This window comes from Podarcis cretensis (assembly GCF_951804945.1).
Source record: "Podarcis cretensis genome assembly, chromosome: 5".
NCBI lineage: Eukaryota > Metazoa > Chordata > Lepidosauria > Squamata > Lacertidae > Podarcis > Podarcis cretensis.
This window is the reverse complement of record NC_137174.1, coordinates 59,821,040-60,065,325: the sequence shown is the minus strand read 5'-3', so window position 1 is coordinate 60,065,325 and position 244,286 is coordinate 59,821,040. Positions and strand designations below refer to the sequence as shown.

The 244,286-nt window shown below is 45.0% G+C and overlaps 5 protein-coding genes and 2 long non-coding RNA genes across 12 annotated transcripts; 4 read left to right on the top strand and 3 right to left on the bottom strand.

The window, feature by feature from the left end:
• The first annotated feature begins 8,805 nt into the window (after positions 1-8,805).
• Positions 8,806-18,483, top strand: GOT1 (glutamic-oxaloacetic transaminase 1). The gene is made up of 9 exons (XM_079977245.1): positions 8,806-9,046; positions 12,153-12,334; positions 12,669-12,792; positions 13,623-13,735; positions 14,666-14,770; positions 15,466-15,616; positions 15,904-16,069; positions 16,577-16,719; positions 17,496-18,483. Exons 1-9 carry the CDS (start codon positions 8,923-8,925, stop codon positions 17,633-17,635), a joined length of 1,248 nt encoding a protein of 415 aa, XP_079833371.1. The 5' UTR covers positions 8,806-8,922; the 3' UTR covers positions 17,636-18,483.
• Positions 18,484-20,399: 1,916 nt separating this feature from the next.
• Positions 20,400-38,626, bottom strand: CNNM1 (cyclin and CBS domain divalent metal cation transport mediator 1). Of its 2 annotated transcripts, XM_079977203.1 has the most exons (13): positions 36,955-38,626; positions 33,534-33,677; positions 32,546-32,686; positions 31,966-32,135; positions 30,697-30,796; positions 29,159-29,206; positions 27,830-27,892; positions 24,880-25,046; positions 23,695-23,863; positions 23,265-23,381; positions 23,053-23,169; positions 22,641-22,749; positions 20,400-21,052 (listed from the first exon to the last, which is right to left on the bottom strand). In XM_079977203.1, exons 1-12 carry the CDS (start codon positions 38,609-38,611, stop codon positions 22,670-22,672), a joined length of 2,973 nt encoding a protein of 990 aa, XP_079833329.1. In that variant the 5' UTR covers positions 38,612-38,626; the 3' UTR covers positions 20,400-21,052; positions 22,641-22,669. The 2 variants fall into 2 exon arrangements, with proteins under 2 accessions (XP_079833329.1, XP_079833330.1); XM_079977204.1 differs by lacking the exon at positions 27,830-27,892.
• Positions 38,627-54,258: 15,632 nt separating this feature from the next.
• LOC307216707 lies at positions 54,259-61,713 on the bottom strand. The gene is made up of 3 exons (XR_013839278.1): positions 61,699-61,713; positions 55,875-55,944; positions 54,259-55,048 (listed from the first exon to the last, which is right to left on the bottom strand). It is a non-coding gene; the product is annotated as an uncharacterized lncRNA (long non-coding RNA).
• An 8,403-nt stretch (positions 61,714-70,116) lies between these two features.
• Positions 70,117-185,517, top strand: HPSE2 (heparanase 2 (inactive)). The gene is made up of 12 exons (XM_079977210.1): positions 70,117-70,922; positions 71,784-71,941; positions 88,332-88,493; positions 146,172-146,345; positions 147,175-147,346; positions 161,178-161,225; positions 168,142-168,235; positions 170,409-170,515; positions 174,539-174,653; positions 180,667-180,812; positions 183,187-183,333; positions 184,383-185,517. The coding sequence occupies exons 1-12, from the start codon at positions 70,318-70,320 to the stop codon at positions 184,546-184,548; spliced, it is 2,094 nt and encodes a 697-aa protein (XP_079833336.1). The 5' UTR covers positions 70,117-70,317; the 3' UTR covers positions 184,549-185,517.
• A 6,054-nt stretch (positions 185,518-191,571) lies between these two features.
• On the top strand, positions 191,572-212,681 carry HPS1 (HPS1 biogenesis of lysosomal organelles complex 3 subunit 1). 4 transcript variants are annotated; one of them, XM_079977206.1, is made up of 19 exons: positions 191,572-191,889; positions 193,110-193,226; positions 193,669-193,806; positions 194,578-194,720; positions 196,050-196,158; positions 196,771-196,931; positions 197,174-197,288; positions 202,223-202,315; positions 202,617-202,686; positions 203,081-203,148; positions 204,624-204,791; positions 204,869-205,048; positions 205,241-205,308; positions 207,065-207,190; positions 207,800-207,870; positions 208,554-208,693; positions 208,896-209,009; positions 209,369-209,451; positions 210,816-212,681. In XM_079977206.1, exons 2-19 carry the CDS (start codon positions 193,110-193,112, stop codon positions 210,976-210,978), a joined length of 2,127 nt encoding a protein of 708 aa, XP_079833332.1. In that variant the 5' UTR covers positions 191,572-191,889; the 3' UTR covers positions 210,979-212,681. The 4 variants fall into 4 exon arrangements, with proteins under 4 accessions (XP_079833332.1, XP_079833334.1, XP_079833333.1 ...); XM_079977207.1 differs by having other exon boundaries at positions 191,574-191,889; positions 197,174-197,276; XM_079977208.1 differs by lacking the exons at positions 202,617-202,686; positions 203,081-203,148 and having other exon boundaries at positions 191,573-191,889.
• Positions 212,682-214,641: 1,960 nt separating this feature from the next.
• PYROXD2 (pyridine nucleotide-disulphide oxidoreductase domain 2) lies at positions 214,642-232,785 on the top strand. 2 transcript variants are annotated; one of them, XM_079978641.1, is made up of 16 exons: positions 214,642-214,831; positions 215,663-215,682; positions 215,896-215,989; positions 216,084-216,157; positions 218,494-218,649; positions 219,363-219,516; positions 220,498-220,559; positions 220,691-220,788; positions 222,003-222,144; positions 222,921-223,055; positions 224,696-224,768; positions 226,855-227,011; positions 228,576-228,730; positions 229,215-229,321; positions 229,578-229,698; positions 230,821-232,785. In XM_079978641.1, the coding sequence occupies exons 1-16, from the start codon at positions 214,684-214,686 to the stop codon at positions 230,889-230,891; spliced, it is 1,767 nt and encodes a 588-aa protein (XP_079834767.1). In that variant the 5' UTR covers positions 214,642-214,683; the 3' UTR covers positions 230,892-232,785. The 2 variants fall into 2 exon arrangements, with proteins under 2 accessions (XP_079834767.1, XP_079834768.1); XM_079978642.1 differs by lacking the exon at positions 218,494-218,649.
• LOC307217473 lies at positions 216,969-218,487 on the bottom strand. Its single transcript, XR_013839606.1, has 2 exons — positions 217,631-218,487; positions 216,969-217,486 (listed from the first exon to the last, which is right to left on the bottom strand). It is a non-coding gene; the product is annotated as an uncharacterized lncRNA (long non-coding RNA).
• Positions 232,786-244,286: the final 11,501 nt, after the last annotated feature.

Sequence of the window (244,286 nt, the reverse complement as noted above, 5' to 3'; positions counted from 1 at the left end):
CACTCATTTGGGTGGCATTCGGTGGCAAGCTACTGTCTTGCAGAGTCAGTTCCCCCAGCTGCAAAAACATGTAAGTTTCCTACTCTGCAGGTTGGAAGAAACAGGCCACAATGCACCTGGAAACCTAAAAGGTTCCATATGAATGCTTTGCCAGGGCCCAAGGCAGAGGCCTTTCGCTTGCTCTCTTAGGTAGAACCCAAGATCTCCTTGGTATTCCCCCTCCCTGTTAACCATTGTGATCAGTGGTGTAGTGGTAATAAAATGGCATGCAGGAGCTCATCATGGTAGCCCCCATAGCCCCACCCCCAAAATGCAGGGACATACACACATAGGTATGTATATGTGTGTGCCCATATGATGTTATTTTCTGACTTTATACTGATATGGCACAAACAATAGTAAAACTCAAAAGCCTCATTGTCACCCCATTCACTTGCCAGTGCAAGGGCAGTCCATCAATTACTCCAGCAAAGGACATCATGACTCCTACACAGAAGAAGTTCCAGAACTGTCCTCCCCTGTTTCCCTCCTCCAATACAGCACATTATGTGATGCTCGGTCATGGGGACACATCGAAGAAGAGTTACATCTTTTGGTATCCCAATTATGCCATAATTATTGTAAAAAATGGTACATGGAGGAGGTGCACAAGAATGCCCCCCCTTCTATGTTATCTAGGAACTCATTGTGTTTCCAAAGGCCTTCTTTACCATCCCTTCACAGTACTTCTCCTTTCAGTATAGCATCTCTGATCCCCGTCTCATGCAAAAGTTGAGGCTTTCAAGACAATCTTGGGTTAGCGGGTGTGCGTGTGGCAACCAAGGGTTAATGCTGCAGATCCGGACATGTTGTTAGGGATCAGCTAATCTGGGGAATCACAGCAGAAAAAGCTTCCTGACCTGACCTTGGGGTCTGAGAATGAAGACAGCCCACTCTTCTTAGTCTGGACCCATCTGCCAGAAAACAGCTGTGGTCAGAGGAATGCTAATGTCACCCAGATTCTGAAGAAACGCAGCTACCTCAGAGCTGTCAAGGGAGGATAATGACTACAAGTAATGTAACCCCAGGACAGGAAACAACTGAAAAAGGTTGGGGCAGAGAGGACAGGGCAACACTACCCTGGCAAAATTATAGAGCTCCAGGGCCGGCTCTACCATTTGGCAGAGTTAAGCAACCACCACCTCAGGCTGCAGGTGCTCAGTTGACAGCCACAAGGCTTCTCCCAGGCCTCCTAATCTGGCCTGCTTTGCTGTAGGGTGCAGCGGAGGATGCTATCCTGTCACTAGTGTTAAGAGTCAACTGATGGTCCAGTTGGTTTCTCTGTGTGGTTGGGAGGTGCTGCCATTTTGTCATTTTCTGGCCCTTCAGGCAACAAAATATATTGGGCTGCCCCTGCTTCCTTTGAAGTTTCTCGGGAAGGACCAGGAGATTGACTCACTGGGTCCAAAGAAAGCACAGTTGCCAATTCCTGATCTGGAAGCACCACCTATTGCAGAGACTGTGAGCTGCTATTCAGAAAGAGTGGCCCTTGCCCTGATGTGACACTGGTTCAATCTCCCATCTATGTTTGTGGCTTGTGTAGCAGGCTGGACTTTAGTCTATTCCCCACCTGTTGTGAACAAGGACTATTTGGAGCATCAGTATGGGAATCCTAATTCTGAACATTTCACTGCTAAGGTGCTGCTGAAGCTGTCTCCCAGTTACAAAAAGTGCCTGCAGCTTTTGATTTAAGAGCTAACTTTAAGCACATTTAAAGGACATAACATCTGCCAAGAACCTGGGGATCTGTAGTTTCCCCTTCACAGAGCTATAATTTTCAGCACCCTTAACTGACTACAGTTCCCAGTATTTTTTTTTTTTGGGGGGGGGGAGCCATGTGTTTTAAATGTGCATTGGATATGCTTTAAATCTGTGGTGTGGATCTGCCTGTGGTCTGCTTGGAAGCGACAACTTGGGAGATTGGCTCGATGGATGCTACCTGGAATCATTGGCAGTGGCAACAAGAATCTGCATGGATGGCTTTTCTCTAAAACTTCAGGTCAGGCTAATGGTACAGGTAAATAATAATGCTGTCATTGCAATTTAACCTGAAGATGGAAATGGTGCGCTTTGTGGGAGGTGGAGTTAGCCATGATACCTATGCTCTGCTTCCACAATTGTTTCTGAATGACAGTCACTGGAAACCCCAGGAGGAAATAGCACTTTTGTGCTCAGGTCCTCTTTGCAGGTTTGCCACAGGCATCTGCCTGGCCACTGTGAGAGCAGGATACCGGACTTAGATGGGCCATTGGCCTGATCCAGCAGGCCCTTCATATATCCTTGCAGGTTTGACCAACTGCGACAAACCAGAAACTGCTTTGCATCTACACCCAGTTCTCCTCTCCTGGGCCCCCTCTCCACTCTGTGGGGAGTCTCTCTCCACAGCCTCCATGGTGGATGTGAAAACATAAACATGGATTCCCTGCCAGGGCATTGCTGCAGGGTGGGGCTCTGTAAGTGTGTGGGGTGGGGGGAGGGTCTCCCTCTCTCTCGGCTCAGGTATATGAATGCTCACGTTGACTGGCAGGTCATTTCTCTGCGTCAATCATAGTCAAGAGATTATGGGGCAGAGGTGCCTCTGGGCCTCTTTCTATGTTTTCTCTTTTTACAAACTTTTCCATGGCAGCCTTTGTGTACCTGTGCAAGATTAAAGTACAGTGGGTGGGGAGCTTGAGGGGTAGGGAATGATAGTTCTTGGAGCAAACTGCCACATGCATCATTACCGGAGGGCCTAAATGCCTCTAGTTTGGGGGGGGGGGGACCTGCGTATGAGTTTCCTCCAGTACAGTGGTACCTCAGGTTACATACGCTTCAGGTTACAGACTCCGCTAACCCAGAAATAGTACCTCAGGTTAAGAACTTTACTTCAAGATGAGAACAGAAATTGTGCTCCGGCGGTGCAGCAGCAGCAGGAGGCCCCATTAGCTAAAGCGGTGCTTCAGGTTAAGAACAGTTTCAGGTTAAGTACGGACCTCTGGAACGAATTAAATACTTAACCCAAGGTACCCCTGTATTAATATCCTAGCAACTACACTTGGTTCTAAAGTGAGGAACTGCTAAAATGGTTGTTGTTGTTGTTGGTAATTAATTTACATGGTGAGATGGGTTCAAAGCCTGAGAAGAAATATTCCATTTGAGATTTGGATAAATTTATGGATGAAAGCATGTACATTTTATTTGAATATGCCAGTTAAGAGAGAATTGTTATAAGCTACGGAGTAGGTGGTATATTATAAAATACATAATATCAATCAGAATCACCTGTATAAGTGTTGGAAATGTCAGAAAAAGGAAAGAGGTTCCCCCTCCCCCAACGTGTGGTGGAATTGTGAGGAGGCTTTTTTTTTCAAGGCGGGGAGGAGAAAAATTAATACTGAAGAAGGATTGCTAGAGCCATTGTTATTTTTACTGAATGAAGCAAGAACATGAGAAACTGGCTTCTCATATGCTGGCAGCAGCCAGCATCTTATATGCAAAGAAATGGAGATTAATAACAATACCATCTATTAGTGAGTGGATTGAGTAAGTGTGGGAGTTTGCTATAATAGCTAAACTAACATATTACATCACTGAAAGAACAAAAACAAAGACAGGATATTTCATGGCTCATAAGATTAAGCTTATTGAATATTGCAAGCAATATTGGTTACCACCCAAAGTTCATTTTGGGTTTACAATATTCAGTTAGCTCAAGGAAGCATATTTATAAGGTACTGAAATAAATTGGGTGCCTATTGTTATAAGAAGGTAATATAATTCGTTTCTGCAACAGTCTTGGCAAAGGCTAGCAATTTAAAGACTTATATCAGTCTACACAAAATATGGATCTAGGGATCTCCCTTGCAAATGATCTGTAGAGCTTGGTGATTCTCTCCTGGTATGCAGAAAAGAGAACAATAGATTGACTGCAGGGCAGGATCCCAACATTTTTCTTTCCTGTATCTTGAGGGTATCACTGAGAGTAGTGGGGACCCCCAAATTTTAAACAACCACAACCAGAGGAGGTATCTTCCTCACCTTATTTATTATTACATTCAGGGCTTTTCCCCAATATGATTCCAGGTCCTAGTCCAACACTAATCACTACACCATGCTGGCCTTCCTGACAAAGGAATTTCCCAAATTTTACATAATTTCATTGTGAGGTTCCATGATGTGTTGATTAAGCAGCAGAGGATATGAATAGAAGGGTAAAGAAACTTCGTAAGCTACATTTTCATTTAGCATGATTTGGTGTGTTAGGATTTTCCTTCAACTTGCAAAAGAAGTAGCAAGGAGACTAAGTTATGGTTTCCAGTCTGTCAAAAAAATATTTGGAGACAAAAATATGGGCAAAGAGGATGGATGTTATAAAAGAGCTTGGTCTTACAAAGCTGTAATCTCTTGTTGAGAGTTTTTTTTCTTTTCTTTTTTAAGAACCAAGGGCCAGTCCATAATTGGGATTATCTCTCTGGGAATGGGAGATTGAATTTTAATCACAGAAGCTTGTGTTACGTTCTGTGTATCGAGTCTCTGAGAAAACTCCCAGGAACAGAAGATATAACCTTAATTTGGAGTCATCTGAAACTATTTTTAGATGCATATTTGTTTTATAGAAACATGCACAACTTTGTGGAAAGAAGAGTTTTGTAAGAATCCAAGTTTGATTCTCTTTCTACTAAGCCATGGTTATAGGGGTGGAGGTAAAACCAGTCAATGGAAATACTTCTATCCGTTAAAAAATTAGTAGACGTCATTATTATTTCCATGAAAAACCACTTCCACAAGTAATAGATAATTAGGCACTTACAATTTGGAGTCTTAAATATTTACACAATTTTAAATATTCTGTTAACACTTTAAACCTTTAAACTTTAAACCACAGGCTCAATTTTTCCCCCCAACATCCTTTCCCTCTTCTTCAAACCTAGTTTTAGACTGATGTGTCAAGGTACCAGATCCCAGTTTCTTAAATTCTTCATGTAATTCTTAGGGTTCCTTAAAGATGCCGCAAACTTAATAATTTATATTTGGTCCATTCCCTTCCCTGTTTATTGCAGGATCTGTGCTCCTCATGTGTGCAAACTTTTTGTAGCAGGATTTTCAAAAGAAATATTTTTTTAAAACTTTTATTAAGAATAATGTGCCAACATGTTAGATTTTAGGTCACAAAGAACCACAATACTAATGTAAAATCTAATGTGTTGGCAGACCCTGGAGTTGGTGGCTCAATCTTTCAGAAGCAGCAATGAGCATGACTTTACTAACTCAATTAGCAGGATACTATTTTTAACATAGAAAAGGTATACTACTGGATTACTTCATTCCTTTTTTTCATTTAACAAAATTTATGTACTGCTTGATTGTCACAAAACTTCTCAGCAGTTTACAAGAAATATTAAACTTCTCAATAAACACACTTAAAAGCAAATAACTGGGAGATGGGTATGTTTAGCTTACATAAGAGGAAACTAAGAGGAGATAGAATGGCCATCTTCAAATATCTAAAGAGCTGTCACATGGAAGATGGAGCAAGCTTCTTTTCTCCAGCTCCAGAGGGTAGAACCCAGACCAGTGACTTAAAATTACAAGGAAGGAGATTCTGACTAAACACCAGAAAGAACTTTGACAGTGGAGTGGAGTCCCTCAGAAGGCGGTGGATTCTCCTTCTTTGGATATTTTTAATAAGATTTTGGATGCTGTCCATGGATGCTTTAGCTGAGATTCCTGCACAGCAGTGGGTAGGGCTAGATGAGCTCAGGGTACCTTACAACTCTACCATTCTATGGTCATCTAATTAAAACAGTTAAAACTAGCAGTAAACTAAATCAGATTAAAACATATCAACATCTACTTGTCTGGATAGGCTTGCCTAAACAAAAATGTTTTAATCTGGCACTGAAAAGGACACACTGAAGGGGCCTGTATGGTGTCAATAGGCAGGGGGTTAACAAAGGGGAGGTGTTCCATTTTAAACTGAAATATTTCATGTATCATTCTCAAAATGATCTTCCCCAAAGGTTAGTAGATATAACTGAATTTCAGGGCTGTATGGATAATGTGGCAAGTGCTTAGTATAGACCTGAGCAAACAAAAAGAGCATCAAATTCACAGTAACTGACACCATCCCCACTAAACAAAAACAAAACACCATTGTGCATAGACATGGTTTAATGATTGTGTCCTGGAATACTGATAGTTGGAATTCACTTTGCTTTGGAAAGGAATTTTTTTTTTCTACTTTTAAAGGAGTAGGGGATAATCTGCTTCCAGGAAATGCGGATTAGTGTTCCAGATCTAGTTAAGATATGCATGTTGTTGATTAGATCAAGCCTGGGGATAACAAGCAACAAAAGTAGCAGATAGAGGCCAACCTGCTGAAAGTTTTACTTTCAACTCCAAAAGGAAGCTAGAATCTGAATTAGTAAAGCTTTCTAACCGCCTCTTTCTTCTGATAGACTGAGTATGGCATGAAAAATCTAATTGTTTAATTTTGGTTAGTATTTATAATGCACATGAGCATTATCTGGCTCTCGTTTAGCAAGAATTGAGAACTGCTATAGAAATAAAATCACTATTTAATAACAACATAGAAATAAATTGAAATAAAAAGGGGTTATTATACAGCATTTGCTTTGAATGTTGTAGCAGTCCTGATGCAGTAAATATGGTACAGCAGCTCCCCCCAGTGACCTTACAGAGATAACTAACTCTATATGAACAGAACCCTGATTCTGCATCATGTGGTTTATAGCTGAGTTCTATAGTTACAAAAAGTGGACATTTGCTTATTTACCCAGTAGTCCTAGATGTAACCTGAAAAGCACCTAGTATAGTATAATCCATTTTGCAGTGCAATCCTATACGTGTCTATTCAGAAGTCTAGGTTAAGAGGCTGTAATATTGCACCCTAAATTTACTATCACTTGCTACACTTTAAGGCTTATAAATGCAGACTTTGTGGCTTCAATACCTTTTCCTTCCCCATCCTGCTTTGCCTAACATACAGCTGAATGAAGAGTTCTGGTGAACACATTGTCCACCCAAATATTTATTACGGTTGCGGGGGGCAGTGGAGGACAGGAGTGCCTGGCGTTCTCTGGTTCATGGGGTCACGAAGAGTCGGACACGACTAAACGACTAAACAACAACAACAAAATTGTATCTACTAGACTACGGTTATATTGTATCTACAAGACTAAGATTGAGAGCAGGGATGCCACATCTTTTGATGATATCAGGTGCTTCATAATTGTTAAATAATAAATAAGCAAACAAATAAGCAATATATGTATTTATTTTTATCCCATAAATATTGCTTTCTGAGAAACAAATATTTTATTTATTGACATAATTTTTATCCTGCTCTTCAGACAAAAAGGGCTCCCAGGGAAGCTTACGATTCACTACAGACAAGACAATCCCTGCCCTCAGGTTTATAATCGAAAAAGCTGCAACAGAAAAGGAAAGTGGATTGGGAAGGAGTGAATGTGCACACTCAGGTACATGATCATAGTTAAAATAATTGTGTTGTACACTCAAATGGTGAGAGAAACATATTGGAATATGGTGTGTGAGAGTGCTGCACAACTGTCAGTCACAGGTGCACACAGAATAGCCCCCAAAGGCCTTAAGATACAACTGCTAAAGAAGTTTTAAAAGATAAACGTCTACCAAGCTTGTGTGTTGAGCACACTGCTTTATGGAAGTGAGTCATGGGCAACTTACACCCGCTAGGAGAGACACCCCAATGCTTTCCATATGTGCTGCGTCAGGAAGAATTTGGGCATCACATGGCAGGACAGAGTCTCAAAGATGTGCTCTCTCAAGCCCACATTCCCAACATGTTTGTGCTTCTTCTAGCTCAGCGACGTCTGTGCTGGATTGGTAATGTCCATAGAATGGAAGATGGCAGGATCCCCAAGGTTGTGTTGTATGGGCCTGTTGGCAGACCAACTCTGTTAGAAAGATTTCTGCAAAAGTGACTGGAAGGCTGGCAACATTAACCCCACTGTGTGGGAATCCCTTGCAGACAACTGGAGTGTCTGGAAATGGCCATGTCGTGTATTCACACAGCAGTGACCAGAGGAGAAATGACCGCTCCTCTAGGAGGAGCACAGAGAGAAGAAACACCATGGTACACCTGCATCAACACAAGCTGCAACAAAACATGTCTCTCCTCTATTGGTCTCTACAGCTACAGCAGGCGCTGTAACTTTCCAATGGGTTCAACTCCTCTCGGGAAGGTGAGGTTTGTAACTGCTTTTAATTGATAACTTCAACATTTCTCGTAAAAGCCCGCTTAGGGCTTTTATTACAATAATACTAGTTTGTTTAATTAATAAAACAAGCACTTCCTCCTCGGCCCACATAATCTCCTCTCCCAAGAGCAAACACAGTTGACCCTCCACTATTTTGGAAGGTTTCCAGGTGGTTTTTGCAAATTCCAGAATCTCCCTGCCCCGCTCCGCTCCAAACCAAACCCCGCGCTCCCGCCTTTCCTAGCGGCAGAGCATCTGCCCGCAGCTGGGCCTTATAAGAACCCGACCTATCCCGTTTCTACAACAGGCTTTATGACTCCTTCTCCTACCGCGGAGGGATTGGTTATTCGTAGCTTTGTCCCGCCTCTGGAAGGCAGTGGTTGGCTACCCTTCAGGGGCTTCCCTCGTATGCGGTATTCCATTAGCCGGCAGTCTCAAAATTCGTGCGATTGGCTATCCCGCCTCGCCCCCCTCGAAAGCGGCTCTCCAATTGGCGGGAGGGCGCGCCTCCCTGCTATTGGGGAGCGGGGATTTGCTCTCCCCATCTCTCTGTCTCTCTGCCTCCGTCTGCGGTGAAGGTGACACTCTCCGTCTCCTCCAGGCAGCGGCGTTCGGGGGGTTCCAGCTTTGATATTGTCCCGCAATGTCTCCCGGAGGGAAATCCGTGTTCACCAGCGTCCCGCAGGCCCCGCCCGTGGCTGTGTTCCAGCTCACGGCGGATTTCCGCGCCGATGGGGACCCGCGCAAGGTCAACCTGGGAGTGGGAGGTAAGAGAGCAGGGCGGGAGGAGGGAAGCACGCGTGGATGCGGCTCCTGGGCGGAAACGGGTGGTTGAACTTGGGGGGGGGTCAAGGACCTAAATCTGATCCCAGGGAGCCCTGGGGAGACGGGAGCTGTCATTCTCTGAGGCAGGGTGCCCATCACCGACCTGTCCTTTTTAAGAGGGGTCCTCCTGAGCCTTTGAGCAGCTGTGAGACAGACAGAAATCCATCAGGTGATGGCCTCTCTAGAATGGCAGCTCCGTGCCAGGGAACCTTTGCACTTGTTGAATTTCTGCCTCCCACCCATCTGTCAAAGAGGCACAGAAGAGCTCTGTCTGAAAATAAATCGATGTGAATCTGACAAGGATGCAAGAATCTGACAATTGGGGGCAGCGATGAAAACAATTTGTTATTTGTATGAATGTTTCACAATCAACTGATTCAGACATATTTTCTATACTTTCAAAATCCTGCATAAAGTCTAGACTCTAGAGAATCTAGCTTCTGTTGATCTGTTGTTGTTTGATTCATTTTGTTCCTTGCCTAATACCAATGGTCTCTATGTGACTCTCTACAATTTAAAAACATGCAAAATTGTAAAGCAGTATAACATTGCAACAATATTATCAGCAGCACAAAACTGCAATGATTAAGTGCATAGCAACCATAAAACAGCATTGGCCATCAAATGGTAAGAGCACTAGTGGAAGGGACCATTACTGAAAAAGCCCTTATGCTTTCAGTTGAACATGCATTGGTGTGTGTTTACAATTTTAATTACCGGTACATTGATGATCTGAACTACTTGGGACCATCTGTGCAACCTCTGGAAAAATTCTTTACTTCTCTTGATGGCTTTCAGGCTTAGCAGGGAAAAATACGCGTCAGAATACTTTCCAATTCTGTAGATAAAAAATGGCTAACACTCAATGATCCCTGATCTGCCTTGCACACAGTTGAAATCTAAGGTGCTTCTAGACTATCACTATTTTCAAGAAATATTTGATCAGATATTGGCAAATTGAGATTGCACATTTATAGATTGAATGGGAGGTTTTGTGCCACAAACATGCTTTCCCAAAATATTAGACTGTTTGCGATAAGGAGTGTGCTGGGGGAAAGCACTGGAAAGTGCAGAATAACACTGGCTTTTGATGCACTGTCAACCAATCTTGTCTTCTAATCTCTCCGCAACCAAATCCGGATAAATCAGGTTGTCTGGAAGCACCCCTAAAGATAATCACCCTGGTAGGTTGTGGGGCTGAGAGCCTCTAGTCTCTTGCAATTTGCACCCTTTCTTATTCTCATGCCTTTGCCATTGGATTCATGAAGGAACATCTGAGAAAGTTCAGCAGGAAACTACATGTAATGATTGGGTTGTGGTTATAGGGTTCTGCACATATAATCTGTTTTGCCTGAATGGAAGATTTGTACGCTTTTATCTGCAGGCAGACAGAAGAATGCTCTGTATCCTTAAATACTGCTTATACTTTATGGCATGTAATTTCTCACAGCCAAGTTCAGTTTACAGAAATTGTATTTGTACTTCATCTCACCTGCAGATCTTTGGCTGTACCATTTATAAATATTCTATGGTTCTATGGTTGATCACAGCAGATCTGCAGAATACAGAAGGATGGTGCCAAAATTAATGCTTTTGATAGGTGTTAAAGACTCATATGGATATAGGCACTGTTCTGCTGTTGATATTTTGATCTGAGAGAGCCATTCAGAAAGCGGTAGAGCTACTAGCAAAGGGGCTGTGTATTACAAGGATCAGTGCCTAAATGGGGGACTTCTACCAATACTGGAAATGTTGAAGCAATATTGCTAATGAAGCTATGTACCCTGGTTTATAGTCAAAAGTCCAATAATGACAGATGGAAACAAATTGAAGCCGTGAAGAGAAAAACAAGGAAATGGGTCAGGCTGATTGTGGAGAGAAAAGGAATTGTTGTCTCTTTCTTAATCTAATGTTGTCAGATCCAGGACTTTTTTGGATCTTTACCCCTTTTTTTTACCTGCACTGTCCCTCCTGCATTCATTTCCCCCTTTCTTCTTTCATCTCTATTCTGCGTCCTGTGACAATCTCGGTGTATCCTTTATTTTGGGCTTCTTTCCCCAGTACTTTCTACAGTTGCTACTGATTGGCTTCCCTCAGGTAGGGGGGCTGTGATGCTGCCTAGACTTTTGGCACCTGATGTTCTTATGACTGGGCTACAGCTGTCAGGAGATCTGGGCCGGTGCCCATGTTCTGCTTGGGTGAACCACATGACCTTGAGCAAGTTAATGCCGGGGCCTTGCAGGAACTGGAAAAGGGACTCTGCCCTTAAGCAGCAGAGACCAGGCTGAGTGTAGTGTTTAGTTAGCTGCCAGTCCTGCAGTTTCTAAAGCATTACCCTTTGTTCCCAAGTTGTAAAATCTATGGTTGCCTGGTTCCCCTTTGCCCCAAAGTCCCTGCACCTCCTGCAGGTGAATAGCTCAAAGCTTGACCCTCAGCAAACTAATTAGAAGCCAGCTTGCCAGTTCCCTCTTTGCCAGTATCCTCTGGAATACTTGTCGGTTGTTGTTTGTGGTCTCTCTTACCTGTGCTCTGCAGCTCATGCTCAGGATTTGAAGTCTACTCTCTTTAATGGGCCATGCTAGCCCTTTTGCTGCCTTCAGGCATACTCTTCGTGTTCTTGGCCTGAAGACCCCATTAAGCTCTCGACGTACCTGAGCCTCCAATCTTGCTAGGTGCAGTGACCAAACTGTCATATTTGATAGTCTTTTCAATTGGAATAATGTGCTTGGATTTGAATATGTAAGCAAAGGGGTTGTGGGAATGGCGCTTGCATTGGAGACCTCTTGTGTGAGATAGGCATCCCTTTGCAAAAGGATAAAGTAAAAATTGGCAAGCAAGACTGGAAGGAGTAAGAGAGAGAACAAGCTGTCTGCAGTAAGACTTTTTGGTCCATCCTTTTATTTTGTACCATACCTCTCCTCTGAGAAACTCAAGGCACGGCACATGTCTCTCCCAGACCCCTTCCATCTTCTCAACCCTGAGAGGTAGGGTTAGGCTAAGAGATGTGTGTCTGTATCTAGAACAATTCCCTTCCTTTCCACCTTGCAGCCTATCGCACAGATGAGGGGCAGCCATGGGTCCTGCCAGTGGTTCGGAAAGTGGAGCAGATGATTAACAAGGACCTCAGCTTGAACCACGAGTACCTGCCCATCCTGGGCCTGCCAGAATTTCGTTCCAATTCCTCACGAATTGCCCTAGGAGACGACAGCCCAGCCATCAAGGAGAACAGGGTGAGCCTGAAGAGGAAACTCCTATTATGAACTTCATCCGTCCAAGTTAAGCCTTATTGAACACAGAAGAGCTTGATGGCATGGAAGAGGTAGGGTGGGAATAGGTTGGCACTGGGGCATATAATCTCTTTCTCTCACTCACTCACTCACTCGCTCACACACACATATGTAGAAACTGGGATTTGATTGGAACAGAGGAATTTGGGGACAGGTAAGGATCTCAGTATAGTTCAATGAAGCTATTATAGGAAACTGGATTCTTGTTTATAGGATGTCCAGGCATCTTGCTGAAAAGAGCACCTGCCTTCTAATTATTGCTTTCTCTTTGTTCCAGGTCGGGGGTGTCCAGTCCTTGGGGGGCACAGGGGCTCTCCGTATTGGAGCAGAGTTCTTGAGACGCTGGTACAATGGAACCAACAACACCGCAACCCCTGTCTACATCTCTTCTCCTTCCTGGGGTGAGTGCCAAGGCCTGGCTGGCACTTTTGGCATGGTTTGGGGTAGAGAGAGAGGGGAAGCTGGGCTCCCCATTGTTTGCAAGCCTCCTCAGTAGACATGTGTTACACATTCATGTTCTAGGAGTCTTGTGAAGCTTTAGACAGTTGCAATAGCACATCTTAGTAGATTTACCCAGGAACTCACATAGGCCTTAAAATGAGGGTGTTTATTGATACACACACATAGAATCAAAATATTCAGCACTTCTCTTATGGTAGTAGGGAAAGCCCAACACTCACTCTCTCTCCACACACACACACACACACTCACACACTCCTTTGGTTTGGAAGAATTGGCTAAATAATTGTAACCATGACTAAACTAATACACACAATACAGAAGGAGAAGAAAGCACACAGGGCACCAGAGAAGGAGGGGGAGGAACGGGGAAGGGGGAGGCATCAAGCAGTTTTGACAGAAATACAGTGCTGCTTGAAGCCTGCTAGTCTGTTTTCCGCCCCCTCGGCTCACATTGCAGACTAGGCCTGAGTCATGTGCAAGTGGATTAGGGAGGACCTGAGGGTGGCTTCTAAAACGCAGCGCCCCTGCCCCTTGCATGAAGGTAAGAAGCCAAACACAGATCTAGAAACACAGTATCAAGGTAGGAAGGGGGAGCAGATGTGGAGGCTACAATTTATAGGGTGAAGGACAGGATAGGTGAGATACTTTTCCTAGCCCTGGTGGGCAATTCTGAAGAAACAGATCTGGGGCATTTTTTAAAGAATACCTTCTAATCCTGAACAGCTTGAGCTTTGGCTGAATGATGAATGCTTCTCTTCTTTCCCCCCAGAGAACCACAACTCTGTTTTCACGGATGCTGGGTTCAAGGACATCCGAACCTATCGCTACTGGGATGCTGCAAACAGGGGTCTGGACATCCAGGGATTCCTGGAGGACTTGGAGGTGAGCCAGATGTCCTTATGGATTGGGTGTAACATAACCTAGAAGGAAATCTGAATAGGGACTGTGTAGATGTTCTACGGGAGCAACATTTCTAGCCTATTGTAATATTGGATTTAGCATCTGGCTAGCCAAACGTTTGCTAGGATGGTCTGTGTCTCTTGACTGCAAGACAGCACCGTGCAGGAATCCCATCTTCTCACTCAGTGGGATTCAGAGAGCTGTGGGTGGATCTCCCTGTGTGGATCTGATGCTTTCTCTACCACATCTGTTCATGCCTCCTGAACAGTCATTCCAAATAGGGGGCAGCTGGAAGGGGAAATCTGGAGAGCTTGGAAACCTTGATGTGTGTGGAGTGCTTTGAATCACAGTCCATGCTAGTCTTGTAAAAGTGTATGTGTGCCATTGTAGGCGGCATTGTTCTATGTGAGGGTGCCTTGTCTTGTTAGTATCTATTTTATATACATAGAATATCAGAACTTTATAGACATATAATATCTTCAACATTTCTTCACTATCTGATTGAAACTTGTAAAGCTCCTAAGTCTTATCCATAATGCATATATATAGAATAGGTCAGTCGGTAGAGCATGAGATTCTTAATCTCAGGGTCATGGGTTTCAGCCCCACATTGGGCTAAAGAGTCCTGCATTGAAGGGGGTTGGACTAGATGACCCTTGTGGTTCCTTCCAATTCTACAATTCTGTGTTCATCTGGAAAGCAGCATCTTCTATCTGGCTCTTTATTGTACAGTCCCATCAGTGAGTCTCAAACATAAATGGCTAGTGCCACTTGATGTTTAGGGTAATTTTTAATGTTTGATGTTTTATCGTGTTTTTGCTATTCTGCTGGGGCAACCCAGTCAGATGGGCAGCATACAAACAAATAATAATAATAATAATAGACTGGGTTTTATTCTCTCTCTCTACCCAGAAAGCTCCGGAGTTCTCCATCTTTGTCATCCATGCTTGTGCTCATAACCCAACTGGCACAGACCCCACACAGGAGCAATGGAAACAAATTGCTGCTGTTATGAAGGTATTAGCAATTCTGCAACAAGGTACTCCCAGAGTCTGTGCCCAAAGCCATATTTCTGGACGTTTTTGAATTAATTTATTAGTACTGTTACATTTTTATCCTGCTCTCCTACCAGGAAGCTCAGCTAAATGGTATATAGCCCCCCCCCCAAAAAAACCAGTTTTAATTTCACAACCACCTTATGAGATCGGGGATACCGAGAGACAGCGATTGATTCAAGGCCACCCAGTGAGTTCTGCAGCTGAGAGGGGATTTGTATCTATAGCTCTCCAGACCTATTGACACCCTAACCAGTAGACACCACCAGAAAACAACTTTTAAATTTTTAAAATAAATTTAAGTAAGTTTCTTTATAGCCACAAATACACTAGGTTCCATATAACTGAGTGAAGGAGTGTGTGGAACCAGTGGTTTTGGTTTCTTCTGTTAAGTGTTTTAATACCTCACTTTAATCCTATTCCCAGGGCAGGTTAGAAAAAGAAGAAAACAATTAAAATGTAAATGCAAAAATGAAAAGCTTGGGAAGCACCAAAAGGGCAATAAAGTAGGTGCTGAGGAAACCTCTCTGGGGAGAGAGAGTTCCATCACTAAGAAGGCTCAGCCTTTGGCAGCCATGTGCTTTCAGGGAGGGCAGTTGAGGATGCCCTGAAGTAAGTGCCAAAGACCAATCTTCTCCCCTTAATTATTCCTTGCAGCGCCGGTTCCTGTTCCCCTTCTTTGACTCTGCCTACCAAGGCTTTGCCTCGGGTTCTCTGGACAAAGATGCCTGGGCTGTCCGCTACTTTGTTTCTGAAGGCTTCGAACTCTTCTGTGCTCAGTCCTTCTCCAAAAACTTTGGCCTGTACAGTGCGTATATTCTTTTAACTTCCCTGCTTCTCAGATTTTGCTCTGCTCTAATGTTAAGCTGCTTTTTAATTTTGGCCTGTAAAAGAACAATTATTGCATTGTATGGTTTTGCAGTTTCATGCCACTATGGGAACCTGTTTTGGGGTTTGTTTGTTTTTTGAGAACTACAAGGTGGGATATAACTAAGTAGAGGTTCAAATAAAGGGTAGTAAGAATTTCCTTTCGCCCTGTAGGCTGTTGCACCGGGCCTAAGGCTTATGGCTTGGCTTGACTTTCTTTTCCCTCAGATGAGCGTGTGGGGAACCTGACTGTTGTTGCAAAGGATGCTGATAACGTGCAGCGCACCTTGTCTCAGATGGAGAAGATTGTCCGCACCACCTGGTCAAACCCCCCCTCACAGGGCGCACGTATTGTGGCTACGACACTCATGACTCCAGAGCTTTTTGATGAGTGGTAAGGAACAGCAGGGGATGGCGCTGTGGGTTAAACCACAGAGCCTAGGATGTGCCGATCAGAAGGTCGGCGGTTCAAATCCCTGTGATGGGGTGAGCTCCCGTTGCTCGGTCTCTGCTCCTGCCAACCTAGCAGTTCGAAAGCACGTCAAAGTGCAAGTAGATAAATAGGTACTGCTCCAGGGGAAGGTAAACGGCGTTTCCGTGCACTGCTCTGGTTCACTAGAAGCGGCTTAGTCATGCTGGCCACATGACCCGGAAGCTGTACACCTGCTCCCTCGGCCAGTAAAGCGAGATGAGCGCTGCACCCCAGTTGGCCACGGCTGGACCTAATGGTCAGGGGCCCCTTTACCCCTTCACCTAAGGAACAGCAAAAAGTGGAGGGGTTAAGTTGATCCCTGCCATGAGGGGATCATGGGCCCTGTTTGCTGCCCAACACTTCCCCATTCCTGCCATTTAAAAAAAACAACTGGTGCTGGATTGAACTAATGCTTTTCCCTTGTGACAGGAAAGGGAATGTGAAGACCATGGCAGATCGAGTCTTGCTGATGCGGGCAGAGCTCAGATCTCGTCTCGAGAAGCTGAAGACACCGGGCACCTGGAATCACATCACGGAGCAGATCGGCATGTTTAGCTTCACTGGCCTCAATCGTGAGTACAGCTTTGGGCAGTGGCCATCGGAAGAGCCTGGGCAGGAAGGAGGGGGGTGTGGTACAGGGATAGTCTTCAAACAATGACTAAACCTGCCTCCTTGGTAATGACATGGTCTGGTCTTAGCGTAACTCCTCCTCCTGCCCATGATCACTGAGATCGGATGTCCCAGTGCTTCCCCCCCTGTGGAACTTGTCCCAGCCATCGTGTTGGCTGGGGCCCCACTCCCAGGCAGCCCTGATCCCGCCCCTTAAAAACAAAACACAAACTATACAGAACCAATAAAACAACAAAAAACAAAAACAAAACAATTATACTAAAATTAATCCCCAACCAAATATTCATAACCAACAAAGGAAAAAAAGGAAAAAAGAAATAAAAATTTAAATTGCCACCGACTGCTTGAGGGCATTTTAAAACACATTAACCATTTGGAACAGGGAAGCCATGGCAGAACACTTCCCAACTTCCCCAAAAGTTTGTTCCAAATAAGGGCCTGGGCCACACCCCCTGGGCCAGTTGGAAAAGGCCCTGGAAGGGAGCAGGCCCTGCAGTCCTCCCCACAGCTGATGGTCCGAGGCCTATGAAGAGATCTACCTGTGCATTTCCTTTATCAATCACTTCACAGGATCTCTTCACATTGCATCCACTTTCTGATTGCTTACCAGCGTTGTTTCCTGCTGTGACTTTGGCTACAGCCAGCAAACCTTAGTAAAGGCTGCTCTGGGTACCTGATGAGATGCCTGACACAATTTTCCCTCTTGCTCTTTCTCCAGCTAAGCAAGTACAATTCATGATCAAGGAGAAACACATCTACCTGATGGCCAGCGGCCGCATAAACATGTGTGGCCTGACCACGAAGAACCTGGATTACGTTGCCAGCTCCATCCACGAGGCCGTCACCACAATCCAGTAAATCGGTTGCATGTAACTTTCCCCCTACGTTTTGGGTTGTTTTAAAACCAACAGCAGCCTTTGGAAAGTGGGAGTTTTAGGCAAAGAAATAGAACACCTCTTGCCTCTTGCCACTTTTCTGGTTAAAATTCTACCACTCTCTGAAGCTGCTACCAGCCCCCTCCCCACTGCCTCAGTGTGGAAGAACAGAGTGCCCATTTCTTCCTTTGGCCAGAGAGAATGGAGTAGAAAAGTGGCTGTGGAGTGAGAAAGGGTTAAGCTGCTCTCCCCCCCCCCAAGCATCCCTAAGTTTTTGAAAAACCCAAAACAGTGGAAGAAAGAAACACACAACTGCATGTAACATCTAGTTTGGCCCTATGAAACAAGAAAAACTGAATCCCTCCATACTGTAATACGTAGTTTGTCTGCTCCACCAACGGAGCTAATCTCCCATACCTCTTTGCTCAATATGGATTGAGAACAGCACTTTTGTCTGCATAGCTTCTTCCTGTCTTTTAAATGGCCCTCGGTTTGTGTGTGTGAGCAGGTGGCAGTGGGAATTTTCCTTCTTGGGGTCCACTTGGTATTAACAGCACCTAACTCTGGAATCCAAGCACATGGCCTTGTCTGCATCTCCGTTTGCACTTTATGTAACCAATCCTCTCTGGCCCATGCCTGCTCCAGTAGAAGGGTTGGGCATTGTGGGATATGTACCAAAAACGACTGGTCTCCTCGTATGAGCTGCGCGGGTTACTTCAGGGAGCGAGGCTGGTGCTGCTTCCCTGGTTTCCAGCCTTGCACAAGCAAAGATTGTAATCTTAAGAACCACCTTTTCTGTCTGTACAACCAATAAAACATCTCTTCATGCCATACCTGTCTTTTGGCCAACTTGGGGCTGCTGTGGAGAAAGGAACAGAGCTGTTTGTTGTGTAGAAAACTATATTTGATCCTCGACCTCCATTGGAACAACCCATTACTGTATCCAGGCACCTATTCTTACCCTCCACTTGACCTGAAATGAGCTTTCCCTGCCTCAGTCTCTCCAGTTGTCAGATTAAGAGGTGAGTCTCTTGTGGTAGCTCTGAAACTAGATACTCTGCCTGGAAACCTTGATGAATGGACTATCAGGAGTGTAGTTTGCTAGAAGGGAAGGGTGATGTTACTGCTGACGTAGTGGGTGAGGGTGATGCTCAGAGTCCACAAACTCCTGATCCTTGTCTACAGCACCTGAAGCTTCTTTCTGCCATACAAACTGAGGCATGGGATGATCTGCAAAGAGAGCTGGTGCCACTGCTGCCTTTGCTTCTGCAAAACTGAGTGAAGAGGCAGGCTTTGAACCTTGAGACATGGAATGTTTGTGTGTGTGCAGCTCTCTGCTGCTCTAGAGGAGCACGCTATCTTTGCCCATTGTTCCAAAAGTTCCTAAATTTGATCCTTCTACTTTGAAAAATCTTTCAACGGCTCTTTTTCAGTGGGAAGAACATAATGATCATATTTGCTTTTCCATCGTTGTATGGCTGCAACCATCCCTCTGTTCCTACCAAAGCCACACTTTTTTCCTGGTCCGCCAAGTTAGCCCCACTCTATACCAGAACTGGGTTCGAGTCCCACCTTGGACAGAAGGTTGCTGTATTGCAGGGGGTTGGACTAGATGGCCCCTATGGTCCCTTCCAACTCTATAATTCTACAGTCCTACAAAATAATAGCTACAATAAAGGATATATTCCAGCTTGAGAAAACTAGAGGAGAGCAGAACATCTTGGTACCTTGACTGCAAAAGTTGGCATTAACCAAATTGAGTATGAAATGATGTAGGATGAGAATTTACCTGCACTCTAGGGGTGAAAAGCCTTTTCCTGCCTGAGAGCAGCATTCCCTTCTGGGCAATAGTGGGGATGGGTGGCACATGTCAGTGGTGGGCAGAGTCGGAGGTAAAAGCAAGCAGAGTAGCTAAGGTGAATCCTGCAGCAAGCAGGCTGCTCCCTTTTAACTGCTGCAATAGGCTACTTACACACACACACACCCTCTAAGCAAGAAATAGGCATTATCAGAGTTGAGGAACACATTTCAGCTAGGCAAAAGGCACTGAAGGTGGGTACAAAGCAGGGCTGGTAAGAGATATGGCTGAGGACAGGGTGTGACCTGGGAAGAATCCCAAGGACTAGAGCCCACAACTGGCCCCTGGGATTGAGGTTCCCAAAGTGTTGCTTTGCAAAGAGTTAATGGAACTGAGCATTTTAATGTATTGACCTAGAGATAAAGCAAAGGAAACTCTGGTATTCTTCAGAGCAGAAATTTAACAGATAGTGTACAAGCTTTAGAGGAAGACAAAGGGTGTCCCTTGGGATTATGATAAGCAAGGAGAAGTAGGGCAGTTATTTAAGAGAATGAAGCAATGCTTTCCTGGCTACAGCAAAGGCAGTGCAGGCCTGTTTTCCATGCTTTTGCCCAAGATCTGGAGTTAGCATGAAAAGCCACTTCTCACTTGGAAACAAAAGGCTATAAGGAGGAGCTAGGGAATTGTCACCCCAGATGCCTGGACACAGGGAAAAAAAGGCAAATCGTTCCAAACCTGTGTGGTGCCAGCCACACTTCTTCGCCCGTTAAATACTGCACTTACAAAACCTGCTTGAAAATGGCTCCTGCTAGACAGGTCTCTAGCTTGACCACTAAACATCAGGAATGTTAAGACCAGGGCTTTTGGTGCCCCCTCACACCAGAACCTTTAATGTACGTTTGCCCCTTTCTCAAAGACATACTCAAAAGCTACACATGAAAGGGGTTGATTTAATGTAAAACAAGAACATTTTATTTCTCCCTGACAGACGCTTGATGTCAAAACTTTTTTTTTTGTCTGAACCTGGAGGACAAGATTGCTCAGTGTGCACAGGTGACAGGTGAGCAGTGCGCTGACCTGCCCTTCGGACTGCCAGCCCAAAGCCAGCTGGTGCTGGTTACAAACAGCAACGGGTCTGGAACAACAGATCTGGGATAATGACCAGACAGACATGAATACAAGAGGGAGCAGATGGTACGATGCTGTTGGCTGCACAAACATGCACTGGGGCCCCCTGTGCTGGACCATGCATAAGGAAGGGTAGGCACTTCCAGCAGGAAGGGGGATTGACCGTGTGGCACCCCCTCCCTCTGGGCATTACCCCATGAAAGTAAGATTTGAGATGGTGAGGACGTTGCCCTGCTAGGACGACCCACAGGGAGCCACACGCACCACCACTTCGCGGTCGCCTTCTCGTTTCCACCTCTTTTGCTGGGCCTTCCTTGCTCAGCTTTCTCCGCGTTTTGGCGCCACCTCTCAAGCTTAAAGGGCTGCCATCTGAACCGCAAGCCCTGGAGGTAGGGGATAGTTGATGTGAGACAGAGAAGCAGGTGCCATCACGCACACATGGATCTTGTCACAGTCGGCTGTCATGCTGCAGACCTGAGAGAGGAGGAAAAACAACAACAGCTTTTCAGCACAGTAAACTAGAGGCAGGGAACCTCTTTGCCCCTGCCACAGTGTTTCATGCAGCCCCTTGTATTTATGTGATAATTCAGGGCCAGGCCCCCTACACACAGCACTTGGAAAAAAGCACAGGGCCATTGCGCACAGATCCAAGTGTGCCCTAAGCACATTCCTCTCAAGTGCCTGTTGGTTTTGAAGTAAAATGTAGCCACTCCAAAAACAACATGGCGGCTTACAGGTTCTTGAGAATGATATAAAGGTCTGTAGACCTATAAAAGCTGGTGAATGGGAAGTACATTAAAAACCATCACCACCACCCAAGAATGACTTGGCAGGAACCCATGAGCTTGCAGAATGCTGATGGTAGCCGAGCCTAAAAAGGAGAGATTGGAGAAAGGAAATTTCTAAAGCGCTAAAGAAGGGTGAAGGCTAATCATGAATCACCTTTTAATGAGAGCACCTCAAGACGTGGAATGTTCATGTGTGAATTGGGGATGGGGCAGAAAAGAAATGGAGGAAAGGGGGAAATTATTCACTTGCTCAAACACCTGACAGCTCATATGGAAGGGAAGGGGGAGGAAATGCCTTCACCACCTCCAGAATTGAGTGCCTCCCATAAAACAAAAACAGGTTCCCAAACTTATTTACCCCACAGACCACTACAAAATTGCTAAGGGTCTAGAAAAACCTGGTTTTTCTACTTGTTGCAATAAGTGTAATATGATATGTTAGATGATTTACAATTTAAAACTGCATTTTCACTGCTGCTTTTTTACGGTTTCAGAATGTACAAAATAAAATACAATATAAACAGTAAAAGCAGCAATGAAAAATCAATCAAAAGCAATAGGAATATTTAACATGATAGATATGCCGTCTCCCATCTTCAACCACAATCTAACAGATGTTGTGGACTACCTTATTGAAACTTGCAGACCACACTTTGGGAACTCCGGCTTTAAAGGACTCGGTTCTGGAGCTGGCAGCTGCTAGAGCAATATAGGACAGCAGGGAGAAGGCTGACCAGTGATAATGGGTGCTCATAGAAAATATAACCATTAAAATATAATAACTCTTCTTTCAGATATCTGGAGCCATGAACAAGACAATTCCCCTTTAGGGGTTGGGGAAACACATTTTGTGGTTGGTCCACTTATTCTTAATGTGATACTATCATAAAGCCAATTTCTCCCTCTCAAGAATACATGGAACCGAATGAACACTAACACTGGTTTTGCACAGCACAGAATTTCACAATTAACATACTTCTTTAAAACACCACCAAAGTACACATTCATGAAATGAGACATGCTATTTAAAAAAACCAAAACAAAACAAAAAAACACCACCGCACAATAGAGCTTCAGTACTGGGATTGCACACCAAAGGGGTGAAGGACCACTGCAGAAATAGAAAAATCCCATATACCAATAAGTTAACAGAATGGTATTTGTGTGTGTGTGCACACACACGTGCAGAGACTTGTGTGCCTAGCTCACAGCTGATGTACATAGCTTCATGAGAGACCAGCAGTGCCAAGAACACAGCAACACATGCCACTCACCTGTGGGCGGGGCAAGGCCATGTTGCCACTCATGTGATGAGAGGTGTGAAGTTGGAATTATCATCTGCACTCTTTTCGCTATCTGCTGACGGTTTTCTCCTCCTCCCACCTGCAATGTCAAGGAGTACACTATTGCAGACCAGCGCCCAGCTTTAAATGGCAATGTTAATGGGAGGGTACAAGACTCTTCAGGCCTAACACATCGCGCACAACTTCACAGGCTCAGGGAATTTCAAGCAGATTGGTGGCTGGTGAATCTACACCCTCTCAGTAGCTTCCTCCCTAGGAGCTGCATCCAACCATCCCTCCCCAGTGGTGAGCCAGTCTATACTCAAGTGGTCATAACTGCACAGCTGTGTCAACTACCCCCCCCCCCCCATTTACCCCCTCCAGGGCCTTCGATGTGACTTACTTAGGGTCCGGAGTAACTTCTTTCCCAGGGGCTCCTCTGGGCCACTTGGGGATATGCTCATCTCCATTTCTCTGTTTGAAGTTTCAGGTTCCAGCCTGAAAAGGCAGCCCTCGTTTTCTGTAAGGCAACAATATCCAAGATAAGGTACAACAACACTCTTCTCTCCCTGTTCCTGACCCACCTAAATGCCACCGTGCTCCCAACATACTTACTCTGCTGCATGCTGGTCTCTAGGCAGCCTGCCACCTCCTCCTGGATGTGAGGGATTCCCTCCATGTGCAGGAACACGGAGTCTGTCGGGCTCTTAAGATGCAGGTCTGAGTGGCTAACTGCAGGGTTCAGAAGGAGAAACCACCACAGCAAGTGTGTCAGGACATGTGTACATTTTAAGTGTGGGATACTTGGTGGCAACAATACAGTGAAGGATGACCAGGGATAAAGTCAAAGGTGGGCTGTTATCAGTTAATGTAGCTTTCTCCCATTTGACCTGGTTTTAATTCACATTGAGCCTTTGCTCCAGGATGGGCACACAAGCAATTTACACATGCAAAATTTGTCAAAATTGGCAGTGAATGTGATCCACCACGGTGTTCATTACTGTTCACCATCGCAAGGTCAGAACATGCCTCAAGCTGTACCTACTTCTCTCGTGCAGGAGGATGGCAGGGTCGTCCTTGGGGGTCTGTGGAGTGCCTCTGACGGTGGGTGCCTTTGTGGAATCGGCATCATTGAAAACCTCCATGTCAGGGGTCTGGGGTGAGCTATCCATGTGGCTGGCAGCCAGCGCATTCTGGTACTGCTGCCGTGTGATCTGGGCATGGGAGAGAGCGACCCATATTCAGATGACTCGTTTTTGTTCATCATCTCCAAAATCCACCTTACATCTTCTTCTACAACCCACGTCCACATCCCTTTGCAACTCAACTACTGGAAGTTCTTCCATTTCACTGCAACATCTCCTCCGCCTTCGCTATCTTTAAAACTGTGCCACCTTCATGCCCTGCTAGTGGCTTTCCCATTGGCACCTGGTAGGAAACAGGGTGTTGGGACTAGGCAGATTTTTGGTCTGGTCCAGCAGCATCCATCCTCAGGGAAAGACAGCTGTGTCTCAGAAACCAAAGGATTACAAGGATGCCCAAACCTGCCTCAAAACAAATGGGTCTACAGAAGCCCAGAGCCTTGCAGGTTCTGTGTGATGTGCTATTCATCAACCCTCTCCCTTCCATCTTTGTTTCTTTATCAGCCTTGTTTAAAGGTAAGGGGACCCCTGACCCCAGTCAGGGGTCCAGTCATCGGCAAACCAGAGCAGCGCACGGAAACGCCGTTTACCTCCTCGCTGGAGCGGTACCTATTTATCTACTTGCACTTTGACATGCTTTCAGACTGCTAGGTTGGCAGGAGCAGGGTCCGAGCAACGGGAGCTCACCCTGTTGTGGGGATTCGAACTGCCGATCTTCTGATCGGCAAGTCCTAGGCTCTGTGGTTTAACACAATGCCACCTGCATCCCTTATCAGCCTTGTTTAGGGAACCTTTTAATATTTGATGAATTATTGTATTTTAATATTTTGCTGGAAGCTGCCCAGATGGGTGGAATAAATTATTATTATTGTTGTTGTTGTTATTATTGCTCTGCCTTTTCATTTCCGTCCACCTAATTCAAGACTGAAATCTCACCAGGCATCAGCTCTCTGTTCTGCACGCTGTCGATGCTACTTGACTGTTCAACTGATGAACAGCTTTCACATACAGGATAGCCTTGTACCACAAAATGCCCAAGAAGCGGCAAGGAGTCTGCACTTGCTCCAGTCGCCCAGCCCAGCAGATACCTTGACAAACTGCACATCACAGAGGATGTGCACGGAGTAATCTGGCGTGTAGATGTTGTTGCTGCTGCTGTAGAGCTGGGTACTGCTGCCTCCATAGTCATTGCGCTCTCGGATGGGGGACTCGCCTGAGCGGTTTAATCCACTGCAGCGGGATGGTGACTGGTTCACTAGAGACAAAGAGGAAGCAGTGAGCAAAACTATTATCCCTCACAGCGAAGAGGCAATAGCTAATGTGCAGGCTCTCGGGGAAGCATTTCTCAAGTCCCTCCTCAAGTCTGGCATGTAAATTTGGCCACAATCACCTCCAGCCATGAAATCCAGGGTAGTCTCAGTCCAAAAGATTTTGCTGGTGGAGGACAAAATGTACCCTCTCTGTTTCCATACAGCTGTCAACTAGGCTGACAGCTGAATCTTCAAACCGTGGTGATGTGATCAGGGTCCTCTATTGGCCCTGAAGCAGCAGGCTTCATGAAGTACATGCAGATGGGAATGGCTGGGCAACTTAGGAGGAACAGCTCTCCACTCCATTCTGCTACCCGAAGTAACTGCCTCACTTTGCCTAACGATAGGGCTGGCCTGACCAGGGTAGCTTCTGGGGTTAATGTCACAGACTTGCTCAAGGAGAAAGAATGCTGAGCTGGGATGGGACATGGCAGATAATAAATACAACAGGCAGCAGGGTTGGAGAGAGCAGCTTGCTTACTGAAGGATTTTGCCCCCACCCACCTCTGCTTTAAACCAACATCTGCTCTTTCAAAAAAGCCAACAGCACGCAAGCCCACACCATGCTTCTCAAGCTGATTTGCTGCAAGACTATGCAGAGAGGATATTAGCAAGAGGAAAATTTGAGGGATTATTCACATGATGTGGATTCAGGTCACCACTGTAGCTCTGCCTGCTTAAAAAATAAGCAGGCTTGATGGGGAATACAGCAAGAAGAGATTGAAGTAAAAACTGGAGAAACTGCTGGCTCTCTCTTGCTTGACAAGGAACAGAAATGTCTCTGGCTTTCCAAATGAGCCTGAGAGCATGTAACAGTGTTGCTTCCTACCGAGTCACTGAATGGATGGCTTTTATAGATAACATAAACACAACACTTTGCAGATTTGAGTGGCACCTTTGTCTACAACAGTTTGGGCAGCATTGAGCAGTTCTGAGAACAAGAAGTGGGTTGTTGATCTGCTTAATTTCTTCTCCTGGTAGAAATTCGGGCACCTCAGTGGAAGTTCTGCCTGTTTTAGCAGGCACCCATTAACATGTTGAGGTGTGTGATCCCCACATGCTAAGAGAAGTGACTTTAACCAGGGCTCGTCAGCCTGGAACAGGAACCTGCTAGTACTGTTCATGGGAGAGCTTTTCCTACTCCATGCAGAAACCCTCCCTCCATACTGCTTTATGGTGCTCAAGGGGCTGGTTTAGGCATTGGTGATCAGCTGCCAAACTGAACAACTTATTACAATGTATTAAGGGGGGAGGTTTCTGAAAGCTGAAAAGTCAGCATCCTCTCTCCTCTTCCACTCACTCCTCAGACTTCCCTGTGCAGTACAGGGAGGAGAGCTCACCATGAATTTCTCCCTGTTTATGAATGGCAATGGAACCCACCTGAGAGGTGCCAGAGCTGGGCTCCGGCTGAAAAAAAGCAATGCTTACACCCTATTTAAGATTGTGTTTCTCCTGCCTATGAAGAGCACCAGCCTAAAACCTATTAACACAGCACCTATAGCATTGGATTTTACTTCAATATCCTTTGTTACTATCATTTTCCTCTTCAACACTGCCAACACCACACTTTCCTGTTTTATTACTGACAAAGCTAGTTAACACTATATTCTTTCATTCTCTCCACTAGCTAAGATTCATATTTTTAGCTTCGTGTTTTCTGCAGCATTACCCCCACCCTGTCTTTTGACCATTCTGTCTTGCAACATTTCATGTCAAGTTCTCCACTTTTCTAATTCTCTTGATCCCAATCTTTCTTGTCTCTTTGACTTCCTTTCCCTTCCCTTCCTTGCAAGCCATAGCACATCAAACACCATGTAGGATACCTACTGCAGTAAGAAGAGATTTGTGGCCCTTAATGAGTATTTATGGCAAGAGCTTTCAGAGACTAGAGTCTACATCATCAGATGCAGAAATGTCTCTAACAGTGACTTAAAAAAGACACCTTTCTGCTTCCACAAAATTTCCCTATAACAGCTCCCTGCAATCCCAATTTCCTAATATTTTAACTGCTCTTTGTGTAAGATTTACACAGGAAATGCATGTTTACCATTTTCACATGCAATCCATGCTTTTCCCCTCTTCTTTGACTGGCACTTTCTTAGCTCATTTCCCCCATATAAGAAGGTCCCTCTTAATTCGGGCACCATGCACATTACTTGAAATTCTATTGTCAAAATGTGAAAGCATGCACAGCTCAGCTGCAATAGTGAGAACACAATCCATCTAGCAAGGAGGTATGTCCCTAGACCCTAATTTTAGAACTGGCCAATTGAGCTTGGAATCTGTAGAAACATATACAGCACATTTCTGCATTTCACACATTTGTATATGGATTTGTATGCACATATTCTGTATATGCACACATGCATACTTATATGCAATATTTATTGTTTGCAGCTCCTCTATGTGTATGATAAATTATGGGAAAGTGGCTATCCCTGGTGTTTTATGTGCAGCCTTTGATGTAGATCACCGCTCAGCACAGGCAAATAGGTAAGAGTTGTGGAGAAGCACAGCACATGCAAAAATATGAAGTGTTCATTTTTGCATGCATGCAGAGTATATGCCGATATGTGGAATTAGAGGAAGGGCTCGCATTTAAGCACAGAATCATGAGGTTGCAGGATAGTGTAGTGTGTATTCTTCCATACTTCAATGTGCAGGGCTGGAAAAAGGATCAGCAGGCAGCAGCATGGGAACTCTTGCTGGGTGCTATGTATACAGTTACCTGGGGAGCCAGCCAGAGATTCCCCTCTGCTGAAGGCGAAGGTACGAGACACAGACACAGGCACTAGATGGGGGGCCAGAATCAGGAGACAAAAACCAGGGGGCAGGGAAAGGAGCAAGGGAAAGGGTTTAGAAGGAACAGAAAAGAACTAGGCTGGATAGACAACAGTATTGCAGCTCGGAAAGTTGCAAACTGCTTACAGATACAGAGTGGAGCTGTCTTTCCTGCAGCTATTTATAAAGTGAACAGGTAGAAAGGTCTGGCAGGCAAACTGCCAGATCTAGATCAGGGCCTAAGTATCTGTAGTATTGTAGGGTTATATTATGGAGAACCCTCTCCAGACTGGGCGGCGGCGGGGGGGTGGGGGTTAATATCCAGAACAAGGAACCTGAAGAGATTTCACTCCATATGCTACCAACATTATTTCACAGACACAATGCCTCATCCAACATCATAATTAGGGCCCAGCCACACTTTTGTTTGCTCTGCGATTTCAAATCATAGGTGCTAGAGGGGTTTTGTTTGTTTGCTGAATCTGCAGATTGACATTTGTTCCAATTCTGGGTAAAGCTGGTGGGACCAGAAAAAGAAGAAGCAACAGTCCTCTTGGACCCATGATTTGAAATCATGGGACAAATAGAAAAAGAGGTTTTAATAAATACGTCATGAGCATTTGTTATAGAACCATGATGCAACTCTGCCAATCACCACTGGGCGGCACCAAATTATACATTATGGTATGGATTGTTTCTGGGCATTCAAAAGAGATTATGGACCCAAAGTTAGGGGCCATAACTATTATTCCTACAGATTTTCCTTATTTGCATGGAGCATTACTGTCTTGAGAGAGAAGGTGGGTGTTCTGCATGCGAGCAGGGATATTTGTTATGCACACACAATGCATGCATACTTGATCAAGTTACCACACTTATTAAGTATGTGCAGGATCAGCTCCAGCTTTTTCTGAATCCAGAACAGGAGAGATGTGGGCAGGAGAGGCTTAGGGCTCCTCCGCTCCGTTGCCTCTTAATTGGCTGTAGAGGCAGAGGAAGAGAATGAAGCGATAGGAAGGTGGGGTGAAGAGCTGGATTTAGGACCCTAGTAAATAATGACCAGCAGAGTCTCTGGGTGCAGCTTGGGAAAACGAGGACTGCCTGTTCTGGGCTGGGAAGGGGGATGGTGACAAGGGGCAGGGGATGTGAGAGGGAGGTGTGGTAGGAAGTCCAGTCTTCTATCCAGACTGGGTGTTTCAGGGGATGTCTTGCCTGAGCAGTCCCGCTCCACATTATCTACATCAGCAGAAGAGTAGGTCAGGGAGAAAATACGTACACAAGAAAGACGACCCGGCCAAGCTGCTCATTTTGCGCACGTCGTTATCTGAAAATACAGGAGGCAGATGGAAGGTGAGTCTCAAGTCAGAGCTTTGTAGTACCAGCCCTACACAGTACAGGGAAGAGACCCTTTCTTTGAAGGGTATGGATGTTAGGATATCGATGTTCCGTTTCACCTAAGAGGAACAGATATGTGGATTGTTGTATGTCACATGTCTGTTTACATTCCAGCACAGCCTGCTGGGAACTTTTGTGTATAGCTTTTGCTTAGTGCCTCCTGCTCTTAGATATGAAAGAGAGCAGACATGTTTTCTTTGTCTTGATCTATGCTGAATAAACTGCTTGTAAATATGCTTTACATATGCCTCTGTCTGCCTTTCTATTGCGAAGAGTTAATTACTCTGCTGATTAGAGCGTGCTCCAGCTTCTGAAGAGTTCTGAAGCTGCGGGTCACTGATTTATGCTGTGCCAAGGACTGGAGATCGCCCGGCTACCGGCTGGTGGGCTAGAGCCAGCTGGGGGCCTGCAAATTGCCCCCGTTTCCTTGGACGCATCCCAACAATGGAAAGCCATACCAGCTGCAGCCTGCCTGGACTGGCCAGAGATTGGCAGTCCCTGCTACAGCGATGCTTTTAATGTATCTCACAAAGTCTGCCAGCTTACAAGGATAAGAAAGGACCCCTCTCACAGACCACTCCTTCTGACTTTCCATTAATGTTTCCTATACTGCAGTTCCAAAAATGTTATGAGGGGAGGGGCTTGTTCTTCCACATCTACATGAGAAGCCATATAGATTGCTGCCAACCATGTGAACAGGAAACTCAGTGGTCCAGAAGCTCAGTGACTTCCACTTCACCACTGACCATTTCCCTCTGGCAAGGCTGTTCAAACTGTACATGCTCAGGTGGCTGCAGCACAGAATTAAAGGGCAACACAGAATTAGAGTTCATGAGTACCTGAAGTCAAAACACTGTACTTGGAAAAAGCGTTTAGGCCTTATGGAGAAGAGCATTCAACGGTGTGGGCTTAGCGGCTCCAAAAAGCTCAGGGCAAGGGCCAGAAATGAAAGGCTGCCAAGTTCGGCAGGGGTGGGGGAACTGCCTTTCAGCAGTGGGCAGAGCAATGAACCTAAATTTCACCCTTGTGCAGTAGGCTAGTTTCTGCACACATTCCTCCACCTCTCTCTCTCCTCCATCTGGGGAAGCAAGAGGCATTATCAGAGTTCAAGGAAGTACTGCAGCCAAGCAGGGACCCTCAAGGAGGGTGCTATCTGGGGAAGAATCCTAACAGGCCAGATAGACAGGCTGGGAGGACTCTGGCTGGCCCCCAGGCTTGTTTAGCGCAGTTACCAAGACTTCTCCACTACTTCTGCTCTACTTTCAGACCTTTGCATTCCCCCTCTTCCTTTGTTCGCTTTCTGCCCTACTACAATTTGCTAATTCTGCATTTCTGTGAAAAGCCAAATGCTGCCATCAGCAAAAGCCCCTTCCTTGGAGCTTCCCTCAACTCATTCTGTGGCTGGCTCTGGATTTTTACCTGAGCAGACAACAGCCATGATAGCTGGGACTCCGTAGTACGTGAAGGCTCCATTTTCAAAACGCAGGCCTTCCTTCCCCACTTCCACCTCCACCTTCCCCTGAAGAAGCATAAAACAATGGAAAGGCACTTCAACCCTTGTCCTCACAATCTTTGGTCATTCATTAAAAAAAATAGAGGAAGAAAAACAAAGCCAGTGCATCTTAGAAAACTGCTTTGAACCAAAACAAAGGCTGTTTACTCAGATACATGTGGGTGTTCCTTCATAAAAGTAGATAGCAGAAGGTATGAGCCAAGGCTGTTGGGGCATCAGTAGGACAAAACACAGGATAATGGGAGACACATAAAAGCTGGAAGTGAGGGCCTCTGGACAAACTAGGAGAGTCCATACCTGATAGGTTTGGAGTGACTGCCTGATAGGAGTCTGAAGCATCAACAGAAGGGACACAGGAAGAATGATTCCAGGGTTGGGGGTTAAGGATAAAAGCCAGCCTTGGGCAGGGAGAAAAGTATACTGGAGTATCTAGTGGTTGGCTGCCATAAGCCTAGCTCAAGCTAACAAGATGTTTGTCCCCCCCCCCCAAATATTGACTTGTAAACAACATTATTACAACAGAGAGAAGAGGTAAGTATTACCTGTTGGCGAGGCTCTGGCATGCTGGTTTTCTACCCACCTTACAAACATCACTAAACTTGCCACCTATTATAAATGAGGCTGAATATGCAGATGAAAGTGTGGGGAAGGGTTGTGGCTCAGTGGTAGAGCCATTTGCCTTGGACACAGAAGGTCTCTGGTTCAATCTTGGCATATCCAGGTAGGGCTGGGACAGACTCCTGCTTTAAACCCTGGAGAGTCACTGCCAGCCAGTGTAATACTGATCTAGATGACTCAGTGTAACTGTAAGACCATGGGCGTAGCCAGGGGGTGCTGGGGAGCTGCCCCCAATCAAGTAAATAAATAAAAATACTTAACTGACCAATTGCATTGCAGATAACTCAGCTCTGCCCCCCCCCCCAATAAATCCTGCTACACCCATGTGTAAGAGGACTTCCTATGGGTGGTTCACCGGTAGCAAATTTAGAGCATTGTCAACTTTAGTGCAAAAGAACTGGAATCCAACACCTTATTCCTTGATCTAGGCTGCAGCACTTTTAAAATCCAGCTGGGGAAGTAAGGCCTTGTAGATCCAAGGGTGGGTGTAGCTGTGCTATACTTAGCAGTCACTTCACCCTCTGGGACTACGGATTCTCAAGGAATGTTTGACCAACCTGTAGGATGAGCACAAAGTAGTCAACTGGCCGATTGCGCTGGAAGAGGTAATGTTCTGGGGCTCGCTTGTTCTTGTGGTCAAACTTCATCTCTTGGATGACGTTTGGGTGTTTGAGCAGCCGCAGCAGGATCTTCTCTGAGAGATAGGGGGCCTTGAAGGGCTCGACCTCTGCAAGGGGAAAATGGGAAAGGAAAGCATTTTGAGGTTAGTGAGATAGGGCTTTAGGCCTTCTATGATCTGCCAATGACAACCCAAAATGGTGACCAAGGGTGCCATGGAAACTCAAGAAGAGAGAGGGAATTCTCCAGTTCAGGTGGTGCAAGTTTGGCTTAGTTTTATCAGGGAGGCTGCTAGCCATGGCAAAATTTGTGCCCTGCACCCATCAACTTCTCTGTCCAGATTAAAAAAATGGGAGCTCAAATAATTTCCACTGTACCATAAAGCAGGTTGAATCTTGAACTGGGAAAGCTGAAGAGTATAGCTCCTTGAGGTATGCAGGCATCATGGTTGCTGACAGCACTGGCTCAAGGCAAGGACTGGACCCTCATCATTAAAGGTGCTTTGGAAGGGCTGGGTACCTGTGGCCATGAAGCGGTGGGTGGCCAGGAGCAGCTGCGGAGAGATCTTCACCTTCATCTCACTATCCGAAAGTCGGAAAATGGAGAAGTCATGAGGTTTCCGACCCCGGTGGGGGGCCCGTTCCTTCTTCCGATTGTCAGCTGAAAGCCAGGATAGCAAAAACAGAGTTATGGCACTGCTAATCTACAAATGGTGCCCTGTCTCCATCTCTTCTTCCCCTGAACCTGGAAGCAAAACAAAATGATTTATGGGACTCTAGATAGACAGCTAGAAGATTTCAAGTGTATGCAACTCCTCTTCCCTTTCCTCAACTCTTTTATTCGCTGAGTACATGATGGGGTGGTTAGAAGTTCTGAAACTGCAACCTCCTGTCTGCAAACTCAAAGAGTTCCAAAGACTGGTGATGTTTGTGGATTTCTTGAGCCATCTTGATTATTTTTATATGGCAATGACCAGTAAAATGCAGGCACCCATTTGCCCTGCTCTGCACACTGAGGAGTTCCCACTACATAAGATGTTCCGTTCCAACGTTTCTTATCTCAAGTGCAACACAGAGCGGTTATTTTATAATATTTGACAAGATGCACATCATGAAAGCACAGAAGTGCAGAAACTAGTTGTGGTGAGATGAAGACATTTTGTACAACCTCAGGAGCTATCTGTTAATTTCTCTGTGCCTCAGAGCTGAATCATGACATTGAAACAAAGTCTGAAGACATGGCTTCTTTGACTACCTACAGCTCTTTCCCAGTGTTTCATTACTTAAGCCATTAGTAGACCACCCTTTAAGCCAAACAGTTCTGATGCAGGAACATTGCCTCAGACCTTTGGGGGAAGCAGCAGTTCCACTTTCTGTCAAGCAGCGAGATCAGTAATTCATAAAATCACAATGAGAAAATTAAAACTGGTTCTGACTGAAGCTGCTTCTTTCTAGATGCTTGTTTGAGGGTTAGGGGAGTAGTCACCTCTGTGCTTCCAAATACTCACTGTAGAGGTCTGTCTCATCCAGAATCTCAGATTTGATGATCTCTTCAATAACATCCTCAAGCGTGACGATTCCCATCACTTCATAGAATGGGTCTCCTTCCCCTTCATTATTCACCCGCTGCACAATTGCCAGGTGTGATTTACCTGCAATGAGAGAATGAACACAAGCAGGCTGAGCAGTAGTTCGAGTGAACTGCCCCACTGCACCCAACAAAAAGGAGTTAGAATATTTGAGGGCCCGTTGACTCAAGTGCTCAGCTGGGTAGCAATCCTCTCCTGAAATGAATATGCAAAGCAAAAGCACTCCATTTTATCCCATCCGTGGCAAGGACAGGTAAGCAATGTATGTCTAGGGAATACATCTTATTTGCTGTGGAATGAAAGGGCTGTGACCTGAATGGGAAGGTGTCATGATAGCTGGTACAGGTGAGAGGTCCATAATGGTGTGAAGGAAAAGAGTAATGTCAAGGAAACACTGATTCTGTGACAATACAAAACATACAATCAGGTGCCCTTCAGCAATGAGCCAACCCGATGCCCCATCCTATTTTTACACTGAAATCAAGATTAAAGTATTACAGAAAAGGCCATTAATTCAAGAACTCTTCAATAAACAACCAAGGGACCATTATGGGTGCCCAGGAAGATGCTTTGGGAGCTGACTAGGGTTCCTACTTCAGAAGGCGTGTGAAACAGTTAATCATATGATTTTTATTTTACTGTGATTAAAAACAAACCCTGACGTTCCATTTTTAACAGGGCCTGAGCACTGAAACAAAGAACGTAGGCTTAAGAGTTCAATGATCATGGAAGAAACACGACAGGTTTCAGACTTACCTCTCATTTTCTACATGACTCTCTTCCCCCAGAGCATTGCACCTAACTCTGAGAAAATGCTGGCAGCTGCTCTTTTCCATGCATGCTGCTTTACGAACATTTCAAAGCATCTAAATGGGGAATAATTTGCTAGGAAGTAGCACTACTGAGAGGAAAGCAAGCTGAACATGACTCAGCAAGATTGTGCTCAGCTTCATCAAAAGGAACAATGAAGACAGGCCATGAGATGTCATATTTAGCATTGGCTGCATCTCAGCTTCCATACTGTGAGTAGTTCTGAAAGCTGCTTTCAAATATTTCTCAGCAAAGTGGAGGTGAATGAGAGCCAAGATGCATAGATCTAATAAATGCTTAGCCTTGGTCTCTTTGCTGTTAAGCAGTGCAGACCCATTATCTGTTAAGACTGGGTCCTACCCACCCTGATGCTTTCTGATCACCAACATGACAGCATTCAAAGGTGCAGCTTCCACTGTGTGCCTATTCGTTTTAATACTAACTTAAGTGTGAGGATTACTTTGAGTTCATTCCATCTGCTCACACAACTGGGTACATTTCAATGTATGTATGTACTAACCCCCTCATCAGTTTTTGAGAGAAGCAGTTATTGCTGTTTGCTCCAAGGCTGCTGAACTTCTTCAACTGTACTGCAGAGGCAACATCTAAAAAAATGCATTTAAAAAACAAAACGAAAAAACCATACAGGGCAAAATTCCCACAATTTCAGCTGCTGCAGCTTTGGCACCAGATATCACAAGGTTCACAATAAAATTGTGAATGTTGGTGACCCTGAACAACATCAATGGGTATTAATGATTTCCATATGGCCAGAGCAAAGCTGAACAGCATCAGGGGAGCCTGTACTGCACACCTGGAGATTAAATAAGCCAAATTCAAGACCGAACATAAAACTCCCTGCTTTTCAAAAGGGCAGCTGCTTTAGATTGACTGTGTCTGGCACAACCACTGGACAAATCTTAAACACCACTGGACAAATCTTAAACAAGGTATTACTCTGGTTCAGTGTGCTCACATATCCCTAACAATTAAGGTGCACAATGCTAACTGATGAGAGGTATTGAACACAAAATAAGTTGTCTGATGCGATGTTTATATAGCAAAACTATAACCTTTGTTCTCTCTTCCTAACAGCAGCACTGCACACCCATGGCACAATCAACCATGTTAAGAAGCAAAAGCAAGGGAATATGGACTCTATGTCTGGAAAAGTTATCAGGAAGATAAGTTATAGTTTTGGGCACTGACAGGATGCCACCTACTCATCCGCAATCCAAGTTAAGTCCAGTGATATTTTTTTCATTTAGCTGGACAATCTATACTTGGGATGGGAAATCTGTGGTCCTCCAGATGTTGTTGGACTACAGTTCCTATGATCCTTGACTACCGGCTGCCCTTGCTGGGGCTGATGGGAACTGGAGTCCAACAGCATTTGGAGCGCCACATTGGATTACTGGCTGTATTGTTCCCTACTGTTTCTTGCACCTTTTTCTGTTCTGTTTTCCCTCTAACAACCTGGTATCTAGCAAGCTGCAGATTCCTACTGTAGCTTTCCCCTCAGAGATACAATTTTCAGAACCGTCCCTTAGCCAAATACAGTTCCCAGGATTCTTTGACGGAAGTCATGTCCTTGAAATGTGCACCAAATATGCCTTAAATGCCTGGTGTGGCTCTGTATATGATATGAGAGGTGCTGTTCTCTGTGATATTTTAAATTGGTGTTAAGAGAAGCCAGGGCTGGGTTATTTGCTTTGCAGCTATCTTGCAACTGCAGGCATGCGCACAGATGACATGGGAAGGGCTATTTTCAGTAGACTCTCTGTTGAGAACCGGCCCATAATTCAGTAGTAGAGCACATTCTTTTCAAGCAGAAGCTCTCAGGGTTAAGTTTATGTTTCTAGATAGGATTAGTAAAGAACCCTATCCAAGATCCTGGGGAACCGCTACCAGTACCAACCTAGATGGACCCAAAGTCTGACTTGGTAGCTTCATATGCCCACAGCAAGTATATCTTGCTGTATTCCTAACACTCAGCTGGAATAGGTAGATTATAGCACAGTCATCTTCCTTACAAGAGTTGCTGAAGGCAAAGAACTGGCAGACCAGGTTCAGGCTGCTGTGAAAGGAGGGCTAAATGGCAAATGCATGAATCACTCAGCTAAGAGCAGAATATTCAGTACATGAGTTTATGCACACTGGGTGCAGGGGTTTTTTTTTTTGGGGGGGGGGGCTTAGGCCTACACAGCAATGCATTCCCTCTCAAGCAGCTCCAGGAGAGCATTGCTTACTCAGTTAAGGTCTAGGGAATATTAGGATTGCATGAGCCATGCAAGACAAGAACACAGAAACAGACACACACACACACACACACACACACACACCCTTGCACCTCTCCCAGGAGTCCAGCCACATTACCTAGGCAGGACAAGACTAAGCTAAGACAAGAGGGCAGGCCAGTGCAGGAGGGGGCAATGTGGAGTCCCAGGGTACCTCGCAAGCAGGGCACGCAGGGAGCAGAGAGGCATGTGATGCTGGCGGGAGGCGAGCGGCTGGGGCCCCGGGCCCTCACCCGTCTTGAACTCCTTGAGCAGCGCATCTAGGCGGGTGTCATGGAAGACACAGTGCAGCGGGCGGCGGTAGAAGCGGGTGACCGTCTGCAGCGGGGTGCAGTCATCGGGATCCACGAAGGCCAAGTCTTTGACGAACAGCAAGTCGACAATGTTGTCGCGCCGCTCGCCTTCGTAGACCGGGATGCGCGTGTAGCCTGAGCGCAGGATCTCGGAAATGGTGGCAAAGTCCAGAATGGCATCGGAGTGCAACATAAAGCAGTCACTGAGGGGCGTCAGGATGTCCTCCACCACCTTGGTGCGCAGCTCCAGGGCCCCTTGCACCATGGCCAGCTCCTCGCTCACCAGGTCATGGGGCTCCGCTGCGCGCAGGGTCTCCAGCAGGCGCTCCCGAGTGGAGAAGATGCTCAGCTCCTGGCGCAAGGCCCAGTCCAGAAGGCGGCTGAGCGGGTAGCAGATCGGGAAGGTGGCGGCCATGAGCAGGCGGGTGAGGAAGAGCGTGTGCGCCGCGATGGCGAGCCCGTGGCGGGAACACACCGAGTAGGGCAACACCTCCCCGCCCAGGAAAACGACCCCGGTGCAGATGAGCACCGGCAGCCAGGGTACGCCTTGGCTCGCCTCGGGCAAGGGGCTGTGCACGGCCTGCAGCGAGGCGCACAACCAGCCCGCCAGCGCGGCGTTGGCGCCGGCCTGGCCGAGCAGCAGCGTGCACAGGAGGTAAGTGCCGCTCCCGCCGCGGCCGCGCGCCGCCTCCACCTTGCGCGCCTGCTCGCGCTCGGCCGCCGAGCCGCTGTTGCGCAGCACGCGCAGCTCCATCGGGTCGAGCGACAGCACCGCCAAGCGGAGGCCGCTGAAGAGCGCCGACAGAGCCAGCAGCACCAGCGCGCCCAGCACCCGCAGCCACCCCTCGGCGGGCAGCGGCACCAAGCCCGCCGACAAGCCCGCGGCCGGCGCCTGCACTTGCAGCGCGAAGCCGCCTCGCGCGCCGTGCAGCTGCCACGCGCGCCCGTCCCAGGCGCACAGCGAGAAGCGGCGCCCCTCAGGCCCGGCGCCGGACTCGCCCTTGCGCGGCTCCCGGACCCTCACCTCGGCCAAAGCCGAGCCGGCCGAGCCTCCGGGGAGCAAAGGGCCCAGCACCTCCACATCCGAGGCCCAGGCGCTGCGCTCCGGGCAGCGCTCCGCCTTGGTCGGCTGCTCCACGAAGACCAGCCGTCGCTCGCTCTCCTGCCGCGGGCCGCCGTCGCTGGCGTTGCCTTCGGCCGCCGGCTGGAAATAGACGCGGAGCAAGAAGCGGGAGCCCTCCACGGCCCGCAGCGCTCCCCCTTCGAGCCACACGCGCCCCGGCGCCGTGCTCTCCGGCCGCAGCCCCAGCAGCCACGCCGCTCCGCCAGGGGGCCGCGGCGACAGCGAGAAGAAGAGCAGCAACACCGCGCCTCGGCTCCGGCCCCAGCAGCAGGCGCTGCGGCGCTCCAGCGCGAGCCCCAAGCGGCTCCAAGCCTGGCCCACCATCCTCAGCATCCCGGGCGCGCGGCTCCGAGCAGGGCTCCGAAGGGCAGCCACCGGCCGCACGTGATACTGCAGCGGCGGCGCGGGGGGTGGGAGCGACTGGCGGGCCACGTGGGCGTGGGGCGGGCCGGCCAGCCCCTCGGGGTGTCTCATTGGCCGAGCGGCGCCCGGCTAGCCCGCCCACGGCCCCCCGCGCTGTCCGGGGCCGAGAGCGTGCGCGGGCGAGGCGGGAGGCGTGCAGATTGCTCGGCGCCCTCCGGATTCAGGCGAATGCGAATAGTTGACTTCGAGTCGGAGTTCGAAATTCCGTCCATCATCCGTTGGCCTGGTCCCTTGTGACATCGTGGGGCAGGGGAGGGCGTTGTCCAAGGAGTTCATTCGACCATCTAAGAAGGCGTCTTGGTGTACAGCAAAAATACGGGTGCCGTGGCTCTCTGCTGTTCCCATTGCTGCTACTCTTCGTGACCCCATGGACCAGAGCACGCCAGGCATTCCTGTCTTCCACTGCCTCCCGCAGTTTGGTCAAACTCATGTTTGTAGCTTCGAGAACACTATCCAACCATCTCGTCCTCTGTCGTCCCCTTCTCCATGTGCCCTCCATCTTTCCCAACATCAGGGTCTTTTCCAGGGAGTCTTCTCTTCCCATGAGGTGGCCAAAATATTGGAGCCTCAGCTTCACTATCTGTCCTTCCAGTGAGCACTCAGGGCTGATTTCCTTAAGAATGGATACTGCAGTCCATGGGACTCTCAAGAGTCTCCTCCAGCACCATAATTCAAAAAATTCTTCAGCGATCAGCCTTCTTTATGGTCCAGCTCTCACTTCCATACATAACTACTGGGAAAGCCATAGCTTTAACTGTACCAAACTAGGTAGACCAATGGTGTGACTTGCTCTATTCCTGTGCTTTTCTGTTAATAAGGCAAATACTACAAAGAGGCTATAAACGCTCAGACATGAAGCACATCCGAAGTCCTACTTCACAATCTGCTTGTGCCATTTGGATGCCAGGACATTACAGGCACCTATAGCCACTGTCTCTCTCTAATGGTCCCTTTCTTTTTGGAAACTGCGAGCTCATTTTCTCTAGTGAACTCATTTTTGCCATCTTGGGATGGAAGGAAGGGTGGGATACAGATGTAAGGAAATAGATAAATAGTGCTAAAGTGACACCTTATATAATTACATGTTTTTACTTGTAGAAGGTGTGCCATTTCCCCTAGCAGCTAAGGAAAAGGGGGCATTGCTTGAAATGATACTGCCAGTAAAGTGCCAAGAGAAAATTGTATTACTAGCTCACCCTTAGGAAAAATATATATATCTGGCAAAGCCCTTTGTGAAGTTATTCTGTCTTGCTAACAAAAATTCACATTTGTGAAAAACATGTTAGTTTAGATGATTCACTACAGCCTCAATCCTTTGCTGGTATTATGAAAGCAGCTTAATCTCTAATCTGGTTAGACTAAATCTGTCCCCGTCTTTCTAAATCTCCAGGATTTAATATAAGTGTTTAGAAGTAAGTTTCACTGAAATTAATAGGAATACTTCCAAGTTAAGATGCTTAAGATCAGGGTACAATTAATTATTTTTCCTAGGAAGAAAACCCTTTATTTTTCATAATATACTACATAATTGTAAATACAAAAACAAAGAAATACCTCAACGTATTGCAATACCGTCTTGTTAGACCATTTTATTATTATTAGTGGAGGGGAATGGCATTCTGCCCTGTTTAGGGCTGCATCTTTATGTAGCCACTACTTAGGGCAGAGCAGGGAAACATGACAAGCTATGTCTAAACAAAATAAAAAAGTTCCTTCCAGTAGCACCTTAAGGTAAAGATAAAGGGACCCCTGACCATTAGGTCCAGTCGTGGCCAACTCTGGGGTTGCGGCGCTCATCTCGCTTTACTGGCCGAGGGAGCCGGTGTACAGCTTCCGGGTCATGTGGCCAGCATGACTAAGCCGCTTCTGGCGAACCAGAGCAGCGCACGCAAATGCCGTTTACCTTCCCACCGGAGCGGTATCTATTTATCTACTTGCACTTTGATGTGCTTTCGAACTGCTAGGTTGGCAGGAGCAGGGACCGAACAACAGGAGCTCACAAGTTTGTTATTGGTATGAGCTTTTGTGTGCATGCACACTTCATTTTTTTATTTTGTTTTGACTACGGCAGACCAACACGGCTACCTATCTGTAACTAAAGCTATGTCTACTTAACAAGCTAATTAGACAGTGCACCTGACACAGTGGGGAGTGAAAAGTCCAGACAAGACCAGAGCCAATGCATACATCCACATACTGCAGTTGTTTACCTGGGCCGGGGCACAATCTTTGGTGTTCCCAATGCAGTTACACAAATCAGTGAATTTGTATTGCTGATTACTTTAGTTTTTACAGAATCCATGGAACAAGGAGAGACATTAGGGGTTGTATTCAGTGTAGTGTCAAGCAGATCACTGGTCAGTGCAAGGATTTCTCCTTGAGCAATGGAATGATCTTCTCCTCTCCTTCCCCTGTACCTCCCTCAATCTGTTCTGGGATTCCCCCCCAACCCTCCAGAGCAGATTATGGAATGGTGCGAGGTGTGCACGAGGGAGGGGGTGGAATTCTCCTTGCACTATTCCTAATCCTTGTGCTAGCTCAAAAAAATGTAATTGAATGCCACCCTAAGTTATCTAATTGGACCTCTTTCCTTAAGATAAGACAATGCTATTTATTTTTAGGATACCTGATGAATTACAAGGCACCACTGCAGTTTGCCAGAATCTTTGGAAATGAGTGACACGCGACTTGCCTTCAGATCGGCTCAGTGGTATAGTGGAGCAGGGATGAGCAGAGTGAAGCACCACTGCTAATTTCACTGCTGTGACAATAATACCATCTCCTGGAGTGCCATTTGCTACTTCTGCACATAGGGACACAGGTGGCGCTCTGGTCTAAACCACTGAGCCTCTTGGGCTTGCCGATCGGAATGTTGGCAGTTCAAATCCATGCAATGGTGGTGAGCTCCCATTGCTCTGCCCCAGCTTCTGCCAACCTAGCAGTACAAAAGCACACTAGCGCAAGTAGATAGATAGGTACCACTGTGCTGGAATGGTAAACGGCGTTTTTGTGCTCTCTAGCTTCCGCCCCAGAAGCGGTTTAGTCATGCTGTTCACATGACCTGGAAAGCTGTCTGTGGACATACGCTGGCTCTCTCAGCCTGCAGTGAGATGAGTGCTGCACCCCATAATTGCTCTTGACTGGACTTAACCAACCAGGGGTCATTTACCTTTGCCTTTACCTGACCTATGTAGCTGATAAGTTTTTATTGGAGGGAAACCCACCAGGTAAGCTAAGCAGAGGTTGCATGCATGACAATGGATTAAATCGTTTCTGTTTTGTCCCTTTGTTAGGACCAACCAAAATGTCACAAATTAGGGAGCAAGCTTTTTGAATCTGCCAGAACTCGTCATGAGGATGTTTGTTAGGCAAAGTATTTTGGGGGTGGGAGGTGGAGAAAAAAAACTTTTTTGGTCCAAAAATAATTTTTGCTGCATAGTTTACAGCAACACCACTGGTTTTGTTATTGGAGTGTATTGCTGAATGTACAAGATGCAGCTTTACATTCAATATAGTGGCAGCTGTCCTAGAGTTTATTGATGCTGCATTCCTTTTTAAAAAAAATTGGGCTGCGCTTTAACATTTGCCCCTTCCCTTCTTTGAGCCTTTATTCTGGCCTCCCTTTCCCACTCTGTATATTGAAAATAGCTGGAATAACCATAAGGTGGCTCCCTTTCTCCATAACACAGACTCTGCAGATCTGGTGGTTTTCAAAGAGTGGGCTGTGAAGTTCTTTAGGGAGGCTGACTAGCAACTGTTGTGATGCCTGTGTTACCATGTCAAAGAGAATAATTTTCCATTGTGGCTGAGTCTTTACAGGAAAAATCAATAAAAATAAGAGTGTCTGCGGAACCCAAAAGCTGTGGTTGATCCTTGCCTGCATTCATCTCTCTCTCTGTATAAGGAAAGTAATGTTTTTCATAGCAGCAATATATATAAATAATGAAGATTCAGGGGGTTTTAATGGCAGATTTTCCAACTGCACAAATTCCCCATCAGACAACCCACGCTTGGGGAAAAGAAGAAGCTGAACCAACACAGAGTGTGCAGTACCTGTGGTTTTCCCAAAGGAATCAGTACTTATCTACTGAAAAGTGACAATTCATTTTATGAAACTGCCCACAAAAGGAGTACTTTAAAGGTATTTACAAGGAGGCAATGAAGTATGAGGGCAGAGAAGAGGAGATTCTGGCCAAAAAAGAAAATAGTGTTTTAATATGGGACACAGGAAAGTCTATGGAGCATGCCCACTAAGTTATATCCCTTCTTTTCAGGGACTTGAGATGGAGAAAATGATCTTCATTAGAGCATGTCGCTCACAGCCTTACTTTGTCCTGACAACCAGCACAGCTTAAGTTTTCATTGTCTTAATACCCTTCATAGCTGAAGAGACTTTGTAATTAACCATTCTCTTTGCAGAATGCAATGTAGTGCAAGTACTAATGAAATATCAGCTGCTCACAATTGCATGTCAGTCCACAGCATCAATGTGATCAAGGTTCCTGTTGAGGTATCAAAATACTGCCAGCTCTGTGACAGCAGTATTTCCAGCCTTGTATAACAAAATAAGATGGGAAATAGTCCTTCCACTAGATGAGATCTCTCCTCTACATGGGATAAACAACTTACGCCCTCTCTTTCTTTGGCATGTGTTTGCTTTTTCTTTTAAAAACTGTAGATGACTCAGAGGAGTGCAAGAGGCACCCACAGAAGAGTGCACAGAAGGGTGAGCAGTTTGCAAGATCTACTTTATCTTTTGCTAGAACCCCAAGTTCCATCAAAGCCAGGTGGAAAAGTGTACGTGAGGGAAACACAAGCTTAGAATAGATAATGGGATGCCCCAGAGCACAAGCTCTGCAGGATAAACTGAGCTCCTGCTCGTTTTAAAAAGTCTACTGCTATTTTCCTCCCAAACTCTTAGTTTTGCCAACCTAATTTAGGAGAAAACAACCCTAACCCCTTTTAAAATTAAAACAATAAGCAATTGGGGGTCACAAACCCTTACTGCAAATTACCCAGCGTTTTAGCAGATCTCAATCTAACTTCTGCTTGCCCCTAGTGTAAGGATTATTTTAGGGAGCAGATTGAAACAGACATCCCCAGAAAGGGAAGCTTCCTGCATGCACATTCCAAAATCTTTTTTGTTTTTGTTGTTGTTTGGACTGAACTGCAGTACAGTTTATCTGGAAGTCCTCTGGGCAGTGCCTTACAAGTTGTGGGGCAGATCTGGGACAGTGGCCAAGGGCAGTCTGTTCTCATAGGGAAGTTGAGAGGAAATTGTGGGGTTTCATTTAGTTCTACAATTTAAATATATAATCAGTGACAGATGGTAATGCTAACTGCAGAAGGGGCTATTGTACAATTTAACATTTTGCACATACCAAAAAGTAAATAGCCTGAACAACAAGTTAAACAGATCACCTTTCCACTGTGCCCACAGCCCAGGATACAAACTTTTCCAGACATGTTGCCCTTGCCTCGGGATATCAACAGCCAAGAAAGATGACCAATAGAGAGCAGCATCTAATGTGTACAGTTAATTAGATTTCCATCTATATTCTTTTGTGCTGGAAGGGATTGTGGTGGTGAAACCTTTACATCTGGGGCAGAGGTACAGAGTATGGGCCATGTTGCACGTACAGCAGTTTGCAGTAACAGCTATGTTCCATGTGTATTGTGCACTATCTCAGCTTCCCTCCCATCAAGCAGCTTTAGACAGCTCCATTTGTACAGCTCTCCATGCTCTATTTTTCATTTTTGTTTATTAAATTTATATACTGCCCTTCATCCAAAGATCACAGGGTTGTTTACAGTACAAAACACAAAAATAAATAACATAATAACTAACAAAACTATAACTAACACATCCAGTTTAAAAGGTCATAGATGGTTTAATTAGCCAAAGGCCTGCACTCCCACCCTCCTGTGGACAGACACAGGCGCTCTCAAGACCTAGGAAGGCAGGTGTGGTGATGCATCTCCTTTCAAGGAGAGACAAGCACAGAAAATAGTTATTGGCAACTGCTGCCTTGACAATCTGTGGATCCATGGCAGTGACTGTGATTGGTCACAACAGTGACTTTAGGTTCTAATCCAGATTAATATTGTTAGGAGTGCATAGGGTGCCTCCAGGCTGTCAGAATTTTCCAGGAGCGATTCACACACATACCAGAAATTTAGGTTTGTGCACTTAAAGTACATTAAATGCTCTGTTGCCCTAGCACAGCAAATCCACTTAAAAATAAAAGGAAAAACTTAACTAACTTCTGGCAGATAGTAGTGATGAGGAGATGCCCTGAAAAGTGTGGGATGATTTCCTTGCTTAATAAAATCCTTAATAAAAAGACATATAATCACCCTGCAAGCAAACCAGGATGAATGCTCATTGTCACATAACCTCCCACTAAACCAATTCAAAATAATCTAACCTTTGCATCGGCTTTGTGCAAGGAAATCAGGATGAATGCTCAATAAACAGGTTGCCTGGAAGAGTCATAGTAATAACACTGGAGCCATTTGATGTGTTGGGGTTTTTGTGTGTGGCTTGTAAGAACTCAAATACAAGGACAGCCACCAAACTACTAAAGAGCTAACTTAAACTCACTGGGTGATACGTAAGCAAGTCACATTCAGAAAAGATACACTGAAATCAATGGAATTAAGTTTTACTTTCTGTCCTCAGAGGGTGATTGAAAACAGTGCTCTGGCTTTAATTCAGCAATACATTGCAGTATGGTACTGCCTCTGCAGGCTTAAACCAATTAAATTAGTAATAGAGTGATGTTACGTTGCTCACAGAAGTCTTCCCTAACTGGTAAACTAAAGAAACTATGGAAGAGTATCAATAAATGTCTAGAACTAAACACACTACATGAAAGTGTGTCCTGCTGAAAACAATGGAACGTACATCCAAATAACATATTTAAGATCCCAGTGCTGAAAACATTCAATCTGTCTTACTTTTCCTTTGACTTTTGCCATCTGAATTTCTTTACTATTCTCAGCTAAAAAGCTTTTTCCTTGCTTCGCAGGAATGGTTGCATCATTTTTCATACATCCTCTGGGATTACTACTCTGCTGTACTGGAGAAGAACACATATCAGATAGATTGTGCAAAAAGCAAAACAAAACCCCATACACTATGCATTAATAAATGCACAGCAAACATATGTGAAGAAGTGTGAATTCCTGTAATGCAATGACTTCATAATATTTTTCTGCTGAACAAAGTTGTATATTATATAGTGTGTGTCAGACTTATGATCTATAAAAACTTATTTATGGCACAATCCTATGCTACCTTACCTTGAAGTAAGTCTTACTGATCTTGGTGGGACTTACTTCAAGGTAAGGTACTTCTGAGTAAATGTGAATGTCGGTTTGCTGATTAAAAATGTAAATAAATCTACTCCTATAATCTATGGTGCCTTAGAGCTTGCCCTAGAGCTACAGAATGGGCAGATTAAATTATTGTCCCCCGAAAGGGGCTTAATCTTTCCCATACAAGAATTCAAGTAAATTGCCCACTGCAGACTTGACTGTTACTTATACAACATATTCCTATGCATGTTTACTCGTCAGTTCCACTATGTTCAGTACTGCTAACTCCCAGCTAAGCATGCATAGGATTGCAAAAGGGGTCTCTGTGACAATATTTGCAAGTTTCCATAGGTCATTTTGCACTTTGGCATCACTGCTTCAGTCCAGGCACATGAAATCACTGATCAACAACTGCTATTCATGATGGAGGAGAGGAGAGGATAGCTTCTACCTTCAATAATCTCATTAGTGAACAGCAGTGACGGATATGTGAACTCATGTGATCACAATCCTGAATGCTTACTAGTGTTAATACACCATACCAGGTCAATTCCTGGAGGTAAACTACACCCTGTGGTTTTAATGAGGTTTATGATCCGACAGAGAATCTTTCCCATGGTGCATAATTTTGTCATTATGCGTATGTGTTCATGTTCACTTCCACAATCTTTTTGCATGGACAGGGGACTTCTGGTGATGGATCAAGAATCTCCATCTTATGCTTGGGTCAGTTGTAAGCAATGCTCATCCCTTGCTCCAAGAGAACAAGAACACAATCCCACCCAAATTGCCTGGGATTTTGGGGAGGGAGAGAGTGGTGCTGGTGCCTCCCCCTTTTTCCCCCTTTTAACTGTTAGTTTGGGATTTCTGGCTTACTGTAGATGCCAGTTTCTTCATGAGATCTGTGCCCAAACCCATTTGGCTTGCTAGCTTGGCTCTGCCATGCCTTCGCCTTTCTGCTTTCTCTCCTTCCACATATAACACGTTAAGTATCTGGCATTCATCTGTCACTGGGGACTTGTTTTTGCCACATTGTGTAAACACACACACACACACACACACAGCCCTGCCAATGTTGCTAAACAGACCTACCTCCTCTCCTGGTGCTATTGCCATGGTATTCCTCCATATGGAACGATTCCATTTGCTTGCCAAACTCACTGGGCTGGGGGCTTGAAGTTTCTCAAGCTCTGATACCTTCCAGATCTTTTGGAAACAACATGCTATCTTTGCTGTGCTGCATTCAAGAAACCCGCCACCATATTTGTTTCCTTTTAAGGCACTGAGAGCAAAGAATATAAGGAAAGTGCTGATTGCTGAACATGATATTCAAATTAGAGAAAGTAACAAATATAAGCTTGAAGGGCCAGTTAGATCCTGTGGCTTAGAATGAGAGATTCTCCCTACGCAACAATGCACAAGTAACATTGCAAATAACAGTCACATCCTTGCTATATATGTGCCCCAAACAATTTATCCACTGGACGAATCCTTCCTGCAAAACTAAAGGATCACCATGGAAAAGCAGAGTCAGGAATTCTTACAGTAACCATTGCCATGTCTTTGTGTCTTGGTTGTCACTACGGTTGCATTTTTTATTTTTGCCACCAGCTTCTGTCCTGTACTTTGACCACAGCTTAATGTGCAGACATTGGCAGGTGATCATGTATATCTTGGTGCTCTAAGATGCTTCTTCTTCCTTTTCTTGCATATCAAGTTGCTGTCAAAGTCTGCACAGGAGCAGGCCAGGCTGCTTTTTCTGGCTAGTTGGTATTGCTAGTATCCACTTTTAATTGTTATTTCCTTTTGTTTCATTGTGTGTGTGTGCTCTAGCTAGCTTTCCCAACTTAGCTGTACTGGATAGACTTTCCCCAGCAAATAAATTGCAGACACAGCCTAACTTGCTAAATCCTTCACTCTCTCCATATCCCAAGCCATCTGGATGTGATCTACAGCGGTGATTTCAGCACCTGGCTATTACAGCGATGGGGCTGTAGAAATAGTTTAGATAACTCCACTGTTGCAATCTCTGAAGTATTAGAGATGGTGAGGGCATTCTGCTTTCTGCACAATTATCTGCAGTGATAACATCACCAAACCTCTCCTGAAAGTAGAAATATTCTCTGGGCACTGGCAAAAGCTCTGCAATCATTCTATCCATATTCCTGTTAAACAAAAAGTCCTGCTGATTTTAATGTGGCTGGATAATGCCTTTTGCTTTTAATGCTGTAACAAAGAAGGTGTTCAAGTCCTCCCTTTTGGAAGATAATCCCATAAGTGGATAAGTAATGCTGCCATTTGTGCCTTATTTGTACCTTAAATTGGCAGGAAACAGTGATAGCAGCATAATATGAAACCCAGAGGAATGTAACATCGGCAAACAATACCCAGATGTTCACAAGCTAACACTGCATAACCCAAGTACATTTATGGAATGTGCACCAGCAAAATAACGCTTACACCACCACTATCCTATGCATTTTGATTATGAGGCAAATTCAGCTGTGTCCAATTGATTTTAAGCCCTTGCATGGTTACAAACCCTTGCACACCTCCTGAGAAGTTCTATTGAACTCAGTAGGACTGCTTGCCTCTGTTGTGAGTGAGAACCTAGTCAGACCTATATATCAAAGAGGCCCAATGTGCTGTGGATGTGCTTTGAGCACACTTTGAAATGTGTGTGTGATTGCAGCACAGCAGGCAGTTGGACTTGCATGTGGATAGAGTGGCCAAGTGCCATACTAAAACATGGACAGTCCTCTATTTTTAAGTCTGATTTAAAGAGATTAAGAAAGGAGAGCAGGGCCTTTGGGAGTCAACAGGCTGCAGACTGAGCAAGCACAAAGAGATCACCAGTCTTCTCCACTGGTGGCGAGTTGCCTTTCTACTTAATTTATAATATCTGTTACTATACTGGCAGGTAGGCTTAATATCAATTAGCATATGCAAATTCCAGGGCTCTCCTTTGGGGGAGAGGGGCGATGCCTAAATGGTCACTGTATGTATGTGAGAGAAGATCTGGCTGGTCGCTACAATTCTGTGATTCTATGACTGGGCAGAGGAGAAAGGTTGGTGGGAACTACATCTTCTCTGATCCTGAGGATGATGCGGGGCTGAGGGGGATGCGGCCCTCTCGCAGGCACCGCCCTCGCTTGACTGGGACTTGGTGGGAAACAAGTTCTCTTACCCTTCTGGTGAAATAAGCACCCGCGGGAAGCTTCTTCGCTGCGTGTCGCTAAGGAGTGGGCAGAGGCCTAGGCCTTCCTTATTGCGCAGATCTGAAGGAAGAGCGGGAGAGCTGCGCCGCTTCCTCGCTTGCCGGGAGCTCCATGCAAAGGAAATGATTGACCTGGCCGGCCCTTCGTTGAAGGCGGGGGGACAACAACAACTCCCTCACTTCCCCGCTCCTTGGCCTTCATTTTCCCGCTATGCGGCGGCGGCGGCGACGGGCGTCCCTGGAGAGAAGGCGGAGGCGCAGCAGCTTCCTCCCTCCTTAAACGCCCAGAACTGAGGGGATGGATGGCGGCCCACACCTCCTCTGCAGCAGAAACGACAGTCTTGCAAGCTCCACGTTAAAGGTGAAGGGCTAAAGGGCTTTAACCCCGGACTAATATTTCTTTTAATAAATATATTGGTTTTTTTAACCAATTATGTACGACTTTAAATTTAGGTTTATCTATCTATCTATCTATCTATCTATAAACCTAAATTTAAAGTCGTACATAATTGGTTAAAAAAACCAAAGAAACGAAAAACGATGTGACAAAAGTCACCTACGGGACCGCCTCTCCTGGTATGCCCCACAGAGGAACTTACGATCTTCAAATAAAAACACCTTGAGGGTCCCAGGCCTCAGAGAGGTTAGGCTGGCCTCAACTAGAGCCAGGGCTTTTTCGGCTGCGGCTCCAACCTGGTGGAACACTCTGTCACAAGAGACAAGGGCCCTGCAGGACTTGACATCTTTCCGCAGGGCCTGCAAGACAGAGCTGTTCCACCTGGCATTTGGTCAGGGTGCAGCCTGACCCCCTCCTCTGGCAATCTTTACAAAGCTTTAGTTTATGGTTGCCATCAATTTTGATTTTAATTCATTTTTATAATGTTTTATAATGTCATACTGTTTTAATGTTGTTAGCCGCCCTGAGCCCGGCTTCGGCTGGGGAGGGCGGGATATAAATAAAATTTATTATTATTATTATTATTATTACTTCAGGGCCGCACAACTGCCATATCACGTTTATTTGTCTGTGCATTGGGGGGTCTTACAATAATATTGTAACAATATCAAAATTTCTTCTGGCTGTCACACAGCAGCAGTGGCAGCTGAGGTCCAGTGAGAGCACGTATTTTTAATTTGTAATGTAATCTTAAACTTGGCATAGTTTTAGGGCCTCAGCATGTCTTAATTTGTGATAGGAATTTTATGGTCTTAGATATATGGCAACGTTCACAACCACACGTACATAGATCAGCACAGGAAAGCCAACCTGGAACCATTTTGATTCCTAAACTGAGCAAATGTTTCTCTGCATGGTCAAAATGGAAAAGCCTCCCCAGTGTCTCTTCCTTCACAAATCCTGTCTTAATCTGTGTTTGAATAAAGGTGTGAGCCTGTGACCTGGCCCAGGAAATAAGTATTTTACCACTACAAAAGAATGGCCAGGCTCCCCAGGAAATCCAATCAAGTAACCTGCCAGACAGGAGATAAACAAGGACAAGAGAAAAACAACATTTAAATTTCTGTGATGTAGGTGGGATGTATCTGAGGGGTGGTCTTAGGTTACACCCCTTCTGTGATGAATGCATAATGTTTCTGGGGTTGGTCTTGATCTAGAGGATGGGAATTTCAAAAGTCTTTATAAGGCCTTGCACGCCATTGTTCTGGGTCCTCCTCCTCTCCTGCGTGTGAGGGGAGTACCCTGTTGCAACAGATCAATAAAGATCAAGCTTACTAGCTGCTTTGCTTCTCAATATTCTCTGGTTGGCCTCTGTTATTTTCTCCTACCAATAGGGAACCTATGTAAGGACTCTATATGGGCTCTTGGATACCCCATAAGGGAAAAGGGCATATTTTTATTTACAACAAATTCATGCTGAGAAGTGAGAAGGAATACAGATGTGGGCGAGCAGATGTACCCTCCAAAAGATGATACAGGGGTGTGCATCTAGTAATCCAGTACAGTGGTACCTCGGGTTACATACGCTTCAGGTTACAGACTCCGCTAACCCAGAACTAATACCTCGGGTTAAGAACTTTGCTTCAGGATGAGAACAGAAATTGTGCGGTGGCAGCAGGAGGCCCCATTAGCTAAAGTGGTGCTTCAGGTTAAGAACAGTTTCAGAACGGACCTCTGGAACGAATTAAGTACGTAACCAGAGGTACCACTGTAGTACCTTTTTACTCTTTCAAAGGTACACCCCAGTCATAACCATATTGTACTGAGATAGGTCCCATTGAAATGAATTGAGCTTGGTTTCAAATAGAATTGATGGTGTTATGTGTATTCTTCACAGAATGTAGTCCAGCACACATTTTCTAGGGAAGTCCCCACTGAACTCAAAAGAGACTTCCAAGTAAAAGTGTGCTTGTTAGTCACTCCACTTCCAGTGAGGAGCTAAGGGCTTAAAGTAGGATTGTGCCTTTTTTTAAAGGCAGCTTTGATGTGTGGACATTAGCAGGTGATAATGCTTATCTCCACAAAAAGCTTTTTCCTGCTGATTCCTGCATACCAAACTTCTGTTAAAAGCACACACAAGGGCAGTTGCTTTTTGGCCAGTTGGCAGCCCTATTTCATTGTCTGCAGCTGACTTTCTTTGACAATGAGCCAGATCCAGAGCTTCTCTGTGCCCTTTAATAGATATTAATTCTTACAAAGGACCAGCAAAAATGCTGGTATCTGATTATTTTAGTTACTAACCATTTCAGAAGGTTCAGAACTACCTTGGGAAGAGCAATAGGAAGAACCCTGCTGGATCAGGCCAGTGGCCCATCTAGTCCAGCATCCTGTTTTCATGGTGTCCAACCATATGCCCATAGGAAGCACATAAGCAAAACATGGCTAGTAGCCATGTTGGCCTCCAACTGTCTCGGGGAAACAATGGAGTTGTGCTTCTGGGGTTGAAGTCAAACTGCTGGAGAGTCACAGCGTTGTGACTGCAGAGACCAGTTGCTCAGAAGTGCTGCCTCCCGTGTTGTTTTTGCTGTATTAGCAGCACCAAAGTGAACTCTCTGGGGTACGAGTCTGGGCAGTGTGTATAGAGATCCTGTGCTGCCCAAACAACAAGACCCTCCTCTCAGCCTCACTGATGTGGTGCAAAGGGAAGCAGAACAATGCTTTTGGTACTACCTTGGCTGAAGGATTTGCCAGAAGGAGGCAGACAAGACGCCATCCGTCTTAGGGACTCTGCTCTGTATTTGTGTCAGGGGTCAGCAAACATTTTCAGCAGGGGGTCGGTCCACTGCCCCTCAGACCTTGTGGGGGGCTGGACTATATTTGGGGCGGGGAGAATGAGTTCCAATGCCCCACAAATAACCCAGAGATGTATTTTAAATAAAAGCACACATTCTACTCATGTAAAAACACCAGACAGGCCCCACAAATAACCCAGAGATGCATTTTAAATAAAAGAACACATTCTACTCATGTAAAAACATGCTGATTCCCGGACCGTCCGTGGGCTGGATTTAGAATGTGATTGGTCCGGATCCGGCCCCTGGGCCTTAGTTTGCCTACCCATGGTGTAGAGTTTACTCCTTTGCCTTTTCTTCTCCTGAAGAATGCAGCAGAGGGTTAGGATCAGAGTTTTCCTTTTCCTAGATGGGCTACCCTCCCAGGTTGACAAGCCCCATCTGCCCCTCACTTCCCTCTATGGCACATGCAGAAACTGCCTTCTTGACCGTTGGACCCATTATTGGTCTTGTCCACTCAATCTGCTGGAGGCTGTCTTCACATGCAAATGCAGTCCCTAACTCACCAAGGGTTTGAGACCCCTCACCTGGTTTAGTTGGCCAGTTGAAACTGTTCCCAGGGTGTGGACAAACTACCCCAGAACCCCATACATCACTGATAGCCTTATCATTGTTTTGCCATGTGTCCTACTTTACAGAGGTCTGTCTTTTATCTAAAGGGCTGTCAGAGGATAGTTAAGGTAGTTATCCAGCTTAAGCCCAGTTTATAGATAGCCCTAAGAAGGAAGAACAGGAGACTTTAAGTTGCCTATCAACAGTTAGCACTGGGACAGCAAACTGAACAGGCATACAGGTCACCTGGTCAAAGTCTTCTCTACCTTAGTTAGATATATTATATTTCAATTTAAATTATACTAATTTTCTCTAAATGTGCACCTGTATCTATAAGTTTGCATATGCAAATATTATACAAATCTGTGTCCCATCTCTCTCATCCTCTTTTTTTGTTGCATTTTCCCTTTCTTGGTCATGTGCAACTTGCCACCCCTGGATTTTGCACTGTACGCAACATATGGATTTTGAAATGAATTGAATGCATATGAAATGAATAATAACATTTCTTTTGGAGAGTTATTGTAATCACTTACTATTTCTGTAGTGCTTTTCATGCATCGAGTCTTGTTTATAAGAAATATACATTTCTCTGTATTATTGAAAGAACAATTAGCTAGCTGGCTTTTGGGTTAAGAGTGCCTCTCTGTTTCCTCTGATCTCACTAAGGTTAGTGAGGTTGCAATCCTATGCATTTACTGAGAAGTAAAAATACATAGGACAAACTGCTTTGATTGTCATGTACATCAGTAGGCACCAAAGGGAATGGAATTATCTGAATAAGCATAGGAATAAATTTTAGATTATTTATACAGTAAAGATTCACAAAGGCCTTATGAAATCATATAGGAAAAGTCCCCTGGCTACACTCTTAAGGAAAGTTGAAAAAAAGAGCCTGTGATTGGATGGAAGATTCTTTGAATAGTTTATATGAATGGAGATTTATCCTGCATGTATATACATTGTGCTGTAATGCAGGTTTATATAGAAGTAAGTGCCACTGAGCTCAATGGGACATTCTTCCAAAGTTCATTTTTCTGAGACAAAGATGGGGCAAATAAAGGGCATTTCTAAGGGGACCACACTTAAAGAACACTTTGAAAAATGGAACATGTCCAGAGGCAGGTGGACAGAGATGGTGAGGGTCTTAGAGACCAAGTCCTAAGAGGAGAAGAGACTTCAAATATTTGAAGGGCCGTCATGTACATGATGAACTCAATTTGTTTCCTGTTGTTTGTTTCCTGGCGAGGTAGACCAGATGCAATGGGTTTAAAGTACAAAAAGTGGTTTTTGATTAAATATGAGGGAGAGCTTCCTGATAGTATGAGCTGTTCAGCTGTGGAACAGACTACAGATCTCCTATGTCAGCAGGGGATTGAGCTTGTTGATCTTTGAGGTTCCTTCCAGCTATATGGCTCGTAAGATAACCCCGTGCAATATCACATGCAGTCTTACATCCAGTTTATGTGGGACCTGATTGCATTGGAAGTGGTATGAAAAATTAAAAACAACAACACACAAGTGAAATGGGTATTCCTTGAACTGTGCCATCAAGCAGCTGCCTGAATGTTCAGATTAGCCCTGTTACCTAGTATGTTTGCGTGGGATTGTAACCTTATTAGCTAACCCTGCTGTGGATAAAGCTATGTTTGCATCCAGCCCTTTGCATTCTCCTCTATCATTCTGTAACTCTCAAAGGATGCTTTTATGATTAAAAACAGCAAGCTTAGGAGAAGGGAGGGGGTGTTATTTACAAGCCTAACAAAAATCAGTGGGCTAAATATTTACAGGAGAAAATAGTTTAAAAGGAGCCAGGCTTTCAGAAGTAATTATGATAATGTTCCAAAGAAACAACCCATTCACACCAAGTGGGTGCCTGAGTCACAGCTGGTGCAAGCTGATAAAGCTCTTGGCTGGGGCCTGTAAATTGTGAATGCCGCCCCCCCCAAAATAAGTCCTTCAAGAGATCTTCTCCTCACAGATTCTGGTTGAGAAGAAGGTTCTCTCTAGTTCCTTTGAAATTCCAACATAAAATGTTGCCTCAAAGGGAAAAACCCTCTTACTTTTTGAGCAGGTGGGTACAGGAAACAGTCCTTGAATTTCTTTATTTATTACTTATTCCAAGGCAGCCAACAGCTGTAAAGTGCAAACTACAAAATATTAAGAACATAAAAACAAAGCAGTTGAATATACAATAAAAACAATAAAACTGATAAAAAACAGCAGCCAGTTGAACAAATTGCAACCTATTTGCAGTAGTCACAAGGAGTCAGAATATCATCAGGCCAAAGGCCCTTCTCAATAAAAAGGATTTTTGCTTAACCAGCAGAATTCTCATTTTATCTTACTCTTGTTCTTAAAGGGGATTCTTCAGGAGTTTAATCTTATTCATTCCTAAGAATAATTTCCTCAGATCTGTTTGTTTAGTCCGCAGTGGACCATCTACAGTTCTCAGTTCTTCATCTTCGCAATCCAACATGAAGTCATTTAAGAAACCAAAAGCAGCCCCTTGACTTGTTGCTGGTGATTGCCAAAGGGTCATTTTGTGACAGTTGGAAGTACTGTAATTCTGTGGAAATTGACTTGACTGGAACAGCCAAAGTGGTGTAGTGGTTGGAGCATTGAGCTAGGTGTGGAAAGACCCTGATTCAAGTCTCCACACAACCATCAACTACCATATTGGCCTAAATAGAAGCCTCACTTTTTTCCCAAATTCCAACTGTGAAAAGTTAAAGTGTGGCTTAAATTTGTGACCTTACAAAAATAGGCTTTTATGATATCGCTGCTGAAACAGACATACGGTAAAACGGAATGGGTGTGAGTGCCTGTGGAATTTTAAGGGAGCAGCTTATATTCGGGTATTGTCTTTTTTTCTCCCTCCGCCTTGAATTTTAAAGGTACATCTTATATTCAGGTGTGACGTATATTTGGGCCAATACTGTGCTTTGAACCAGTCTGCTTTTCAGTCTAACTCACCTTGCAGGGTTGTTTTGAAGATAAAGTAAGAGCGTGTTGGTGGGAGAACCATGTGTGCAGCCTTGAGTTCCTAGGAGAAAAAGTGGAGTAAATAATTAATTAATTAATTAATTAATAGTAAGTGTCCTGTTCTTAGAAATTAATACTGTGTGTTCTAGAATGAGAACAGCTGTCTCTAAAATACGGGAGTTTGCGGGGGGGGGGATCCATCTGAGGGCCTCATTCCATTGTGGAAAAACGTCTCGGGGCCACGCCAGCGATGGGTGAGGCCAGAGAGGAAGAAAAACTTTTCTCTTTCAATGTCATGCATACAAATTTTATAAGCTTTTATAATTTCATCTCTTTCTCTCCCTTTTTTTCTAAACTCCCAAATGCTGCATCTTTTCCTCATGGGAGAGTCCTTGATCTTTTTTGTTGCCCTTCTCTGGCACTGTTCCAACTTTACGATATGTACACAATACTCTAAATGAGATTGCACCATAGATTTTTATAACTACATTATATCAGCAATTTTATTTTCAGTTCCTTTCTTAATGATCCCTAGCTTGGAATTGCTTGCTCCACAGCTGCTGCACAACTGGGTTGATGTCTTCATCAAGCTATCTGCTATGAACCCAGGGTCTTGTTCCTGGTCATTTAGCACCAGACCCCATGAACATATATGTGAAATTAAGATTTGTTTGCTCTGACATGCATCACTTTAGAGTTGTTTACATTGAATTGCAGTTGCCATTCCACTTAGTTTGGTAAGGTCCTTTTAGAGCGCATTACAATCTCTTTTTCTTTTAATGCAGGGGTGAAACTAGGCTTTATTTCACCAGGGTCAAAGACACAGGCTGGGAACCTCTATAACCCCCTCCCCCAACTACAGCACTGCGTAAGGACCCTGTAGTGTCATCAGCAAACTTCGCCTCCTCACTGCTCACCTGTTACACTAAGTCATTTATGAACAAGTTAAAAAGCAGAGCTCCTGGTTCTCATCCTTGGGGGACACTACAGTCTTCATGTCTCCGTTTGGAGAACTGTCCATTTATTCCTTTTATTTGCTTCCTGCAACTTACCGTAATCAATTTGTGATCAACAACAGAACCTCTCCTCTTCTGGATCACCTCTATCTATATGCTTGTTAACACTCTAAAATAACTTTACTTTGTCATGAGACAGGACTAGTCCTTCCAGAAGCCATGCAGGCTTTGCTGCAGCAAGGCTTGTTCTTCTATATGCTTGGCTATTTTATCTTTTTTGGGGGGACATACATTAAACTAGAGACGCAGGTGGCACTGTGGTCTAAACCACTGAGCCTAGCACTTGCCGATTGGAAGGTCAGCAGTTCGAATCCCTGAGATGGGGCGAGCTCCCGTTGTTTGGTCTCAGCTCCTGCCCACCTGGCAGTTCAAAAGCACATCAAGTGCAAGTAGATAAATAGGCACCGCTCTGGCGGGAAGGTATATGGCGTTTCCATGCGCTGCTCTGGTTCGCCCAAAGTGGCTTAGTCATGCTGACCAGGAAGCTGTCTGCGGACAAACGCCGACTCCCTCAGCCTATAGAGTAAGATGAGTGCGCAACCTCAAAGTTGTCTGCGACTGGACCTAATGGTCAGGGGTACCTTTACCTTTTTACATTAAACTAATTAGTCTGTGACTTTCATAATGCCAGTGATTGGTTCATTTTTATTTTGTCTAGAACTTTGTCTCTCTTCACCACTGTCTGCTTCGGTTTCTCAGACTCCCTTCCACCAAAAGTTAATTCAAAAGTTAGTACTCTGCTCTACATTGTCCATTGTGAATATAGGTGCACTCTTTCAATTCTATGACTCTATGAAATACCGGTAATTAATTCAGCTTCCCCCCTCCCCAATCTCCTTATCCTCCTTTAGCACATTTTTGACTCCCTTGTCATCCAAGGGTTCAGCCACCTCCCTAGGTAGTCTGCTGCTATTAATGGATGTAAAGACCTACTTGTTGGTCTAATATGTGTGTGTGTGTGTTTGCAACTTGCTTCTCCAATTCTTTTTTAGCATATATTACTCTCTGCTTACACTAATATTTTTTTTGCCAAATTTTGTGTTCCTTCTTGTTCTCTTTGTATGGACAAGACTTTGATTTTATTTATTTTTTTTTAAAAAAGAAAGTCTTTTTGCCTCTGAGAGCTTCTTAACTTTGCTAATTAACCACTTTGGCATCCTCCTGGCCATTGTGAGACCTTTATTCATCTGCAATGTACAGATTAGGGCCCGGTTAACCTGTTTGACATTCTAGCACCAGTCAAACTAACCTTAATCATTATTGTCAGAAAAAAGAAATCAATTCTACACCCAGGTACAAACAAGAACAGCTGACATGTTAAAACAGTTCCCTCCCAAGAGCTGTGCTGCTGCCACTTACCCAGATGGTGCAGGGAGCAGCAAGGGCATACTGATGGAAGTGCCAGATTGCCTCCAATGGTGCACCTAGGCTGGCTGCCCTAAGCTCACCACCATCTGGCCCCAACTCCACACCATGGCACTGCCCTATCACATTACTGCTACTGAGTTCAGATGTTCTCATCTGTTCTGCAACCTGTTAAGGGACCATCTGAATGGAGCTCATGGACCACTAGTAGTCAAAGGGCTACAGCTTGAGTATCACAGCAGGTAGGTAGGTAGGTAGGTAGGCAGGTAGGAGCTTGGGAGGTAGGCAAGCTAGGTAGGACAGCTTGCCTTAGAACTCTTGGGCAGCTATACAGCTATACTTTCTCCCCTGGAGGACAGCAAGAAAGGGCTGCATCTGTATCAGAGCCCATCTATTACCTTCCATCATCAGTTCAAAACAAGAAAGCAAGCACAACTCAGGAAGAAGTGGAAAAATGCCTTGATCATCAGTGATTCCTGAGTCACACGCATTTCAACTTAAATTCTTGGTAGGGGTTCCTTTTCTGCCTGGAAGATGAATACTTCTCTTTTTCAGTGCATTCTGCCAACATAGGCAGAATCTGCTCCAAATTATGTACCTCTTCTTCACTGCGAACCACTTACATCCTTATTCAGCAAGCTCTCTGTTGGTTGCTGTTGAAGACCCAGGCTGCCATGTTTTCCCCAATATCCTCACCTTCCCAGCTTTCTGTCCTCATAGAAGTATCCCTCTTTTGACAAAACATTGGCATAATTTGAAATAGTACATTTGAAATAGCTGAGTCCCTGCCAAGAGTAAGCCAAATAAGCTGTTACTACTACAGTATAGCTATGACCCTCACCTTACTCTGGATGTGCCCACTTGACTGCTTCAATCTGCAGAAGTGGCACTTTTACAAGGGTTGCAAAATATCTGTTGCACTCTTGTGAGAAATTGATTTGTTTTTACTGTGACATCACCTGATCTATAGATATTAGGTAGGCATCTTCGCTGTTCTGTTTTTGACTACTGCTAAAAACTTTTCTGTTTTGGCAAACCTTCCCAGACATGTAATTTGATTAGGTGCATTTATTTTTCAGTTTCAATTAGATGCATTTCCCCCCAATGGATTTATCTCTATTTTGATCATTCATTATGTTTACTGTTTCAAAGTCTGATTTTATTACAGTGTTAATGAATACTATATGTAAGCCACTTACGGATTATTATTATTTGATTAAGTGGTATATAAATCTTGTTAAAGAAATAAAATAAATACCACCTGATCATTACACATAATAGTCCCTTTCATTCCACTGTGCATCAGTGTCAGCAGAGCTGATGGCCACAAAAAAGAGATACCTCTTTTTCTATGGTATCTTTTGCTCTGTGATGCCGAGCCATGAGCTTCTTTGTGTTACCTATCTCCTAGTTTGTTGCATCCTGAGCAAGGCTGTTGTCAGGCAAAGCAGCGTCAAAGCTTTGCCAGGAAGGTCTGCTAGCGCGGAGGGTTCCTCTTCTTCCGTTGGAGCCTTGGGAACCAGGTTCCATGCAAAGGTTTTCTCTAACTCCAGTACAAACACACACAAATACACACCAACTGCTGCAGTTAATTTAAATTTCCTTCCCTGAAGAGGCCAGTGCAAGGCTGGGTTCTCTGAGATTCTGCATGATCTGACACCACATCTCAGCCTGGCCCTGCCCTCCTCCCCCTTCACCCGGCCTGGCTTTCATACAACGAAGAAAAGAAATAGGGGAAGACACTTTCCCCCCAACATTCTCTATTTATCTTAAATGAGGCAAAAAGGGCTTCATCAGTCTGTTTGAAACAATATCTGAAGCAGAGCTGGGCTGTGAGGGAGCGTCACTTCATCAAAGGCTGGGCTGGATACTCCACTGGGGAAGAAGCCCACAGGCCTGGTGGTTTCTTTAAGTTTATAATGTGCAGGATTTACTTACATCATCTGCTTTCTGTAAATCTGCCCCCCCCCCAAAGCAACACTTTGCTCCAGCCTCACCCAGTCATGTCTGAGCACCCAATTCCAGAGTCTCTGAATTAACTTGTACTTCACAGTAAGGCTAGACTGGGGTGAAGGGGGAAATCTATGGTGGGAAATTATAATCAGACAAACTTGCAATTTCAGGGACAAATCGTGTAATCATATTGGGCACGATTCCAGCAAAGCTAAGCACTTTGAAGGTTCATTTATTTCAACATGAGAGATCTAATAATACAATCCCATACATACTTACCTAGGAGGAAGTCCAACTGAATTCAGTGAGCTTTACTTCTGAGTAGACATGTCTAGGGTTCCACTGTGGCTGTTCTAAATGTTAACTAGATCTAGATCGTGTCTTTCATTTTGTATATCAGTTTGCTTAGAACTTGGGTTTCTTGAAGTCAGGCCCATACCTCACAAGGTAAGAGAGTATGATGGGATGGAGTAATTGTACTTACTTTCCTTAGTTCATCATAATACATGCTTCATCTCAGTCAATAATCTTAGTGAAAAGCCTGTTTAAAAACAAACCCCCATGTGCTGCGTTTAGGCAATATTTTAACATAAGTAGTGCAGTAAAAATCAGAATACATGATTTCCATACTTGCTTAAAAAAAGAGAAAAGACTGCAATCATTAGCAAATTTGAGGAAATAAGCCCCATACATTTGAAATTTGCTCAATAGTCATGTTTATAGGATTGAGCTGCAAAAGTGTGTGATCCATGGAGCCCAACTAGGAAGTAAATAGGACTCCTATTAAATATAAGTAAACTTATTTCGAAGTAAGCAGGCATATAATTGGGGTATGTATATTTTTCCTGAAAATTCAAAGGGCTCTGAAATCAGTGGTGTATAGTTCCAAGTAGATAGCTACCTTTAGGATCAGACTATAATACACCACCCTCATTATTTTAGTGGGACTTCTTTAGGTGAATGTGTTTAGAGTGTGTATAGGAAGCAAAAGGAGAGACATTCAGAATCTACCTTATGCCTCTTGGGGGAAGGGAGAAAGGAGGACTGTACAAATGTTAACCTGCATCCAAGAATTGTCATAAACCCATCAAATAATTGTAAATCTTGGGCACGATCCACTGAAAATAAAGCATTGTTTTGAGTCCCTTGGGAGAAAATTGCATACCCCCATATAAATAAATGGGACACAAAAGTGTTTTGCTTTGGCTGAATCATGCCCCAAGGTTTCAACAGATTAATCAGTCCACTGTTTTGTTTTTGTTTAAACCCAGCAACTCAGCAGAGAGAGAACATATTGGGGGCATTTTAATTAATATAATCGTTCAGGGCATGTAAAATTACACCGAAATAACTGGTAGAAAATAACAGTTGACAGTTTCAGTCAAGAGCTAATGACAGGTTTACTATGCATTATTCACAACGATGATGACGTGCACATTAATGATGATGAGGGTGATAATCATAAATAAAACATTTTGTACCCTAAAATCCTGTGCCATCCCTTTCTGGATTGATTCCTATAGGCCACGGGTGGAGGGTGAGGAGATAGTGGGGTCTCCCGACGTGATGCGGGAAGCAGAAAGAGTGGTAAGATAGAAAGCCCCGCCGCGCTCCTCTTGCCAAGCTGCTTTTCCTTTAGTTAAAACAAGAAGGGGGGGGGGGGGGTTAAAAAGAGAAGACGTGGGCCTCCGGCGCTTAGTGGTGCGCATCCTTTCCACAAGAGAAAGAACTGCTCATTCCTTAACCTATTTAAGCCATTTGTATCCGGCCTTTCCCTCGCAAGCCTTTCAAAGCGTCTTACAATCCAGAAAGAAGGGCAAAATCCAAAACGGGGGCAAATCCAAAACAAGGGCGAAGAAATTAAACGAATCAGTCAATCTTTTTAGCTTTCAGATTTACGTTTTACAAGACTTTCGATGGGGTGCGGGGAGGAGAATCCCGAGATCTTTACCTGGAGGATTAAGGTTGCAGTAAGAACACCGCTGCCCTATGGGATTCAGTGGGACTTAATTCTGCGTGGACATGTTTAGGATGGCGCTGCTAGTGGGTTTCCGAATTCTACAGCGGGACCCTGGGAAGAGACTAGAAGGCCAGATCAAAATAGATAAGGTGGAAAAGGTAATCTGCATAACAAATAAGGGATTCCCCACCCCACCCCCAAGCAAAAACTCCCTTCGTTACGCAGCTAAATCCCAGCCACGCTGGATTTCCAAAATCCTTGCAACATAACCGATGATTTGCAATAACATTGCTTTTGAATGAATGAAGGGAGTACAAACGAAATCCCACTTTCTTTTGGAAACGAGCCCGGCAGTGGGAATTCCCGGGGAAGTTGTAGGACTCCTTTGACGCCACTGCACTGGGTGGAGGAAGCGCCTTGCCATCCCTCGTTCCCCTTTGAGTCTCTGGGCCGCTTGTCAGCGGGTAACGTAGTCGATGCCATCGGGGATCGGGCGCTGTTTTGCGAATAGAGGAGCCAAGGAGACCCGAGAGGTGCATTTGTTTGGGGGCGTGTCTCCCTCACCCAGTTTGCTCGGCCATCGGAGTGGGGAGAAGCCCACAAGTTCCTGTCGGGGTTCCAAGGGCGACTCCGCTGCCGCGGACCGGTCTTCAGGTCTTCCTGCACACCTTGATCCTTCCACGTCTCTACAACCCCCTTCCCCAGTTTCAAGGCGGATTGGGTGGCTGAACGTGTGATGCCCTGGCTCAGCCGAAGTGATGCCTCCACCCCACTCCCTCCACACAGCACCCGGCTTAATTCTACCGAATTCAAGCAGGGAAAGACGTTGCTTCTCGGGGAAGATACGCATATGTTCTGGCCGGCTGGATTCCGGCAGCGGACCAGCCACTTCTTCCCTTCCCTTTCTGGAGCCATTGGCTAAAAATGCTCTTCGACGGAGCATCCAAAGTACGCGATAGGCGCTTTTGAAGGACACCAGCTCCTCCGGTTCGCTCTACCAGCGGCAAATGACCGGGAGGTTCCGTCTGAGTCCCAGGAGGTGTCTTCGGGTTCCCATCCCCGCCGCTCTCAGGCTTGGGGCCCCCGATGGCTTACCGTGTCCCCCTTGCTCGGCTTCCCCAGGCCCGTGGTTCTCTGTCCTGCATGACTCTTTCCCGCAATATCCGCCGGCAAGTTTTTGCGCGCCCTCCTCCAATTCGAAGCGTGAAATCGGGCCGTCGGATTCGAGGCGCGCGTTAATTGTTTCTGCTCAGCGGTACGCCTGATTCTCTCTGCAAAGTCAATCCCGTTGGAAATGGGATTTCATGCTGTTTTCCTGGCCCGGTAATTGATCTCCCGAGCGCTGCTAAGTGGAGAGATTTCAGACAAATCGAGCTGTCTAAAGTTGCTAAAGTCGATTCGATTTGAGTCCCACGAGGGTCTCTGCGGCGGAAGGGGGGTGGGCAGACGGGAGAAGGGGCAAGAGACCTATAGAGTTCGGGTCAAACGCCGGTATTTCGCCCCCCCCCCCAGTGATACCCAAACTCTTGTTCAGTTTCCCAAGATTCCCCCATAAAAACCCGACGGTATAGGCAACACGTCCAAGTTAACGGAGGGAGCAGTAGGTGAGGGTTAGAAAAGACATTTCTAAGTCTGGGCTTTTGCAGGCAGAAGGGCAAAGAGCAGTCGTTTAGGGAGGACTCCAACTCCCATCAGCCCCAGCCAGCACGACCTGCGGAGCTTTGGTCCAGCAACCTCTCTAGAGGACCACAGGCTTTTAGATTATTCCCGTTGGGAAAGGCTTCCCCTTTGATCTTGACGGGCGTGAAAACAGACTATCCGGTATTTGTACCATTCTCAAACGCAGGACGGTGATCGTTTGGGAGGCAGTGTTATACAGTGGTTAGAATGCTAGCTAGGACCTGGGAGACCTGGGTTCAAACCCCCATTTGGTCATGGGTCAGTCACTGCCTTTCTTCCTAACCTACCTCACAGGGTTGTTGTGGGGATTAAATGAGGAGGGGGAGAAGAACCATGTACGCCGCCTTGAGCTCCATGGAGAAGAAAAGGGGGTATAAATGCAATAAAATGAAGTTTTACTGAAGGAATGTGCCAAGGGGGGTTGTTACCCTGTCGCGCATTCGTTCACTCCCTTGCGTAAAGCAGGCTACCTTCCAGGAATCCGGTGCCCTGTGGCTATACAACGGGGACGGATTTCCCCTGGCAGTTCCTGAGAATGTAAACGCAGCGGGATGGGGCTAGTTCACACACGGGACAGTAGTGCCTATTCCTCCTTTTCACATCGCACCAAACGCGGCGCTTTAACGCGGAGTCTTTAACGCGTCATCGCCTAGACGGGGCCAGCCTCAGGCAGCTGAAACTGGGTGTCATGGAAGGGCAGCAAATTTAACTGACTTAAGGATAATTGTATCTCTGCTGCCAGGGAAACGGAAAGGTACTGTATTTCTGTCCAGGATGCCCCAATTACTTAGCTGGCCTGGCTGTACGTGTGTGCTATTTTGCTGTTTGGCGTAGGGCAGCGAGGTGTCTTCTTGCGCCGTCCTTGTGAACAGAGAAATCAAGAGATGGCGCTTCCTGGAACTGAGCAAGGAATCAGCTGGACTTACCCATGGAATCCAGGCACCAGCTCTTTGGGGATTTTCTTTTTCGACCGATCTAAATTGTGCCCCCGCCTTTTAAAAATGTGACTGGCCAAGGCCAGAGTGTCTTCGTTAGAGCAGCATTGTCTGAGGGGTCTTCCCTTTCCTTCCTAGCCCTGCAGAAGGGGCGCTCCGAAGGATGCACCGGAATGCTAAGTATTCCAAGTTTATGCCCTAAAGTTTATGCCACCAGGCTTTCAGCCGCCAGGAGGCGCTCGTTGAACATCATCAAGGTCTTGGTTGCAGTCTGCTTGGTACTAAAAGACCTTCCGAAAGCCAGAGGCTCCGTGCAGTGCGCCCCCTGCCGGCTAGTTCTCTTGGCAATGTCTGCTTTCGGCGAGGATTCCATTTAGGATGGATGGGGCGAGGGCACCGCTGCGAGTGTGACAAAGGGGGGTATTTGGGAGAAGGAACTTCGCTCCTTGCTATCCTCTCCTTTCACCTCGAACAATGGCTGAGGAGATTCCGCTTAGATACATCAGCCTGCCCGCTGGCAACCCTTGCTGCCCAGTCCCACACCCACTGGGGATTTTGCCTGACTATAAACTCGGTGGAAATGCCCTTATGCGAGATCTCATGATTCCAGCGAGGGGTTAGGCTGGGAATTCAGGATTCTGCTTTCCAGGGTTTTCCTGGAGACTCCAGCCTCATTTGCAAAGCAGCCAACGTCAGCACTTCCTCCCTCTGCTAAACATCTGTCCATGCGAAAATACGTTTTTAAAAAACAAAACAAAACCCAGGTTTCCAGACACCCACTCCACCCTCGATATTTATGTCTGCAACATCTCATTTGGAAATGCCATCGGCTCAGTTTGCAACATCCCATTATAGGGGGTTAAATCCCGACTTCCCAATTTGCAGTTTATTATTATTTTTATATATTCCTCTACTTAGAGGTTTTGGCCTTGGAGCATGTGTTACCAGTTAGAGAAATATCAAAATAATGAATGACAAATTCCGAATTCTGAGGCCATGAATCACAAACTGGAGAGTCCAGACTGAGTAAACGGGGGCCAGGGAGATTCCTCACGGATCACCCAAGCAAATACATTTCATTTAGGAATTATAAAACTTCAGTCCTATACCTGCCTGCCCATTGAGCTCAATGGGACTTCTGATTAGATAAGTCTAGACTAGCATTGCACTGTAATTATTCCCCCTCCCATAACAGTGTCATAAAAATGGATAAGAGAGACTTTGTTCATCCTCAAGCTGTTCAAAAGCACCCCGTTAACTCCGTTCCTCATGAAAAGCAAAAGCAAAAAATGAATTTAAAAAAATCAAAGAATCACAACCTTAGGAAAGCACCTAAAAATCATGACACGAAGGGAGCACGAATTTTTCTGGAATCCCCAGCTGGATAAAATATAGGAAGCCAAGACTGGTCAGGCATGAACGGTGAATTCACCAGGAGCTTTTTAAAAACAAAAATATGTATTCATTAGTGGCCTGAAAAAGGAAGTAAGAATGTGACAAGATTTGCAGGTTATCAGGTCATTTAAAGCAGCTAAAGCAGCTAAATCTAAAGCAGACTGAGGCGGTGGTCTTATCTGGTACCTGGAAGTAAGTCCCGTTGACATCAGTGGTGCTTACTTCTGAGTAGACACGCGTGGGCTTGCACTGCAAAGACCAGTCGCCCTCGGTGCTAAGGAACGCAAGCAACGAAACAGCAGATGGGATTTAATACTACTTGGGAGGAGGAGAGATGGCCAAAGAACATAATAAAATCTAAAAATGAAGGCAAGGCGTCCTTGATTTCAGTAGGTTTTACACAAGGTCTTGAGGGTTCGGGAAGCAATTGCACTTATGCAGAGCCAGCTTCATACACCCTGTGAGTATTTCATCCAGCATTTCATCCCAGTCCTTAAAAAAATCATATTGTTTTTCTTCCCGGGGAAAATGTGCTTAGGATCGCAGTCCCCTCCACTGTGTTGGGAGGTAAGTGGAACGCAGCGCCTAGCGCACCTTTGTTCCCCAACAAGTGTAATGGGAACCTGACTGAGGTGGCAGATGAGAGCCCCGCTGAAAACAGTGGCACTTCCTTCTGAATAAACACGCGGCCACAATCGCCCCTTGAAACCACAACAGCCAGGAGCCACCATTCTGGGGAGATTCGTCGAAATGTCGGTCCAAGAGACTGTAGCTCCGCAGCCAAAAGAATAAACATCACGTTAGACTTCCGAGCGCGGGTAGTGCGTTAAGTTTACTGCAGCGGAAACAACAAAGAGCCCTGTCCTTTCCTTGAAGAGGACAAGACTTGAGAGTGGCATTTGCTTTCCTGCGCGTCACTTCGTCGGATGCACGACGGCCGGGTTATCTAATGTACAATGGGTCTTTCTTAGTGCAGAAGAGCAAAGGGGCCGTTGAAAAGAAGTTCACCTTCATACCATTACGCCTCGAGCCCTGAATAGTATATTTCTGCTCTCCCAGTAGTTTTTAAGGCGGTAAAGAGAAGCTCAATCAGAATTATTTGGTCACAAGCAAATGTTTAAACACTTCATCTTTGAAAAAAAAAAAGAAGAGAACAAAGGAAGGATGTGTCTGAACCGCACAAAACCAGGAATACCTGAAAAGAAACTGCCCCATTTATATCCGAAGGCATCAAGCTTGAAACAGATCTGACCGTTGCTTCTCGCAAGGCCCAGTTTTAGACTATGGAAACTTGAGATATTAGGCACCCCTTGCCTTAAACATTAGAGTCTCTCAAGGGAACGTTTGCTGATAATTCCTATGTTAAATGTATGTATTTATATTACAGGGCATCAGGCTTACAGGAGGTAAAACAGTGGTTCAGGCTGCGTACAGGCCATATATTAAAAACCCATTCTGCAAGAGTCCTGGGGATCCTGTAGTTTATCCCCACCCCACCCACAGAGCTACAGTTCCCAGCGCCCTTGGCAAACTACACTTCGCATGGTTCTTTAAAAGAGAGTTTCCCAGGTGAGCCGTGCCTTGAAAGGAACCACTTTTTAATTTTTCTTTGGGCTGATGCCCTTTAATATGAATATATGCGTAGCATTTCTGATATTGCTTACATTTACAGAGGCCAGCCGTGATGGGAATACCCCCCTCCTCTCACCGCTCCCTCCTTTGAAAGCGCTTCCTGGCGCATCTGGCTCTGGACACTGTCAAAGACAGGCTACTGGGCTCGATGACCCCCTCAGGCTACTGTTGTGAATTTGGAAAGTTCTTCAGTAGTGTCAGCTTGAGCATAAATACTCGTGAACGAGGAAAGGAAATTGTCCATGTCCACCGTTATTTTCTGGCAAACCGAGGGCCCAGCCTAATCCCCCCTCCACCGCCCCAAGATCTAATCTATTTCTCCGGTAGTCTTTTGTCAGCGCCAGGACTAAGTTCTTCCATCTTCATGATTCCAAACAGCAATTTTACGCAGCACCTCTACCATCCTGAACATTTTAAAGCTCAAAGCCGTTTCCCCCAACCCCAAGTCCAACTGGGCATCTCCGAAGGCAGAGTTGCACCCACAGCTCTCACATCCCGAGAGCATGTTCGCACAAGCAGGACTTGGGTCATTTGGAGACATTCTGATTTCATGAGAAGGTCGCTCTCCTGAGATCAAGGACAAGTTGTCCATCAGTGGATATTTCTGCGGTGGGATAAAGGCGGTACAAAAACCGCGCGCGGGTTTGCTCAAAAGCCTTATGGGGCCGCGATCTTACACACACTTGGGAGTGTAAGCCTCAAGCGGCTCACTTCTAAATTAGGAGGCGCAGAATCCGACACGGCTGGGGTGAGATCGAAACTCCAGGAGATTTCATTCACAACTATTGAATCTTAGGACTTGTGCTCCTAGTGAAACTTGTTCTCGAACACCGGGAAAGTGCGAAGAGCCAGTTGGACACACCATCTGGGAGCTCTTCGCATACCAAGGAAACCCAGAGGAGGACTGAGGCTAACCCTCCCCTATAAATGTTTAAAACTAGGCTTGGAGATCGCTCGGTCTCCATAGCAGGGCTCCAATCTATCGAGGTCCGCAAGGCTGACTACAGAAGAAATGTGACGGACTTCACCGAGAAACAGCAACTCCCGGGAGGCAATAATTCGAGCTGTTCTCCTTGCCAAACCGACCTGGCCTTTTGCACTCCCACTAAGACAACTGAAGAGTTGGAGGGCGGGTGGGCTGTGTGTGTTTGTGTTCTGCATCCCTTTTGTTTTACCCGGATTTTCCTTTTCAGGAAAGGAACGAGACTCGGACATAAAGAAGGATTGCATTGTTTAAATGGGTTACTCTGCTTAAAATATATATTCCCGCACTCTGGGACTAAGCAGTTCCAAGCCAGGACAAATCCTGTGGAGCGCGGTCCCGGGCGACCGGGATCAGCTCTTGGCCAAATGCTCGAGCAATATGCATTTCTATGGCAGTAAAGTCATAGAAATGCATATTGGACTCGGTTTCCACCTCAGCGCGAAGCACGAGATCGCAGTCCTGCAACCTCGGGCACGTTTACTCGCAAGTCACTTCCGCGGTGTTGAACTGGTGGCTTTCACGCAGAAACAGGGCGCGAAAACAGCCCAAGTGAAGACGACGCGCGTAGTTTGAGAGAGAGGGGGGAGAGAAAGACCCTTCAGTCAAATAGGGGTTTCAGCTGCATTAATAAATGGCCCTGTGACCCCCCCTCTCTTAGGCCCCCACCCCGCAAATGCAAAAAACTCCGATTCAAAGGGAAGCGCCTCCCGCCTGCCCTCTGGCTCATCCCTGAGCAAACGGATGGAGAACCTGTCTCTCTCCCTCCCACAGTCCATCGCCCATTAGCCCCGGCCAGCGTGTCTAGCGGTAAGGAGCTGCGGGAGTTGGAGACCTACAACATGTGGGGGGTCACAGGATCCCCGGTCCGTTGCGGGGTGGGTGGGGGACATTCCCTTGGCCGGGGTAAGGCCCCTCCACCGAAAACGGAGCAGAAGGGAGCGAGATCTCCTCTCCCGTCGGGGAGATGCCGCGTTACCCATACATGAAAACCAGCCTCCCGGGAACGACTCACCCGCGCTGCGTCCGGGCTCGGATTCTTTCCCCCTTTTCTCCTCCCGGGAGCGCCGGGACTTCCTCCTTTCGTCCACGCCAGTCTCAGCACCGAAGGCAGAGGCTGGCAGTGGGGTAGGGTGGGGTGGGGGTGGAGCTGCAGGGCACCCCTGCTCCCCTCCAGCCCCCAGATTTTTGACTGTCCAGAGCCAAAGGCCGGCGGAAAAGATTGCGTGAACGGAGAAACAGACCCCTGCTTACCTACCCATCTCTCGGGCTACTCTTGCGCGAGGTTTCCGCGTCGGGGCTGGGGAGAACGAGGCAACGACGGTCAGGGGGTTCCCGTTATTCGCCTCCGGTTGGAGCTGCTCTTGTCAAGCCACCTTTTTGTAGCGAAACTGTTAGCAACGGCGGCGGCGACGGGAGGCCTCCTACCCGGCAGTTGGAGAGAAGGAAGCCCGGTGCGCGCGCGGAGGGGGGGAGGCCAATCCCCTCCCCATCTCCCCCTTCCCCCTCCCTCCGGATGCGCGCAGGCCCCCTCCGGGAGCCGGCCTGGCCCCTCGGGGAACCCGTGCCGAGAGGGTTAACCCCGGAGCGACTCCCCTTTACCTTTGCGAGAGCGAAAATGTCCGCAGGCGGCGGCTCTTCCAGGGGCGGCGCTGGCGAACAAGGCGTCTTGGCACCGGCCCCGGGGAAGGCTGGTCAGGGGCGTGAGCTCCCCTCTCCCACCAGCACCAAAACATTGGGGGGCAGGGGGAAAAAGGCAGCTTCGCCCCCACGCTTTGCACTCCGGACAATTAGCCGCCCGCGACTGGCTGTGCCCGGCGCGGGACTTAATTCGGGGAGCCCCCCTCGGCCTCGGCCCAGCATGCCCTGCCCCAGCGCTGGCCCTCCCGGCTTCCTGGCCCTCTTGGCCCCTGGACTAGCGCTGCTGGCTCACCTCTCGCTCCCCTCGCAGGCCGGGGTGAGGCGCCTTCCCGCCGGGACTGGCCCGCAGGGCGCCCCGGGCCGGACGCTCATCCTCCTGGACGTGAGCGCCAGGAGCCCCCTCCGCGTCACCAGCGAGAACTTCCTCTCGCTGCAGCTGGATCCCTCCATCCTCCACGACGGCTGGCTGGACTTCCTCAGGTAAGGAGGGGCGGCAGCGGCTCCCCGGCCTTCCCCACCCCACGGGCTCGCTCCCCTCCTGCCAGCCCGCCTCGGCGCCCCCCTTCGCCCTGCCGCGCACTACCCCAGCGCGCCCTTTGCGCTCCGCGCGTCCCCCCTCCACGGCCTCGCCGAGCCGCGGCTGGGACGCGAGGAGGAGGCCGGGCCATGGTTCCTATTAAGATGCACATGTTTGCAATGGAGAAAGCATCTCAGAAAGGCTGGCTGGGGGGGGGGGGGAGAGAAATGCTGCTGCTTGCCTTAGCCCCACCGCCCGCGCCCGGTTCTGGAGCGGGTTTCAGCCCCGAAAGGGCGAATCTGAAGCTGATAGCCGTCGATGTCCCAGGGGGCGGTCACTCCTGGGCTTCTTGGGTCAGGAGAACCGCTCCCCTACACGATCAACGGGAGCCCTGATGGGAAAGAGTCCGAAGGAATCCCTCCAGCTGGTCCGCGGGGAAAGGGAGAGGGGCATCCCAGGGTCGCGTCGCTGCCAGTCGGGGGAGCGCAAGCTCCAGGTATCCTTTCTCAGCCGCATCTCTCCCGGCTGCCTCCGGAGGGCTGGAGAAGATGCCCCGTCGTCCCTCTGGGCGGTCTTCCGTGGGGCGAAGGGTGGCTTTCCGGCCCCTTGGCGACGGCAGTCGGTGCGGGAGCGCAGCCCTTCTTTGCTTCTCCGGGCAGCCTCCTCTTTCCCTTCGGGCCTTTGACGGCCTGACGGGCTAGCGGCGCCCTCGGTGTGCACCGGGGGAGGCGCGATGGCGGCGCTCCGAGCGCGGCTTGCCTCTCCGGTCGGGCCCTGGGCTGCGCAGGATCCGTCCTCTCTCACGCAGCTCCTTGTCCGCGCAGCTCCCGGCGTCTGGTGACCCTGGCCCGTGGCCTGGCGCCCGCCTTCCTCCGCTTCGCCGGCAAGAGGACCGACTTCTTGCAGTTCCAGAACGTGAAGAACCCGGCCAAGAGCCGAGGCGGACCCGGACCCGACTACTACCTCAAGAACTACGAGGACGGTGAGGCTGCGGAAGCGCAGGCAGGGGCCGCGGCGGGGAAAGAGGGGCGAGGCGGCCATCCCGCTATTCCCTGGACGGGACGGACATTGGGGGATGCGATCCCAGAGACGGAGGAAGGATGCTCACTCTGCAGACCCCGGCAAACCCTTCCATTATCAGTGATTGGGCGATGGGGAGGAGAGGCAGGCTCTTCTTATGGGGGAAAGGAGGCTTATCAGGGCGAGCTAGTGATAACGATAAGGAGATGGCCCCTAGTGAACTGGGGCCAAAGTAAGCTCTCTGCTTATTAGGGTCTTTTTGCTGCCAGCAGTGGCTGAGCCCATGCAGGTGACTTTAAAACAACTCACACATTTACACCTGACTTGTGATTAAAAGCCCTCCTGTGCTGCTTGGCAGGATGGTAAAGATGCCTAAGGCTCCCAATCAGGGCGGCAGCGAGGGTCAGATAATTTGGTCCCTGGTATCTTATGCAAGGAACAGTTCAGGTGGGGATGGGCTGCTACCCCAGACCCAAACAATACTTTCCTTGCAGTTGTGCACCTGCTTCTGTGCCAGCATGTTTGGATTGTGGCTCCAGAGAGTGTTGAGGACATCAAGGCATATATGCTGGGATGGTTGCATGACACAGCCTGGCGTTTCTGATGGTGCATTGGGAGGGCTTATGCCAGGCAGACATCATTAACCCTTTTGCTTTGTGTGTATTTTGCAAGAGAGCTAAAAGTGGTTGCTAAACTGGGTCCACAGGTTGTATTTGGATTTGGATTTGATATCCCGCCTTTCACTCCCTTTAAGGAGTCTCAAAGCGGCTAACATTCTCCTTTCCCTTCCTCCCCTACAACAAACACTATGTGAGGTGAGTGGGGCTGAGAGACTTCAAAGAAGCGTGACTGGCCCAAGGTCACCCAGCAGCTGCATGTGGAGGAGCGGAGACGCGAACCCGGTTCCCCAGATTAGGAGACTACCGCTCTTAACCACTACACCACACTGGCTCTAAGCTTTACTCCTAATAGACTCCTTGAAATTGATGGACATCAATTAACACATGACTAACGTAGGTGTGTTAATTTTAATGGGTCTACTCTGTGTAAAGGTTAGTTGAATGTCACCCTATAGGTCTATGTGTGAGAAGAGCAATTTGGTCTTCAACTGGTGGTTCAGGACCCACATTAGGTTGCATCCTGATTTATGGTAAATATGTGATTTTTTTGGGGGGGGTGTTTTTTAAGGGTAACCAAATTAATGTTTGGGTAAAAGATGGGCTGAGGGTCTGAAAAAGTTGAAGACTAGGGGGAAAGGCAGAGGAGAAGATTCCACCTGTAAGAATGCAGGAGTAGCTTTGCCGAATCAGACCAGACACCCAGCTAATCCCCCCACTCTCCACAGCAGTAGTTGCAAGGCAGGGAGGAGAAAACCACCCCCTCTTGTTTACCTGGTACTGTAATTGGAGATACATTGCCTATAAAGAGGAATGTTTGGTTTTTAAGCTAGCATGGCCAATGAAATCATCTTTACCCATGAACTGGCTTAATTCACTTTTAACAGTGGACTCCTACCTATATTTACCCAGAAGTCCCACTTGGTTCCGTGGTGCTTACTCTCAGATAAGCGGGTCTAGGACTGCAGCCTAAAGTGGTTGCTATCAATTATGCTATCAATTATGCCGTTTGCCTGTCCTCTGCTTACTGCCAGTTGTTACACTAGGCACAACTGGTGGGCAAAACTAAAAGCAAAATACATGGAAGTACAAATTACGCTTTGTGAGTGTGTGATTTAGGCAGAAATCCAGAATATGCAAATATCAAGATAAAAAATGGAAAGTAATAATCTAAACAAAAACCTCATGGTTACCGTGCAACAAAGGTTGGTCATACAAAGTGAAGACATGATGTCTCAAAATCTACCAGAATCCACAACCCTCCAAAATCTACCCCTCGGACGGGGTGGGGCAAACTCTCCACAGGGATTTCTTTATATTTAGACCATTTCATAATTAATTGTATACAGTATTTAACTTTTCTTCTACTGTGGGATTGTGGCTGGATCAATCTTTGACAAAACACTTTGAGTTTAAGAGATTTAACATACAAAGAAGTAAACAGTGCATCTTTCCCCAGGAACACAAGCAATTTCAATGGATTAGTCAGCTTGTTGAGAGAGACATAGAATAGTGTAGGACACAGTAACCCAAGGAAACAAGGGTAGATGGAGATGCTTCCTTGTCTGATCCTTCCCTGCCATCCATAGTATAGTTGGTGCTGTGATTTGTGCACTGACTTCTCCCACCTTTATCCACTGGCTGAGATGACGATATTTCCTCATCCTTCATTTTTATCTTGGAGATTCCAGGGTACTTTACCTTGGTGGCACCCGTGCAAAGGAGTAGAGAGCAAAAAAATATTGGGGAGAGTGTGGAAGGGGCAAAGTGCATTTTGGGATGGGGAGAGCTTTGTCCCACATTCTATATTTCTTAAAGAAAAAATATGGTATATTTCATATACATTCAGGTTGTCATCAGTGTCTTTTCTCTTATGTGAGCCTGTTGATTTTGATGGAGTTTAGTTTTCCTGTAAGCATGCTTGGGGACTGCAGCCTTATTTTAATTTCTAGTGTATGATTCAGTTACAATTTGTATGTAAAAAGTGCATTTTCTTCAAGCAGCTGTTGGGCTCTACCAATGAGGTGGTGCGAGGCTAAGCTGCTTGTTTCTCCTCCCTACTTCTGGTGATACCCATAGTACTTAAAGGCAGAAAATCTGAACTGCGCACATATCCTACTTTTAAAGGACATTATTTCACCCAAAGTGTCCTGGGAACTTTAGTTTACCCTACACAGAGCAATGGTTCCCAGCATCCTTAACAAAGTTCCCAATATTCTTTGTGGGAGATAATGTGCTTTAAATGTATGATGAATATGCATCTTTGGTTTTTAACGCCTGGTGGTTTTCAAGAACCTGCAACAGTTCTATCACACCAGTCTGGGCAAATGGAATGCATGCCAGCATTTCTGGTGAAGCTGAGTATTTCTGGTGAAGCTGAGCAACACAGTAAGGGGCAGGTTTGGGCCTGTCTGATGCTAGAAAGGCCTGGCTCTATGTTACAGGGTCCATGTCTTTCTCTTAGCAGGAGCCTGCCCATGGCTTCCTTCCCCACCCACTCCTTTGCCACTTCTTGAACTCAATAATTCAAGCTGTGTGTGTGTGTGTGTGTGCGTGAGAGAGAGAGAGAGAGAGAGAGAGAGAGAGAGAGATCCTCTGCCACCACTGCCAACTTAGAAGTGGTATATGAATACTAAGGGCTATGCATTAGATCAGTAATACTTACAGAAACCATATACAGCAGACACACAACTACAGCAGCTCCTGCTCCTTTTGTTAGCTGAACTGAATCTATAACTGGATCAGAAATGAAGGAGAACATTCATACAACACCTCTAGACACCTCCTTTTACAGCACACATTTTCTCTCCTTCACTTACTCAGCTCAGGGTGCTTCTGCTCCACTTCCTGACAATTTGGGAAAAATATCAGTCTGTACTTCTTTCTCCCTGTTTCAGGGGTGATCCTTGGGAGTGAGGAAATTTTCTTAACAGGGCATTTTCTTAACAGTAGTAAACTTCTTGCTCAATATTTTAGCATCTGCTTAGAGTCAAGACTTCATGTCTGTAGCTGAAATAAATGCTGGTAAACACATAGGGTTGAAAAGGTTTTCCATGAATGCCCAGTTTTCTCAGTTAACCTTTGGCTTGTTAGAAGCAGCTTTTCTAGCAAAGTATATTTGCTTATTATCATATAACCATGGATCTTGCTCTCAAATTTTCCACCCCATTTGTAAACTGAGCTGAAATCCCATAATGTTTGTAAAGTTTGACTTGCTGCCACAAAAAATACTACACTGGAGTAGTGCCTCAATGGTAACATAAGGTCTGCCCTCACACATTTTTCTAGTGCTGCAATCCTGTAAAGACTTACGGTAATTTAGGAACAAGCCCCAAGAAGAACACAGTTGTACAGGATTGGACTGCAAAGTCCAAGTGGTTGAGTTTATTATTTCACAAGCCTAAATAGTTATATGAACGTTATGTCCCTTTTCTAAATACTGATTTCAAATTAACTTCTTCTAAGCAATATATGTAGAATGGCCATTTTTCTTGGGATTTATTATTTTCAGCAGGCCTGAAAGCTGCAATGACTAATTGCTAATTAAGCAATTAAATCAGAACCACTCCCCATCAAAGGGAATTCCTGGCAGCTGAAGACTTTGATGTAAACCATCCATGTGCCCTTCTTGACTTAGGAATGTCGTAATGATCACCCTAACAATAAATTAATAGTATGTAATATTTGGATAGGAGCATTATCTTGAAATACATTTAAAGTCCATCTGCCTGCAATATTTATTTACATACATTGCTCTGGGAATTAACTTTCTTGCTTATTTTTGAAAAACAGTAATTAGTTTTAATATTTCTGTTCATCAAAGGTTTTAAGCCTCTCTTCTTGCCTAGACAGATGACCTGGTTGAAGATTCTGCAACTTCCCAGATGTTTTGGGCTCTGTTTTCCTCACTGCTAGCCAGCAGATCCAGTGATAAGGGATTATGCTAGCTGCAATTCAGAATATCTGAAAGGCACCAGGCTGAGGAAGGCTGGTCTAGACTTCTGTTGCATAAGTACTGAGATTTGGTGTGTGGACATTTTTGCTCACACTCTTCATTGCTGTGATACACTGGCTTTCACTGTACAAGACGACCTGCTAAGCACTCTGGATTAATTAGTGCAGGGTAAATGCAGTCTCTGGGTGTGAACTCAGTTTAGTAAAAAATGGAGTTATCGAGGGGACATATTGACATATTCAGGTTATAACTACTCAGTTTAAAGCCACAATCCTATGCAAACTTAGGAAATGTAAGAAGCTACCTTAGTTTACATCAGACCATTAGTTCACCTAGCTGATAATTTCTGGTCCCCAACCTTTTTTGAGCTCTGGGGCACATTTGCAAAATCTAAGCAACTATTGTAGACACTGCAAAATGACTGTTTCACAGAAGAAGAACTGCAGATGCTTAGAACACACCCAACCCTGACCAAAAACCCGGCATAACACCTACAAGCTCCAAAACAAAGAAGACAGACAAAAAAAAAAAGCAGCTAAGCCCCACAAACACTGACAAGAAAAAGGCAAAAAACCAACCAATCCAACTCTCAATTAAAAGAACTACACAAATTAGAACCTTGGAGAGGCAGGGAAACCTTGGTGCATGCCCAAGTGAGTGTCTGAGGATGCCATGGTGCCCACAAGAACCTCATAGGGGACCCCAGACCCACAACGATTAGCAGTGGCTCTGCATCATTTCAGGCAGGAATCTGTGCCAGCCCTATTTGGAGATGCTGGGGAATTTAACTGTTTTCCTTTCCCACTGAGCTATGGCCTCTTCCTTACATGGGAATAAGCTTCATTCAGTAATAGTGGTATTTACTTCCAAGTAAACATCTACAGAAGGGATGGGACCCCTGATTGAGCCCCACATTGGGCAAAAAGATTCCTGCATTTCAGGAAGTTAGACAAGGTGACCCTTGTGGTCCCTTCCAGCTCTATGATTCTACTTTATAATGTGATCATGAGACATCCAGAAAGTATAAAACAATGCAGCTACATAAGAACATGAATCATTCCCCAAATATAATATGGATTGTCCTTGAGTCTTCCTGCCACATTTGCCATCCTCCCCTGCAACTCCACTGTGGCCTGTCACATCCTTTGAGAACCACTGCCTTAAAGGAACAACATAATCCACACTTGCCAATTCTCAGTATAAACCAAAAAATGCATCACTAGAATCTAAATTTAGAGATGCAAATGTATATCATTTTAAGTTCATAGACTTTTAGGATGAGTGTCCTTTTAACAGAGACTATGCAAGAGTTGGTTTGTGAACTGCACCTTTTGTATTAAGATGATAACCTCTGGTCTGGAGAAAAACAAATGAGGAATCAGACTTTAAATTCCAAAGGAAAGTAACAAGATCCACGTGCGTGCACACACACCCACCCCTTTCAGCCTTTCTTTGGCTGCATGACCCAGGAGGCTGTTAGCTGAAGATTTTCCATAAGTCATTACTGAGGAAGCCAATTAATCCCAGACAGACCTCAGCGGGTAGGTCAGCAACAGAGAGGATGTCTCATAGAGATCTTGTCTGCCTGGACAAGAGGCTTCCAGCCCCAGTTCCTTTCTTTCCTCCTATGGCTTCTTTTTGATGCAGATACCTCAGTCAGAAGGGGTGATACTAACCTGAGATTCTCTTTCCAGGCATGGATAAAGTGCCCCCACCCCCCGCATCCTGCTTCACATATACGTACTTCTGCCGGTTCCCTCTCTCCTTCCCACCCAAACTTGCTTTGTTGAGGCCACTACAGTTTAAAAGCTAAAGGAGAAACTTCTCATCGGTAGCATAAAACTTCTCTGACCAAGAGCTGTGGTTGGTTCACACTAAACATTTGCAGAAATAAGTGTTCACTCAGCCCAAAGGTCAATATTTCAACAAGTTGTGGTAGGGAACTTACACTTATTAAATGTCTTCGCCCAGGTTTCTTTGCTGTTGAGTGACTGCGGCCTTTTGTTTCTTCCATTTTTCCCTCCTGGCAATAAAGTTGAAATGTAGCAGCCCTTCAAAATGAAGTTTCTCATAGAAGTTGTAACCACAGGTCTTAACTTTTCATCACTTAAATGTGGAACAGAACCGTTGCAAATGGGGGAAGGAGGGAGGGGACACATGTGGTGTGTATCAGAGATCAGTGTAAATCAGAAAGGTGTGGTGAGGGGGATTTCCTGCCCACAGGCCCAGTGTTCTAACTGGCTCCCCTGCACAGGCTCTTGGAATTGCAGACAGGACCTTCTTCCCACAGAGTGTTACAGAGAACCATTCTTTTTTGTGGGCAAGGGGAGGCAAAGATCCTTGCAACACCCTCAAGACAAATTGGCTGGCCATGGCATGGATGCATGTGATGAGGCGATCCATATTTGCAACAACATCTAACCTAATGTACAGACTGTGTTCTGCAAACATGGGTCTGTTGCTGGCTGCTCTGGAAACGCCTTCTGCTTCCCTTCAGATAATAGTGAAAATGTATGAAGGGGAAATGCACACCTTCCCTTCTGTATAATGCTTTGCATTGTCCTGACCACTATTGCAAATCCTGCTGCACCTTCAGATCAATCATTGTTAAACTATGTCAAGTACCATATTTTTCTTGAGTAGGAATAGTTTTGTTGGCTTGCTTTCTTGGAGCACTGCCTGCCATTATGGAATTAACTTTTGTTTCCCAATTTTCAGGCAACAGGTGTAAAAATAACAAAAAGCCTTGTGGCTCAATGTAGATGAACAAATGTCACGTTTAAGGTGCCAGAAGGCTCTTAGGGCTCTTCTAGATGAACTGTTTATTGAGCATTCATTCCAATCTGCTTGTGTGGAGGTTATATGATGCTGTGCCAAGGGATTGCACATGACGTGTGATGCTAATTATTTCCCCCCAAGAGTTAAATGATAACTAATCGGAGGCAGCTACAGGAGAGCTATGAGATTCAGGTGAGGGTCAGATGCCTTGTCAATCCCAGCAGGTATATAAGAGGAGACTGCCCAAGCCACAGAATGCATGTGCAGAGTGCTGGAGATCCAGAATGCATGTGCAGACTGCTGGAGATCCAGAAACAGGAAAAGGAATGTCCAGCTTTTGTGGCCATTTATAATCTTGTCTTTTCCCCCAAACAACCATCTCTTGCCCATTCTGCTAGTTCCTGAGGCTTGTTTGGTGGCAACATGGGGGAGAGACTTCTCAGTGGTGGTGCCCTGGTTTGGAACATCCTCCCTACAGAGATATGACTGCCACTGATGCTGATCTTTTGGCGCCAGCTAAAGACTTGGCTGTTTGCCCAGGCCTTCATTGGAGTTAAATGTCAGACTGATGGTTGTGATTATTCTGATTATGATTTATTGGCCTGGGCAGGCCGTGTCGGCCTTTAATATATCTGCTGGGATTGACAAGGCATCTGACCCTCACCTGAATCTCATAGCTCTCCTGTAGCTGCCTCTGATTAGTTATCATTTAACTCTTGGGGGCAAATAATTAGCATCACACGTCAAGTGCATGGAAGTGGCCGAACCTGTTAACCAACTAGAAGGATTACTGTTAATAGCACCAGTTTTCCTATAACTTGATATTGCTAGATAGTTTTGATGAACTGCAAAAGCATTTTTAGTTTGCTTTTTGTTGCCTAATAACTTCTGCTGCCTAATAACTTTTCTTTATTAGTGCCACTTGGTTTTGTACGATTCCTTGCAAATGAAGGAAAACAACTTTTCTGCTTGTATATGTTGATAATATAATTTTGGTTACTGAGGACAAACAAGAATGTACAAAAACAAGATTGGGTGCAGGCCTGGCCAGGACATAGGTGTCCTGACTGTGACAAAGGTGACCTGTGTGCTTGCTTGCTTGCTTGATTAACAGCTGTTGGGAACTTCAAGGTCCTTCTCTCCCTTCTTATGGTCTTTGTACTGGACCTGGAGACTCCAATAGAGAGCGTTCCATGTCAATAAGGAGGGCAAGTGGGCACTCTATCAAATGACAGGACAGGACTTATACGGAGCAGGGTCTTTTCACTGGTGGTGCCCATTGTATGCCTCGCTTTTCCCAGACCTGCTCTCTTTTGGCCTGTATTTTGGAGCTTTATAATTTAGGAAGCCTTTGGAAGAAGTGGTTGACAAGTCTTATCAGTTGCTGATGTATGAGCGGATTTTATTTGCTGCTATTCTGTGTTTCTGGTGCACCAGGGTTTACACCAGCGTAATAGAGTTAGCCAGGATGCCAGAAGGGATACAATTTACGAGCTTTCTCCATTATCTGCACAGCAGGGGGTGTTCAGTCAATAGTGCAAAGGCTGAGCTGAAGCATTCCCTGTTGGATACCTGCTTTCAGCAGTAGGGGTCGCTGTTTGGTAGTACCCAACTGGTTAGCTGTCAGATTCAAGAGCTCCCTATTGGTGGCTCTTAGGTAATTCACAAAATACAGAGTCCATTCATAAAACACAGTGTTCATTCATAAAGCAGTACCGTAACTTAAATCTCCATTGCTACATATTGGGTGTATATTTCAGCAGTTGAACATACAAGTTTATGACCATGCTGTAGTGTAGTGCTTATATGACTGTGAATAAAAGGTGGCTGGGGTCATTGTCTTGGGGTTTGGGGGGGAAGAGGTGACAAAACTGATTTTCAATAAGTGCCCCCCCTTTATTTCCATTACAAGTCCTTAAGTCTGTACTCTGAATGGTGACACCAGGGACCTAGAAGGTCCCGGGCTTGTCAGTCCAACCCCTGCACAGTCTCATCAGTGCTGACCCTAAGGCAATTGGAGCAATTGAGCCAAATTGGGCCCCACGGGCTGCTCCTAAGGGGAGGGGGCCCCTGCACCAGGGCAATCTAGATGGATTTTATTTATATCTATAAGATTTTGCAGACTTTGGCTGTGAACTGGGGCCCTACAAAAAAAAGATTCAAGTTGTGCCCCACTGCTTAAAATTGGGCCCCACTGGCTAGCCCTGAGTCTAATAGTTGCTGGGCCTGTGTTGCCCTGTCCTTGCATGAAGTTCTTGGGTTTACAATTTTAGGAGAGGGGAGACTGCGGCACTGGGGAGCGGGCAGGCTGGTGAAGCCCCCTAGACTTAGAAGCCTGAGTTGCACTGCCCTCGCATCTCGCATGCAGTCTTGGGTTTACAATTTTGGGAGAGGGGAGACTGCACTGGGGAGCAGGAGGGCTGGCGAGGCCCCCTAGATTTAGAGACCCTAGGCTTCAGCCTACTTAGCCTTTACATAAATCCGGCACTGATAGGTACCTAGTTTGTTGAGCTTTTGCTGGACAGTTCTTACATTAGTGAACTTGTGCTACCTTCAGAAATTGAATAGTGCAACTAACTAGGCAAAAAAGAACGGAGGAAAGACACAATAAATTGTAGTGTAAAAAGAAGGTCAAGTGCTGCCTTTCACATCAACTGCTTGTGATAATTCTTGGTTTTGCAATAAGCAAACTGTGTCTACTTTGGTTTCTTATATGTTGGTTATTTTTAGTCTAGCTTAAGTTGCCCTATTAGCATGTCAGAAGAAATGGCTGAACTAAGAAATCCTTAAACAATGAAGAAGCCCAACATTGTATGTGCTTTAAAGGCAATTTAGTGGTGAGTATAGTAGAGAGATTATAGTTTTAGGACCAAGATAAATTTGACTTAGTCTGGTCCAAAAAACCTTCTTGTCATTGCATGATTAATTCAACTTTCTGAGCCTTTGAGCCTGCTCAGGAACAGACACATTTACCAGAACAAATACGGATCCCTGCCCCCATGGCTCCACCCAATTAACAGCTTTTCATTATGGTAGTTAGCATAAATCCCCTTGGGGTAAAATACTCACCTTATCTGATTTTATGCCAAGGCCCAGACACCCTAGTCACCGAATACTTCTAAAAACTTGGCCAGAGAGCTGAGAGAAATCACAGAAGCCATTTTAATGACCATGACCTTTTTAACTAGCTATTTTCAAAGCTTTATAGCTTTCCATTTACTGGCTCTCTTGTCTGATGACCAAGAGACAGTGGGTTTGATCCCTACAGGATGTCTCACTTTCCAGTGTCGCCCTGCCTCACTTATTTCCATACGTGTTGGGGTTTGTTTGTTTTTTGTCAAACAGAAGGTACAATTAAAGTTTCTTTTAAAATTCATTTGGGATTAGTCTGAAAAGTTTAAACAAAGCCCCCCTCAATGTAATTTTTGGGCAATTGCTTTGTGGTGGGCATTCTAGCTCTTGGGAAATATTCACTCAGGTCTTTAGGCATCCCAAAGGAATGCAGGGCTCCACCCACAGAGGAAAGCCTTTTCTGTGGACTCACACGCTCCCTCTGTCTCATACTGGCTAGATGTTTGTCTGCCCCTTGATACCAGTTTAGAGAAGGCTGATGGATGGGGTGTGAGATGTACTAATCTCTGCTGGAATTTCTCCTCCCACTGCAGAGGGGGTCTCCCTCTGGGAAATTATTTGGGATGCTTTGAACCCAGAGTGCAGAGCACACTCTTCTGCCATGCCTGAAATGGGACAGAACTTCCAAACTCCCCTGGTCTGTGCCTTATTGTGAAGGCAGGAGCTTTCTAACCTACCCTGGGCTGATATGCCGAGATAACATAGGGTGGCTGGAGAATGCTGCCTACAGAAGGCCTCATTGTGGCTCTGCACTACAGTGTGAGGAGTCCTTTACTTTGCTTTTCCAGTCCCCCAAACTCTGGATTTTGTGTCCTGCAGTCAGCCGCAGCTCACCCACCTGCCACTTGGGTGTGCTCCCTTCATACTGCATCCATCTGTGAGTCTGCTGTATCAAGGACTGCACACAGGATGTTACAGATAGGTAGCCGTGTTGGTCTGCCATAGTCAAAACTGGAAGGAATTTTTTGTTTGCACACAGGATGGTTGCACATAGTCATGATTCAACGTTCACAGCAAGGACCTGGTGATCCATAGCTGTATTGCAACCAAGTTCAAGAGTTCTAGGCAGAGCTCAACCCACCAACCCAACCCCCATCTTTCATATGAGATCTTGGGCTACTTCTTTGTCAGTATTTGTACACTTAGGTGGGAGTAAGTCCCACTGACAACAGTGAGACTTATTCCCAAGTAAACATGCACACATTTGGGCTAAAGGGCAAACCAGCTAAGAGTCTCTTTTCCTGGAAGAACAGTTAGGTAGTTTTAACTCGTTAAAATGATGGGATGAGAGCAGACAAAGTGGGTGAGATTTTTGTGTCCTTTTCCTTATCCAGCTTCATATTCTGTTCCCCTCTATATTTCTTGTTCCTAGTTCCTTCCTTCTACCATCTCAGCTGGCTTTTACCTTCCTTGGGAGGAATTGTGAGCTATAAATCCAATAAATAAAAATAATAACTTTCCCCCTCTTTTGGCAGTCATAATTATAATTGTTCAGAATGGGGGGTGGGGTAAGGGTGGTGGAGAAGCCCCAACAATAATGAATTGAGATATCAAATGTTGGGAAATCAGGAAAGTTAACTTATTGGATTAAAGACAGGAAAAAACCTAGGAGGAGTTGGCAGGATGGATTATTTTGATAACAAAAAAACTATTATAGGAACAATACAGTTTTACAGCATATTGGTGTTTATTTATGGATATGGAAAATTTCAGTAACATAAGCAGATTGTTGTATTCAGACTAATGATTAACTATTAAGTTAAATAATTTAGAAATTTATATTATTTGGAATTTATGAACATTGTATTTATATGGTTGAAAATTGAATTTTAAGTAAGTAAGTACGTAAGTGAAATTGCTCCTGAAGGGATGTGGTGACAGCATCAGCATTGCTTGATTTGCTTGGTGCCACCACCAGTCCAGTATATTGAGTAGTGGCACCTACAGAGCTCCCTCTAGGCTGGTTCCAGCCCATGGGCCACTGGTTCCTATCCCTGGCTTAAACAAACCACAGATCCTTGAATTCAAACATCATGGAAGATTGGGGTCAGTTTAAAACCAGAAGTGGATGTTTCCTGTCTCCTTCTCTGATGCATGAAAAGGTAAGGGGCACCAGCCTGAGACTTGTTGCAGCTCGTTCACATAATAGGAAACTGTGGCTTCCCGTAGTGTCTGAGCCAGCATGGTGTAGTGGTTAAGAGCAGTAGTCTCGTAATCTGGGGAACCGGGTTCGCATCTCCGCTCCTCCACATGCAGCTGCTGGGTGACCTTGGGCTACTCATACTTTTCTGAAGTCTCTCAGCCTCACTCACCTCACAGAGTGTTTGTTTTGGGGGAGGAAGGGAAAGAAGAAGAGTTTGGATTTGATATCCCGATTTATCACTACCCGAAGGAGTCTCAAAGTGTTCTAACATTCTCCAAAGGAGATAGCTGGCCACTTTGAGATTCCTTAAGGGGAGATATCAAGTCCAAACTCTTCTTCTGAACTTGGCTACCAAATGAGCTGAGTTGAGATCTGAACCAAGGATTTCCTGGCTCCCTGGTTATATGCTTAGTTACTGCAGCATTCCAATTGTCTTCCCTGAAATGGGTCCACCATTAGAATTGAATATAACTTTTATTTTAAAAGAAAGTATAGACTGGACTCAATTAAGTTAGGCACACCTTTCTCAACCTTGGGTCCCCAGATATTGTTGGACTACAACTCCCATCATTCTTAGCTAGCAGGGCAAGTGGTGAGGGACAGTGGAATTAGTAGTTCAACAACATCTGGGGACCCAAGCTTGAGAAAGACTGGGTTAGACAGTGCTCATGAGTCCTAATTTTGTGAAACGGGAATGATAATCAGCCTATTTTACAGGTTTTCTACTGGGCATGCTGAAGGTAAACAAGGAACAGGAACAGCCTCTTGAAATGGAGCAACAAATGGTGCCCTCTATAAGTCAATGAGCAGAGTACCAAAAGCTAGACAAGTTATTTTGGCACCTGAGGCAGAAATTCTCACAGGTGTCTCTTCCCATCCCTGGTAGTAATGTGTTATCTATCTATCTATCTATCTATCTATCTATCTATCTATCTATCTATCATCTATCTATCATTCATCTATCTATCTATCTATCTATCTATCTATCTATCTATCATCTATCATCTATCTATCTATCTATCTATCTATCTATCATCTATCTATCATCTATCTATCATCTATCTATATCTATCTATCTATCTATCTATCTATCTATCTATCTATCTATCTATCATCTATCTATATCTATCTATCTATCTATCTATCTATCTATCTATCATCTATCATCTATTTGTCTATCTATCTGTCTATCTATCATCTATCTATCATCTATCTATCATCTATCTATCTCTATCTATCTATATCTATATCTATATCTATATCTATATCTATATCTATATCTATATCTATATCTATATATCTACATATCTGTCTCTATCTATCTATCTATCTATCTATCTATCTATCTATCTATCTATCTATCTATCTATCTAATCTCTCTCTCTCATCTATCTCAGTTTGGTGGCTTTTCATGACACCCATAATCAGATACTTGAAGTGGACACTTCAGTCTGGCTCAGCTACACACTTATCTTGCATGATTTATAGATACAGTGGTACTTAATTCGTTCTGGAGGTCCTTTTGTAACCTGAAACAGTTCTTAACATGAGGTGTGCTTTCGCTAATGGTGTCTTCCACTGCCACTGCGCCGCAGGTGTGTGACTTCCACTCATATCCCTGGGCAAAGTTTGCAACCACAGGAGCATCTACTTCCGGGTTAGTAGAGCTCGTAACCCGAAGCGTTTGTAAGGAGGATGGTACGTAACATGAGGTTCTGCTGTACACTAGAATATGTGTGCTGTTCTATATGCCCTGGTCATATCTGTTTATTTACATGAAACTTAAAGGATTAAATGATACTGGGTGAGGCAAGGAGGAAGGGAGAAAAATATCTCAGCTAGTTGCCTAGCAGCTAGACCACATGATTTTTGTTCCCTCTCTTCTCTTAACTTCATGAGCAGATGAATAAGGAGTGTGTGTGTAAAAGTGGTGTCCTTCATGCATAATGGGAAGCGTGCTGGTTTTGGGTTCATGCATGCAGAATGAGGGCTGGCATAAAACATAATTTTAATCTGCAGAGTCAATCAAGTTTGTACAGCTGTTTCAGGGCCACCTCTATTTCAGCAGCCTGATGTCACCTTATGAAGGCATGCCCAAAAATTATCAATTTTTAAGAAAGGGCTGACCATGGTGCACCAAATAAGGGAATGTTTTTAAATCGCCATCTATCACTGCAGGGAGGACGTCCTCTCACTCACTTACTGGTGGTGGGTAGCCCCCTGCCTGCCATTAAATTCTCTTCCTGAGCAGGCTAGCTGGTAGCATTGAGAGGTTCATCAGCGACTGTTAATTATTCCGGGAAGAATGTAAAAATATGGCTGTTGACAAAACCTTAGCTGCGCATAGAAACCTTGCCTTCAGATAGCCTCCAGTCTGTGACTATTGTTCTGAGCATGGGACTGAGACAGCACTGATTGGCATTTGGTCATAAATTCTTGCAGCTTGACAGGCACTCTTTTATTCCATTAATTTGTGGTCTTTTACAAGTATTGATCATGAAGTGTTTGTGACATGATGACTATATAACCTAATGGGAAGTTGTGAGACCACTCTTGAGTGATTCCACTTAGTCCTGCAAGGTCTCTGGAATGCTGATGGGAAGCTGCTCATCTATTCACTGATACCTTTTCTGTGATGTCCTGCAAGGGTCATCCTGTTCTATTTCCCAGTTATCAAGACAGGTAGCCATATTAGTCTGCTGCAGCAGAACCAACAGAATCCTGTGGCACTCTGCAGCCTAAGAAATTATCATGGCCTAAGCTTTCAGGTACTAAGGCCCACTTCCTCACTTGGTAGATACACACACAGAGACACACACAGACCTGAATAGAGGGGGAAATATTTTAATACCAGAACCAAAATGCAAAAGGTATCAATAGGTCTTTTACATTTCTAGGCAGAGTCAAATGTATACATGCTAACAACAAAGTGACCCATTTATAACAGTACATCTCATGTTAACATGCTTTTCATTATTATGCCGATGGAACACCTAAATGCCCCATCTCATCTGAGCCCAAATTCGCTAATAAACTCTCAGTAGTTTTATGCTGCAGGCAGCCTTATTCTTCAGTTGTATCTGAAGTGCCTTGGCAAATCTCTCTCTCTTACACACACACACACACACACACACACACACACACACACTGCCCTTCATCAAAATATCTCAGGGCAATTGAAATACTCTCCCACCAGTTTCTGTATTTTAAAATGTCAGATTTCTAGCCATTTATACTCTTACATAACTCTTACATTACTCTGGTTTTTGTTTAGCAGCAGCAGCAGCAGCGGCGGCAGCAAAACGCTGTTGGTTGGCTATAGCATGAATCCCACTGGGAGATGTGTACATGACTAAGCCCCTGTTGGTATGACTGATGTTGTGAGGTTCTGCCATGGTGCAAAAACATGAGGTTGTCAATGGCCATGTGCTGCTGTGTTTGGCTTGGTGACTCAGAACTTGTGCAAGCTTGGTCCAAGCAAAACTTCTCATTAGAAAGAAGGCATGAATGGTGAATGAAAATGCTGGCCGTCAGGGGTCTGAAGCTGACACAGTCATGAGATGCTGAGGAAGATTGACTGGAAGGAAGCACAGACCTGCAAGGGGCAGGTGGGAATGCATTGCCCATCAGGCGAGTTTGTCTGGTTTCAACATAAAGAGTAGAGACTTTTGCTAAGGACTGAAAGCTGTGAGTTTTTTGTTGAGCCTTTTGTTCTTTTATACCACAGACATCATTCGCAGTGATATTGCCTTGGATAAACAGAAAGGCTGCAAGATTGCCCAGCACCCAGACATCATGTTGGAGCTACAGAGGGAAAAGGCAGCTCAGATGCACCTGGTTCTCCTCAAGGAGCAGTTTTCCAACACTTACACCAATCTCACGCTAACAGGTAAGGTTGCAAGGCCATCATGAGCCAAGGATCTGCCCTCATTGCTGAGACTCTGGTAGGACAAATTGCTGCTTGTTTCATGGTGAGAAGAGAAAGCAGGTGGCTCCTGAGCCATGGCAGCTACAGTCGGCAGGAAATGTTACACAAATTAAAATGTAATCTAGAGTGTGTCTCCTCACTTTGCTGGCAACTTGGATGTTGCCAGTTTCAGAATGCAAGAAAAAGCGACAATCTGACCGTGTTACACATAAACCAAAATCTGTGCCCAATAAGACAGAAGTCAGAGAAGGGGAATAAATACTAGGAAAACCCACAGTGTGTTCATTCTTTTGTTTGATGGTCTCATGTAACAGCAATAATGGGTTGGGTTGCTTAACAGCTTCTTGGGACACAGACAGACTCCTGGATTTGATTTAAGCAGCAAGAGGTGATCTGTGGCTTTGAGCAGTGTTTTGATGCAGCCAGAACAACAAGAAAAATGATTAGCACATGCCCTTTAAAATGAAGTGAAAAATAGCTGTTCCATGAGTATTTATTTAAAAATATGTGTATATAGCCTACCCTTTATCAGAAACTGATACCAGGGCAGCAGGGTATGACATTAAACAACTGAATTTATACGTAAACAATAGACATGCCCATAAAAAATACATACACATGGGGCAACTATGAAAGGGCAGTATAGGCTAAAACAACCATTCCCTTACAAACATTTAAAATTCCTGAGTGAACAGGTAAGTTTTAATATGGTGCAGAAATGATATCAATGTCTGTGCTAGTTGGGTATGTAATGGGAGGACACTCCACAAATGGGGAACCACCAAGGAGAGGCTTGCCTTCAGGTATTTGGGTCCCAAACCATTTAGGGTTTTAAAGGTTGGCACCAACAAACTGAATTGGACTTGGTAGTGAGTAGGAAGATATATCATTGTTAATCTGGCAGCACCTCTTTATATGTCATATTCCTGACTCATCTTAGGTTTCTGCTGGGACTGGAGTGCCTCAATTTAAATATCTCTTATTACACATCCTAGGCATAAACCAGGGACAGTCATCTTCTCTGGAAGGGCCACTCTATTCTTCAGGTAGTGATCTGGGGACCAGAAAGGTATTTGACTCGGATTTGACCTTTCCACATTCAAAGCCAAAGAGAGACATATCATTCAGAGAACAAACTAACACATTCTCCGTATGAACAAAAAACTAAAGGCAAGCTTTTTACCGCACACACATTGATTAAAATATGATCAAGTTACTAGTAGGGATGGGAGAGAAATCTTAATGAGAAGTTACCTAATTTGTACTTCCCTAAATAATATTTGAACTTATGAACCAACTGTCCATTGGAATTTTCGCTTTGCCAAATTTTGCAATGAAGTTCTCCATTCATATGGTGTGTATTAAAATATGCACATTAGGGGGAGGTATGTCTAGAAATGGATGTCAGTGAAAATGTGAGCTTCTCATATGCACAGTTTTGTGTGTACTTTTGTGTAACAGACATAGTTTTGCAACCAATTTTCTCTAATATGCTGTATTTTTATATGTTAGAGAAAACTGGTTGCAAAAATATGTCTGTTATGCAAAATTACACACAAAACTGTGCATATGAGAAGTTCACATTAACATGTTGATCCTTTTTTTTGTGAGAACATTTTTTTTAAAACTGTAAGCTGATATGTAAATGCCAAGAGGTGAACGTGAGACTGGAAAAACAAGAGACCAAAATTGACAGTTTTGCCCATCTCTAGGTGCCAGTAGCTAGCTACGTTGCTGGGTGCAACCAGCCTTCAGACAGCATTTGGCCACCTGTGAAGTAAGCTCCCCTTTATTTGAAAAAAATAATAATCTGATGGGGGGCTGCAGTTTTTATGAGAGATGTAGCCCTGGGATGCTGTTCTTCAAGAGGCAACAGCTACTCCTGCCTTCCTCTAAGATGCACTTGGTTGAGAGGAGCATTAGCAGGCCTAGCAGAAATTGTCTGACGACTTTCACCCTGGGCCTCTGCCCTAACAAGCAACACAAGTCTTTTTGTAGCTCTTTAGCACTCCTCAAAATAGCCGTGCAAGGATTTCAAGCTTCTTCCCCTCTCCCTGCCCTCACTTGCTTTAGTAGAAGGGATGCAGCAATTACTAAATTTGGTGTCCTTGAAACCAAAGCAGCACATGCACTTTGTGTGAACCCAGTAAATATTAAAGAGCAAATATAAAAGAGATAATGGTCCAGATGGAGCCGAGTGGCTGTTTCTATTACGGGTGTTGTTTGAATTATCCATGAAATGGGTCCTGGAATGACTGACAGGCTGTGAGGTAGTGGGGAGAGCTGCGGGGCACTCGTAAATGTCCTGCCTGGCTAGTGGGAGGACAGGAGAGAAGGATCTAGTTCTCCCACCTCTGGCCAGTGGGTGGCAGCGGAAAGCCCCACCAAGAAGTGCCCAGGTTTTCACCAGAAACGAGGCCCAGGTTTTAAAAAAATCCCTAGTTCCCAAGGTTTTTGGATGGGTGCTGAGTTTGTGTGACATGAACATCTATGTCAGCCTTTTGAACATGACAGCGCCCCACGCTTTGTGGGGAGAAAACAGGAGGCATCCAGGGCTGGAGGCTTTCCCAGTCTCTTGAGAAGACACCTAGCTGTGACAGATCCCCAGACTTGTGCCTGCATGATGTTTGGGCAGGATCCCTTCAAGCCATTTATCATTTTGTGTAACATAATCCCCTCAGCTGTTTATTCCCACTTGAGCTCTTGGAATCTCCCCTGACAACTTGCTTACTCTCCAGTAAACAAACTTCCCCCAGAAGGGAGGGTCTTCCCCTCTTGTGCTAGTCTGCACGGCAGTTTCAAAGAGGCCTAGGGCATTGCTTGCATTTTTGCCTGGGACCTAGCGCCCGAGGGGGCAGCCGGTTATTGCAGTCTCTTGGCCTTTTAAAGTGTGTTTATGTTGGGAGGATAGAAGATTTCGGCTCCAGGTGCCTCTGTGAGGCAAAACGTCTTTCAAGTGGCAGGGCTGCGCGCAGCCTCCTTGGGTGAAATCGATGTAGCCTGATAATTGTTAGGAGGTTTAATCTCTCATTTCATAAATGTAACTTAGCTCTGTGTTCTTAGTGGGTAGAACATAATATTTACATATAACTAGACAGAGCCATGTAAATATTTCTCTTTCCTATGATGGATTCTATCATTTTGGTTGTGTGTATGGGATGGGATGAGATGACGGGCTGAGGGGGCAATTGCACCTGCTCCTTCAGGATCAGAGGACAAATACTTGCAGGAGAAAAATGCATCAGGCAGGGGTTTTCTGGGGTGGAGTGAGGTGTAGGGAGTAAACTGTCCAAGGGGCCCCTCCAGCATGGTGTGTTCTTCACACAAAAATATTGCCTTATTGGTGGGTTTATTCTGCTTTAGTATGTTCTGTGATTTCCCCTCAGTGCTACCACATTATTGCTGCCCAGAGCGACTATAGTGCAACAAAAGTGGTATAAAAAGTTACAGGGTTTTGGCAGGAAATTACAGGATAGCCACTGACCAGGAGCGAAGCGGTATCACCTCTCCAAAACATTCGCAGGTGCAAACAGTATTGAAAGTGGGGCCACGTGTGGCCACCCCAATAGCATCATGATCACAAATAATCATGAATGCACAATAAAAAGGATGCCTGGAGGAGCCTCAGGTCATTCACGGGATCACCACTTTCTTTATCAAGCCTTGTTTTGCCACCAGATGAACGTAGACTACACAGCTGCCTCTGAGAATGAAGCTCAACCTCTTGCACAAATGGCATCTTCCTGCTATTCCAGGGAAAATAACAAGCTACGGTAGTTAAAATGTGTTTTGTTATCCTTTCCCACTACCCTGCCTTGCCATATGGCTAAACAGAAGAGCAAAGATAAGAGGTAGATATCTGTGAAATGGCTGTGTTCGTACCTATGCTAAAGGCTTTGGATCAGTTTCTGACAGAAAATCAGCCTTCAGTGTGCAGCCTTTATGTGACTGTTCTAGCCCTATGGCTTGAACACCTTTCAGCATATGACAGACTGCTTTTCCCACACTCCATTTTCCTTATCATACACCAACAGCGAGAATGATATGGCCATGAAATAGAGTAATTTAGATTCTCATCTTGCTGTGTGGCCCAGTGTAATGTGTTTTGAACCTGCCACAGGCCTAGGAATGATTGTGGGCCATGTGAATTGGCCCTCACTTCTCTCCCAAGTTAGGTGTCCCAGTGCTGGTCCTCTGCCAATTTCTGAAACCTGGCTGTTTGGACAGTGTCCTATTTGGAATGCAGCAGAGCCAGTTTTGCTTGTGAGTGTCTGAGAAAGCCATTCTGGGATGAAAACATCACCTCAGCTGGGACCTGGCAGAGGCCATTGGTCTCTTTGATTGGTAGAAGCTGTGGGGTTTTTTTCCTTTTTCTCCCCCACCCCCCCCCCCCCCGTTCACACTTATATTTATTTTCAGTGCTTATATCCCCCACTTCAAACAAATTTTCAAGTGCACTAGTAACATATTTCAAGTTTATCAAATACTGTAAATTGAGTATGAGACTTGCCGCCACCAATGGCAGAACCATGTGTGCTTACCCTACAGTTGTGACCAAGGGTGAGGAAGAGCAGGTGGAACAATGAAATATGGAACAATGAAATATGACTCAACGTAGCACCACAGGGCAGGGAAATTTCCTTCTACAAGGGTGTGGAAGCTTTTTCAGCCTGAGGGCCACATTCCTTTCATAGAGAAACTTCTGGGGGCCACCTGCCCTTGGTGTGTGAGGCAAAGGAGGCATGCAACAGTCAGAGGTTGTGCTAAAATGTACATCCTTTCTGTGGCTGGCTGTGGAAAGATTAGCATTGACCCTACTTTTGCTTTCCATAGGGGGTGTTGCAATCACTTCCAGAACTATATTAATTGGGACTGCAAAGTTTCATCTGTAGATTAGTTACTGATTAATTGTGAATTAATTGGTGGTGGGGAATCTTGTGCCAGTTTTGGTTAAGTTTTGTTCATTTTTTAGGCTATTTTATTTCTGGTATGTTACCATAATAGGGAATGTACAAGAAAATATGAAAGGTGCCTGTTCTAACAAAGGATGGTAACATTTGCTTTTTATACTATGAGTTATGTCAACATACATCACTATGTCGAAGAAGTGACATGCCTATTATTTAGATTTAATCAATTAATGGATTAGTCAGCAAAAGCATATGAATAAGCAGCTCAGAATTGTTTTGTGGCCCCAGCATTTATCATGCTTGAAGGGACAAATTACTTCTTGGGGCCTAGACTGTGGATATGAAACACTCCCCCAGCACGTGACTCTTGGCCCCATGTGTGCAGACATCCGGCTCTGTGCCTGGATTGGAAGCCTCATGCTGATTTAACTAATCACTTCCTTGAGAAGGGCAAAATGAGCATTTCTCTGCTCGTCTTGAAGGCAAGAGCCTAGGAGACCCTGCAGGGCTTCTGTTGGGGCTGCCCCGAGGAGGAATTTACTGCCAGAAAGGACATGACCTGACTGCAGGCTCATTAATGGCAGCCAGATGTGCTGCTGCTGCTGCTGCTGCTACCACCCCAACATCCTGCAACTAGGAGTGCCTGCTGTGGTGAGTGAAACACGGCTGACCTGTCAGGCCTCAGGATGGCCATGTACTCTGCAAAGCCCTTGCCTAACACTAAGCATGGGAGAAGAATTCAGTGTGCATTTAAAGCCAGATTTATCAAAACATAGCCATCCTTGAAAAATTGTGCTTGACTGAATGCTGTGATGCAGGTCTCCAACTAACCAACTAAGTATTGCTTACAGAAATGCATATATTAGGCAAAAATGTCCATGAAAATGAATATATAAGTGAAAATAATATACCAAAATGCATTGTATTGTGAGAAGTTGCTTGCATAAATTAGTCAAAATTGTGTACAAAAATGTGTTCGCTAGGAGAAATTTGCACAAAAGTGCTGAAGCATTCTCAGGTGGGTTTTCTAAGAGAAAATGTTCAAATTGCTGCAGAAATGTGGAGAACTGAATTTAAGACTGAAAAAATGAGAAACTGAAGGAACCAACCGAGATCTTTCTATTACTACGTAACACTTGCTGTCACTGCAAATATCTCATAGTCTTACGGCTTTCCCTGTGAGAAAAAGCTTTTATATGGAATTATCCTCCATGCATGCCGTGTGGCCCGGCTCTTAAGTGCTGCTTTTCCATGGTTCATACTGGGAAGAGGATGGATGGGGAGCCAACACAAAGGACGTTATTCCTGTTCTACAGTGGAACCTCAGGTTGCAGACGTAATCCGTGATGGAGGCACGTCTGAAACCCAAAGCGTTCGCATCCTGAAGTGCCGGTGTGATTTGGCGCTTCTGCGCATGGAAGTAACCCGTTCTGGTACTTCCGGGTTTCCCACAGTCCGCAACCTGAAAAGATGTAACCTGAAGCAGCTGTAACATGAGGTATGACTGTATCTTCATTTACTGCAGCAGACTCTGGTGCCACTGTCTGTAAACATAGTCACGTTGACTAACAGACAGAGAGCTTGCCCCTGCTTATGTAAGTATACTTTCACCAAATGTCTTGCAAACATCAGCATAGTTGCACATGCCAACCATGCCTAGCTCTGCTGAAGGGGAAAATAATATTGAAATGTCAAATGGAAATAAATCCAGTTTTGCCAAAGCTTCCATTCACAAGAGACCAGATTTTAATTAGTGCCTTCCAACTTCCTTTAGAAAGTTATTTGACTTCAATTAGCTGAACTGGCACATTGTTAGGGAGCAGGACAGACTGGATAGCTGAGCTTTGTGACAGGCATAGCAGTGGCCTAATTTTTTCCAGTGTTCAGTAAAGCACTGTGCAATCTCTGTAGAAGCACTTCACTTATTTTAAAAAGGCACCTTCAGCCATCTAACTTTAAAATGGGCTAAGATGAATAGAAATAATAGCCAGTGAGATATTCACATTCCTAATTTCTTATGTATCAGGGAACATCCCCTGGGTTAGAGGGTATACGGAGATTCTGTCCTGACATCAGATTGACTTATATGTATACAGTGGTACCTCGGGTTACATACGCTTCAGGTTACATACGCTTCAGGTCACAGACTCCGCTAACCCAGAAATAGTGCTTCAGGTTAAGAACTTTGCTTCAGGATGAGAACAGAAATCGTGCTCCAGCAGCACGGCAGCAGCAGGAGGCCCCATTAACTAAAGTGGTGCTTCAGGTTAAGAACAGTTTAAGGTTAAGTACAGACCTCTGGAACGAATTAAGTACTTAACCCGAGGTACCACTGTACATCTTATACACTGTAAAATATTCTGTCTGCTCCAATTTGAAGAAGCTAATGATTGGCAGCATGTATCTAAAACCTGCCCCAGTATATTCCTTTCTCTAATCAATCTTTGATAGCGATACATCCACTTAGATGTGACTTACACATGTACATATATCACTTTATCATTAATGCTCAGTGACGCCGGGGGATGTGTGACCAGTCAACATTGAAAAGTATTGTGTTTGAGTTGACAATCGGGCAATAATATCCTCTTTGCAGTTATTAGTCTGGAATGGCTCATTCACTGATGCAAATCATTAGCTGAATGTACAAAGTGATAAGAGTGATAGCTTTTGTTTATTACACTGTGCATAGTACTGGACATATCTAAACAAAAAATAAATAAATCATTTTGTTCAGTTAAAAATGGCTAAACACTCCATCTATCAATTTCCCTCTTATATTGGAATGACGCAGAACCAACATGTTCACAGGTCATGGTTGTTGTCTTCATCAATTTCATGTGAACAAGTCACAGGTATAGTGCCTCACAGGAACAACACTGAAAAAAGAATGTTCAAGCATATTTTGAAACCTCCACGGGTTCTCCCTCCTTTTCCGCTGACTGGTGTGCGTATGTATTCTCTTCCTTTGTCTCTGGTCCCTTTGCTTCCCATCTCTTTACCTCTCTTATCATTGGCTTATATTTACTGATGTCATAGCAGGGCATTTCAGGAACAACTGCCAAAGCCCCTCTATCTGCTATTGGATCCTGCAGAGTTCATAGTGGTGTGGGTGAATTGTATTTTATATTGTCATGATCTGCCTTGGACTTTTTTAATGGAAGGTGGTATATAAAATGTTGTTGTTTTTTAAAATATGAAGAAGAACTCTATTGCAGGCAACTTTTATTAAACTATACAGGTAGGACATCCAGATTCCAATGGCCAAGAATTCTGGCGTAGAAAGATCTATCTTTTGGTCTCAGATAAAAATTCTGGCCAACCTTACAGGGCCATTAAAAGTGTCATTGAGATTATGCATGGAACCTTATTTGAACCTTCTTTAAGCATTATATAACTGGTACCACTGTCACCTGTCCTTTTCCTTTGACATTTGTCTTTAAGACATTTATCATCATTTGCCTGTCTGAATAAAGTATTCCTTTCCAACAGAGCTGCTGGGTCCAGATTCCAAAAGAGTTTTCTTAGATGAAAACAAGTAGCCCAAATGTATAAGAGATTCTGGATTACACTCCAGCTATGATAATTATCTCCTGCCAACCTAGCAGTTCAAAAGCACGTCAGGGTGCAAGTAGATAAATAGGTACTGCTCTGGCAGGAAGGTAAACGGCGTTTCCATGTGCTGCTCTGGTTTGCCAGAAGCAGCTTAGTCCTGCTGGCCACATGACCTGGAAGCTGTACGGCGGCTCCCTCGGCCAATAAAGCGAGATGAGCGCCGCAACCCCAGAGTCGACCACGACTGGACCTAATGGTCAGGGGTCCCTTTACCTTTACCTTTATGATAATTATGTTACTATCTCAATTTAAACTGAATCAATTTACTGATATACAGTGGTACCTCGGGTTAAGTACTTAATTCATTCTGGAGGTCTGTTCTTAACCTGAAACTGTTCTTAACCTGAAGCACCACTTTAGCTAATGGGGCCTCCCGCTGCTGCCACACCGCCAGAGCACAATTTCTGTTCTCATCCTGAAGCAAAGTTCTTAACCTGAGGTACTATTTCTGGGTTAGCGGAGTCTGTAACCTGAAGCGTATGTAACCTGAGGTACCACTGTACTTGGAATGTATTTTTCTTGAAGTTTTTTTCCTTTTCATGTAGGCTACTTATATTTGCATTTTAAAGTGTTTGTTTTAGGCAGAAAATGATTTAACCACCACTACCCTCATGTTCCTTGAGCTGAAAAACAAAGGGTATGATCACATGTTTTAATTATTGTCTTTACGTAAGCAGCCCTGATTGACTCATGTTAGTAAAGTGGGTTGTACTTGTAAATAAACAAACAAATAAAACAAAACTCTGCCTTCTCTGCTGGTCGTGGGAGTCTGGATCTAGGCATATGCCAGCTCTAATTTCTTCATGGTATTTGCAATGGCTGAAGGCATCTTTGCATACCCCATCCTGATTCTGCTCAACAACACAACACCCCCATATTAGTGATTATGAAATGGTTTTATTTTGCATTATGAAAATGCTCAAGATTTGCAGAACCTCCAGGAAATACAAGATGTGCCAGATCTGTTGGGCAGGTACTCAGAATACTTCCCTTTTTGCTTAGCCCTAGTAGGAATGCTCACTCAGAATAAACCCCACTGAGATCAGTAGACCATATTTCCTAGACAGCATGTCTGAAAAACCTTGTAGTTAAAACTTTACCCTCAAAGGGCTATCACCCACAGAGCTCTCTTAGCCAATTTTAAGGTAGGATTTTGTTCAAGGGGTGAGATAGTTAACTGCTATACAACAGCTCTGTGCAATGGTATATGTAAGCTGCTGGAGTTCCTGTGAGGAAGGAGAGTGGGAAGGAATGCTGTGGTCATGGTGCTGATGGGGTCATTGCTCATTCTTTCATCCGGGTCTTGAGGGACATGTTTCTGATGACAGATCAATTCTTCATTGTCGGGATTCCTGCACAGTTTAGAAGGAAAAGCAAAGGAAGAAGGAACAGTGGGTGAGTTTGCATCTGGATTATCATTCAAGTGGCCACAGGGGTTACTATAACTGGTGGGGGCGCTACCTGCTGCTAGGAATACAGTCTGACTCCAGTGCTTTGCTTGACTCCAAACCACTTCCCCATCTGTCTAGCCATTCCTTGTCTACAGCTCCTCTTGCTCTCCTGTTTTGGCCAGTTCCAAATGAGACCCTGACTTAGTGGCTGCTAAGGGCTACAGCCCATTTTATTTTATTTATGTTCCCCCACCCCTTTCTTCTCTGATGAACTCAAGATGGCATAGGATTTGCAGGGGGTTGTGATCCAGAAGCTCTGGTTGCACAGTGAATTTCAAAAAAATAGACAACCATATGTAATTATAGCCTTGACATTTTTTAGAAATTCATCTTTTAGCCAGGACAAGACTCATAGTCCTGATGGTCTAACTTCCTATTGCATGTGCACCTATTTGTGTCATTATTGTTTCAATAATGTGCTGAGGAGCACAGGGGCTTTGCAATTATGGAAGCTTAAGTAGGTCACACTAATTGGGACAGATCAATATGACTTTTTATAGACTAGAGCTGTGGTTGGTATTTGGCATACTCAACTTCTGATTGGTCTCTATGGTAGGGACAAATTAATAATAATATATATATGGTTGTGATCTTGTAAGTAACATTTGCATGAATTCTGGATGCTACCACCACTGCTTTCATGATATTTTAGCGCTGCATGAAATGCTTTTTCCTACCAATGAACTACAGGCTGTGACTGGCAATTCACACTGGACAGAAGAGTAGTTGAGTAACATTTAGGGAGAAATGGGCTTGAGAGGTAGGTCACCTTTGCTCCTTCCAGCACAGCTGGGTCATCACACCAGGAACTGCAGCTATTGAATTACCCAGAAGAAATAGAACGGGTGGGGAGACTCCTTTTCGGAGTGAAATGCAAACCCATTGGCAAGGAAGCAAGAGGAGCAGCTTTGAAGGGAGAAGTTAAAGCAGATTCCAACAATCCTCCATTAAGTAATTAGGGGGCACGGGGGATGGATCCGTCTGAGATGCTCAGTTACCCCTTTTCTTCCTTCTGCTGGGCACTCCCTAAACCGGATCACCTGGGGAAGCTCCTTTAAGGAGCTCCAGATGGGCTGTGTGTGTGTAAAACGCTGCCTCCAGCTGTGGCCAATCACTCCTAGCCAGCCAATCTGCCTTTCTGCTGGAGCCCGCGGCAGCCACACTGCCCATTCGTCACGCTTCTCCGATTGCAGCGCTCTGGATAGCTTCTCCGGGCCTTGTCTGGCTCTTCCTCTCTTGTTTTATCATCCACCCCCTCCATGAGCTAATGTAGTAACATCTCTTCATTGGCTATAAATTCAGGGAAGAGCCATAGATAAAATATGGCTCTGCACAGGAAGATGGGGAAACATCTGGTTTTTAGCCCTTAGATTCAGTCTTCACTTGTCTCCTATGACAATGTCGCTGTTTGTGCATGTGTGAAAAAGAGAGCTGATACATCTGAGCCAGCCCACTGGATAATTTGGAAGAAACAAATGGCGGGTGGGGGAGCAGAGTAAAATGTTTTCATTAGGATATGCAAAGAATCACGTTGAGTCCAAAACTTTTCCTAACAAGGGAACTGTACAAGCTGCCTCCATGGCTAGTTTGAGAGGCTGGGTGGTCCAGGCCTCTTCCTTCTCCTTGAAGGGCTGCTGGATCTCTGAACATTCAGTGAGGAAACAGCTGATTAGATGCCTCAAAAGCAGCAATGATGCGAGAGCCCTGGGAGAATTCTAGAAGAACATCAATAGTTTATTTAATGGTGGACTCTTCAGGCAGTGTTCCACTGTGTTTCAGTGTGACAATGAGGCACTGGGTTTAAAAAGAATGAGGGTGTATGTGAGAGAGAGCGATTAGCTTAATGAGCAGAGAGTGGCCGCGTAGGTATCCAGAAAACTATTGAGCTTCCACAGTTTTTCCGATCGGAAGGATGTAAATCCTTGTGGAAATTCTATGTTTTTTCAGATTCACCTCTTTCTGATTTGAGCCCTAATACCATGAATCCAAATTTGGCTGCATTTTGTGCTATATCTGCTTGCCTGATAATTTGGGGAGTGGAAGGAGGAAAATAGTTTTTCCGCTGGGTGAACTGTTCTTATTGTGTCTAAAGGGCTAAGTAGTACAGATGCTCAGTCTGCATATTCTTTGTTATTCAAAACAAGTGTCAAAGTTCTTTGGCCTTAAATAGCAAAGGCAGAAGCAAGAGACCTTTCTAAGTCTGTTTTAAAACAAAATTCACATGTGGGTTGGAACAAGAACTCACCCTTTCCAGATGTTTGGTAGTTGGTGTGCTTTTTTTTTTTTACTGACAAGGAAATCAACAAATTGCCTTCAGTCATTCTTTAGACTCCACCCAGGTCTAGATTCTGTCCAGGCCATATTTTAGCACCTCCTAGAAAGAATACTGCCTCCTCCCTCCATAAGATATAGGTAATGAAAGAACCCTATCAGCGCTTTCCTGCAGGATCATAACCAGTTGCCAAGGGAAGGCAGCTTCCAATACCAGGCCTTACTCTGCTTTATGTATATGGAGATAAGTGGAAAATGAAAAGTTGGAGAGAAGTAAAAGCAATTGGGGCGATCAATGAAGCACAAAAAGACCCATATCTGACCCACCTTTTATGGCAGTAATATGCCAGACCAGACTGAGTTTCTGCAACTCGCCTTGGAATGTATTGTTGGAATATACTACAAGGAAGTGTCTTCCCAAAAAAGTTGAAGTTCACCAACCTGTCACCCTTGATTTGGCACCCCTGCAGCTTTGTGCTGCCTTCCCAAAGGCAGGTAGGGCGGCAGACAGCTTTGGGAAGGAGGCATGAGGGCTCTGGCAGAGTCCTGGAGCCCTCCCACTTCCTTCTCAGATCTGGGAAAGCGCTAACTAGGTTTTGGAAAAGATGAAGGAGCACTCCAGGACCCTTGCTTATCGAGCTTGGAGACAGTACCCCTTTGGCTAAGGGCCCAGTGCATGTGCACTGCTCACACAGCCCTAAATCCACCCTTGCAGATGCATGCTGCCCAGGACTTGAACAAATCTATCTGCTTTCCTCTTGACAGTCATAGAAACTGTAGAGACTTGAGTACACTTGCTCTTGAATCCTAGTAAACAGAATATCAATGTATATTCAGTGGCTTCTATTTTATAGCTGTCTACCTGTTCCTATCAGAAATTATCAGTTGATGAGAGTTATCTGAATTATCCAAGGAGGCTCAAGTCTTCATAGCAAAGCTCTTCTGGATTAAGAAATCTCTTCCTTTGCCAACTGAAGCATGATCTGCCTTTATCTGTTGTCTCCAGATACTCTAAGATATTCCAAATATTTAAATAGCCCAAGACCATCTGCTGAGTACAGCGGCCCATAAGGCTGTAGCACACGTCAAAATGCTCTTAAGAGCCACTGTGCTAATAGGAAGGCTGGGTAATCTTGATCCCTAAGTATACATGCATGGCTGCTTGCCTCACTTTTTACCTCTGTTGGTGAACTTGCTTGCTCTGCTGGGGGGCAGGGTGGGAGAAAGAAAGGAAAGATTTGGCTGTGTAGGGGTTAGATTAAATATTGTGGCCTTCAGTGTTCTGACACCTTAACTAACAAAGATCGAGTTGTGGGGTGAACCCCCCCCCCCCTCTCCAACCTAACTGCAACCTGGCTTGCATTCAAGGATTGCTGAGGAAAGGCTGCAGCTGACATCATGAGCACATTTTACTTCCTTTTAAGAGCTTCTTTCTCCAATTGTCAGCCATTGTAGATGGAATTGCTCGATGATTTAATTGCATGATCACATCTAGGAGTGTTTGGTCTTGGTGTCCAACAGTTCATTTATGTTTGTCCCAACTCTGAATTCCCAGCCCTAGAAGTATTGCAGAGAAAAGAGTCTCCATTTGATGGAATGCCATGGACACAAACTTTAGAAAACGAGCCTCCTGAGCCATCTTGAAGGTGTCTGGCACCAGGACAAGTCATTAGTCAATCCTGAAATAATCATCAAGCAGAGGAACAGCTTATTTTATATACTGTTTCTTAGAGTTAAACACTTCCCCATATTCCAGCACTGATTGGAGCCTTGAATTCTTTCCAAGTGTTCAACCTGTAAAGATATTTGAGAACCCCGGGACCTAGTAGTAGCTTTCCAAAAAATGATAGATTTCACTTGAATTTTCACAAATGGAAAACCACAACTCCCCCATAGCTGCAAAGAAGCAGCTGTCACACCAGGTACACTGTATGAGAAAACACTTTTTGAAAGCTTCAGGGATTTCCTATTATCTGGAAGTCTGTAGTGCTCTTAAAATTTGTGAAGAAAATGTTCTCCCCCCTCCTTTTACAGGCACATTTGCCTGGGATAATCAGCTGCACCTGTTTGGAAGCTGCTCTTCATGTTTTCCCCCTCATTTACAAGTTGCACGTGTTTTTGTTAATTTTTCCCAGTAACTCATAAGTGTCAACAAGCTTACGTTGCAATTCTGGAGCAAGCTGGACATTGTTTTGCTCATGCCATCGTGTTGTGAAACATTGTGAAAGTGTTGGATAAGGCTGAAGTCGTCTGCAGAGAATACAGATTTCTGGGAGGTTTTCTCCCAGCCCTACCCGAGTCCAGGGTCCAGGAGGCAATGGGGTTAAATTCTATTGCAGTGGAGTTAACTGCTCTGTATTTAAAATGATGGTAATAGGATAATCTTCATCTGCTTTTATTGGCCAATTCACTGCCAAAAAAAATGTGAGAGTTGCTCTCTACTGGAAAATGGTTCCTATTTATAGGAGAAGAAGCTTGTGATGTCCTAGGCTCAGTATGTTCCATTCTCCCAGATCCTGTTTCTGATCTGGGTTTAATAGTGTGTGACATGGCCAGATAGGAACCGTATGGTGCAAGGCCCTGGCTTGGCCTGGGGCCTGTGTGTTTAATTCACCCCTACAGCCTAGTGTGGGAGCAAGGGGAGTTTGGCTGTGCATCTTCTCAAATGTTTCTGTCATATCACCTCTCCTTTTCCAAGGCAGGCTTGACAGTGGGCCTTTTGCACATGTTGGGAGATTTCTACCCCCTTCCTGTTGGTATAGGCCCCCACAGTCCTGGAAACACAGCTTCTAGGGAGTTTCTCTGATCCCATCTGTGGTTGGACTAAAAGATAATCTGTAAACTCAAACCTGTACCAAAGGTTCTCCAAGTTGACCTTGTATCCGGAACTGTTGCCATCCATGTAAGGAGTTTGCCTATTCTGCTGTGTCTTTGGCCTCAGGCAGTTCCCCAGCCTACATTCTTTTCCCTTCTCCTTGGCCTCTCAGATTTTTTTTTCTTTTAATTTTATGGCTGTTGCCTATCTGGGGACCACACAGCCCGCATTGTCCAGCTTTGGTACACAGCCAAATACTTGACTGGCAGCAAGTTCGCTACACTACATCTGGTGGTTTCCCAGCAATGGAATCTTCTCCCAGGGCTGCTTCATATATTACTTTTATCAACACAGATGCTAATCCCAGTCTAGGGCAGGTTTCATGCAGCATGAATGCTCTGCCCACTAGCTGGCCCTTCCTAGTCTCAGAGAGGAAATGTACATTTCATTTCCCTTCTCAGTTCGCCCAAGCACACACTGTTCTTAGAAAAGGAGCAGGGCCTCTTACAGGCCCCTGGATGCAAGGCTGCAGAAAAGACAGTCCTTTGGGTGAACCGGGACAGCCCTACCTTTAAGCAGAGTGAGGCAACTGCCTTGGGTGGCAGATGCTCAGGGGCAGCAGTAGCAGCTCCTGGTTGTTCCAAGCCCCAGCCATTCCCCTCTGTGGTTACATGGCCTCTCCTGCCTCCCCAAATCTGTTCTAGTGCCTCAGGTGTGGTGGAGCATGCTATCCCATCACCAGGGTTGAAGTAAGATTCAACTGCCAGTCTAGTCATACTCTGTACATGAAATTGGGAGGGGGTCCAATCTTGTAATTTACCTCAGGCCACATAATATCTTGGGCCAATCCTGACTGTGGGCTCACTGTGACTCTAAAAGCCTCAGCACAGTGTCACCATTTTTTTTGAGGGGAGGCACTTACAAGAAAGCTAGTGATGATAACCACACAGTGGCTTTGTCCAGAAATGTGAGATCCATCAGTAGCGAGGGCTGTGGGGTTTGTAATTTCTCTATCTGTTAGGACTCTTCTCCACCCCTGCTTCATTTCCAAAGCCTAGCAGTTGGAGTTGGAGTTAAATGCACAAGAGAATTGGGAAGATGTATGTTATGCCACTAAGTCCAAGTCCTGACCTAAGTCAAGGTGCCCTCAAACCAAAGCACCCCAAATACAGCCTGTGCTTTCCCCAAAAACAAATATGTAGGGCCAGAAATTCTACAACTTGTTCATCTGACAAATTGTTCTCATGAATTGTAAGTTTTTCGGAGGCTTATTCTGTCTTTTATTGTTCAGACCTACAAAGCTCAGTCATTTTTTATGAGGTCATAGAAAAGTTTGGAGTAAATGGAGAGATTTTGAGTTGTCCCTAGTCTCCCTTTGATGAAATCTCGGTGTAGGAAACGCCCCCCCCCTTAAGTATGGAGAGCAGTATATTTCCCTATACTATGAATACATGAATTGAACTGCCTCTATAAACATGAGCATCAACATATTCTCAGCACGAAAACCCCAGCACTTCATACATTACAACATATATACATGGTTTGCTACATGGAGATGAATCTCTGTGTAGGAAATTGTAACATATGAAGCAGCCTTCAGCATATGGCAAAAATGGCCCAACTCCAAAGATATCCATTTCTGCTTCCATATTCCTTCCTCCAGAATAACCCTCTCCCCTTGTAGACTTAACCATTTACTTTCCATGTAAATTATGGAAACAGTTTGAGGAGATTGGTGTTGATGCAAGGATGTTGATCAGGAGAAATTTTGCCTGTTCAAGTGTTTGTTTCTTTTCCCTGCATCTTTCCTGCTAAGGCAAAGCTGCCTTCCCTGCTTAGCTGAACTCTACCCCACTGAAGAATATTGTCCCATTGCTAGAGTCACCTCTACTCTGCAGGAAGTCCGGGGCACTCTTCTTGCCCCTGCTATTTGCTCAGATATGCAACACTAATGCCCTTATCACCTATCTGAAAAGGATTAACTTCTTTCCTTGCACATTGAAAGCACATTTATCTCTGTTCTTAGTGCAGGTCTCTATGAAACTCTCGTGAAATTCAAGGTCAAAGAAAAGCACCTGCACTTTGCACTGCAACCTCTGCTCTCTTTGTTTAATTATTCTATGTGTGTCCCAGGATTGATTCCACTGCCCTGGGCAGATCATGAATGCCTTTATCTTTCCATGTTGTTCATCTAGCTCTCCTTACTGCATTAATGTTTTATAAATTCTTCTGCATTCCAAATGTCTCACATGCTCATGCCTCCCTATTCTTTTCTGATCTCTCTCTCTCTCTCTCTCTCTCTCTCTCTCTCTCTCTCTCAATATAGACAGCAGCAGCACTAAGACCATAGAATTTGAAGAAAGCATGATCTAGGATCTTAGACATTTTCCAAACATTACACTTCATGGAAATATTTTCTTCTGTGAGAAGCAGAAATGAAACAGCTGTCTCCTGCTCCTGCTAGGCTTGTTCCTGTGCAGGCTCCCTCTGAATTTATGCTGCAATCCTGTTGGGCAAGGGACCAGTGGCCACCTTCATGGTTGTAAGACTATGTGCCAAGCCCTGGTGTTTACATGCTTAAGTGAGATCTGGGTGGGCTTGATCAATACAGCCATTGAGCTAAAGAGGCAGCCACCACATTCAGACCCTTCATTCCAAAGCTCACAACTGACAGATCTCAGACTAAAATGCATTCTCGGTGTAATTTGTAAAACCAACAAATCTCAAACCCAGAAGTCTTAAGTCTGATTGTGGGGAGAAGTATCTTCTTTTGACTGGAAAATGCCTCCAAGTTAACACCAGCTCTAACTTTCTTGCTTCTGCTTTATTGTACGCCAAAGGCCTTGACCCTTTCTGCATTGCTTCTCTGTAAACCATATAGGCTGGTGCGTACAAGATGAGATACTTAGGCAACAGCTAAAATTAATGAACAGATCTATTTATATGAGTGTCCATCAGAACCCTCTGTTTCCATTCTCTTACGAGTTCATTTCTAAACTTGCCCAGTAAATGTCATCCTGTAACTGTCCTCCTGCAACCGTTAACCTTTCAGGAGTATTTTGCTTTCACATAGGTGTGATATTTTATCACCCCAGGTACAGAAAATTGTGATTCCTTTTTTCTCCAGTGCAGTGTCTCAGGGCCCCTAGTGTTGGTACTCCTGCTTCTATGATATTTTTTGCATGATTTGGCCATTATTCTCAATGCCATAGTTCTTCATTAACCACCCAACATAAAGCTGGGACCAAATTAATCTGTAACTTTTTTATGAGGCATCCAAAAACTATCTTTCTGAAGAAAGAAGACAGAACACAATCTTACCAGCACATCTGGAAGCTTTGATCCTAGCTACTGCGTAAAGCTGGTTGCATCACAGATCTGAAAGCTTTGCTGCCTGTGCAGATACTTTCTGTAGTGACACAGTGTGATGATAACCTTAGTATATCCATGACATGACATACTATGTCATCAGAAACTGAGGAGCCAAAGAAACCCACCAGATTCTAATAAGTTTCTTTCTGGAACTGTAGCATTTGGAATTTCAAATGGATTCAGGAAGGATGGGTGAGAGAGCATGGAGGGCAAAATTTCAGAAGATACCTGGATAGAAAACCAGTGACTCCCATAATGTTTCCAGAGAAAACTGGGGGGATTCTATCGACTTCAAGACTGTCTCTTTTGGCATTGCCCCCAAATATACAAACCTGTCTTTACATCAATAGCGATTAGAAAATTTCATTTAAAAAGCAATCAAAATAAAGTGATTTCCAACACCAAATTCTGCATTCCTGTGGCACTGTAATTTGTTAATGAGTTCATGCTGAGCTAGTTGTGTGACCGCCAACTGCTGTTTCCTGTTCATATTTTGACCTGAGCAAACATGCCTACATGCTAAATTGAGCCAAATGGAATTTTGGTGCTTTGTCACAACCATAATTTTGCAGGTGGGTTTCACTGCAAAAAAAGAGGGGGGGGGGCAGCTTAGCACAGCTTAGCACATGTTGGGTAGCCACATTCATCTGGCAGATATGTGCACTTATAGCATTCCCACTTCATTTCCCCAAATCTTATGGAAAATAGGTTTATCTGTATACACATATTAGAACTTGTACCATGGGGAATAGCAAAGTAGGACATAAGACTAGATGATGTCCAGGGTCAAATGAAATCTACAACTATGCTAACTTTAGCTCCCATAGTTAGTAACTACAGCCCACTTTAAAGAGGTGCCTTGTGAATCTTAAGGCAGATGTGGCTGGTAAGTTGCATGTTAAATTTAACACCAGCTTAGCAGTAATCAACAGGGCAGTTCACAATTAATGTAGCAGCCTTGCAGTTCCCAGCAGGGCTTTTTTTCAGGTGGGCACCCTTGCCATTCTAAGAGAACAAGGGAGAAGTTCATGGTGAGCTCCAGCACCACTTTTTCTAGAAAAATAGCGCTAGTTCCCAGTATCTTCCTTCTCAACAGACAGTTGTATAATGTTGTGTAGAAAACATTAGGCTACCATAATAGCAAAAAAATGTTATGCATAAATATCTGTCTGTTTGAAATCTTACTCTTGGTTAAAAAAACTATTTCAGACATCCAATTAATATCAAGAGCATGAATTTTGTTTTGGCTGTTTTTGCATAAAGAAAGAGGCATGTGCAAAATTGGACTGGGAGCAAAATTGCAGTATCTGTCTTTCCTGAAGGGTCTTGTTTGTCTTGGAGTCTACACAAAGTTGGAGTATGCTCTGTCATGGTGCCAAACAATTTGGCAAAGACTATGAACAGAGTTTCATTCAGTATGGATTCTTCCAATGTCCGGTGTTGTATGTCCTATCCCTGCATGCTCTCACAGACACGCACACACACATGTTGCATTCCAGATATATGCACCACTTATCTCTTGGACTTATGATAGTTTTGTGGCTTGTATAATTATATAGGGCCATGTGTATGTGGTTGGCTCACCTACTCCAAAGGCCCCGTGGTAACAATTAATAACGGAAGGGCGAACACGGTAAAACATAAATCTTCTCTTAACTACTAAGAACATTTAACCTTTTATTGAAAAAGAATAAAAAAAACCCAGAAAGCCAAACCTTGGCCTGTCATTTCCATAAGTGTGTGGCTAGGGAAGGATAATAATTCCCAATTCAATAGTTAGCAGTGATTTATTTACGCCTAAAAAGAATACAAGAGCTGCTACACTGTGTTTAGGCTATATTTCCAAACATCTCAATGAAGGGGGGGGGTAGAGAAAGAAAAGAAAAGAAAAGAAAAGAAAAGAAAAGAAAAGAAAAGAAAAGAAAAGAAAAGAAAAGAAGAGGAGCTTGTACGTTAAAAGCCAGAACTAGCTGGGACTCCATATATTTACAGATCTTGTATCTCTGCACAGACCAACTTACTGAATTTCATTTTCCTCCTTTCCTTCCTCCTTGTCTTTCTGGAAAAAAGATTGTGGCTCTGAGCACTGTAGTGTGGAGTGTTTCTTCTCCCTGTAAGGAAATTCTGCAGGATGTACCACACATTGTCTGCAATGTAATAAGGGGAAGCCATGAGCCAAACAGTGCAGGAGATCCATGGTCAAATGTCTGATCTTCTTTTCCCCTTAAAAGCAACATCATAGATCTGAATCTGACTACTACCCCACTCCAGTGTAATAAGAAGTACTGGAGAAAAATGCAGCAATTAGCAGATGTGTGTATATGATGTGGGGTTTATGTCAGATAAGAAATAGCACAGGTACTGGGACTCCAGATTTGGCAGCCTGAAATCTTACTCTTTTTTGGATAAAGAAGGGCAGCTAGATCATCAGATCAATGGCACCAAATGCAGAGGTGCTGGAACTGACCTAGACCAGGCCCGAGACAGAGCCCAAGTCTGTTGGATTGGGGCATTTGAGCCAGGAAATCCCTGACTTGGGCTCTTTGGATTCTGTCCTCTTAAAGCTTGTACACTCTGACAAATTAACACATACACCAAGGACTCACAATGCCGGGTTATCCCCTCAGCATAGACTACAAGCCTGGAAGGAATTGTCAGAGAGAAGGAGGAGGGCTAGGCTCCAAGCCAGATGTTTTAAAACATTCCAATCCTCAAGCAAGGCGCTGAGCCTGGGAAGGGTGATCTGGCTGTGGAGTCACAAAAAGCTTCAGTACAGTCCTTCCCCCCAAAGAATTCTGGGAACTGTAGCTTTCCTCTCACAGAGCTACCATTTTCAGCATCCTTAACAAATGACAGTCCCCAGGATTCTTTGCTTTAAAGTTTTTGCTTTAGAGTCATGTGCTTTAAATTTGTGCCGAATATGCTTTAAATGTAGAGTATAGATCTTGGTCACTTGGAGCTTTCCATGGTGCTGCAGCCACTGACCCACCTTGCTGCCTTGTCCCATTGTGTCCTGTAGGCCTCTTGTCCAGCTCTGGACAGCACAGTAGGGGGTTAGGGCTGAATGTGTTATCTGCCACAATCACTGCTCTGATCTAATTTGGACCCTCTGCCAGAGCCAGCTTTCAAGTCGAAACCAGTATGTCATGAGATCCACTTATGGATCTTCAATATAACATACAGATTGGCTTTTCTTGAGCAGGAAACTCTTTCTTTCTCTAGCTTTCTCCATCTCTTCCCCTATAACTGGTCAGCCGTCCTCCAGGAGCAGGAAGAAGCTTTCATGCCAATGGCCATAGGTATATACACCACACCTTGTTTTCCTCCAGCAGTTGCTGTAAGTTGTCAGTCTTGTCTAGACTGCCACTGCCTTAGGCTATTTGTCAGGAAATTCCCACTTGTGTTGTGTGTTTGTATGTATGAATGAGAAGGAGTAATGCATTTAGCACATAGGGCCACCACAGAGGCCAGACTTCTGATGGTCACGTAAGTAAGGTTCGTTGCAGGACATAGGAATTCTGTATCAGGAATGAGGAACCTGTGGCCTTCCAGATGTTACTAGACTGCAACTCCCAGCATCCCACACCACTGATTGAGCTGGCTGGGGCCGATGGGAATTGGATTACAACAACATCTCAGAGGGCCACAGGTTCCGTACCACTTTTTCTACATGTGTGATGTGGAGCAATGTATTAATTTTCCTTTCCTGCTTCCTTAAGAAAAGACAAAGTAGGAAAGGGAGAGCTGGCTGTGCATTATGCTCACAATGTAAAAAGTTACATAGGATACATAGGAGCAAGCATCTTCACCACAGGGTTTCAGGCAGGGGTCTCTCCCAGCTGTACTTGGAGATGGCAGGGATTGTACCTGGGACCTTCTGAATGGAAGGCAGATGCTCTAACACAAAGCCTTCCCTCACATTGCCACATCAAGTATGTCGCCTGTTGACAATTCTGCAGGTGGAGATAGGCAGAGAAAGCAAGATGTAATCATGCACAAACACACAAGGAACAAGGGATGGCTCTTCTTCCATTGTTCCTCTCGTAGCATCTAAATTTCTCTAGGAGTTGGGGGTAGGGAAATTAACAGCTGTGCGAAGATATAAAAGGGGAGAAAAAGGGCGGGAGGGAGAATGGCTGCCAGTGGCTCTTGTGTTAACTTACAATCTGCTCCCCACTCCCTCTGGGGAGCTTTCAGAACTCTCAACATACTCTTTGTGGTGAGTGTAATGTGTAGCCAGTCTCTGAACTCAGTTCTGTGTATTGGACTGAAGGCTTTTCTTCCAGCCGTTCTAGAATTCTAAAACTCCCAATAGGTGAAACAGTCTCCTTTCTGTGAATTACTTGAATGGCCCCTACTGCTGGTGGAGACACATCTTGAAGTAATATGCATCTCTTGATGACACCTCCTCAGCACTTAGTAAATCTGACCTCCCCTTTCATCTGTCATTACACCGGAGCACATGGCTCAGCAAGCGGTTAACACATTGCCTCCAAACTTTACATTTCTGAGAGAGGAACATGTGCTCCTTGAAAGTGACTGGTGGTATTAAGTGTTTAAACCCATTTCCTGTTACCTTAAGGTCAGGAGGTCAGACAACAGGAAGTCTTCTTCTACTTCCATCCTGCCAGGCTGCCATTCCACTGCATTGCAGAAGTCTCTGTGCTACTGGCACTATCTTGTTTGGAAGTAAGCCTTCATTCATCTTTGCATATTACAATCACTGCATTAGAATGTGTTTTGGAAAGAAGTTCTCAGATTTCCTTCTACTTAATAGAACAGACATTTCCATTATGCATTTAAGTATCCAAATGTTTTAATACATATTAGCCAAAAGAATAGATTTTCTGCATGTTTAGAGAATCAGTTTTATTAATTTCTGGATTCAGAGAACAGCTTTCAGAGGACATGCTGAAGCTGGAAATTTAACAATGAAACGAATTTCCTACTATAGATTTTACTTAGAATCCTAGTGGAATTATTTGTCGACCATTTTCCCTGACCATTTTTAGCTTCTCCAGGTCCTCATTTAAACCAGACTAGTAATTTGGTCCTTAATTTGGCACCTGTAGCTCATTGAAAGTTGTGGGCTGCATTTGGAAGCTTTATTGCTGGGTAACACAATATGCTTTTAGGATCTAAATAGCACCATTAACAGAAAATTGGCTTCTGCTCAGAGTAAAAGTATTTATTAGATTTATTTGCTTAATGTTTATTGGAAAAACGGTTGCCCAACAGCCACAGGGAATGCATTTCCTCTGAGGTCCCAAGACAGGGTTTGGAAATTCTTCCTTACTATTTCCAGGAAGAGTTGAAGGGGTTGGTTAAGAGTATTTCTCTTTAGGTTATGAGTGGACATAGCCCAAGGAGATAGCTGTGCGGAGTATGACTATATTTTGTGGAGGATTCTGCCTTTCTGGACCTCATGAGACATTTGTGGTGTATATGTGTACCTGCTGCTGACCCAGATCATCCCATCCTTATGCCTCCTCAATAATGCTTAGTAAAAGAGAGCTGACAACCAGTGTTCCAGCTGAGATGGTTTCTTCTTCACCTAAGTGCCACCACAAAGCTACTCAGGAACTGTCTTGCTCTGTAGTTTTCAAAAAGATTCCCCTGCCCCCTCATAGCTTGTCTTGACTGTTTTCTTATATTGCTTTTGTGCTTATTGTTTTAATATTTCCATGTAATCTTTTTAAATATTTGTCTAGCAAGTGGTATGTAATTAACATGCGTACATTAAAAAATAAATCAAAATTGTACCAGTCCTTGCTACAATTTATTGGCTAAGCTCTAGCTTGCAGGGGTTAGGAAGGCACTGAATGGGATGACATTCCAGCAACCCAGTTTATTGGGTTTTGGACTGAGCAATCCCAGTTTTACTCTGAGCAGTAGCCAATTTGCTGCTAATGGTGGTATTCAGATCCTAAAAGCATATTGTGTTACAGAGCAATAAAGGCAGCCTACTACTGTCAGAGAGCTAGAGGTGCCAGAACTGACGCAGCCACACCTTCACATTTATGAAGACTATAGCACTGGTCTTCACCCCTACATATGTCCATTGTCCCCTGTCATATTGTGCAATCACCTTATGTAGCCAAAATAGCACCATCAGTGCAGAAGAGGCAGGCATCAGCAGGTTTGCGGAACTCTAAGGTTTGCAGAAAAATGTGTGTTTGTGTGCGTGCATGCACACCCACCCACCCACACCCTTCTGAAAGAACTCTTAAGGGGAAGGACCCCAAAACAGTCCAATGAGAACTGAGCATACTAAGTAGGTACAGAATATTCTTGTGCAGGGGAGGAATGGAATCGAATGGAGTGCCTGGAACTTTGAGTAGTCCACACTTCAAGAGCTTCTTGCAGGTTCCAATATTTTGTCTTGGCAAAGTGCGAGTGCTTTCCAGTTAATTGTTTTAGTGATTTTTTTGTGATAAGCAGTTGCATTAGAGTGTCACAGGCCTCTACAGGATTTTGTTTGTACTGTGATTACATGAAGCAACACAAAGCTCCCAGCCTCCATGCCTATCTTTTTGCAAATTTTGGATATTAAAAGAAATATTTGGAGTGAATACACATGAGAGTGTAGAGCAGCTGCAAAGCTGTTCCTTTGTTCTTCCCTAATATTAGCTTATCACTTTATGAACCTTCCTTCCTAATTTCATTTAATTTCTTCTAAAAAAATATATTTAGGGGCTGTGATCTGAATCTTTCCTGCACTGAATGGAGGCAGGTTTATTTTTTAAAAAGGAGATAAAATGCAGGATTTCTATTTGTTACATTTATATACAGTGTGTCTGCCAAGATACCCAAAGTGGTTTACAATTTAAAATATATTTAGATCCAAGAAGTTCAATACATAGTGTAAAATGAAGGGGACCTCAGTTCCAGATATATCTCTTCCACTGCACACTTAGGACTGGTTTGATACTTAATAAGCAGTGAATTCAGGAGGACCACCCTTGATTTGACCAAAACTTTTTAGCAAATTTCTCGAGTCCAAAATACAGCAAAAGTTGCCTTTGCCACCAGTATGATTCTGCATGACTTTACTGCAATTCCTTCTATGCTAGATGACTGTACATTCATAGAATTGTGCATGGAACCTCAAGAGAGATTGCTATATTTAGCCATTTATGGGAGTACTGTATACATGACACACACACAATTCTGGGGAAGATGGGCTTTCTGCCCAAGTGGCCAAATGTGATTGGGAAAGGCTCAAGTTTCCTACAAATGACAGTGGGTTGGAAAGAAGACAAAGAAAGACGCTCTATCTTTTATTGAGCTGGCAAAGTACTAGGGATGCTTTATCAAAGACTTAAGTGCTGCGATATCCCCTATCACTAATGCATGAAAAAAGCATTCACATGACAGGTTCTTTGGGGCTGAAAAGTGCCAGATGGGAATTGGAGCCATTAAGCAAATACTGTCCCAAGTTCAAGTGCTTGCAAACTCTGATTTGGATAAACCTCTTGTGGCGAGGACATATAATTCAGATGCAAGCTTCGAACCTATTCTTCTGCCTCAAGTGGTAGTTGGCTACAGACATCCTTATCTAAGCAATAACCAGCTGTCTTGAGAGTGTAGCCTTGCCTTGCAATTATACAAGAATGTACGTTTGGGCTGTTAAAGACCATGGAACTTTACTTGCCCAGTAAGAATCTGAGAGTTTGTTTGGACTGTTTCTCTGTTTGTTGTGACTAATCTTTCCGAAAAATGTGTGAATTTGCCCACCAGTAGAGATGGGATAAAAATTCGCTTTTAAAGGTGAACCTACCTAGCAGATTTGTACTTTCTGAAAAAAATACAGGAACCAAAACAGCCATCCTTTGCCATGTGCACTTCTCCAAATTTTGCAATGCAGTCAAATAATGTGTACAGAAATGCATAAACTGGAGGGAAAGTGTGCATAAAGATAGATATATTTGTGAAAATAACATACAGCAGTGTATTACATGGGAGTAGGCAGGATTTTTGTTGGGGATTAGGCCTTTTGTTGGGGGGGGCGGAGAACCTCCGTTAGCTATGTATTTATATTGATTTTTGTTAATTTAGGAGAACAGCTGCCCCTCCCTGCCCCCCCATGGCTATGCCCTTGGTGTATTATATTAGGGAAACTGCTCTGCAAAAATGTGTATATTAGGGGAAACTGCATGCAAATATATGTATATTAGGAGAAAATCATACTGAAATGCTGATGAATTTTCATGAGAACTTTAAATAAACACAAAAAACCCAAGCAAAGTGATGTAGAACTGTGCAGCCTAAATTTAAGATTGGAAAAATGAGAAAGTTAAGAAAAAATCCTGCAGTGAAGGAGTGTGGTGCAGTAAGGGAGGATTCAATTCCCCTCACTTGAAATACATATATATATATATATATATATATATATACACACACACATACAGAATCTCTCATCCACATCCCCTGGTTTATAACTGAACAGGTGTCCTGGCCCGCCACAGCCAAGGAAGGCACACTTCTGATAGTTAACTCTTTATTGACAGGAGGAACACTTGCAGCAGCTTCCAGAGTGCTCCAGATACACATGCACACATTTTTCTGAGCCTCTAGGCAACTGTCCACAGGTCTAGGCTGTGTGGAGCAGTTGCAGCAACAGGGAGACCCTGAACCCCTGCTGGCTTATATACCTTCCCATGGTGGGGTGTGCGCCTTTAATCTGAGTCTTCTCCTGCATGTTGTTCAATTATTGTTTGGAAATTTTATGGTAGCCAGCACCATACATGATTGGGGATGTGTTTAATAATGTTATTATTCATTTTTATTTGCTGCCCTTTATATTCCTGAATCTCAGGTCTGGTAGCAGTTTTCTAGCAAGGCTTAAATATAAAACAGCAACACTTTCAGTTGTAATGATTTGAAGACACCAGGATGGTGCAGGTGGTCACTAATAGGCCTCTACTGTGCTCATAAATAATTGTCATCATCTTTCCATCATGTATAGAAGTGGAAGATTCAAGTATTAGAACAAGAATCACGCATCTTGTCTTGACACTTTTTCAGACATGCACACTATGACTTTAAAAGTCATTGAAAAGAGCCAAGAAATATAGGACAGCAATCTGATAAGGGAATGGTGAGCAGGATCTACCTTCTTTTAGAGAGGATGGTGGTAGCTCTGGCCTATAAATAAGCTTGTCCTTTGTTTTGCACCAGATTGTTTAGGTGAAATGGAAGCAGATTTTAATGCATTTTTTGTCACCATACATATGCGGGTCACAGATTTGACAGGCTTCTCTAGAACTGAGTGTATGCAAGAGAGAGGGCATCACCATGTTTCCTGAGATGAGAAAGAAGCTCAGGAATCTCTGTTAAAATATATTTAGCCATGTTAAGTCTTGTAAGAGACACCCCTTTCACCCATCACATCTTCTTGCTACTAGTATGCAGTCCATTTGTCCTGAACATGCTGCATGCTTGTTTAGCTCATTGACCTGTTGGTAGGCTTTCTGGCTCTGGTGACTGCATGCTGGGCACTGTGCCAAGAGGTAGGCAACCTCATTTTGCAAGTGAAGTTACCTGCCTTACATAAGGTCATTTGTGCTAGAGCAATTGTGACTAACCAGTCCGTTTGGCCATGTGGCACCAGAAAACAAAGGGACCAAAACAATGTGCCTGTCTGTGCTGCCTGCAACCATTAGATTTTTTTTCTGCAGACCCTTTAATTCCTGACCTGAAGCTGTCTGAACTTAATGAACTTAGTTCTCAAAAATGCAGCTTTCCCACACTGTTCCTTATAGCAGAAAGGAAGAAATTGCATTACCAGAAGGAGGGATGTAATTGATAGACCTTTGCAAGAGAGCTATCCCTTTACCATCTGAGCGGATTCAACAAGGCAACTCTCAAATCCAAATATGATGCCAAGGCCTAGGAGAAGAATCTCATGTTCCTCACACTCACAGGCTGTTCTGGCACTTCTAGTCTGTGCAGTATTACTTCTCTTGCTGTGTTCTTTTAAGTGCAGCATAAAAACACACCAATTTTTCTCATATGCACATGGGATGGAGGAGAGAAGAGGGTCTCCTCTTGGGCTTTTCTCAGATCTTTTCCCTCTGTAACTGTTTACAGGTCCATGCACAAGATTGTCTGTTTTAATGTTTTAACATTCTAGTTTTAAGGGCTCTCTGTGTCCAATTATACAGTAGCATATCTCTGGAATATTAACACATTAAAAGCAATATACTTCCAGCAAGGAAATCTGATCTTAATTGGCCCCGGAATATTGTATTTTCCAAACTGAACTGTGAACCGTTCAGTGTGGAGTCCCCCCCCCCCAAAGACTAAGGAAAACATTAGATTCTCTGTGAATAAACTGCTCAGAGGAACAAGGATTTGACTCTTGGCATTTACCTGTCAATCTTCCATTTTCCAGCCTTTTACCCAGAAATGAGCACAGGAACTAATTGACTCCTGTCCCTTTCTGTCTCCTTTTCCCTCCTATTTAACATGGTGACTCAAGTTAAAGCAAAGATAAAATTCCTGGGGAAGCTGGCATTAATCAAAGCTTGGGTTAAATTAAATTAAAGGCTTTTTATTGAACTCAGCAGTATTAGTTATTAAAACCAGAAGGCCCTTCCCAGCCAATGTAAAAAAAGCAAACAATGACTCACACTGTGGCACAGAGTTTATTGGGGAATTAAAAGGCTCGTTTTCTCTTATTCTGCTGAACGAGACTTCAGACAGTTCCATGTAAACAACAGCAGAGATGGAAAACCTGGCAGCCAATTTCCCTCCGGCGCCCTTTCACCATTCCTGGGCAGTGGGATTGGCACTGGTGGAGCGGGCAAGGTGGCGGAGATAAGCTAGTTTTGGTTTTGGTAGTCTTCTTTCTCTGCCTGAAGTTATTATTGCTATGGTAGTTCAGGAAACTATTTTGTTGAACAAGCAAAGTTTGAGGAGGGATTGTTTTTCTCTTGTGGTTTCAAAACCATTAGGACTGCTCTCTCCCTCATGTTTTCCCAGGCCACCTCTGCAGGCAGGTGAATGAAAAGCATTCGTTTTGTTTCCAGTGAAAGACAGGGTTCTCACCATTTATCATGAACCTTATACATTAGACCAGAGTAAACCCGAGAGAATTAAAGTGTATTGGATAGCCCTGCTGGTGGTCCCAGAAGTTTGGGTAGCTTGACCCCAGGCTACAAACTCAGGGTGTAACTATAGCTAGCAAAAAAAGAAAGAAAATAACCAGCTCATTTCTGATTACAGGCAGAATTTAGAGCTGATCTAACAGGAAAAGGTGGAAACCTGGTTGTACTTGAGTAAAACAATTAATTGTGCTGCCAAAGAGCCCTGCAGAACACCAAGCATATGTCTCCTTATGAATTGGGGGATACAGTTTTGAGGATCAAATCAGCCACTCACCTGCTACTTCATAGCACTAATTTCCGGCACCGGCAGGTGTATCGTATTTTATTCCCAGGGCAGAACTTGTATGTCAAGAGGCAACCCAGGATTTTCAACTCTAAGTTTGTCTGAGAACACTTTAATTCTGGGTTTGGTGGAGGGCATAAGCAGGAGAGAACATCAGCAGGTGAGAAATGCCTGTGAATTCTACCCTATGGCTCACCCAAGACTTTTTTAAACTGACTTTTCCTCAACTGGACTCAGACTGGAAGGTTCCAAGCAGAATTCAAAGTGCTGTTTTGAACTAAACGGCTTGGTAGCTGGGGATCTAGAGGCCTCTCTTCTCCCATATGAATCTGCTTCAACATTAAGATCCTCCTCAGAGGCCTTCTGTAGGTCCCCCGTCACTGGAATTAGGGCAGATGATGACTGGAGAAATAAGGCCTTTTCAGTTGTGGTGTCCCATCTCAGAACTTCCTACAGAGAGAGATTTGACTGGTGCTATCTGATATCTTTTCAACTGAGACATTTTTTGTTTGTCTAGACTTTTTGATTTCTCTGTTTTGTCATGATCTCCTATCCCCTCCCTTCATGTGCTGTTTTAGATCATTTTTGTTTTGTTTTAATGAAACCTAAGCTGAGGACACTTTGAGGGTTAGCATTTTCCCCTGCTTTGACTGGTCCCTGAGGTGCACTTCTTGCCTGGTCTCCTTTTGTATTCTTAATCCTTTTCCTTTCTCCCTCTTCCCTGCTGCTCCCCCTCCACTTGGCCTGCTAGTCTTCTCCTGTACTTGAGCCTGGAAAAGGAAGAGCCATTGAAATAATGAGATATAGCACATTATTTATCTCTCTTTGCAATTCTTTCCAGACCATGTGCTGGATTTGCAAGCACTGATAGCCATTAATTGTTTTCTTGGGTTTTGCCAAATGGTGAAGGGGCGCAGAATGAACTGATACCATTTTCACAAATCCTACGTGATGGGCTCGTCAAGTTGGGAGAGCAGCATGTCTATTAGGACGGTGGATTGTCTGTACAGGAGAGTACAGCAGCTGTAGGAGTTGCTCCTCTGGCTACTGTTAGCACTTTCTATTCTGCATGCGGTCTTTGGGCTCCCCTCAGGCTTGCAGCCTGTGCTGCTGGTTTTGTGATCAAACACTTTTGCCACACTGTATGGCCTTCCCTTTGATTTGCCTGTCAAACAACTGGAGTGCACTTTTGAACTAGCAGTGGGGACCCATGCCTTTCTTGCAACAACAAGCAATCAATTTCCTGTGAGTTTTCAACCCTTGTGGCAGTTTCATTTCTCTCTTTCCCACCTGTTGACTTGTAAACACACCCATCACTCAGTCCTGAGTCATTCTGGAGTTTCCAGGAAAGCAAACATTTAATGAAATGGCAAAGGCATGGAATATATCCAATGCTCTGTTGCACCAAAGGCATTGAAGGCCTGGAACACAGTTGCAGTTTGAAGAGAAAGGCCGTCATAGTTCAGTTCTACACTGAACATTGCAGAGAATTGCCACAATTGCCTACAACTTGCCAATCAACCAATAAAATAAAAATAAAATTTAAAAATGGAATGTTATTCTTAGCAGTAACATAACACTGCCCTGGATCCAAAGGTAAGTCTAACCTTTTAAAAATATTTGAGAGGATATTCAAGTAGATGTGGTATACAAGAAGTTTAAAAAAGCTTTTCATAAATCTCCTTGCTAAAAACTCCCGAGTTATCCATAGGATAAAAGGGAGACATCCTTTTATGGATTACTCTTATGGTAAATGGCTAAAGAACAGGGAAAAGAGAATAGGAAGAAATGAACAGTACTCACAATGGGCAGATATAAACAGTGGGTTCTCCCAAGGATTGGCACTGAGACCAGTGCTTTTAAACTTAAGTTTAAGTTTTGGAGTGGTCATACTGCTTGATTTCTCAATGCTTATGTAACTTCCTTATGAAATCCTGTAACTTTTCATAACACAAATGTTCTGAGGGGTTCTGTTTTTGTTGCATTATAGCCCCTGCAGACAGTAGCAGCAGTGGGCAAGCATTGCAGAACAACTCATAAAGCAGAATAAATATACAACTGATGTGTTGTATTGTGTCAAGAACATTGTGCAGAACACACCCACAATAAAACACCAGGCTGGAGGGGCTCATATGTGTTGAAGGAGTTTGACCTAGTGGTGACTGACCAAGAAAGAGTTATTGTAGTCATGGTGGACAGCTCAAAGAAAATGTCAACCCAGTGTGAGGCAGCTGTGAAAAAGGCAATATCTGTGTTGGGGATCACTGGGAAGGCAATAGAAAGTAAAATTTTCAATATTGAAATGTCTTTATAGTTCCATATAGTTTTGGTCAATGCATCTCAAAAAGGATGCTGTAGAACCTGAAAAGTTTCAGAAAAGGGCAACCAAAATTATCAGGGGGCATGTGTAACTCTCCTATAAGAAAAAACACATTTAGGGCATTTTAGTTCAGGAAAAGTAAGCAGGGGCATGAAAAAGTTGGCGTGGAGAAAGTGGATAGAGAGAAGTTTTTTTTCTGTTCTCTCATAATGCTAGAACCCAGCATCATCCAATGAAGCTGAGTGGTGGAAGAATAAGGACATACAATAGGAAAGACAGCTTCATAGAGTGCATAGTTAAACAATGGCAATCATTACCATAAAATGCAGCGATGGCCAACAACTTAGGCAAACTGGTGCAATTCACATCCCATGGAAGTCAATGACAAAGGTCCTATTCATTTTAGTGGACCTGGAATCTACTTACAAACCTGGTAAAAAACTGTATCATGCACTGCAAGAAGCATCTGTAGAAAAAGAAGTAACTGTAGTCAAGCATGCACTGTTTTATCTGACACAGTGGAAAAAAAGAAAAATCTGTAGGGTCACTAGTCACTCTGACTGAGGGGATGGTAATCTATCCCTGAACCATGAAGATAAAATGTTATTTATTTATTTATTTAAAATAAAATATTTGTATACAATCTCTCATTTAAATGATACCAAGGTGGTATACAGTAAGTAAGAAAACCACCACAATAAAAACAACAAAGTTATAAAATCCAGTAAAAGCAACATATAGAAATTGCAGTAGCCAGCAGAATAAGAAATCAGGAAGATAAAATATACAAAGAGGATTGGAAAATATTTATAGATTATATAAGAAACCAGTATACATAGATGAAAAGTTTAGCAGGTTTTGTGTAAAGTTCATCTGCTTAAGCTAAAACAAGAGGTTAAGAGAGGTAACAAGATGGGTTTGGAAATCTCAGAAGATCCAGATAGGAAGGTGTGATGGGATGATGAGCTGCTTGTGCGTAAAGCTTAGTCCCTCAGAGTTTGGCTTGGTTATCAAAGCTCTGTCTATAGCGGAGCCCCTTGAACATGACTCCCTCAATCGCTGGCAGAATCCGACAGTGGGCGTTTGCGGAAATGCTTCCAACATAGAAGCTCCTTAACGGAAACGCGTCTTCGGGATTCTCGGCGCGACAGTTTCCGGCGAGGGGTGGGTGTCCCTATAGGAGGTCCTGAAACTTCCCCACTGTTTTCGCTGGAAGTCTCTCTGAGCCATCCCTCCGACTCACTTTCCCTTGGAGCTCCTTCTCTGCCCCTGCTGGTTCCCTCCTCTGCTGCCGAGTCTCTCCTAACCTCCGTGAGTCCTTCCACCACCTGCCCTCCTGATGGCAGTTCCCTGACAGAAGGCTAACAAAAAGAACCCTGAAAAGAGAGGAAAGGAAGTCCATTCACATTTTCTTCTTTGGTTTTTACACACACACACAACCAAAGTTTTCGTAAATGTTAAAATGTATACTTTTTCCTTTAGTCTTGTATATGATTAAATATGTAATAAGTTCAAATAAATAACAGAATGCAATAAAAATGATTGTCAAACCAAAGTACAGTGGTACCTCCGGTTAAGTACTTAATTCGTTCCAGAGGTCTGTTCTTAATCTGAAACTGTTCTTAATCTGAAGCACCACTTTAGCTAATGGGGCCTCCTACTGCTGCCACACCGCCAGAGCACGATTTCTGTTCTCATCCTGAAGCAAAGTTCTTAACCTGAGGTAATATTTCTGGATTAGCAGAGTCTGTAACCTGAAGCGTATGTAATCTGAAGCGTATGTAACCTGAGGTACCACTGTAATAACAATAACAATAATATGCAGTAGCCAGGAATTGTTAAATTGGTGTGTGAGGGCCCAGGAATTGACTCTCTCTATATAGTGGAACCTCAGTTGTCGAATGCTTCGGAAGTCAAATGTTTCAACTTTTGAACGCCAACAACCCGGAGTGAATGCTTCCATTTTCGACTTCCGAGGCACATTTCTCCATTTTTTCAATGGATTTTGCCAACCAGCAATTGCACCTCTGTTGTTGAAAGTTTTGGAAGTCAAACAGTTTTCCGGAACGGATTCCGTTCGACAACCGAGGTTCCACTGTATCAGTTTTTAACCCTCTTTTCCACCATGGCCATCCTATCTGATGTCACAGTTCCATGTGAGACTATTTCTAATGCTTCAGAGTTATACTTTTATAGCACTCTTGCCACCTTGCACTTAAACATTTCAATTTGCATTTTACAAGACCATTTTCACATGACACTACAGAACATTTCAATTCGCATTTCACAAGACCATTTTCACAAGACACTCTCTTCTACGGCTGTTGGTGCCATTTGTGAATGTAAGTACTAAATGTAACAGTGGATAAGAACTACAATCAGGCTTGACCCCCAAAGTGAGCAAGGTAGCAATAAAACTGTAGATATATGTGGATCTGCTCCCTTAATATTGGAGTAGAAAACAGAATGTAGTGAGTCAACAGATAGAATGTGGTGCCTATATAATTTATTCTTACAGAATGAGGAGATAGTCATAATGTGTCAGAAGGATCAGAGCATTTTTTTATATATAAATACAGCACCAGACATGAGTTGGTTAACCATCTGGGAAGCATTAAAAATGATACGGGTTTTTGTCAGATGTTTTTTGGTTGCACAGAGGTTGAAAACTAGGATGTCAACTTTCTCCATTTTTCCATTTTATCAACAGGAGCCTTTTAACCATTGCTATTGGAGACAACATTAATACTGAACAGACAAAAGTGGGCAGGGGTGACTTTAAAAAACTAAATCTGCTGATGATATTACTTTATTTGAGAAATAGAAATTCTTTCTTTCTTGATGTTCCTTATGCCTGGAATCCTTCCTTCACTGAACATGTACATGAAGGATAACGGGAGCTGTAATAATATGAGGGACCATAGTATGACCAGAAGTAGTAAGGATGACATTTCAAAAATCTGCTTTATCTCCGGGAGAGAGGCAATAATTAGATATTAGGATTAACCAAGAACTAGATAAACATATTCAGAAAAAGCACAATACTGAGAATATGGAAGATTAAAGTAGATTTGTTCAGGTGACCTATGAATTGAACTGAATTTTGCATTGTCAAAATGAGCAAAATACCTAGGATAGTAATTTTGCTGTTGAACACTCAGATTTTGACATCATGGCAAAAAAGTGGAATTAAATTATAGCACAACTCTATGAACATCTACAGTGGTACCTCAGGTTAAGTACTTAATTCGTTCCGGAGGTCCGTTCTTAATCTGAAACTGTTCTTAACTGCGCCTCCAGAGCACAATTTCTGTTCTCATCCTGAAGCAAAGTTCTTAACCCGAGGTACTATTTCTGGGTTAGCGGAGTCTGTAACCTGAAGCGTATGTAACCCGAGGTACCACTGTACTCAGAACTGAATTTCAACTGAATTCAGTGCAGGCCTTACTCCTAGGTTTGTGTATATAGGGACTGCAGGTGATTTACCCAACAGTAAGCTCCACTGAACTCAATGGAACTTAATTGTGAGTAGACATCTATAGGATTGTGCTGTTTTGTTTGGGCAAGAAAACGTTCCAGGATAATAGTTAGTACTCTTTAAAATAAAAATGAATGTGCATGCCATTAAAATATACAATATGGGTGTGGGTGTGGGTGTGTGTATTCAGATCTGATTCATGGATTTAGGTTACATAGTGTAAGTTTATGATTTGTCCTTAATGGCAATATGCTTTTGTTTTAGGAAATATTCAGACATGGGCAAAATATTATATTCCATTAGACCTGCTAGTACAGGTCAATAGTATTAAATTGAACAGCTTTTTAGGTTAGTATTTAACTAGTTAATGGAAACCACAGGAGGGGAGAGTGCTTTTGTACTCAAGGTCTGCTTTCCTGCAGGCATCTTGTTTTGCCGCTGGCCTTTAGCCTGATCCAATAGGCTCTTATTATATTTTAGTCGTAATCAGAATATACTCATGGAAATTCGTGGACAAGTTATTCATGACTAACCTCTGTCCATTGATTTCAGTGGTTCTAATCTATCATGAAGTTTGATAAAACCCATAGATTACTTATGTTTCTGTATATTATTAAGAAACATTCATTTCTAGTAGTAACTCAAAAGATATGCAATGTATAATTACTACAGATGACTCTTGGATCTGATTATCGCAACATATACCTTGATTAGTATTGTGTATGAACATGGGGGGAAGGTTTTAAATTTAAAATCTAGTACTGATAACACTTTACTCTGTTCAGATTATGCAGATTATATACACTAAGGGTACCACATTTTATGGAGATGGAGATGGCTGTGAGCTAATCTTGCTCATATTTTATGGAACTATAAAAATATTTTTTTCCATATTGGAAACCAGTCTTAGAACATATTATTTATTTTAAGCAATTCTTATCGTATCCTTCAATCCAAGAATCCCCAGAGCATTTTGCAGTAAAAACCTGAAAACTATAACCAAAAAAGTTAACACGGCTTAGGAAAATTTAGAGGGTTTCACCAGGTGTGTCCAAAAGGTAGCAGAATAGATGTCAGGTGAATTTCCATAAGGAGGGAATTCCAAAGCTGGGGTAGACCCTATCTCCCCACTCAGTAGTTATCAGAAGACCATTGAAACTAATCTTAATACATGGGTAGACTTGTGGGAGAGAACACAATCTTCATGTTACCTGGTTTCTGCTTATTCAAGGTTACTAGAGTAATAATCAGATATTACATACTATTAAACTTGCTTCCAGTGTCATTTGGATATGTAAAACACATATTGTTTTGGATGATTGGAGAAAACTGTAGTTTTTGACATTAGGCAGAAAGTTAGTCATTTAGATATGAGGTGTAAGGGGACAATATAGTTCTACCATCTACAGTAGAGTGTGGATGAGAGATCCATGATCAGTAGAAATATTCCTAATTTTTTAAACTGGCAACATATGAAATAATATGCAACCATAACTCTAGTCATCTGATGATTAGGGAGTTAAATATGTTATTATTGGGTTGAACAAGACTCCATCCTTAAACTTTTCTATGTGGTTCCTTTCCAATTCTGTCCTATGCTATTCCAGCAATAAACAACCTGTTTTGTTAGACTGTAAATAAAGTGAGTGGAAGTTTTATTTTTATATAGAAAAGGTGTTCCTATATAAAGTAGTAGTAAGAAATTCCAGCAATCTTATTGGAAAGTTGAAGAATTTGATCCAGAGAATGAGAATTTGGCAGCAATACGTTGAAAGATTAGGCCACTGTTTTAATGATCAGGACAAACAGAAGCCAGTCTTCTTCTGTAAAACATGCTCCCTCTTGAGAAGTTTGTTGCAATCTCAGAAGCCAGAAGACAAAATCTGGCAGATCTGCAGAAGATTGTAAGAGAACATTATACCCCACAGTCTAACATTACTGTAGAATGTTTTAAATTCCATTATAGGATAAGAAAGGAAGGGAAGTATATATCTGAATATGTGGCGAATATGTGGCTGAACTCAAAAAGTTAGCTGCACGCTGCTCACTTGGCAATGTCCTGGAGGATATGTTGAGAGAGGGGTTTGTTTGTGGAGTGAACAACGATAAAATTCAAAGGCAGTTTGCTGGCAAAAGGAAACCTGACTTGGTCCAAATTGGCAACAGCGGTGAGGAACTTAAAGGATTTACACCTACACTCTAAAAAAACCCAGATGGAATACATGAACAGCGTACAAACCTCACAATAGCTGTAACCCCTTCTAGACAAAACAGCTTTGTCATGCTTATCCATGGTCTGGTAACCTCAAAATTAGACTACTGTAATGAGGTGTGCATGGGGCTGCCTTTGAAGATTATCCAAAATAGTGAAGTTCATTCAAAATATAAGTGCAAGATTGCTAATGGGGATTGGACACTGGGAATGTATCCCTTCAGTTTACTTTGATCATTGCCAGAAGCTCTGCTCAGGTTGCCCCACTGAATGAGGTTGTGGTGGATGGTGATCAGGTGACTGGGATGAGGGCCTTCTTGGTGGCAGGACCCCATCTATGGAATGGTCTCCTCAGAGAGGCTTGCCTGAAATCAAGATATATACAATGTCCATAGTATTCCCCTGATCCACCAAGCTTTGTAACTCTATAAAAAAAGAAAGAAACCAGAAATGAGATTGTCTGGCATGACTTGTTTTTGAGAAATCACATCACCCTTTTCTAAGTGCTCGCAGACCAACTGTGGAATTATCTTTTCTAAGACCTTTCCTGGTATCAATGCCCAGGTCACCAGTCAGTAGTTACCTGAGTCTTCTTTTTACTCCTTTTTGAGGATGGAGACAACATTTGCCCGCCTCCAGTCCACAGGGACTTCACCCATTCTCCCATAATTCTCAGAGATTATAGACAGAGGCTCTGAGATTAAATCTGTAAGATTCTTTAGTACCCTTGGGTGCAGCTCACCAGGCCCTGGAGATTTGAATTCATTTAAAGTAGCTAGGTGTTTCCTTGCCACCTATTTTCCTATCTTGGGCTTCAGCTCCCTCCTTGTATCATTTTTTCTGTTGTCACCAGTTGGGCATTGTTTCCTTTTGGAAGAAAAACAGAGGCAAAGTAGGTGTTGAGTGGTTCCACTTTCTCTCTGCCACCCAATAGCAGTTGTCCATCTTCCCCATGCATATGACTTATTACTTGCTTGTTTCTCCTCTTGCTTCAAACATAGCTGAAGGAACCTTTATTATTATAGTGCAGTAACACTAAAACATTGGCTGTCCCTGTTTTGGAAATGATAACAAGAAGAGGCACTGGGACAAGTGAAAATAAGAAGCATTTCAAATATCAAAGTTGTTAACTGAGATCCTCAGAGCTCTTGGTGCATTTTAATCCCATAAAGAAGCAATCATTTCCTATATATTTTATCATGAAGTAGGATCAGTGTTGCTCATTGAACAGTAAGGTGGAATGTCCCTTTAGATGTGACCCATTAAGTATAAATAAAAAGTGCCGTGATCTGTAGCTTGAAGAAGAGAGCCTCACATTAAAGAATTCCATCAATTTATGTACTGGAAACTTTTCACTATTGTAACAAACTGTGAAGTGTGCTGGGCTATGGTAAGCACAAACTATATTAATAGATGTGAATTGGGAGAGCAGAGCCAGTTATTTCTGATAATCATCACCTGATCCTGATCTCTGTGGTGGATGGGTAGAGGAAAGGGAGGGCCGCCTTTGTCATATATAAATTTTCTTTCTTCACTTACGAAATATTGGTGTGTATGTAAGTGTGTTTGGGATTATATTATGTTCAGACTTTCCAAAGCTGGAGCAGGACTTAAAGCCAATAGCACAACTGGAGCAGATGCTTTTCTTTCTGAGAATGGGGGAAAAATCCAGTCCATGGAAAAGTAGCATATTCCAGGAAAATAACCTCTTGCAGGGGATGGCACTGCAGGGAGCCTGGCTTCTCCCTTTCAAAGAAAATGCAAATAAAAAAAAGGAATCAGAAGTGGTCAGGCAGCTGGGGAAGGTGGCAACTGGCCAATGAGGTTTCAATATTTACTTCTTTCCTTACTGTTTTCCTTTCTGTTGTTCTGTTTTTAGCACCCCATCATGAATTCAAATATTAGCTCGGGTGCCTGTATCAGCCTCAGACTCTTTGCCACCTTTATTAGGCCAACTCCATCCACTCCAGTCCAGAAATAAACTGAGACTCCCTGATTATTTAGTCTGTAGACTGTTCACTGTTTTTACTACACCTCTGCAAAAGTCTTGATGAACCAATGCAGATTGATATAATTGACTTACATTTCCATTCTAAGCCATTGCCCCCAGATTTGAGGTTTGTGCTGTTTTCATGAGGGGGGCAACAGCAACAGGGTGGTGCTTATTTGCAGAATATTTCTGGATCCCAGATTGTTCCTCTTTAGAGTGCAGACTGTCAGTTGCCATAACAGCTGTATAACAACATGAAATAATACATGTAGCCTTCTAGCCTACAAGGAAAAGAGCTTGTGGAGAAGAGGGCTGTTGATTTAGCAATTGGGCTGCCCACCCAGTACCTATTCAAAATGAAATATGTTGTGCTCCTTTCTAGGCTTTCCTGCTAAAAACAATTTTTTAAGACTTGTCTGGGTTCAGCAAAAACATGTTGTTGTTTTTCTCTTCCTGAGATGTTACCATTGCCAATTCAACCTGCTCCACACTGGCTCTCCATTAGATAATAGCACTATTTAGCTTTGCCTTTGGATGTGCATATAAATGATGCCACGGACATTTGAAATTTTTCTCCAGTGAAGGAGCTGAAGGCTCCCCCCCTCATTTTCTTAGTGATTAATGTTTTAGAAATTATGTTCTTAGTGATTATGCTTTGAGAATGACCAAGGCCTGTGTGGAGAGCCAGAAGTTGAAACGGTGTTAGAAAAGGATAAAAGCAAATTCCCCAACTTCCTGTTTCATATGATCCCATCCACAAGGCCAGAATGATCAAAAATAAAAGTTGCCTAGAGAGCTTTTCTCCATTTGCACCAGGTGTGCTGGATCACTTCCTTTTGTACCCAGGAAGCCCAAGGGCAAAATGTGTACATTATCTCAGCAAGCACATGCTTTTAACCCCATGTCAACTAAGATAATGGTAATACTGTAGTTGGATCAATAGACCGATAGGTGTTCTTAATTCACCCTGTCCTGTGCCTACTGATTCTCCACTACATATCCCCCTAAACAATTTTACCCTAGTTGGCTTTCATCCTGTTTTGAAGCCTGGCTGTGAGAAAATGATTAAAATTTCCTGGAATGTCTTCTTTGCAGGAGGATAAGCACCCTATTTACTTCAAGTTTTGCCTGTAAATGCTCATGTTAGCACACTAGCCTTCTTAGAACATACTTACCTTGGTTCCTTGCCCTGGTTCCTTACTGGCCTGTTAGCTGCTACTCTGTTGCTTTGCTTCATGAAGTACCCTTTTTGCAAACCATTAGCCTAAATTAGCCACCATGTTCTCTAACACAGTGTGGACACCTGCAGCCCACTGTATCTCTCTAACTTTATTCTCTCACATTGTATTCTTCCTAACTTTGCTTGTATCCTTTGCCTTGGTATTTTGAAACATCTGTCCTGGCCCATATATGTGTCTGGACCCTGTTTGAAATTGTTAGCCACAGGCTGGGAATCATCCTTTCAGTAACGGCATCATGAGATGAAGAAGTATTTAAGCATTTCTATTAAAATTATGAGGCACAAATTGCTATGCCAATGTTTGCTGAACATTCCCTGATTACACAGGCAATTGGTTAATTGATATTAATAGTCACATGCTTGTGTTAATTACTGTAGTAATATTTAATGTCCGTATTATCCAAACATTTCAAATCTCCAGACATTATAAGAGCACTTTTTTCTTGAATTGTGTGTGCTGGATTTGGCAGAAGATTAGCAACAAAGTAGGCCCATTGGCATGTGCTTCATCCTTGTGGTCTAGGAGAACTGATCGTACTCACATAAAATTCTCTCTCTCACAACTGCTGTCTGTAACAATGCTGAGGCCTCCATCTTGAGTATTCATGGGACTGAAATCCAATACGCATCAGTGTTCTTTGTGCAAAAGCTTTTAAAAATGCTTTCCTAAATTAAACAAAAGCAGAAGGGAGAAGAGGCATACAAAGAACAGCAGAGAGCTCTTTCTGCTAAGATTGGCAGTGAAATGGTGTCCATGAACCACAAAATGTTAATGGATGAAATTCTTGTTGCTTTGATAAGTTGAGGCGAGTGGAGGGACCAAGGCAAGGTTTTCATGCCAGCATAATTATATAAAGCGAACATAAGAGCCTGTGGTGAGTAAGATGGACTTTATGATGTCAGCTCTCCACTAATGAGTTCCCTCCATTTTGTGGGACAGAGTGTCTTTTTTGAAAACATTTGCTCTCTAACCAGCACAAAGATAATCCTGTGAAAATATGTTCTGAAGATCCCATTAAAACGGAATGTGTGACCTGGCTTCCACAGTCAACTGCCCAGACTTATCCTGTGTTATTGTTTCCAAATGGGGACACTTGGTATTCTTATTTTTCTGAACAAGCCAGGCTAAGAGTGAATAATAGCCCCATGCAAGTAAAGGCAAACAACTTCAGTTGTTCAACAACATGGGTTCATCAAGGAGTATAAAATCTTTTCACAGCCTTGGCAAATAACGAAAAACCCCTGTACGCTATTTTGCCAGCCTCATGCCAAACACCCAGAACATCTTGAGCCATTACAGATAGGCTTTCTGGAGGCCTTCTCTTGGTCTTGGCTTTTTCTATAAGCAGGGGGAGGGGAATGAGCTGATCCCTCTGGCACCCACAGAACAGCATTTCTACTGGGTCTCACCCTGTGTGAAGATATTGCATGCTGTGCTATGAGGGTCATAGAGTATTATTTTACACACACGCACTCCACCCTTTTAAGATGCCTCCAGAACCAGAGTAAGACAACAGTTCATGGCACTGTTTGGGTATTTCATGTCCAAATACTGGTCAAAGGCTTTCCAGACTATGATATTGCTGCTAATTTCACCATCTGCCAAATATTACTGCTTGAGGGTTTGGCACTTTCAAGAGTAGTGTTCTTTCTGATGATAAAACTAGCTTGGACAGCTCTGGTTGCTTTGTATAATATTTGTATAACACTGAGTCCTGACCTGCTGGCACAAACAGTCTCCTTCTGGCCCATTGTGTCAGTCACAAGCTGGATAATTTAGTCGTCATATGTACCAATTTATTAAAATCTGTATATTTTGCCTTTTGGCTGCATTATGTATATGCTTGCAGCCCTATAAGCAGCACCTCTTCCAGCAGGAGGTAACAGAGCACTGACTGCAGAGGAGCAGCTGGAATACTAGCTATGGGCTGTGGGTAATCAGAAGAAAAGCTGCAACTATCTTCCAGAATGTAAACACCCTTATAGCTTAATGGACCTATTTACATTGAAGGAGACCAGGAAACGAAATTTGTTATGTTGTTCCAAATAAGCCTGTGCAGATGGTAAGCAGAACCAGACGAGCCAGTGATCTTGAGTGCAATGGATTTTCCTTTGGAAAGTGCTTGATTTTATCAGGTTGTTTACTAAACTGTCACAACAAGGCATGAAATCAAGGAACCCTTGTACATGCCGATACTGGCAATGTGTTCCTGAGAGTGGGCAGTGATGGAAACATGCCTTAGTTGGCTTCCCACTCTGAATTAAATGAGTTAAAGTGAGTCAGGTTTTTCTCATACCTCTTGAGAATGTCCTGGCATATTTGGGTAGGTGTGTGCATGGTGGGAATCAGTCTTGACCAAAACAAATAGCTCCACTGGATACCTGCTGCATGTCTTCTACAGGCAAGTCAGGTGGGATTTTCCTATTTGTCTCTAGGAAAAATAGTCCCTTATTTAATTTTATTTTGCCCAGGGCGTATTGTAAGGGAGCAACGTCTGTCCCACGTTGGGAGGGGAGCTCTTACTCAGGAAACTGGGAAGTTTACTACAGCAGAATTGAAAGCAGTTAAGTTGCACTCTTGTCTCCCAACTGGGAGCTAAGAACCATTGCAAAATATTCCATCCACCCCCAATCCCGTAGGCTCTGCGTGTAGATTTACAATTAAATTGGTTCTGGTTAGCAAACGAGAACAGGACAGTTAAATTGAATTTTCAGAAGAATGTTGTGAATCCTATGTGAAAAAAATAACCTCCCTCCTTGCTTTTCCTGCTCATCTTATTGCTGCAGTTCACTCTTATCCATCTCTCTCACTAAGAATCCTTTCTGCTGGTGAAGGCACTGAATGAACCTTTCCTCTTCTGTCTTACTCGTCCCTCTTGCTCATTAAAACACTAGAAGAACAGTGCTGAATAAACCCTAGGGCCCATCTAGTCTCACAGAGGCCAATGAGATAGATTCTCATAGGAAGCCCATAAGCAAAGCATAGCACTCTCCCTCTTATGATTCTCAGCAACTGGTATTTATAGGCATACTCATATCCATGAGAATGATTACCAACCTTGCAATCCTAAGGTTCCCAGATGTTGCACTTTTGAGATCTTGCTCTGGAGACGAGTGTGGTCTGAATGTTAGATGCCTTGAGGATACATCCTCTTTGAAGCATTCCAGGAAACCTCCTAGTTCTGTTTTGTGTTGGAGGCTGGTTTAAAGCTTTTGGTGGCAGCAGGAGAAGAGAACTAGGACTTCTTGTTTGATGGCCTTTGGAATGGGTATCACTTAGTTGTTTATGGCTCTTGCTATGCAGTGAAATGCTGCAAGTTACAGGAACTGACCCCCAACCCTCCCATTACTTAGCACATGGGGAATGATCTGATGCAATATAAATTTTAAGCATGTCAACTACTAATCCCTTCTTCTCCAAAGTGTCAGGTTATAGAGCTGCAAGCATATACATAATGCAGCCAAAAGGGGGTTCTGGATCATGGGCTCTACTGGTCAAAACGGGAGCCTCAGTGATAGCCCTCTCCTTCCGGAAACAAAGCAGGACTGTTAGAAGAAAACACACGTGGCAAAAAGGAGAGTTAGGCCCTGGTGAGCCGCCCCCTTATCCGCTTGTGATTAGCCAAGCAGATAGTCAGTCAATCAAGATTTTTTTTAAATTTAAAAATGATATTTTTTTCTTCACTTCTCACTTCCCTCTGTGGCCCCCTTGGAATATTTTATTTATGTTATTTTCACCTTTGGCCCCCTTGGAATATTTTGCTGCCGCCCCCGAACCATTCAGCCCCCGGTTGGGAAACACGTATATAAAGTCTTTAAAAGGCTGTCAGCACTTGACTTCCAGTGGCTCTCCCTCTCCCGCAGGAGAGCTGTTGGCAACATTTAAAGGGCCTGTAGCCTATTCTGCAGTCAAATGCTCCAGTATGGTGCTGTAGCAAAAGCAGCTGCAGCTGCTTTCTCAGAAAACACTTGCTGATTGGATGGGTCCAATATTTAGCATCAAATGTATGTAATTTATTTTCTTTAGAATTGCTGAGTGCCATGCATATATGCTCACTGACCAGTGTTGATCGGTTGATGCTTTATTCATTTTATTTTTTATTTTATTAAATTTAAATCCCACTCTACCTCCCAGAGGACTCCCAAATTTGGTGATGCAGTTCTTCAACCAACCAACCAACCAACCAACCAACGCCTTACAAAATGCATATAATTTAGGGCAGGCTTCCTCAACCTCGGCCCTCCAGATGTTTTTGGCCTACAACTCCCATGATCCCTAGCTAGCAGATGTGGTCAGGGATGATGGGAATTGTAGTCTCAAAACATCTGGAGGACTGAGTTTGAGGAAGCCTGATTTAGGGGAAATGCATTATATGAATATTTTAGAGAGAGAGAGAGTACACACACATGCATATGCGCTAGTTTGGAAGACTGAGCAACGTAATTTCTACCAGTGATCCTCCTTCTAACCTGAGATTTTCAGTGCAAATTAGATATTTTTTTTAAAAAAAGAATTTTTATTAAATATTTTCTTGGTTTACAAAAGTATGTGCATTGCCTCCTTTTTCAGGTTGTAGAGTCTTTTCTACAGATCAATTAAATTTGATGTGAGACATTAGTGTGTAGTAAAGAAAGGGGAAGAGGGGTGGGATAGTAAAATTTATATTCATTTACTTAGTTTATGTGGAGGTTTTGTGTCTACGTCACTTGGGTAGGTTCTCTTTCTATTCATTTATTATTTTTCCTTGGCAGTGAGATAAATTAGATATCTCAACATTAATGATAAGAGCCGATTTCCTACAGAATCACACCTACAACAGGATTACAATTCTATTGGGAAATTCATGGTAGCAGGTTTTGTTACACATCAAAGCAAGTTCTGTATCTTGTGGGCAATTAATTAAGCAAAAAGGACTCTTCTGGCCAAGTACAGAGCTATCAGAAAAAAGCTTGGAAACTGATAGCTCTGCCATTAAAGTGGGAAGATTCAAGGACAATAACTATACAGGCTTCTTTTGATATACAAGGGAGTTGAACCAGACACCTTAATGCTACTGTACACACCACAAGCTCTCACCTTTTTTCATGCCTGCTTCTTCAAACGCTGCCCATGTGCTCTGCATTTAAGGAGCCTAGAAGTCCCTGCCCCCCTGCCTCTATTACATGCCATGTGTGGATTAGATGGATGGTTTGGGGAGTTATTTAGTTAGAAACTGCTGTTCAGTTTTGGAATATTTGTTTGACTAAGGCGATGTTCATATTTGTATTACTTGATTTTAAAATGTGGCTTTAAGGAATACTGTAGTAGATAAAGCTCAAGATGTGTTCAGTTAAACCTGAAAATGCTTTACTCCGGGATGTTGACCTTTTGCTCCCCTCTCCGCCAAGGGCTGTCTCTCCTTGCAAGTTGCTCTGGCAGGCATCAAATTCCTTTGGGGGCTTTAGTAGCAGCTCGTTCTTTCATCTAATCAGGTTTAAACTCTGACAAGATATTTGTACAATCCCTGTCTCAAAGGGCAGGCCAATGACACCATTAACCTAATCCTCCCCTCTTGTTTTCCACTTTAATGATACTCATAAGCTCGAAACAGGGAAAATATTTGGGCAGTAATATTTGTACAAAAGACAACAGTAATAAGAATGGCGTGTTGATAGAATCTGTGCTGCGTTTCTGTTGGAGTTGGGGGAAGCCATCTCATTCCTCTTCCTGTCTATTGAGAATTGCTTTGAACACCATGGCCCATCACTTATCATCCACTGTCTAACATAGAGGCTAAACTTTAGAAAGTGTTGCTGGGTTGTCCTGTTTAAAAATAGGCCAGGAAGGGGAAAAGACAAATGGAGAGGTATCCGAGGATAAGGTATATTGTAGGAACTGGGTTAGGCAAGGATGCCCACTATTGCATCGGCCATTGCTATAGCTTTTAGTATATTGGGTACCTCTTGACCATCTGTGGGGGGTTGCAGATCTGAGGTTATCCATTTCTGTTGGACAAGTGGAAACATGTAGTGGGTCAGTTGTCTTTCTTCAGAAGGGTTAACACAAGTGAGCTGATGCCAACAATGTAGTACTTGAGAAATAAGGGTTTTCTCAGCACACTGTACGCACACAAAACACACGGATTAGATTGGGATGCTGAACCAACTCATCACTGTAATATTGTGGCTAGGGAACTGAATTGCAAAATCTGGAGAAGTGCAAATTTCAAAGGATGTCTGTGTTTCAGTCCATGCACTGTATAGGATAATGTGGATTAGGTAAATTCTCATTTAAATGTGAACTGAATACCAATTCACCGCCACCTCCAGTGCCTTGTTCTAGACTTCAGATACAGCCGATATCCTACTCTACTGCAGTTATATTAAATCATAGGGCTGTTGGATAATGTCAACAGAGTTGCATTGAGCTGTAATATTATAGAATATAGTCCAAAAGTGTTTTGTTGATATTTGGTAATAACAGTCCAAAACAGTACAAAAATGGGAGGACGCATCTGATCCAGCCTCTGGGATTTGCTTTTATGACCATTTAAGTTCAATCAGATTTGAGAAGAATTATATAATCACTGGGTTGAATCATTAGGGGGGTAGATAGTATGGATATGTGTCATTTCCCAAATTATAAGACCTTTGGTGCTGGTCATCAGGTACATAACACAAGTCTTCAGGGGCTGCTTTCATGTAGCCAGAGGCCATGACTTCAGCTCTAGGTGGGCATTTTCCTGCCATGACTGGGTTTATTCAAATGCTGCCTTGGATGTATGTGCAAAGCAACATTTCTTCTTTAACTTCCTTCTTTAAAGGCTAAGTCAGCATTTGGAGCATGGTTTTAATTAGGGATTTCAGATCGAAACATTTCCGGTTTCGTGTGTGTGTGTGTGTGTGTGTGTGTGTTTTCCTTAGGACAGTTTTCAGTTAAAATGTTTTAGAGTTTTGAAAAATACCAGATGCCCAACTCTCAGTGTGCAAAAGAAATGTAAAAAATCCACCAGTCCCTCTTGGTTCTTGGGCAGATCCACGTGTGTGATGTTGGCAGAACCACAAGAGTTGGGGGTGACAGAAAGGAGGACAACAGTTGGGATCAGGCAAGCCACAAGAAGGTTTGTTTGTAATGGCATTCAGCTGCAGAGCAAGGCTAAAGAGAAAAGAAAAGCACCCCAAACTATGCAGGTACAAGCTAGAATGTATTCTCATGTTGTTTTCTCAATATCAAGAATTTAAGGTGCAATTACTACTAGATCACAGCCATCAGGATCTCAAGCAAAGCTTCTTTGTGCAGCTCTACAGGGCTTCTCAAAGCTGGAAGGATGCATATTATCCAGAACACATAGATGGTATCTCAATTCAAATGTAATAAAATGTCCTGAAAACAGAGGTGGTTAAAAACTAAAAAAAAACCTAAGTTTGCAAATCACTTTCATACATTGTTGCAGCATGCAATAGTAAATGACCGCAGACTTAACCTGCAGTGATCCTCTTTGCCAGTGTCACCATTACCATCTACCAAGCCTCCTCTAGCAGGAAGGGGAGAACACTTTCAGTGTCAAGCTGGATGGAGTTAGGGCTGCTACCCAGCACCAACCTGGGCTCCCATCCAGTACTACTGCATGCCGCTGCCCCCATGTAGTAGCACCAGTCACCCATACAGGTGGCAATGGGGCCTCCACCAGCATTTTTGAATGAAACTGATTTGTCATATTGGTTTATATAGAACCCAGATTGGGTCTAGAGTAGGATCCCAAAGATGGAACCCAGCCATTGTGGGTAGGTATGAAAGCAGAGGCCAGCACAAAACCCGTGCACTCACCTGGTAACTGATCCCAAAAGCTAGACCAGTGCCTTTTTATTTATTGATTGATCATTTGGCAACTCTGCCTGCAGCTTAGAATAATCATTCTGAAAATGATGAGTGGCTAAAATGATGGTGGGTGTGTTGCTGTGACTGGTCTGTGTGGAGGGAAAGGTTTTCTCAACAGTCTACATGTTCATGTGCGTGGACCAAGTGGAGGCTGAGTCCTGTGGAAATAATACATCCATTAGATTCTTGTGGTGTCTGGAAATGCAGCTGAAAGACTAGCAGCCTCTTGCCCCCACTTGAAAAAGTGCACTGATATGCGAGGACCAAGGAGCAGCCTTTGTTCCAGGGATAATTTTGTGGGCTCTGCCCCTTTTGTGCCTGTGTGGGCTTTTCCTGAGAGCTCTGGCGGGCCTTTCAGTAGTGATCTGCTCATTCAGTAATTGTTTTCCCAGTGGGCTGCAGGACTGAAGGGGAAATGGCTGATTGGATGTGCTAATTTATTGTGGCTGGTAAGCATTTTATTATGATTAAGCAAACACGCTGAAAATGTGCTCAGCATTTGTATGATTGGTATCATTCCGAAGGCATTTCATATTTTCGCCACAGGCTGCGAGTTACAGGTCCTTCTTCAGTCGTGCCATTGAAGCAGCTGTCTTCTGCAGTGAATGAGCTAGGATGGGGGATCTGCAGCATTTCCACTCAATTCAGATTTCAGGGTTTGCATATGGGGGTGCAAATTCCTCTCAGTGGGTAGAATCATCATGTAAACAAGAGAGATCAAATGTTTCTGAGACAGGGAAACAGCTTTGCTCACCTTATCTAAATGGTATATTTGGACTGGTGATTCTTGTGCCTTCGGGTCATAAGGGAAAAGTTAATGCAAATAACTTTTGCTGCTACTGCACATCCCATTGTCAACATGCAGTTTTCTCAGCGATAGAGATTATTTGGATTGTATGCTACATTAGTGCTAATCAGAGTAGAAATTAATGGGGGGGGGGGTTTCAGTCGGTCTACTTTGTATGAGTAGCATGCAACCCTTAAAATTTAGACACAGGAATCTTCTTTATATAGTTTGACATTTAGCTCATTGAAGAAGGTATTTATCACCCACTGTTTCCAGACTTTACCATTATCCCTCATTTCCCAGGACATTTCCCTATCACCTTCATTACCACAAAAGACAACGTTTTCTTTTAGGAGGGGAAGTTGGTCCATTGCCCAAGAGCACCAAATCCATTTTCATCACACAACCTAGATTTGTCATTATGTGATTGAATCATACCCACAAAATAGTCACATTTTGTAAGCTGCTCAGGACCTGGCATACTTGGCAGTGCTGCCATGCTGTTTCCTTTTCTCCACAAGTGAGCTGCAACTACCTGCCAGATCTGATTTGAGAATGCTATGTGTGAGGAGTCTTCCTTATATTCTGGAGCCCAGCACAGCAGGAGCATAATATTGAGTGCCTCTAGGAATGCCAAAATACATGTAAGCTAAATATAGCAGACTACTTACATTAGTGACATGCATTCTGCTTCTCCGCTTGCCCTTTCTTGCCTTTATTTGGCAGAGCACTGCTCACATGACACATGCAATATTGGGAACCTTGTCAGGATTTATTAATATTCTTGCTACAGCCAAGCAGAATTCTTCGTATTGTGTCTCAGTGACTTCCTTTGTGATGCTAGTTACCATCCAACAACTCAATAACTGTTCAGAGATAAGTCCCCATTTTTGTTCCTGGAATATCTAATAGCTTTTCTTGGAGGCTTGGAGTGGAGTGATCTAGCTTTAGCCTTTTAGTTTGGCACAGGGATTTAGGCTGAATGGTTGAAGTGTGGTAAAGCACAGCTATTCATTTGTGTTCTCAGCACTGCATTTTGCTCCTCTGCCCCCGATCATATTTAGTGTAGCAATAGTCTTCTGATGAGCATGAAACTAACAGTTTGATGACAGACCCTGAATAGATGTGGGCAATGGGGGGTCATAGGCAAGAAAATTGCAAGAGTGAATCATTTTGATAAAAATTGCTATCCTATGTATCCACAGGAACTTATCCACTTCTCCCATTGATGAACTGATATCAATGAAGCCTACAGTTCCTTGTAAAAATAATTCACATAATGCCTGCCTGGAAGCAGGTATGCTTTTCCCACCCAGAACTTCTCATGACCACAGGAATCCAGCAAACATCATGCTTGTTGAGTACCTCATACCAATTTGGCTGTGTACATCACTAAAATTGTCCAGAGCAGAGTCCTGCTTTCTCTATGGTATAATTAACAACTATGGATGAATGGTGCACAGGATGGAAAGAAGGCTGCATAGACCCTGATCTCTCACTATTTGCAAACTCTATTCTGACTATCAGTCTCACTGGTGTCAGTGTTCCAGAGTACCTTGGGGGTTCGCTTTTGTCTATGAGGACTTCTCCTTTCAGGTGTCTCCTCTGCTTCTCTATATCTGCATGCCTCCACTGATTATAAATCTGGAGCCTTTTCAGAAAGCAGCCACTTCTTGCCTACTTGGGAATGCTTTTAAACCATTCCAGAAACCATGTTTGTTGATAGATCAGGGTGCTCAGAGAAGAGCGGCTGATCTAAGCTGTATGAGAGCCGGCATAAACTCCAGCACGGCAGTACCAGCTGTCACTGCTTAGAAACACATAATAGATTCTGCTGCTTTTCAGACAGCAGATCTTACAGCCACATAAACCAGTCATTCTGTCATCAAAAGCCCTGGCAGCAGAGAAGTGTTCTCTCTGCAACTGCATTCCTGGGGCAGTTACAAGTGCGGAGCCAGAGGGAGGCAAGCTTTGCAATGCATTATTTCCTGAACTGGCCTCAATAGCAGGAGAGAAAGAAATGGGTAATTACAAGAGCTGTGGACTGCATCCCTCTGTCTGTTGTCTCATGGCCTGTCATGGCTGGCAATCAGTTAAGATATTGGATGCCCAAAGCAGAATCAGAAACTAAGTTGTCAAAGTTCAAATAGAGTTCTGGTTCATGGCAAGATCAGCATTGGGGTGCTGGCACAAAGTGAGTGCCATGGTGTTATGGCAGATAGTCCATTTTTTCAGTAGGCCTTTCCTATTAAACTCATATATAGGAGTAGTTAATAACATTGAGAGATGAGATCAAGCAACTGGAATTGCAGGTGGTAGGATGTGAGCAGTTAGTATATTGCCTTGGAGCACTTCCAGCCACTATTTTCTGCTGGTTTGGAGCTCTTGTGCAACAAACCTGCTTCCTCCAAAGTCATCTTTATTGGACTTCCAAGCCACCTCCTGTTCCTGTAGCCTACTTCAGAGCTGATGTCACCCTCTTGGCTCCTTCCTGGTGATTCAGAGAATTGCCATTGTGAATGTTAAATTCTGTGGCAACGGCATAATTCTTAAATCCAAGGAAAATAAATGGAAAAAGGGAGATTATTGTATTTAGTGTCTCAGTCAATAGCGTCAACAATGTGCTTCAGAACTGCTTTTTAAACATTTAATTTAATAGCACCCCTGGAAATTGTTCTCCTTCCAGAAGTTACCAGATGCAAGTTAACCCTGGCATAGTCGCAAGGCAGGCAGGAGTGTGTCACTGCCATCTGTGTGGAGCATGCTGACTGCATCTTCAGGGCATATAGCTTTTGGGATGAAGCCCAACAGTATTTAGCTGCATTGGCATGGATAGCAATAGGTAGCTCACCACACTAAGAGTCAGAGAGTCTTAAAATTATGGCAATAGATTATTGTCCATCTTTGAAGAAAAACAGAGAGGGGACTTTACAAATGCATCAAGAGGTTGTAGTCTCATGCACACAGACAGGCAGCTAGGACTATGCCACAACCCCATGCTTCCACTTGGCAGCAGTTCTCCAGGGTCTCAGACAGAGGACTTTTTCCAGCTTTGCTGCAGGAAATACCGGAGCTGAACATGGACCTTCTGCATGCACAGTCACAGATCTTTGGCCTTTCGACCAAGTTACTTGTTGTAACCCTGATTTAAAGCAATGTTTCTAGCCCTTGTGGTTTCAGAGAAAAACATGATCACATCATGTACTCAAACAACATTCGCCAAGGGTCAAGAATGAATGAATAGATGCAACATCTTGAGTAGCGGGTGGCGACTACTGGAGATGAAGCACATTTTGAAGAAAATGTCTAAGTATGACACAGATTCTGTTTGTGTTCTCTATTGAGGAAAGCTACATATTTATTTATTTTGCAGTCCATTTATAGTGTAACACCATGTTTCCTAGCAGCAACCCCTTCAAATAGTAGTGGGATGGTTGAGGAGGAAACAAAATGCCTGCTCCCCAACATAATGCACATTGCCTCCATCCCACCAGCCCACCACATTTCCTAACAGAAGGTGTGGAGAAAACCATTGGGCTGCTTAAAAGAACAGAGCAAATATGTATGTAACAGGGAGGAGAAAAGAGGGTCGGGAGAGCAAACACATGCCTGCCCCAAATCTGTTCTGGGTTTCCCCACAATCCTCCGGTATGGGTGTGGAAAAGGGTGTGGGGAGTCCCATTGTACTAGCACTTATGCAAGTACAATTATTTTGTTGAATACTGCTCATTATGTCTAGCTCTTCTGGATTTGCCCTTGAGGTTTCCAAGCCCCTCATGGCTTGACAAGCAAAGCTCTTCTGGAGCTGTTTTCTTACCAGGAGCAGGTGACTGTACAGTTCCAGTGTCTTCAACAGCTGCATAACAGGCAGAAATACAGGAGGGGCAGCTTTCCCCAGCATGCTAAAGCTTTAGCTGTTATTAAACATTAAAGGTACAAGAGGCTTTCAGGAAAAATCTCTTAAGTGAACACCATTATCTCTTTGCACTGGAGAGAAATATGTTTTTTGTCTCTGTTTTCAGCGCCTGGCATTTCTGTTATGGCTTTCATTAGATTGTTCTTGGGTTTTATTTTTGTTTTCATTCACTTTTATAGATCTGATGGCATACTGGCATGTGAACGCAATGTGTGGGCAGCTGGCTGGCTGGCTACATAAATTAAATTACAGTGTATTAAGTCTTGTTGTTCTTTTACAATGTGAATTATCTCCTGCACTCAAACCAAATGAATTGTTTCTGGCTTGGAAGAATAAATAGTACTTTTTTAGGGTTGGCAATCTTCTTCTTTTTAACTGTCCCTTTCCCTGTGCACCTCAAAACAACCTGACAAGCAGGAATTATCACTATATTTTCATTCCACAAATGCTTCATTTTGCATTTTCTTTTGTATGGCAGGCTGCTCTTAACAACATGCTAGGACTAGTGTGGCCAGATACAAAAGGGAAAAGGGCTTCTGCACATTTAATAGTTGTGTAGAAGGGGGAATTTGAGCAGATGCACCTAGCATTTGAAAATTTCCTCAGGAATTCCATTTTCTTCACAACTCTTAAAGGTACAGGAGCCCTGGGCAGTTTTGAATCAGGCTGTTCTATGCATGAGCTGTAAAAAGGTCAGTGGCTTTATGAGGATGCATGGAAAACCCTAGAAATGGGCAGGTAACTTCATCCAGGTCTTCCCATTCTATAAGTGTGTGAAATCTCATGACGCATCACTCATGTCTTTAACAAGTGGCAACAAGTGGCTTTTCTCTTAAATTTCCATGGACAACATGTTTCTTCAGTTGAAAGACTGGGAAAAAACAGTGTCTTGAACTTTTGCAAAATAGCCCCATCCTGAGCGAGATGGAAAAAAACAATTTAGCAGTTTAATTTAAGCCCTGGTAATTGAGAACATAGTGTTTCCTCTATTTCTGCTGGTACTTTGCCCGCTTTTCTGCATTCATTATGGTATATCAAAAATAGCAGTCATGAGTAAAATCCATATCCTGGAGCAAGATGCAAGCTCTAAGCAACCAACAACGGCCATTAGGGTTGCTGGGCTCAGGTCCTGGCATCCTGTTTCCTATCACTGTGTGGCATGGACAGGAGAAGCCCTCTGGCAGGTGTAATATTTTTTCTCTTTTATGCGGTGCTGCTTTTAATACTACTGGGCTGCAAGCTGTGCCTGAAACCTAACCAAACAGAAACCGGGGTTTGATATTAACAGGGTTGCCAACTGTTGAACCAGCTTTTAAGAGCAGCTTGCTATGCAGGAACTGGCAGGAGATAAACATTATCAGTTGCTCATTTCTGCAGGTCAAGTTGGTGTAAAGAGTGCCCAAACAAGCAATAATGTTTTCTTTTGATCAGTTGACAGCTCAAGGTATAAAGTTGCTGAGTATTCCCTGAAGACCGTAGCTGTACCTTCTAAATGTTTTGAAGCCCTAAGACAAGGTGCAGCTACTGAAGACCTGGCAAACATCCAGGCCCAAACCCCAGAGACAGAAGAAAAAAGAGGGGCAGTTCTGTCAAACCCTCTAGCGAGCAACTGTTTTCTAGCAAGCGCTGGTCCCTGCCTTCAGGAAAGAAATTCATTACATTCAAGGGCAAAGAATGGCCCTGCAGCTTGCACTGAGCCAGATAAATTTGTTGTATTACATCAGCAGCAGCACAGGAAAGGAGGAGTGGGAGGAGGCGAGCAGCTCACGGCTTCTCTCTGCATCTCCCTCCTGCTTTCCTTCACTACTTCTTACTTAAGAAACACAATAGTGATCGCCATGGCAACACGTGCTCCCCTGGCACCTGCGCACTCACAGGTGGGATCCTCTGAGCCCTGAACGTGGTTCCCGGCCCCAAGCAGGTGGGGCTTGGCCCATCAGAGATGTAGTTGCTGCTAGGATGTTAAGCACTCTGGGTGACATCTGGGTCCCACCTTTTTTGTCTCAAAAACATTGCCTCATCCTTACGCCTGCTGCTGCCAGTGGGTGCCAGCTTCCCAGAAGGCGGCTGGTCTATCTGACGTAGCTATGGACCTCCGTTCCAAGGACAAAGGGCAGGATGCAGGATTCCGAGAGGAAGGAGGCTGTTCTGTGTGGGAAGTGCTGGGCTCATCTGCCAGTACCTGTTACTCCAAGGACTCTGACATTTACCAGACTTCCCTGCAGGGAAACAACACCTGATTCCACTTAAAGCTTGCAGCATCTCTCCTCCCTACTCCCACACCTCACCACAGAAAACATGGAGCTCTCCGAGAACAATAATGTAATTGGCTGGGAAAAATCTCCTCAGGATTTTCCATCAAAACCTGGAGCTGGCTCAGACAGCGCTAACACACAAACACATGCATGCTGCAGGCCCCAAGATACTCGTGAAAGCACGGGTTCCCCTAGAAAATGCGTGACCCGGACAGAATGGAGCCCAGTGTAACAAGGAGTGACTGAGACCTGAGAGACAGCAGATTCCCCCAGGGGGGTGACCCAGCCTTTGGCCCCATAAAGAACAAACCGCCAGCCGTATGGGCCTATTTAGCATCCCCGACCTTTCACCTCAGAGATTCCCACCTCCTTGCCTGCTGTGCGCAGACCTCATTTACAGCATGCAAGGACATCTTGGAGCTGTTTCTAATGCTAATTCCCTCCTCCCCTCCCTCCAGAGGTGCACATTTAAGTTCTGTTCATCAGCTATCTGCAAATGTCACCCAAGAATGGTTTATATGCACATCTATTTCCTTGCTCAAATAAATAGTTTGGAGGGGGAAGGAGAAGTACTGGTGTAGATTGGCTGAATGAAGGCCTCTTCCATATTCATGTATGTTCCAGTGGCTCTAGCAATGAATTTACGTCTAGTAGGCCCTTGTCTGCCATCACGAGGCCATAGGCGAGTCACCGTCTTTTAGCCTGAGCTCTTCACCAGTAACATGGGAATAATAGTGACTTATCCCCTAGAATTGTTATGAGAAGAAACAAGTAAATGATTGTTAACATGCTTTGGAAGTTGAACCATAGAACAAAGCTCCCAAGAGGTCGCAACAGTGCCTTGCTTCCTGTAGGCCTGCCTGCAGCTTGGAGCCCATTCCTGATAGTAAAAGCCATCCAATTCCAAGCCCGAAAGCTATTTCTTTCCCCCAATTGCTTTTCAGTTTAATACAAAACTATTCATTTTTAACTGTTCTCCTTCTTCAAGAAGATAGTCCAGGCTGTAAAAATGAATAATAAGGTATAACTGCTCTTTGGAGACCTGTCTGTAAAAAAACGATTCTCAGAAGCGGCTGCAGATGTATAACCTCATTAAACTGGGTCAGAGCTTCCAAGGAAAGCAGACTGCACAGAAAGGAGCCACTTGGAGATGTCTGGTGTCATTCTGTAAACCACAAGCCACCTTGGAGACAGCCTTCAGGAAGCCACAGAAAGCGATAAAGGGCTTTTTCACATAGTCAAATCCCCACACACGTCTAATATCTAGTATGATACTCCTTGTAACTAGACAAGTTTGGGCATGTTAATGAGATGGGGGTAATCTGAATGCTGGGGAGGGGAGTGATATCCTCACAATAGGAGAACTAACCTGGGAAAGGATGGAGTGGATCCTCTTTTGCTACTGGGTAATAAAATAAAATTTTAAAATAAATATAAATAAATAGCAGCAGCTGGCCATTTATAGCACACTGCAGCCTTCCCCAACCTGGGGTCTTCCAGATGTTTTAGATGAGAGGTCTCATCATCCCTGACCATTGGCCAGATAGGCTGGGACTGAAGGGAATTGGGTGTCCAAAACATCTGGAGGGAATCAGGTTGGGGAAGACTGGCATAATTAACCCATCATCTGGACCATGTTGTTACCACCCTTTTCTGAGTTCCCTAGGACAAAGAACTTCAGCAACTATGGGGGTTACTCTCTGGACCTTGGAGTTCTTTGCGCTTGAGTTTCACGCTGGTTTTGTTTCTTCCCAGCCAGGTCTCTAGACAAACTCTATAATTTTGCTGACTGTTCTGGCCTCCACCTCATCTTTGCATTGAACGCACTGCGCCGGAACCCCAACAATTCCTGGAACAGCTCCAATGCCCTCAGCTTGCTCAAGTACAGTGCCAGCAAGAAGTACAACATCTCCTGGGAGTTGGGCAATGGTGAGTGAGGTTTGGAGATGGGGATTTGGAGAAGGGGGTGGACGGGGAGAATTGGAGAGAAAATAAGCACTGGGGTCACCTTCTAGGTTAGGAGGAATTCTTAAGAACAGCCCAATGGATCAGCCCAGTGGCCCATCTAGTCTAGCATCCTGCTCTCACAGTGGCCAACCAGATGCCTGTGGGAGGCCTGCAAGCTGGAAACGAAGGCAACAGCAGCGTGCCTACTTGCTATTCCCAGCAACAGGTATTTAGCACCGTAATGTCTCCAACAGTGGAGATAGAACATAGCCATCATAGCTAGTAGTTGTTGAATGACAGAAGTGGAACACTGCTACTGGGGGTGCTCACTGCAATTGATAGCCATAGGATTCTGCAGGCAAAAAAGAGATTGATATCTTGATGGTACAGGGAAGGAAGGAGCTTGTGTGAGAAAGAAGATTTGAAAGTTTTCAGTAAAAACAGGGGACAAATAGTGCAATCCTAAAATGTCTCTCCAGGAGTCCAACTATGTTGAATATCATTTATTCTGAGGTAAGTGTGCATATGTTTGCACTGTAATGAGCTATATAGAGTCATCTTCACCAGTCCTTTCCTCATAGGGTCTCCATGCAGGGAGAGCGGAGAGGCGGCAGGGAGGTCAACACCATGTAGGTGCATCAGTGAGATCACTGGGTTTTCTCTGCCAATGTACCCACACAGTGCCAACCCCCCCTCCCTCTTTCCTGGTAAGGGGCCGTGACTCCACCTTCTCACTCATGGCTTTTACGGGGCACCATCTTCAGATCAGTCAGGACAGAGTTGGTGAATGCTTGTTTTTGTTTGCTTCCAGAACCAAATAACTACCGCACCCTGACAGGGCGAGCAGTAAATGGTACTCAGTTGGGCAAAGACTACATGCAGCTGAAGAGCCTGTTGCAGCTGATCCGCACCTATTCCAGAGCCAGCCTGTATGGGCCCAACATTGGGAGGCCTAGGAAGAACGTTGTGGCCCTTCTGGATGGGTGAGTGATTTGATTCATGGCCAACAATGCAGGGACATATGAAATCTTTCTCATACCAGAGACATCAAACCCATCTCTCAGGTTTAATCACTGCATAGCAATGAAAAGCTCTTCAGAGGTGGCTTCTTTGCTCATGATGGTGCAGTAATAGAAAAATCCATGCTTACCCTGGGCATACATCCATGGAAGGCACAGTAGCTGCTCTTTGTGTCATATGAAGCAGTATACTAGCTAAACTGACAGTATGTGCCCTTGATTTCTAGCTGTCCAGAGTGCCAGGGTGCTAGGCAGACCAGGTTCTGGCATTTGAAGGTCCCTGGAGTATTCCATGATGTTTTAGACTCAAGTTGGTAAAATTGTCAGGACAATCAAAGCAAAGTGTCCATGCCTCATTGTTGACCCTCCTATAAGATCTCCTTTGCCACTTCCCTTCCCTATGTTCCAGTACTATTTCACCACTTTCCTGCCAAATTCTTAAGGCATTGGCAGAAGTTTTCATTGGCTGTCCCTTTCAAACACCCAAACCTTTCCTTATTAACAGTTGCTATATAGACTCTTATTCCATCTAAAGAGGAAGAAGCATTGAGCAACCATGACTTGTAAGAGAAAGAGGACATTGCACAGATTGGCCATTGCTTCTGCACCAGCCTTTGATACAAAACTGGGACAACTGGCAAACACCCCAGAAACAATCTTAATAAACCTCAGAGCTTAGCACACAGCAACATGGTGAAAACTGACCAAGTAAAATGCAAACAAAGAAGACTCAAGTGTGCAAATATCATATTCCTGTCACTGGAGCCCCAGGTAACCTCAGTGGCTAGAAGCACTTTTTACCAGCTGTGACTGGTGACACAGCTACAATCATTTCTGGACCAGCAGAGCTTGATCACATTAGTTCAGCCATTGATGGCTTCAATATTGGATTACTGCAATGCACACTTTGTGGGGCTTCCCTTTCTACAGAAGCTACAGTTAGTGCAGAATGCTGCAGCACTGTTGCTGAGAGGAGTGATACCTGTCAATATATAACACCTCTGCTCAGATATCTGCACTGGTTGCCCATTTGCTATTGGTCCAAGTTCAAGGTGTTACCATTAGTAGTATATCATTAGTATATTGTTAATATATAAAACCATTAGCAGCTTGGGACCAGTTTACTTAAGGGTCTGCCTTACTCCATATATGCCCTTTGGACCAGTTTGATCTGCAGAACTAGCACTATTGCAGATGCCACATAAGACTCATTCCACACAAGTCACCATACAGTTTGGAATTCCCTGTCTATTGACACCAGGCAGACATCTTTGCTGTACTATTTTCTGCTTTTGTTTTAAACATTTTTGTTTAGGCGGGTCTAAAGTTACACATGCTTGATTTCATTTTAGCTACTGTTGATTTAAATCATTTTTTAAATATTATTAAATACCTGGCGTAAATTGTTTTTATTGATAATATATATAATGCTATATTTTCTGTTTTTCTAAACTGCTAAGAGGTTTTTTTAAAAAAAAAAACACAACAACAACAATCAAGCAGTATATAAATTTTGTTAAATACATAAAAATAGAAAGGGGGCGTATGTGGAGTTGCAGCAAAATAATGTAATATTGTCAGCAGCATTAGCTGTAATGCTGAGGAAGAAAGCATGCTGCCACATCTTCTAGGTAGCAAAGCTGATGAACAAATTGGAAACATTTCTGGGCAACCTACAAAGATGGCAAATAGGCTAGAAGGCAAATCCCACGAGGAAAGGCCAAAGGAACTGGGTTTATTTAGCTTTAAAGACATGTATGTGGAGAGAGTATGGTGAAAATTTTCATAGAATCATAGAATCATAGAGTTGGAAGAGACCACAAGGGCCATCGAGTCCAACCCCCTGCCAAGCAGCAAACACCATCAGAGCACTCCTGACATATGGTTGTCAAGCCTCTGCTTAAAGACCTCCAAAGAAGGAGACTCCACCACACTCCTTGGCAGCAAATTCCACTGTCGAACAGCTCTTACTGTCAGGAAGTTCTTCCTAATGTTTAGGTGGAATCTTCTTTCTTGTAGTTTGGAACCATTGCTCCGTGTCCGCTTCTCTGGAGCAGCAGAAAACAACCTTTCTCCCTCCTCTATGTGACATCCTTTTATATATTTGAACATGGCTATCATATCACCCCTTAACCTCCTCTTCTCCAGGCTAAACATGCCCAGCTCCCTTAGCCGTTCCTCATAAGGCATCGTTTCCAGGCCTTTGACCATTTTGGTTGCCCTCCTTTGGACACGTTCCAGTTTGTCAGTGTCCTTCTTGAACTGTGGTGCCCAGAACTGGACACAGTACTCCAGGTGAGGTCTGACCAGAGCAGAATACAGTGGCACTATTACTTCCCTTGATCTAGATGCTATACTCCTATTGATGCAGCCCAGAATTGCATTGGCTTTTTTAGCTGCCACGTCACACTGTTGGCTCATGTCAAGTTTGTGGTCAACCAAGACTCCTAGATCCTTTTCACATGTACTGCTCTCAAGCCAGATGTCACCCATCTTGTATTTGTGCCTCTCATTTTTTTTGCCCAAGTGCAATATTTTACATTTCTCCCTGTTAAAATTCATCTTGTTTGTTTTGGCCCAGTTCTCTAATCTGTCAAGGTCATTTTGAAATGTGATCCTGTCCTCTGGGGTGTTAGCCACCCCTCCCAGTTTGGTGTCATCTGCAAATTTGATCAGGATGCCCTTGAGTCCATCATCCAAGTCGTTGATAAAGATGTTGAATAAGACCGGGCCCAAGACAGAACCCTGTGGCACCCCACTAGTCACTCTTCTCCAGGATGAAGAGGAACCATTGATGGGTTCGGTCAGTCAGCCAGTTACAAATCCACTGAGTGGTAGCATAGTCAAGACCGCATTTTACCAGCTTCTTTACAAGAATATCATGGGGCAGTGCTCCTGAAGGTAGGAGTCTATCAATTGATGAAGATGATCATCCAAATGTCATAGACCAAATGGAGCAAACAGCACGCAGATCTAGTGGTGGGAGGAAAAAATCCTTAAATAAGAGTCACGGGGGAATGATTAATGGACTTCAATGTCTGTACACTAATGCGCAAAGCATGGGAAATAAACAAGATGAGCTTGAGCTCTTGGTACAGCAAACTAAATATGACATAATAGGCATCACTGAAACCTGGTAGGATAAGTCCCACGATTGGAATGTAATAATGGAGGGATACAATCTATTTCAGAGAAACAGACCAGACAAGAAAGGAGGAGGAGTGGCGTTATATGTCAGGGATGTGTATACCTGTGAAGAGATCCAAGATTTAGAACCTCAAAGCCAAAGTGAGAGCATTTGGGTCAAAATTAAGGGAGAGAAGAATAACAGTGACCTCATTGTGGGAGTTTACTATAGATCCCCAAGCCAAATGGAGGACATAAATGATGCCTTCCTGGAACAGATGGCCAAGCATGCAAAAGGAAGGGAGATAGTAGTAATGGGGGACTTCAATTACCCGGATATTTGTTGGATGTCAAACTCAGCCAAGAGCATAAGGTCAAACAGATTCTTCACTGGCCTTGCAGACAACTTCATTGTCCAGAAAGTGGGAGAAGCAACAAGAGGAACAGCCATTTTAGATCTGGTCCTAACCAATGTTGATGACCTGGTTAGTGGGGTAGAAGTGGAAGGATCATTAGGCGCGAGTGATCATGCTCTTCTGAAGCGGAAAGGAGCAGCCAAGCATACTAGGACTCAATTTCTTGACTTTAAGAAAGCTGACTTCATAAAACTTAGGGAAGTGCTGGGTGAGATCCCATGGACAGTAATACTAAAAGGAAAGGGAGTTCATGATGGCTGGGAGTTTGTTAAGAAGGAGATAGTAAAAGCACAACTTCAGGCAATACCAATGAGACGGAAACATGGAAGGTGCCTAAAGAAGCCAGGGTGGCTATCTAAAGAACTTTTAACTGAGTTAAGATTAAAAAAGGATGTGTACAAAAAATGGAAAAGGGGGGAAACCACCAAAGAGGAATTCAAACAAATAGCCAGCACGTGTAGACACAAAGTCAGAAAAGCTAAAGCACAGAATGAACTCAGGTTTGCTAGAGAGGTTAAAAGCAACAAAAAAGGCTTTTATGGGTATGTTCGTAGCAAAAGGAAGAACAAAGAAACAGTGGGGTCACTCAGAGGAGAAGATGGTGAAATGCAAACAGGGGACACAGAAAGGGCTGAACTCCTCAATGCCTTCTTTGCCTCAGTCTTCTCCGATAAAGAAAACAATGCCCGACCTGGAGAATTTGGAGCAAATGATTCAGCAGAGGAAACACAGCCCAGAATAACTAAGGAGATAGTACAAGAATACTTGGCTAGTTTAGATGTATTCAAGTCTCCAGGGCCAGATGAACTGCATCCAAGAGTATTAAAAGAACTGGCAGATGTGATCTCAGAACCACTGGCAGTCATCTTTGAGAATTCCTGGAGAACAGGCGAAGTCCTGGGAGACTGGAGGAGGGCAAATGTTGTCCCTATTTTCAAAAAGGGGGAAAGAGAGGACCCAAATAATTACCGCCCAGTCAGTCTGACATCAATTCCAGGGAAGATTCTGGAGCAGATCATTAAGCAAAGAGTTTGTGAGCACCTAGAAAGGAATACTGTGATCACCAATAGTCAGCATGGATTTCTGAAAAATAAGTCGTGTCAGACTAACCTGATCTCGTTTTTTGACAGAATTACAAGCCTGGTAGATGAAGGGAACGCAGTGGATGTAGCCTACCTTGATTTCAGCAAGGCATTTGACAAGGTGCCCCATGATATTCTTGTAAAGAAGCTGGTAAAATGCGGTCTTGACTATGCTACCACTCAGTCCACCGCCCAGTCAGTCTGACATCAATACCAGGGAAGATTCTGGAGCAGATCATTAAGCAAAGAGTTTGTGAGCACCTAGAAAGGAATACTGTGATCACCAATAGTCAGCATGGATTTCTGAAAAACAAGTCGTGTCAGACTAACCTGATCTCGTTTTTTGACAGAATTACAAGCCTGGTAGATGAAGGGAACACAGTGGATGTAGCCTACCTTGATTTCAGCAAGGCATTTGACAAGGTCTAAGATTGGTTTAAAATTGGTTAACGTGTGATCCTATCCACGCTTGCTCTGAGGCAGGGGTAAAGGAGAAATTTGTTGCAGTTTTCATTTAAAAGTGAATTTGTCAAATTTGCACTTTCTGAAACAACATGCAAACGTAAACATAACACTCATCTGAATTTTTTGATGCAAGTTCTCCAACTAAATAATGCATATATTAGGGTAAAGTGTGCATAAACATGAAATTATTAGCAAAAACAATGTACAGAAATGCATTACGGTGGGGAAGATTGCAAAATGTGTGCATTAGTCAAAACTGAATATCAGAATGTATTTATTAGGAGAAATTTGTACTAAGATGCTGATGAATTTTCGTGAGAAGTTTTTTTTAAAAAATAATAATTCATAATTTCCTGCAAAATGTGGAGAACTGAATATAAGGTTGAAAAAATGAAAATTGTTTTTATGGTCACTCTCCATATAAGGCACATGTTCTGCCACTGAGCTATGGCCATTCTACACAGTGGCCGTTTTCTCTGGATCTGACATAATTTATGCATTCACTCATTTATTATAGAAAATATGGGTGATGCCGCTGCTGAATTGTGGCACTCTAGTATTTTCCCTGTTGCCCTTTCATCACTTTTAAGACTTGGTGTTGATTTCTCTAACTTTGTGTGGAATTGTGCCACTGTCCTCTCTACTGTGGAGCAGGAAAGTACTATTTAGTCATATGGCTTGCCCTTTCCCTCAGAGTGTTATCACATCCAATTGCTCTTCCCGGGGAACTATGGGCAATTATAGCTCTGTGAGAGGATTAGTGGTCTCCTAATGGTTCTCAGCACCCTAAACCAACTACAGCTCCCAGAATTCTCTGGTGGAAGCCATGTCTGTTTCAAGTGATATCATAGTGCTTTAAACGTCCAGTGTGAATGTGGTCTTGGACTGTCGACCCTTGGGTTTTTCTTTTTCTTTAAAAGACCGACTATCTACATGTTAAAAGCAAACTGATTCCCTGTGTCTGCCCAGCCAGAATTGTGAAGGTTTCCCTGAAATGAATACTAACACAATATTGTACCTGAAATCTTGCTGCGTTTGGGGAAGGAGAGATGCTTTGGGAACTCAGTGTATTTCGTTCCTTTAGTACTACTGAGCTAGTTGGCTGCCTGCAGGGCAGAGAGAAGAATCAGAGACGGACATGTGGTCAGGTGCAAGGGAATTTCCACAGATGGGACAGCCAGCCCCACTTGATGAAGTGTTAATTAGGCTATTCAGGGAACCAGAGCTGCTCAGAACAGTCTGTATCTGTTCCCTACTTTGTGGGGTGGAGGGTCAGGAGTCGTAGCATTTCTCAGAGTTCCCAAAGAATCAGCGGAGTTGTTAGCAGGGAGACTGAGATGACCTCAGCCTAGGTTCAGCCCCTGTGTGGAACTTGGTTCCTAAACGATGGATGATATTTGGTGAGTAGAATGTGATGTTATATTTTCCTCTCCAGAAATATCAGATAAAAAATTATTTCCCTTCTCAGAAGTGCAATGGTTGCCTTCTGGCATCCTTGTGTATAGGAAACTGGTGTCACTCTTTCGCTGTGTGCAGCCTTCCTAGGTGTGAATCCAAGATAGAGGATACTAGTTTTCTCTGAAACTATTGCTTTTAAGCTAAAACCTCATAATTATATTTCCTTCTCTTACACTGAAGGCCATGTGGCCCTTTCTCTCCAGCTTTCTGGTCTCCAAATAATACTACTACTATTAGTAGTAGTAGTAGTAGTTGCAGTGTTTACATTTATATCCCACCTTTTGAGATGGCAGAGGGAAAGAGAGGGGAAGCGGTGGAAGCAGAGCTGAAGGATGTCTTAATAAAGTACATGCTTTCCTCACTCAAAGTGAGCCTGGATTCTAGCCTGCATTTGCAGTGCTTTTGACAGAAGGCTTTATCAGTGAATCAAATATGGACTGAATCCAATATGGACTGAGTCATCTGTCATGCCCTTTCCCCCAACTTCTGGCAATGACCAGTGTGTGTGGGGGGGGGGGGAGTTTGCATGTTTAAACCATCAAAAGTTCATGTATGCCACCCCCCATTTTTTTGGGGGGGTGAAGGGGTGGGAAATCTGCTGAAGTGCTCGAAAGAGGAAGAGTGGGGGATTTGTGATGTCAGAAGATAGCAGCCAATCTGTGTTGTGAAAAGCTGGCAATTGCTGCAAACTAGCAAAACTGGTTTTCCTGGACCACAGCCCTGGAGAGGGTTAGGTACGTGTGACGAGAACTTGATGAGTGTGTTTCCAGAGTGCAGCAGGTCCTCTTTTTATGTAAATCCATACACATTCTTTGAAGGGGAGTTATGCCTCAGTTGTCTCACTGAAGCCAAGCGTTCATTGTATATGTATTTTGGCATTTTTGGTACTCTTTAGTACTCTCCATTTTGACTGGAATACTTAGCACCTGAATAAAAATTTAAACCAGGCTTTGTGAATGAGATTCTTTAAAAATTCACAGACCCCATATCTTAAGGGAGGAGGCATAGAAAGACATTACACCATAATCCCTCCCCCTTTGTAAAATAAGATGTGTTCCAGATTTTTCTGCTTTCTTTGTGTGAGAGGGTTGTGTTTTTTCTGGTAAGGCGAACATAATTTTTTTTCTCCAATGGTTAAAAAATACATGGAAGAATTATGTAAATGATTATTTTGTTTTTATTTAAGTATTCAATAATTCCTCTGCCTATGCTTAGCAAAATATATAAATTTATGAGGCAAAATATTGAGTTTGTTGTTGCATAATCTGCTGTCTTCCTAGCTGTGAGTCTGACCATATGACCCAAAAACCCTTTGAAGTACCTGGACCAAACACTGGGCCTTCCCAGCAATGGAAACCAGAGTAGTAAAAACACTTTCAAAGTGTGAAACTGTGTGGAAATATATTACGAGGATCTCTTATGCCATAGACATTTGGTCATGTAGTACAGATGTACATGTAGAAAAACTGGATTTAATATGGGGAAAAATATTGGGTAGTCTTCAGCTAACTGTTACTCAGAGTAGACCCATTGAAATTAATGAACCTAACTTAGTCACATTCATTAATTTCAATTAATTTCTACTGAGCAAAAGTTAATAGAATATTACCCACTATGTAGCTCTGAAATAAATGAGTCATCTATGTATGCTTTCACCATATTACAGTGAATGCCATTGGTACACAGGGTATAACATATGAAGCAGCCCTTAGATTCCCATCCAGTGACTGACTGTCACTCTAGATACACAAGTAGGGAAATGGTCTAGGACTTGAGGACCATTCCTTCCCAACTTGCTTGTTCATAACCCACTTACCTGATGCCTAAACTGCACACTCTGTAAACTGGTGTGCTCTTCAAAGTAGATATATGACACACAGGGAGAGAAAACAGATGTGGGTCAGGGGAGAAAGTCACACATCAAAGAACAACCATCACGTGCCAAAGAAATCTCATGAGGATGTACCAATTATCTCGAGTCTTCATGGAAGAAAGAAGATGTCTCAGAAGAATGGAGAAGGACAGATATATAATGGCTATATTTAAGAAGCAAGAAAGGAGAAACTGAGGAGTTATAGGCCCATTAGTCTGACTTTTATACCCTGGAAGTTATTAGAATGGGTTATAAATCAATCTGTTTTAAGCACCTATGGGAAAACAGGATAATTGCTAGTAGCTGGCATAGATTTATGAAGACGACAACAGGGAAAGCCAACCTAGTAGACTTTTGGCAGGGATCTGCTCTATTAGATCAGGCTAGAACAGTAGGCATTGTATTTTAGCAAGGCTTTTGATGTCATTTCACATATGCAAAATGGAAATACAAGTAGACGGAAATATCATCAGGTGGGAATACAAGTTGTTAAACAGTTGAACATTCAGAGGAGATAAATTATTTCAACTAGGGATAGGACAGGTGTTCCAAGGGAATGTTGTGTATATCCAACAATCCCATTTTTTACAGATACTCAGCTGTTAGAGTTGTTGCCATGTGGATACCAGAGAGGGAGGTATGGAAAATGTAGATATGCTTTTTGGATCAGCAGATGACATCTTGCCTATGAACTTGTGTTATCAAGATCTGGCTGGATGAATCATCTGGTCCAGTGTTTGACCAATTGGTTCCAGCTGGATACTTGATATGGCACCAGCTTCACCTTCTGAACATTGTTCCTGCCACTTCTATTTTTCAAAGACTCTTCTAATCTTTGTAAATGAATTATCACCTAGGAGGCTCCCTGTGGGGGTAAGAAATATCACCAAGTGGGGTAGAGATGAAGGGATCAGGGAGGGGTTGCACATAACGTGATCCCGTCAACATAGGGAAATCATAAATTGAGAAGTGGTCCTCTAAATATTTCAAAAGCTTGTCTGCTCATGCTGACAAAGACTCATCCACTAAGAAGTAGATCGCCTTTCCTATTTTGCCACACCCCCTACTTCCATTTTGTGTCCATCAGCCTAAAGGAAACAATGCAGCCTGCCCTTTTCCTGTTGCTGTGGGCATGTTCGTGGAATTTTTATTTTTTTAAAAAGCTCTTTTGCACAGAACTGCTCAAAAGAGCTGTACTGAAAGTAAAACTAAAATTTGCCCTTGTGGGTACAGGAAGTGTGAAAAGAAAAGAGGAAGAAAGGAAGTGGTAGCCTTTTATACCAGCAACTCCAAATCCTTGCCTCGCTTGGAGTGACACATTTTTTAAATTATTATTATTATTCTTGGCTGCTCCTTTGTGCAGATCTCATTTTCTGGTAAGCTTGATATTTCAAAAACGAAATAAAAAAGTGTGCCTGGACAGGTAAACAAGTGCCTGTGTGCATACCCAAAATGGACCTTAAGTCCACAGCATTCATATATCCAGTCAAGCACAATCCACTAGTGTGGACTGGAAACATGGAGATAGATCTTAAAGTTGAAAGTGCTCTGGTTTGGATATGAGGGTGCATAAATGTGCACATAGAATGTCTTAGGGTGGACACGATGCTTACCAAACTTGTAAAGTACTCAGAAGCTTTGCAGGACAGAGATAGCATGCAAAGCAATCATGATAACTTGGACAGCTGGATGGGCAACAAATGAAATTCAGCAAAAGGGAATGGAAACTATTACCAATCAGAAAAGATGAAAGAAGTGCTGAATATGCACATATTGGGCAGAGGTATTGCTCTTTTAACAAGATTAGCAGTGCAATGGTACTCCAAATTAGGAGAAAGCCAGCCTTGGTTTCATTAGCACAGACAACCGATCTAAAACACTGGGAGTAACAGGACCATGGTACTTGGCTCTGCTTTGGCCTTAGTAAAGAACACTGTATATTGTTTGGGGCATCAAATATAGAGGGACATAATATAATTCATAGGAGAGCTAAATATGATTGTCTGTATGGAAGAGATAAGAAACCCCCCACAATCCTGACTTCATTAACCTTAAGAAAAAGGACATTCCTATTGAACTATACACACATTGATGGAAATGAATGAAGTCAACCACAAGATGTGGATGATAAATACAGTAGCCTTACCTACCAGATTATAGATTTTTTTATTTGTAGCATATGTACACAATGGTACAGATGGTGTGCACTCTGTTTAAAAGCACCGCAACCAAAGAAATACGAATAGAAAAGAAAACACGCTCCTCCCCTGGCTGTGAAAGAAAGAGGAAAGAACCACAGGGAGGTGAGCTACATATAAATGTTATTAGTTGGGGCTGAACTTCTCCATGTCTTTAATTTAGTAGCACATATCATTTCACAGGACTGCAAATTAACATTTCATTCCATGTGGATGGGCATGGGGAGAACAGAATGTATAAATCACCACTGGAGCACATTGACTGCCCAACATATCATGTTCATTACTCTGCCCATCTTTGCTATTTATGTACACAGCGAGGAACTGAGAATTACATTAAATGTGCATATTTTTCTAGATAATGTTGAGACTGCTCAAACAAATAACTATTCTGGCTGCCTTCCTGACAGCAATAAAGGGGATGAGTCAAATATCAGTTCTATGGGGCTCTAGATCATGGTGAGCCAATGTGGTGCCTTCCAGATGTCATTCAGCTCTCATAACCCCAGCCAGCATGGTCAGTGCTCAGGGATGATGGGAGTTGGAGGGCACCATGTTGGCTATCCCTACTCTTGATGGTAGAAGAGATGGAGACGCCTGTATTCCAGTTCTCCTATGCTAGTTGAAAAATTCATAGCATCCGAACTATCTGTGTTGTGAGCATCTTGCACACACCATGAACTTAAGTGGAGCCCTAGAACCTTAGAGACTTTTTTTTCATATTCCCAATCAAACTGACACACATACTCACAAACAAACAAACAAACAAACAGGCTGCTGTCTGTCGCGTGTGTGTGTATGTGCATAGCATGTTTCAAGTCACAGAGCCACAACATATGAAACGAGACATGGTATTACCCCCACCCACCCAACGTGTTGCATCTTGCCCTTGTTCTTTTTACATGGCTGTCATGGCTATGGAGAAGATTTGAAAATGTACACACAGAAAAACCAAAAGGAGCTTTTGGGGGAAGGGAACGTCCTATTGTCTTCCCATATCTTATTGCCCCTGCTCCAAACTTCTCCTGATTTTGGGGGGCTTCTGTTGCCCCTGTTTTTGCTAAACCAAAACACTGCAGTCAAAATAATCATGCAAATTTGAATAAGTCAGTCTCAGCAAAGTGTGGTGGTTTCTGCCATGCAAAACTGGCAAAGTTGCAAGAGGTCTACCAAATTCTGACTTTCCTTATTGTCATGTACAGCTCTCTGATGTGCTGTTTGCTGCAAACCATACTGCATGCATCATAAAGCCTTGGAAATTTGCTATCTAAGATAACATAGCATGGTTTTTGATATGCATGCTGGGTGCGCAACACCAAACTACAAGGAAAGAAATGTTTTTTGGTTCTTGGAGATGCTGGGAGCACACTTTAAGCTTCCTTTCCTTTCAGAGTTTTTGGGGTGCAGGCACTCTATGAGATTCATTCTTTTTTAAAAAAATAATATTTATTACTTTTTCCAACAATTTAAACACTACAAAAAAAGAAAAACAATACAATACAAAAACACTACATAACACTAACACATTAAACTAACAAAACAAAACAAACACAATTTAAAACACATCAAATAATTTCAATATCTTATCTTTCATTCACTTATTTCCGCGACCTCCTCACACCTCCCTTTTTCTATTCCACTTCTGTTAATTTTTTCAGCAATTCCTTTCCATCTTCCTCTGTTTTCAATCCTATAATTATCTTAGCACATTCTAACCTTATTTTTCCTTTAATACTCTATTAATCTATTTATCCTTAATTCCTTATAACATTTCTACTAAAGCCATATAACTTCATTCCAACATTTTTCTAGCATTCATTAATTTTACAATATTTCCGTAAATAATCTTTAAACTTTTTCCAGTCTTCTTCCACCGATTCTTCTCCCTGGTCTCGGATTCTGACAGTCATTTCCGCCAATTCCATATAGTCCATCAATTTCATCTGCCATTCTTCCAATACTTCGCGATGAGTATTCTTGCTGCTGTTGTTGCATACATGAAAAATGTTCTATCCTTCTTTGGCACCAATTGGCCGACCATGCCCAGGAGAAAGGCCTCTGGTTTCTTCAGGAAGGTATATTTGAATACCTTTTTCATTTCATTATAAATCATCTCCCAGAATGTCTTAATCCTTGGGCATGTCCACCAAAGTTGAAAACATGTACCTTCAATCTCATTACATTTCCAACATTTATTATCGGGCAAATGGTAAATTTTTGCAAGCTTGACTGGTGTCATGTACCACCTATAAATCATTTTCATTAAGTTTTCTCTTAGGGCATTACATGCCGTAAATTTCATACCTGTGGTCCATAACTGTTCCCAGTCAGCCATCATTATGTTATGTCCAACATCTTGTGCCCATTTAATCATATCAGATTTCACCATTTTATCCTGAGTATTCCATTTCAGCAGCAAGTTATACATTCTTGACAAATTCTTAATTTTTGAATCTAACAATTCTGTTTCCAATTTTGATTTTTCTACCTGGAAGCCAACTTTTTTGTCCAAATTGTATGCCTCCATTATTTGATAATAATGGAGCCAATCTTGCACTTTATTTTTCAATTTTTCAAAACTCTGCAATTTTATTCTGTCTCCATCTTGTTCCAAAATTTCCCAATATTTCGGCCATTTGGCCTCCACATTGAGTTTTTTCTGTGCCTTCGCTTCCATTGGTGAGAACCATCTTGGTTCGCTTCCATTGGTGACAACCCAAGATGGTTGTCTAGGAGATTCATTCTTGGATCCTTCTGATTCTCCCTGTTCCCTAGGGAGTCAGTTCTTGGAGCAACTGCGGTACCAAAGGGCTAATCTGAAGCTATTGCAGTAGTATCATAGCACCCTGAGAACCTTCACCAACCCCTTCGGAGAGTTTCATTAATGGGTCCAGTTTAGCTTAGGTTCTCCTTTCCAAAAAGAATCTTCTTTCCAATCAGAACTGGAGTAAATAAGAGTATGGGTTTTGCTATATCCAACTATTACTTTAAATTGACAAAAGCCTACTGATTCAATGTTGATGTGATATTGCATAGCAGAAGAACAGTATGTCATACTTTGACTTCTTGGGAATGTTAGTGGCCTGTACTGATGTGAGCTGTGAGTGCATGTATGTATGTATGTATGTGTGGACCACTCTCATTTCCAGAAGCTCACATATTTTCTGTATCTCACAGGTTCATGAAGGTGGCAGGGAACACAGTGGATGCTGTTACCTGGCAACAGTAGGTATTTCCCCCCTTTCCCTTTCCAATATTTCTAAACATGCATCAATTTGGGCAGAAGTCAAGAACTGAGCCAGACATCGATAGAACACTATCTTCAGACAAAGAACACAGAGAGAGACTTCTAAGACTACCTTTCCCATTCTATTTTCTTGAGTTCACTCTGTTGGCTAAGAAGAAACTTCTCTAGTTATATGGACGGGCTAAACTCTTGCAGACAGCAGAACTTACGCTGTGAGAAGAATACCAGCTATGTAGCAAGGAATTCTACCACTCATGTTGGTTTTGGTGTCAGAGGCTTCCCTAGTGTGAAGCTCAGGGTAGGCTAATGTCAGAGCTGCCCCTAGGTCCCAGCTCACAGAGGACCAACGCGAGGCTGTCGTTATGTACAAAAGTCTTTATTGAGGTTCAGTTTCCATTTCAAAGCCGCAGCGCGCAGCTCTACGTCTTAAACCCTAGACCGGCGAAGTCCCGTCTGAATCTCCTCCCCTCTGACACCAGTTTAAGATCCCCCTTTCTGGACTCTTCTGACGCTGAGTCGCTTAACTCCTCCCCCTGCCTCCGGCGGGCTTTAGGACCCGGTTCCCAATCCTCATTCTCTGCTGTCCCGCGCTCCTGTACATTTGAACTTGCCTCTCGCGCCAATCCAGTGACCTTCCTCCTGACCGTTTCACTACTTCTGTCACTGCTTCCCTCTTCCGGGATACTGGCCGGATCTGACCGCCCCTCCGTTGTCTGACTCTCCGATGGAGGTGTGGTCAGCCCTGCCTTATCTTCTCTCCCTGGTGGGGAATGCACTGGCCCTGATCCTTGGGACTCTTCCCCCCCACTCTGCTCTGGTGGGGAAGCTGGTCCTGATTTCCAACTACTGCTCTGGGAGTCCCTGCTGCCCCCTTGCTCCTGGGGCGTTCCCCTTGGGAACCCCCTACCCCTGGCCACTGGCGCCCCCTTCTGTGAATCTTCCGATTCGCTGGAGAGGCTCATGGAATCCCTCGGTCCACTGTCCTCTTCTCCTACGCTCCCCTCGGATTCTTCCCCTTCGCTCTCCATCTCCTCTCTTCCCTGTGCCTCTGCTCCTGAGCCCCTGACATCCAAGAATAAATCCTATAAGATAAGCCTTGCACATTTCAGTATCAATGCAAGAAGATATTCAGAGAAAAGATTGCCGCACACCAGTGCCCTATGTGTGGCAGAGGGATGATGTCCTCACAGAAACCTACTGTGTGATGAATATTTCAAACGGCAGAACTTGTCTGCTAGCACTGTTCTTCCCTCACTAGTGTGAGAAACTGGAAGTCACAGGACAAGCTGACTGTGAATATACAGGGATGTTTTCAACTATATTTTACTCATAGTAGACCCACTGAAATTAACAGACCTAGTCATAGTCATTAAATCCAGCAAGTCTACTCTGAGTAAAATGTGGGTTGAGTCACAGAGAGGTACTTTTATTGACATTTCTGCCTTTTTGCCATTTACCTTAGCAACCAGGTCTGTCTACTCTCTGGGGTCATGTGATAGCTTTAGAAAGACACATGTGCAGCATTTACCTAGCCTGAATGGGATATTGCCCTGGTTTAACCATGTTGCTGAAGGTGACCTGATCAGGAGCAAGGGCCACGTTTAGAAATGGTGGGCATAGAATTCTTGCTGCGGCAAAAAATGGGCTGGGATCCACAGGCAGTTCTCTTAATGAAGAGTTTGCTCAGGTTAGTGTGACTGGTGTTCCTGCTGCCTAACAACATAGCCTGAGAGCAAGCATGGATTGAATGCCAAGTAATGACAGTCCCTTGTCCTTAGAAAGTTGTTGATGCTCTGTTGTATTTGTTGGCATCTTCAGAATGATGCTGCGCCAAATTGGTATTAGCTTGTACAGATATTTTTGCCAAAATAAATTTCTGGCTTTCCAGGATTCCATGGGGTTGATCCACTAGTGGTGCTGAAACTGTCCCTTGTTCCAGAGATTGACTGTCAGTGATCTCTAGGCTAGGGGTGTCTAAACTGTGGCTTTCTGGATATTGTTGGACTCCAGCTCCCATCAGTCTCAGTCAGCATGGTCAATAGGCCTCACATGAGGAAGAGAGCTCTCTCACTCAAACATTATGATTTTGACTGAACAAAGGCAGGGTGTGTGTTAGCCTTTCTCTAGTGATTGACAGAAAGTGAAGCTTTATAGAATCAGATAGAAAGAAGGCCCCTCAAAACTTGTCAAGATTTACACTTAGGCAAGATATTATATTATGCAAGACCCCTTTATGATGCTTTAATGCCTTCAGCTACACGGAAGCACCATCAGTTTTGCATTCTGAAGGAAGTTCTGTGGTGCACGCAAAAGTGTTTCCCAGGTTATAGCCACAGAATTGCACTTACAGAGAACTCGGTGTTATTTGGAATAACATGGGTTCATGATTCCAGACTATACCTACTTCATTTGTGTGTGAAACTCCATGATAATCGTGTTGGAAACAATTATGCATACCATATAGCACCCCATTCATTCTTGGACTCCAGACTCCAGTGAAGCTTCCTTTCTAAATTTACAGAGATTCAGGAGTGCTGCGCTGATCACTCTCCCAGGCACAGTGGCTACACAATGACTATGTTACCTGTGCATGAGATCTGTTGCTATCACTCATTGAGTGCCGTGGGGTTGATGACAGAACTTTTGCAGTGTATTTGTTCATGAATCAGAGCCTTGGTTCATATACACTAGTAAGCACATATGGTATTGTAGCATACCAGTGGAAGAAATGAAACATTTGTTGTAAGAATGCATTCAGTATTTTGCTGCAGAAGGATTCACTCTACAGGAGATGCCCTTAAGACTGAAATGGAGGAAAGGAATTCAAAGTGGAAAATGTGCAATATCCTGTGGTGTGTGTCTACTCATCTGGGTGGTTAGTGTCCATCTCTCTATCATGAAGGACAAAGCCCATCCATGTGGGTCACACATTCCCCCCCCCCCAATCTAACATGAACTGTTTGAGAAAATCAGCACTTTTAGATAGCAGCAATGGCATGAGTTTAATTACAGAATGTTGTATTAATGCTGGGCCTGATTCTTTGATACTTGTTCCGTACCTTGATTCCATGAAATAGATAGCCGTTGCAGGGGGAAGTTCTGGGAAAACTTCACCCACACACCCTTTCCCCATCAAATAAGCTCCTGCTTTTTCTGGGGAAACTTCATCTGCCCTCCCCTTTCCCTGGAAAGAGCGCCTGCTGCCATCCTTGCTGTAGTTGCTTTGTAGGGGAAAGGTTAGTTGCTAAAAAAGTAGTGTGTGTGCCCCAGCACTGGAGCAAAACAGCAGGCACAATGAATTTTCACTGAAACTGGACAGCATCGGAGGTGAGGGATATGTTGTAGGGAATCATGTGAATTTGTTTTAGAAGTGATCAAAGCAGATTGGTAGACAGGCAATTCAAAGGGGTGGGGCTCACAAACACCACCATCCACGTCACAGACCAATCGCCCCAGCGTCAGACTTCAAACACTTGCAGAGTACAGTTGAAACAGAATGTCCAGAAGTGGCTAAAATCAAAACTGTAAGAGTCCGGGATCACACCTGAAAAAAGGAAATAGCTTATGAGGAACAAGCAGAGGGCTTTCTCGGTAGTGGCACCTGCCCTGTGGAATGCCCTCCCATCAGATGTCAAAGAAATAAACAACTATCTGACTTTTAGAAGGCATCTGAAAGCAACCCTGTTTAGGGTAGTTTTTAATGATTGATGTTTATTGTGTTTTTAATATTCTGTTGGGAGCTGCACAGAGTGGCTAGGAAAACCCAGGCAGATGGGCAGGTTATATACATAATAATATATCATCATCATCATCAGCTAGATTTTCAGGAATTGAGAGGGAGCAAATGGTGACAATACCAGAGATGGAGGAAGTATTTTGTGCAGGAAACCTGTGCCTTGCTGAATAGCTGCAGGGGGAAGGTGCCAGCTTCCCCTTCCCCAGCTAGTGAGAAAAAACTGGGAGGTGGGACGAAGAGAGGAGGTGGTGGGGCTCTAATTCCAAGCAGACCTTCCTGGAGCAGGAATGGATTTGGAAATTCCTGAGTGTTGGGAAATGGCTTTAATGCAATTAACTGAAATAAAAGGAGGGGGTCAGATAATGGGGCAAAGGTTCCTCTACCATAAAGAGGAGTAAAACAAAAACAGCTGTTCTGAAGCCCTCAAACTCTGCTCATTAAATCCCATCTGAGGCTAATGGTTTGGGCCGTTAATTGTGGGTGGTGTCTTAAAAAGATACTGATGCTTTCATAGTTTTGCTTAGTGTAAGAGGCAGCTGGCATCCCAACTCCCCAGAAATGGCTTGCATGGGCTTTTAAGCATGCAGGTAGGCGGCAAGCACAGTGCAGACAGTGATGTGGTGCTGAATTGCATGATTAGATAGGTAACAGACATTTCTTGTCCATGATTCACCTTGGGCTTTTGCTGCTGAAGTTAACATGTTGATGGGGAGAGGAAAATAACCCTTCCAGTCTTCTTTAAGTTCTTGAACTGGAGAGCTGCCAGCAGAGCAAATATATTGTTACACACCACTCAAATCTCCATGAATGGTGCGAGATTCTAAGGGATGCAGATGCACTAATCAGGGTCTATGTTTCCTTTTGGGACAATGTGCCACAACAGAGACTGTGGTGTCTTTACGATATATGAAAATAATGTTTTTTCTGCTACCACTGAAGCTGATATTATTTTGCTCAGAAGCCTGATTGAGCTTCAGACTACTGCTCTTGGGAAGGAGTGCAGTCTGTTGGGCCTATGCCAAACTTTAAACAACTTCTTCATTAATTTCCTAACCCCAAACCTCACAGTAACTGTACCATTCAGTTGTAGGGCTCAACTCCTGCCATATTTGTCCAAACAGCATTCCCCACTATGCTTCCAGATGTGCTAGCAAACATTTTAAGTCAAACATGCTGTGCAGTCCCTTTGTTTTAATCCAAGGGATGTGCTGACATGTAACACTAAGGCAAGGTGTGCGACTTGTTTATCCATAATGTGCACTAGCATTCCTGTTTTGCTCTTCCCAGCTGGGGAAAGCAAACCACAACCCTTGACTTTAGCATTATGCCCAAACCAGTGTGCATTATTTGTTCCTCTCCAAACTAACCATGCTGCGAAGCCAAGGTTTATTATTCTTGTCTTGCCGACTGTGGTTTGTTTGGGAGCAATGTACTAGGAGCAGCACTTGCTAGGATGACATCATGCCAAGCCAGAACTTGTGGATTGTTGCTCCCAGCTGGATGAAGGGAGGAGCAAAGCAGGAATCCTTGAACTGTATGCATCAGCATACAACTTGTGCATATTATGGTTCAAAAAACCAACACACATCTTGGCTTAGCATTACATGTGAACGTGCTCAGTGGTTCAAACTTTTCACAACAGACTTCCGCCCCTCGAAACACATGCAGAGGAGCCACACAGTTTCAGCATGACAGCAGGTGCTAATCTTGTAGCCTTTAGGAGGGTCTAGGACCCACCCAATCCCTTCTCAGCAGGAAAGGTCTGTTTTGCCTGTCTCAAAAGCCCAAGGACGTTTTTATGCATCATGCAGAAAAGGGAATGCTCCAATAAAAGTAAATGGGAGTGTTGGAAACAACTGATTGCCATTGGGCAGCTATCTACCAGACCTAGTGGAGCAGCCAAGAGGATCACCAGATGTGGGGTTAGTTTGCTCTGGTGTTCTCCCTATCCTTGCAAAGATGCTGGAGACACTTAAGCAATGCAATAGTAAAAACACTGGTAAAGTTCTGTGCCATCTTGCCTGCCTGGTGACCAGTCTCTCATGTTTGGAAAGAAAACTCCCAGGGATGTCTTAGAACCAGCACATCCTTGCCTGTCATTTTCCGGCCCAAGTCTAAATCCATCCAGTACTTTTTCAGAAAATATCCTCTGCTGGCATTATCCTTCTGCTTACAATGTTGCCTCTGCAATAAATCTAGTCCCATTTACCCTCTCTTTTCATTCATGCACTGATTTGTTATACCTATATATTGCACTCTTTCATGGGGAAACTCAGCGTGGCTAATGGAGGGTGGTAATGGCCCGGTCAGTGTATGGTTTCTGAAACATTGGTCCAGATATCTCTTTACAGGATCTGGTGTTGGTAAGAGCATAAAAGGAACTCCACTGGATCAAATCAACTATCCATCTAGTTGAGCACCCTTTTCCCCACAGTGACCAACCACATGCCTTTGGGACACCCACAAGTGCATGAACACAATAACCCTTCCCTGTTACTGCACCCCAGAAACTGGTGCTGAGGGACATACGGCCTCTCAAATCTGGTGAAGAATTGTGCATTTCCTGTTCTTTCACGTGTCAGAAAGAACAGGGTGATGAGGTTAGTTGTAGCAGTGTATTCATACTTGTTCAATCAATTAATATGCACAATGTGAGCAGAAGGGCCTGACTGGATGGGCAAGCTCACAGTTGGGAACCTTAATAATATTTTTCTCTTTATTTTGCACCAGATGTGGTGCTAGGCACTGTGCGGAACATAGAAACGTGTTTCTGCCCAGAGGGCTTGCTGTCTTCATTAGATGGACAAGTTAGTAGGAAGTAGAGATCAGGGACTAATTGCACAATTACTTGTGCAAATGGAAGTGCAGGTGCAGGCAAAGACTTTGCTGAAGAGATGGATTATGGAAGGGCTTTTAGAAGAGAGGGAAATTGTGGGGAGGGTCCTCTGGGCACAGGGAGCATCCTGTGGCAGAAGGCACAGAGAAGAGAGTGGTAGAAGAAACAAAGGTCAGTAAGAGCAACTCATCTTATGCAGAACAGAGAGCAACCTTTGGGGAACCCCAAATGTGGGCATCAGAGGCGCGGTCCTTAGCCAGGGTGAGGGAGAGCACATAACTGCAGCCCCTCTCTGACTGTTGCCTTCTCATTTTCATTCCAGTTACTACCTTGATGGCCGAGTGGCCAAGGTGACGGACTTCCTGAAAACGCGCCTGTTAGACACACTCTCTGACCAGATCAGGAAAATCCAGAAAGTGCGTGAGTGAGAGGGATGGCTGGGGCAAGAGGGCAGCATGTCTCCAAGGGTGGGGAGCTTTCTCCTGGGCTCACTCTGCCCAGTGCTAGACACACCTAGCAGGGGTTTCAGTTGGGACCAACCTTGCTACTTATGGGCCCCGCAGGACCCCAGCTTTCAGGTCAGGCTAAGCAAAGCTGGGAGAGTAGGTATGAAGATATCCAAGATATGCCCCATAGACAGGCTCTGTCCCTATGGGAGCATTGGGAATGGCTACTTTGGAGTCAGTCAAGCTGTAGTAGTATCAGAACTTCTGGTAGATTATGGCAGTAAATGTACTATAGTCTCAACAAGATAGGAATTGAGGGTGAGGCAATAGACCTTTGGAAATTAAAATGAAAAGTAAGATGGAAATATGGCTCTTTATGGAATGCATCTTGCTTAGCTATGAGGCTTCCTGGCAGGAATGTTTGATCCATTGTTGACTAGAATGGTTGACTCATCAAAACAAACATGATTTATCAGAAAGGACTTTTTAAATCTTAATTTGGGGTCGGATTTTCATCTGGGCTATCAGGCTGATCCTAATAGGGGACCAATCATTCTGTTAGAGAACCCAACACAAATATTAGGTGAAGTGCCACTAATTGAAGTTATGAGCCCCTTTCTATGCTCTTGCCTTGTTTTATTCCTACAAGATGCTGCCTTCAGGTAATGAAGCCAGGTCTGGCAAGTGGCCAGATCTCCTAGGCAGTCTGACAGGTCTCCTGTGCAGAGGCAGAAGGAGCTGCAAGCTGCCATCCTCAGTCCTTGTTGTCACTGATGCGCTTTTGTTTGCTGGCGCCGTCTTGTCCTGGGCATGTCTGTGCTGCCAAGGTTTGTCTTGTGTTACGATGGCATTTCCCAGGCCGGTATCTCTGATGCCATGCTCATATCTCCATTTCACCACTTCAGATGCTCAGCAAAGTACCACTGTCCAATTTGGTCTTAGAATCAAGGCCTTGTGAGAAAGTTTTGGCTGCTCCAAAACTAGCAGGTTTGTTGCCACCCTATGCCCAGGACTATTATTACTCTCATTATGCAATCTGGCGTGGTTGTGACGTGAGATTGCTTCATAGTTGCTACCACCATAGTTCCTATTCTCAGTTTCTCAGGAACAGTTTAGAGTCTGAAATCCTGTCCTGGCTTATGGAGAAGTTAGACCCTGTGCACCCATGTAGATTGACCATCTGAGCACTAACCAGATTTCCCCCCTTTCATTTGGCTGCTATTCCTTTATTTAGTTATTTGGCAAATTTACACATTATACTTGTACATACAGTAAGGAGCTATGTCTGATCCCAGCTCCATGGTGCGTTGTATTTATATCATAAAACAGTGAGAAATGTGTTAGCTGTGCACATATGTTTATGTATATACACATGACAAATACAGTGTGTGAAAGTGGCCCTTTTGTGCAGTGCTGGTTGAAGGGCAGCTTTCAATGAACATATATGCAAAGGAGTCACCATATGAGGATCAGAGATGATCAACTTTTTAAAACTGAGAATGAGGGCAACCTTTGCTGCATAACTGCTATGTGAGGATGGATGGTGGTCCAGTCAGGAAGATGGTAGGGTTGCCCCATAGTTAGATGGCATGCCAGCCTAATGTGATGTAACTTGGAAGGGAAGTTTATCTATGAATATGGGATATTTCCTACACAAGTTAGTGTGTGCGTGTAATTTCCATTTCTGCAAGGAGATGGGACTTTGAAGAAATAACAACCCCGTCTTGCAACAGTGGGGTGCTTTCTTCGCCAGCATGCTATGTGGTGCTTCAGATGAGACACATAAGCCTAGGGAAGGGAACCAGTGCTGGATCAGAGGCTCCTTGGGCACTTAAGAAATGGTCAAAGTGAAAGCCTGCAAAGACCTGTATGTTAAGGGGTTGGAGTAAGATCAGTGCAGGTACTGGAAGTGGGGGAGAGGTAAGGAAGATTGATGCCAGGCAATGGGGTGGTGTTGGTAAGATATTTTATTTAGCTCATGGTGTTTCCCACCGATTACTCACCTGTACTCTGTGACCTCATTAAGCCATGCAAAGCCAAGCAATCCTATTTGTGCTAACCTGTCCACATCCATAGCATTTTATGGGTACTAGCTGCCTCCTGAAGATTACTGACCATCCTTGCCCTTTTATTTTGGCAATAGGTTGTCAATGCACATGTGCCTGGAAAAAGGATTTGGCTCGAGGGCATCGGAGCCACCTCTGAAGGAGGCATCACCAACCTCTCAGATTCCTATGCTGCCAGCTTCCTGTGAGTCAACCTGAGTGTGTTTTTGTTGTTGTCGTTGTTGGTGTGTGTGATGTGGAGACAAGGAATTAATCAATAGGTATGTCAGCTGGTTGTCCCCTGGCTGCTTGTCCTTGAGTACAAGGATCCCTCACCAGTTCCCCAGTCCAGCACCCCAAATCCAGTTTGGAACCCTAGCAAGGAGGTTGGGGAGAGGTTAACTCTTTGCATCTTGCTGCACTGCCAGTCTGGATTGGGGAGGGAAGCATACATTGAAAACAGCAAAAACAAAAAAAGGTTCCGACATGGGTTTTTGTTTTGTTTTGTTTTGTTTGCAATGAAAATTGCAGGCCCAGGAAGCACAATCCAGATTGAGACAACAGCAGAAGGGCAAAGGATTAAAGCCCCACAAATTTAGGTCCTGACAAGGGTAATGTCCCCCATGGAAGCAGTGTGTGTGTGTGCGTGTGCGTGTGCACATGGACAGAACTCCACAGTTAAGGTCACATGCAGTGTCTCCCCCCCCCCCAGTGAACTGATTCTCTGCCTCATTTCCAGAATAAAAGTTTCAGAACACTTTGCGCATTGATCTAGACCTACTTAACTGGGAGTATATCCCATTTAATTTAATGAGTAGTCCCATTTTACTTCTGAGTAGACATGTATAGAATTGCACTGAAAAGCAACAGCCCTATGCATACTGTCACGGGAATGAAATGCATTGAATACAGTTGGACTTTCTTCTGAGTAAACATATATAGGATTTCACTGTGAATGTATTATTGTAAATTCTTCGTAAGAAATTTCCCACCAAAAGCATCTGTTTACCAGAAAGAGACAGGAAAAACTTTATGACTGTAAGACCACTTGGACAATGGAACAAACTGCCCCAAAGTTCTGGAATTTCCTTCCATGGAGAAACTTTTTAAGGATAAACTGGATGGCTAGTTTTCAAGTTCTAAGGAAATCCTGCCAGTGAAAGAGGCTGTTTTCAATGAGGTCCCATTCCATCCTATTCACTTATCCAAAGTGTGTATCTTGCCTGTTCTTCAGGATGGTTTTTTACAGCCTGGCTTTGCCATTGACAAGGGTGATTCAAGGCTATGTGTGTTTTCTCCCTTCTGTACAAGTATAGAAAATTGATCTAGTGAAGCACAAAACTCAATTTCATGAGAATTTTAGCTTTCTTTACCACCCAAGCAAGAAGGCTTTGGACCCTTATGTGGTAGGTTTGGAACATTTTCTGGAGACACCTCTGATGTCAGAGAATTGAGTAATTTAATATTTTCTGTGGTCAGAGAGAAGGAAGGACATCAGTGCCTTGCAGAGCTCCTTGTCCCTTCCAGCTACTTACAGAAATGGAATACGGTTTTTTTAAAAAATAAGCACCAATTTGTTTTATCTGTATACTTTATATCAGCCTTCCCAACCAGGTGCCTTCCAGATGTTTTTGACTACAAATCCCATCATCCCCAGCCCATTCTGGCTGGGGCTGGTGGGAGTCACAGTACAAAACATCTGGAGAACAGCAGGTTGGAGAAGCCTGTTTTATATAGAGTCTAGCTTTTTGAGCCACAGAGTTTGGGATATCTCAGCGTGATGTTGTTTGTTTGTTTGTTTGTTTGTTAAGCACAGAGTACACATACCTCTGGCTTCCTTTCCCAGCAGCTTGGTCAGAGTGCTGATTGGCTGAAAGTTCCCATGCCCTTCTTCTCTTCCCTACCAGCACCCGCCCCGTTTGTCTTTGCTCATTAGAATGTCAGATGTACAGTGAAGATGGTGTAGCTGTACATCAGCAGACAGGATTTACTTGAAAATTGCTGCCTGCTCTGTGCTATTTTACATGTGCAACCCAATTCTGTGCATGCCTCCTCCCAAGTCAGTCAGTCATCCTTACTTCCAAATTCACTGGGGTTTACTAAGCTTATAAGTAAGATTGCAGCCTCACAGCTAAAATGAGTAAATAAAAATGACTTCTAAAATTGCATCTTTTCTTTCTATTTTATTTCTGTGCAATCGCTTTGCTTCTCCCTAACCTCAGGGACCATCACTGATAGTCATGGAATTGTTTTTTTGGCTATCACTGAATATCTCAGCTGGGATCTATATAACTGTGTACAGTAATTCCAGCACAGCCTTTAATGGAAACGGGGAAAATGTGTAGCATTAACCGTGTTCCCAAAAGTGGTTTTCACCAGATAACTTCACAACATTTTATCACATTAGCATCTATCTCTTGAAAAACGCTTGAATTTCTGTTGCCAAAAGAGCAGAGGACTTTTATCAGAGTGCAAGCTGGAGAAGAAAGTAGTGCTGTGTGCTGGATAGGGTGTGGTAGGGAAACTTGAAGAATTTGTTTTTTGCAAATTCCAGTTCAAACTGGTATGATCTGGATTAATGTAATTATTCACAAACTTTCACACTTTTCTGAATGTTGCAACTCAATTTTCAGCAGTTTCAACAAGGGATTGATTGGGTGTGTATTTTAATGTGAATCTGTGTGTTTTCATGCTGACTTAAAATCACATATAAACTGATGCAGAAATGAACTAAATTTTAAGATTGGCAAAATGAGAAACTGAAAGAAACTAAATTGTCATATTTGTTCATTCCTGGTTAATCGTGGCAAAATGCATTTAAAATGAATATTTTGAGAAAGAGTATATTAGAAAAAGTATTTTAAGAGAAAAAGCTTTTAAAATAAATATTTAAAAATTGGTTTTTATCTAACTAGCCCATCATTGCATACATGGAATGACTTTTGTAAGTACAGTGGAGTTTCCCCTACACTCCAGTCTGCTCCCCCAACCCTCTGGGGCAGATTTGGGGGTGACATGGGGGAAGGAGAGAGGGAGGTATTCCACTGCACTTGCAGAAGTCATTCTGCACATTCACTATACTGTATAGCTGGATTCAATCCATATCTTTAAAATGTGAATTTTTGTGCAGGTTTTAAAAAATATTTGTTGATCAATGCAGGAAAAAAATGAATCCATGCAAAAGTGACACAGGTGAACACATGCAAAAGCAACATGGACTTCAGTTGATTTGTCCATCGCTAGAGTACTGGACTTGAAAAAGAGACATTACACTTCAGAATTTCATCCACACTAGAACCCTTTTGAATTAAGGCATTGTTTTTCCACAGTTAGCAAGTTCCATATAGCGCTTATTATAGCACTATATTATCTGAAGATGCTGGTCCCTATGGCCAAGATGCTTCTATAATGTTTACTATGAAGTAGTAAGTCTCTTTTGGGGAAGGTTGCCTATAACTTTATGAAGAAGCTTCCTCATTGTGTCTTCTGCCTCTAATTGCTTCCTATTCATGAAGGCAGCAGCAGTGTCGAAGATCTTCTTAATTAGTCTCTGTTATTGTGTGTGGGGTGCTTTCTTTTCATTTTTGAATTTTCTTTTCAATTGTAAAATAATGCTATTTCAGAAAATAAAAAACAAGAAGAAATCCATAGTTAAAACTCACCAGGGTACAAATAATTGACTAATTAAGGGGGTAATGAAAAGACAGATTGTTGGTTGCACTGAACAATAAGAAAGCCTATAATTAAAGACACAGTAGCCGTGGTGCTTTGCTACTCCACATTGAATATTGCAATTGCATTTTACCTCTTAAAAACCAAACAAATCAGCTCTGCAAAAAGGCAACACAGACAACACAATCATTCCAACTGGTTGACTATGAGCTCATTTGAATTCTCCATAAAAATGACTGAATAAAGGATAGTAATTACACACTATAAACAGTCCAATCTCTGCTCAGCAGTGAACCTCAATGGGTGACTTCAGGTCGGTCACTATTACTCAGTTTAAACTACCTCACAGGGATGCTGTGAGGAAAAAATGGAGATGAAGACATTTGTAGTGTGCTTCCTTGATAGAAGGAACTAAATCTGTTGTTAACACTTCAATTGGTCTTAAGTATGGGAGCCAAGAATCTGTGGGGCTGAGGCAGAATGTAGAAGAATGTTTTGGGGATCCATCACCTGCTACTCTCTGAAATACCAGTTAAGTCCTCTGTTTTTTTGCCAGGTGGCTGAACTCTCTTGGGATGTTGTCCAGTCAAGGCATTGATGTAGTAATGCGACACTCATTTTTTGACCATGGGCACAACCATCTTGTGGACCAGAACTTCAACCCTTTGCCGGTAGGTGTGCAACACCATGTTCCTTTCTGCATCTTTTGAATTTGCCCCATCACCAGTCTGTTCTTATTGGGTCTCTGCCACACCAGACTGCTTGGTTTCCTTATCTATTTGCTATAGGTATGCAGTGTGACCATGGCCTCTTGTTTTGCCCTATTCTCCACACCTCTTTTTACACACCAACCCACCCACACCATCCTTTTTGCAGTTGCTGTTCCAGAACAGCAGTTATTTTCTTAACCAATAAAGATATATGACATGTTGACCCCCACACACTACGTCTTGTATTCACATATTTATTTATTACTACATTATTATATGCCATTTTTCCTCCAGAGAGCTCAAGGTAGCATAGGTAATTCTCCCTCTCCACATTTTATCCTCACAAAACCCCTGTGAGGTAAATTAGGCTGAGAGACAGACCCAAGTGAGTTTCATGGCTGGGTGAGGTTTTGAACTCTGGTCTCCCAGGTCTGAGGCCGTATTCACACCACACATTTAAAGCACTATGATACAGTTGAGGCTTCCCTGCCAAGAATTCTAGGAGCTGTGGTTTGTTAAGGGTGCTGAGAGTTGGTACGAGGTCCCTATTCCCCTCACAGCAGTACAATTCTCACGGTGGTTTTACAGGGAACTCTGGGAATTGTAGGTCTGTGAGGGAAACAGGAGCCTCCCAGCAACTCTCAGCTCCCAGAATTCTTTTGGGGGAAGACATACCTGTTTAAAGTGGTATCACAGTGCTTTGACTATATGGTGTGAATGTGGCCTTAGTCCAACTTTCTAACCACTAAACTACACTGCTTCTCTACTGTACTCCGATCTCTACTATACTAGCTCTGTCCCCATCTACATTTCTGTGTCCCCATTTCAGGCCAGGGCTGGCTATCCCTTTCCCTGTTGTCAGATGTGCAACACAGCACCCACCCCTTTCTCTTATCTCTCTCCGCCTGTCCACTCGCAGTGTCTCTGCCATATCAGTCTCAGTTTTTCCTCTCTGCCTTTCCTGTTCCCAGTCAGTAAATCAGGGGATTTGTGCTTGACTTCTGTGCCCTTGACCTGTTCCTCAGACTCTTGGCTGCATCACAAAAAAAGAAAGAAAGAAAGAAAAAGCTACGAGCAGCTGAAAATCCACTGCTCCTTGTGGCCTGTTTGAACTCGGCTTGAAAATACATTTTTCCAGATTGGTTTCTTTCAGTGCTAATAGGAGACATTAGTTAATGTCAAGCACAACATGTTGAAAGCAGATGGGGGCAGGATTACCTCTGGAGCTGGAACTTGGTCCACTGTGAAGGTCTCTGTGGGACCCTTGTGGGGTACACAAGAGCAAGAGAGTCAGGGGTTTCTTGGGGGGGTGCACAAGCAGGAGAAGGGAGGGGCAGGAGAGGAGTCTTAAGAGTCTTAAAAACATTCTGTAGTAACAACCAAAGTCAGGGCAGCCGGCTCCTTAGGGAAAGACTAAAGAGTCAGGAAAACGGAGCTGAACGCCGTTTAGATTTATAGGAACGAAGGTGAAAGGAGTTCACAACTTCACACAGCAGGGCAGTTCCCTCCAGTTTAATGCAAACCCGCTCATTTGTAGCTCTTCAAAAATGCTGAGGCCGTTGCTGTTCCAAGCGCTCAGGACTCTAATAAGGAAACCGTATGTAAAAGGTCTTTAAAAGTAGCAGGTTTTCTTTTCATCTTTTTTCAGTCTAATAAATTCTACACCTTGCAAGTGGAACTCTTGGCAGCGCCGAGAAGCTCTGGATCTCCTCGGCCAGGAATTTACAAGCCTGGTCCAGGGTACCAATCTGAGAGACACTGCCAGCAGGCCCCTGGAATGCAGCGGTGGGGATCTGGGAAGCAGAAGGGCTGCCGCAAATGCGGAGTCCTGCCTGTAATGAGCTGTAGATTTTGCATTCTTCTGCAGCTGAGTCTTTGGGAGACTCTGGACTTCTTACAGTTGTCTCTCAGATAATCAGCTGTTGGTTCTGGCTCCTTCAGCCTCACATCTTCGGGCATCAGGAAAATGGATTAGAGAAGTCAAAACCCCTCCCCATTAAAAAAAATAGAATTGTTGAGTTGGAGGTGACTGTGAGGGTCATCTAATACAACACCCTGCAATGCAGGAATATTTTGCCCAATGTGGGGCTCAAATCCACAGCCCTTTGATTAAGAGTCCCATGCTCTACCAACTGAGTTATCCCAGGTTCTTTGGGTGGATCCACGGTACAAAAGGACATCATGTTTTTTCCAGTGATCAAGGTATGTTGGAAAAAGCAGGTTATCCTTAACCCCCAGTTCGCATTCTTCCCTAAAAAAGACTGAGAGGGGGAGCATTTCTTGGAGGCTTCTTTCTTCATCATGCCTTGGTCCAGAAGGGCAAAAAAAGGGGGGGGGCGAATCGGATCTGATATTTTAATGCTTTAATGAATTTGTCTTGTTCCTCCCCTAGAGGACTAGGTCAACAGGTGACTAATATATGAAATAAATAAATCTGTCTAATAACGAGGTGGAGGGGAAGAGGAAAGGAAATATAGCTTACAGATAACGATCAGCCTTCCAGGGGACACATGCAGAAGAACAAGTGTTACATGGTCCCAAACCAAAATTACATATGCCATCAACTGAGCATGCAAATATAATATTTATTTGTGCTTTTATTTTGTATCTTTATCTTGTGAGCCATCCTGAGATCTTTGGATGAAGGACAGTATATACATTTAATAAATAAAATAACAATATAAGTCGTTTTCTCTTAAGTCATTGCTATACCAGGTGACTGAGAGTATGGGGCACCCAGAAGGGTCCAAGTCTTGCGGGGAGGTGTATGTGTGAGAGAGAGATGTAGGAGAGTTTCCTGGAGGATTTGCAAGTGCTTCAAGGTAGTCCTAATGTGGAACAGGACTCCCTCTTCTGTGCTATTTATCTTCAGGGCACTGCACTTTGAATGGCTGTCCTTCCATTTCTTTTTTTAAAAGCATCTCTCATTACACTTTTAGCCAATATCTTTCCTTTTTGCCCTCAGCAGGTGAGTTGCTAGAGGGTTTTTGTTTTTTTAAAAAACCAGCAACAATAACAGCAAGGCCAGACTGAACCTGGGGTGAGGTGTGGCGGCCGCTCTTTTCCCGTGGGAGCTATCACTGAGATGAAAGCAGCCGTTTGGGCCTGTGTAGGGCTGCTGGGATGTGAAACCAAATCCTCCCTCTCGCTCGGTGACAAAGACTTTTCCACATGCTGCCTTTCCTTTGTGCAGACCCTTAGCTGCTGAGAGAAGCCGCGGCATCAATCACTGCCTTAGCCTGGCTGCCCATCAGCTGGCAACGAACTCAGGCTGGGCGCCCATTGCAAGAGCTCCGTTCCTTGGCTTTCCATGCCATGGCCCATCCAGCTCAGTCAGAATGAAAGCTCCAGCTACAGAGATGCTCTGCCGAAGCAAATGCTCTGATAGCTGAGCTCATGTGGCTGAGTTCAGAGATCCAGGGATAATTCAACCTGCCAACATGAGTGTCTTTCAACTCTGCTGCTGCTCTGAAGATCAAAGATAAAAGACAGTGTCTTCAAATACCACCCATATTCTACGAACAGAAAATATATAGTGCAGTGGGACAAAGTTTTCTGGTCCTGCTAGATAGAAAAGTCACAAATCTGCACTTGCTACTTATGAGGAGTAAACAGCTTGAACTGGTGGCCTTTGGATTGCCAGGAGGCTGGCCACTTGGCTATCCTAGAAACAGAAGGGGCCATGGTAGTACATCTTGCAGTAGGTACTGACTCAGTTACACCTGCATCTTGGGTCACAAAGGCTTTAATTCTACACACACACATCCAGCTCTGTGGATGTAGAGAATGAAGTGGAAAGTGCCTTGCACAAAACAGCCATGGAGCCTTGATTGCCAATGGCACTGAACTCAGTTCCCATCCACCCCCATGCTCTGGACTCTGTCAGGAAGAGGTGATGACAAGGTACAGCTCAGCTATTCCTCCAGCTGCTGCAAGAGCCTGGGAGACTCTCCGCTCCTACCCATCAGCCATCAGGGCAGGATCCAATTCCCGTCATGTCACAGTAATGCTTAGACTCCATCCAAGGCAGTTCTGGGCTGATCAACACAGCTTCAGGTTCTGTGGCACATCACATGGCCACTCATCCCACTGAACAGATTTCAGCATCTACCCAGACCCAGGAGAACTTGAAGGGTCAAAGTTGCTCTCTTATCTTCCTTCTCCTGTCATGTCATGGTTTGAGGGAAGGACTGTGGCCCAGTTGTAGGCAAAAGGTACTAGGTTCCACCTGTGCAACCTCAGGTAAGGCTGGGAGAAACCCTTGCCTGAAATCCTGGAGAGCCACCGCTGGTCACTGTAGACAGTACTGAGCTAGATAGACCAATGGTTTGACTTAGGATAAGGCAAGTTCCAATGTTCTCATAAGGAACGGGTTCATCAATTAGCTGAGCAGCAGTACTAGACTGGATACTAATGTTCTGTGCCAGAGGTTTTCAACCTCTTGGCCATTTTCAGCTCCCTTGACCAACTACCTTCTTTCTGCAGCACTCCTGTGGGGCTCAGGAGTCCAGTTATGTCACCCCTTGCCTGCCAAGCTGGTAGCATCTCACCCTTTTTCAAACAACCTCCCTTGTGGAGTGTTCCCTCCTCCTCTCCTCTCCTCTCCTCTCCCTTCTCCCTGGGAGTCCTCCAGGCAACCGCTGTAGCCACCCCTGATCTCTGAGCTGCCTCAGTTCCTGGAAACTAGCAGCTCCTGGCCAGACCCTAAGGCACCATTGACCTGGGGAGCTTGTAGCCAGGGCTGCTGTGCAAGCCTTTGGGAGGCAGAGATGTGAGAGGGCATCAGAGGAGTGAGGGAAAGAAAGATGGACAGAGGCCAGTGTTGCCCGTGGCACCCCTGACCATCATTCAAGGCATCCCAGGGTGCCACGGCACACTAGTCGAAAACCACTGGTCTATGCAACACCCTGTCCTGTGTCTAAGGGAAATGAAGGCCAACAGGTGCTTGAAAAGGAAAGTGTTAAGTGAGTTTCCAGGAAGAACATGACAATGGCAGCCCTTGGGAGATACTCCCAGACTACTCTCAGCTTACTCCCAAAGGCTGCCTTTGGTCAGGGTCAGGCGTACTTCAGAGTTCCCCTAAAGTTGTCCCTGATCTGAAATTCTGTCTTCTCACACCCCTTGGGTGATATTGTTCACCACAAATACTTTCGGCCTTTTCTTTTAACACTCTCACAGCTCAGAATTGTGCTGCAGCTTCTGAAAATGAGTTCTGGGCAACTATTCTTTGTAAAGAACAGAGTAACACACCCAGTAGGCACTTTGGCTGGGAGAAAACACCACACTGTTTGCCTCACACTTGCGTGCTAAGTGTGTGTTGTTCTCATACTTGTGGCTGATGGCACCCCTGTTGCTGCGCCTCATCTCATCTGCAGGCGTGAACATGCGTCTCTGGAAGGAACAGGACGTGAAGTGTGGAGAGCAGAACCACAAGTGACATTTAATGTTCTCCTCTGTTTGCCAATAATAGCTCTCAGAGGGCCGCGAGTGAAGGGACTATTATGCTGCTGCTACATGCCAGATTACAGCAACATTTATTCACCATGTGGTTAGTGCACAGTTTCACAGCCTGGCTGGCCTGGTTGTAAAGCTATACTGGGCCCCTGGGAATGTATCCTGTAATGGCTCTGCCAGGAGACAGGCAGGTCTGCTGAATAGGACTGCATGGCAGGTCATCTTATTCACACCATTCCCAACACCTTCTGCCTCTGGACATGTACCTGTGCAAGGAACCACCAGGGTCCTCTGGCAAAACTCCCTGCAGTGGTATAAACGAGACTAACGGTCACTCATTCTACAGCAGCATAATCCAATATAGGGCAGAGCTTGTAGGTTTTTGGTAGTTATAGTGAAAGGGAGAATTTGAGCAGAAGATGCAACATGGGAGAACAATATTAAAAGTAGATCTCTGACCTGTATTGAATGTGGTGTAATGACTCACCTGCTTTTATGTTTTTCTTTTTCTGTGGGGCAGGATTACTGGCTCTCCCTTCTCTACAAGCGACTTGTCGGGCCCAGGGTGCTCTCTGTGCACGTGGCTGGGCTGCAGAGGAAACCTCGCCTTGGCAGGGTGATCCGTGATAAACTGCGCATCTACGCTCATTGCACCAGCTACCACAAGTGAGTTGCCACATGCCGCAAGCACGGCTTCTTGGAACAGAGGTAGGGGCTGGGGCACTGGTGACTGGAAGACCCAAGAGGGTTAACTCAGCATGGGCCACACCCTCGGACGAAAATGTTGCGTGGCATGGAGGAGGAGGAGGAGGAGGAGGATTTGCTACTGTCATACCTTTCGCCTGAGGTTGCAGGGCAGGTTACAACAATAAAAACACAACATTAAAAACAATTCAAAACAACATCTCGGAAACAAAAGTGGGTCCCAAAACGTATACATCTCTAGTGTCAAAACCCAGAGGTGTTTTAACACTAGAGAGGTGCGTTCGCAGCCAAAAGCTATTTAATGATAGCGATACCTTTCTGCTCCATCCTTCTGAGCAGCTATGGCCCTGTCCCTGCCAAAGAGCAAGTCTCTTACTGACACTTGGTGTCCCAGGGACAATTAATACAACAAGGGAGTAGCTCTTGTCTATAACTCACCTTTTGTCTACCCCCCCCCCAAAGGTTTAAGTTCTCCTCCTGCTGCAAGGAGGTTATAACAATTGGGGACCAGGATTTAAGGACCTGCTTCTCTTCCCCCTGCTGCCCCCACAATCCCTGTGCACATATCTGCATCCTTACTTGCTCTGGTTGTGGCCGGGGTGGGTGGGGATTGGCTCTGGTGATGATAGGGAAGAGCAGCTATCTCTGGGACTAGGGTGAGTGCCTTTGCAGCCCAACTTTTATCAGGATGAGATCAAGAGAGTGCATTTTCCTCTAAAGGCCCCGGGGGTCTGGTTTCAGTTCCTCACCCCCCCCCCACTTGGGGCACCCAGCCTAGCTAGGGTTTCTGTGATAAGCCTTTTCAAAGCATCCTCCTCCGAGCGCAGGCCTGGGAGTCCCCTGTGTGCACACAGGTCCCCATTGTTGCTTCCTCATTTCGGGCAGATGCTTTCAACAAGCTTCCCCCTCCAGGAGGGAGTCTTGGCCAGTGACTGACAGGTAACTGGCAACTGGGATAGGGACAGGTGGGAAAGGAAAGGCAGCAGGAGCGGGCACAGGTGGGCAGGTCATCCCATGCCCTGGGCATTTGGAAGAGAGACTGCAATTCACTCTCTCTGTCTTCTGTTTGGGGCATTTCTGGCTAAGCTCGCTGCAGAAGCATGAGTACTGTAAAGAGCTTTAGACTCTAGAAATATGGTCTGAGAAAATAATATTTATAAAGCTCTGAGTGCCTCAGGTTATCTTTACAAAGATCCTGCAACAGAATTGTATTATTGTCCCCATATTACAGATGGGGTCCAAGGCTGAGAAGATAAGTGATTTGCCTAAGGCCGCATAGTAAATTCATGCAGTTGAGGGGAGGTTTCAGCTGGGGATTCCCATCTCATGCTCTTAACCTTTCCACCATTTTTCAAGCATTCCAAAAGGTGGGAGCTTCCTTCAGCAATGTAGCTTCCTTCTGCCCTGTAAATTGACCTGCTTTGACAGTCTTAATGCTGGTGGCGTTTCTCAGGGCCAGCTGCAAATTGTGGCTGATTCAGAGGGATTTGCTTAAAACTGCAAGTGCCTGTTGTCATGCATGTTGGCTGCAAAACACACATTAATGACTCTAGAGCCCACTTGACCATCTCATTGGTTAGAAATGCAAGAGCAGCCAGTTTGTTACACACCCACCCTTGAAGTGTTGAAGTGGCTGCCCCCATGGCTATATCAAAGAGCAGTGGACTTGAAAGGCTGTCTAGTCCAGATCCCTGCTGCAAAGCAGACCCCTCCTTCCATCACCCAATCAGCCTATGCACTCTGGACCAGAAAATGCCACGTACATAGCACTGTCCTCGATCCTTTATCTTACTGGATTGGAACCACACTGAAGAATCCATCCCTAGGTATCATCACCTTGCGGTTACTTCAAATAATGGGATGCAACAGTTCCATTTTGTGCCCTGTCTTCACCCAGGCTAGATCGCTTGGCCAAGACATTTTAATAGCTCCACCTTACTGGAGAAATAGGGCTCTGTGTGTGCTGAGGAGTTCAGAGGAGCTGTGCATTGCACCCACATCATCACACTGGCCAGCTATTGCAGGATATGTCGGGGCCATTCTCTTGCCAAACTTTTCTTTGCAAAGGAGAGAGAAAAGGAAAGTGACGTGACAGGGCAACTTCCTGAATTGGAAGGGCAGGAAATATTTCATACTGTCATGAATTTCAGCTAGACAAAAAGGTCAGCAGCTTCTACATAATATGGCCCCATCCTCCAGTTCCTTTGACTGGAGCGATTTTATCTTGGGATCTGTGGAGCAATAAGGGAAGTCCTCAACCTTGATACTAACAGGAGGTATCTAGGGAAGTGTGCACACGACTGACCCTTAGCCACCTTGTCTCTGTCTCACACAGCCACAACTACGTCCGCGGCTCTATCACACTTTACATCATCAACCTGCACCGGTCCCGGAAGAAAATCAAGCTGGTGGGAACCCTTCGGGACAAGCTTGTCCATCAGTATGTGCTGCAGCCCTATGGGCAGGAAGGGCTACACTCTAGGTGAGCACTATCATCCTGGTAGGCATTGAAAAGTGGTATTAGAATCCAGCCTCTCCCGATTGACAAGAAAGACCACTGCTGCTAGAGTTCAGTGCCGGGGGGGGGGGGGAGGGAAGCTACTGATGCAGGTATCAGGCTTGTGATGCTCCCCATCAATTCCCCATTCAGTACATGCACTACCTTTACAAGATGCTGAGCCTGCCTAAATTCGATGTAAATTGTAAATCCCATCTTTCACCTGACCAACAGTTGATCCCACAATAAATCTGTTAGCCTGTAAGGTGATGAAGGGTTCCCCCTTTCATGGTCTTTTCCTGCAACAGGCTAATTTAGCTTCTCTAATGTCATTCAACTTTATATTACCATTGTAGTACCAAGCAGTTCCTTCCCCCAACAATCCTCCCGTGACTGACCAGGCTTCTTACGCCCTGTAACAGGACTAATTTATAAATTGCTACACACTCTCCATTTGTTTAATGTATTTTTCCTTATAATCAAGCAGGTCAGTGAAGCAACAGGCACCTAAAATGAAACGACATATACAGTAGGGTGTGCTGGTACACATATCTTTAAGTGTCTGCCTGTATTAATTGGGGGAGGTTTGGGCAGGGTACACTGCAAAGCAGCAAAGAGAGCACAATGTAATTGTCACCCCCAGGAAGATTCTCAGCTCTGATGGTCTAGAGCTTCATTTGACTTGCCCACTAGCATATTTGCTACTATTATAGCTGCATAGTTTGTGCACTGGTGTCCGGTGGGAAAGTGTTGCCTGCTAGTATGGAATGAGTCTTACCACTCCCATGTGCCCCAGCCAGCCCTGGACCTTCATATGACATTGTCCTCAGAGCCCAGGCCCCTTCAACTCCTAGAGGTACGAAGCTGGTGTGGCCACCCTCTTGAATATCAGTTCTCCTGCATCTTTCCCCCTAGCCACAAAAGACACCTGTGGCCATCTCAAAGCTGGGCCACCATTCCTTTGTGTCTAGGACCAGCCTTTCCCTTGTGCTTCCCTAAGGTGGTTTTCTCATGCATTTGCTCTGTGTGTGCAGGTCAGTGCAGCTTAATGGGCAGCCGCTCACCATGGTGGACGACGGGACTCTGCCCACGCTGAAACCTCGCCCCCTCCGCCCTGGCCGGACCCTGGTCATCCCACCGCTCACAATGAGCTTCTATGTGGTGAAGAACGTTAATGCCCTGGCCTGCCGATACCGGTAGCTCCACCCACCCCACTGCCAAGGACAGACCTGCTGTGCCTCTGGGTGGGGGCATCTGCTGCCAAGGGCTTCCTTCTCGGGTAGACTAGGCAGGTAGCACAGGGAAAGGAGACTGAAGAATCGCTATGGGTGCCCGCAAGCACTGGGCATCCTTGGATGGCGTGTGGTTATGATGTCAACAACACCATTTGCAGTGGCTCCTCCATGATGAATTGGGAGAGAAAGAGGGGGGTTTCAAAGTCAGATCCCCCACCTACCCTCTTATGGAAAAAGCATTAAGCCAGAGTCAAGAGGAATTGCCCAGCAAGCTGTCCCACTGAAGGATGGAGCACTGAGTTGCTGCTTCAGAAACTTGGAAGAGCACAGAAACTTGAACCTTCTGCAAAATGACAGATCCGGGGAAGCTGCCCAGAACATCCTGCCCTTGACAGCCTGGGAAACGTCTTAAACCCTGTGCAGAGATGATGATCATATAGTGGAGACATTGTGCCACCTTGTGGGCAGGCGGAAAGGCTTTATTTGCTGAACATATGCAAGGGCAAGGATGCAGAACTGATCAACAGGAAAAGCCTCAGAATCATCCTGGGCCCCTTCAGCTTTATTCCTTTGGGAGCTGCTCCCTCTGCTGGCAACTGGCAGTAGAACAAGCTATGCAGCTGTCGGGCGTGGGATGGAGCACACTGGCTATGCAAACAGAGGCAGTTGCACATGGCGCTACGAGGCATGTGTGCATGCAGGAGCCGGAAGAGCCTCTTACAGAAATAAGCAGCCAATTGAGCTGCAGGGGAAAGATGTGCAGCATATGTCCATCCAGATAAGACGAGCCACTGGGGTGTCTGCAGCTGTTTTGAGCCCTGTGGCATTGTGGGGTGGGGGAAGAAGAGGTTTGGTCTTGGCTACTGTCAAATTATGCTGCCTTCTGGGAGCATTTGCTGTAAATGTTAATTATTAAATTATATTTTCTGAAGAACTCTAAAAGATCCTTGGAGCAGAGCTGGGGACAAGGGTCTCTATTTGACCTCCTGGGGGATTTTCAGATATTTGAATACTGGGGTGCAAGGTAGGGGGAAATCACCATTCATAAGGACAGACACTTAAAAGTTGGTATAATATCCATATCTGAGCATGCTTGAGCCTGGATTAGGGTCCTTCTACTCTCTGCAGTAGGTATTTGCATGCAGCCAGGTGTCACACTTAGGACCAGATGGCAACCAGATTCTCTTATCAACACACCTGCCTCTGTTTTCTTGGGACCAGCACCATCCACACCCCTGGATCCAACCTAGGGATCAAACCTGTTACACTCACAGAACCTTTGCCACCCTGGTGCCCTTCAGTTGTTCTGGACTACAACTCCCATCAGCCCCAGTCAGCCAGCCATGCTGACTGGTAGGAGTTGCAGGGAATGAACACACTGTATGATAATGTGCATTCAGTGTTGGATGCAGGCACCGTTTTGGGAGTGCTGTACACACAGCAACATCCTCATGCTGCCCCAGAGTCACACGATTTGTCCATCTAAAGCAAGTTCTGATGGAATGGTTATAATCCATTTGGTGCCAAGAACGCACTTCTCAAGTGATTGCTGCACATATGTGGATACAGAGAGTGCTTTATCTGATCACATCCTAGTGAGGTAGACCTACTGACATTGCAGGGCTGTGCCGCTCCCCCTCACCATGTTTAACTTGTCTGTGGATGAATTACCGTGTTTTTCGCCCCATAGGACGCACCGGCCCATAGGACGCACCAAGTTTTTTGGGGGGGAAATAAAGAAAAAAAATTTATTTCCCCCCAGGCGCTTGTGGGGCCGGCAGCGGGGAGAAGCGCTCTTCTCCCCGCCGCCCGCCTGCAGATCAGGTCCGGGGACAGCGGGAGGACGCGCTGTGCCTCCCAGCTGTCCCTGGAGCTTGTGGGGCAGGCAGCGGGGAGAAGAGCGCGTCTCCCTGCCGTCAGCCTCCAAACCACATCGGGAGACAGCGGGATGGCGGCGTTCCGCCTCCCCGCTGTCCCCCGACCTTCTGGGACTGGCGCTGCGGCTCTCCAGGCTTCAGCGAAAGCCTGCATTCGCCCCATAGGACGCACACGCATTTCCCCTTCATTTTTGGAGAGGAAAAAGTGCGTCCTATAGGACGAAAAATACGGTAGGCAAAATAGGAAGTAGTACAATAACTTAGCTGCCTTGGTATATCAATATATATTCTCTGTATAACAACACAGTTTGCAGCACCCCCTCCCTCATATGACTATGATTTGTTTTTTCTTAAACAAAAAACTTCTGTAGAAGCACTACTTGAGGAAAGGGAAACAGAGAACATTGTTGCACACTAGTTTGAAAATGTGCCCACTTGTGTGTACAGACAGCATAGGTAATCTTGCCACTTCAGATGACATTAGCAACTGTGTTTAGCATAGCAACTCGGAGTATTTAAAGGTGGAGGCGCTGCCTCCTAGATCATAGAATTGTAAAGTTGGAAAGAACCACAAGGTCATATCTTGGCAACCCAAGAAGGCAGCATTTTGAGATTTGGGCAGAATGTCCACATTTGCTCACAGGTGTCAGTCTTCACATTATATTCTGTTCCATTTTATGCTGTGAGTCACTAAGAATGAGCTTCAGCTTGTCCTCTCATGAGCAAGCATGCCAATCTCTGTCTGTACAATAAGAATTAGGGAAATGCTCAGGCCTAGAGACACTCCATGTCCAGTTAAACAACCCCGCAACACTTGTTCATTGAGCAGAAGGTACCCAACTGATTTAAATCAAGTGGGATGGGGTAGAAATGGAACCCTTGCACTGCAAAATGAAACAGTCCCCTGTTCTGGCTTGTACAGTCGTACTGTGGTTTTCGAACAGCTTAATTCTTGAACGTTTTGGCTCCCGAACGCCGCATACCTGGAAGTGACTGTTCCAGTGTGCGAACTATTTTTGGAAGCCAAACGTTCCTGCAGCCAATCAGAAGCCGCAGTTGGGTTTCCAAACGTTTTGGAAGTTGAATGGACTTCTGGAACGGATTCCATTCAACTTCCAAGGTACGACTGTATTTGATTCCTAGAATGCAGGCATAGTAATCTGAGCAAGCTGTAGGATTTTTCCTGTGATTCACATCATGGTGTCCAGTAAGCAGCCTTTGGGCACATTACCTTGGTATCCACCTATCTCAGCTCATGCAGCTCTCTGTCGTGACTTGCTCCAACCCTCAAATTGGGCTTTTCCTCAGGTCTTTACTTGCTTGGCTTCTACTGCAGAATTTGAGAAATGGCAGCAATGTCTGCCCTTGATCCAAAGCCCTTTGAAACCATAAACAGGGTTACTGCCTCCCTGCAGCTCTGTGCCCACTTGATAGCCATACAACACTTTGTGTTCAATTATTGTAAAAACAGCAACTGATAAATTTATTACTAGTTGGAACAGCCCTTTTGGAAAATCCATTATCAGCCCCCTTCTGCAATTCTGCTGTTGCTTGTGCAAGACCCATATCTTAGCACAGTGTGTGGACCCTTATGGGAATCACTTGGTTTATCTCAATATAGAACTGAATAAGCAAGAGAGCAATGCCAGGAAAAAATAGCCTTTATGTCTTTGTTTAGACAAGTATTGGATGTCATAGCAATGCCCTTGAATAGTCCACAGTTGGAACCCAAGGAAATCTCTAATTTGTTTCCCCAAAGACACAGAGTGCCCATCTCAGGCCACCTTCAATCGCTCCCCTTGCAAAACACATTCTTTCCACTTGCGCTCAACTTTTGTCAAATGAAAATATTCCAATCGATTGATTCAAATTATATTTAAAACAATAGGAGGTCATCACAATCTAGGATAAAACAAAGGGAAATAAATACAACAAATGTCATAAGCCATCACAGTGTAAAACAATAACCTGAGATAGGGGATGTCAATATAATACAACCAATGTGATAAACAATTTTAAAAAATCATAATTAGTACAAAGCAACTCAATTAAAACTTGGTGGTAAGAGTGCCATTTTAAGTGCTGGCTTAACTCCACCCCAGCCGATTAGTTGCCTAGATTTAAGTTTCTATCACATTAGTTTCAAATTTTGATTTGTAGTTAACTATTGGCCGTAATGAAACATATAAAAATAAAATAGAACTAATGATGACAACCAAGCTGTTTCAAATATAGCTGGTAAAAGATAGCTTGTGTTTTGGCTAATGCTTCTAAAAGAGATGGCTACTCTTCTCAGTATTGTAATAGTCTTGTAATGGTAAAAAGGTAAAGGACCCCTGAGAGTTAAGTCCAGTCACGAACGACTCTGGGGTTGCAGCGCTCATCTCGCTTTACTGGCCAAGGGAGCTGACGTTTGTCTGCAGACAGTTTTTCTGGGTCATGTGGCCAGCATGAATAAACTGCTACCAGCGCACAGAAACACTGTTTACCTTCCTACTTGCACTTTGACATGCTTTCGAACTGCTAGGTGGGCAGAAGCTGGGACCAAGCAATGGGAGCTCACCCCGTCACGGGGATCCGAACCTCCGACCTTCGGATCGGCAAGCCCTAGGCTCAGTGGTTTAGACCACAGCACCACCCACGTCCCAGTCTTGTAATAAGTACCCAGCTATTTCTGTCTGATTGCTTATAGCTGATGGTGCAGAGAGTAAATGGGAACCATATTGTTGTAGGCCACCCCAATCTCTGAGCAGTGTGAGATTCCAGGGGTTTCAGGCGCCTACCCAGGGTTAGTGTTTCCTTTTGGAATGAGGCACAGCAGAGACTATAGTGTCTTTAGGATATGTGGTTTATTAATGCATATATACAACCTCAGCCTGTGATAGAGGGGTTAACAGCATTAATACCCCAAAGTGTATTGTTTCTCCCATAGTCACAGCCCTGGATTCAAACAGATGTCAAACATTGCTCTCTGACCCTCTCTCCAGCTTGCTGCTTTACTTCTAGGTCACATTAATCCTACCTCTGCTCCAAACTCTGGCTTTTTTTCTGTTGAGACTCATTTGCCATCTCACACCGAGCCCCTTAATGGTTTATCACCCGGCTATCACTTCACCAGGAAGCTAGCTTGGCTATTCCACCAATTAGAAGCCTTGATTAAATTCTAACACTTGCTGGATCCAGGGATCAGAGGGGTCTGGCACACATCTTAACACCCCAAACTCATAACAATATGCATTCACTGTTATTGCAATGTGTATATTTTTGCTTCGTTTCATTGGTGGAAGAGAACTTTGCTGTTATGCCAAAGTCTTCACAATAAATATACATTTTGAGATATGACTTTATGGAAGACCTGAAAGAAGTCCACCATATGGCAGTCAGAGAAGGAGAGGTGCCAGACATGACAGGCACCAAGGGAGAAAAAGAAGCCATTTAAGGAAGCAGGAGAGGGCTGATATTATTACCGATTACAATAAAACAGATAGTTGAAAATAAGCCAGCTACCATGAAACACAGTTTAAAACACAACCAAGCCTAGAAAACTTCGATAAAATCTGGCAATGGTACATATAATAAAGCATTTCAGTTAAAAGTGAGAGAAAACACAAACTACTTTGAAGTTCTCTTTTAAACCAGAAGTAATGGGAGTCAGCTGTATTACCCCTCTTGGGAGGAGATTCCATAGGATTCCACCACCAACATGACTTGCCTGGAAGGGAGACAGAGGAATCAAAGATTAAGACAAGGCAGTCTGTCCCTGATCAAGAGGATGGATGGTGGTGTCAGTGAAGATGGAGTATGTACTAGGAGAGGAAGGCTTGTGGGGGGAAAGATAAGAAGTCTAGCCTTGACTATGCTGAGACTGAGACAGCAATAAAACATCGAACTATCAGACAAGCAGCTGTAGATATAGGACTGGATGGAGACACAACGTTCTGAGGTGAAGCTGGATATCATTATTGTATAGATGGTACTGAAATCCCATAAAATTTGATGTGCTATTTTTACATTTATACCTCCTCCTTTCCTCTGAGGAACTCAAGATGGTGGGCCTGGTTCTCCTATTTTGTCCTCATAACAACCCTGTGAGGCAGGTTACACTGAGGTTGCTTCCAGACCATTGCTATTTCCAGGTGGGATTCAACCACATGCCAGCAAATCAAGGCTGCCCAATTAAAATTGATTTGGAGCCCTTGCACAACAAAGCCACTTCCCAAAAGATCTGACTTCTCGCGATAAGGAAAGTGTGGGTCAACACTTGCATGAAGCAGCATCTCCTTACCTCAAGATCACCTAGTGAGTTCTGTGGGTGTTTGAATTTGGTCCTAGCCTGAACCTCTAGCCACTAGGCCACACTGCTTCTTGATGAGGTCACCCAGAGAGTGTAAGGCAGTAATGGGGGGGGGGTGCTGTTGTCCTCCACATCTTGCTGGAGCCCCTCTTCCATCAGTCGCAGCCAGCATGCCCAGTGGTCAGGGATGATGGGAGTTTTAGTCCAACAACATCTGGAAAGTCACAGGTTCCCTATTTGGTGGGGGGGCAGGCTGAGGAGTTTCCTGAGAACCCTAAGCAGCGCTGAGAAGGGTATACAGCGCAGGATCCGCAACGGGAAGTAGCGCCTTGTAGCTGCTTGCCACCAGTTAAGCCACAGCACCAGTGCTATCCTTAGGCCAACTAGGCAGCCGTCTGGGGCGCAGACCTCAGTTTTTGTTATGTCTTATAAATTTTTGATACTTTTTTACTTTTATTTTATAGTTTGAAGAAACTTACCATTCCTACAATACACCTGTTTTTTGAAAAGTTGAACTTAGCAAATTTTGGAGGGCGGTGTGATTAGCTAGGGCCTTGCCTGGGGTGCAAAATAGCCTGGCACTGCACGAACCTAGGGAGCTCTTCCCCAAAAGAAATCAGCGAACCTAGAGCACGGTTCCAGGGGCGGAGCGCGCCCAGGTGCACAACCTGCCGCCCTCTCCCTCTGCGCCCAATCGCTGCAGGGCAATCCTGCCTTCGCCCCGCCCCCGCCCCCATTTCAAAGGACGTGGTTGGCTGAGCGGGCGCAGCCGCCGCCCAAGATCTTCGCAGAAGTTTAGTTCCGGCTGAGTTTGCGCCTCTCCGCCCCCTGCGCCAGGTGAGGCGACAGCAAGTTCCAAGGCAGCCTTGCCAGGCGCCTCGACTCAGTCCCGGAGGAGGAGGAAGAGGAGGAGGAGCTCCTGGCCCCGCCCCGCCCCGGGCGGAGTCGCCGCGGCTGCTGACATGTTTCCCCGGGACGGAGTCACGCGCGCTTTTCCTCGGGGCTGCTTTCGTGGAGCCCCTTCGGGACAGGATCGCCCAGCAGCCTGCGCGGTTCCCGCCGGCGGCGTCTGATTCCGGGGAACCGCCTTGCTCGCCAGCGACTTGCCTGCAAGGGGGTCTCTGGAGCGGGGAAGGTAGGACTGTCGGCGCGGGCCCGGAGGCGCCCCCTCGCCTTCCGTGGGGGGCGGGGAGGGCGATCTCCGTGGGATCTTGGCACTTCGCAGCCAACGGGGCTTCCTCCCCCTCGCTTGCTCCCGCTTCCATTTCCTGCAGCGAACGGTGGACCTGCCTGAATTTCCTCTTTCTACCCCAAGTTTGGGCGGAAAATGGTTTCGTTTCGTTGCACCTGGCCCTTGGGAAGGGAGCTTGGATCAGGCCCGGGTAGCCCACGACGATTACTTAAGAGAGCTTCCTTTCTTTTACGCCGCCCCGCTACTAAAGTAACCCAGTTTTCCGTCCAAAGTAAGAGCAGCCCTTGTTTTACACGCTGCATTTTACTCAGCTTGCAGTCCACCCTATCTGCAACAAAACATGTCTCTACTGTATGGGATTTTACAGCCACAACAGGCGCTGTAACTCTCCAATGGTTTGACTCTGCCCCCAAAGGCACACTCCTCCATTGTCTCTGGAGACAAATGGATGCCAAAAAAAGTTGGGTCAGTGCTTTTGGATGGTCATCTTGTCCCTTTTATATTTATCTTTAATTTATGCAATACAAAATAGGGAAGAAAATTCTACCATTTCATACTTGCAGATAATTAAATACAAACACAGTTGTTCCAATTGCCCAATAGCACAAGGATGCCTGTGGGTTTGTGAGCAGTAGGGGAGATGCACGCTATTGGAAATTAAGCCTCCAAGCTCATCTATTGTCAGGGGGAGACAAGGAGTGTTTGTCAAAGGCAAAGAAACCAGGACATGTATTTCTCTGGTGTGGGGAATGGTTCCAGTGTCTCCTGTGCAGTGATAACCCTCAGCTTTTACAAAGGAGCTTGCAAGCCTATGTTGTGTTCCTCATCTGCCTCCTTCCCCCACTCTCCAAAAAGGTCACCTCCGACTGTCAGAATTTTGCAGGACGGATTCACATGCATACTGAAAATGCATCATAGGACTGAGCTGAGCAAAATGGACTCTCCTCCCTCTGTTAACTCTAAATTTGTTCTGGTGTTACCTCTAGTCCTCTAGAGCAGGTCTGGGGACAGGGTGGGGAATCCCATTGTGCTAGTGTTAATCTTTGTGCCAGTGCAACTATTTAGTTGAATACCAGCTTGGGTTGACATTTGGACCAGGAAGCTAAGGAGGGGCCTTGTACCAGGGGCCTAGGTGATGCATTAATACATATATTTATTTGCAGATGAAGTGTGTGCTGATTACTAGTGAGGTGGCAGAGGTCCTGTTCTACTGGGCTGACCCAGAATTCATGGCGATTCTGCACCAGCGCTTTGGGGGCCATGATCAAGGTGGTGGTGAGGTGAGATTTAAAGGGATGGAGGGAAACAGACCAGAGTAAATGGATGCAGGGCCAAAATGACATTGCTGGCATTGCGTTCAGCGCTTAAGAAAGATGTTCTGCAAAGTTCCTGGAGTGATGGGGGAAAGTGTACTGGAGGTGGAAGTGTGTATGCTTATAAAAGCTTTGGGGCATGTCTGAACAGGATCAGGTTATTTTTTCCTGTTCTGGTTTTGCTTTCATATTTGCTTTTTTATTTTAAAAATGTTTTCATTGTTTTCAACAGTACACTGCCCAGAAAACCCAAGTTCTTAGATAGCTAATGGATATGATATATAGATATGTAGCTGGGAGGCAACTGGGTTATGGCCTGTCCATGGGTGTCCATGCATATGCGCATGGGATGTGGCGGGACTTGGCATGGCACAGTGACAGCTGCTTTCCCCTCTTTTTCTTTCCACAGGCCCACGCTCTGGAAGACAGCATCAACACATTGTTTGCCCCCATGATCATCTCCTGCACAACACTGCTAGAGAAACTGGGGGACACATACACTTGCTTCTCCTCTGAAAATGACGAACACCTCTATGTGTTACATATGGTAACCGAATGGGCCACATGCTTAGAAATGTATAGATGTTGATGGGAATTTAGTGGACAGACTAAGTCACCTTGAGACATTTATTAGCAGTGGAGGGTAGAGGCTAGCCAATGCAGCTACATGAGGCCTCCCATATTATTTAAATTGGGGTGGGTGGGTGTCATCCAAGCAGCTTTTCTTTGTTCCTGCAGTCACAGGGAGGTCGTCTTCTTTGGCGATCACTCATAGCTGAGTAAGATTGTCTTCCATGAACACTGTCTTTAACAGTGAGTCCGTAAGTGACTGTGGAGGCCAGTTCTGGATCCACACGTCCTTCCACAGTGGGGACATAGGTTTCTGGGTGGGATCTGATACGGTGAGGGTTTGCCAAACGTGTCTTCCACTTAGTGAATTTCTCCCTTTTTTCCCTGAGTTTGATTGTCTTCCAAGTCCATGACACCTTTGGTAAAAGCTGTTCTCCATTTGGAGTGCTCTCAGGCCAGTGTTTCCCAGTTGTTGCTGTTTATACTACATTTTTTAAAGATTTGCCTTGAGTCGTTAAACCTCTTTTGTTGACAACCAGCATTGCGCTTTCCATTTTTCAGCTCGGAATAGAGTAGTTGTTTTGGAAGACAATAATCAGGCCTCGCACCCGAACAATATGACATTGCGCAGATCCGTTTTATTTAAATAAACACCAAAGGGGACTTTAGATATTTCCATGATCATTTTACATCTGTGTTCATCTTCCTTGTAATGACTGAGATAGCAATCCTCTTGCTGCTTCTACAGTTTGGTGAGTGCCTGTACATTGCTGTGAACGGCGATGGCTCCGAGAGTGAGGATGACTTGCGCCGTAAGCTGTATGTGCTCAGGAGACTGGCTGAAGCTCACTTTGGACTAGTCACGCTCGATAGCCACCTCTTCCGCAGAGAGTGAGTTACCGTGCCAAAGCGGGGATTTCCTTTATTGTGATGAACTTGTTTTCCTCCATCCCTGGATGGGATGTTTTGTTCACAGCATATGGGACCTGCTTTCCATGTGGTCTTCTCAGGCCCCTGTAACACTGAAGTCCCAGTGTGCTGAGCCACAGGAAAGCAGCTTCTCCTTGGTGCTGTTCCACACAGCTGGCACATGTGAGACTAGTTTGTATGGAACTGTCATACTTCCTGGGCACATAACCTCCTGGTGCATGAAGGAAAGGGAAGCCTTAATGCGACAACCTTGCCCATGTGAGAGCAGTATTCTTGGAAGACTGAGCAGTAGCTGCATGGGATGTCACCATAGTGCAAATTATGGTTTATATGCACATGAAAAGAGCCTGAGGCAGCACAGCCTGCCTTCCCTATGATTTGCAGAAAAGTAACAGCAAAGTAGGATCTGTTTGGGGGTTTGAGTGCAACAATGCCTATGTCTGGGGATGGTTACACAGGTGAGATAAGACCAAGGAGAGATGAATTGTATGGCCTCTCTGCTCCACAGGCAGGTAGCTGACTTTGCCCTGGGTACAGATAGGTAGCCGTGTTGGTCTGCCATAGTCAAAACAAAAAAATTCCTTCCAGTAGCACCTTAAAGACCAACTAAGTCAGTTCTTGGTATGAGCTTTCGTGTGCATGCACACTTCATGCACACGAAAGCTCATACCAAGAACTGACTTAGTTGGTCTTTAAGGTGCTACTGGAAGGAATTTTTTTGTTTTGCCCTGGGTGCAATCTGAAGATTATGAATGTAGCCCGAAGAAGTTATCTTTGATTTGACTATGTAGAAATAAATTCTCCGCATAAGTTTTAAAGCCTTATTTGCAGAAACCTTCTTTAAACTTTACAAAAGCAATAAAAGATACATTGTCTCAGTTATACATTTCTAGTATTACATACACTGGTCGCAGTATAAGGCTCAATCTTTGCCAAAAAAAAGAATCCTCTCTCTTTTCCAGCTTGCTGCATTTTGATTAATGTTCAGGGAGATCTCTGTATGCTTGAAAAACTACTCGTGCGTGGTGTGGGCTATGTCATAAGTAAACACTTTGAAACTTTGTCCCCAAAAAACATAAAACTGAACTCACCCCATTTTTGCAGTGGAAAAATACAAACCTTCAGCTGTGTGTTCATTCTTCACAGTAACTTGAATACAATAGGACAATTATGCACCATTTTATGTAACATTAAGTAATTTTAACACAATCCGTAAGTTTGAGGATTTCTGTCTCTGCCCTGGAGGTAAACCGTTGGCCTCCACTGATTTTGTGGGTTCTTGCTTTGTAGGCTGCGCCCAGGGGATTCTGAGCAGCGGGCTCACATTTGGGGACTGTTCCAGAGCCTCCTTCAGACCCATCACCAACTCCGCCAGGATGACCAAAGCTTTGCTGTGGAGGTAAAGTGGACTGGGGCAGTCGAAAAATGGTGGTTGGAATGAAGCCAGGGATGCAGTTGTTCTACTGGGTAGCCTAGGATGGATGGAGCAAGCCAGGAAACGTGTGTGTTGCTCCCTAGAACAGGGATGAGGCACCTTTTCCAACACACACACATTGAGCCAGAAGCAAAAGAACATCGAGCAATGGCTGTGTCTCTTACCATTGTCTACTAGGCTACATTCCAGGCATGCAAAAACCAGAGGCTACAACATACACCCTCAACACCTCTGCATCCAGGGAAGCAAGATGCATTATCAGTATTAAATTGAATTTTTGATCTATATCCCACCCTTCCTCCCTAAGAAGCCCAGGATGAGGAGGGCTGTGTTTTTGGAAGAGTCCTGGAGGCCAGATAAAGGGCCTCCCAGGCCTGGGTTCCCTACCCCTGAAGTGGGTAGCAGGTAATGCATGTCCTTAATCTGCATAGACTGATGGAGCTGGGGAAGTGGGCTTTTCATGTTGTGTGCCTCACGATAATTGCTGCCTGGGCTCTGTGTAAGGGACCATACATCCCAGGGCTGGGAGGGAAGACCTTGTGCTGCAAACCTGTTCCTCTTCGCCACCCTCTTTAGGCCGTGGAGCGACTGATCCACCCTCAGCTGTGTGAGCAGTGCATTGAATTCCTGGAGCGCCAGGTTGTGCAGCACATCAATGGCAGCCCAGAGCGTGCTGGACACGAAGTCGTGCATGCCTTCCTGCTCGTGCACACCAAGCTCCTTGCCTTTTACTCCAGGTAAACCCCCAGTTCCTCTCTGCAGTCTCCTCATCCTCCCCATAGGCACGTCTTGCTCATGCCCGCCCAGCATCTTCCACTGTGCCCGTTGCCTCCTTTGGCACCCCGCACCTCAGCTTCAGTGCCAGCCAGACCACCCTGGGCCTCTGGTTGTCTCTAGAAGGATACCTCCCCCCTTCCGATATGTGGCTCCCCTAACAGATGGCCGTGTCTTCACCTCTTCTCTTTTACCTGCCTCCTAGCCGGAATGCCAGCTCTCTGCGGCCTGCTGACTTGCTCACGCTCCTCCTGATTGTGCAAGATCTGTATCCCAGCAGTGCTTCTGAGGAGCTGCCAGCCTCCCAGGTACCTGCCCAGGTGGGGAAGGAGACGCATTCGTACAAGGGGCTCTGTGTTTGTGGAGATTTCTCTTTGGGATCTTCTCAGACAACGACCTTAAGCTAGACTGAGCTGTGTGGAGTTGGGCGTAAGTGAGATTCTGGGAGCTTGGGGGTATTTTACTGTCCCAGAGCTGTCTTCCAAGTGAATTGCACTTGCCTCTGCAATACAGGCCTTCATGCAGAATTTTTAGGATGTGGCTACAGGCTTTGGTAAGGTAAAGGTACCCCTGCCCGTACGGGCCAGTCTTGACAGACTCTGGGGTTGTGCGCCCATCTCACTTAAGAGGCCAGGGGCCAGCGCTGTCTGGAGACACTTCCGGGTCACGTGGCCAGCGTGACATCGCTGCTCTGGCAAGCCAGAGCCGCACACGGAAACGCCGTTTACCTTCCCGCTGGTAAGCGGTCCCTATTTATCTACTTGCACCCGGAGGTGCTTTCGAACTGCTAGGTTGGCAGGCGCTGGGACTGAGCAGCAGGAGCGCACCCCGCCGCAGGGATTCGAACCGCCGACCTTTCGATCGGCAAGTCCTAGGCACTGAGGCTTTAACCCACAGCGCCACCTGCGTCCCACACAGGCTTTGGTAAAAGGTTTAAATTGTGTTTTATGCATTTTGAGGGGTGTATTGACCTATGCTTTATCAGGCTACTGTAACTAGATTTCGCATTTGGATGGTTTTTTAAAGATGTACATTATATTTGGCAATCTTCACAGAACTCCACCTGACTCCCAATGGTTGCCATCAATTTGATTTGAATTAATTTAGAATTAAATGATTTTAGAATGTTGTATTATTTTATTGTTGTTAGCCGCCCTGAACCCGGCTTCGGCTGGGGAGGGCGGGATATAAATAAAAAATTATTATTATTATTATTATTATTATTATTATTATTATTTGGTGCGTAAGCCACCTTGGGAGGGCTATGACCTAAGTGGCAAGCTTAAAATATTTAAATAAAAATTAATAAAATCTAAACAGGAGCTGGGATGGGTACCCTGGATTAATAAATAATAATAATGATAATAATAATATTTGTATTTATACCCCTCCCATCTGTCTGGGTTGCCCCAGCTACTCTGGGCGGCTTCCAACACAAAAGCATAATAAAACATCAAATATTAATTAATCTGTTCCAATATAAAAGTCACAATAACTTTAAAATAAATAAATCATATCAAAGAAAGCAACATTGATTAAGAGCTGTTGTGCTGTGTGAAGTCTGTCTAGATACTTGAATAGCTAAATGTCAGAGAGAATCATTGTGAATTTTTTTTTAAATAATTTTTTATTAAAGTTTCAACAAATTTTATAGTAACACAAAAAGCAAAACATCACAACAACAATACAAACAAACAATACAAAACAAAAATCAAACAAAATTAAAAGGTTCAATTCTTGGTTTCATACAGCTTTCTTTCCGGACTTCCTCACATCTCCCTTTTCTGTTTTCAAATTTCCAATTTAGTTTCAGCAGATTTTTCCCCTATTTTAACCAAATTAATATGTCTAATTTATTTAAAGTTAACCATTCCTGCTGCTATCCACTCATCTTTTTATCTTCCATCCTTAGGTTAACTAAACTGTGATTCTCTTATTTGTTACTAATGAAACATCTTTGCACATTCCTTCAGCTTTGTCACTAATGCCACATTGTCTCAATATCCTGCATCATATCAACATTCATATAGTTTACAATGTTTTTGCAGATAATCTTTGAATTTCTTCCATTCTTCTTCTATTTGTTCTTCTCCCGTATCTCGGATTCTGCCAGTCATTTCTGCTAGGTCCATATAGTCCATCAATTGCATCTGCCAATCTTCCAGAGTTTGCAAATCTTGTGTCTTCCAATACTTTGCGATGAGTATTCTTGTTGCTGTTGTTGCGTACATAAAAAAGGTTCTATCCTTCTTTAACACCTTCTGATCAACAATGCCCAGAAGAAAGGCCTCTGGTTTCTTCAAGAAGGTATACCTAAATACCTTTTTCAACTCATTATAGATCATTTCCCAGAATGCCTTTACCCTTGGGCACGTCCACCAGAGGTGAAAGAATGTTCCCTCAGTTTCCTTACATTTCCAACATTTATTATCAGGCAAATGGTATATCTTTGCAAGCTTGACTGGTGTCATGTACCACCTATAAATCATTTTCATAATATTTTCTTTCAAGGCATTACATGCCGTAAATTTTATACCAGTGGTCCATAACCGTTCCCAGTCAGCAAACATAATATTATAACCAATGTCTTGTGCCCACTTAATCATAGCTGATTTAACCATTTCATCCTGAGTATTCCATTTTAACAGCAAGTTATACATTCTTGACAATGTCTTAGTTTTAGGTTCTAACAATTCCGTTTCTAGTTTCGATTTTTCCACCTGGAAACCTAGTTTCTTGTCCATGTTAAAAGCCTCTCTAATTTGGTAGTAGTGTAGCCAATCTCGCACTCTCTATCTTTTAGCTTCTCGAAGCTCTGCAATTTCCATGTGTTTCCTTCCTGTTCTAATATCTCCCAATATTTCGGCCATTTGGCCTCCATATTGAGCTTTTTCAGAGCCTTAGCCTCCATAGGTGACAACCACCTTGGGGTCTTATTTTCTAGCAAGTCTTTATATCTTATCCAGACATTAAAAACTGCTCTCCTGACAATATGGTTCTTAAATACTTTATGAACTCTTACCTTGTCGTACCACAAGTATGCATGCCATCCAAACGCATTATTAAACCCTTCCAAGTCTAGAATGTCAGTGTTTTCAAGAAGTAGCCAGTCCTTAATCCAGCAGAAAGCTGCTGATTCATAGTAAAGCTTCATGTCTGGCAGGGCAAACCCCCCTCTTTCTTTAGCATCGGTTAATATTTTAAATTTTATTCTGGGCTTTTTGCCCTGCCAGACAAATTTAGAAATATCTCGCTGCCACCTCTTGAAACAATCCATTCTGTCCACAATCTGCAAAGTCTGAAACAAAAACAACATTTTCGGCAAAACATTCATCTTTATAGCGGCAATTCGGCCCAACAAGGAGAGTTTCAAGTTTGACCATGTTTCTAAATCTTTCTTTACCTCTGACCAACATTTTTCATAATTGTCCTTAAATAAATTCAGGTTTTTAGCTGTCATATTTATCCCTAGGTATTTCACTTTCTTCACCACATTTAAATCTGTCTCTTTCTGAAGCTTTTCTATTTCCATTGAAGTCATATTTTTCTCCAATACTTTAGTTTTTTGTTTATTTAATTTGAATCCTGCTACCTGACCAAACTCCTGAATCAGTTCTAAGACTCTTTTCGTACTAGATTCTGGCTCCTGTAACGTTACGACCAAGTCATCTGCAAAGGCTTTAAGTTTATATTGTTTAGCTCCGACCTGAACCCCTTTAATCAACTGGTCCCTCCTAATCAGATTCAGGAGCACTTGCAGGACCGAAATAAATAGCAATGGAGAGATAGGGCACCCCTGTCGTGTTCCTTTTTCAATTTTAATCTCTTCTGACACCACATTGTTAACTATCAATTTTGCTTTTTGTTCCGAATATATTGCTTCTATGCTATTTTCGAACCCTCGTCCCACACCCATTCCCTTAAGATTTTTTTTCATAAAACTCCAAGAAATGTTGTCAAAGGCCTTCTCCGCATCAATAAAAATTAACACTGCTTTTGTATTTATATTCGTCTGCAATAACTCTTAATATGTCAATGATGTTTCTTGTATTGTCAGACAGATGCCTTCCAGGGAGAAAGCCTGCTTGGTCCTTATGTATTACTTCATTTAACACTCTTTTCAGTCTATTTGCCAAAATGTCTGCAAAAATTTTATAATCCACATTTAACAGGGATATGGGACGGTAGTTTTTAAGTTGTGTCTTTTCAGCTTCGGATTTTGGTATAAGCGTGATGAAAGCTTCTTTCCATGAATCTGGTGCCTTCTTCCCCTCCATTATCTCATTACACACCTCCTTTAGTGGTTAAATTAAATAGTCTTTCAACATCTTGTAATATTTGGAGGTTAACCCGTCCGGTCCTGGAGATTTGCCCAACTGCATATTCCGAATAGCACCTTCAATCTCCTGTTCTGTTATTTCATAATTCAATATCATCTTATTTTCTTGAGATAGCTCTTGTAATCCGTTAGTCTTTAAAAATTGGTCTATGTCAAACTCTTTTTGCGGCCCCTGCGTGTAAAGTTGTTTAAAATATCTCTGGAAACACTTTCTAATCTCTTCAGGTTTCTGTATATTTCTCCCCTCTATCTCAAGGTTGGTTACCGTATTCAACTTCTGTCTTTTTTTCAGCTGCCATGCTAGCAACTTTCCACATTTATTTGCCGATTCAAAAGTTTTCTGCTTCATTTGTTTAATTTTCCATTCAACTTCTTTATTTACTAATTTCATATATTGTACTTGAGAATCATTGTGAATTAATCATTAGAGACCACAGAGACCCAGGTCCAAATTCCCACTGAATGAATTTGATTCAGTTTCTTATATGCCTCAATAGGCCTCTCAACCACCACTTTAATTTCCCATAATGTCCTGGGCTGACACTGAGTCCAGAGCACTGTGGGAAATTAAAGCAATGGATCGGCACAGGTTCCTTGTTCATTTGTAGGAGGTCCTCAAACACTTATTTAAAGAAACAATTCAGATCTGGAAAATTTCATGGAGCTCAGTGTTTGCAAATTGTTTGCTGCCATTTTATTTTAATGTTAGTATTTTTCATGATAACGTTTTGTGCTGCTGTATTAGAAACGTGCTCTTTCATAGTATAAGGAATGAGTCTGTAAGCTGCCTTGTGAGGACAGAGACACTATCAAAGGCAAAATTTTTATTAATAAATGGGCAGGAAGGAGCATGGCCAACATTGGTGGGTGAATCCTGGCAGCTGTCCAAAGATGGCTGAGCCCTGTCCCTTTTAGTTCTCAGAGGATGAGTCAAGTCTCCAGAGGCTCCATAGCAGTGAAAACTTCCCAATGAACAGCCCTTGTTCCCATGCATCTTCCCAAGAACAGGTGAGTATCTGATGGGCTTTGGGCCTCCCATCCCAAAGGCCCAACCCTGGGTCCTTGGAATTTGTGGTTGATCAGGATTTGGGTTGTAGGCTTAGCTTTAAAACCTGAGGGAAGCAGGGGAGACTAGGATGTTGCTGGGGCAAATGATATGCGATTCATTATTTGCTAGGAATGGTGAAACCCCCATCACTGTCCTACTGAGATCCCATGGTGGAACCTATTTTGGCATATGGGGAGGGAGCCAGCCTGGGCTCGTGCTGAGTCTGTTCCCTCCCACACCCTCCCTTACGCCCTCCCTCAGGTAGCAGATGATCTCTCTATGCCCGAGGAGTTCTACACCCCCAAGGCTTCCCCTAGCCAACAGAGCACAGGTGAGTTTGGGGTCAGTGCGGAGGAGTCTGAGAAGCGACTGTGGTCTCCTGTAGATGTGGGGTGAGCTGTCAGAATGCAAAGAAACAAAGGGTGAATTGCACGTCAGCTGGCTTGACTGAGTGGTGAACGCGTGGAAATCTGATTTCCCCCTCCCTGTTTTGGAAAGGGGCATTGCCCCGCTGCTTGACTGGCACTCAGAATGTGTGCTCTAAAAGCAGTTTCCTATAGCGCCTGCCAAGGGATGGGGTTAAGCGTAGGTGCTGCCCCAGCTAGGAGGTACCTGGATCAAAATGATGTTCCGAGTCTTTTGTTAGTTGCTGTTGGCAGGCACCTTAACTGTTCCCACCTGTGGTGCTGGGGGTATCTGGTGTCTCTTCTCTCTGTTGCCTGAAGGAAGCACGGCCTGGGCTGATGGTGTGGACTTTCAGGGTGAGGGGGAGACGAATTCTGCTGACATCCAGGTATGTGCTTGGGCTTGGGATCGCAGCTCTGGATTTTTCTGCTGGGCCTCCCTTTCTGCTCTCTCCATTTGCATTCTCTTCTGGGTCTGTCTGGTTTTTTTTTGTTTTGTTTTTGGCCACCTGTACTTCTCTTGTAGCCAGATCATATGGAACATGATCAGTTTTTTTCACCACCCTCAAAGCTTTTTGTGAGCATCAGCCTTGCAGCTTGTGGTTATGTCCCCCACAAATGGGGAAATGAACGGAAGCAGCTTTCTCAGAATTGTGCAAAGCACCACATGTGATGAGAAACGGCAAGAAAGAAACTCCGATAATGAAAGCTGGACAAAGAGGATCCATTCCACAAGGATTTTAGGGCAGCAGGCATTAGGGATCCCTTATGTGATCACATTTCCCAGTTTGCTTGATAGAGGTGTTGCTTGCTTTCTATATACTTAAATGTTTCTATACTTTACTTCCCAGTACTGTGAAATCTGGGACAACCTTCCCCACCACCTGAACCATTAACATACCACAAATGCAACCTTTGTGGTGTCATTGAAATTGCATATAAAGCTCACTGAAGCACATTGTAGTAAAGTTAACATTCCCTATGCTGGCAGACCAGGGTGTCTGTGTATGGATGACCTTGGGGCTTAAATGAGGGGAGAAGAATGGGCAAGAGAGCCTTTAGAGATCTCCTGGACTTGCAGGGAAAGGGTTGGAACAAGATCCCCTCAGTTGCCCTCTTTCCCACCCCAAAAAAATGCAAATGGGAAAAACTGGCAGGGGAGCAGGTCTATGCATTCGTACTGCCCCACTATTACCAGCAGCATGCGGATGGGAGCAGTTAGCCAGCTGGGATTGGGAGCCAGGCATGTCCTGTTTTTCATGCCTCTAATCCCTAATCCCACTCCCTACCTCAGCCAGGATCCCATCAGCAGTGAAGGGGACTCTCCCCTTCCACCTGAAGGGATCCTGGTGGTGGGTGGGGGCAAGGAGGAATGGAATTGGGCTCTGAGGCTGCATGTTCTTTGAGCCCAGGACCGTAAGCCTGTGACTCTCCAGGTGTTGGGATACAGACAAATGGCTGAGCTGACGGGGGCTGATGGGGAGTGGAAGTCCAAGGACACCTGGAAGGCCACAGGCTTCCTCGCCTCTGCTTTAAACTAGGTGGGGCGCTGTCCCGCCTTGGCTTAAAGGATGATGGGGGGGGTGAGGGGGGGGGTGGACTAACTTGACTCTGGAGGCCTCCTTTCCTCTGAGCTCAGTTTCCCTCCCCACTTCCTTCGCCTGTGGAATTGAGTCGCTCTGCTTGTTTCCTAGAACTGGCACTAGATGGAGCTTTTGCTTCACTTTCCTGTTAAAGGAGCAGCCGTTTAGTTCCTAAAATTGTGGAGAAACAGGAGTCCTTGAGACACTTCACCCAAGAATGCTCTATGTCCGGTCAGACAGATCCCAGTTCTGTGACAACGGCATGCTAATCTTTTCTCCAGATGGCTGAGGATTCGCTGCAGTTTCTGGCACCTCCAGCGCCAGAGGCTACCAATCCACGGAGAATTTTCCTGGACGCCAACTTGAAGGAAGGCTACTGTCCCATGATGCCCCACATGATGTACTGCCTGCCTCTCTGGCCAGGAATCTCGCTGGTGCTCCTCACTAAGGTGAGCCAGCTCTCCTGAGAGGTGTTTATGATGCCCAGCCTGCCTGGATCTCACTGAATGTCCCCTCTGCCTCACAGAGCCCCAGTTCCCACGTGGCACATTCCATCTACCAGCTGCTGGATGGATTTCTGGTGCTGGAGAAGAAGCTGAAAGACGGGCAGGAGATCAGGCCTCACCTGCGCTCTCAGCCGGTCCTCGTGGAACTCCGGCATCGGATGGACAACTTTGTCAGGAGGTTGGGTGGGCAAGAGCCACAGGTGAGATTTGGCCGATTTACACAGGAGCTGCCCAGGCAGGCATGAACAGGCCTGAGCTATGGGTGAGTTCCCATTTACAGGAGTAGGAAGGGCAATAGAACCGCTGGGTAAGAGCAGACCCTGCAAAGAGATGAAATGATGCTGCACCTAGGAGCACATCTATCTCTCTCTCTTTCTCTTTCTCCCTCTCAGTTGCAGAATACCTGGCTGGAATTCAAGAACAGAGCTTTCTCTCGGAACGAGACTGGGAGTTCCTGCGAGTGAGTTACTGGCCGGGCTGGGCTGAAGTGAGGGAGATTAGAATACAGGGTTGGGATAGGAATTTGGGGGTAGCATCCTGGGGGCCAGTTAGTATACCTTGGCCTCATCTGAGGATAAAATGGAAAGGTGGCAATGGTGCAGCCATGCGTGGTCCCTTCACGGATGCAAATGTAGTGATGAAAAGGATAATGGAGGTCTATGAAGCTTAAGGGCTCTTTGGACTGTGAGTGTTGTAGTCCTGGGACAAGGAAGCAGCTGGCTGGACATGCTGTGAGGAAAGGAGAAGGTTCCTGGTCATGCTGGATCTGAGCAATTTGCTGTCAAATTTTTATTTGTGTGAGGGGGTGCGCATGCATCCGTGCCACAGCAATTCTCTTTCAACAGCTGTGAGACACGGTTGCAGACAAATCTGGAAGAGCAAAAAATACGAGGTAAAAATGGAAACCAATGTACAGAACTAGCAGGTAGTATAGCTCTCCTGGGACCAGTGGCGTAACGTGGGTTGTCAGCACCCGGGGCAAGGAAAGTAATTTGCGCCCCCTAACCCGTGGATTTTAGCAGGGGGCAGAGAGCTGTGAGTGCGAGCGTGCCCCCCCAGATGTTGCGCCCGGTGCGGCCGGCCTCCCCTGCACCCCCACGCTACGCAGCTGCCTGGGACTGTACCACTTACGAATGCATGTTTGAAGCTCCCCTGTGTGTGCACAATCAAGCAAAGCTTCCTCTGCACATAGTGAAGAGCACATGAGGGAGAAGGCTTGGGTTCAAACCCTCCTCCTCCTTCCAGACATGCAATAGGCTACCGTGTGCTGAGTTCAAACTTCGGCAGGGGCCAAAGGAGGCCTGGCTGGTAGCTGAAGGGGGAAGATTTGGCGTGCATTTGGAAAAGGGGCTGGAGGGACAGGGGAAGAGAAAAAGATTCCCATTGAATAGAGTGGGGGAGAAATGGCCGAAAGGACCAGTCTGGTCTTTTCACCTATTGATTTGTGCTTGGGACACTAATGGAGTTACCAGCTGAATGGATTTAACAGTTCTTGCAGCTTGGGGAAAATGTTAACAATACCAAGTTAATCTCTATAGGTTAACGAATATGATGTATTGATGGAGACCACGTACAAATGAAACACAGTTTGAACTCTGGGGCCATTCCTACTGCTTTCTGCTTAAAAGAAGCCATTTTCTCTGCATGACTGTTGCAGATACTCCCTTTAGACAGGTGTTCTGTGGCAGGTGTGTCCTGCAACATGTTCTTGACAGCAGTCCTAGTGCACTAGTGGTGAGTTTTTCTGCAATGCTTCCCTAATGTTGTCCAGAGCAGCTGTAGCACAACGAAAGGGGGGGTAACCAAACTCCAGAACATCTGTGGTATGAAATGTTGCAGGATTTCAGCAGGAATCTGTGGAATCTGCGCTGATTGTAAATGAAGCCATGTGACACACACACACACACCAATAGCATAATGTTCACAAATAATCATGAACACACATAAAAAGGGACATTGGGGAGGGATCCTGAAAGCCCTTCATAGGTCACAAAATTCAGATAATGCTTCTGGCTTGCCTGGATGGGGAGGACAGAGGTGGGTGTGAAAACTGGCATTTCTGTACAGAGGTAAATTTTGCATTTGTTGCTCTGGCCTCTTTTGCCTCTGGCCCCACCATCGCTCCTCCATGTGGCCCCTGGGAAGGGAATGTGGCCCTCAACCTGAAACAAGTCCCCCCGCTGCTTCAGAGGCACACTGATCTCTCTTTGCCGTAGGCTTCTGCAGGCCTTCTGCCGCATCCGGAGGCAGCTGTGCGCCGTGTATCGGCAGCTCTTTCTCGGATCCTCTGGGACGCAGGGCCTGCCGCAGAACTTGCTGGACCAGGTGCAGCAGCTGACGCGGTGAGTGGGATGGAGCACAATGGCAAAACCACATGGGAAAGGGTGGCAGTGGCATATCTGAACTTGTACGCATTTGAGAGTTTGCACCTCATGCTGGATATCCCATAAGGCAGTATTGGTCAGTTGTTGTTGGACTACAGTTCCCATCATTCTTGGCCAGCTTAGCCATGGATGATGGGAGTTGTAGTCCAACAACATTTGGAGACCCTACATTGAGGAACGTTGCTGGAAGGTCACCCTGAAGTTCCCTTGAGCACAGCTCTCTTCCACTCTTATATCCATTCAGTGCTGTCCGGGAGAAGCTGGTACACCCCAGTCATGCTCCTCTCCTTATAGCGGCTGCTTAGAGGCTTCTTGGACCCTCCACCTGAATGCCCATCTCTTCCTACCCTGTGCACTTTTGGTTCTAGTGCCTGCTTCTCCCTATGATAGTGGCCAACTAAGGAAGGAATATTGGGGAATTGAAAGGCTTGCTGTCTTTTTCCCCCAAGGTGGGGTTGGAAACTCCGGATTCGCAACCAAGCACCACTTGCTGCGCGGGCAGGAAGGCAACATGTGCCCCGAGCTCTTGGCCCTTGTAGCTTATTCCTGGTTCCTTTTTGCTGGCAGGGACAAGCTGCAAGACTGGAGAGATTTCCTGCTGGTGAAGAGCAAGCGCAATGTTACCATAGTGTCATATCCTTCCATGCTTTTCTCTGGTCCCATTCACTTCTTTTCTCCCGGAGAACTTTTGAGCATCCCCAAACAACACCAGGAGGAGGAGAGCTTCCTAGAGAAGTGATTGTGAAGTACTCCCCCTCCCTGGCTGAAGATACCTTGGTCTTGTGGAAGAGTACTCCCTGCCCCCGCCCCACTTGGCATAGCAACCTTTGGGACAAGAAACTCAGCTCCCACCCCCACCTGGGCCATTTCCTGTAGCCCAGCTGGTAGAGCCTGAGACTCTTAATCTCGGGGTCATAGGTGTGAGCCACACCATGGGCAAAAGATTCTTGCATTGCAGGGGGCTGGACTAGTTGACCCTCACGGTCCCTTCCAATTCTATGATTCTGTGTCTTGGGCGCAGAGCTGGAGCAGGTGAATGTTGAGGTTAGTTCTTTCCTGGGCTCCACCGGTGTTGGGAACAGGCTGGCGAAGGTTCTCAGGTTGTACCAGGAAAGTACACTGTCCTTGGACAAACGTTAAGGTCTGGAGGTGGGGGGTGAGACGTTGAAGGATTTCCATTGCTCACTTGGGTCAAGAACCCCATCCCTGTTCCTTGAGAGGTTTTTGTGGGGAGGATCCTAGTGGGGCAGGCACCCAAGTCGAGAGGGGCAGCTGCCTTCTCCCCAGCCACAGGCCCTTAACTGGCTGCCATCCACATATCTGGAGGAATTCCCAGGGCTGGTGCACTTCATCTACGTGGACCGCACAGCGGGGCAGATGGTGGCTCCGTCCCTCGGAGCTGCAGAGGACTCTGCTTCAGAGCTAGGCAAGGGGCCTTTGCCTGCCTTCATCAAGCAGAAGGTAAATGTCCCCAGCCTATGCAAGAGCCCCAGCTCCTGCTCCCTTCTTGCCTGCAAAGTTTTCGCTGCAGCTCCCAGTAACGTGAGCATGTGATGGGAGTTGGAGGAGAGACCAAGAATTTTAAAGTGGTGATTTGGGGCTCAGAAAGGGAGGTCTTGGGGTGCTGGGTTTCTCTTTGTCTTCCCTGTCTCTTCCTCCCCAGGTGTGGTCCTTGCTGGCGCTAGCGAGAAGCTACTTGCAGAAGGGCTATACCACGGTGACAGTCCGGGACGGAGACTACTATTGCACCTACTTTCTTTGGTTTGAGAACGAGATGGTAGGTGCCAGAGCTTTGGGGGAGAGGGTGGGTGGGCTTGGGATGCAGAGATCTCCTGCAGCTTTGTAAGACGTCGAGGTGATGCTGAGCGCTTACTCTGGATGTAAGAATGCCAGCACCAAATGATCATTCAGCTGCAGTCAGCCATCCTAACTTGTTCAGAGATGATTTGAGGCTACAAATGATGCATTCAGGAGGAAGGATAGGATATTGACATGGTGCATAAACAGTGTCCTCCGCTATGGTGTGGATAGTATGGGCTGAAGACATTTGTCTCTGCATAGCCTAAGAATGCCTGCAGTGGTCCCTAAGCTCCTGTCCTGTCCCTGACCTCTCCTTTCTGCTGCCACGCCCTGCAGGGTTACAGGCTGGAGGTTACGGAAGTGCCGGTGCTTTCAGATGATTCAGCCCCCATTGGGACATTGGCCGGTGACTATTACAGGTGAGCAAGGATTCCAGTGCCCCAGATACTATTGGATACATGAAGGGCTTGGAGGGAGACTTCAGCCAGAAGATCCAGGGTGGAAAAGGGCAATCCTTTTACAGCTTGGCCCATCACCCAGCCTCTTCCTCATCCTGGCACCTTTATATGGTTATGCAGAGCGCTGCCTGCAACCTCATGGGAATTTCTATTGCATATAGTATAGTACCGTATTTTTCGCCCTATAGGACGCACTTTTTCCCCTCCAAAAATGAAGGGGAAATCTGGGTGCGTCCTATGGGGCGAATGCAGGCTTTCGCTGAAGCTTGGAGAGCGAGAGGGGTCGGTGCGCACCGACCCCTCTCGCTCTCCAGGCTTCAGAAACACATCCGCAGCCTAGGCAGCCCTGCGGGAGTTCCCGCAGGGCTGTCTAGGCTGCAGATAGCAGCCTGCTTCCCGGAGCGCCGGGCGCCCTGAAAGCGGAGTGCCCGGCGCTTCGGGAACACATCCGCAGCCTAGGCAGCCCTGTGGGAGGTCCCGCAGGGCTGTCTACGCTGCGGATAGCAGCCTGCCGCCCCACATGAGGGGCGCCCTGAAGCAGAGCGCCCCGCCCGCCGGACAGACATCTGCAGTGTGTTGGAGCCCTGTGGGAGTTCCCTGCAGGGCTCCCCACGCTGCGGATAGCAGCCTGCTGCCCGGTGCGAGGGACACCCTGAAGCAGAGCGCCCCGCCCGCCGGACAGACATCGGCCAGCCCCACAAGCTCGGGGGACAGCAAGGAGGCACAGCGCCGCCATCCTGCTGTTCCCCGACCTGGTTCGGTTTCCCCAACCTGGTTTTATGGGGGAAATAAAGGAAAAAAAATTTTCCTTTATTTCCCCCCCAAAAAACTAGGTGCGTCCTATGGGATGGAGCGTCCTATGGGACGAAAAATACGGTATATTTTTATGAACCACCTTATTTCTGTGGCTGTAAGTTGTTTTTAATTGTTTTTAATGTTCTTACTTGCCCTGGGATGGGGTAGGGTGGGTGGTAATATTATTTATCCTCATCATCCCATGTTTCGGGATTTCCTAAGCTGGGGGTGGAAAACCTGTGACTCTTCAGATGATGTTGGCACTACAAATCCCATCCTCCCTTGGCCATTGGTCCTGCTGGCTGAGGTTGGGGGGGGGGGGTTGGAAGCTCCCTATAAGCCTAGGAGGAGCAACACAAGCCTTCAGCTCCCCTTGGATTACATGGATAGGCTTCAGCTGTCCCCCCCCCCATCCTGTCTCTAGTTTAGCAGTGCACCCTCTTCTGGCTGGGCTAGGGAAGCTATTTGGAATCCTCCTTGTCCCAGCAGCCCTGCCTCTTCCCCATTTTCCGACCTTCTCTCCCCTGCAGGAAGCTGCTCCGTTACTGCAGCAGGACCCATGCGAACGAAGTGGTGAAGTGCTATGAACTCCTCACCATCCACCTGGGTGTTGTGCCAGCTGAGTTTGTGATCCAGCAGGCATGTGACTTGGCCCGGCGACTTTGGGAGCCAACCCGCATCCCCTTGCTCTAGGGGTTTCATTTGCTGCCTCAGCGCCATGCTAGGGACTCCACTTTCTGGACTCTGCACCTCAGATCTCTAATGTCTCTGCTTCTTTTGGGTTCTGGCCTGCCTGCCTGCCTGCCATGCAGAACCCAATATCCTTGTCTCAAAGGAATAGTGGCTTTGCTCAGGACATTGAGACTAATGGGACCAAATTGCTTTCAAGGTAATGCTAGAGACACGTGGCACACGGACACTGTGTGAAGTTTGACTCGATCAGCTCCATCTCCTTGCACCACATCCCCATACAGTCTTCTCCATCTGTGAGAGAGAGGTTTGTAAGCCAGAAAGGTCAACCCTGTAGACCTGTAGCATGAGATGCCCACAACCAATTTCCCCCTGAAGCAGCTAGGAATAGTCTGGAGCAAAGCTTTTCTTGACACCATCACTTGTGGAAGGGTTTTTGAGAATGGGCTCTCAAACCTGGAGCCTGGTACATCATCAAACTTGCTCCACAGTTGGAAATTAGTTTTTGTTGCCATTGGGGAATCTCATCTTCCCATAGTGGAGAAGGAAAAGTGTGAGGAGAGCCAACTGCATTTAACCCTCCCCATATTAAAAGTGACCGGTTTCAGCTGAACAATTCTGTAGGCTTGAGTGCATTCAGAAATGTGTGATCTAACATAAAAGATTGAGAGTTATCAGCAAATTAAACCTGGCACTTGTACTTCTGAGATTGAAGTTTGGTTTGGAGGGTGTGGGATGCTTTCCCACAGCACAGATAAATGCAAAGTGTCCCTTTCAAGGAAGCAGCCCCTGGAAAGAGGGAGATAAATAAACACAAATAAACCTTTAACTGAAAGCATCTTGCATACCAAAAAAACCACCATTGACTTTCTGCAGTGCAGGGTTGTAGGACAGAAATATCTCTTGCAATTGGTATGCAAGTTGGCTACAAACTCTGGTAACATTTTTAATTGTATGTTTAGGAAACTGGAGTAAGCTAAACGTTTTATAAATGAACTGTATTAGCTGTCTTAAAATAAATGTTACCCCTAGGTCACTATTTCTCTCTTTTGCGATATTCATGTCCCACATACAATACAAATTCAGTTGCAAAAAGAAGAGCTTTTATGTCTGTGAGGAATTATGATTTCTTATAAAATGTTGCAAAGGAGAATAATGGGGTGGGGTATGAAAATACCCAATATAATCTACATTACAAAGCTTTACGAAAGACTGTGTCCTTATTGCAGTGCTTTCTGAATAGTGATTCAGACTCATGAATAACTTCAGAGCAAGCTCTGCTGTTAGGAAACAAAGAAACAGGAGGTTGGACTAGGTCAGGGAAGGGGAACCATGCTGCCTTGCAGACATTGTTAGGCTCCAGCAGACTCTGCCAACTGTAAGAGATGGTGGGCAGTCGTAGCCACAGGTTCCCCTTCACTAGACTGGGGTTGTTGATCAGTTGCCATAAAGCTCTTGTTTGATACAGTATTTATACTGCTGAACTCCCAGCTGAGGTTGCCACCTTTTCCTCTAAGCAAGCCCTGTGTTCTTAACAGCTACACGATGGACAGATTTTCCAAATGGGATGGCAATAAAAGGAAGGGAGGGCTGTGCTTGCTGAAATTCTGCCTGCTGTGCAACTATTTATTCATTTTGTCTACTATTTATATCCTCCTCTTCTTCTGAGGATAGCTTTCAGCGGAATAAAGCATTTGTCAGGAAAAGGTTGGCTGCTGTTCTTCCAAGGATGATGGGCATAGAGCAAAGAGGACCTCAGCATCAGACTTTTATTAAAGGTTCTATATATACTAATAGTGGACTCCTAATCCAAGTGTGGGTGTTTGTTTAGCAAAAAAGATACCATCCATGTGCCAAGAGGCTCTGAGAAACTCCAAGCATTGAATGAAATACTAAAAAGTCTTCAGAAACAAAAACTGTTAAAATGGGCAGGCGAAACCAACAACAGCCAAATGAGGACCGAGCATACTTGGTGACCGTACAGTGCTGCTATTTTGTTACAAGGTGGGGATTAAAAGTGTAAAGTGGGAAAGAGGGAAGGTGGAATGGGGTACCATGGATTTGGGGCATGGCTGGCTACTTGGAACCCTGAATCGGGCACAATGTTTTGCTGCAGGTCCCACTTGTGAAAGAATCTAAAGTATGCTTCCATTTCATCAAATATTGGTTTTCTAGGCTGAAAAGAGTGACAAACAGTATAAAGCTGTGCCTTTCTACATTGCCATTTCCTCCTTCAGATGGAAACCAATCTGTTTAAAAATTAAGTCACATGGTCACATTCTCATTAAAATGCTAAGCAAAAATATTCTTCAATCTCTGAGAGATCCCTATTTGCAAAGGGATGGTTTGGTACCAAAAACATTGTATAAGATAGTGGATATATCAGCCTAGTGTAGTATATAATTATACCAATAGATATCAGAGGTTAATTATTTCTTTAAACGCTTGACTGGAAACCCTTCTCATCTCAGCTGCCTGCCTGCGTTGGCATTCAGCAAGGGGAAAATACTCTGCAGTGCTCTGAGCACAGTTCCTTGATTTGGTTTAAAGTCTTGCGTCACTTTTCCAATATCATACTTGAGCTCAAAGTGCACCATAACATTTTAAAAGTAAAATATGTCAATCTATATCCACACCAGCATAATACCCAAACACTATAGATGAAACCTGCAAAAACAGTAAACAATTCAATACACAATATAGTTCCATATGCTTAAGTTCCTCTGGGGGCTTTTATTTAGAAGGCAGGGTATAAATAAAATAATTCTAAACTTAATGTATCAGAAAAAATATATATTATTTGTATTACATTTATATCTCACTTGGTATGCAGGATTCTCCTCTCCATTTTATCCTCAAAACAACCCTGTGAGGTAGGTCAGGCTGAGAGATTGTGACTTATCCCAGGTCACCCAGCAAGCTTCATGGCTGAATAGGGATTTGTCTCCCAGGTCCTAGCCCAAGACACCAATAAGTAAGCCTGACCGATGACAGTGGTTTACCCCTGAGTAAACATGCATAGAATTTCACTGCTGAGTCTGACTGACTGCTGCTCCCTGCCTGGAAATAAGAAATCTAACAACACTAAACACTGTGGCCAAGCCAAGGAAGTCTTGGTGTCTTTGTAGCTGGATTTCACGCCTATCTTTTTTTCACCGAGGGTCGTTTTGAGTCGCCTCTTGCAGCCCAGACACAGATTTAACGCCTCGGTGAGCGCCAGGTTAGCCTTCCTCATGCTTCAAGCTGATCATTGACGTTGACAAGTTCTAAGGCTGACTCTAGATCAAGACAAATAGGCAGCTCGCCTGGAGCCGCATTAGCGAGGCTTTGCTTGTCTCGTCCCTGGCTGAGGGGCTGCTTTGCGCGCTCACGTCGCAGCTCGGGCCCTCTTGCACTTACAGTTTAGTACTCCCCAAAACTCTTTCCATATGTCTCTTTGGCCAGATAAGGGCCCCTCTTCGTGCATCGGATGAAGGCAGCTGCAATTTGCAGCCCAGGAAAGCACATGTGTCCCCCAATAAACTTAACGCGCGCCTTCTCTCTTCTCCTTCCTCCTTTCCCTGCAGACCTTTGCATTTGGGGCGGTTCACTGCCCTCCCTCTTCCTCTCGGCCCCTCCTTCCTTGCAAGCTCCCCGCCCCACGCCCCTTCTCCCTGGACTGGACTGGACTGGAAGCGCCAGGCGAATGGCAAAGTCCTTCCAGGCGTCATGATGGCCGCGAGGCCCCGTCGGTGGCTGCGCGCTGCTGCTGCTGCTGCTGCTGCTCTCCTGCGGATCCCGGGGGGCTGCAGAGGGTGCCACGTCGGGGCTGCTGCCTCCCTGAAGCGGGAGTACGACGCCGTCGTGATAGGGGCAGGTGGGTGGCTCTGGCAGAAAAAGCAAGGGCCCGGCGTCCAGGCGGGAAACATAAAAGTGGGGGTCACTCCGTGCCCCACCCCCGAACAAGATGCCCAGGGCGGTCTAGCAGGGGGGCCCGTGAATGCTTCCCACGAGGAAGGGGAAAGCCAACTTTCCTGCAGGAGAAGAATTGCGAGTAAGTGGGCAAAGAATGGTCTTAGGCTGGAAAAGAGCAGAAGGTTGGTTTTGAAAGAGGATTGGCCAAATATAGGGAGGAAAAGCATCTAGCTGTGATGGCTATGCTCATCCTCCACAGTCGAGGCAGTCTGCTGGATGGGCCACTGACCTGATGCCTCAGGTTCTTTCTATCTATCTATCTATCTATCTATCATCTATCTTGCCTTTATATCCCACCTTTTTCTCCAAGGAGCTCAAGGTGGCATACATGGTTCTCCCCATCCACAACAACCCTGTGAGGTAGGATAGGCCAAGAGGCAGTGACCGACCCAAGGCGAGCTTCATGGCCAAGTGGGGATTTCAACCTTGGTGTCTTAGGTCTGGCTCCAGCAGGACATACTGGCTTACTGGTTTGGTGGTGCTATGCAAAGGGAGGACGCTTTAAACTGGAGGAAGGGTGGCTGGGATTGCCCATTTATTTAAGAGAAAGCTCCAGTGAACTCAGCAGGGTTGACTTCTGAGTAAACATGCTTCACTTCAGACTGTGGGACACAGTTTTGGAAAAGAACAACTTTAAAGAAGCCTTTTTAAAAAAAGAAGTGCATTGTGGCCAAGTAAATTTTGGGGGGAGGAGGTGGCACAAATCAAAGCTTCTCATCTTGTCTCTTTGCAGGACACAATGGACTGGTGGCTGTGAGTACTGAGAACTCCTGAGGGGACATGGCGTCGGGCCTTTTGGCCCTCTGGGAAGAGATTGGCTCGGAGGGAGGGGGCTGCTGGTCCCTACCTGGCTTGTCATCTGGAGAAGACCATCTTCTTGCCTGGTGATTGTTAAGCTCAGCAAAAGGCATGGGGTAAGCAGCTGGGACTTATTCATGGCTAAGGGGATGCTCCTTGCATCTTCAGGCTGCCTACCTGCAGAAAGGTGGTTTGAAGACAGCTGTGCTGGAGAGAAGACACCTTGTGGGAGGTGCAGCAGTCACCGAGGAGATTATCCCAGGTAAGAGCTGTGCTTCCAGGTTGCTGCCCTCCTGCTTCTCCAGGCAGCATCCGATCGCTGCTCCTCAGTGCACCTGACATGTCCTGTTCTACAGGGTTTCGCTTCTCCAGAGCCTCCTACCTGCTCAGTCTGTTGAGACCCCAGATTTACTCAGAGCTGGAGTTAAAGGTATGGGCTGTTTGCTTGTGCTGGTGGGGCAGGGTGAGCAATGACAGTGGGAATTGCTGGGGTCCTGCATGGTTTTTGGCCATTTTTGCTTGTCATTTTTGGGGCACCCCTGAAGCTAAACCCTTGCCAAATTCTCTTCCCTTCCTTCCAAAAATAAAAAGTTCTGATTTGCTGAACAGACCTTGTATGTTCCCAATTATCCAAAGTTACCATGTAACAAAGACCAGGGCAGTCTCTTTTCACTCTGCTTTTCCCCACTTTTTAATCTTTAGCCAGCAATTTCAATCCAGGAAGTCAGTCATAGTTCTACCATAGGCCCAGGGGCGTAGGAAAGGGAGGGGAGGCAGTCTGCTCCAGGTGCCATCATGGAGGGGGATGACAAATTATCAAGGGACAATTACTGCCCTACTAGCGTGGTTCATAAAAAACTTTTTTTTTAAAAAAATGCCTGCTCTGAAGGTCTTATTTTACTACACTAGGGATTAGTGTAGATTACTACATGCAGGAAATTAGTGAAATTTCATGTATATCAGTTAATATCTTGACCCTTCTCCATGAAAATAGCTGTTTACTTGGCCATTTTCCTATATCGTGAAGGCTGAAATTTCAATTCACTGCAGCCATCCTACTGCCCTACCCTCCGCTGGGCTTCCTGGGTCCTGGAAAGTCGGCCTATGTGAAGAAAATGAGACTAGGCTGAGTATATTAGGCCTTGCCTTCGCCTCGCCCCCTTGCACGCAGCCAATTTTTCTTGATTTTACTGCTGTGGGTTTTTTTGTTTTTTGTTTTTTTTGGTAAACCACTTTGCAGGTTTTTAAAAATAAATTTTATTAAATAAATAAACAATAAATATAAATAAAATAACACAAGCCAAAACACAATCCATCCTGTAGATTTAAGTATCTGTCCATAGTCGCCTACTTGTTATCAGAGGCCCAGAATCTGCATTCCTTTGTAAGAAAACAAAACAAAACAACACAATGGGGGGGGGACACAAGAAATTTTCTGCACCGGGTACCACCTGACCTTCCTACTCCTCTGCATAGGCCCAGCCCTGTAGAATCCTATGCCAGAGGCCTCTAAACTCATACTGAAAATTATTCTATTCTACTAGGATTCTGTGGACAATTAAAAATACATCTTTCCATAATAATTAATTCAATGATCTCTGGTTTTAAATTTTGTACGTGTTGTTATATATCAATACTGTGGCAAACCACTTTGATATTTTAATGATCTTTTAATATTTTTTTAAAAATATTTTTTAAAATAATTTTTAAAAAGTATAAACAAACAACAACAAAAACAATTCCAAATCCAAATATTGAGCTTACTCTGAACCAGTGTTTCCCAACCTTGTGCCTCCAGCTGTTTTTGGACTACAATTCCCATCATCCCTTGCCACTGGTCTTGCTAGTCAGGGATGATGGGAGTTGTAGCTCAAAAACAGCTGGAGGCACAAGGTTGGGAAACACTGCTCTGAACCTCCTGACTTTCCCCCAACCCCTCCATGGGTCCTAATGATCATATTTACAGCTGCATATCAGTATTTATCCAAAAAAAAATCCTTCTAAATTATCCATATTTTCTGTTACTTTACAAGTGTGATTAAAATCCTGCTAATGTTTTAACTTGCTTACAGTGGTCTTGTAAATAAATTATAAACTTTTCCCATTGTTTATTAAAGGTCTTTTCTTCTTGATTTCTGAGCTTCCCAGTTAATTTTGCCATTTCGGCATAGTCCGTCAACTTGGTTTGCTATTCCTCTTTGGTCGGCGTTGTCTCTTACATCTTTTAATAAATTAATATGCTTGGATGACTAAGCTACCAGGTTCATACACATTCTGACTGGAGGACCCCTGACACCCAAGTTGTACAGTCTGAAATAGTCATTCTCCATCCCTCAGTCTTGGTATCCCATTTGTCATTGAGGTAGATAAATACTTATAATCTAAAGGCTGTCAGTTACTAGGTTTAGGCTGAGAAGGTGAGGTTTTTATTCATTTAGGTTGAGAGATGACATGTGGTACAAGCCTATCCATGTTTGTTCAGAAGTGAGTCCCACTACATTCAGGGCTCGCTTCTAGTTAGGTAGGTGCATGTGGGACTGCAGCCTTAATTGGCTGATGACACAGTGCATAAAATTCTGAATGATATGACCAATGGGCACAAATTCTAAGGCCAGTGTTCACAACTTGGTCTTGGTTGAGGCCCGTGGACCTGTGACAGTGAAGCCTCTCCTAAAATCCAAGGACCCAGCGGTTTATATCTGTATCTGCCTCACCTCATGTGTTCTGTGTCCAGGCCTAGAGCCCATGCTGCCTTCTGTCTTCCAGAGACATGGTTTAAAAGTGCTTCCACGTGACCCTTATTCCTACACACCACTGCTGGAGGATGCTCGGGCCGGAAAAGCCCCCCGCTCACTGCTGCTGGGGAACAACATGGCTGACACACAGAGCCAGATTGCTCAGTTCTCTGTAAAGGATGCCCAGGTATTGTGGGGAAAACTTCCTCAGGTATGGAGGGGTGAGAAACAGGCCCAGCCCAAGACATTTTGTTGCTGGAGGGGGGAATGGTCAAACACAGCCTCCTGCCCAGCCAAGTAATTTTGGCCCCTGCAGGGAAATCGCCCAAAGCATCCCTCTGGCAGTAAAAAATACAATAGTAATAATCATAGAAGCGGCTTGCTGGGTGGGCCAAAATCAATGTGCTAGCTTCCCAGCAGGTGAGTTGCTGTCGCTTACCAAGATGGGGAGTGGGGAGGCAGCAGGGAACTCAGCACGTTGCAAACACACTGGCAGGAGTGTTGGATTGGCTTCGCCATTGTGTGTGCACCATCCTCCCTGCAGCTTCTTGTAACCCACCTGCCGGGAGACTATTCTAGCATCTCCACCCCACTTGGTGAGTTGCTTCTGAATATTAAAGTAAATAATTTGCTTTCATGACAGCTAAAATCAGCTGCCTTAGGTAGCTTCCTCATTCTGCCTAATGGTAGCATCGGCCTAGGCAAAAGTGTTGAATGAGTCAGGGCCACAGGCACAGGAAACTGGGCCCAAAGACCTGCAGGGACTGACTGGGCCCCAAACACTCACGACTGGCCTGTGAGAAAACATTCCCTTGGCAAATGGAAGTTGTTGTCTTGGGAGAATCTCTGCTTGACATGGCTGATAGAACAGCACACAGCAGTTTTCTTTTTCCTTTGTAGGCCTTTCCCAAGTATGAGGCGTTCATGAACCGCTTGGTGTCAGCCATAGACCCTCTTCTTGATACCTGCCCTTTGGACGTGGCTGGTTTCAGCCAGGGCTCCCTTCTTCAGAAGCTCAGAGCCTTACAAGGCTTACGGGCCCTGATCCGTGCAGGTAAAGGATGGAGGGGCTAGACCAACATTCTTGGGTTCAGGGTGGCCTTAAATCAAGAATGTGTGCCCACTGGATTTCCCCTCATGGGCCATTTTGTGTGTGTATGCGTGTACAACTGAACCTCTGACCTAACTACTTAAAATGGGGTAGCTAACCTTGTTGCTGTCAGATGCACATTTGGAAATTTAGGGAACTGTTATGGGCACCACAAAATACCCATTTCATGAAAGAGAAATTGGCAATGCGCAGCCTTCCCCTTCAAACAAATGGAAAAATTGCACTCCCCAAACAACTAAAACAACTAAATACGAGCCAAAACAGAAGCCCCCCCAAAAGGGTATCCGATGAAAGCAACACTCAGTTGTTAAAAAATAAAAATTGGGAGGAGCAGGGAGATTGGCGGGCATCAGGGGGTGTCTGTAGCTCCTGTGGTGCTTGTGAGTGCCACATTGGAGACCCCAGATGTTGACGGTGTGTCAGAACCTCTATATGTGTTACCTTATGCTGGTGATGCGGCAACCTGTGGGCCCATAATCCCTGACCATTGGTCATGGTGCCTGGGCCTGATGGGAATTAGAGTTCAACGGTGTCTGAAGTTTAGCAGGTTTCTCAACCCTACCCTTCATTTATCTCTCTACCAGCCCTTTGTTGCTCTAAACACAGGTTGTTTACAACCGGAACAACCCCCCAGGCAGTGTGCTTGGAGGGGCAATAGTGGCAGAGGGCTACTGTTACTGTGGGTGAGGGCTTCTCAGAGATATCTGGTTGTCCACTGTGACAAAGGTGATGCTGAATTTGATAGACCATTTGTTCCAGCAAGGCTCATTCTTTGACTTGGCTCAGCTGCTTGCCTGACCAGCGGGAGAAGCAATGCTCACCTGGTTAAACTTTTTGTTAGGGACTGACAGAAGTTCAGGGATGCTTTTTAACCTCTGGCTCTGTATTTGAACTACACCGGACCCCTGTTTTCCTTTTTGCCAGGCTTTACTCTGGGGAAACAGCTTCCGCAATATTATCAGGTTCTGACGGCCCCCATTTCCAAGGTAAAAACCACTTCATGACCCAGTCAGAATCCCTCCTTCTCATCAGAATGGTTTCTGCTCCTTCTATAATCAATCGGCAGGTTCCTTTAGATGTTGCATACTGAGCCTGTTCCTCTTTCACCTTGTTGCAGATCTTGGATTTGTGGTTTGAGTCAGAGCCCCTGAAAGCAACACTGGCAACAGATGCGGTGATAGGTGCCATGGCTGGTCCCCACACACCAGGCAGTGGGTAAGGTTCTCTTCAGGTGCACACAGCCTTTGGTTTTTGCCCATCCTGCCTCTGTGCACACCCTTCCCACTCCCCGTTTCAGGTCTGGCCCTGGCCTCTGTTGCTTATGTGAATACCCAGAGCAGAAGTGGGGAACCTGGGGCTCTCCAGATGTTGTTGGACTCCAGCTCCCATCAGTTCCAACTGGTGTGGTCAGAGGTCGGGGATGAAGGGAGCTGTGGTCCAGCCACATCTGAAGAGCCTCAGGTTCCCCATCCCTTGTCCATCAGAGCCATCAGAGGTCTGCAGATGAGCAGTGCTCAACACAAGCAGAGATGAGTTATTCCTTACTTAAGAACTTCGTGGGCCAGGTTCAACTACCTAGTTGCACTAGCAGAAGGTAGCACAATGAGTCCCGCCAGCACAATGGGACTCCCCACCTTCCCAGTGCTGTTGTGCCCAGGTCCTGATTGTAGGATTCCCAAAGGCATTGGGGATGCTGGACTAGATGGGCCAGTGGTCTGGTCTAGCCTAGCAGAGAGCCAGTGTGGTGTAGTGGTTAAGAGCGGTAGACTTGTAATCTGGTGAGCCAGGTTCGCGTCTCTGCTCCTCCACATGCAGCTGCTGGGTGACCTTGGGCCAGTCACACTTCTTTGAAGTCTCTCAGTCCCACTCACCTCACAGAGTGGGGAGAATGTTAGCTGCTTTGAGACTCCTTCGGGTAGTGATAAAGCAGGATATCAAATCCAAACTCTTCTTCTTCTTCAGGTGCTTCTTGCACTCTTACCTTATGTTCCTTCCCTTCTCCCCCACCTTCCCATCAGCTCTGGCTGATCAGGAGAACCACCCCCTCTCTAGGAGGAGAGAGGAGATTGTTCCATCAGACAAGCAGAAATGTTTGTGCCGACAGAGCGATCTCCTTAGCGCTGCTTTGAATTCCGCCCCAGGCTTTTATTTTTTTTGTCGTTCCTTCGGGACTGAAAATGTAGGGCATTAAATATTGTAATAAATAAAGCCATTAATGATAACAACGTGCACGAAGGGGAAAGTGCCGTGCATTGTAACAGAGCCCTGCTTAGATGAATGGAAGCAGGAGGTAAAGAAAGCTGAGATGGCGCCAAGCCTGCCAAGCGCTCCTGGCCAGCTTCTGCTGGGGAGATGCTGCATCTTTTGCCATGCTCTGGGAGCTCTGAGCCCTGCCTGTGGCAACCCCTAACTCTTGGTCTTTCTCGTAGGTATGTGCTGCTGCACCATGTGATGGGTGAGCTGGAGGGGCGCCAGGGGGCCTGGGGCTATGTGGCTGGGGGCATGGGAGCGCTTTCCCAGGCCCTGGCCAATACTGCAACTGCACTCGGGGCTGAGATCTTCACGGAGAAGGTGGGTGGATCCAGTGAAGGGCAAGCAGTGCAGTGCGAGGGATACTGACATAATGGGATGGCACAGGGGAAAGAAGTTATCCTGGCACAATTCCTAGAGGGGTAGCTGTGTTCATCTGTGTGGCAGCAAAAACAACCGAGAGTCTTGTGTCACCTTAAAGATGAACAAGTTTGGCAAAGGCTTTATCTGATGCACAAAGCCTAATCCTCAGTCGCTGCGACATACATATTTACAAATGAAGGCAAGAGCCTTGAAAGCAGCGAGGCCAGAGGGAAATTAAAAGCGGAAAAAGTGCAGGCAGAAGCAATGCAATTATAGCCAGAATGCACACAGAGTCAGTGCAGTGCCCGTTTGCAACTGCAGTGAGAGGTGACAAAAATCGGCAAAGCTGAGTTAATTAATGTCTGTAGCGGGACAGGAAATCATTGTCTCTATTCAGACCCAAATGGATAGAGGCGAACCTCTCCGTGAATTGTGCTTCAGCAGACTCTGGTCCACAAAACACCCTGGTGATTATCCTGGAGCAGTGAATGCAATCGCTTGGTGCCAATGGGATGCCACATTTGGCATGCAGCAGAAGACAAAGGCAAAATGACACCCTCCAAAATGACAGTGATGTTGGCATCCCTGGAGATTTTGGTGGGGAGGATAAGAAGCTGAAGCCGGGGTCCTTCCTACCCCTGCTGGTATCTTGTTGATATGGGGCAGGTGGGAATTAGCTTTCTCCAGGGACGCATTTATACTCTCGTTTACTTCTCCCTCTTCTCAACCTGCAGGCTGTTGCCCAGATTCTTCTGAGCTCAGATGGGAAGGCACAAGGTGTTTGCCTCCAGGACGGAACAGAAGTGAAGAGCCGCCTGGTCCTGTCGAATGCATCTCCGCAGCTCACCTTTCTGGAATTGACTCCTCAGGTGAGTCCTCCTCCTTGGCATAGCATGGGAAGCCTTGGGGGGATTCTCCAGACTTTTCCACTAGCCTTGCTTTTTCCTATCAAGCAGCAGGATGCCCAGAGCTTGCAAAGGATGTAAGTTGGTCTGTTTGCACTCTGGTCCTTGAGGGACAATACCAGTTTATTACAGATACCCTGGAAGAGTGGGGAGCAGAGGCACCCACTTTAAGGCTGAGCCCTCACCTAGGAATGATCGAGCAAAATATCCTGCTGTTCTGGTCCAGGCTAACTGAGAAAGCCCAGTTTATACAACTCAGTAGACAGTTGCACCGTCTGGCTTTCTGTACCTGCAAGCCAGAGTGTTGCTGTGAAAGGAGGAACTGAGCTGACCAGAGACTGAATGCGTGCAGAGAGAGGGAAGGAGAGCTGAGGATGAAAGTGAAGAAGCTGAGTCCCAAACAGTGTGCTTCTGGTTTCCCCTATTCTTCCATAATATCAATGAACTATGTGTTTTCAGTACAGCTGGGAAACCCTCTCAAATTTAATGTTTAATCTAATATTGGACCACTTTGAGCCACCCTACCTTAAAAACACTTCAGGGCTCTCTGGTCTGCTGTGTTCGGGGGGGGGTAATGTCTTCATAGGTAGATTATTTTTATTAGCTTTTAATGTTTGATGTTTTGGTGTGTTCCTTTATACTTCATTGGAAGCCGCCCATAGTGGCTGGGGCAACCCAGTCAGATGGGTGGGGTGCAATTATTATTATTGGTGGACTTGTAAAAGGGTAAAAAAGTATTGGAAAATGATAAATAATGAATTGGAAAAAATGTTCACAAGTACTTTTCCAAAAAAAAACCCCAGTATCTTTTCTGTTGGGGATAATTCAGACTGAAATTCCCAGGTGAAAAAAGAGGTTATTTATGTATGCCACTACTGTGGTCCATGTTTTGTTAGCCCCAAAATGGAAAATGAGCAAGGTCCCAACCAAAGAAGAAGGGCAACTTAAATTGACAGAATATGTGCAGCTTGCAGACTTAACATATGGAATAGGAGAACAAGAATAACATACGTTTAGAGAAGATTGGAAAGTGTTTATTTAATATATGGAAAATAACTGTGTACAGCTGAAAACGCTGGCAGCATTAAGATAAATTCAACAGTGTAGATAAGTTTTGATGGATGCAGTAATGGAATACTGAATGGTATAGTTTTTGTAAAATATGCAGGGATTTATGATATGCAGAATGAACCATGGAAAGAGAAAAAGGGAAGTCATTGATATCTTAAGGATGTAAAAATCAGTACTTTAGTACTTTAAATTGTAAAACAGAAAATTTAATTTAAAAAATTATATAATGTGTTTGTGTGTGAAATGTTGAAATATATTATTTATTGTTGTTGTTGTTGTTGTTGTTGTTATTATTAGCATTAGCATTGGAATCAGAGGCAATGAACTGGCTGCCCAGGATGCTAGGACAACAACACCCCTTTGGGGGACTGATTACCAGCTGTTAAAGTGTGTATGTGTGTGTGTGTGTGTGTGTGTGTGTGTGTGAGAGAGAGAGAGAGAGAGAGAGAGAGAGCAGTTTAACCTCCAGTTTTCTTCCAGATACCAAACTATATCCACAGGATTCTCATTCTGTGTCTGGCTCTTCTCTCTAGGAGCAACTGCCCCCAGAATTTGTCCAGAGAATCTCCCAGTTTGACTCACGCTCTCCAGTCACCAAGATCAATGGTGAGTATTGCATGGAGGCAAAGTGGGCCAGATGCTTACATGCAAAGGTTCTGCACTTCCACGGTCCTGCAAACAGCAGGCAGGAGAAGAGTCACCCTGTGGATGAAGAATTTTACACGCGGAAGAGAGCGGAAGTCTTTCAATGTCTTGCCCAAGGGCAGTAGATGCAAACGTGGACCTTGTGATCAAGTGAGGCCAGCAGCACCATGTGTGGCCAGCAGAGGGAGCAGTAACACTACTAATGGGTGGTTTTTCAAGAAGGTTTCAAGGAGCAGGTTCATTCATTTGTATGCCTCTTCCCTCTGCCCGCCACCCGCCCAAAATCATGCTCAAAGCGGATAATAGCAAAGAAAACAGGAATGCATTTCAAGCAAACACTACAAAAACAATTTCATCACAATAGCAAAACAAGAGCAAATGTAATAACATTTTTTAAAAAATGTGTTTTGATACAATAAATATAACAAGATTGCTTAAACAACATGCAACATTCAATAGCAAACATACCAAGGGGGCATCAGTTTCACCTTAGTCCTAGAAACACCCCTTTCCCTGACGTTGCTCAGGGTCCGTCCCCCCGCAGCATTCGCAAGGCTTCCAAGGGCAAGAAGGGTGGTGGTGACTGGAAACATAATGATGTGGTCTAAGTCTTCCCAATAAAATGCCCCGGCCGGCTGCTGGGAGAATAGAGGGAAGAATTAGGGAAGCAAGACTCCAGGGCTCCCATTTTCTCTTCCATAAGAGCCCTGGGTTCACCCTACTCTCCCCTCTCCATGAATATTTATGCAACTTTCTCCTAAAACCTCTTAATAATCAAATAAGTGGTTGGTAGCCATTTTTTCCTTCCCTGCCCCCTGCCCTGCTGTTTCCTTGCTGATAGTGTGTTGGTGGCAGAGGGACATGTATCCAGTCAGGACGGAGGGACTGGATGTTCCCCTTCTCACAGATGACTGGCCTGCCTGCTCTTTCCAGCTTTCCTGAAGACACTGTTAATAAATCCAAATACCACTTGGCTATAAAATAACAATGAGTTCATGCAGCTGCACCCGGACGCACTCTAATAAATTAGGTGCAATGTGCTAAAAAGTGCACCTCCCTCTTGCACCAAAAGGCAAGCCACTCTGACACCACAGAGGGTGTCTGTGCTTTATTTGGAAATGGGGACATTGCTTTTAGAACTTGGAAGCAGGTCCACCAGACAATTGCGCATGGAGGCAGAGCAGGGGTGGGGAATTGCAGGCCCTCAAGTGTCCTTGGGACTCTTCCCAGAATGCACCCTCAGCCTTACTTTACATCCTTCTTGTTTTTGCCCAGCTGGAATGAAGGTCATGAGTGGCTGGGATCTCACTGGCACTGCACCTTGCAGAGTCCCAGGTGGCCTGAAAGCAAAGTAGTAGTAGTAGTAGTAGTAGTAGTAGTAGTAATAATAATAATAATTAATAATAATAATTTGTTTATACCCCGCCCATCTGGCTGGGTTTTCCCAGCCACTCTGGGCAGCTCCCAACAGAATATTAAAAACACAATAAAAGATCAAACATTTAAAATTCCCCTAAACATGGCTGCTTTCAGATGTCTTCTAAAAGTCAGATAGTTGTTTATTTCCTTGACATCGGATGGGAGGGCGTTCCACAGGGCGGGGGCCACTACTGAGAATTCTTGCAGTGAGGGAACCCCCAGAAGGCCCTCAGAGCTGGTCCGGGCTGAACGATGGGGTTGGAGACACTCCTTCAGGTATACTGGGCCAAGACCGTTTAGGGCTTTGAAAGTCAGCACCAACACTTTGAATTGTGCTCGGAAATGTCCTGGGAGCCATTGTAGGTCTTTCAAGTCCGGTGTTATGTGGTCTCGGCGGCCACTCTCAGTCACTAATCTAGCTGCCATATTCTGGATTAATTGTAGTTTCCAGGTCACCTTCAAAGGTAGCCCCACGCAGAGCACATTGCAGTAGTCCAAGTATTGAAAATGAGGGGGAAGAGGTGGGACTTGTGGGGCTTAGCACAAAAGACTTGGGCCTTGGGCCCCGTTTGCTCCTCCCCTGACATCCCCCCTGTCCAGCCTCACCCTCCGCTCCTTCTATCCACAGTGGCTGTGGATCGGTTGCCTGATTTCCGAGCGGCCCCCAATGCCAGGGATGGCTGCCCCTTGCCCCATCACCAGTGCTCCATCCACCTCAACTGTGAAGACATACAGCTCTTGCACCAGGCCTTTGAGGACGCCTGCCAGGGGAGACCGTCGAGCAGGTATGGGTGGGAATGCTAATCCCCGCAAGGACTGACTGGCACAGGTGGGCAGGATGGGGAATCCTTTAGCTAAAATTGGCCCCATCCTAGCCAAGGAACAAGAACAGCTAAGGGAAAGAGTGTGCTTAAAACTGAGTTACAAGGGGCTCTTGTCTCGTGTCAAACAGACCTTGGTTGCTGCTTTCTTGCATCTGTAAAGCCCTGCCAGGCAAGTCCCCTGAGTGACCCAGGGCCTCATGTCCTGTTTCCTAACACTGCGCTTGTTTGTGAATCAGAAGAGCCCAGATTTGTCTCCCTCGTTGTTGCCAAAGCTCAAGCGGAGATCAGCTGTAAGAAGGGAGAGAAAATATAAAAATTGCAGAGGAGAGCTGACCGCTGCAGAAACCCACATTGCTCACAGCAGCCTCGTTTTGGCATAGTTCCTAGTCTCAAGACCTTACCATGATACGATCCTGGTCTAATGAGATAAAACTCCTCTTCTCGAAAAACAAATGGATATTGTCAAGTTCTTCTCCAGCATATTTATAATCCTGTGTGTGCTTTGGGAAGCACTGTTTCCTACACACACAATTAGCTGTTTTAGACGCTGGAGTGTCTGCCAGCCATCTGCCCCAGGGACGAGTGCAGGGCAGACACTTTCATTTAGATGCACCTCCTGCACCGCCGGCTTTTGGCAACCGTTCTGCTCTGCCTTCCATTGCAAACTCCCTGAAACAGCAAAAGGCTCTGCTAGGTGTCTGCACCACCACCCTGTGTCGCTCTGGTTATTATCATTTGTTCAGCCCTTTAAGAGCAGAATATAAATTACATTCCCTCTTGCAGTTCACCTTGGAGTTCAACCTCTTATAGTGTCCATTGTACAGAAAACAAATAAACATGCGTGCATGCTCAGTTCCACTGAGCTTAATTTTACTTACTCCTAGACATATGTGCATAGAATTGCATCCTTGGGCTTTAAGCATCGTGTTCTTAACAACATGTTAGATTAAGCTGGAAAATGGAAAGCTGCATCTTTCAGATTCAATACTCTCAAGCCCTGGGCCACGTCTGTCACAAATACAGTAAGTGATTCCCTCCTCAACGTTTACTGTATTAGTTTATGGGAATAACCATTGCTCAAAAACTTTTTTTATTTTTGCAAGATCAGCACCAAGCAAGTAGGAAGTATGCAGCATTGTCCTGCATTGTTATCACTCTACATACTATGGGTCTTTTCATTGAGTTATTCCCAGGCTTGTGGCCATCTTCTCTTCTAATTATGTGTCCCCCTTACATCCCCTTCTACTGCAGCAGTGATGGTGGCCCTCCAGAAATTGCTGGACTCCAACTCCCATCATCTCCAGCCAGCATGGCTATTAGTCAGGGTTGGTGGGAGAGTCCAGCCACATCCACAACATCCCACCCTGCATTTTGCGATACCTGCAGGTCTACAGCCAGAGTAGAGTCACTGCTGGAAGCTTTGCTGGTGCTAGATGGAAAGTTCAGTAGGGCTGAAGCAGCTGCACTGAGGTCCTTCTGGACTTGACCCCAAGGGTTCCTGCTTGGCCTCTCTCTGCCGTTCCAGGCCCATGATTGAACTGTGCATCCCGTCTGCCCTGGACCCCACACTGGCTCCGCCGGGCTGCCACGTGGTCTCTCTCTTCACTCAGTACACCCCCTACACACTGGCCGGAGGGAAGCAATGGGACGACCGTGAGCGTGAGGACTATGCTGACCAAGGTACAGCCATTGTACGGAGGACTGGCAGGAGCAATGGTGGTTTTGCGCTGTCTCTCAAGAAAGGGGAGAATTTTCCATTCTTGGGAAGGCTTACCACCACCCCAAACCTTACTCCTTTGTGCCATGTCTCCCATTTGCACACCCTTCTACCCTATCCTTCGCACCCCTTCTCTTTGGGGAGAGAACCCTCCTGCTTAAAACTGTGTAGCACAATCTTCTCTGGGTCTAGATGTTGCCCACTGGTCTTCCATGAGTCTCAGGGGTGGCTGGAGACCAATGCCCAGGGTCAGCTGAGAAGGGATTTCTCCATGGTGCCTAAGTGTGATTGTCTAGTCTTAGTGACTCTTGGGTGCTGAAATTCCAGTTGAATCCCTGTCAGAATACCAGGTGTTTTTTGGGGGTGTGTGGATCCTGGGTGACTAATACTTAGCCTTCCTTGAGGCAACTCTCAGTCTTTCCCATGTGGCATCTCTTCCCCTTGTAGTCTTTGATTGTGTTGAAGCCTACGCCCCTGGGTTCAAGGCCTCTGTCATCGGCAGGGATGTCCTGACGCCTCCAGACCTTGAGCAGATCTTTGGCCTACCTGGTGGGGTATGTATTGGCTGAGAATCTCTGCCCATAGACTCTCCTGCCCAGTTTCGCCTTGCCATGCCCTTCCAGGCCAACCTCCCCAAACTGACTGATACGGCTTAGATGTTGCAGATGAGTTTTAACACCCACACAGACTTCTGCCCCAGCTGCCTCCCATCTCCCAGCCTCCACTTCTCGCCTCCCTTTGTACTGGGAAGCAGAGACAGGGCGCTGCTGCTTCCCAGCTACCTTGTCTGATGCTGCCTCTGGTTTTCAGAACATATTCCATGGAGCGATGTCTCTGGACCAGCTGTATTTTGCCCGGCCAGTGCCTTCCTATTCCAGCTACCGATCTCCAGTGGAAGGCCTCTACCTCTGTGGAAGTGGCGCCCATCCTGGTACGTATCTGGCAGGAGCAGTGCAAGGCCAGACAAGGCATATCTGTGCTGCTGCAACAACGAGGGAGAGAGCCTGGTCTCAGTGGGAAGGGGATGGCCAGGGAGGAGGGTGGGGCGTCTGGTTACGTTCCTGGTCTACATTTTCCTAAAAGCCCACTGGATGCCGCATTGCTATGGAGTGAGTTTGCCATGCTCCTCTAAGGTGTCTCTAGAACTGGGTCTCAGGCTGTGCCTCTGGGGAGAGGAGCAGAAGGCCTTCTTTGCCCAAGGCCAAGAGAGAGAGGGCACTCCATGGGCGCCCCACCCTGGAGTGGGTGGAAATGCTGGGTTTTTTAACTCTTAAATATCTTGCCTGTGTATGTAAGCCTGCTTGTATAATTTTTCAGTGTATTTTTTTACGTTTCAGTTTTGTCTTTTGCCCCGCCCACTTCAGCTTTTTTGCCCCGCCCACTCTTGGAATGTGACCCTCCTCAGAAGGTTGGGCTCAAAGAGGTTTCCCACCCCTGCTGCAAAGGGCAGACATTTGTGCTGACCTTTCCCCCTGTGCTGCAAATCCCAATGAAACCCCTCCTCTCCTCTCTTTTACTTCACCTCAAGGAGAAGGGTTTTTTCACTGTGACAGGAGAAAGGGTCAACACCACTGACCCTCTCCCCCATAGCTTCTATGTAAAGCAAAACAAGCAAAATTCAACATGTACCTCAAATGCAAGCACACATTTTATGCGCTGTGTCAGTGGCTTTGGCTTGGGTCTGCCTGGGATAGGTAGAGCTTTTGGTGTCTGGAAGGATAAATGGAGACATTCCCTGCCTTGTCTTCAGCCTCCTCCCTCCTGGCTTGGGACTGGATTGTGAATCTTCTCTGTGGGGCATTCTTAGGTTGGTTGAATGCTTTCTTACGATACAGCTAAGAAGGGGAAGGAAAGGAGGTGCTCTCCCTTCTCTGGGTTCTTGCTGTGAGGAATTTTAGTCCCTTCCCATTCCTGCCCTGCTAGGAGGTGAATGAACTGGGTTCAAGGATTCCCAGTGGCAAATACCCACAAGAGTTCTACCATTTGGCTTGCTGGCTTTGGACCTGGTTAAGCTGCCCACCCTAGTCTTGCAACATCTCCCTTTTCTTCCCAGGAGGAGGTGTCATGGGAGCGTCAGGGCGCAATGCGGCTAGAATGGCTCTGGAGGATTTTAAGAAGCTGTGACCTCCCCAGTAGGAACCTTGAGCTGTCCTGGCTCAGGAAAAGGGACAGATGAGAAGCCACTCTGCTGCATTCTGTCTCTGGGCCCAGTGCTAGAGAGAGATCTCCAGTCTTTTGCTCTGGGCTTGCACAGCCATGGAGCAGGAGGTGGGCACGGCTCTTGCACATAAATGGACACAAGTGTGCCACAAGCATGTTTGCAAAATGCTCTTGCTACCATTACCGCTCCCAGCTTTATAAATCAGCTAATGTGTGCTCCTCCTGAATGCTCCTATTGTACCCGAGGCTGCAGTTTCTTGCAAAGGCTCTGGTTTCTGCTTCCTTCCTCCTTGGGCTGGTTGGGAGATGCATCCTGTGCTTCCTGTTACAGGAAAAGGGGCAAAGTTTAGAGTCCTGGGTGAGGCTGGCTCCTGAGTAGAGACTGTGTATTTTAGTAGAATAGAGACCCACTGGGTTAAAACGCCCTGCAGCAGCAGCATTTCTTCTGAAAGCCCGTCTCTGCTGCCAAACCTAGGAAATAGGAGTCTGCCTTTCAGAGTCTGACCATTGGGTCCATCTAACTCAGGAGTGTCTGCACCGATTGGCTGTAGCTCTCCGGGGTTTCAGGCAGGGATGCTCTCCAAGCTCTACCTGGAGATGTCAGGGATTGAATCTGGGACCTTTTGCATGCAGGCAGATGCTCTGCCGCTGAGCTTACATCTCTTCCACCCCAACTTACAAGACAGCATCTTGGCTTCTGTTCCTTAATGTGCTAAAACACAGACATTCTGCAAATGTGGTTCCAAACACTGAACAAACTGTCCTGAGAAACAGCTTAAGATCTACACATCTCTGGAAGCTCAGCGTTTCATGCCACCCCAATCTCAGAGCGGCGCAAGATTCCAGAGTTTCCAGGGTTTGTGTTTCCTTTGGAAATGAGGCACAGCAGAGACTGTGGTGTCTTTATGATATATGGTTTATTTACACACATATACAACCTGAGCCTGTGATAGAGGGATTCACAGCATCAACACCCCAAGAAAGTCTTGTTTTTCCTCATAGCCACAGCCTTGGCATCCAGCAGAAATCAATCATTGCACTGCTTCTCTCCCTTTCCAGCTTGCCGCTTTGCTTCTAACTCACATCACTACAACTCTCTGCCCTCCACTCTACCTTTGTCCTTCTAAGTACCCACGAGTTGCACAGAACCCCTTTGCACAGAACCCCTTTCCTTTGTTCCCCATAATGGCCCATTGCCCATGCTATTGCCTCAACAGGAAGCTAGCCTGGCTTATGTTTTAACACTTGCTGGGTCCAGGGGTTAGGAGTGTTCTAGCATATAGCCTGTTCCCCACCCCCAATTCATAACACAAGAAACAAGGCCAAGTTGTTACAGTGCTGCCTTAGCTAAGGGGCAAGGAGAGTCGGCTGCTGTTCGTGTCTGTTGACCTTGTGCTCCCTATCCAAAGCCGGACATGCCTGGCTGAGCCCCAGTCCAAAAGAGCCATATTTCTCACTAGCAAAGAGCAGCTGCTTGCAAACACCTCTCTGCATTCAGACTGCAAATCCAGCTTAGGAAGTGGCCGGTAGCCAGCTGTCCTCTCTGGCAAGAGCCACTGTTGGGTTTTGTGCCCGAGGCAGCCTGAGGATCCCACGGATCAGTTGCACTGGCTTTCATCCAGTTCCATCCCATTGAAATCAATGGGGATAAATCAGCTTAAATCTAAATACTCTGCTTTAATTGGCGGATGGAACCTAGCCAAAGTGTGTTGACACAATAAGGAAAAATCAATAGCTAACTTTCCTCCCTAGCTATGATGGATTGATTTCATGTGAAGAAATGATTGTAAAATCATTGCCAACGGTACACTTAGAAAATATATGTCCAAAGATTAAAGAGTTTTTAAAAGACTGAGAACCCAATCTTCCTTTGTAATAATCTTTCTCACTTTTTTTTTGGTGGGGGTGGGGGAACTCTGCCACTGACCCCTGGGATGAGAAAGGCAGCCAAAATGCAACAGCTTTGCCGGTGAGGTTGCCAGCAGTTACAAGGTGCTGTTTTCCCAGGTATTCTTGCTGAGCACAATATCCATTCATTCCAATGCGACACAAAACTCAATTGAAATAAATGGCGGTTGTGTGCAGCAGTTGACGGACTTTCCCAAGGAGAAAAGTCTCATGCTGACAGACGACTTTGTGTTATGTAATGCTCTGCAACTGATGCCGTTTAAGTTAAGCGTCTTACACAATGAGGATGTCAGAAAGTTGCTTTGAAGAAATGGAAAGCACGTTCTATACAATAAATAAATGCCAAGAGCTATGAGCAGAGCTCTCTCCTCCCCCTCCCCCCCCGCCAGAGGGGCTCCCTAAACATTGTCAACTCCAGAATATGCTGGCTCAGTCAAAATGCAGCCCACGAAGCTTCTCTTGCTGCACCATTGCCCTGCTGATTCATAATCTGGCATCTTTCCCCTTACAACCTCTCGATTCCTTTCTTTTTAGTGTTTGCTTTTCCAGGTTATGATAGTGACTGGAGTAATAAGTGCAAGAGCAATTAATTTTGCCTAATGGCAAATTATAAGCTGATAAATTCTCTGTGCCCTGGGTCTCGACTATGTAATGCTGCCCTAGCATTGCCATATTTTGAAGAGAGAGAAAAGAGGACACATTTGCCGACTTCTGCATTTAACTATGGATCGCTATGACGACTCTACCCATGAAAAAGAGGACATATGGCTACCCTAGGTGTCTGCCAGTGGATGCTTCTGCAGACAGGACTTTCCCCTCTCTGAAAGAGCCACAGCACAGCCTGATGAAAGCGACACAAAACCCACCTTAACTCCTTTGAACGTCCACTCCGTGCCTGTTGGACCAATCGCTTCCGCTAGGTGGAAGCATTGCTCCTTTAGCATAATTTAGCAATGTTTAACAAGCGCAAAGCCAAATACAGCAGCGATAACTACCTTGCTAAGGCACTTCCATACTTCTCATTGTTTTATGTCATGCCGGCCTTATGTACAGCTATTTTAGCATCGCCAGCAGTAGCTGGCAAGCACGGTGCCCGCTGCATCGAGGCTGACGGAAGGCCTTCCTGCTTGAGATATAGCGAAACGTGGCAGGGATGATGAACGCGGCGTTGGAGCAGGGCCCTGGTAGGAGCTGAGAAGCAGGCAGGTCTCCCATGGCCTACGAGAGCCACAACTCCCCAAAGCAGGAACTGCTGATCCTGGCTAGTGCCTCTGGACAGCTCGGGTTCCTTAAGTTGGTGGAGCAGGTCACCCGAGGTAATACGAATACTAACCTCAGCGCTCCCAAGAAGTGGAAACCCTTCTTCACTCAAGGTGTCCCTGCTTTTCTGACACCAGAGGGCAGATGCATGCGTCATGATTTCCTGCATGGAAACCAGTATGACTGACGGCCCTTTGTGGACGCTGTCTTCCCAGTCAGCTTACCCAAGAGGAGGAGGAGGAGAGGGCTGAAATGTCATATGCTGCACTTCAGGGTTTCAGACACACCCAGAGCACTGAGGCTTCTTCTCTTGCTCAGCTGTCCATGCCTCCCTGCCCCTCTGCCTCCTCCCTGGCCTCTGCTCACCCATCCTTTGTTTGACTTTGGGTTAAGCATCCCTGCAGTCCCAGGGACTGCTCTTTTTGCTCTGCCATTGGCTCACTCCCCACACCCTGGCTGCCTCTGGGCCAATGGAATTGCTAGAAAGCACAGCTTCTGAAATGTTTTTAACTCACCCCCTAAAGGATGAAGTACCGTATTTTTCGCCCTATAGGATGCACATTTTCCCCTCCAAAAATGAAGGGGAAATGTGTGTGCGTCCTATGCGGCGAATGCAGGCTTTCGCTGAAGCCTGGAGAGCAAGAGGGGTCGGTGTGCACCGACCCCTCTCGCTCTGCAGGCTTCGCGGACCTCTCCGCAAACAGCGGGAGCGCTCCTGCTGCTTGCGGAGAGTTGCCTGCATGCCGAAGCCTGCGCGCGCTGAGCTCAGCGCGTCCAGGCTTCGCGGACCTCCCACGGCTTGCAGAGAGGCTGGGCTCCCACGGCTTGCAGAGAGCTGCCTGTTTGGAGGCTGGGGCGGGGGAAGCTCAGGCCTCCCCCGCCCCAGCCCCGCACCTGGGGGAAAAAAAATAATTTCCCCCCCTTTATTTCCCCCCCAAAAAACTAGGTGCGCCTTATGGGACGGTGCGTCCTATAGGGCGAAAAATACGGTACCTTGCTCAGTTGTTCTATACATTTTATATTTGAATCGTTCGCTATGTGCAATTGTTTAAACTGTTTTTCTATATGTAGTAGTTTTATCACGTGTGGACAGTATTGTAAGTCATTCTCAGATGCCGGATAGGGAGAGATTCATAAATGAGAATAATAATACTGGATACATAAATGAAATAATGATGTTCTTGAGGAGCATAGGAAGCTGTTATGATAGTTACACTGTTTTAAAAATACAGTTGAAACAATTTGCAATCAGAAGAATGAGAAGGGTCCTAAAACATCACCTATAAGGAGATTCCGACTAAACATCAGGAAGAACTTTCTGACGGTAAGAGCTGTTTGACAGTGAAATGGTCTCCCCCAGGAGGTTGTGGACTCCTTCCTTGCTGGTTTGGGGTTTTTTTAGCAGAGGTTGGATGGCCCTCAGTCATGAATGCTGTAGTTGAGATTCCTGCCTTGCAGGGGTTGGACTAGATGATCCCCAGGGTCCCTTCCAACTCTACAATTCTATGTACTTATCTCAGCTGTAAAAAGCCAGGGTAAAGAAATGCTTCTTTAGCATATGCTGAAAGCTTTGCTAGGTGTACCTCTATGTGGAGTGAACAACGCAGCTTAGGTGCTGCCACAGAGAGGAATCCCTCCCAGATAGCCACCCTCCCACCCCCCAAAAAACCACATTTGGGGGTGGTGGAATTTCCACTAGCACCCCCCAAAAAGAAGCATTGTATGAAGAAGTTCATAGACCCGGCTTGGCACTGACTGCAGGCTTGGCACTCTGGGCAAGGTATGGCTCACAACACAGGCTCCCCTGAAATACTCGATAATCCAAACCAGGCTACAGGGTGCTTTCTGAAAAGGAGATGGCAGCCTCCAGCTTCCTATTGCACAGCATCTTGCCCTGAGTCTCCCTCCTCCTTCCATCTTCTCCTTGCCTGCCTTTGTGGGAAGAGGAGAAGCAGGGAGTGTTTGTGTGGCCTAAGGGTGCCCTCCCCATCCCTGCCAGCTCTCGCAGGCTAGCCGTCAGCCTCCGCGGGGAGCTGAATGCTCTTCTATCCGTTGGCTCGGCCTCCAAAACCTCTTCCTCCTGCTGACGCTTCTCCCAATTGAACTCTGCGCCCTGCCTCCCACCAGCCCCTAAATAAAACATCCCTGGAACGAGGTGCTGCACCTGAGACAGCTATATAAATATTGACGGGATGAGAATAGCTCCAGGCGGAGCTGTTTTTAGTGCTGCCTGAGCTGCTCCCTGGCCTTAACCACAGAACATCCCGGGCCAAGGGCCTGACACGTGCTGAGGCAGCAGCTGGCAGGGAGGACCAGCTTGCCTCCTCCGCTCCGCCCTGTGCCACGTTGGACTGGCAAATGGGCGTGCCCAGCCCAGGCAGTCAATGACACAACAGCTTCCCAGCCTTGAGCTGCGATGGCAGCAGAGCTGAGTGCTCTGTGGGCAGGTCAGAGGAGGAAGAGGAAACACAACAAGCAGGTGCAGGGGGAAAGGATGCTCTTATTGCCATGGGCAAAAGGCCTGCAAGGGATCTAGGGAAGGAAACTGCAGCTTAGTAGGAAATGGTGGGTTTTTATTTATTATGTATACAGTCCTGGTTTTAATTTCCCATTGAAGATTTCAAGTATTGGGGCTGGGAGGGTATTCCCCCCCCCCAAGAGACCCACAAAGAGATGCAGCCAGTCAGCCCTGGGCTTGATGGGTCTTTGGGAAAGCAATAGGTAAACACGTGTCCAGAGGAGGGCAACCAAAATGGTCAAAGGCCTGGAAACGATGCCTTATGAGGAACGGCTAAGGGAACTGGGCATGTTTAGCCTGGAGAAGAGGAGGTTAAGGGGTGATATGATAGCCATGTTCAAATATATAAAAGGATGTCACATAGAGGAGGAAGAAAGGTTGTTTTCTGCTACTCCAGAGAAGCGGACACGGAGAAATGGATCCAAACTACAAGAAAGAAGATTCCACCTAAACATTAGGAAAAACTTCCTGACAGTAAGAGCTGTTTGACAGTGGCATTTGCTGCCAAGGAGTGTGGTGGAGTCTCCTTCTTTGGAGGTCTTTAAGCAGAGGCTTGACAACCATATGTCAGGAGTGCTCTGATGGTGTTTCCTGCTTGGCAGGGGGTTGGACTCGATGGCCCTTGTGGTCTCTTCCAACTCTATGATTCTATGATTCTATGAAACACAAGAGGGATTAATTCCTGCCCGTCCAAGGTGGGCCATTTGACAAATATGGATGAGGGTAAAGCAGGTGGCATTCCTTTCTACTTTCGAGATTCCCCAATCATTCGTCCTGCTTTGTGTACCGCGTCTGAAGTGAGCTGTGCTAAATCAGTGGGGTGACAGGGTCCCATTAGAAGCCATGTGGGGCCCTGAGATATTTCCTTTGCACATGCATCTGCGCAGGCAGGTCTGGCTCTTGATGGATGAGTCCGAAGAAAGCGGCCCAGCTGGACTGGGGTGGAAAAAATGGATCTATGCTTCTCTGCAATCCTTTGGAGAGTCTTCTTGAGCAAAGCAGAGCCATTTTCAAACTGGCCAGCCTGCTATATTTGGAGGCTAAGCTGTGAATCGGCTTGTTCTCCTTTTCTTATGCAGGTTGTATAGGTTACACATATATTTCCTGATGTATTAACCACTTTCCATTGAACGACAGGTTTCTTTCCTTGCTGTATGATTCACTGCCAGTGTCTTGTTTGCTTTGAATCATAACCAGCATCCATTCTGTTCTTGGCTAAATCACGCAGGTTCGTGGTGTCACCAGATTCTCTGTCTCAGGTCCAAAGCAGATGTGATGTGAGTTGCCCACATCACACCCAACACCCTTTTCTTGGGTTAAAAGCACCTGTGAGAGAAGGAGTCATTTGAAAGCAGGCCAAGATGACACTTGAGGAGGGGGCTAACATTTCCCCCCACACCACAGCCCCAGTAAAAACCCATCCCCGCAATTACAGTTGGCTGTGAACAGCAGGTGGGGGGCAGAAAAACTGATACCCATATATTTCCTGTCTCTCCTTCTCCCACCCCCATGGCTAACAGCAGGTGAGGGGGATTGAGATCAGAGGTGCTACATGGGGGAATATGGATAAGCCCCTTACCTTGCACCATGGCTCTCTTTTACCCTTTCATCTGTGTTTAATAAATGGGAGGCCTGATCAAGAATCTCCCAAATCATGTTTAAATTGGTCCTTGGTGCATGTAGGTTTGTGTAGTATTTTTGTTGTAATACTATTGGATGGCACTCGGCTAAGTTTTAGTCAGAGTAGACCTTTTGAAATTAATGGACATAACAGTCATGTTCATTAATATTCAGTTAATGATTGAATATGTCCATTAAGGATGACATACTGTAATTTTTTTAACAAAATAATATCAGTGGGTCTATTCTGAGCAAAACACAGCAGAATACCATCCATTGTGAACTGTTTTTAAGTTGCATGCTTCCTAGTGCTCTTTTAAAAATATTAAGCTTGTGAGTTTATAAATGTTTTAAATAAATAAAACAACAGCAAATCTATTTTGCATTAAAAAAAGTGCTACCTTTTGACCTCAGTGTGTACCTCTGAATTGCATTACTGTGGCAATGAGGCATGTGTGTAAAGCTGGAGCAAAAAAAGAGAAGTTAATGCCTATCTGCATTCATAAATTTATTATACCTTCTTGTAACTCAGAGCATGAGTATCAGCCCATATTATTCTGGCATGTTCTTTTGTCTCTGAAACTAATTTGATGCATAGCTAAGCTAGAATGTGTTTTTAATGCTTCCTTCATCTTATATACATGGTTTTATGTTCTCTTCTGTTGTTCCTAAATAACCATTTTTGTTTCGTTTGTGTGATTTGCCTTGGTTATACAAAAGCTCCGTCTTCCCGCGCAGCCCTGGATTTAGACCTGCGGCTGGGGCGATGTGGATTCAGATCCCCAGTTAGCTGCAAAACTTTTCTGAGTGACCTTGGGCCAGACACTGTCTCTCAGCTTAACCTACCTCACAGGGTCAGTGTGAGGATGAAAGGGGGACTAAACTCCTTTAGAGCAAAGGCAAGATAGAAGTGCTACAGAAACAACAGCATTAGGAGTAAGTATGAAAGTTGAGCTTGGAATCTCCAATGTTGCAAAGAAATAGATGCTGCTGTGATTGAGTTAACCAGATTTACCTGTGTTGAGTTAAAATGGATGGTAAAGTGGTGGCAGCTTGGTTGAGATGCCATTGAGGAATTGGTTCAGCTCACTCCTTTTTTTCTATGCTATGACAAGTCACTCAGGAGAGTGGATCTGATTGTAAGAAATGTGCAAAGCATCTGAGCTGGATCAAGACAAGCATCCCTGATATTTGCAGATACTTGGCCAATGACGTGTCCTGGCAAATCTTCCCAAAGCTGGCAAGACGGGCAGGAAAACAAATTATCATCAGCCCACGTGGCAGGAAGAGTGTCCCTTTCTGGTTCAATGATGCTTAGGATGGGCAGAGCCTCCCTTTGATTCACCCCAGCCAGCAATCCAAAGGTTATCTATCTTGCCTATTCTCCTCATGTTTTGCACAGAGCAGCTGCCCTGCTGCTGACAGCTCTAGGTCAAAGGCAGTCATTTTTGGAAGGATCTGGTATTTTGGCAGTTGCTCGTGACTTGACATCATATAGCCAGAAGCCACGTGCTGGGCAGAGATGCAGAAACTGTGCCACTGCCAGCCTCTTGGATGACCAAGCTGGGCACAAGTGGGTAGCCACAGGACTCTGCCAACAGACACGGGAGGATGCTCCCCTGTGCCCTTCTCATAAGAAATAGGGGCATGGTTTTTTTATTCCGTGGTCTCGGTCTTTCCCTGCAAAGGATTGCCAGAATGGTGAGCTCACAGGGGTATTTGGGGCCATGCTTTTTCTGGCTCCTCATGCCAGGAACCTACTCCTTAAACTCTAAGCAAACAGCCTGTAGCCACTGGCACATTCCTGCCTGGGATGTGGACTACGGCATGGGCAACGCTACTTCCTGTTTATTTCCATCCTTCTAACGGGGCTAGTTGCTGCTAGGCGGAGGCCACAGACCGTGATGGGCAGGGCCAGGATGAGTCCCAAGGAAGTGTTGCACGGGAAAGGCAGCAGCCCAAGGAGACACCTCGCAGGAGTACAGCTGTGGACCGTGGTTAAGGTGCCTTGGCAGAGCTGTCAGAAGAATCCCAGGAGCGAGAAGAGGAGAGCTAAATTAAAGCTGGCTGCAACTGATGCGTCGTGCATCTGCTGATGGCGTCCATCTGTCTTGGGAGACAATGGAGGAGTGTGCCTTTGGGGTGGGGTGAGATCAAGCTGTTGGACAGTTGCAGCTTCTGCTGTGGTTGTAGAGACCAATGCAGGAGAGACATGTTTTGTTGCAGCTGGGGCAAATGAAGGCATCCAGTTGTGCTGTTGCAGATGCACCATGGTGTTTCTTCTCTCTGTGCTCCACCCAGCAGTCATTTCTCCTCTGGCCACTGCTGTTGATACAAGACCTGACTGTCTGTTTCCAGGCACAGCAAGGGATTCCCACAGGGTGGGGTTGATGTTGCCAGCCTTCATGTCACGTTTGCAGACATCTTTGCAACACAGAGTTGGTCTGCCAACTGGCCTGGGGCCAGAAGCCAGCTCCCTGCAGAGCACATCCTTGCTCTACATGGAGTTCAGAAGTGATCAAAAATCAGGGAAACGAGGTCTGTTTTCTGCTCCCATGTTTCTTTCTGTTTTGGAGTGGTGCCCGTGTCTGTGTGACCCTTAATAGAGCCTATTTTAATGCATTTGTGCACACATCATACACCCACGGTCATGACCTGCAAATATCCTCACATGTTGCACAAGTGCCCATAGGCTCACTTTTTTTTAAGCCCATAAAATTGACACGCACATTGAAAACAAAGCATGCATCTTTTTTCACACAGCGAGCCATTAATCTTCGCAGCTTGCAGCTAGAGGGCCAGCATTCCTAAACACGGTTAAAAGACATGACTAGGCAAAACGAGGAGGAAATGGGAATATCGGTGGCTATTATTAAGCAAGACAGATGGGAGAGAGTTGCCCCCATTGATGGTGTCCCCAGTCAATCAGCTTCTTGAAGGTGGAAATGATTGACAGAGAGCAGAGCTCTCTATTAGTATCTTGAGCTGTTATCCTCTAAAAGCCTTTGCTGGAGAGAGCAAGGAAGACTCCGAAGGGACAAATGGTCACAACCTGTAAAGATGAAAGTTTACCCTGAAGCCATTTTGCAAGCAGAAGAGGAGGTTTTCTCTCTCTCCCCCCCCCCCAACAATATAATAGCACTTTAATAGTTGCTACTAGGGAGTTTACTGGGAATTTGGGGAGCAGATTTATACGGAGACAGATCATTGGCCCATCTAGTTCAGCATTGTTTATATCAGGGCTGGGGAACCTTTTCTCTATTGAGAGTTGAATTGCCACAGACAATGCCAGAGTATGAGCTGTCTGGGCCCACGTGTCAGAGGTGGGTGGGGCTGGAGCCAGTGTTAGGTGGGGCTGGAGTCAAAAGGTGGTGGATCGCCCACTCTTGCCCTCCCTTTCTTGCCATCGGCATGGTATTAGGTCAAGGGCTGCACGTGGCCCTCAAGCTGACCCGTGGTCTACACAAGCCGCTATCAGCAGTTCTCAACCTGTGGGTCCCCAGATGTTGTTGGACTACAACTCCCATCACCCCTGAGCACTGGCCTTGCTAGCTAGGGGTGATGGGAGTTGTAGTCCAACAACATCTGGGGACCCACAGGTTGAGAATGGTTCTCCAGGGTTTTGGTCAGGAATGTCTCCCAGTCCTTCCTGGAGATGTCAGGAATTGAATACGTATAGGACCTTTCTACAGCCAAAGCCTGCACTTTGCCACTGACCCACAGCCCCTTCTCTGGCATTTCATTGGTGCATTCCTCTGTCAAGTGGAAGCATGTACCTAAGAGCAGAGGGGGCTCTGGCCCCCAACCTCAGCCTGCCTTCTAACCAAGCAGGGGCATCTCTGCTTGTCACTGGTTCTGGCTCCGCCTACTGTGGGTCTCATGACGCCTGCCCCACCAATCCCAATGGGCACTGCACCAGCCACCGCAGCCTATTTGCACATAGTGGAAGAGGGCAGAACTATCCTTGTTGCTAAGGAATTACATGCTGCAGATGGGGTATCCTTAAAAAAAGGCACCAGAGAAGTAGAATTCTGAATCTCCAATGGAACAATAACAGCAAGAAAAACTGGAAGAAAGTAGTTTATATTGGCACAGCATTCACAATGTCTTGGGGACCATTTTCTCTCTCTCCCCTACCCCAACAACAAGCTGTTTCAAAGATGGGAAAGGAACCTAGCTTGGGGAGAAGGCCTGGGGGAAAGGTTACAAAAGAAATACTGCCGGATGAATCTATTGATTCTCCTTGCAAATGCCTCCACGTTATAATTAGACAACAAACACATTTGCTGAAGTAATGCACAGTTCCTCCCTGTGGTGGATAATGTGAAAAATAAGTATGTTTAAGATTAGTCACAAAGCAAACATTCCTCACAAGCAATGAAATTATCCCTTCATTGCAGGCTTTTTTGTTTGCATAAATGCCATTGGATCTCTCAGTTCTACAAGTGGGCTATTCTTCCATCAGGTCTTCCCAGATAAATGAAACAGAATCACCGCCTCAGTTCCTCTTTTTCCTCTATTCAGCCTGAATGCATCTGTGATTTTCTTGAATATCCTAAAAGGAGAGGCGTCTAGTCTGTGGACTGGTGAATTCCTTTGTATCACCAGTTCTGTTATTATAGAGGACGTTCGTGGGAGAATTACATTTTGCAATCAAAGGGCATATCTAGACTGTTGCTATTTTCGGGTGGGATTCTATCACACACCTGCAAATTCAGGTTGTACAATTAAAGTTGACTGGGAGATCTTGTGCGACAAACCCTTTTCCTCAAATGGTCAGACTTTTTGTGATAAAGGGAAGTACTGGGAAATACTCTGGAAAGTGTGGAATAACACTTGCTTTGATGCAACATCATCTAACTGCCCTGAAAACAAATAAGAGCGAATGCTCATTAAATAGTTGATACTGTCTAATATCCCCACAAGAAATCAGGATGGTAGTTTTTTCTTTTAAAAGGTTGTGTGAAAGTGCCCTTAGAAGATTCTTGGTCCTGCAATCTTTTGAAGGGAAGGGTTGTGTGAATAACCAGCAGCAAGCTGTTTTGGAGATTTGCAATTTTGTTGAGCAGACAATTGTTGTAGGTACAACCTTAGGTAAGAATAATTATGCAGATGAGGACACTGTGTTGAGATGTAATTTGGTGCCGACCCTACCATTAGGCAGAGTCAGGCAGATGCTCAGGAGTGTGGAACAGACAGAGGTGTGCAGAAGACCACATGACCAGCCCTGCACCCCACCCTCAGGCTAGCCTGGTACCGTCAAATTCAGTTGAGGGCATTGCCATGTTGCCAGTGTGGAAGAGTCAACTGCCAATGTAGCTGGTTTCCATACACTGACTAGGAGAAGGCACCATCTTGTCTTTCCTCAGGCAGAAAAATGTCTTAGGCAGGCTTTGATGTAAGCTGAATCCACATCCAAGGCCTGAGCATTTGAACCCTGCATTTCATTCTTTTCACAGCCTTGGCTCTCTTGTGATTAGGCAGACTCTCACATGAAAGGGAGCAGAGAGGCAAAGATCCTCTTCCTTTGTTGGAGAGAGAGAAAGAGAGTATCAGAACTGCTACCTGTGAAACCTAATGTGAGATCCATCATCCGTAGCCTTTGAAACACAGGCTTCTTATTTCCTTTGGAGAACAATTTTGGGGAAACAACTGCCTACCAGGAATCTTGCTTGGTTTTGTCTGAAATCTAAAGATTTCAAAACTTGAGATGGCAGAGCCTTCAAGCTTCTGCTTAGTGAAGTTAAGGAAGATGGTGAGACTTGGCTGTGGCCACGTGGGCATTCTGGGACAGAGCTAAGGTTTCCCATCCCAGGGATGTTGATGGGATCAATGCAGGAAAAGTTTACTCAGATTCCAATCCTGCTCCAGGAGCGATGCCAACTATTAGGGTGTATCAGGAGCAAGTCTGTATTGCTGCTGCTTTAGCTTCCTCTACCCTTCTTCAAAAGAGAAACCTTCCACACACACCCAACAGGCCAGAGAGCCTCTTGGGTTTCCCCTTAAATATGTGGCATAGCTTCTCTCTCCAGCCCTGGTCATCCAACAAGGTC

What these genes read in the sequence shown, in the direction of transcription:
- GOT1 (XM_079977245.1), top strand. Translation starts at nt 8,923, where the DNA reads ATGTCTCCCGGAGGGAAATCCGTGTTCACCAGCGTCCCGCAGGCCCCG. An exon ending in GGTCAACCTGGGAGTGGGAG is followed by an intron (nt 9,047 to 12,152) that starts GTAAGAGAGCAG and finishes TCCACCTTGCAG; the next exon opens with CCTATCGCACAGATGAGGGG. An exon ending in AAATTGCTGCTGTTATGAAG is followed by an intron (nt 14,771 to 15,465) that starts GTATTAGCAATT and finishes TATTCCTTGCAG; the next exon opens with CGCCGGTTCCTGTTCCCCTT.
- CNNM1 (XM_079977203.1), bottom strand. Translation starts at nt 38,611, where the DNA reads ATGAGACACCCCGAGGGGCTGGCCGGCCCGCCCCACGCCCACGTGGCC. An exon ending in GCTCAAGGAGTTCAAGACGG is followed by an intron (nt 33,678 to 36,954) that starts GTGAGGGCCCGG and finishes CTCTCATTGCAG; the next exon opens with GTAAATCACACCTGGCAATT. An exon ending in ATCTCTGGCTGGCTCCCCAG is followed by an intron (nt 25,047 to 27,829) that starts GTAACTGTATAC and finishes CTTTGTCTCTAG; the next exon opens with TGAACCAGTCACCATCCCGC.
- HPSE2 (XM_079977210.1), top strand. Translation starts at nt 70,318, where the DNA reads ATGCGCGCAGGCCCCCTCCGGGAGCCGGCCTGGCCCCTCGGGGAACCC. An exon ending in TCCTATGCTGCCAGCTTCCT is followed by an intron (nt 170,516 to 174,538) that starts GTGAGTCAACCT and finishes TTTTTTTGCCAG; the next exon opens with GTGGCTGAACTCTCTTGGGA. An exon ending in AGAACTTCAACCCTTTGCCG is followed by an intron (nt 174,654 to 180,666) that starts GTAGGTGTGCAA and finishes TCTGTGGGGCAG; the next exon opens with GATTACTGGCTCTCCCTTCT.
- HPS1 (XM_079977206.1), top strand. Translation starts at nt 193,110, where the DNA reads ATGAAGTGTGTGCTGATTACTAGTGAGGTGGCAGAGGTCCTGTTCTAC. An exon ending in GAGACTGGGAGTTCCTGCGA is followed by an intron (nt 205,309 to 207,064) that starts GTGAGTTACTGG and finishes TCTTTGCCGTAG; the next exon opens with GCTTCTGCAGGCCTTCTGCC. An exon ending in CAGGTGCAGCAGCTGACGCG is followed by an intron (nt 207,191 to 207,799) that starts GTGAGTGGGATG and finishes TTTTGCTGGCAG; the next exon opens with GGACAAGCTGCAAGACTGGA.
- PYROXD2 (XM_079978641.1), top strand. Translation starts at nt 214,684, where the DNA reads ATGATGGCCGCGAGGCCCCGTCGGTGGCTGCGCGCTGCTGCTGCTGCT. An exon ending in TCTCTGTAAAGGATGCCCAG is followed by an intron (nt 218,650 to 219,362) that starts GTATTGTGGGGA and finishes TTTCCTTTGTAG; the next exon opens with GCCTTTCCCAAGTATGAGGC. An exon ending in CAGGGGAGACCGTCGAGCAG is followed by an intron (nt 227,012 to 228,575) that starts GTATGGGTGGGA and finishes CTGCCGTTCCAG; the next exon opens with GCCCATGATTGAACTGTGCA.